This window comes from Colossoma macropomum, unplaced genomic scaffold, assembly GCF_904425465.1.
Source record: "Colossoma macropomum unplaced genomic scaffold, Colossoma_macropomum, whole genome shotgun sequence".
Classification (NCBI taxonomy): Eukaryota; Metazoa; Chordata; class Actinopteri; order Characiformes; family Serrasalmidae; genus Colossoma; species Colossoma macropomum.
The window spans coordinates 18,424,385-18,712,742 of NW_023494793.1; the positions used below are offsets into that span (position 1 = coordinate 18,424,385).

Below are 288,358 nucleotides of genomic sequence, written 5' to 3' on the forward strand. Positions count from 1 at the left end.
CAAAAAAGTGCATGCAGGGAGTTGTTTTCAGTTCAACGGAAATGCACGAGAATGAAAATGAGAAAAAACAACTGACTCTCACTGAATATTTTCAGTGCACGGCTAAAGTTGATTTCTAAGTGCATTTCTGCCATGGACTACGTAACTGATCATTTCTTGCCATTATCTTCCTTAAGTGCGGTGGTCAGATCACGCCATGAGCCATTTTGGCATTTAAAACAACTTGGTAAAGAGGTTTGTTTGTTTTGCGCCTTTTCAAATTTTTAGTCTTTGGGGGAGAAGTGGAAAAAGCAAATCTGTTAAGCATGTATGCTGCATTTTATGAGCTGTACGCCGGTGTCCTGTTTAAAACAGGTTGGTCAATAAAGCTATGCCATCCTATCACTTGTGTAAGACAGTATAGTAAAAAAGCACCTGTGGTTTCTGTGGCAACATCCACGATCTGCAGTGGGGCTGCATGATATATTGTTTGTTAATCATTACAGCAATAATAGCCTCCACTATCATCACTGTTGGGACAAAACCTTGATTACAATTTTTTTTATTTTTTGACAATTTAAAACGTCAGCTGCTCTTTAAATTGTGGTAATATTTCATGATGAATGGAGTGGTAGAAATGTTTTCATTCAAAGTTAAGAAAGCTACCTTTTTGGAAATATGAAGTTTTGTCCCAACTGCAGTGCTATAGTGACTAGAGGTGGGAAAAAATATGTCAAAAATATAATACTGCGATTCTCATAAATTTTCACGATATACGATATGACAATATATATTTTTTTAAACATCTGATCATTTGGAACAGAGAAAGAATAACCAGTACAGCTAAATTTTAAACAAATACTATCAAATGTGTGAATACCATGATTTTTACACAGTGTTACTCTAAATCCAGTTAACAAGGACTAATTTTGCTCTCTCATAATAAAACATGCAGTTGGCCGGTGTTCTACAAATATTGATGCTATCTGTGATATGTTCCAAAAAGCTTATTGCATTGTATTATGACATAATTTATGACGATGATGATATATATTGCCATATTGCCCATCCCTAATACTTACACTGCAAATGAGTTCTCTAACCAAACATTCAATGTTTCAAAGATATATTTTTGATGTTTGGATGAATCAAGTAATTCACAAGATCCAACAAATATAACATTATGTAGATTTTAAGAAATAGTAGGCGAATCCTTAACTGCTTTACAGGTTTGCTAATCTGTTTTCCGTATATTTGGAAGGTATATTGCTATCACAAAATGTGGCAGCATAATTGCAAGATGATATTTAGTTCATATCGTGCAGCCCTGATTGATATATTGAACTACTGCCTTAATTCACCCCTCTAAACTCACCCTTTCCATACAGACAGTGATAAATAGCTCCATGTGGGAATATATTTATCTGGGAAAATGTTTCCTTTTTTGTTTTTTTTTTTAACCATTCAATATTTATTGCAATGTAACTTTTCCCTAATATCGTTCAAGTGAAAAAAGCAAAGCTGCTAGACAAGTTTCCTGAATTATATAAGCTGTGATGAGATGTTGTTCTGTTCACAATGATTGGTCAATAAAGCTATGGCATTCTGTCACTGGTGAAGGACAGCCTAGTTAAAAAGCCAGTGAGGCACATGTAGACAGTATGCATGATGTGCACACAACCACTGTGATGAGGTAAATGACCCACAATGCATATTTTTTCTCTTCACATGACAGAGGTCGGACAAACATGTGTAACAACACTGCCTGTCTTCTGTTATAACGGTAGCTTAAGGGTGGAGGCAGTCACGGCTGTTCTGTGACTAGAACATCGAGTCTCATTGTTTTCTTCAAAATATTCAGCAGAACTCTGACTGGCCTCAGGTCAGTGAGGCTGCAAGAGGGGCAGTGTGCCTGGTTCTCTGGAGTCGTACTCCTGGATGAACTGCTCCATGGCCTCCACGCAGCGCAGGCCAATCTCTCGCAGGTTCTCTCTCAAGGACGACTGGATGGGCCTCTCCAGGGACGGGTCCTTCGCTACCAGCATCTTCACCACGACACCAAATGTGTCACAGTCACGCCGATACACCTGCACGACACACACACACGCTCATGTTCATGTGTACTCACAGTGAATTTGAGCTAGATATTAGGAATGAAAAGCGTTATCACAGTAGCTTCACAATGTATCCATGTGACACTCCAACAATTACTATGAAATATCTTATTTACACTTTGTTGCTCACAAGTTATTCATTTTTCAGTTTCAAAAAAAGCATCATATATTCATCCATACTTCACTTTTATGTACCCTACTGCCACTTTAACTCTTCCATCCTTCCATAAAACTGAGTTATAGCTGTGTCCTCCCAACATAAATTGTTCCCAAAGCTGTCACTGATATTATATTCCCCCTTAACCTTCTAACTGTCGCACCATTTTTGCCTTGAATGGCATACCCAAAGTAAAAGCCCACATACTTTGGGCCACAGTCATGATCTTTGTCTCAATTGAAAGGTAACACTCTCACATTTTTCCCCAACCATCAGAATAATTATATAAATGAATGACTGAGGCTAGAATGGAGGAGTTGATTTCCGCCTAACTCATAGATCTCTAAACTGATATCTGACTCTTGCTGTGTTATCAAACCACGTTTGGATGTTTTTGATGTCTTTAGGAATGGCAGCAAGGCATTGAAGGAAAGGGCCCAAATATATGCAAGTGTTTGCTCATTCGGTGCCTATGTTGCAAATGAGACGATCGTTACTGCTGTGAATAACGGATCATAAATTGGTTTGCAGTAATCGAATCCTGAGATTTCGAGCTGTCTAACGGTATATTGAATCACCATATTGCTGAAAGCATGCATAAAAAATGGCATAAAAATTATGTATAAAAAATGGAAGGGAACTACTGAACAGTGATCTAGAAAAGGTTAACTAATACCAACATTCACACAAGCAACTACCCAAACACGCCTCAGCTGCCTTACAAATGTGCATCTACAATGGCTCGTAGATATTTTTCAACTTTCCAAAACTAAAGTTCAAAAACTTTTTTAAAATGAGACTCATAATAACCATGCAAGACCAGGTAGACCACCAACCTTGTCGCCATCAGATAAACAGCACTTCAAGCTTTCATCTTTGAGAGAGAAGAGAAAATCAAACTCCACTCTTCAGATCTGAACAAATACACAGTGTCTGTCTATCCTTCCACTGTGAGAACTCAACACTATGGGTTTGCAAGGCTGTTTAGCTGTCAAGAAGCTGTTTCTGAGAAAAGGATGAGGATAATCTGCACTAGAAGACAGAAACTGATCATCTGAGATGTGGAGTAGGATTTTATGGTCTTATGAGTCTACATTTGTGATTGGGATTAATTGGATTGTGAGAAGCAGAAAATGCAACCAACTCCTACAAATGAAATTTGGAGGTGTGAAAAATCTCCCTGCAGATTTCTGTGAGAAACTGAAAGCAAATCTCCTGACATTAATGGAAGCTGTAATAAAGGCAAGGAATGGACAGTCTTTAGAAAAAACTACATTTAGTTGTTGAGGCCTCAGCTTTTTCCTTAAGCTGAAAAATGAATAGCTTAATTGCCATTTTGACTGGACACTGAATTATTAAAGGGTGGTCTCTGACTTTAATATTAACAAAAAAATATATGCACTGTTGTAACAAAACCTTATGTCCCTAAATTGACTTTCGAGGAGAAGGAAAGTGTGACAAGATCTTATTCAAGGACCATTTCTATTGGTCCATTCAGCATGAAATGTTGTAAAATGTAATAGGCAACGTAAAAGGCAGCTGACATCTTTAAAAATGGTAAAATGAAGCAAAAAACTGACAAGGTTTTGTTATAACAGTGATGTTGCAAATATTTCATTAGCTTATTTAATACAAAAAACTTCATATACATATACAACTATAATCATGAAGATGATGGCTAACACATCCTCTGCAGTATAGCAGCAAATTAATTAAACTGTTTTTTAACTGTAGTTCTAAAACCACATGTATTTGAACAGTGAAAGTTTTTATAACTCTATTAAAGGTCCTTGTGAATCTTTAATTGCTGAATCTTTTACAGTTAAGAACTGTGTGGGTCAAGTTGGGGTAAAATTATTCCACACAAACCAAATTACTAATACAACTGCCTTCTTTTCTTTCCATTACTGTAAGAAACATGTTCACATCGTTGACAAGAATACCATTCAGTTACTCTAACGAGCATGTCAGCCATCAATAATATGCCACACAGCCCGACTAAAAATATATCCATGCACACAAGAAGCTCAAATATACAATGGAGAGAATTAAGACATGCCGAGGAAAGCATATGGCCATCTGTACACAAATTGGGACTAAATGAAACCAAGCAATGCAGTAGCATTCATGGCAGCCCATAGCATTACTCACTAAACATGATTATTAGTTCAATTATTAACTTATCCATGCTGCCTTTGCAGAGTGGCAGTAAAAGTGCACTCTGTTTATAGTTGCTGCACAACACTGAGTTGCCAGTCTAAAATGATAAGCAGGACTATTGCTATGTTCACATTACCAGGTTGAAGTGGCATAAATCCGTTTTCTGCCCTAATGTGACTAATGTGACTCAGATCTGATGTTTTCAGGCTGTGTGGACTCGCAAATCTTTTCAAATCCGACCAGAGCCACTTTTATATGTGGTCCTAGTTTGCATACCTATCCGGTTCATGGCCATGCAACCTTAATGTGAACGCTCAGATTGGAATTCATGTGCTTTTTTTGCACTGTGCGTGTGCCATCATTCAGCGTTACCATGGTAGCAGCGCAGATCAGAAGTTAAAGCCTGTATACGGTGGAAAAGCAACACATCTCACCTTTTTCTGCTTCATCTCGCTCTAATAATGAACAGCTGAGAGCTGATCAGAGGCTCGTTCTGACCGTTAGTTTGTTTGCTGATGATGCACGTGATTCATTTACGTGACATTACTGAGTAGGATGTGCGCATGCAAGTCGTTTCAGGACGCCGGTTCGTTCACAATAATGACAGATTTGAGTCGCTTACCTAAACGAGTGTGAACCATCATGTCAGAGAGATCGTATCGGCCTGTAATGTGAACGTAGCCTATGACACTGTAGCTAATCAAAACTATGCAGCTTGGAAACGATGACGAATTTGCCAGCATGCTAGGCTTGACTATAAAAATATACACCCAATCTATCCTAACAGTGTGACCATTCACATGCAATTAATGAAATAAAATATCACTGGAATTTAATTAAATATCACTGGAAAGGAGTAATACTCTTATATTGATGGACTTGGACTCTCCTGAGTATTTTCGCATCATAATACTTTTACTTCTATTTAAGTAGATTTACTCAGGTAAATGTCCTTAAGTAAAATATTGATGCACTTGGACTCCTGTTTATTTCGAATCATAATACTTTTACATCTACTACACCTACTTAAGTATATAAGTACCCCATTCATATTTCAATACTAATTTCATTTCAAACATCTGTACTGCTTTGAGATTGTTCACACCTTTTACTATAGAGCTTTTTAAAAGAGAAAAACAAGTTTAACAAACTTCAGTTCCTATGCTAACTGGATTCACAAAGACATTTTCTAAGTTATCCAGTTCTCTGTGCTTCTATTTAAGTTGTTCTTTAACTTTTTCTTGAGTCATTCTACTTTTACCTAAGTATGGGTTTACTCTACCCACATCAGTGTCCAGCCTAGCAACAGTTGTTATGAAAGAATGGATTTGTGGGTGGAGCATGGCTAAGTCAAATGCTATTATACAAGTACCAGTAAGCGCTTTGAGTCTGTTGCCTCTACATTGTAAATATGGTCTGATTACACGGGTCCCACACATACAGCTTTCATCCACTGCTGCAAAGGGTAATTCAGTTAGGCCCATTTCGCCGTTCACATGGGTCCATGTACAGGCCTGGAGGACCAAAGCCCTACAAAGCTTCTCGCTTTCCCAGTTCAACTAAACGGCTAGTTAGCAAGGGCTTCATGAGCTGAATCATGATCACTCTGGATCATGTTCTGGTCAGCTCTCTTTGGAATGGTCACATTCTCATTTAGGAAAACATTTGCTCCACAGTGAACAGATTCCATCTCTCCAAACGTATTCATCTCTAAGCAGACAGACAGGCTAAAGATATCTCGCACCTCACTCAATTACGTGTAAGGAATGCTGGGAGTCAGCACTCTAGAGACCAAGGAGCAAAGAGAAGGAGTGTGAAAATGTGCGAGACATGCACACACACACACACACACACACACACACACACTCACGCACACACACACACTCACAGGCACATAAACACAAATTACTAATTCATAAGGATTACTGTTTGACCTTTCCGACACTTTCACACTTCCAGTGAATGCAAACACTCTGTCTCTCTCTGTCTCTCTGAAGAGCACATACCCTAAAACCACTTTATATAACAAATACACTACAGTGTAAGAAAAAAAGGTACTTCAACTTAGAAACTCATGCCTCCCTGCTGCCTTTGCAGGTGTAATTAACATGGATTTATCATTTCAACACCTTATTTTCAGATGAGTTAAAACACACTACTTGCCAGTTTATTAGGTTCATTCATATGCAAATGTTTTCATACCCCTGATCAAATTACATGTCAGTTTTCTAACACATCCTCTACGGGGAACATAACCAACTTACAATATGCACGTTTTAGTGCACAATTTCTGTTTATTTCTTGAGTTTAACATAGATAAAAAAAATTAGATGTCAAACCTAATGTGCCAATAACTTTAGCATGGGCCACATTTTATGCCCCCTCAGATAAAATATATATGTGTACTTATTTTTACTTAGAAAATCAACTAAATGAGAGTTCAGAGATATATGAAAGGTTTTCCTGAGTTTTTTTGAAAAGAGGGAGACTGCTGACTTTAATGACTGATTATTTAATGATCTTATTTTGCTATTGTGTAAATGTAACCAGCCTAAAGAGGAACAGTATAAAAGATGTTTCCACAGTACCTTTCTGTGGATAATAGTATGGTTCTCCACATTTGTATTCTTTTTGTTAAACGATAAATTGTTTTTATAATAATTATATAAAGTCCTTCTATTAAAATATTTGAAAAGCCAATAAAAAATTGTCAACATGAAACTCAATAAAGCATGCAATTTGACAAGGGGCGCCCAAACTTTTGCATTGACTCTATGGTTGGACAATATCATATGTTATTATTATCACGATAAATTATGTCACATATGTATACATTTTTCCAGGCATATCATGGATGTTATCAGTATTTATAGATCAACTGCAGGATTTATTAAAAAAGGGTCAAGTGTAGCTGTCTAAGGTGTTTATAATTTGCCTTGCTTAACTCGATGCAGTGCTGTGCACTTTATACTTAACTGACAGTTTGAGTACTTTCTCAAAATTCTACTCAATTAATAGTGGAAATGTGGAGACAAAGTAAAAAAGTATCTACATGTAAACACACTCAAGTATATAAAACACAAATATTAATGGTTTTCTTTATTTGGTGGCATATGATGCACTGAACTAATGGGTGGTCAATACATGAGGATGAATAGCAAAGCTGTGGGCAATATTATTTTACACTGATCTCAGTTTTATTAAATGTTCTGTTAATATTATCTGTCTGTACACCTATTTATTAGGGTATTGTACCCACCATCATTAGCCATTTAATCAGAAACACCTAACACATAAGTGCACTTTGTAGGTTCACAGTTACTGACTGCAGCCCATCTGTTGACACGCAATTTATCACCCTCTGCCCTGTCCATCAGTGGAAAGAGAGCACCATAGGGCCACCTCTGACCAGATGTTATCTGGGTGATGAAACATTCACTGACATTGTAGAGGCATGGTAGTGTGTTTGGCGATGGTACAAATGTATCAGGCACAGCAGTGTTGCTGAAGCTTTTACAAAACTCAGTGTCACTGCTGGACTGTGAAATAGTTTAGCAACCAAAACTCCAAAACTATCCGGCCAACAGCATCCAGCGGTGAGACACTGACCACTGATGAAGGTCTAGATGACCAACACAAAGTGTCCCGTAATGGATGAGCTATTATCTCTGACTTTACATCTACAAGGAGTATCAATGAAATATGTCTTTCTGATAAAGTGGCCAGCACTCTGCAAAAGTCAGAGACAACCTTATATTTACTTAATCTCCAGTCAAAACTGCCTTTCATCATTTTTCAGGAGATCTTTCTTAGGAGAGCAAATATAAGATAATCCACTTGCATAAGGAATTTGCATTTGACTCTCTTCAACCGTGCAAGAGCTGGTAGACCACCAAACCCGTCTCCATCAGATAAACAGTACTTAAAGCTTTCATCTTTGAGAGAGAGGAAAAAAATCAAGCTCTAATCTTCATATCTGAAAAAATCCACAGGTGTTTCTGTCCATCCTTCCACTGAGAGAAGACACCTCAGTGCTATGGGCTTGAAAGGATGTGTAGCTGTCAAGAAGCTGTTACTGAGAAAAGAAAACAGATAAAACTGAGGAAAATTTGCAAATCAAACAAATAAGCTGTGAGTACTCACATCTCAAATCCCAAACCTCAAAAATAGCTGAATGTGTTTGGGATTACTTTGATTGTGAAAAGCAGGAAATGCAACCAACTTCTAAGACTGAACTTTGGAGGTGTAAAAAAAATCCTTGCGGCTTTCTTTGAAAAACTGAAAGCAGGTCTTCTGAAAATAAGTGAAAAAATGTATTAAAAATTGATATTATACTTATAATATACTTATACTTAGTTGTCTGTTTGTTGTAGTTTGTTGTGACTTCTATGTGATTCAGTTTTTTTACTGGCAGTGAAAATTATTAACATAATAGCTATTTTGACTGGAAATGAAATAAATGAAATGGTGGTCTCTGACTTTTGCACAGTACTGTACATATTGAGAACACATACTGAATATAGTGAACATCCACACTAAACATAAACCGTGAAAATAAACCCCACATTCTCTCAGACACACACACTCACACACACACACTCACCCACCCTCATCAGTGCAGCCAGGAGTGGTATGAGACCCTATTTTTATCTATTTGTTTTTGCCTGCTATGATGTTTGATCAGTGTTACATAAAAGCATTACATAGTGGGTTACATAAAACACCACTGAATGGTGCAATCCACTGTCAATCAATGGAACATTTCTGCAATTTTCTCAATAAGTAATCCTTGAGCTTTGTCCTCTTGATTGTACCCACAAATGTATACCGGTGTGCTGTACTATCATCTACCTGCTACCAGATCACTTCAAAACAGCCCCTCTACCTGACCTGCGGGAACCAGTGAGGGACCACTGGAGGACTTTGTGTGTATACGAGTGTATCTCTGTGTGTGTATATATGAGTGTGTGTGTGTGTTTTGTGCAGAATCTACCTGCTACCAGATCACTTCAAAACAGCACCTACTGTCTGCCTTGCGGTAACCATAGAGATTGGACTACCGAAAGAGCGAGAAAGAGGGAATGTGTGTGTGTGTGTAGCATAATTTTCATTCTGCTATCTGAGTCATACCCCCGTGTGCTCTGCTTGCTGTTCACCAGAGCAAAATAAAAAAGCTGTGCTGCAGGATCGACTAGCAAGGCCAAAACTCTCTCTCCAGCTCGCCAAGGTGAGCGTTCGACACGCTGAGGGTTGACAAAACTGCCGCTGATTTGCGCTAATAAAAGTTTTCTGTGTCAAATTGGCTCGGTGTTTTCATTTTTACAATAAACGCCATTGTTCTCCACACCGCCTCTCTCTTTCTCTCTCTCTCTCTCTTCTTTCTCTGTCTCTATCTCTATCACAAATGTTTACCTCCTCTATCTCCTCTCTCTTTTTCTGGATGGCTCTGTTTCTTGCAGCTGCGCGGGTGACCGAGGAGGGAGCTTCTCTACTGCAGCACATCTGCCCTTCCTGAGTAACCTGAGAGAGAGGGAGAGAGAGCGAGAGAGAGAGAGAGAGATAGAGAGGGAGAGCAAGAGAGGAACAGAAGAAGAGTGGGAGAGATAGACAGAGAGAGAGAGAGAGAGAGAGAGAGAGAGAGAGAGAGAGAGTGAGAAATAGAGACAAAGGCAGAAAGAGAGGGGTAAGAGAAAGGGAGGGAGAGAGAGAAAAGAGAGAGATAAAAAGAAGGAGGATGTGAGACAGAGAGAGAGAGAACAAAGAGTGAGATAGAGTGAGAAATAGAAGCAGAGAAAGAGAAGGAGAGTGAAAGAAAAAGAGAAACAGAGAGAGAGTGAGAGAGAAGGAAAGTGATAGAAAATCAACAAGGAACAGGAAGAGAAAAGGAGAAAAAAGAGAGAGAACAAGGGAAAGGTGGAAGAGAGAGAAAGAGCAAGAAAGACAGAGAAAGAGAGGGAGAGATAGAGAGGGAAAGCGAGAGAGGAAAAGAAGAGTGGGAGAGGAAGAGAAATAGAGATGAATGCAGAAAAAGAGCAAAAGAGAGAAATAGAGAGAGGAGTAAGAGAAAGGGAGGGAGAGAGACAGAAGAGAGAGAGATAAAAAGAGGGAGGATGAGACAGAGAGAACAAAGAGTGAGACAGAGTAAGAAATAGAAGAAGAAGAAGAAGAAGAGAGAGAGAGAGAGAGAGAGAGAGAAAGAGGGAAAACAAGGAATAGAGGAAAAGAACGAGAAAGGGAGAGAACAAGGAACAGAGGAAGGGAGAGAAAGAGAGAAAAAGGTGAGAAACGGAATAAGGCAAAGACAGAGAGAGAGAGAGAGAGAGAGAGAGAGAGAGAAAGAGGGAGAGAGAAAAGGTTAGACATGGTGACCAGGTCAAATCTTTAAATCAGTATATACTGATGTGGTAAATATTTGGTCTCTGTTCAAATGTGTTTACCAAAGGTCTTTTTGAAGCTTTGGGCTTCAACTGAATTATTCTGATTATGATTATGATTATAACACAATAATAATCCATTATTAAACCACTCTGTGTAAATGCCATGTTAGCAAATACTGAGCTTTCGCATTTGTAATGCCACAAACACTGACTATTACACATGACTTGCCTTCAGGGGTCTTTCAGGTTATGTGCTCCATAAGAAAAAGCAAAACGGCCTTTCTGCTAAAATATCAGACCCTAAGACACGCTTCAGCTCTTAACCCCTTAAACCGCAGGCTTAGTATCCATTTATTAATCTGACCAGTATTAAGTAACTATCATGACTTACTAGTTATGAAGCCACTGCTATAAACCTACTGTAAGTGAAAGTGAGGAATGGACACCTGGACCTGCTGACAGGTCTGTGTAGTTAAAACGCATTTATTAATGAAACGCTCTAGACAATTTTGCCTGGAACACTTCAAAATGTTTATATTTGCATGATAAATGCAGCAGGATCACTGTATGACATCATCTGTTTACGTACATTGAACCCACGCTTTGGGCAGCTTTTTCTTGCTGCATCTAGGTGTCATGCGGTTCAAACCATCTCAAACACCAGAGCTGTCTGTATAACTCAGAGACTGTGAAAGGGCTGTGGATGAAGCGTGGGTGCAATGTATAGAGTCGGGGTCTCCACAGCAGACATCATTCAGTGATGCATCTCTGTTATACAATGTTTTGCTGACAGAATCAAAGTTTCAGGTGAATCTCAATGCTTTCTCAAAAGAGAGAATTAAGATAACCTTCATTCTTTCTTTACTCACACTTGCCTCCAATTGCATTATGTTGTCCAGTAATCTCAGACAGACTTGCTTGTGTGGTTTCCTACACTGTATGACATACTGTTATCCATAAAAATGTACAAAAGCATGCAGCATAGCTAAAACAGTATTAGCAACCACCTGGAAGCCTGAATTTACTGTACTTTGGACCATTTTTAACAGGATGCCGTACAGTGTCAGAAACCACATAAGCAAGTCTATTTTAAGTTACCTATTAAAAAAAGTTAATTACAGTATATTATTGATAATAGTTAATCAAGGGCGTAACTTTGGGTTTGGTTGAACACTGGAGGGGTCGAACAGGACCTTCTTTGGGAGAATCATATAATATAAACATTAAACGCACTGCCTTTTCAGGTTGGAATCCTTGAGTTGGGATTAGATCATTAGATTTGTTTTGTATGTTTTTTATGTGGCATTTAATATGGTTAGATAAAAAAAAAAACTTTTTACGTGATACAGGAGGATATATTAACACTACTCAGAAGTCCAACCATAATCACTTATTCCTGCTGGGTTTGATAGTGATAAAATGCTGATATTACTGCTTGTATGTATAAATTACTAAAAATGTTTTTTTTTTCCCAGATGTTTTACTACCTTGAACTACACAGAAGTTCATTATGTTTTATTTTAGCTGTAAAAAATCCTGGATCTAATATCTAATATCTTGCCATTTGTGCCTTTTCTGATTGCTCTATGAGTGAGATAAAAAATTCAATTATAAATGGTCAGGCCTGCTGTTTAGTTTTCATCAGTATTTTTCATATCAATTTTATTAATAGTGACACTTCTATAGGAGCATTTATTATATCAGTAAATTCCATATTTTTATCATGTTTTATAACCAAATTAGTATTATCAAAAAGAACTACTGAAGGTGTTACATAACCAAGCTACAATTATCTATGCGGTTATTAAATTTCATTCCTCTTTGAAATACTATAATATTGAATCATAACTTGTCTGTAAATTAGAATTCCTGAAATGCTGAATAAAGTATATAGTTAGTATAAAATCTATAGTTATATAAATATACATGTACAATATTTAGTTGAATAAAACATATAGTGATTAGATTATTTCAGTCCACAGCGTATACATTATTATTGCATATAAAACAACAAAGCTTGTCATTTTCAAGTGATTCTTAATTTTTAAACGCTAGTGTATATAAACCTCACAGCTCCAGCGCAAAACCGCTCACACTCTGACTTGTCTTGGCTGATCAACTACATTTGGGGTGTTGGGGGGTGGGGGGGCCTAGGTAAATGAACTTTTTCACAGAACTCTTCCTTTAAGGAGAATGGGAACCTTTGGGGCCTTCACCTCCATACGCAATGCATGCACAGAATAGAGTGACCAACTGGCTCCAGGTCAGTGGTTTTACAATGTAAGGGAAATGAAGAGAGTCTCTGGTCTCTTACTGTGAATGACATCACTGGTCTTTCAGAGGCCACAGAGGATGACCGTGAACGATCTGTAGAGAGAGAGAGACAGAGAGAGAGAGAGAAGCATTTTAACATTTAAAGTCATTGGTGAAATCAACACAGTGTACAACATACACACAGTCTCTAGAGATGGTGACACCAGGGCTGGTCCAAACAGCATTTTACAGTGAAATTTTTAGTAGCTCCAGGCACTTTTGCAGCCTCAGTTGGTATTAAGGCTGTGATTGTAACCCTTACTCTTAAATTTTTATGAGTTATGAAGATGCTAAAGGTGTTATAAATTAGAATAATTGCTTTAATCATCACTATCACGGTTTTAGTTTGTTGTAGTAGTTACTTTTATTTATTTTTGTTGCTTTTATTTATTTGATTTTATTTGTTTATTGCATTATTTTATTTGGCTATTTCGCCATCTTTTCTTTGTTATGGAGAACAGCACTGAGGGCCACACACAGGCCAAGCTGAGTCGAGCAACCAAGAGTCGAGCAGAGAAATGATGAGTTTTTGGAGCTGATAGGCCCTAAAAGTTGTTTGGCAGAAGCGACGGCAGCATCAGCAGCGTTCCCCGCCTCATCCACTGCCAGAACTCAGCACAACAAAGTGTTTCTGAGGCTCTGAGCTCCCCACTTTTAGTGTCACCCTCACCAGAGCCTGGTGGTACTCACATCAGTCTCACTATAACTGACATTTTTGAGTTGATCAATCAGATTTGTCATGACTTCACGGTATACTAACCTCTACCGTAAAAATTGCACCGAGCATTTTTCGTACAAATTAAAGTTCTCTCACATGTGATTTCTCAGGCATCTTTACTCTTTTAGCTTTAATGGCCACATGGAAAGTGGTGATGAAGCCTTGGAATACTATAAATAGTTTTGAATACCAGCGTAACAAACAAATGCAAATGATTTGGGCCGCTGTACATGATACGAACACTGATATTTCTTCTTTAAAAACCACTAAGCTTTAAAATGAGCTATGTTTAACTGAAGCACTTCACTTAAGAGGAACATCTAAAAGTAGGCTACCATGCTCAAACTATTCACACACTCTACTAACCCACAGGAAGAGCTAACATCATCACACAATGTGAGTGAGTGCTATTTCTGGACAGGTTTGTTACACGGTTTAATCGGTTTAATTATCTTTATTTCTCTGATATCCAATCACCACTACTTTACAATTATCAGCATTACATATAAGCACTGAGAAGACACATGTAGGTTCACTGCTTGTTTGGATGGTAAATAAAATGGCTTTATTTGTGCTGTAGACATGGCGACCCCTGTCACCAAATGAGTTTTTAAGTTTCTCTGCAATGAACCATTTCACATAGGATGTGAAAAATCACTGAAATTCCCCTTTAAAATGAAGAACTGAATATTAAGTTTGTAGTTGAAGGGGTTAAATGGGTTAAAAGGTAAGGGAGGTAACTAAGGCCATGGGCTTCTTTAAGAAAACCTGCAGGGTGTGATTTGGAGAATCTGCCTCGCAACATTTGAGTGCTTGGACTGCTTGCTATATACTGGCTCTCTGCCTGGATGCTTAAATTCTCTCTCTCTCTCTCTCTCTCTCTCTCTCTCTCTCTCTCTTGCTCTCACTCTCTCACATACACACAAAAACACCTTCGTTTCTCTCCCACTCACATACACAAAATATTCGCTCATGCTCTCTCTCGCGCACACACACACACATACGGCACAAAAGCAATGACTCACCCTCATCTCCGCATATCTCACAGGCACAACGAGCAAACGAGCGATGGAAAGAGGAAGGCAGAGAGAGAAAAGGGACGAGAGAAAGAAAGAGGGAGAGGAACCTACACGAGATGGCATCTAATCAGCCCCGTCGCCATTTCCACACACAAACACACTCACCGAAGGCACAGCACACGCTAGATAGAGATACACACTCCCTACACAACTGTGTAGTCACCAAATATATGACACAGACATTAACTACACTATTTTCCTATTTATTAGGTACACTCTCCACCGTCACACACGTCACATGACTGCAGTAATTATAAGTGCGTTTTGAGTCAGGTTTTCTGTTCGTTTGTAGGTATGGGGGAAAGTATCTAAAACAGTGTCCATGGTAAGAAACCACAGATGCAGGACATAAATTAGGCTGAAAAATCCTGGAATATTCTTTTAAAGGAGAACTCCACCGATTTTTTACAATTTATGCATAATTAAATGGTTAACATGTCAAAAAAATTATTCCGAGTGGTTTGGTGTGAAATGCTACAGAGTCAGAACTGTTTACAGTGGTGGTGATAGGAACCAGACGTCTTGAGGAGATTAACGCCTCTAAAAGCTTCCTCACAGAAAGCTATTGCATAAAATGCTGATGAATACATTGCCTGATGTCTGAGATGTTGTTTTACAGTAGTTTTGTGATAAAGTTTTAATCTAAAACATATTTTAATCAATTTAATTGTTAACTCAGAAGACACATGTAGGTTCACTAGTGGTTTTGGACAGCAAATAAAATGGCTATATTTCACTGCTGTTGGAAGAAAACCTTGTTTTTCTGTTTTTGACATGATTTGAAAATGCCTGTTGCCCTTTACGTTGTGTGTAAATTTCATGAAGAATGGACCAAAAGAAGCAGCCCAAAATGACTTGGAAAAAAGTCTGGTTCCATTAACTTACATTAAAAGTAAAGTAGCTTTCCTTTTCCTGTAAAGTTAGCATTTTGGAGATGCGAGGTTTTCTTCTGACAACAGCGATATGCATTGTAGACATGAGAACTCCTGGTTCCTTTCATCACCACTGTAAAGAAATCTTAGTCGGTAAGCTTCTCTGCAAATGAATCTTTCAACATCAAACCACTCTGAAGGACTTTGCTTACGTCTCAACCACTGGATTATACAGAAATTTTGAAAAATCCCCTTTAGTTCCCCTTTAGATTACACATCTTTTAAGAAACCTTTTATGGTATCGCTCCAAAGAACCCTTCTGCAGGAGGGTACTTAAAAATTTGTCAATAGCTGAGTTCCTGCACATTATTTTTATTTTTCCTTATACATTTATATCAGTGTAAAATGAAACTGTACATAACTATGCTAATTCATCTTTTTGCAAGGAACAGTACTGACCATTTTACTTTTACATTTACTTTAATATACTTCAGTATCTTGATCTTTTTTGCTTTCAATCAAGTATATATTATTTACCCAATTTTCTAGTCATAGTCAACCCCACTCATTAGCCAGGTCTCCTCCATCACACAACACTACCAAGTTGGGAGGGTGAAGGCAAAACGTCAGCCAATATATCTTTTCAAATTGCTCCAAACACGTCATTGGGCAACTCAACAGGCTTGGAGGAGAATGCTAACTCCCAACTCTGTTGGGTGATGATTGTAGAGATTGTACCCAGCCAGAGAGAGAGAGAGAGAGGCCAGTAATGCTCTTTTGGACTCCCAGTTAGTCAGTTTCACCCCATGTGATCATGTGCCATCATTGTGAGGACTCGTGGAATGTTTTTCTAGCACATTAGAGTCCCTAAAATCCACTGGAAAGCATCTGAACATCATGAAATATCTGAACATAACTGCTGTTTGACAAAGTCATCTCTTCATGGCTACAGTTTGTCCACACTGGATGGACACTTGAATGTTAATGCACCAGGTCACAGGGAACATATCATTAACATACAGTCACAAAGACAGTGAGGCAGGCAAATTAATGCCAAAGTAGGTGCAACATGACACTAGAGGGGCTTAAATAATGAACTGTTAATTTAGTGGATATGCGTAAAATCTAAAATGGGTTTTTATGACCAATTCTACATGGTTTTATGTCAGTAGTCCCTCGTCCAGGTTCGCTTCTATTCATAAACCAGACATAGTAAGGTAACAAGCCACAAGCACCACTGATGCAAGGCTGCGGCACAATTTTACAAATCAAATTATGTTATTTATTACCTAGGAACATTGGAAGAAATAATACTATCTATATCAATAATACCATTTCAACTCACAAATTCAAACGGCATGTGTTAATGTCTACTTTTTTTCAAACAGATAGGCTGCAAAACAAACATGGATACACACTTAGATATATATGCATGACTGTCATCTAGTCTTTCATTATTGGTCACAGTCTGACTACATTACTATTTTTGACTATTTTTTGTTGGCCGACAATTCTGGATTAGTTTAATATGCAGTCGTACACATTTTGTTGATTTTCTACGTGAAAATAAGTACACATGTCCTACAGAGAAGAAACTACAAATTTTAGTTTAATTTGAGTTTAACATCTAGAAATGCATAAAATATGAAATATAAAATACAAAATGTTCCATAACTTTTGCACAGGCCTCATTTTATGTTTAAATTTCTTTTCCAAATATGTTCACTTCAGCAAATGAATAGTAATTGTGCATTAAAATGTGCAAAACAGCGCTCTCTGCAGAGGTTGTGTTAACTTACTTTCACTTAGAAAATCCACATAACATACAATTTGACCAGGGGTGTTCAAACTTTTGCATACGACTGTAAATAAAGACTCCTTTCAACGTGGTCTTTAGGAATCATCTTCAAAATGAATACCTCTAAAAGTAAGACATTTGTAGACTTCATAACCTTAAATATATTTAAAATATTCATAACCTCTGGCTAGCACATTGTTTCCAGTCTTGCCTTTATCAGCCTTAATACTTATAAATAGCTTTCTGTAGGTCCCACAGCTTTGGTGCATTAATGCATTAAAGGCAATAGTAAGGCAGCTTGTTTGCACATCAAACACTGTTTCCCCTAAAAGGGGAATGGTCCTTGGACTAGCAAGCTGGGGGGGTTGTTGATTTCCTGAGTTAACACACCTGCTACTCAAGACGTCTGAGACGGAACCCTGCTTGGGGACATTGCTCTATACTTAGCTGACTATAATAGGCAGCCTGTAAACCACCACTGTTCAATACGCTTTTATAATCTTCAGGCCCCTGTCTGTGCAAACACACAGTCATTGACAAGGGGCTTTTTATACGTCTGTTTTATTCTGTCAGACTGAAAAGCAGCCATGTGGGATCTTTGACTACAGCTATATATATATTTTTGTTCTGAAGGGCTGTTCAGTGGTTCCTGAGATTCCAAATTCAATTAATCGAGCTATTTACTTCGCCAGCGACGCAGCTGTTGTTGGATGGAGTGCATAATGATGAGTGCAGAGAAAAACACTTTCACAGTGGGGGTTTGGGTAGAAGCGGCCATGTTAGGTTGTGCTAGAAATAATGTACTGCTGCTGCCACCTAGTGACTGTGATGAATTAGCACAAGAAAGTAAGAGTGGGGAGAGTTTTTGCTCACACACACTCACACACAGGCATTCAGATACTCAGTCACACCCACAACTGTAGCTAATGTGAGCTATACAATTTTATGCAAACAATTATAGAACTCACATTAGCTCACGTTACCTATAAAAAAGCCTCGTCAATGACAGCGTGTGCGGACACTGCTGGCCAAATTACGTGAAAAGAAGTAAAAACAACCTCTGCAGAAAATAAATGAATTATTTTTTTGGTTAATGTTAACTATTCCACTGTGCAGCATGGCCTCCGTAAACATGAACCGCATGGAGCAGTCATCAGAAGAAAAACCTTCGACCTCACCACAAACGTCAGCATCTGAAATATGCAAAACAACACCTAGACATGCCAGAGGCATTCTGGAAACAAGTGCTGTGTACTGTTGGGTCACAATCACCAAAGGTATGTTTGGAAAAAACGTAGCAACGTTTAATGAAAAGAACACCTCGCCTAATGTGAAGCATGGAGTGAAAGTATAGTGCTATGGGGTTATAGGAAACATTTCAGAGGGAAACGCATGAACAGAAATATCTAAATACTAAATCTATATACTAAATATCAAGCAAATTCTAAAAGCAAACGTAATGCAATCAGTCAAGGACAATGACCTAAAACACACCTCAAAATCCACCATGGACTACTTCAAGAAATACTTCACCATGGGATCAGGAATGGGTAGATCTCAAATATGCTATATTTGTATTATTTTATTAACTATTCACTCCATACACCCTGCCTTGATGCTAGTTAAGATATAAAAAATAGTTGAGTCATAAAAATATAAAATATGCACCTTTTCCCAGGGAAGGTGAATGTGGAGTACCCCTAAATTAATTTAAGGTACATAACCGGGCCTTAAGGATCATCTTGAACCTTTGACATTTACTTGTATGTACCTTTTTGCACAGGCCAAATTTTGTGTTTTATTTCTTTCCAATATATTCAATTTAGTAAATACACAGTAATTGTGCATTAAAAGGTGCAGAAGTGTGTTCTCTGTAGAGGATGTGTTTTACTTATTTTCACTCAGAAAGTTAGTGAAACATTACTTGATCAGAGGCGCCCAAATGTTTGCATATGACTGCAATCTGGCATTAAATCATCACATATTCGCCTCAAACTTCATTGAACTGTTAAGTAATCGCAAATTCGCTTATTTGGTTTCTGACTTTTGGCTATGGTTTGTGACATTTATATCTACAACAGCTGAGAAAAAGTAAACTACATAGCTAAAGAGAGTAGCACCAGCCATCTTCAACCTGAAATTTGTCCATCAAACATGACTTGGTTCACTGACTACAAACAAAACAAAGCACCAAAATATGGCCTTACAATACTGAAGTCATCTGACTCACTGGAAATACATGCTAAGAGAAATTCACAGTTGACTGATGTGTACCTGGAGTGTTCGACTTCTGTTCTCTGACTGTAGTGGACGTGCTCTTCTTCTCTGGCCTCTTGTCTGAGTGCTGGCTAAGCGATGGTGAGGAAGACAGTTCGACTTTGCGTTTCAGAACCAGGGTCGGGCTCCTTGGTCTGGAACTCAACCGAAGAAACGAGGCCCTGTTGAACCTCTGCAGCCTCAGGCCAAGACCAGGCCGCCGTGAAAAGCGATCATCCCGATTCCTGTAATAAAACCTGAAGGAAGAGATAAGTTAAAAAACTGCATTCACAATTTGTTGACTGAGGAACACCGAATAAATTGTCTCATTTCTCATCTTCTACCCAGCAGGCCATCAGTTCCTAATCCAGTTTTTGAGGACCACCAGCCAGTAGTGATTTAAATTTGAGCCATTTTTGACTATATGAATATTCACACTTTTAGTAAATACTATTCAAATCAAATTCATTATTCTAATGGATCACAAATGAAAGTACAGATTTTACTATCTCCAAATGAGACTCATAAATTAATGTGAGCATCTGTAAATGCCAACAAATAATCTGCATATTATAAACCTAAAAGACATATATAATTGATAAAGGGTCAAATACTGTAGTTAAAAATCCAGCGCAGAACTGTGGCTTATGGCCAACAGCACACACATCAGAAATGACCTCAAAGTGAATTAACAACATAAAACGGCCAAATAACATCATTAATACACTCTGTTTCTGGTTGAAATCCTTCCAAATTTATCACTCTGCTTTGGGCTGGCATGTCACTTGTCATTTGCAATATGCTTTTTAGCTTGCAGGCCACGCCTACATTCTTCACAAGCCAAAAACTTTATAGTGAAAAGAAAGTTTAGCATCTTGCAAAGCATTTGCTCTTTCTAACTATTCTCATTTAGTAAAGCATTGACACTGTTCACTGTATTGAAATAACCACACTCCACATTCAATCAGTCCATTTTTCATGCTATGATGCTCCCAACCAGGGTTGCCAGTTTGTGTCTATAGTTTTTAGCCAAAATGCATGAAAAACCATCCAAAAAGTACATATCAAAAACAGCCCAATGTCATTTTAACCATAACACAAAATAACACAGCATTTAACCAACATGACATCCATTTTAATTGTCTCACATTACATTATCCGCTGATGTCTTATATTTGCAGAAAATGTGCAGTACTTAATGTGACGCTAAATGGCACTGTCACTCCTAATACACATTTTTAATACAGATCACAGACCATTCCAGTGTCCTGCTATTATAAAACTTTGTACAGTCATAACGCAGAGTGAACTACATAATCAGTGCCGTGTTAGGCCCGTATGCACATCCATTTGATAAACAGTGAACTGGGTATGCCAACCGCTGATGTGGACCGCTGAACTGCTTGCTCTTAACAGGAGTGACTAAAATCTATGTCAAAGTTTGATAACTGACTCGATGTGGGAAGAAGTTAGGCCTAACCAAATTTCAGCTGCATTTTTAACTAATGCAGTTTATTCATTTTATATACTTTTTTCCAAACCTGCGAAAATCTGCATAATTTGGTGAGAATCCACTTAATCTGGCACCAATGCTCCAAACACTTGTAGAGCTAGATGATCACCATGCCTGGTTTGGTGAAGAGAACAAAACGAGTTTGCCATCAAGGTCTAGGTTGGCAACTCCTATATAGGGGTAAGAGTTAACGACAGAGAAACGCTCCAAGAGCCACAGAAAAACTCTTCAAAGCTAAACGCTTTGCTAATCCGCAACCAGCCAAGACGTATTTGGTGTCTGAAGTTTGTTTCTTTAGTTTTGCATTGAAGACATGAGGCTAATGTAGCTGAAAAGTATTGGAAGCTGGCTTTACCAATTAGCATGCCTAAATCATTACTTAATTGCTAATAAATTGACCCATTTTTAACTGAACTATTCTTTTAAGCTCTTCAGATGTATATGCATACTAGACAGGTATGGTAGATTGGAGGGGTGTAACAATCAAAGACAGGAACTCAGGTCAGCGACTCTGACTTGGATCTGAGACTTGAGAAGCATGAAATTTCAGCCTGAGAAAACAGCAAGGCATCAGGTTCAATATGGCTTCAAATAACAAGCCATTCGTTATAGACAATCCTTCAGTCTGATGGACAGAACGAAGTGCTACTAGTAAATGTGGTGTTTAGAGGAAAGCAACTTTGCTAACATTTAGTTTAGGTATCAAGTACAGATCACACGGATTGGCTATTACACCTGCTTGTATACTTGGTATACAAGATACTAACTACCTTTTTAACTTGTTCTGTTTCTTTACTGTTCGCAGGGGTTCAGTTCTGTCCATCATACTAAAGGTTTCTTAATTATGAGAGGCTTGTTAAAAGACTAAGTTAAAGTAAAATTCTCTATTAAACAGCTCAGACTTGCAGCTCTTTAGATTCGGGCCTTGCCTGGGAGTTCCATGAAGCGACTTGTGAACATCTCTGTTATAACACATTGCATTGTATCGTATCATAAGATATCGTAATGTGTTATACTGTATCATTGTATTGTGGCTAGCATGTTAGCATGTGGCTACTGCATTAGTTGGGGACAGCACACTAGCATGTGGTTAGCATGTGGCTACTGCATTAGCTTGGGGACAACATACTAGCTCATGCAGTAGCATGTGGCTACTGCATTAGCATGTTAGCATGTGGCTAATGCATTAGCTTGGGGCCAACATATTAGCTCATGGCTAGTGTGTGAAGTCGGGGCATAATAAAGCACAGTTTTTTCTTAGTATTTCTGAATGAATCAGGCAAAACCTCCACTGTGCCATCCTAAAGTCATAAATGTTGTAGTTTGATAATACTGAATGCTAATAAACTGAAAGCGGAAACACTAACTTCTTATTTTTGCTGTATCGAAAACTTCAGACTCCACAATATCATATCTTTTTAAATCATTTTGTGAATCATTACGCTACTAGCAGAGTGGTATGGCAAACTTTTCAGGTTTACACCTCCAGCTGCGAGATTTAATTGCTTACTTAGCTTCATCCTTCCTCCTTACATTTCAGAGACTTGCTTTTCTGGCTTTCCTAAGCAGTTCCTGTACATGAAGCTGGCTCAAGGCTACTAAAAGACAAAAGAAAGATACTGAAACGATCTCTTTGGAGAAGACAGTGTTTGATGAAGCTTTCCTACATGGTCACATAACCAATGAAACTCTAGTTTCAAAGTCCAATTCAGATCAAGGTAAACAGGTTCTTCCAGACACTATAAAAGCTCATAAAGGCATAGGCCACACGCAGGTGATTTTAATAATGCTTCTTATCTGCTACAACTATTCAAACTTGAATTTAATCTGATACAATAGTACTGTCTTTGGTAAAATGCCTGGAGTCCATCATCAAGTTGCCAAACTAGACATCAGGAGTATTTTAATGCATGAGACTAAACCCTAACACCTTTATCATGTGAGTTAATAACGTGCAAATTTGAACCCAGTTTCTACTGAATGTCTCTGAAAGTATTTGATCATAATACTCATATAAAAGCGGTGGGGGGTATATCTTGTATCTGTTCTTAATTTAGATGAATAGCAAATAAGACCTGACTTCTGCACTAGCATAGGCTCTGGAAATCTGCAAGAACTTTGATCTTAATCAAACAAGCTCACAAGGTAAAGTAGTCTTGGTGTATGGGTTCATTTTCTAACCTCATCGGAAGCTAAAGTAAAGAAATCTGCACCAGACCGACCTGCAACACTGAAACTTTGCTTGGAGCAAAGCAACAACTTGAACCGTGCTGCATAAAATTGATATAACCTTGCCACAAAAATGTTATAGGAAATGTCATATTAGATTTTGTTCAGAAATGTAACTTGTTCAGTGTCATGTTACCACCACTGGTAATTGCCATGACAGATGTCATAATGTTTGATGCCATGATGGCTAACTAGAGTACACTTAGCAAAAATTAGCATGTGACATAAGCTGTCATGATGCAGTATTAATCATGATAATTACCAGTAATGGAGACAGGACACTGTTATATTACTGAACAAACCTGTCATCAAAACTCATGATAGCGTATGATATGTTTATGGCATGGTTATGTCAGTGTATGTGGCAGGTTTTAAGTAAGTGTTACCACTATTAGCACCACTGTCACTTAACAAAGACTTCCCCCACCGTTCATGCCAGAAATGAAAAGCAATGCACTTCTAAACACCATATTATTGATGAATGCCTAACTGATTGAGTCATCACAACTGAATCTGTCCCTACTTCAAGTACTGACATTTCCCAGTGTTATGCATGTTATGTCACTTAACATTGCCAAGCCACCATTTTCACCGTGACGTTGAAGAATAAGATCCTGCCATCCTTCTCTTTGAAGCCTGGTGGCCTTTGCTGTGTTTTCACTCAAAGCACTATGAACTGAATTTTCAGACTTCTTTTAAACCACATTTAAGACCCTAGCCAGATTTCTAGGACTGACAGAAGTACCAGGTTTTATGACTGTTTGGACTAAATCTGCTCTCAATTTAAGAGTCTCACTGACAAGCCTGTTATCAATACATCGAGTAAAGAGATGGAAGGGAGGCATCTCTTTACACAGGGCACCATTCCATTGCGAATTGCTAATTATTTTTTTACTAACAAACAAAAAGCGTAAAAAGCTTAAAGACTATTAAAAGTCTCTACAAAGTGGAGTATCCTTTTATCTAGGACATCTATTTCTGGAAAAAAAAGTTGTGACAAGGCTCTATGCTCTATTGTTCCATCAGGGTAAGAACCATGACAGTTTAAGGCTTGATTGCAGCCCTTGCCTTGAAGCTGATTTATGTGCCGATCAGCACAGGTTACAACTTACCGAGGACGAAAGTATCTCCCTCGAGTGAACGGACGAGTAAATCGCGAGGGACTCCTCATTCTCTTGATGGGTCTTTTCTGATCCTGCAAGAAACATACTTTTCAGCGGTAATCAGACACAGAAGACGTCACATTGTTTATCTCTGATCGCTTTCTGGACAACGCCAAACAATACAATCCATGATAAGCAGTTAATGCAATTACACACCGCTTTCTGCAATGAAAACCACAGCAGCAACACTGCATGGTTTCACTTTGAGATACACTGACAAAAGTACCGCAGTGTATTTACTTCATTGAACTGTTTACATCAGCTCCACGTGGATAAATATATATAATACATTATATGTAGAAATGATTTTTTCATGGCTGATTCCAATTCCAATTTCTTTACAGCCAACTTGGCCTTATTAGCCTTTTTTGAACCTGAAGCTCACACTGTGTGGACTAAATGAACCCAAGAAACACAATAACACCTGTCCAGCACTTTCTATATTACCTGCCTATTTAAATAACATGAATCAAATAGTGTTCCATCCAAAGCGAGAGGCAACTGGCTATTTAGAACAATGAACAATTTTTGAACAGGTGTAGTGGCAGTACTCAAACACAGAGTGAATGCTCTTACCTGCCACTCTTCATGGTTCTTCAAGGGTTTTTTAGTGAAGGCTACAGTTCTGTTTAGAACCACAAGTTCCATACAGAGCCATTTCATGCTTAAATGGTTATTTGCATGGTGGAATATTCTTCAGATTTATGGAGAACGTGCTGTATATGCTTCTGTATAGAACCTTTTTGAAAAGGGTTCTATACAGCACCAAAAGGGTTCTGCTATTGTTATGATCTCAGCCTGTAACAACAGAAGAACCCTTTTTGGTGCTATATAGAACCTAGAAAAAGGTTCTGCATAGAACTAGATACAGCACAATTTCCATCACTCTGAAGAACCCTCTGAGAAGGGAAAACACCCATTAACCATGCAAATGGTTCTTTAAGTATTCATAGTTCTATATTGAGCCATTTCCTTTACTAAAGATCCCTTGAGGAAGCATCATTTTACAAGTGGCATTACGTCACAAAATCAGCCAAACAAATGAGTTGGCCAAATGCCGGTTACATGTTCTGAGCAAAAATCGGCCGATTACGATCTTGCCTGATTCTAATTGTGCGCCCATATTATTTATTATCAACCCATAAAATCCATGTGGCAATATGCACATTTCAATAAAGTAGATTCACAGCACTTCGTTTTAGTTAGTCTGAAACAGCTGTGTGTGTGTGTGTGTGTGTGTGTGTGTGTGTGTGGTGAGTGAGATAACATCTCATGTAGTGCTAAATACAGCAGAGTACAGGAAATACACTGGAGCGTATCAGAAATGGGGCAGAGAGGCAGATGTAGAGAGACACTGAGAGAGAGAGACACAGAGAGAGAGAGAGAGAGAGAGAGAGAGAGAGAGAGAGAGAGAGAGAGAGAGAGACAAACCGACCAAATTACAAAACACCTGAAACAAAAATACACGAGGCTTGTTGGGAAAGTCAATGTAATGAAACTCAAATGCACAGCGGTCTGGCTCTAAAAAGACAATGAACAAAGTCAGACTGACTTACCTGACCGCAGTGACAGATAATAACAAAAATTACCCTTAGAGGTCAGTTTCCTGGACAGCCTAGTACTGGACTACACTTTCCTTTCGAAGGCATTCAGAATGCTGTGTAGTGCAGGACTGAGCTTAACTGAACTGTGTACTACTGTTAACTCTACCGCTGTTAAGCTGCATTAGCTGCAGTCCGTGTGGGTTAAATGTCTTTGTCATTTCCTTTGACTGTAACATGAACATTAACGGCAGCTGATAAAAGCAGCTTTAGCGCTCAGGGTTGACGTTAGCCAACTTCCCTTACCATGAAATGAATGAAGCAAATAGCCACACTAACTAAAACAGTCACAGAGAAGATAAACAAACCCAGCTGTGAGGAAAATACTTTCAGCGGGGTGGTTTTGACAGAAAATAGCCCACAATGTGTTGTTTTTGTCTGGTCTACTGGTCACTCTTTCACTTTCACTTTGACTCCTCAGCTTATTTCATTCTAAAAATAACTACCGACTCAGAAAAGCTTCACACTACACACAAATACGACACAGAAAAGTTAGCATAAAGACACAAAAACACGACTAGCGTAGTTATATACAGACGGTCAGTGTGGGTCACCAGCCTACACAGCACCGAGTGTCCATCAGCAGCCTGTACCGTTTTCTGTGTGTGGAGCTGACTCGAGTCCATCCTGCTCGCTGCTCTTCTTCCTGACGAATGCAGCTGTTTCTCGCTAACTTTTTACACTATTGCACCTCGAGAAGATCAGGAAGTGTGAGCCTCTCTGAGTGGAGCTGACACACTGCAGAAGAGTTAAATGTGTTGCCTTCAGTCTCTTTTACTTTCTCTTTCGGTTCAGCTGTGGAATTGGGGCGTTTTCCGGACTTCATGTCTGGCAGGTATTCAACGCTCAGCTGGGTCGCGTTTTTAGTGTGCACTGAGAGTTTTACAGACGACTTGGACGGGTCCAGTCTAGAGTGATCAAAAAGCACAAATAAACCATTCGTTAATACTGAAAACAGGTGTAATCTGTGTTGTTGTGGATCAAAACAATGTGGTTTTAATGTTTGACCGAACAGATGCACTATAGTCACTTTTAGTCAGTTGAAATGCGGACTAGAGCAGAAAGACGGTCCGTAGGAGGAAGAGAAACAGACCGCAGTCCGCCGTTAAGGCGCTCGAAGCATTTCTTACATGAACCGGCAGGGGGCGCTGCTGCTGAACCTATTGAGAAAGCCGAAGACGGTGAAAAGTACCAGTGTAGAGTTTGGGGATTTTACTTGGACAAGAAAAAAAAACTTTTGTGAAGCCTCGCCCTCCCTCATTCATTTTTATACAGTTTTACTTTATTGTATTTTTTTATTTACTAAGTATTACTTTTATGCCATTTTTGCACAGTGTATTACTTTATTTGTGATTTTTATTGTGATTATTATTATTAGTGGTAAAATCATTATAGTAGTAGTAGTACTTTTTATTACTACTTTTATTACTAGTGGTACTTATTATTATTATAGTAGTAACAGTAGTAGTTGTGGTAGTTGTAGTATTATTATTATTATTATTATTATTATTATTATTATTATTAATATATAGCTCTGCATTCATAAGAAAAACAATAACAAAGATACATTTCTATAATTAAATTAATAAATTATTGCCAGTTGTGGCAAATGTGATTATTGTTGTTAGTTGTAGTAGTAGTACTGTGTATGTGTGTGGGTGTGAGAGAGAGAGAGAGAGATAGTGAGCACAGACACACACACACACAAAGACAGTGAAAGAAAGAGAGAGAGAGCACATGCGCGCATGCACACACACACATACACAGAGAGAGACAGAGAAAGACAGAGAAACAGTGAGAGCAAAAAAGAGCATGAGAGAGAGAAACTGAGAGAGAGAGAGAGAAAGAGAATGAGAGGGAGAGAGAGAGAGAGAGGAAGAGAGAGAGAAAGCGAGAGAATGTGAGAGAGAGAAAGAAAGAATGAGAGACAGAGAAACAGAGGGAGAGAGAGAGAGAAAGAGTGAGAGAGAGAGAGAGAATGAGAGAGAGAGAGAGAGAGAGGGGAGAGAGAGAGAGAGAGAGAGAGAGAGAGAGAGAGAGATGGGTGCTGTGTTCACTTCACTTCATTGGTCAAACAGGATAAACCGGTAGGAGAAATCCTCACTCAGACGCCTTCCTCCTCCACGCGTAAACATACACACACTGTGACAAGTATCATTTCTTGGCTGCTGAATGAGGATTTCTGTGGGCAGAATGAGGTAAGACACCGAGAAACTGAGTGTCAACTCAGTTCTGATATTTCTCACTTCACTTTCACTGATTTCAGTCTGAGAAACTTCATGCTGGTGTGGTGGTGGTGAGGTGGAGCCCTTCAGCTGATTCATTTTCATGGTTCGTTTGGTGTTTCTAAACAAGATGAAGACCTGAACTGGACAGTGTGGAGGACTTTTTCCATAACTTCTCCACTGCTTGTGTCCATAAAAATGAGCTTTACCACAACTACCAATCTGCTGACTTGAAATAACTGGCGAATAAATGTGCTGTGTAGATGTGAAAGTCCAATTATTGTCACTTTGCCATTTTCCTAAACTTTTGAGGTAGAAAATGTAAGGGTTAACTTAGTGTGCTGACTACATGGGTGTGTGTTGGAAGCACTGGGAGTTGTATTTGGGCTTTAAAGGAACACCTTAATGTGCTGTGCAGCTAATAATGGATGAAAAGTTGTTGGGCCAGTTACCACCAGAGGTGTGTAGAAGAGCCTAAAGCCATGTTACTGCAATTAAATAATGACTCAAGCTTAAAACATCTTGAGCAGTAAATAAAACTCCAGTCCAAAAAGCTCCTTAAGTGTCTTATACAACTACAGTAAAACGTCTTGACACATCCAGCATATATTAGCATAGCACAGAGGCCCATTCCTCCAGAATCATCTGTTCTTTTCTCCTTCTCCATTTCTGGTAACATGGTGTCAAGATATTGAGTTAGCGTCTCAAAATGACTTTTTCCCCATAATATTGACTTAATATGTCATAATAATGACTGATTTTCTCAAGATGTTTACTTGCTATGTTGAAATACTTAGCATGTCATAATAATGACTTTTTAAATATGGAATAACTCATTATTTCAACATATCTCAAATCTCAGAAAATAAGCCATTATTTGAACATTTAAGGTCAATATTTAAAAAATATAATTCATTATTCTGAAATATTAAGTCAAATGTTGGAGAAAATAAGTCATCGTTTTAAAATAATAAGTCAATATTTTTTAAAAATATGTCAAACGTTTTGACATGCTGCTGCCATAAACAGAGAAAGAGGTGCTATGTTTCTCCTCTGCCTGGTAGGAATGGGCTTCCATAGGTATTGATTTGTTTGGTAGTTTCTTGGGTGCTATTTTTCTCTTTTTTTAACCATTTTGGTTTAAATAAAACCAATTTAATGAATATAAGTGAGAGGTGTGACCAACAGCAAAGCTGTCCAGGTGCTGAACCAACAAAGAATAACATTAAACCCAAAAACGGAATTAGGAACTAAATGTGAATGAACGAAATTTGAGTAAACACATCCTCACCAATACAATTGAGCACATATAATAGTTTTCTCATTTGTAAATGCTTGGAAATTTACAAATCCTCAATCTCAAACTTGGGTAAATGTAGGGGAATTCCACTGACTATGCAAAATTTCTGCATAAACAAAGTCATTCAGAGTGGTTTGATGTGAAGCGCTCCCTTCTAGAGAAACTTAGTCAGAATTGTTCACAGTGGTGGTGATAGGAACCAGACATCTTATGACAAGTGTTTAATGCTTCTACAAGCTTCCTCACAGAAAGCTCTTACATGAAATGGTTATGAATATGAATCAGACATTGTTTTATGATAGCTTACATCTAAAACCTCAGAAGACACGTGTAGGATTACTGGTGGTGTTGGATAGTAAATAAAATGGCTATATTTGTTTTGTAGATATCACATCCGTGGATCCTGTCACCACCACTGTGAAGAAATCTGAGTTGGTAAGTTTCTCTACAATGAACCATCTACAATTTCACATCAAACCACTTAGAATGACACTGTTTACATCTCAACAATTGAGTTCTGCAGAAATTGTGACAAACCGCTGGAATTCCCCTTTAAATACTATGTGGGTCATTCTCCATTTGGAGTGAGAAACCATGTCATAAAGGTTGCAGGGCTTAAAAAGATGCTCAAAAGATTAGACGCAGCTCCAAAAGTCGGTTTGTACATTTACACAGTTGGTCTAAGATTAAAACATACTTTCCCATTATGATTTCTCTGTTTCATAGCCGACCTGCATGTGTAAAACAGCTCGTCACAAAACCAATTTTCAACATTTGAGAAACCATTTTTGATATAAAACAAAATTTTCAAGAGTTTTTAATTTTAAATTACAGTATTTATTTTTAAATTAAATTATATATTTTAATTTAAATAAAACAGATTCATGTTTGACATGATAAAATCTCAGTAACGCACTGCCTCGAGTGACTTATTACTCTTATAAAACGGCAGCCAACCTAAAATATATTAAAATACAGAATGTTTTAGATAATTATTTAAGTTATTATAAACAATAATCGACATAAGTATTCCGGCAAGAAATGTAGTTCCTTTAGCGTGCGCTATCGTTGCTAAGCAACCATTGACCGCTGAATGAAGAGAAGAACGTTCACTGTACACTGCAAACGTTTCATGTTTTTCATATAACAGTGAACATATGATAACACAGCACTGTTTAATAAAAAATCTTTCGGTTTATAAGTACTTTTTGGTCACCAAATTACCACCGCGAGTCTTCCGCTAGTCTGACGCTCACTTTTCTCACGCTGGGGCTGAATCTCAAACGGCTCCCTGCTCCCTAGAAAGTGCACAACAGGAATTTAAATAATTCCTGCATCCCAACAATGAAAAATATCGCTACAAAATGGTAATTTGGGATTTATCCACATTCATACTCGACAGGTAGTGCACTATTTGACAGCAGAAGCTAGAATTTCTAAACTTAATGTTACACAGCACACTATTTAGCTAGGGAGTATGGAGCCGTTTGGGATTCAGCCTAGGTTTGATGCTACTTCTGACTGAAACACAGACATTTAAAGCATGTAAGCCATTCAGGTGGCATTCTTTGTCGTTTAGCCTGTTGGATAGCTGACCAGCCTAGTTCTAGTAAAGAAAATTTTCAGCCCGAGTTTAAACCAACACGGGTTCTTACTTAATCTTACTTAATCCATTAACAGCAGAAGGTTTTTCGCGCTGTGGCGCAGTAATACAGAGTTCAGTTGCTGTGAGGCGGTCATAGCCTGGTATATCGTGGATTTTACAACAGCTTCGAACGCGGCTCAGCCAATCAGATTTCAGGACCGGAACTATCTGTTTTATAATACATTTTAACAGTATTTTCAGCTCTATTAGACTGCTTCTTTGGGTCAAGGCTCATCAGAGAGGACGCATCTCAAGACATGAGAAGGCTTTGGTCCACACTTGTAAAATAACACCATACATCATTTTTATTACTGATTTTAAATAGTTGCAGAAGATCACCTGACCGCCAATGAGTCAGCCAGTTTACAAAGCCTCAGTTTTAACCAAAATGCATATACCATATTCATATAAAACCAGTGACTGTAAAACATGTTTGGAATTAAGCTCTCCTTTTTGCATATATCATAATAGGAGATGTTATTGGACATATTAAGATTTTTTTGTTTTGAGATGAAAGATATTGATTTTTTTTTAAAAATGTATCCACCTGAATTCCTGCTCCAAATGGAAAATGACCCATGTATTTAGAAATGTGATAATTTTGCCTGACCCCAATTAGCTTTCATTCACTACACACCACAGTGATATTTCTGGGTCAGCTGTATTCTTGCTAGAGATGGATTTTTTCAGAGTCCATGAACACTCCCCCACCCCCACCCCAGAGCTCCAATTGACATGGACATGGTTGGTAACTGAAGGTGTCAAACTTGGTATTTCTATCACAGTGATCACGATGTCAAGAGGATAGGAATTCAAGAGGAATCCAAGCTTTTGGGCTGCATCCAGGGCTTCTAAGAAGTGATAGTGTAACACCAAGAGTGAAAACAGCCAGAGCCAAGTAGAAGATACTCTACAATGAGGTAAGACACTCTGTATGTGATGATAACCTCATTAAAAGGTAGTTCCTTGCAGATGTTTCAGAGAAGCACTGTGCAAGCTTCTAAACTTCAACCTATTTCCAAGCATTCCCACTCTCTTTCAGCTCCATCTAAGTTTCTGCCCTTCTTTTCTGCCTCTTATGACATCTAGTGTGGGCAGCTGGGCCATCTGTCCAGTGTTCAGTCAAAGCTTTCAGAGAGTACTGCACACTTGAAATAGCAAAGTAGAATAACACCCACTACAGTATAAATAGAGCCAGTCAATTTAGAAAGATGTATTGATTGATGAATGCATGCTTAGAATCAACTAATACTTGTGTGTGATTTGTAGGATAAGGACATATTCAAAAGCGCACATTCTGCAGAAGTTCCATGCGCACTGTCAGTCTCTCGCAGCCAACAACAATGCAGGATATCGAAGGGAATTTGAGGTGAATGTCTATTTCTGCCTGAACAAACCACAACCAAGTACACGTTATATCTTCAGTGTGACTTTACACACAGTACACAATACATACCTCAAGTAAAGATGCTCAAACCTATGTCTCAGAGGGCTGCACACCTGTTTCTTTATTCTTAGCTGAATCGGGTCTGTGGGATTGGTAAACAGGTAAACAAGAAGCGGTGTAGTGATGCAGCTCACCATTGAGATCTAAGTGAATTAAAAAAAAAATTTAGCCAATCAGCCGAGACACGCTTGGTGTCCAGTGTTCGCTTTAGTAGGTTTGTCATGGAGCTACAAGGCTAATCTAATGAAAGATAATACCTGCACTTTAGCATCAGGCAATCTGCAGACCTAAATCATCATATATGTGCCTCAAGATTTTTCAAAATTTCCGCATGATCCAGTCATTATGACATAAACAAGGTCTTTCCGAGTTGTTTGATGTAAATGAATCATATAGAAATCAGATATTTTGAGATTTACCCATATTTTGTGATTGCCAACATTACATATAAAAAACTCAAGACAAATATAGGCTCAATAGTCATTTTGTACAGCAAAAAGTTGTCATATTGCAGATACATCATAGCCCCTGGTTCCTATCACCACTACTATAAAGAAATCTGAGTCAGTATGTTTCTGTACAATGAACCATTTCAAATCAAACCACTCTGAATGACTTTGTTTACATCTCAAGGATGTAAGTTATGCAAAAATTTTGAAAATTGGTGGAATTTCTTTATAGGCAATATCAAATCGACTTGCTTGTCTGATTCCTGACTACAATTAAAAGTCAAGTCAATGTAAACTTATGAGGCAGCTTACTTCACAGCTGTTTTTGGGTTAAATTTACTTCAGGGCACTGGTGAACTCTGGTGGAATAAATCAGAAAACCTGTGAACAAACTTTTGAACAGTAGTATAAGTTGCCCTGACAAAAGTATAGACAAATGACTTCTACTGCAGTTTTAGCCATGCAACATGCTTTTGCCCAATTTGCCCACAAGCCTCTGATATATCTTGGCTGATGGACTCTATTTGACATAAGTGGAGAACTCTGTAAATGTCATTTTAAAGCAGAACTGTTCAAGATTTTTTTGTTAAAATTGAAAGAAGTAGCTTTACTGATTAAGGAGAAAGAAAAACAAGCATGCAGGCTTCGGGACAGATTTGGTGGGAGTTTTTCAGCCCACATCATACGTCTTTACATATTAACATTACATGCACAGGCTCAAAAAGAAGGTCTGGCTTGATGTTTAGGTCTCAAATGTAAAATCAGCATTATACAGATGAAGAATGCAACCTTAGATTCAAGCACAACTAACGTTACAAAATGTTCTTTCGCATGTTGCATGTAATTACACCCTTCCACCACAGAGGTCTCCATATCCACAAATCTTACATGGTGCAGCTTTAAGCACTAAAGTTTTGATTTCATAACAGTTCGTACTATAGTACTATTGTTTTCATTCCATAAAATATATGTGTTTTTGTAGGAGCTGAATGACACTGGGCAAGGCCTCACATGCAGGGCTGGAGAGCTGGAACCCAATAAAGAAAAAAACAGATACCCCTTCATCTTGCCCTGTAAGTGCTTACTTACCTCAAATCCATACATCCTTGGCTGTATTCAAACAGCCTCACTAATGTAATGAAATACACAGGGCACAAGCTAATGGCTACTGGACTATATATTTAATAGAGGATCAGACTTTATCTGCCTTGCATCCTTTGTTTTACCCACCTCATTAGCTCCTTGTACTAAACTGTTTTTTCCATGGAACTAATGACATATTGTGAGGTATAAATCCTTCCATCCATCCATCATCTAAACCGCTTATCCTTCTGGTTTGAGGTATAAATATGAGGTTTAAATATACTTATAGTAACAAAGTATTTTACGGACCTGAAGCTATGGGCCCAGGCTCTGGAAAAAGCCTTTCCTACCAGGAATGGATTGATCTTTTTATAATCAAACAATGCAGGCTGTCATTTTTAGCGAGCCAGCAAACATCCAATTGTCAAGCAAACTGCACATATTTGACTTATTCTTATCCAACCCTGGTCTTGGAGTAGGCCATGTCCTTCACATTTTAGTATTTTGGGGATATCACACTGGCAATGACCAACTTTACTATCAGCAACAATGAACTAGACCACCTGATTCTTTGTTCCAACCCTGTGATGTTCCTGTGTCTGGTTGTCTTTCAGATGATCACTGCAGGGTTAAGCTGTCTCTGCTGGATTCTCAGCCGCACTCAGATTACATCAACGCTAACTATGTGCCTGTGAGTACACCAGTAAAGTTTTATAGTTTTAAAGTTAATTAGTCAGTCAGTCAGTTCTCCCGCCAGTGAGTAATAGTGTGATCAGTTCCTGAGTTAAAAATATAGACCAGGCTGTCAGGGAGTTCGTGAGTCAGTAATAATAATTATAGTAGTCAGTGACTGTGTTTCTTATTTCAGTCCTCCAAGCTTCTCATATATTATTTTTATCCCAAAAAATTCAAAGATTTGCTAAGAAAGGAGGTAATTACCAACAGTCTGACACTCTACTTTGCATGAGTGGGGTGGCCAGTTTATCTGCTAAGAACTTGTATGCAAATGAAGATCAGGCACAACTTAACATGTAAGCAGAACAATGTAACCATGACTTTGGCTCACATGCTCTTTATATGTAAACGTATTTCTGCAAGGCAGGAGGAAACAAACAGATTTTTAATGTGACTGTTGTAGGATCAAGCTGTGACTCCTTAGTTTGAGATAATGACTGAAGTCATTAAGACACAACAATGACAAAGTAAAAAAAAATAGCTAAAACTTGAGAAAGTGTGTGGTTATGTCAAGATAATACATAATTATTTTGAGAAAACGATATTATTTTGACATAATATGGCAGAAAATCGAGGAAGTATGTGATTATTTTGACTTTCTGCTTTGAAACACGCATTAATTTTCAGCCTGAGGGATGACCTGAACTTCAGTTCTGTGCTGAGCACGTTTGAAAAATGCGAAATCGTAAAATCCCTGTTTAATTTTACTGAGTGCTTCCAGGTGGCTTGAGAACGGTATACATTTTAGAAAAACCTATGTGAAATGCATCAAAGATTGGCTGTAACATTTCTGTCAAAGCTCATTAACAGCATTAGACAAAAGGGAGACATGAGATACTTCTGGCTCATATAACATTATAACAGTTATTTACAGCATCAAAACTGAAAAGGCCCGTGTTATCTTGGCTCAGTGTGGTTCTTTATTGAGATCTGTGATAAAATGTAAGAGGAGATGAGTGAGATTACTGAGGTCTTTTGTTCTGGAGAAATATCTGAGTAGGAGGAGATTTAAGCATTTGTCTATTTATCTAATCTCACTATCGTCTAGGACAGCGGTGGACAACCCAAATGTTAGGAAGAGCCGTTTTGTCCTTTCAACAAAAATCAAACCACTTTGGAAGCCACAACATTGTATGTCCATTTTACCATCTTGGCTGTAAATATGTCTCAGTAGTTCTAGTACAGGCTAAAAATATAATATAAATGAAAATGCAGACTCACTCTGCTCTACAAGGCTGAAGTCAACTTCTCATCCTCCAGCGTCGTTTGAATTTTCCCATTACACCTTAAATGGTGCCTGAGGTGCCAGAACTGCTGCACTATTTAAGATGGATTGGGAAAATTCAAACAAGAAGCTGGCGAATGAGAAACTGGCTTCAGCCTCATGACTTTTTAGTGTTTGACAGTTTCTCATTGCAGATTAAATGTATCAGGAAACCAGCTGGACTGATTATAAATGCAAATCCATTTTTCTCCAAATTATCAACGTTCATCTTAAATCTTTCCCTTTGCCTTTTCGTTAGCTGACTAGCTAGGCGAGACTGTTGTCTGTGTTGCTATGGTGACCAGCAGTCTGTGCTGATCTTCAGGGTTAAAGGGTAAATTAGCAGTTATACATTAACTCCAGCGTTTAAGACCATTTATTGTTAAAACTGTGTTAGAATGATCAGCAGAGCTTTATTTTACTACAAAATGGATTATTTTATTTTTACCTAAAAATTCTGCTGTGGAGCCACGACAGGGCAGTAAAAGAGCCGCACATGTTGCCAACCCCTGGCCTAGGGGAAACTACAGCGATACTTCCTTTCCTAAGTATAATGCTGGGTACTTGGCTCAGGTGTGTTAGGAGCTAGAATAGAAAGAAAATATGGACTGTCTAGGCCTTGAGGACTAGATTTAGAACTTCAAGGCCAAACTGTAGACCACAGCATGCTCTGATTCACCTGACAAAAGGCTACACAGTTTATATGGATTTACAAAATACAGCATTTTAATAGACTGAACTTCAGAACTTTAAGGGTGGAAAAATATCCCTGCAGATTTTGTTTAGATAGTTGAATGCAAGCCCCCCTTAAAGAATGAAAGCTATAATAAAGGCAAAGTGTGGACACACTAAACACTGAAAGTTTGATATAATATGCAGCTGCTGAAGCTTGTGGAAACTGGTCATTCATGAATAAATGAAGAGTGGTCTCTGACAGTGCTGTTAATTAATATTTCAGAATTCCATTTTAATGACTGTATCTGTGTGTCTGTGTGTGTAGGGTGGCTGTTCAGAACGTGACTTCATCTGTACCCAGGCCCCTTTGCAGTCAACCATAGCAGATTTCTGGCGGATGGTCTGGGAGCAAAATGTGCAGGTCATCGTCATGGTGACAGCACTGAAAGAAAGTGGCAAGGTGTGGTATGTTAACTCGGCAGTCAAGACCACGATCCCATCACAAGTGACTTGTAACTGTGTGAATGTAACTGTGTGAAACTACAATATACATTATATATTTCATTTGCAGATGAGAGTGAAGTGAAGCTCCTCCCTGAAAGGAGATGCATGTATTGAAACACATGTGTTTGTATTTGTGTGTATGTCCAGATGTTGTGTAGCCAGTACTGGCCTCCTGAAAGAGGCACAGGCTGTTATGGCGCAGTTCAAGTAACCACCATTTCCTGTCACCGTGGCCCGGACTGCTACATCACCACCATCCACCTACGTCAGGTAAGTTACAGATAATGACCTGCAGAGCAGATAAAAGCAGTATACCATTTTCATAGATCAACAAGTTTTGCATAATTGTCTGTGTTTTAGCATGGCTGTCCCACAGAGCGGCGCATAACACATTATCATTACCCTGGCTGGCCGGATCGAGGAGTTCCAAGAGACCCCACCTCTCTCTGTGCCTTCGCTGAGCACATCAGGAAACACCTAGAAAACACACCAAACATAGGGCACACAGTGGTGCACTGCAGGTCTGTATATACAATTTTTATTTTGTCCAAAACTAAAAGGCAGGTTTATTTTAAACCCTTATGTAATTTTTGCTTAAAGGGGCAGTCCAGCCTAAATTCAAAATTTTACCATTGCTTCAAAGTCTATGTTGTAAACATGCCTATTCCTACAGTGGTGCCACAGTAGTCTCTAGAATGAGATTTTCTGATTTAAAGTGTATGTATGAGGAACTTTTAAAAGCCAGATAGCGAATGTTACTTCTAGGAAGCTGAATATCACATCTGTGTTTATTAGCCTCTATAAAAGTCGTTAGGCTAGCACAGTAGATTTCTTTGACAACGGTATGGTAGAGTCCCATTTAGTTGAATGATATATTTATGTACTGCATGCTAGATAACATGGTGAAAGAACATTGAAGGACAAAATTACAAAATCATGAATTCTGTCAAACCGATGAGGTTAAGGGATGCAATGCTGCGCTGCAGAACGCTGTATAACATGACAAATAACTTATGAAATGCAAGTTTCTGACTGGAAAGACTCTTTAAAGACCCTGTCATGTTTGAGTAAGTTTCCCAGCACATGGGAAAAAGGCTGATCTCCTCCCATAAACACTCATACAACAAACCAGCAAGGTGTACTAATGTGTTTCATGGAAAGATGTCCTGTAAACATGGCGCCCGCATTTGGGATAGACTAGTACAGGGGTGCCCAATTCTGGTCCTGGAGATCTACCACCCTGCAGAGTTTAACTCCAGCCCTAATCAAACACACCTGATCCAGGTAATGAAGGCTTTCAGGTGCATCTGAGTATTAGAGGCAGGTGTGTTGGATGTGAACTCTCCAAGATGGTAGATCTCCAGGACCAGGACTGGGCACGCCTGGACTATGACGTGCAGGTGATGCATGTATCATATCTGGTGCATGTTATTGAACTTCAGATTTGCTTATTTTACTATTTAAAGCACATTTATATGTACATTATAAACATAATGTAGCTCAATGACAAGGTCCTAATGCAGCATAATGCAGCTCACCAACCCCTAGTGGTCCTAGCCTTTATGGCAAGGAATTATGGGTAAGACACAGCTGCCGAGTCCACACTGATGCAGACCTCAGCAAAGGGTGCACGACTGGACTGTACAGAGCTTATGTAGGCAATCATTTGAACTCCAAACTGAGAAAATGAACACCCTACAATCTTTGCAGGCACATGCGAATGAAAACCACAGGTGCCCTAATTGGTCCTCATTTCAGTGTGTAAAGATGCTACAGTCAGATTGGTCTTACTCTTTCTCCTCTGTGTGTGTGTGTGCAGTGCAGGAGTGGGCCGCTCTGGAACATTTGTGGCATTGCTCTGGTTGATGCAGCTCTGTAGGCGGGGCATTTTTCCTGAAGTACGCCTGGCTGTCCAGGACCTGCGCAAACATCGAGTGATGATGGTGCAAAACCTGGTGAGACAGCTTAACCTCTGACATGCATGCACACTCATTTACAGTTCTAACTTGCAATGTATAGCACGTTATATCTCATATTGTATTCTTTGATATCATTTTCATATTACATTAATTGTTTACCAAAAAATAAAACGTACAATTGCACAGTTAACACATGAATAGGATCTCAAGTTTGCTGCTTTACATTTGCACAGGTGCTACAGGGCTAATGTAGCGAACAAGTAAAGTCAGCCAGTATGTATTGTCCTACGTCGGATGTATGACTTTGTATATATAAAATCATGTAAACACATGAAAAGTGTTTTATTTTTTGCCGTGATGTTGACTGCGGGCAGTACATTCCCATATTAACGACACGTTACATTCACTTAAAGGATATTTCCACCAATTATTCAAAATCGTATAATTTAGGATGGTTTAAGGTAAAATGGTTCATTACAGAGAAGCTCACTGTCCCAGATTTCTTTCCTGTGGTGGTGACAGAAAATGTCTACAACACAAATAGATTTTATATACTGTCCAAAACCAACAGTGAACCTTCACGTATCTGTTTTTATACGTAATACCTTTGAATGCACACCTTCACCATAATTAAAAAAACAAACAAACAAACAAAAATGCTTATCTTAAACTTGTAAAACAATGTATCAGACATCAGGAGCACGTTCATAACCATTTCATGTACTAACTTTCTGTGAGGGAGCCTTTAGAGGCATTAAACACTTAAGATGGTCTGGTTCCAATCACCACCACTATGAACTATTCTGACTCGGTAAGCGCCTCTAGAATGGAGAATTTCAAATCAAACCTCTCTCAATGATGAAGAAATGTTGAAAAGTCAGTGTAATTCCCCTTTAATCTTAGTGGACTGGTAGGACAAAAGAAAATACAATTAAATTAAATGTTTTCCTACTTGTGAGCAGCTGAAATGTATTGCACAATATTTTTGTATAATAAATAAAAAAACTTTACCATTTCTGTAATTTGTACTGATATTACTAATCTCATGCAAATCACAGAGGTAAAACTACATATCTCCACCATGCCATGTTAAACTAATCATGTCCAAATAGTACTTTTGGTTTATATTACATTAACCTCAAAGCTCCACTGCAAAACTAAAGAAGCAAACTTTTACAGTGAACCATTACATTTTTATATTATTGTAAATGCCATGTCTTCTTGAATAATTTATTTCAAGTATATATAATATGTTTGGGGAAAAAATAGTGTGTGTGTTCTCTTTAAGGAACAATACATACTTGTGCATCAGTGTCTTCTTCACTGGCTGGGTGAGGACATGCTTAGACCAAGGTGAGAATCAAACACACAGCCAAGGCAACAAAAGAACACTTTTTTTTACATGTGTCACTTTAACATACAAGTCATATCAATGCTGTTTTCATGCCTACAGTACCCAGAGTGCTCCTGTACCACTCCGAACAACACCGTCCCAAAAGACCAGGCAATCCAGAAGAGAACGGAGGAGCCGAAGCAGACCACCTGACCACACACAGCGGGCTGAGTCCATGCACTCCTCTGAGCAAGTCTCACACACACAGCCAACTCAGCAGAGGGCATGGCGGGCCATACAGACCACACTGCAGACGATCCACCCTGGTAAACTCCTGCGGAGGATACTGCCCACAACACAAAACTCACCACAGGACACACAGCTGTAGCCCAGTGACACACAGTGAGGACTGATCCAGGATCAGCATCTTCATCCTTCAACGTATTTAGCTAGTTAAACTTTACACATGCACCAATATTAAATAATAATACAGTGAAATTCAATACATGTGATACTGTCGTCAATAACATGCTGAAATACTGTCACTGCATTTAAGTCAGATTGCAGTTTCATCAGAGATTTTTTTAGATATGCAGAGTAGCTCTGGTTTCACATGGTCCTACTACACCAGGGGTCACCAATCTTATTCATAAAGCCCGGTGTATCTTTATTCCACTTGTTTAATCAGTTAGTCTCATTCTTCAGACAACTGATAAGTTATCTAAGGTGTGCTCCTGTTTGGCTAGAATGAAAAAAACCTGCGGCCACACGCTGTCATTTGATGTTTGTAGAGCTGTTTTAATGTTGTTAGTTTGATCACCCTCACAGCTCCAAGTAAAAGCTGCAATGCTCCTTTCATGCTTCATTTGGTAACTAGGGTAGGGTCTACCACCTGACCTGAAAAGAAAAAAAAACCAAGGGGAAACCAAATACGTGATGTGATACCCTTTAAGACTATATTCAAGCACAAGGACAAATCTAACTCCAAAAAAGTTGGGGCAGTATATGAAAGGTAAATAAAACCAGAAAGCAAAACCCAACTTGACCTGTATTTAAACATAAAGACAAAAAATCTATGATTTTATCAATTTCATTACTTCTAAACATACACTCTTTCTGAAATTGATGCCAACAACATGTTCCAAAACATTTGGACAGGGGCAATTTAACACTAGGGACATAGGTGATGTAATCATGCTTGGGTATAAAAAGAACCTCTAGGAAAGCCTTAGCGCTTAATGAGCAAGGATGGGTCGATGTTCTCCACTTTGCCAAAAAATGCATCAGCAAATAGTCCAATCTGTTTAAGAACCACTTTCCTCAACAAGCATTTGCAAGGACTTTAGGTATTTCACTCTCTACAGTGCATTGTATCATTAAATCTCGGTGCATAAACAGCAAGGTCTGCGTTTGAAGACCCCGAGAGACTCTGCTCTTCGGACAGCCAGTGGGAGTTCATTCCACCACCTGGGTGCCAGGACTTTTCAAACAAATACAATGCAAACTGCGACAACAGAGGCCCCGAACAGTTACGCAACTGAAGACGTGTATAACTGAGGAACGGCAAAAAAATCTAATTTCAAAACTGGATCAATTGGTGTGTTTAGTCTCCAAACATATATTAAGCACTGTTATAAGGACAGGCGATATAACACACTGGTGAACGTACTCCTGTCCCAACTTTTTTGGAATGTGTTGCAGGTATCAAATTTACAATGAGCATACATTTACCAAAAAACAATATTTCGTGGGTTATTACATGAAATATCATGTTTTTGTGTTGTTTTCAATTTAACACAGGTCAAACTGAATTTACCAGTCACTGTTTTCTGTTTTATGTATTATTTTATGCATGTAGTATTTTTCTTAATACAATATTGTGATAATATTGTTAACTTTGATAATAGGTTAGGTAATTATTGTGATCATTTTTTATATCGGCACATTCCTACTGAACTTCTCTGAGACTTGTCTCCCATGCCATACTGAGTGTTAAACAAATATATCAGCTGTTATGCACTAATCAGGATAAACAAAACAAATAATAGCGTATTCATTTTTAGAACCCTGTTGTGGCCAGTTTAAGGAGAATTCCTTCACTTCACTTTACTTTCAAACCTGTAAATCAGTGGTTCCCAACCCGGTTCTCAGGTCCACGTTCCTTCTTCTTCTCTACGCATTGAGAGTTGGGTTGGAACAAGAATGTAGACCATGTTGGGCACCACTGATCTATATAATGCTGGTCTAACCTAAGAGTAGTTCTAAATGAACGGCTCTTTTAAACATGAAGGTGCTAAATAAAACCTTCACTTAAATAACTTCACTTTGTATTGTTTGAACTTTGTACCTTTGTGAACGACAGAACATGTAAAGCTGGTTGTATTTCAGATACAAGGAGATGTTTACTTAATTAAAACTACTGGATGGAGGGATGAACTATCAGAGCAATGTTTTCATTTTGAAATTGATGGGATCTGGGGCTAATGACAGATTTGACTAACTGCAGCGAAATCTAAGCGCCCCTGGTTAAATGACATGTTCTGTTGATAGTTTTGCTGAAATTAACATTTTCTCTATAGAGAACATGAGTTTTGCACATTTTAATACACATTTACTGTCTATTCGCTGAATTTAACATAGTGGAAAATCAAATAATGTAAAATGTGGCCTGTGCAAAACTTAGTTTAGCTTTTATTTTTTATTTAAATATTTTTAAAATAAGTTTTTAAAAATTTTGCATTAAATGTTACAGAAAAAGTTCTCTGTAGAGGATGTGTAACTTACTTTCATTTAGAAAATCAACAAAACATGTAAATTGGCCAGGTGTGTTCAAACATTTGTGTACAACTAGGGCTGAGACATTGTTTTTAAGTTGAAATCGCAGGTTAAAAAAGTGGAATTTTCAAATCGCAAGAGCTGCAATTTTTTATTAATAGAATACATTATCAACAGCATTGATGGAACTGCCTGTAGATAGGTTAAACCAATCAAAAGCAACCAAACACCAATGTGACATCATAAGCATAACTAACTGGCAGTCTGGTGCACTATGGTCAGTGTTCAAGCCTGCTGCCAAAAAATGGATACGGATATTCAGACCTGGACCATTAATTCTGTTGTGCCCATTTTGTACTGCATGTTGCTTTATATCTACTTGATCATTCTGACTTAAGTCATCCTTTGATAGATTACTGACAAGAGTTTATTCTAGCCGTGCAAAACTCGCAGAATTAGAACTCGAGTATGTTACAATTCTCCTTTAATCTTCTCAGTCCTTTCCAGTGTTCCAGCGTAGATACCTTAGATACTTGTAGATAAGCGGAAGATTCTTTAGCTGTGGCAGGAAATCCTGATTCATCCTGAATAAATCTGGCTTGCCTACCTTTCCTGCCACAGCTAAAGAATCTTCCGCATGTTCTTTTAACTATTTTAGCTCAAGATGGTGCTTGATTTTAGCAGCTTTCGTTTTCCCCTTACAACATGACCAGCCTGTTGTGCCACGGCCAGATGGTGCAGGGCATGCAGCTACATAGCTCTTTCCTCATTACTTTGCAATGAAGCAGCATCTTCCTCATTCCATAATCTGTATTAATGTACACTATAGAAGAGCCATTCATTCATTTACTTGTATACCAACCCAGCAACAAAAGTGTAATACCATTTGTCTATCAACGTCCTTTTGATCAATTCTGTGGTGTTTAGCTGTTGACTATAAGCTGCAGGCTGAAGATAAGGCCCACAGAAGTTGTGCAGTATATGCAAATGGCACCCTCTGCTGGAAATTCCTGCTACATATTCATGAAGGAGAACGCATTCCAGGTGCACCCAATCTTGGCCTTAAGTGACACAAACTGTACTCATTAGGAAAGAACAGAAATTTAAACTACCAATCAAGAAGTGCAGAAATCTCATTCAGAGCTCCAGAAAAAGGTTGACTGAAATTCTTGTCTTCAAAGACTGTGCTACATAATAATTCATTAAGTGACCCAATATTTTATGGCATGTTCTTTTGTGCAAAGTGAGAGTAAGTAGTGGACACAGCTCAGGTTTCAAGCTATTCCTTTTTTATTCTACGAGAACACAAAGCATTTCTGTCCAACCTCTATAATTACTCTTGGTGATCTACAGCCCTGGACAGTTTAGTTCCCACCCTAATCCAACACACCCGATCCAGTTAATCAAGCCCTAATGCATCTGGATATTATAGCCAGCCATAATGGCACAAAGTGCACTTAGCAGACAACAGAACGAACAAAAAGAACACGAAACACATAAAGGCCATATATGGAGTAGATGCTATAGTGCTTGTATCAGATTTCCTTGGGAACCAGATTTGACTTGTATGTTTGGGCAAGCCTAAAATCAACCTGAAATCAAGAGTGACCCTTTTTTTTTCTTGTGAGCTTATGTCGCTGGTCATAACAAGGACAAATTTATCATACCAATGCCGGTTCTTACTATATGCATACTATGAAACTTTCATAGGGCTCCCATTGCATGCATGATGGTATATTTTATATCTATTTATTAGAAAGGCATATTATACATTCCTAAAGACGGCAGGGAACCACTATAGGCCTAAAAAATCTGAGATGGTAACACTGGGCTGTTATTCTTCTGTTCTTATCCATACAGGCGTAGTAGCTGCAACAGACTTGACAGGATGGCTTTGAAGCAGGTCCTTTGTCAGGGGGCCGCCAACCAATATTTGTTCCCCACTAAACCCACTACGGTTTCTACACACTTTTATAGCATCAAAAAAACAAAGAGAAAGTAAACTTCCTGCACAGCTCCTTGCAAAGTGCTAGCCCACATCACTTTGTATTGGCTGCATTTTGGGATGTGCTGTATGTTGTGGGAGGCTCAGCAGATGAAATTCCTAAATGGGAAGATCTTTGATGATTTGTTGTGAACGTGTCTCTCCTGATGATTTTCTTCTAAATGTGTGGCTCCTTTGGACAGATCCACCATGCATTTGTAGTAACATTTTTTCCAGCCTTTTTTGGGCTGCATGAAAACACTAGATTCCCCTGGCCCGGGCTGAAACTGAAGACCTATCTGAGATCGTCTATATCCCACCTGTAAAAATCTAACGGTATGATTTTTTCCAAAAGCAGGATGTTGAACAGCAGATTGTAGGAGGAATTAAGAGATATGTCGGTAAGTTTACCATTACTTCAGCTCCAGTTTTCCTGGGTCCCTCAACAGGCCAAGATCAGCACTACAATTTAATTCTTAAAATTCTTGTTTTCCCATAATCTTTGATCAATGTGGAGTGACTTTTGCCCCCCTTCTAAAATGTTTTCTCATTTTTGATATCACTGTGCACCAGCACGTAGGGAAAATAATATTAACCAATATCATGTTTCACCTCCCACTTCTTCCATACCCACCGTGCTTCTCTCAGAAATATATCAAGGAATGGAAGGAAAATGCATGGATTTCTGATTCATGTTGACTTTAAAGCTTGTGATTTGCTGCTCGGTATTCATAATATGGTCCAATGCAGAACTCTACTATGTTTGTACTTTTTGGGAAACTCTCAGATTGATTACAAATATCTGAATTTAGGCCTACTGATCTAAATAAGGTATTTCTTTTTTATTTCGGTCTCTGTCTACATACTGATAATGCCTACATTTCCCCTTTAGAACTGATCTCCATCAAGACTTTATTACAGAAACAAAACTGACAGAGAGCGTAAAAGTCATGAGTTTATCTTTATGCATTTGTTATGCAAATCAGTCCATATAACGTATATTACACTTTTGCTGGACTTGACAGCAACCAGCACAGCTCATGTTCTTGTTTCCAAACATAATCACTGTGTATGTTTTTGTACTAATACAAAATACCAACCCGGTCCTCGTGGCCCCCTAGACGGTCCACCATTTTTCTTCATTCCTCCATGTTGTGAGTTGTTTTGAAAAATAAAATGTGTCTGGGGGGCCTGAGGACAACTGTACTAACATTCTAAGACTGAGTTTTGCATCAGGTTCATAACTGGAACAAAATTAACACTGCTGCCAATGTATACTCATCTGTAACATTTGTGTGAGATTGTTATGAATGACTGAAAAACCTGGACCTGAAAATACCAATACTACCTTTAGTATAATCCTTAGTTTACCAGTCCAGACCAGCAGCATTAAGGCAGGAGTTTGGGAACACAGCCAGCTTATACAAAGCTGAGAAAGAGGGCGGTAAATGACAAAAAGCAGGAAAAGAAGTGCATGAGGATTCAATAAGGCGCTGTGAAGTAAGACGGAGTCAACACTAAAAGGTTTGACTAGAAACATAAAAAATAATTACAAAAAAGCTATCTGAACTTTGGCAAAAGGTAAGTAGACATCTATGCCCATGTGAATGTATGTGAGTCTCTCAGTAAGATCTGAGTGCCTAAATAATATGAGGCAACTTAAAAGACAATGAGCTGCAGAGGTAGGTATGTGTGTATGTGTATGTAAAACAAGGGCAAAAAGAGAGAGAGCAAGGTCCATGTTGTGTCTCCTCTTTTCTACTGCATGTGTTATGATTGACATAACTGCCCCTCCCTACTGCAGAGATACGGCTTTGCTGGCAAAGGCTTCCTGTATCTCCCGCACGATGAGGATGCGAGACAGCATGTGCTCCAGCTGCTCGCGTGAGACTGGCTGCGTTGAGTACCAGATGGGGCTGTTGGGGGTAACCACAGGTTCCGGTGTCAAATAGAAGACATCGTTCCGACCTTTGTCACTCTGTGGACTAAAAGAAGGGCAAACGAAGAGGGATTACTTAAAGCAATAGTTTGGTAAAAATTAAATCTACAGTGTCTGCATTATCCCAAACGTAGACAACAAGTAATATTGGATAAAAGTATGTCACACAGCTAAAAACAGCAGTAGGAAACGGCTGAAGTCAGAACTTTGCCATACCTTTTGTAGACAACTATATATTACACAGCAATATAAAAAAAACAACAAAAAAAAAAACAAACATAACTAGGCCTACCTGAAATTACGTTACATTTAGATGTAGGCATGCCGTTTGCACAATGTTATTTGGTGGGATATAAGCTTCCAATACTTGTTAGCTGTATTAGCCTCACAGCTCTAGTGCAAAACTAGAGAAGCCAACTTTGGACAACAAACCTGTCTTAACTGATCGACTACATTTGAGGTAAGGTCAAAACGGTCCATTTGATTTGTTGCTTAACTGTCTAAACAGTAAATTCATAAATTTACCAAACTTTATAAGAGACTAAGAGCCTTCCTTTGCACGTGTTATTGTGTATACTTGCCATTTAAAGAGGTAGAAGTCATAGAGTTTGATAGGACAGCGTAAAGGGTTCTCTGGATACTCTGACTGTTCAGCATACATGTCATCAGTCACTGTCAATAAACAGATACAGACACATACAGACCATCAAATGTATTGCTCCCAGACATGTTTAGTCAAATGGTTTCATCTATTGATCACCTACCTTTCTGGCCAACCTGGTACTGTCCGATTCCTTTTAGGTAGCGGATGCTTGTGCTCCTGTCTTTGGGGTTGGATGGGTTCTTCTTAGTGTGTCGTAAAACCTTCGTGAACGCTACTTTCAGGTGCTGATCTACTGTTTTTAACTGAAAAAACCTAAATGGGTATGAAGAGTGGGACATGAATGAGTACATGTTATAATTGTTAACACTAGTGAAACACTATTATGTATCTGTAATCGGCAATAACACACATTAGCCAATTATGGGTTGACTGCACACTTTAGGGCCCAGACACATCAAGCCGACCATCAGTCGTTAGATGTTAACAGGCCGCTGGCAAGCGCTGGAGGCTGACAGTCGCCTGTTGTGTCCTGCACTGTTGGCCTGAATTGGCTCTGGCTGGATCTTGTTAGATTTGGGCAAAATATCGAATTGCAATCGTTCTGACCAGCATTCTCAGTGCAATTTAAATTGCAATTATGTTTTTACAAAATGAGCCAAGAACACCAGCATATCCACTTTTTCAGGCTTGAGGCCTGAACACTGAACACATGGTGTCAAACTGCCAGTTAGTTGTGGTTGTAATATCAAGTATTCAGCCCATGGGTGTTTGGTTGCTTCTGACTGGTCTAACTCATCTACAGATGGTTCACAAGCTCTGTGATATTGTGTTGAATTTCTCCACTTAGAAGTTGAAACAAGAGCATTAATAATGCAGGCTATAATTAAAACTGCAGCTTGTGATTTGAAAACTGCACTTCATATTGTGTTTTCAATATAAAAACAATGCACTTTTCAGCACAAGCTATAAGCCTAAGCATAAGCTTATGTCACGCAGAAGCAGCATGTGTGAAATAGGCCTTTGTGATTTAGTGTTTGGTGTTGGAGAAGCATTAATGATGCATGCTTACTTGGTGTTGAAAAACATTAGAGTTGTGAGGAGTGTGGAAGGTGAATGGGCTCCCAATTGTTTGCATTCCCATAACATTTCTTCAGTCACATGACTGGGGATAATGTAACCTGGAAGAAATCAATGGATGAGCATCACCAATATCAACAAATAATTAAAAATCAAACAAAAGATCCTTCATTAGCACTTTACAGATACTGAATGTATGTGCATAATGAATATAAATTAGTTCGTTTTCTCACCTAAAGGATGGATGCTGGGTTGCCAAGAGTTCAATATCTTGTGCAGTGACTGCTGAAAGCGCTGATAATACCGATCTGTGAATATATTATCTACTCTGCCATTATCAAACATAAACTGCAAAGAGAAAAAGAAAACAAAAGACATAGTAACTCAGAAAGAACACAAAATCTATAATTTTCAGTGAGATTATTTTGGTATGATTCAGAAAACAATGAGTACTAGAGGAATTGCATACACATTCATACAATTTAGAGAATAAAAGCACATCAAGCTTTTATTTGGATTTTATATTTATTACAGCCCAATAATTTTGGCCACAACAAATGCTTTAATGAATATTGCAAAATCAGTGCAGTTTAAGCTCAACTCATTGTTATACACCTACTGAGCAAAGTGTCTGTGTGTGTGCCATGTACCTTTTGTATACAGAGGAAGATGTAGTAGAGCATATCATCTTCTAAACTCTCCCCCTCTAAACCCCTGGCCTCCTGTGTCATTAAAGCCAAGCCTAAACTCAGCTCTGCTATGGAACTGGAGAGCAGGTCATCCTGAAACCGCAACAGCTGCCGCCCTACACATATGCACACACAATAAACTGAAGAACAGCGGACACGTTTTTCTATCACAGCACAGGACAAAGCATTCTTTGCTGTTGCTCCTGTCATGACATAAAGCCTTTTTAATTAGCTTATAGCCAACCTGAATCTATTATGTAACCAATGACGTAGAAATAGAGACAAACAATATCAATCATAGCGATATCAGCAGATACCTGCTTAAAAAAAATATATCAGCACCATACAGATGTTTAAAATTGACCAATATTTCAAATCAATATTTGATATTGTATGGATTTTACTGTATTGTACTGTGAATAGAATGTTTAGGTGGCGCTAGACCACTGTGCACAAGTTTGCAACTTCCTTTAAAATGTATTTTCTTATGTCAAGTTTCCTTATAATTTCAAACTCTACCGCATATAAAACAACATACAGGGGAAAAAAAAAAAAACACAAACTGCCAATAGGGGCCAGCCTGTTCCGCTGCTCTTTCTCCAGCTCAGTGTTCTTCTTTTGAGCCCACAGTCTCCACTCCATAAGCCCCTCCTCTGGCTTTAGAAAGGCAGGCAATGTCTCACTGTCAGACACACCATGCACCTGCCCCTGCTGCTCCTGTCAAGCAAACACAGAGGCAGGTCCTCAATACACTTATACAGTATCAATATAGTGCAGGTAGTTTCAGTTAAAGAGAACATGACAGGTAACAGAATACTGGGTTTAATGCATTACAAATTAAAACTACAGCATAAAGCATTTTAAACATTTTTTCAGGTATGTTCTCAGTCTGTTGCTAAGAATACACATTCCAGCCTGAAAACAGCATTTAATATTTTGTCATGTTCTATCATATTCTAAAATGCAGGACTGTATTCCTCAAGCCTCCTTACAGAATTCATAATTTTGTATCCTTTGTGGTTTCGTCCATTAGTGTTCTCTCACCTCAATACCCACGCAAATACGTCACACATGCATAAATATAGCCAAATAAAGAAATTCACTGATGTAAGAATCATATAGAGGCTAATACAGACATGATATTCGGGTTCTATCAGTAACTGATCAGTATCAGTATCTGGCTCATGAACGAGTCTGCCCTCATGAATCGGCCGCAAAGCACATGCAGTTCTTCCACCTTCAAGATACATCATCAGAAGGGTTTTTTTTTCTGCTTTCAAACAGGTAAATCTCACTCTTCAGACTAACCCTGCTTCTGCAACACAACCATCTTGTTCTTACAGGCAACAATTTAGGGCTGAAAAAATAACTGTTACATAATCATTTGAGTGGTTCTCTGTTTTTTCTGCTTTATTTATTATTAGTGACTTTATCTTGCTTCATATTTTATTTGTGTGCATTTTTGCTTTGTTCCAAAGTATCGCATTATGAATTTTCCTAATCATTACACCTTACCTGCAAGGTCTGCTGCTCCGGAGCTCCACCTACTTGTGTCTGCACAATCTGCTGCTGAGGGTCCCAGATGTGCAAAGACTGTGTGCTGTTTGGACATGACCCCGTTACTCCGCCAACAGTCTGCACAGCGACAGGTATATGAATATTTCCATTCATAAACTGTGCAGGGAAGAGGGTATTTGACAATGCTTGTACCACCTCTTCCTGTCCCCCAGCACCCCCACCCACAGTCGGCATGGAAACCACCGACACACTGGGAGCAGTTTTGTTCTTGTCCTTGTCATCAGCAGCGATGGGGGCGGAGACATGAAGTGTTGTAGGAGTGCCATAGGCATCCTGTGGTACAGCGATGTGGGTGATGCCAGTCTGTTGGGTGGGTGCTGTATACACAGGGATGGTCCACGTCTCCCCGGTGGGACTTGTAAGTGTGCCAGTTGTGCTGTATAACTGAGTGCTGTCCACTGTGACTAAATCAGGCCTTAGAGACAAGTAACTCTGTTGCTGACCTTGTGGAATAGCTACCACCGTAGCTAGCTGTTGGCCAGGGATGGCGTAGGAGACTGTGATGGGGAGGTCCACTTTGCGTTTCTTGGCAGGTTGGAGGACACTGGCTGAAGTGACAGAGGCTCTGTTGGTAGCCTCCCCATGTGGAGAGCTTTGGGGTTGGGTGGGGGATTCAGGTAAGGCCCCTACTGTCTGGATCTGGATCTGCTGTCCGTTTGCGACTGCTGCTATTAACTGAGCCTGGATCTAATGTGACAGACAGACACAGAGAAAGATAGTAGATGTTGAGACAGATTCTGTAGATAAACAGATTCTTAGCTGTACCCTATCTGTACTGTACCTGTTGGTGTTGCTCCTCTGTGAGCTCTCCAGGTTGTATAACCTGTGTTGCCGCAGCAACAGTTGGCAAATGCTGAGAAGGCATGTGTCCAATCTGTGCCTGCTGCCCCTGAATCTGAACCTGGGTTTGGAATAATCAGCTCATTATTATTCACTAAAATAGCTGTGTCAACAAACTAATCTGAACAGGAACAGAAACTGAACATCTCCATGTGTTCAATATGTAGAAAAACAGAATTATCAATCAGAACTGCATTCTACCTGTACTTGTACGGGTTGCTGCTCTGTGGATTGATATCCACCTGTAGTGACCTGTGCTGTTGACACCTGAGGATGCAGAGACAGCTGCTCATGATGCTGACATGATGGCTGCACCTGTACCTGGACCTCCAGCCATTCAGGCCACAGGGGAGAGGCAAGTAAGACAGCCAGCAAACATTTAAAAAAAAGAACAAGGTGTTGCACCACAGTGATAATGTTTAACGTGACAGAGAGTAAAACTATCACAAACCAAAGGTAGTCATGTTAAGAAGCTTTAAGAAAGCTAACGCTGCTTACAAACACTAGACGTTAACTGTCCCTCAAATATTTTATGTAAACCACAAATCATCCACAAATCTTCTCTCAACCCACTGGAATCGTATCAAGGTCTTCAGTAAGGCTGCACAGACTCGTCTATGATACAGTATGACTCGCTTAGAGATTAAAAATGAATAAAACTTCACGGTGTTGCTAAACGCAGCGAAGAGCCACGTAGACCTGTGTTGTGCCAAACTCAGCTTCCCCCGCACGCGCACGCTGAAATACAGACCCCGGATTGACGTACATTCACGGTTTCAGTTGAACATATTCAGGGCTCGACATTATCGCCTGTCCACACAAGTGAAATTTTCGGGGGCAAGTAGATGATGAATTTACTTCAAAGTTAAAATAACCCAACAAACTATTTTATATATAAAAAAAGACTGTTCTGGGACGAGTGAACGCTAATTTCTGATAAAGTTACTTACAAACAGCGGGTGAGTTCACATCTTCATCCCACCTCAGGACTTCAACGGCAGCAGGAAAGCTAATCAGTCACGGTGATTTTGAAAATAACATAACCTGACCAAGTGCCATATAAAGCTCCGACACCGGTCACTCCAAGGGCTGACATGTACGAGTCTAAAGGGCAATGAAAACGTGTTCTCTCATGGAAGGATAAATATGACCAGCTGAGCCATGACGAACAGCGGAGTTTCCTGCGGTGCGCGCTCCAGTTTGGCTGAGCGGTAAGTTAGCTAAGTAGATTAGCTAGCTAGCTAGGTTAGCTACTTTAGCTGGAAACGTAACCCATTAAACCACACGGCTTGTTCACACGATATGTGTGCTTTTTCAACAGGGTTCATTTTTTATGTATTTTTTTGTATTCATATGAACATATGAATGAAACAGTACTCATTTAATGCTAGTTAGCGTCTTTAATATAATGACTAATGTTAGCACTTCAGCTAAGTGGTAATTTTACATTTTTAATGAATTTCATGAGCAGTCATTTGTAGATGTCCATGATCAAAGATCAGTAACAAGTGATTTTGGCTTTTGGACATGTAAAATGTGGACTTATATGCCCTGTATATCTTTAGTTAGAACATTTAAAATGAACAGTTATTGATAAAAAGGAACAAGAGAAATCGCAAACAATCAGTAGCACCATAGTCCCGTGTGACGTCAGGATTCGGCACACCACCTGTCTAAAATGGCTGTCCACTGTGTTTACATACATGAGCTGTGTCCCAATTCAGGGGCTGCATCCTTAGCCTAGTCACATCACAGCGGCACAACTAGGGTATCCCATTTCGAGGGCTTTCCATGGCAACGAAGGGTCCAACGGGTGGATTCTTCGCCAGCTAACATATCCCGAGATTCATTTTGAGAATATGGCGGGATCAGTGGAAGCAAGTAGGAGCAAACGATGGCTGAGGAGACACTTTTAAATGTAAGTATTGAGTTTAAACTGAATCGAATAGCTAATGATACAAATGTTAAAAAAAAGCCAGTGTGGTCTGAAGCAAAACTTATGCTAATGTTTCGTTTTGTTTTAGGGAGCAAGGAGCAGACAGAGGTTTATAAGACTGTGGGGGGGATCTCCAGCTCTAATAAATGAAAAATAAAAAAACTAAAATCAAACTTTGTGGCTTCATCTTCAAAGAAATTTAAAAGAACTTGACAGGTGCGGCATTTTGTGATGCAACGGTAAGGGCGGGAACAGCAGTGCAGACAGTCTCATTATGGTTCAGCCTTCACGGTTCGACACAGCCTTCGAAGGACGCGGTCTACAAAGGCTGCAGCCCCTGAAATGGGACACACCTAAAGTGACGTTCTGTATATTTTTAAGCTTCGCAGTAGGTCATACTTTGCCCTAAACCACTGATAAGTCGCACAGTCTTGATGAAGACAAGGATGCGATTTGTGCAGGTTGAGAGGGATTTTGGGGATGTATTTACAGAAAAGGTTTGGCTGTCTATTCATTTATAGAGTTTGTTAGCCAAGTCTTGGCTGATGAACTGGAGTAAGTGGAAAAGTTGTAAGTATGATTTTTCACTAAAGCATAAGAGGTACAAATGCTCATTCTTTACTCTCTTCATGCTACTGTCCCTCTTACCGGACAGGCCAGCTCCAGTAGCGAGCCTGCAACTTCTGTGCTGTCTGTGTACACACAGTTCTCCCCCTGGTGGTAGACTACAGTGTTGCTATCCCCGTCCTGGCTGAATTCCTGTAGTGCTTCAGGTCCTTTACTGGCCAGTGACTCCAGGAACTCTTTCATGCGGTGCTGGGGGATGCTGCGTGCCTTCACCCTCACCAGCTCCTCAAAAGACACGGAACCCTCCATGCCGTTATTCATGTCTCAGAGGCCTAAAAGACCTGACTGGTCTAAAGTAAAATCACAGTACAGTCAGGTTAAATGACACGATAACAGCAGTTAAGAAAAGCCATCAACCACATTAGACATAGAGGTAATAATCATTAGTGCAAACATTACTAGTAAAAATAAGACTGTACTACAATATAATACTAATAAACAATATTAATATATATACACAACATTCCTAGCATATACCATACATCAGTGTCAGTCATTTTCTGACCCATTTTGTAAACAATTCTGCAAATTCGTGTTATATTTGTCATATGCTTAGAGAAATTAAATTCTTAGTTTACTTCATAGCACAACAGAAAAAAATGAAATAAATACATACAAAATGTAAACAAAGATAATGAAAGGTTGAATTATCTATTATAGTCAAATTCATATAATTTTAATATAAGATTATTTTGAAAAAAATAAATAAATAAACCTATGTATATGCATACATACATACATACACACACACACACACACACACACACAGTCATGGCCCAAATTGTTGGCACCCCTGAAACGTTTCCAGAAAATGAGGTATTTCTCCCGGAAAATTATTGCAGTTACACGTTTTGTTATACACGTTTATTTCCTTTGTGTGTATTGGAATAACACAAAAAAACAGGGAAAAAAGCCAAAAATGATATAATTTCACGCAAAAACTCCAAATAATATATCCAAATAAATATATATGTATTTTGTGTCTCCGTGGAATGTTTGTGTGGTGTATCTTGTCTTTATCCATTATGGTGCTTAAAGTTTCTTTTTCTTTCCCAGTCTGTGGCAAATTATTCAGCAATATGGTGTGATGCAAATATGCAAAATACAAATAAGTCATACAGTACTGTGAAGTATGTATAGGTTAAGTAGTGGTAGACAAAAAAAACTGGTTAAGGACTGAAAACATTTACACATGGTCGGAACCTCTGTTATTTTAGACATACAGAAAACTGGAACTGAATATAAAACTGTAGTAGGTCTCCTTCCACAGACTAGTCTGTTCTCTGCTGAAAGAATGGAGGGGGTGTGACTGCCGTGGCTGGTCGACTTGCTTCTGAGATTTGCACATTTAACGTTACAGTATTAATACAGTATTACTTGCTGAAATCAGATCTTAAGCTTGCTTTAAACAAAAACAGTCGTGGTTTGAGTGTCAGTAAGAGCAAAGTTCTGGTGTGCTTTGGTGGTGCAGTATTTACTGCTCAGTAGTAAACAGCAGTGGCCGTGGAGCACGGAGAATTCTTCTGTTAGCGCGCTACGTTAGCTAAGTTAGTTACCTTTCTTTGACTCGGCCTGGCTGCTCCGCTCTCCACCCACACGGCTTCAAGCAGTCCTCCAGTAGCACAGAAGAAAGCGACTTACTTGGTAAAGCCGACGTCTCGCCTAACTGTGGTTTCACCTCGGATGACAACAATGTTTTTATTTGTTTCTTTATATTTGACTCACGCCTTCTGAGGCGCCATCTTACAACAAACACCCTGCCGACCAATCAGAAAGCGCGTACGACGAGTTCGCGGGCAAATAACGCGAGACTCGGCTTTCATTCATGAAGTGTTTAAAGGGGACGTGCAGTGGAACGAACACGTTTATTGATAACGACCACATTAGTTTCTTTAATGTAAAAAACTTGAACAAGGGCACCAAAGTCATGTTATATAACAGCGAAATGATTATTATAATGTATATTATGATGTTGCTGGAAGAATTAACGAGTACATTCTAGCACTATAATGGTGGTATGTGGTACTCCTACACTCTTAAAAAGATCTACACTGGTTCTTTAGTAAAGAAAATAGGTTTATATGGAACCATGAACACTCAAAAAAGCCTTTGCAGGATTAAAGGGTTCTTTGCATCATGAAAGTGTTCTTCAAATTGATGGAAAATGTGCATAAATGTGCTGTAGATGGTTCTATATAGAACCTTTTCTAGCACACAAAAGGGTTCTTCTATTGTTAAAAGCATGACATCTTAACAGTAGAAGAATACTTTTGGATGCTATATAAAACAATTTTCAAAAAGGTTAAAATATAGAGCCATCTACAGGACACCAGCCATCAATCTGAAGAACACAAACATGATGCAAAGAACTCTTTAATCATGGTTCATGGCTCTTTATAGAACCATTTTCTTTACTAAAGAACCCTTGAAGAAGATCTTTTTAAAGAGTGTATGCTTCTGTCATTTGCACAAGTTCAACTGGATTAAATAAAAGTTTGCCTGTTTCAGTGTGACTTTAGTGTGACCAAGCAGTTTCCTGAATCAAATACGAATAACTTTGAGCATGTTTTTCAAAAGTTATTGACTGCCTAAATGTATCGCGTTGTCTGTTAGTTCCATTATTTGAGACCTGCCTGCTTTATTCTACTGCACATCTACACTAATATTAAACTTTGACTTTGGATGTAGAATATTTTCAAACAGAGAACTTCAGATTGGAAGAGTGGAGGAACATGTAAGTGAACTGACTGAGTTTGGATATTTAGTACATAAAATATGATCAGATATAAATATGAATAGAAGTCTATACTAGTTTTAATAGTCCTTCTAATACCTTGATGTGCTCATGTTCTTTATCCGATTAGAAACTACCATGAAAGGTTCATGTGATAAGAAGAACTCTCTCCCAAATGCAACACAGTGACTTCAGAATGCCGCGGAAGGCCATTTCCTCTTTCCCAAGATGGTTGGAGGTCCATAGAAAGTGGAGAAATGTCAGGACATTAAACAACCAGTCAGCCAAGCTCCCTGTGATTCAGCATGCCCCAGTCAGGGTGCCCATTTTAATGCCAAGCAGGGGTCTTGTACTTACAAACTAGGGACTAAGTTAAAATCCAGTGTGTGCAGCGATAACCTGCGCATGGTGACACAGCTGCAGCTCAGAGATCATTCACCCATACCTACCAGCTAAACTCTGTGATGAGGTAAACAACAGACTGAAGCATCTAAAACTAATGAATGCCATCTCATACTGTTCACAGGGTGTACTCTAGGAACAAATTACTTTTAGAATCCCAAGAAAGATTTAAGCCAAGTAAGAATACATCTTTTGTGCAGGGCTGAAAGTGAATGTATGGACAGAAGAGCTGAGGTGATGGACTCATTTCATTACATTACACATGATAATGATAACTTTATACATCATACAGCTCAAATCAAGACAAAGAATTCCACACTGGAACAGTTCTTTACTGGTCATCTTCACCAGCCCTGTCCCTGTAATCATTAGGAAGACTAAGAAGAAGAGGAAGCCTCTATCCCATTTAGTAAAGTTGCTTTTGAATGTTTTTTGATATCTACATTAAAGTTTGCTAAGCTTTTAATTGCATTTTGAAAACATATACAGAGATATAGTCTGAAACAAAAGATACAGAATTTAGAAGTAATAAAATTTATTCTATGTTTTAGTCCAACATGTTCTGAACCCATTGTGTATTACTATTATTGTTAATATATTTGATCCTCTACTTGTCTGTAGTGATCATCTGTGTTGAAATTCTAGAATTATTAAGTGAATAGGAGACCACCAATCACCACTTTTTATATGAGAGATCGAAGATGTTGAGAAAGAGGCCCCGATGAAAAACTGACCTGTATATTAATAATAAAGTAAATGGTTGTTTTCCTCTATAAATTATAATTTGTCTTGTGTCATCTCAATTTTTATACAGTTTGTTTGACTCAACGTAAAATATACATTTTAAATGAACAATATAGGTTTTATTCAGAATATTTCATGGAAATGTTCTTCGTTCAATGCATCAGAAAATATTAAGAAAGTGAAGCTTCTCATATGTGCATTTGTCCTACACAAACATTGTTTTCAAAAATAATTTAACTGGTTTATAATAATTGAAACATAAAGCAAGTTCGCAATTCGTGGCACCAGGGGTGGAAAAAGTTCTGAGAAATTTTATTTAAATCAAAGTATGGATACTGTGTCAACCTCTTACTCAAAGTGGATGTGTGGAGCCCAAAATATACTTGAGTGAAAGCCAAAAGGTACCTATGTATCTACAGATATATAAAACTAAGTAATGTATTAACACAAATGGATGAACAGATATGTTCTCTTTGTTTGGTGGTGAGTAATATGGCAACTAGTCATCCTATCCACATCCTAAGACAAACGAACATAGTTGTGGTCAGTTTCATTTTACCCTGACATAGGTTTAGTTAAATGTTGTAATAAAAACAATAAATTAAAATGTGTGGCAACCCATCTGATTGCTATTGAAGGGTATCCCAGCCAACATGTACACTTAAGGGCCCATACTTGATTTGCTTAACCTGAGGGGTATAGTCCAGCGCTGCCTCGGCTGTGCTACCAGCAGGGTTGCTAGATTGCTACTACAGGTTTCAGTCAAAAGAAAAAACATTCAAAACCCTCCAAAAAGCACGAAAAACCACCTAAAACAGTCTATCATCAATCATTTATACTATACAAGATTTAAACAACGTGTCATTACTAAGAGTCTTCTGGGTATGTTAACCACTGATGTCTTGCCTTAGCAAATTTGCAGATGAGTATTTAAATTGTTGCTAGATGGCACTGTCAGTCTTCTAAACAAATGCATTTATCATTCTGTGAAGAACCAAAAACTTACATTTACAACTACATATTTTTTAATCTCTGACAAATATCTGAAAAAAGCTTTGTACAAAGAAACTATAGATAATTTCAATAAAATGTGTACACTCTCTGCACCCTACAGGTAAGCCCATCCCTATACTTATGCCCTGCCCTACCCGCTTCTTGCCAGTACTATTGACGCTGGACACTTCATTTGACATATTGCACATTGCCAAGGTAATATTGCACCATGCAATATTCATTGTTTGTTTTGAAGACTTTGTTTACTATGTGTTTTGCACTGTTTGGGTTGGGAGAAACAGATTTTTATGTACATAGGAGCAAAGAAATAACAAGCTCGCACAAACTCATCAGAGTAACATAGTATTAACATTGTTTTTTCTTTATTTTTAATGCATTATATATGATAGCACCATTAATCCCATTAAATCAGAAAGGCAAATGAATAGCAATAACTTTGCAAGCATGATCAGTTCTCATTAACATTTTTTATGACTTGGAAACTGGATAATCTATTCCATGTTTGGCCTGAACATGGAATAGATCATTACATAAATTATTACATCAATGACTACTGGGTACCTGGGTAACCACTGTGGATAACCAGTGCTGCAGATGGGCAGGGTGAAAGCCTACACTCCACATTATCTGATAACTTTTTCACATCACCGCTGTATTTCTTGATTATGGCTGAAATATCCGGTCGGGGAACAGATTGTCCCTTGTTACCATTTTTAATGAGGTCAAAGAAAGTGTGCTTAGTTTTTAAGGTATTGTTTGGTCCCATTAAATGTCTCAAAACATTCAGGGACAACATGCAGTTTACAGCTATCAGTACAGCCAAGTAAAGATGAAATGATGGCAAGAAAGAGCACAGAGCTTCAGACATGAAGACAGGACATGAGTGAATGTGGCTTCATAATGACTCATTGAAAATTTCCAGAAGTTTGAGTTCAAATTTATGCCCATAAAATGCACCCAGATGACAAACTGTCAGTTGTTTGCTCCTAAAAGACCCTCGCTAGTAGCCTGAGCAAGTAGCAGAATTAGCTATCAGGGTAATGCTGTAATAAGGAGATAGACTTCAAGTTATGTCTTTAAAGATAGTGCTATTAATTGAGTAAATAATGTTACTTGCATGCCTGTCACGAGCTAAAAAATTAAAGCTGACATAAAAATCCAATATAACGTTGAGCTATCCTCGATAGCTTGATGCTATCATTGCTGGCTACCACGGTGAAAATACAAGGAGCATTACTGAAATGCTGGTTTAAAATGCAGATTTCTACATCACACATTGCTGTATAATGACATTACTTTATAGTTCTCTGTCTGTACCTGACTCTGTGTAACACTATTAAAACGTTTAAATGAAATTACTTTTTTAGTGTGAATATTCCACCTGTCCAATCTGGCAACACTGGCTACCAGAATTTTTCTGATGTAACGTAATAGGAGACCATAGATATCCACACATCTAAATGTATATATGTGAATGTATGTATGTGTATATGTGTATATGTGTATACGTGTATGTAGAGGGGAAGGCAGTCTTCTGCTGTTAAGCGTTGGGGAAAAGTATAATGCCCAGCTCAGGCAATCATATCAGATCTTGCAAGTTGTAAACCAGTCATATCAGACCTTGGGGGGGGAGTCTCTGGTGCTGCTTGATCTGCAAAGTAACGTTAGTCAGCAGCTGAAGTTGAGACAATATTTTGCAAAAAAGTTTGACACAGTAAAAAAACAGGTGTTATTCAAAATACATCATATACAGAGTGAACAAGCAAGACATTATGTAGTGAAGACACCTAGCTGCAATAAGTATTTTTTACAAAGTATGGTCAGTCATCTGGCTATCATATTTTTACCGGTTGCTTGTTAGCTAGCTGCCTTTAGCTTAAGATGAGGTAAAGGCAAGGGGATCAGCTAATGTTATAAAACACTAACGTTAGCTAGCTAATGAGCCATCTTTTAGTCTAAGCATGAATTTTAAGAAACTTCACAGACAGTGAGGGTGTGAACAAATGAAAGATATAAAGATAAGGACACTGACGGTTCTTTATATCCTTTGTTTTCATATTTCTCTTCAGTGTTTGAAACAGTCACATCTGTCTGAGCCGTAAATTGTTGTTCATTATAAGTTAATGTCAGTGAAAAAGTCACTTAGTATTGATCATAGTGCAATGTTATATCCTTCAGTTCCTCAAACTGTGGGTGGACATATGAAATATTTTGAGAAGTGGCAGCTCCGCTAAAGGCCAGTCAAGTGAAAAGAATTTTACCAAATCAAATAAAAATGGAATGGATTGATGTTTCATAAAGCCTTGAGTTCTGCTAAATCTGAGCTTGATAAAAATATTAAATAAATAAATTATGTTTTACTGTACACAGGCAGGAGATGAAGAGAAACAAGCTGAAGGAGACTGACAGGGCTGAAGGAGCAGGTCTGATCAGGTACTAATGTATAATCTGTGTATTTAAATAGCATTTTTAGAACCTCCAGTTTAACCAAAAGAAGAGATGACATTTCTTGATCTCAGTAATTTTGCATGAACTGTACCTTTTGTGAGTGGATGGATAGCATTCTGTGATAAATACACTGTGAAGAGACAGAACTTCTATGTGCTAAAGTCACTAAATGGTCATATTCTTTGATCAGTTTTATACCTATTGCTATTCAAAAAGTTCATGATGAACAGACAATTTGGGGTCAATTCCTGGGAAACCATGCCCCCATCATGCCTATCTGTAAATCTCTAGTTACATTCCTGGCCTGCACAAGAGATCGGTAGCATGGCTGAGTGCTTCACGTAGCTTTGCAAAAGCTAAGAAACTTTTCAACAGGTGGTGAGTTGATAAAGGTGTGCGCAGTTGATAAGATAGATGAGGTTTTAAGTCATCATGATGAAAAACAAAGAAAACTGTTGTAGACTTATTAAGACAAGTGCCATTATCAGACAGAACTGAGTAGAAATTCTGGAGAAGAACTGCTTGTCAGCTATTTTCATGCCCTCAGGCCTTTGGTCCAGCTCCTGAAAGCCTAACCAATGGAGAATAAGCCTGACTGTATCTACCTAGATACCACTGAGGAAAAAAAAAATTTCTGTTTCAAGATTTTAACCCTTTGTTTCCAACCCAATCTTAACAAAGGAACAGCTACATTACTACAATACTTGCAGAGTTTAAATACAACAAGCATAATGATTATATAAAATAAAAATAAACTAAAATACATACAAGTATTTTTCAAGTCCTGAAAAAACACTAGGACTCCTCTGAAGGCCTAGAAGAACTTGAGGTTTCCCCAAGGGTAAATTATCACTTGATCAAAGCGAATTCCTGTATTTGAATAAAGAACAGAATGTTAGAGGTGTTGTGGTTGGAAAAAATATTTATTTGTGTTAATTCCAGACATCAGCAAAAATGAATCAAACTATAGCTTTAATTAAACTGACATCATGCTTACATTAGTTAGAAGATAAAAGCAATGGTTTATTTCATGAAGCCATAACTTGATTATAAATGTAACATCAACTGCACTAAAAAAAGTTAAACAAATAGGTTACAGTTCATTAAGAATGAGAATATCAGAACATATGACATCATTTGATTTTGTCAACTACCACTAGTTTACGAATATTTTTAATTTAGTTAGGCATAAGGATAAGGTAAAGAATAAAAAGATAAATATGATACAACTTAACAAACAGACCAAAATATGTTAAGCATCAAAACCCATGACTGCAGAGAATATATAATCATACAAAACACAAAACCACATGCAGTCATTAATGTTCAGAACTACCACAAAGTAAGTCACAATGATACTATTTGACTGTCATTGCTTTATGCTAATATGTTTTAAACTGGGCCTACACTACATTAAAGTACCTCCTATTGTCAACTTCATATTTGTAACAGTTGCCTTCTGTGAACAGTGCTATGGAATTCCTTGCTTTCAGTGCATTTAGCATGATTAATGCTCTCTGTACTTGTACTGTGTATTATTACTAATAACAGAGAATGTTGAACTCTATTCAATTCACTAAACTATGGTCATGATTAAGATATAAATCTTTTTTTAAACTGTGTAGTAAAGGCACTAAACTTTAGGAGGGGTGTAGCTGTACACATATTTACAGGTTTGATACCATTTTTGATTCTGAGATCAAGATTTAATTTGATTTTCAACATTTTATGTGTTTAAATGTCTTGATTCTACAAAGTAGAATTATGTAATTATATATATTATATACAACACAGAGTGTATACAGATTTAATTTCACAACAAAAGATTGAAATGTAGCAAATGTCCTGCAAAATAATATAAAATCTTATAAAACAAAACAACTGAGCTATAATTAATACAAAAATAGAGAGGATGCAACTGGACAGCAAATAATGGACCATCAAAAGAGACAGAGGGATGTACTGATGGCACATAGTTAGATTTTGGTTCACAAACCTCTTTTAGATTTTGTAATACTGCATTAAAATCATTATGCTAAAAAATTAAAGTTCAGAATATCTGATTTCTAAACTCAGAGTGTTAGAATAGTACAGTAATCAATAAATGAGAAAAAGTGAGACTCTTTTCACTTCATCAATATAAAACACTGGCAGAGTGATTGTTATTAAAATGTTGTATTAAAGATAATTCTGACAGTCTAAATGTGTTCAGATCATCTTCTGTCTGCACTCCTTAAAACCCCAACCAGGAGCTTCTGTAAATGCTTACTTTTTTGCAACAACACAGTTTTCTTCATAGACCTACAAGAGTAAAACACTTTATGAATTATAGTAATTATAGTTCATGTTTTTTGTATTAACACCAACACAAATCTTTTTTTGTTTAAAAATGAATAAATAAATTTTGATATTAATTCGTTAGGTTAATTTTGTTTTTGATGGTGTTGCATGACAGAGCAACAGCCACTGTTATGTGTTACCATGGTGAATCTTATGTATTCTTCTAAAAAAAAAGTCTATTAAGTGAAGCATACCTTTTCAGTGACGTTTGAAGCATTTCATCATAATTTCGGAAAATGTCGCATCATTTGGTGTCTTCACTGCTTCATCTGATACAGAAATAATTTAGATTATATCAAGGACAATTAAGAGAAAATATGTTTCAGTTATTGAAGAGATGCGGTTCTTACTGTTGTCTGTAGTCGTAACCTCTGTGTAAATTGTGTTCTTACTGTTGTCTGTAGTCATAACCTCTGTGTAAATTGTGTTCTCACTGTTGTCTGTAGTCATAACCTCTGCGTAAATTGTGTTCTCACTGTTGTCTGTAGTCATAACTTCTTTGTAAATTGTGTTCTTACTGTTGTCTGTAGTCATAACTTCTTCGTAAATTGCGTTCTCACTGTTGTCTGTAGTCGTAACCTCTTTGTAAATTGCGTTCTCACTGTTGTCTGTAGTCATTACCTCTTCGTAAATTGCATCACTGGGCTGAGCTGCAGAACAGAGGAAGTCATTCATCAGAGACGCCACTGTGTTCTCACATCATCAAAGATATCTCACTTATAAACAAATATTAATGAACATCATTAAATGTTCCTGTTATATATAAAATCAATAATCCATAAATGTGATCACTTATTATAGAGGAAATAAGATCTTTTAGTGAAACAGTGTAATTATTGTAAAAACTAAATGCTAGTGATTATGTTGGGAATGCACACTGAGCAGCCTGCAGTGGTTTCTGAGAGAGACCCTCAGACCCTGACAGATTCTGGCTTTGATTGGTGTTCTGCTGATTTCCAGTAGAGGGAGACAGAGATCCTGCAGCTCCACAGCAAAAGTAAAAACATACACTATATGGACAAAGGTATTGGGACACACCCCTTTAATCACTGAATTCAGGTGTTTCATTCAGTCCCATTGCCACAGGTTTATAAAGGCAAGCATCTAGCCATGCAGCCTGCCTCTTCAAACATTAGTGAAAGAATGGGTCATCCTAATGGGTCAGCTACTGTTGCAACAAGTCAGTTTGCGAAATTTCTTCCCTCCTAGATATTCCACGATCAACTATGAGTGGTATTGTTGAAAAGTGGAAGCATTGAGGAACCACAGCAACTCAGCCACCAAGTGTCAGACCACGTAAAGTTACAGAGCGTGTTGCTGAGTACTGAGGCGCACAGTACATAAAAGTCACCAACGCTCTGCTGACTCAATAACTGCAGAGTTCAAACCTCCTCTGGCGTCAACATCAGCACAGAAACTGTGTGCTGGGAACTTAATGACATGGGTTTCCATGGCTGAGCAGCTGCACGCAAGCCTTACATCCCCACGCACAATCCCAAGCCTCAGGGGGAGTGGTGTAAAGCACACTGCCACTGGAATCTGGAGCAGTGGAAACATATTCTGTGAAGTGACAAATCACACTTGTCTATCTGGCAGTCTGATGGATGAGTCTGGGTTTGGCGAATGCCAGGAGAACGTTACCTGTCTTCATTGTGCCAACTGTAAAGTTTGGTGGAGGAGGGATTATGCTATGGGGTTGTTTTTCAGGGGTGGGCCTAGACCCCTTAGTTCCAGTGAAGGGAAATCTTAATGCTTAAGCATAGCAAGATATTTTGGACAATTGTACGCTTCTAACTTTGTGGGAACAGTTTGGGGAAGGCCCTTTTCTGTTCATGCATGACTGAGCCCCAGTGCTCAAAGCAGTCCATAAAGGTGTGGCTGGGTGAGTTTGGTGTAGAAGAGCTTGACTGGCCCTCACAGAGCCCTGACCTCAACCCCATTGAACACCTTTGGGATGAACTAGAATGGAGACTGCAAGCCAGGCCCTCTCGTCCAACATCAGTGTCTGACCTCACAAATTCTTTTCTGGGTGAATGGGCAAAAATTCCCACAGACACACTCAAAAATCTTGTAGAAAGCTTCCCGGAAGAGTGAAAGCTGTTATAGCTGCAAAGTGGGGGCCAACTTATATTAATATATAACATATTAACATATTAATGCCTATGGATTTAGAATGAATGTCATAAAAGCTCCTGTAGGTGTAATGTGTAGGTGTCCCAATACTGTTGTCCATGTAATGTAGCGTACATGCTTTTTCACTTACATGCATTTGCTGAAAGAAAAATAAATAAGATGCAAGAGAAAAGCAAACTGGACTCTGTCAGCAACAGAACATAGATTATAGCTCACAGAAATCTCTCTTTAGTCAGCTGCATAAACTGATACCAGAGAGACAAAATATGTTTTCAAACCTTTGTTCTTCTTGCAATAGCAAATCAGGCCCAGTATGATAATGAGGAACAAGGTTAAACTCAGTCCCACTGACACTCCTACTGTTACACCAGTAGATCCAGGACCTGAAGCTGGAAAAAGAAAGCCATGAATCATTACAATTTCTAAACTGCTATGAGTTACAGAATGAATCAAATAACATTGAACTGTGTTCTCACCTCTGACTGAGAGCCAGCTCTTTGGTGACTCTCCTTTCTCTGGGTGTTTACAGTGGTAGAGACCTTCATCTGACTTTGAGACAGTATGGATGATCATCTCTCCTGTAGTCTGGTTCTGGAGCACTGATCCATCTTTATAGAAATCAGCTGTGAGGTTTGAGGGCTTTGTGGAGCGAAATAAACAGCGGAGAGTCAGAGAATCTCCCTCAGACACAGGATGGACAGGACTGTCCAGAATCACATCACCATCTGTAGGAGAGTATAAGTGAACAAAAGTGAAGTCACACCTTCCAAGGTTTACATTTTAACAAGTAATTTGACCTTTAGGGGGGGTTTTGTAGAGCAGGGGTGGCGCCACACCTCCAAAAATGGTGGGCCAAAACTTCTTATTTCTAAAATAACAACAACAACACCAACAACAATAATAATAATAATAATAATAATAATAATAATAAATCTATTGATGAACAGGGTCAGTGTTTCTTTGACCCTGTGCACCACTGGGTTCAGCCTCAGACTGTCAACTCTGCTAGCCAGCATCTCTGTAGAACATCAGGCTGTTTTCAAACCCAATTAATTTTCTAAACTCTGCACCAGTTTTGCAGGGAAGCAAGTGCTGTAACTCTCTCATTTGCCACCATGAAAACAGACAATAGAGAGGGTGATAGTCTCATAGTCTATTTTCAGCAGTAGTAATAAACCTTACTCGACATCAGGCTCTTTATGACTGCTTCATCAATTTGAATATAATTAATCAGGTCACTGATGCTTTGCCAAAAGTATGCTCCTCAATACATGAGCTAATATCAAACACATCTTTATTGTTCTTCTGCTGTTATCAACAGAAGCTCGAGGTACAGGAACGGTGTTTAATTTCTTCTTGAATTAGTTGAATTAGGGCAGGCCTGAACGTGGATTTTCACATGCTAAAACAGACCAAACTAAAGAGAAAGTTTGACAGGCCCGCACCAACCACGGTGGCTCTGAAAGCAATCTTAGTTTATTGGTAGCTTTTTACCAGATCCACAAACTCATGAAGGCTTTGCTGTCTGAGAAATGTCCCACGTCTCAGTTGAAATGGAGATTCTGATTGGTTTTGCCACTGAATTTGAATCCTTGTCTGTTTGTGCTGGACAGCACTCAGTGCAGTTTAAGGACAGTTAGGTTGTTATTTTTTTGAAAAAATCCTGTAATTTACTAAGAACCCAAAAGAACTAAACTATGTTTTGAAAAGAAATAATGAAAAATAAACTCCGATGGGACGCCATGTAACTATTTAGATATTTTATCATAGAGTTCATTAATAAGTGCATTCCATATAGACCTTCAGGTAATGATTGTTCACAATATTATTTGTAGATGTTTTATTGATATAGTCCCTTTTTTACAGCGAAAACTGCTAAACAAAAGAACAAAAAACCTAACAGGGAAAAATATAAAACAGAAAAATACAATATTTAAAAAACACAATAAAAAAGAGTAAAAAACCAGTCTGATCAATTCAGTTCTAGAAGTGTGGTATTCTTGAGTAAAAGATGTTTTCAGTCAGGTAAGCTAAACCAAGCTATTAATGAGCTAATGGAGTCCCAGATTTACTGAGGAAATGCATTCGGGAGCAGTGGCACCAAATGATAAAGAATAATGAATAAAGCAATGAGCAACCAGTTAAAAACCAGCTACTGGCTTGTTAAGACTTGATAAGAGCATTATATGGTCATTATAACATTATAACATCCTTCTATACTGAAGTGTTACTTAATATAAAAGTATTTAACATTTTAGTAATCAATTCAATAATTAAACAGCTTTCAAAAAAAAATCTGTAGTCCTTTATATAGGACCGTATATAGAGACTCACTGTGCACTGTGATGTTGAGAGGATCACTTCCTCCTCCAGATTCAGACTGACACCAGTAAACTCCAGTGAGGGATGTGTAGAGGGAGCTGATGTTGCATGTAGATCCTGTAACTGATGAACAATTAGACGCCTCCCCACTGTGTGTGTATCGTCTCACTCTCCATCCAGTAGAGTCACTCTGTCCCTCACAGCTCAGTGAGAGAGAGCCAGCACTAAAGTGTTGAGTTCTGCTGGGACTGATGATCAGAGAGACTGGAGGAGATGAACCTGAACATGCACACAAGATACACATGTAGCATGTTGATAATGCTAAATACTAACATAACTGAATGGGTTTGATAAATACAGCATATATATATATATATATATTATATATATATATATATACTATTTATTTCTATATTTCCTCACCAGTGATCCATAGTGTCTGTGCAGTGCTGTACTGTGTCTGATAGGCTGGTTCTCCTCTCTCTGCTCTGCACACATAAACTCCTGTGTGATTTAGAGCAGCAGGACTGAGAGTGTAGGAGCCTCCAGTTTCTCTTCTGCTGTCTGACAGGAGCTCTACATGATACAGAACATTGCCATGAACGTCTCTTATTTGTTGTAAGCCTTGTCTGTAGAGAACAGCTCTGTACCAGCTGAATGTCCAGCCTGTAGAGGAGCCTGTAACCTCACAGCTTAGAGTCACTGAGTCTCCTTCAGTCAGCCAGCTCTGTGGAGACACACTTAATACTGCCTGAGCTACATCTGACAGAGAGAACATGGAGAATATAATAGACTAAATCAAGTTTATACACAGTGATAAGATCATTACATACAGTATAATTAATGAGAATATTAAAACAAATCCACAGACTCACCAGACACAGTCAGTGTAACAGCATCACTGATCTCTGAGCTCTGAGAGTCATGTTTTCTTTCTCCTCTGCAGGTGTATTTACCACCGTTAGACTCTGTAACAGAGCTGATTGTGAACTCTTGTGTTCTTCTGTTTGAGGACAAACGGTCATCTTTATACCAGCTGTAAGTCCACTCAGTGTCTCCTCCTGCCTGTACGTCACATCTCAGAGTGACCGCCTCTCCTTTAAACACCTGTTTATCAGGCTTTATGGACACCACAGCTTTAGTGCTGTCTGTAAGAAAATCACAGTTCCCAACACTGTTATTAAATGAGAGTCAATGTTCTGAGATTGAATAATGAATTTTGCTCATTATTTGATGCACCATACTGTGCAAATGTCAGATACCACCCCTCCATTTATTTATTACGTTTTTCATTTTATAGCATCAAGACAAAAGCAAAATACATGTAATTAACAGACAATTACACAGAGAACTCAAGAACTAAGTATAATATCAGAATGTTCAGTATTTAGAGTGTCCAGCCTTTGCTTTCCATGTTTTCAGGAAACTTGCTTTCTGTTGTTCAAAGAAATCTGCAGATGTATTTTTCCACACTTCCAGTGTTCAGTCTAAGAAGTTGGTTGGATTTTCTTCTTCTGACGATCCAGGTAATGGCAAACACATTCAGTGATGTTGAGTTCTGGACTCTGGGATGACCAGTCCGTTATTCTGAGAACACTAGCAGCATCTCTGTTTGATAAGTGCATATTTTTTTCTGTGGGTACTGTGTGATTTTGGTTGTTATCTTCCTGTAATATTATTTTCTTCTCAATGAAATATTATTTCTGAGGGTACTGTATGATGTGTTTAAATTTCTTATTATTTATTAGCATTTATGATGTCTTCAACCAAAAACAATTCACCGGCTCCAGAGGTTTTACATTCCCAATTGTGCACTGATCCTCCACCATACTTGACTGACGGATGTTTCAAAGACTCTTTGATTAAAAATTTAAAGTTAACACACCATAAAACCTTACCAATGCCCTAGTGCACACTTCTTTTTTTTTCATGTCCTTTTCCTAGTAACAGCGTCTTGATAGTTGTACATCCTTTCAGACACACAGTGTTGAGTTGTCTTCTCACAGTTGAAGGATAACCAGAAACATAGATTTTTTCATATGTGAAGCAAAACTGGGGCTTGATTTTCTCTCACAGGTGAAAGCTTTAAGTACTGATTATCTGATGGTGACAGATTTGGTGGTCTGTTAGATTATGCATGGTGTCCCATTTTCTTTTGATCTTTAAAAAAAGTTTTAACCTTCAGTTTTGGAAACTCTTGTTTTGTGTTTATTTTCTTTGACTCTCTCTTTTGAAAGTGTATGATCTTATAACTAATCTTCATGTCCCAAGTTTTCAGTATTTTCAGTATTTTACAAAAATACTGCATTGGTCATGGTGACATCACTTTGCTTTCAGTCATGGGAAAACTGTGATAACGCACAGCCTCCTGTAGTAGATTCCTTTAGAATATCACAAGGCATTGATAACACCAATTTATTATTAATAAATTTAGTATTGGTAATATTATTGTTACCAATTACAATTATTTTCCCAATCAGTGACTTTTGTTTACATTTTATGGGCTGTTGTGAAATATGTCAGTGTGAACACTAAGCAGTCCAGAGCTAAAGTGGAACAATATATCATTTCTGCTTTGGAAGAAAGTGGAACAATTGTAATATAAATTATTTAATCTTATTTATGCTGATAAAATTCAGAACTACACAGTATCACTCACAAAAATCTCCTACTCACCAGTAACATTTACCCAGAGTGCATCACTGTAGTGTGTGTAGTAGACTGGGTTTCCTCTGCCAGCTCTGCACCAGTACTGACCTCCATCAGAGAGACTAACTGAGCTGATGGTGTAGACGTTGGTGATGGTCTCCTTCTCAGAGTTCTGTGTGTGTTTGGACCAGTAAAACGTCCATCCAGCAGACTGAGGGAGTTTACAGTACAGAGTCACTGTGTTTCCTGTCAGTAAAGGTCTGTTATGGTTTAAGGTGATTGTAGGTCTGACTTTTACAAAGTTCAGTTGAGAGAATTTAGAAAATCAGCTTTATGTTATTTGTGTAACTTTAATGTTGGTTTAATGTTTAAGGAAACAGATAGTAGAGTTAACTCACTATGAGACATACGAGTGAAACATATCCAACAAGACTGCAATCTTTCTAATGTAGTATATATATCATTATTAATATCTAAATATATTATCAATTTATTAACTTCACCCTCACATGATACCTCCACACTCTTGTTTCAGTCATCATTACAGAGGAAACAGATCGGAGTAGATCAAAAGAAAAGCCCTACTATCGTCTGTATGATTGACCCACCTCTCAAACAGTTACAAGTATTGCTGAATGTTCATTCTTCCATCAAATGAAAGGGTACACACTAACAGAATTATTCAGAACAAACCTACACCGAAGCAGTTGTGTTTTGGATGATGGTATTCTGATAAACGAGCACCAGACCAGCATAAACCAGCTTAGACCAGTGTGGAAGTCATGCTGGTCTTAATTTTTTTTAGTTTATTTGTGTTTTTAGAGCTCAGTGTTAATACCATTAACAGACAGACTCATGCTGGCTCTTGGTTTAGCTAAACCTTATGTAGGTTACTGTATTTGCTAAAAAATCATTTTAATATGACAAAAACATGTTATAAAGCAATATTAAGGTCAATTAGCTGCTGATAGTAAGCTTGATAAATCAGTCAGAACTGTATGGTGAAACTGTATGGTGCTCACATTTGTGATTAAAACGTGTAAAACAAATATTAACACAATCATACATATGACACCCTTGTATTGTTTCTTTAATGTGTATAAGTTCTCTTCAGCATTTAACAGTGCTATGATTAGCTTTAGTGTTAGCTTCAGCACTCATTTGAAGAGGTAGCTTTTTTTTTAATAATAAATGTTTTCAGAGCTACTCTTCTGTGTGCTTCTAAATTTTCCTTCATATTACTGAACTTTTTAGTCTTTTACAAGATAGCTTTGCGCTGAGAGTTTGTTAAATGTAGGAACAAGTAATATTAGAGGTGGGGCTTTCTCTAACTTTTGCTGTCAGTCAATTAGTGCAGACCTTGAGGAGTTCTCTTAGATCATTTTTAAAATCATGTATATTATCAGATATGGTGACACATACATAAAGTGATAGACCAGTGAGAGACCACCCTTCATCTATTTTCCAATAATGGCTATTGACTATATTTGTTCATATTTTTAAAAGATATTTTTGAGGATTAGATTTAAGATAATCCACCTGCATAAGAAAAGGGGAAAGTCAAAGAAAATATGTGAAAAAACAAGAGCTTCCAAAGCTGGAGTTATATATTATATATACTAAAAATAAGAGAAAATGGGACTCCGAACAAACAGTGCAGGACCTAGTAGACCACCAAAACTGTCTCTATCAGATGAAGAGTACTTAAAGCTTTCATCTTTGAGATCTAAAAAAAAGCACAGTTTCTGCCCATCTTTCCACTGTGAGAAGACAACTCAACACTCTGAGTCTGAAAGGATGTGTAGCCGTCAAGAAGCTGTTATCGAGAAAAGGACATTTGCACATCAAACAAAGAAGTTGCTGGTGTTCTCAGAGCAATGAACTGACCACGCCAGAGTCCAGACCTCAACATTATTCGGATTGTAAGAAGCAGAAAATCTTCTAAGACCTCGTCCACATGTATCTGGACACATTGTTTTCCTCTGTGTTCTGTCCATCCACATGAAAATGGTGTTTCGATCCCTAAAAAGGGAGGTTCTAAAAGTTCACTCAAGGGTGGAGGTTATTGAAATCTCCTATTCATTGTTTTCATGGACGGGCAAATCACAGCTTTTTTGAAAACACTGACATCACACCATTACCTTGCACATGGCTGTAGCTGTTTTCATTTACTGAGCATCCACAGCGCTGTCTAAAATACAGCTGATTACTGGTATTTTTGGGGCCCATAAGTGGCACTTACAATAAAACACACGCAGCAGATTAATAAATATCCACTGTATTATTCTACAACAGTAACTTAAGAAGAAAATAGTAAACATGGTATCTGTTTAGCGAGGATTAGCTAGCTAGGCAGCTGCTCTCAGGCTGAAGTTGAGTTATGGAGAGCGGAGATCTTGGAGGGTTTTTTGTGGAGGTGTGTTTAACAGCTGATAATAATGCTGTTCTCTTAGTTCATTTGAAAATAAATCAGGATGACCATTTGGATAAAGTTCCCTACGTGTGCTGGTAACATTCTCCTCTCTTTTTCTCCACTAACCTGGATGTCTCTGAACTCGTCTGTAGTGTTTTTGAGGCTGGGAGCTGCTCTGTTGGCTCTGTTTTGATTGATGAATCTGTTTAATGTAACTGGGCTTTTTTATTAGCTAATACACTCAATTTATTTCTACTCTGTAATGTAATTAAAGATAAAGTAGTTTAAGTAGTTAGTTTAGTAATAAACATGTATTCTAATACAGTAATGAGAGTAAATGTAATGTTTTCCTTTTCTGTATTTTACACAGATTTAAACTCGACTGTTCTCAAACGAAGTGAAAGAAAACCTACAGCTTGTTGTTGTGTGGTTGCTTACATTGCCATGGCTATGCCACAGTCTCTGAAATGTCCACACTTTTCTGAGTTTTTTGAGATTTTCTCTACATTTGAATTACAGAGTTTTTAAGTCTGACTTTAGTTAATGACAAATATAATTTTTTAACATTTGCAGTGGAGTATACATATGTACATATATATATATATATATATATATATATATATATATATATATATATATATGTATATTTTATGTTGTGATTGCTGATATACAAAAAAGTAATGACTCTAGTTTTCCATTAAACTATCAAACTATCGTCTTATCGTCGTGTTATCATCGTGTTCAGTTATTGAGTCGGTGTTGTGTTGTTTTTGTGTTCTTCTGTGGACGGAGAGGTTTTTAAAAACAACGTTGGTGGGGAGAGTATTATTTGGAAAATGGAGAAAAAACACTATGTCTGCAAAAATATACATGTAGGTTAATCAATCCTGATCAACACTGAACTTTTGATATACTGAAAACTGGAAAGTATAATAAAGGCAAAATGGGGGCTCAGTAACTACTGAATTTGAGAATACATATTGTTATTGAGGCTTCAGTGTAATTTTCTGTTACATACATGCTTTTTCCCCCCAGCACAGATAAATGAATAGCTTCTAGGCCTACTTTATAGCTGTGTTAACATTTGTAATGCACTTTAAACTCTTAATGGGAGAAATAAAATGAGAAAGACGCCACACTCACCTGATACAGTCAGTGTAACAGCTTCACTGGTGTGTGTGTATATTCGGCCTGTTGACTGTGTTCCCTTACAGGTATAAACACCTGCATGAGTCTGATTAACAATAGAGATTTCATATTTCTTCCTTTTAGCGTCTCTGAGAAGATTATTATTCTTATACCATTCATAATTCCAGTCATCTCCACTTTCTATTTCACATGTCAGAGTGACTCTCTCTCTGATGAACACATGATCAGCTGGCTGGACTTTCACTGTAGCTTTTGGTCTCTCTGTTCAAAGATAACAAACACTTTCAAAACTTATTCACTCTCAGCATGCATGACAGTTCTTAACAAGATTTACTCTCTGTTAGTTTACAGAGAGAATTTTATTCCAGATGTGTTTTCAAGTCGATCACTACTGCTCTGCTGCATCTTTCACTTTCTGGCTGTGGACAGACACCAACATTTCAGACAAAAGCCAACTATTGCCTTCAGCTGATGTTGCCAGTGTTTATGAGATGAGCTAAATGAACTCAATAAATCTTCTAAGATCAATTTTTAAAGAAAATTTTGCTGATCATCTGTCACTTCTTTAGTTTGTACAGTTAGATGATTTTTCATAGCAGTTCTGCACGTCTGCATGTTTAACTGTTAAAGCTATACTATGTAAGTATGGGGGATTTGGAGACCTCTTTGGTGAAAAGGTGTAATTGCATGCAATGTGCAGAATAATATTTTATAATCACAGTTGTGCTGTGGACCCCCTGAGTAAATGAATCTGATGACTCTGTGCTCTTTGAAAGAGCATTCAAGGAAAACTCAGTTAGAACTTGGTGACAGACGTGTCTTCTGAGGATGTGAGTGAATGATCTACAACTGTGATCATATCTTCCCCTGTATAGTGTTATTTTTGCATTTGAGGCCTAAACGTCAAGTCGGACCTTCTTTTTGAGACTGTTTGGGATGTTAATACCTCAAGATGAATGACATGGTCGGAAAAAAAAAGTTCTGACCCCTCTAACTTGTAGGCTTTACTGGGTGACTCATTTTAGTGTGTTTTTGTCCTGCTACTTCTTTCAATTTTAATAAAAAATCTTACAAAGTGCAGCTTTAGTGATGAAAATTATGTGAATAAGACGCCACACTCACCTGATACAGTCAGTGTAACAGCTTCACTGGTGTGTGTGTATATTCGGCCTGTTGACTGTGTTCCCTTACAGGTATAAACACCAGCATGAGACTGATCAACATTAGAGATTTCATATTTCTTCCTTTTAGCATCTCTGAGAAGATTATTATTCTTATACCATTCATAATTCCAGTAATCTCCACTTTCTATTTCACATGTCAGAGTGACTCTCTCTCTGATGAACACATGATCAGCTGGCTGGACTTTCACTGTAGCTTTTGGTCTCTCTGTTCAAAGATGGTAAATACATTCAAAACTTATACACTCTCTCTGAACATGCAGGACAGTGTTCAACAAGATTTACTCTCTAATAGTTTACAGAGAGAATTTTATTCCAGATGTGTGTTCAAGTCGATCACTACTGCTCTGCTGCATCTTTCACTTTCTGGCTGTGGACAGACACCAACATTTCAGACAAAAGCCAACTATTGCCTTCAGCTGATGTTGCCAGTGTTTATGAGATGAGCTAAATGAACTCAATAAATCTTCTAAGATCAATTTTTAAAGAAAATTTTGCTGATCATCTGTCACTTCTTTAGTTTGTACAGTTAGATGATTTTTCATAGCAGTTCTGCACGTCTGCATGTTTAACTGTTAAAGCTATACTATGTAAGTATGGGGGATTTGGAGACCTCTTTGGTGAAAAGGTGTAATTGCATGCAATGTGCAGAATAATATTTTATAATCACAGTTGTGCTGTGGACCCCCTGAGTAAATGAATCTGATGACTCTGTGCTCTTTGAAAGAGCATTCAAGGAGAACTCAGTCAGAACTTGGTGACAGACGTGTCTTCTGAGGATGTGAGTGAATGATCTACAACTGTGATCATATCTTCCCCTGTATAGTGTTATTTTTGCATTTGAGGCCTAAACGTCAAGTCGGACCTTCTTTTTGAGACTGTTTGGGATGTTAATACCTCAAGATGAATGACATGGTCGGAAAAAAAAGTTCTGACCCCTCTAACTTGTAGGCTTTACTGGGTGACTCATTTTAGTGTGTTTTTGTCCTGCTACTTCTTTCAATTTTAATAAAAAATCTTACAAAGTGCAGCTTTAGTGATGAAAATTATGTGAATAAGATGCCACACTCACCTGATACAGTCAGTGTAACAGCTTCATTGGTGTGTGTGTATATTCGGCCTGTTGACTGTGTTCCCTTACAGGTATAAACTCCTGCATGAGACTGATCAACATTAGAGATTTCATATTTCTTCCTTTTAGCATCTCTGAGAAGATTATTATTCTTATACCATTCATAATTCCAGTCATCTCCACTTTCTATTTCACATGTCAGAGTGACTCTCTCTCTGATGAACACATGATCAGCTGGCTGGACTTTCACTGTAGCTTTTGGTCTCTCTGTTCAAAGATGGTAAATACATTCAAAACTTATACACTCTCTCTGAACATGCAGGACAGTGTTCAACAAGATTTACTCTCTAATAGTTTACAGAGAGAATTTTATTCCAGATGTGTGTTCAAGTCGATCACTACTGCTCTGCTGCATCTTTCACTTTCTGGCTGTGGACAGACACCAACATTTCAGACAAACGCCAACTACTGCCATCAGCTGATGTTGCCAGTTTTTATGAGATGAGCTATATGAACTCAATAAATCTTCTAAGATAATTTTTTAAAGAGAATTTTGCTGATCATCGTCTGTCACTTTTTTAGTTTGTACAGTTAGATGATTTTTCATAGCAGTTATGCACGTCTGCATGTTTAACTGTTAAAGCTATATTATGTAAGTATGGGGGATTTGGAGACCTCTTTGGTGAAAAGGTGTAATTGCATGCAATGTGCAGAATAATATTTTATAATCACAGTTGTGCTGTGGACCCCCTGAGTAAATGAATCTGATGACTCTGTGCTCTTTGAAAGAGCATTCAAGGAGAACTCAGTCAGAACTTGGTGACAGACGTGTCTTCTGAGGATGTGAGTGAATGATCTACTACTATGATCATATCTTCCCCTGTATAGTTTTATTTTTGCATTTGTGGCCTAACCGTCAAGTCGGACCTTCTTTTTGAGACAGTTTGGGATGTTAATACCTCAAGATGAATGACATGGTCCAAAAAAAAAGTTCTGACCCCTCTAACTTGTAGGCTTTACTGGGTGTCTCATTTTAGTGTGTTTTTTCCTGCTACTTCTTTCAATTTTAATAAAAAATCTTGCAAAGTGCAGCTTTAGTGATGAAAATTATGTGAATAAGACGCCACACTCACCTGATACAGTCAGTGTAACAGCTTCACTGGTGTGTGTGTATATTCGGCCTGTTGACTGTGTTCCCTTACAGGTATAAACACCTGCATGAGACTGATCAACATTAGAGATTTCATATTTCTTCCTTTTAGCATCTCTGAGAAGATTATTATTCTTATACCATTCATAATTCCAGTCATCTCCACTTTCTATTTCACATGTCAGAGTGACTCTCTCTCTGATGAACACATGATCAGCTGGCTGGACTTTCACTGTAGCTTTTGGTCTCTCTGTTCAAAGATTACAAATACTTTTAAAACTTATTCACTCTCTCTGAACATGCATGACAGTATTCAAAAACATTCACCCTCTATTAGTTTGCATACAGAGTTTTACTCCAGATGTGTTTTGAAGTCGATCAGTCCTACTCTTCTGCATCCTCAACTTTCTTGTTGTGGACAAACCTTCACAAACTATTCACAAAAGCCAACTATTCCCATCAGATGGTGTTATCATTGCCTACGAGATGCGCTACATGAACTAATACAGTGAGCTGGATATCTTCAGCTTTTTGTGCTGAATTCAGATGCAATTCAGATCCGTTTTGAATGGTTATATATGAAACTGGCAATTGAGCCTAAACACAGAGTATCTCTGTAGTAAAAAACACAGAATGTGTGTCTCCTTCATGCAAATGTATTTGAGGGAGTCACGCAAAACCTAGGAGGATTGTGCAAAGAATTCAGTGGAGATGTTGGAAGTACAGCTGATTATATATTAGACCTTATTTACTAAAGTATGAGCAACTTGCCGCAGACAATTTTACATGGATTTTTCTCCACCTTCTAAAACCAGACATAGATTTGTAATGAAGTTTCAAAACATGGCTAAGTGTGGCTAAAAGCAGATGTAGGATGTAGAGACATGCAGACGACTCTGGGGGAAATGTGTAATTGCATAAAATGTGCAGAAGAATATTTTGTAACACCAGTTGTGTTTTAGCTCCCCTCACTGGATGAATCTGATGACTGCAAGCCTGTTAAACAAGTATTCAAAGAGAACTCAGTCTGAACTTGGTGAAGGACGTATCTGCCGCGGAAGTAAATGATTGATCTACTGTTGTCCATAACTTCATCAGTGCAATGTTAATTTTGCACATAAGACATAAGCATCAAGCTGATCCTTCTTTTTGAGCCTGTGCATGTGACAGTAATACATAGAGATGCAGTGGTTCAAAAAACCCTGCAAAATCTGACCTGACTGGTCTGATTTTGAAAGCATGTTCTTCCCTCCTGCTACTTCTTTTAATAAAACATCTCACATATTGAAGCCTTTATAATAGAAAATAGTATGAAAGATGCTACACTTACCTGATACAGTCAGTGTAACAGCTTCACTGGTGTGTGTGTGTATTCGGCCTGTTGACTGTGTTCCCTTACAGGTATAAACACCTGCATGAGACTGATCAACATTAGAGATTTCATATTCCTTCCTTTGAGCATCTCTGAGAAGATTATTATTCTTATACCATTCATAATTCCAGTCATCTCCACTTTCTATTTCACATGTCAGAGTGACTCTCTCTCTGATGGACACATGATCAGCTGGCTGGACTTTCACTGTAGCTTTTGGTCTCTCTGTTCAAAGAAAATAAATTCCACTTTTAACTTTTAAAACTTAAATACTCTCTGTAAAACCTCAAAATACTGTTTCATTGTTAATATCTTACTATTCAGGAAGTAAGCAGGGAATGAATAGTGCTGTATAACATGTAAGCAATTTGGTTGCCTTAAAGTTTTGAGTTTATTGAATTTCACATAATACGTAAAACACATATTATTGTTCTCTTAACTCACTATTGGAAGTTTACTTAATGCAAAATTTGAAGGTGACCAGGTTACTTACTTTGATTCATTTTTATTGAATCATTTTTGACAGTGTGTAGTGTATTCCAACACCTTTAAAATACACCACAGTGTATGAATATAAAGGACTATAGCCTCTATTATTATTCACAGAAACAGGTATCCTCAGAGGAGGTGGGAGGCACCACAACACTGTACTGAATGGTGTCCCTCGAGTGCTAATGCACATCTTCATAGTGTAAACCAATTTGCACATCAGCCTATAAATGGGACAATTTCTAAAATACTAGTTTTCAGTAAACCAGTCTGCTTAGCTCTCATCTCCTCTTGAGGTCATGGTCAAGGGAAGAGATGGCTCAGAGAAATATAAGGCTGTTTATGTTGCCTTTGGGAAAGTTCTTCTAAATATTACCATATGATTGTGTAATTACTATATATTAGATGATGAATGAGGTTTTACTGTCTTGTGTTAGGAGTTAAACATGTTCTAGAACAACAAAGTGAAACACAAAGTGATAACTCATTACTAATGAATTTGTTTTTATGTTTTTATATAGAAGATAATAATAAAAAGTAAAGGAATTATAAAGTAAAACATAAAATAAAAATCTCCAATGGAAATACTCTGTATGAATAAAATATTAATGAAAAACATTTAGTGAGACTAATTAAGTTGTTTCTTGAGTCCTTTTTTATTCGTGTACAATCAAATTTTGAAAATATTCCTGAGTTGGCTATATCATTAAAAATAACACACCCAAACAAAATGAAATGTGTTTTGTACTAAAGGAGGAAGGTCTGAGACCCAAGACTGATCACAGAATGTTCTGCTGTTGCATTAATTACACATCTTTCTGAGTCGTATCTAAGACACAAAGTTTCACTGCTCATTAGTTTTGTTCACATGAGCTACATTAACTAGCTGACATGCACTCTAACTGAACATAAGCAGCAGCTTTAGGTTTAATAAAGCACTAATGTGTTTGTTCTTCTACAAAACATTGTAAAAGAGCACTGTACCTACTTAGCTAGTTAGCAAGTCAGCTAACTGTGTCTCTACATTAATGTTGTTGTAGTTCTGGAGTTTAATAAAACAGTCCTTCATCTACATCAGGGGTCTCACAGTAGTGGCCCAAGGGTCTGCATTGGCCTGATTCATTCAGAATAACATAGCGGTAAATACAGCGTGTCAGAATTAAAATGTGATAAGAATTATAAATGAATCCACTGAGAGCTCAGAATTAACTGCTTTGCATTCCTGGCTCTTTACTGAAAAACTCACTTTTAGCAGAAATGCCAGTTCTGTCATAATAAGAGTCCCATGCAATTCTGCTGTAAAATGTAAGTTTATTTAATTCAATTGAACACTAACTGTTTAGTTCAATACTACTACTACTACTACAACTAATAATAATAACAATAATAACAGTGGTAAGACCAAGACGAGACTAAGGCCAGCCCACTGACATTTAGCAGTTCATTGTAAATTCCTTATCAAGCCATCATGGAAAGGATCAATTAGATTAGTGGTCTCCGCCCCTCGTCCTGGAGAGTTTCTTCCTGCAGAGTTTAGTTCAAACCTGTATCCAATAAGCTGCCCTGACCCTTACTTAACTCTACTACATCTGATCCAGCCAATCAGGGACTTGAGAAGAGGTTGATTAGCTGGATCAGGTGCAGCAAATTGTGGTTGGAACTGGGCTCTGCAGGAAGTTAGTTCTGTAGTACCAGGGCTGGAGACCACTGAATTAGATTCTCAAGCAACAGCGAACAGATTTTATTTAGGCTCAGCAAGTCAAGCCACAAACCAAACTGGTGAAGATGGTCATTGTATTCTTCTTCTTCTTATTATTATTATTATTATGTCCATATTTTAAATCTGACATGCTGTATGTATCACTGTGTTGTAAATGAATCAGGCTCATGGCAGTTCCAATATAGAGACACAGTTAGCTGACTTGCTAACTAATCTTAACTGTAGGCACGGTGTGTTTTTTACGATGTTGCTTTTACTGTAATGCATGTTAGTGCATTATTAAACCTAAAGCTGCTGCTTTGGTTCAAACCTAAAGAGTGCATGCTAGCTGGTTTATTTAGCTACTAAACAAAACTAATGTGCAAACCTTTGTATCTTAAATATTAAAGCAAAAGATGTGTAAATAATGTACTTGCAGAACACTGTGATCAGTTTAGGTCTCAGACCTTCCTTTGGTTAAAATTTGATTTCACGTTTATTTGCTGTTTTAATTTCAATGACATTGTCGATTCAGAAATATTCTCAAATTTTCAGTGTAATTAAATAAAAAATAACTCAACAACTTATTTACACTTCTTTTTTAAAATTGTCTTTATTAGTATTTTATTTGTACTACAGTAAGTCTTTTCACTGGAGATTTTCATTTACATCTGTTTTACTTTATAATACTGTCCTGTATCATTAACTCCTAATAAAGGGGGGTAACAACTTGCTCATTATCTAACATACAGTAATTACATAATTATGTGGTAATATTTGGAGGAACTTTCCATGAGCCATCTCTTTGATTGACCCTGCTCTCAAGGGGACTTTAAAGGATGACTACTGTTGAGAAGAAGCAAGACTGACCCACAGCTCCTACAGAAAAAATGGTGTTTTCTATTCTGAAGATGAGAGGTAGACAGACTGGTCTACTGAATACTGTAGTATTTTAGAAACTGTCCAATATGTAGACTGAGGTGCAAATTGGTTAACACTGCCATGAGCTGTTTAAAGTTTCTGATAAAACAAACACGAGAGACAGCAGTCAGTACAGTGTGGTGTGGTTCCTCCCACCTCCTCTGAGGATACCTGTTTCTATAAGTAATAATAGAGGATATAAAACCTTTATATTTTAGATTTAGCACACTGTGTAGTGTATTTCAATACTTTTAGAAGTGTTACAATACACTACATCAGTTAGTAGTTCAGCAGGAGTCCTGTTAGGCTCTATTTGGTATTGAACAGTTACTGTTAATCAGTAATGAATGAGTAGTTATTCTAAGAAACCACATTTACTCAGTAGTTTTCTAGGAGAATATAAGACTTAGTAGTTATTGTTTAGGTAATAGTGAGCTACTCTGATCATTAGTTCATTAACCTACTGTGTAATTAACTATAACCTACTGTGTAATTAACTAGTACTCCTTGGTGCTAAGTAATATTTACTTAACTGTTAATGCAGCACTATTCATTCATCCCTGCTTAGTTCCTGAATAGTTAGCTATTAACTGCAAAACAGTATTGTAAACTGTTACACCCACTCTGTCTGAACATGCCTGACAGTACATAAAAACATTCACTCTCTATTAGTTTACAGAGAGAATTTTAGTCCAGATGTGTTTTTATATTGATCACTGCTGCTCTTCTACATCTTCTACTTTCTGACTGTGGACAAACTAAATGTTTCACATAAAAATCAACAACTGCCATCAGATGATGCTGCCAGTGTTTATGAGATGACCTGCATAAAGTATGAAAGATACTGCATGTACTCAGTCTTTTTTGCTTAGTTCGGATAATGTATGAAACTGGTGCAAAGGCCTAAATAAGGGGTTTTTGTGGTTTGCACATGGGAAAACACAGCACATGTCCTTTTCTCATGCAGTTATATAAAACTTAGGGGGACTGTGCAAAAATGGGGTGGAGATTGCATATTCTGTGCAGCCGGGCCTGGATAATCAAGTTATGGGTCCCTGGGCACCAGAGGTGGCAGAAGTACACAAGTTCCTTATTTAAGTAAAAATCCTAGTAATCTAGTAAAAAGAATTAAGTAAAAGTTGAAGTATGACACATTTACTCAAGTAGAAGTATAAATGCTCCTAAATGTACTTAAAGTAAAAAAGTACAAGTATTTTTAAAAAATCATTACCAATTCAATTATTGTTATTGAGGGTTAGAGGCACACATCCATGAAACTGAGCATACATAATGATCATAATGGTTTATACTAGAACTGCAGGCATCATCCATAAAAAAAAAAATCACTTGTCTAGAGAATCCGAACAGATGTCCTTTACAAGAATTTGAGATGGACATTTTGGAATCTCAACAAAGAAAAACTGTTGATTTTAGTCAATACTGTAGTCAGTCTTATACTTAATACTGAACACCCAATCAGATAATTCCCTTAAGTAAGGCCATAGTGTGACCCCAAACTCTACACACACACAACACAAAACAAAACACACTAATGTCCTGCAATGTCATTACATCAGGCTATAGACTGTCAGCAGTGCAGTCATCACCCTACATATTCCAACACTTCCACCCTGAAACAAAACAACAGCAACCAATCAGAAACCTGGATTTACAGAAACAACCAACGCTGCAGCACTTTCACTATAAAGCATGCTTACTGCAGACACAACATCTGCCTGGAGAAGACAACAAGATAAAGCCAGACAGTTAAACTTACAAACTTAAAACCCAATAATTACTGAAACCAAAAACACAGATTATTGCCACAGCGGGCAAACATGAAAGTTTGTATAGAATAGAATAGAATAGAATAAAATAGAATAGAATAGAACAGAAAAGTTAAATCCAGCAGCTGGTGTGTGAAAATGGGGAAATACAACACAGCAAAACCTAATAATTGTAGACAAAATCACCAATATTGCCACAGTGGATATGAAACATGTTTATGGTCTATTAATGGTCTTAGCTGTGATGACTTGATGCACTGAAGTAATGTCAGATTTGCTTTGACATTTCCACTAAGCCCATGTAGTAAAAGCTTATGTAGTAAAAGAGCACAACATTTGTACAAAATTCACATAAAACCAACCACAACAAAGTTTTTTTTTTTACGTTTTTGGCTTTGGACCATAAGAAAACCAGTTAATCTTTTAAAGCAACTGGATCTTAAAATTCAGTCACTGGTGCGCTGATAATGAACTGACAGAATGAAGCAAATGTATTAAACTCAGTAGAGCTGTCTGTTGTCAGCCAGCGGCAGATTGGATAATATTGTGGGCAGAATCACACAGTCGTGTTAATCATTCAAAGCTGCAGTCAATTTATTCAAATTTCCGTTCCACCTTGTAAAATCTTGCAGTTGCACGCTATCATTTGTCCAGGCATCTGAATGTAACTGCTGTGTCATTTAAGGTGGAACAGGAACTGAAGCTTCTCTCCAGCTTCATCAAAGCTCCATCTTCTGTACGAGTCTCAGTAACAATCAGCAAACCGGGGATGTATCACTTGAACCCCTAAATTACTACAGAAATACACTTAAATGTAATAGTTTGAGCGCTCTTGTGCTTACATGCGTGAGTTTATACATTAGCTCACAGTAAGTGGCCCACCGGGAATTCTCCCGACTCTCTCCATCACCCACTCCGGCACTGAGTAAAGCCATGGTTGCAGTTTGTTTTCAGATGCATTGTCAGTGTCTACTAGCTCAGTGTCATTGTTTTATTTCTTTCTTTATTACTTTTCCCACATGATTACTGCTGGGCTGAAAGGGTGAAAGTAGCCAATCACAGATTCACTTCACTCCCCCTCCTCCACAGAATTCCGATTTGTGTGTCATTAGGTACCTGAATACACAACTCCATTTCCTAAAACAATGGCACGCTGTGCAGAATGTAAATAAAGATATGCAATGATATGCAAATCATGTAAACCATATTTTTAAAGGAAAGTACTACAAAGACAACATATAAAATGTGCAGAATGTGGTTTGGCATTGTCTTGCTGAAATTAGCAAGGCCTTCCCTGAAAAAGTCACTGTCTGGATAACAGCATATGTTGCCGAAACATGTATATATCGTTCAGCATTAGTGGTGCATTCACAGATGTGCATGTCACCTATGCCATGTGCACTAATGCACCCCTATACCATCATGAATACTGGCTTTTGAACTGTTCACTGATAACAAGCTGAGTGGTCTTTAGCCTGGAGGATACAGTGTCCATGATTTCCATAAAGAATTTCAAATGTTGATTCGTCAGACCACAGGACACTTTTCCACTTCCCCTCAGTCCATTTTAAATGAGCTCGGGCCCAGAGAAGGTGGCAGCATTTCTAGATCCTGTTTATGTACAATTTTAACTTGCATTTGTGGATGAAGTGATGAACTGTGTTCACAGACAAAGGTTTTCAGAAGTGTTCCTGAGCCCATATAGTGATTTCGTCTAGAGAATCATATCTGTTTTTAATGCAGTGCCACCTGAGGGCCCAAAGATCATGGCCGGCAAATACTGGTTTTTGGCCTTGCCCCTTGCATACAGAGATTTCTCCAGATTCTCTGAACCTTTACATGTTATTATGTACCATAGATGATGAAAAGCAAAGGTTCTTTGCTATTTTACATTGAGTAACATTATTCTTGAATTGTTGCACTATTTGATCGTGCAGTCTTTCACAGAGTGGTGAACCCCTTCTTATGTTTACTTCTGAAAGACTCAGCCTCTCTGGGATGCTCTTTTTATACCCAATCATGTTACTGACCTGTTTCCAGTTGTTTTTTAGCATTACACAACTTCACCAGACTTTTGTTGCCTCTGTCCTGACTTTTTTGGAACATGTTGTTGGCATAAAATTTAAAATAGGCATACATTTTTCAAAAAAACAATAAAATTACAACATTTAATATGTTGTCTTTGTACTATTTTCAATGAAATATGGGGTTTAAATGATTTGCACATCATTGCATTTTGTTTTTATTTACATTTTTCACAGCGTCCCAACTTTTTTGGAAATGGGGTTGTAATTGCTTGACTAAAAATATATTAAATTATACCTCTGCCACCTCTGCTGGGCATGAATGTTTGGTGGGCCCTTACCTGGCTACCTTTTTTGGGTGGTCAGTGATATTTTTTCAAGATATCCCAGCACGATAAACAGGGCCTATGCAGCACCACAATGGCAGCATGCTAACCACAGTGTTGGCACGTCACCACTATGAGCACATTTTTTTTTCCAGTTGAGACAAAACAGTAGAAAGATTACTTAAACATGAGAACACAGGTTAATATTAACCCAACAACCAGTGCAACACTTCCCTATAAAGCATGCATCTGTTCTTCACAAGCAAAACATTCACCCCAATAAAGACAACATAAAATAATTACCGGACAGCTCAAATGTAAAGAAGATAAAAAAAAGCAGCAAGCTTAAAAACCCACACTGTCGAGGACTCTAGCTAAAGCATAGCAAACGTAGAAATGTTTGTTTTTTTTTCATTTACATCTTCTATTGATGCAACTCACTGCAAACAATGATGAATAAACTTTTTAACTTGGTTAACATTTTAGATTTTATATTGGTGAGTTTCTGTCTAGTAACTAGAGATGCAGCACTGGTCTGCCTCAGGGTGGCGCTGTAGCAAATTGTTTGACTCAGGTGATCCTTAATGGCCTAGCAACTGTAACTTTGCCCAGTATATCACTACAAAATGTAGCATATTTGCAAATCATAAAATTTGCCCAGTTGCCCAAGAGACTAATGAAAAGACTGAACTGTTACTCATTTCTCAAAGCGAAGACACCAGACAAGATGTGTAAGATCTCAGTTAATGTGTGGAAGAGCACATCACCAAACTAGAAAGGAGCATTTCCAAAAGAAGAATTGTTAAACCAGACATTTTTTTTTGCCACTGAAGCTAGCATCAGTGCTGCTATGATGATGTGAGTTAGCAGTTAGCCAACATGAGACCCCCCTGAATACCAGGGGGTATTTTGCACACTGCTTGTAGATCTACTTTATGGCTGTTTTGACAGGAAAAGAAATAAATGAAGGGTGGTCTCACAGTACTGTGCATAAACTCATTGAGGCTTTAGGTATTCTGCATTTTTAAAGAGAAATTTTCTGATATGTAATGCAGGATGACGTTTTTATGGTTATAATGCACCTCTACACTTAAACGCTTAATGACAGAAATGAAGTGAGACAGATGCCACACTCACCTGATACAGTCAGTGTAACAGCTTCACTGGTGTGTGTGTATATTCGGTCTGTTGACTGTGTTCCCTTACAGGTATAAACACCTGCATGAGACTGATCAACATTAGAGATTTCATATTTCTTCCTTTTAGCATCTCTGAGAAGATTATTATTCTTATACCATTCATAATTCCAGTCATCTCCACTTTCTATTTCACATGTCAGAGTGACTCTCTCTCTGATGAACACATGATCAGCTGGCTGGACTTTCACTGTAGCTTTTGGTCTCTCTGTTCAAAGATAACAAATACTTGTTACATGCCTGACAGTGTTCAAAAACATTCACTCTGTACAGAGAGGATTTTATTCCAGATGTGTTTTGAAGTCGATCACTGCTTCTCTTCTACTGCATTCTGACCGTGTTATTTACAAAACTGGCACAGGAGCCAAAACACAGTTTCTGAGAAGTGCACATGGAAGAACACAGGATGTGCTTCTCTCCATCATGCATATACATCTGGAGATTACAGAGGTGTGGCTGATATTCTGCTGGAATTCTGCTGGAAACTTGTGTCAATTAAAGGCCAACTGTTACCATCAGCTGATGTTGCCAGTGTTTATGAGATGAGCTACATGAACTCATTGAGACTTCTAAGAGTCATTTGCTGACTCTGCTTCTTCTTAAGTATATACAGTGATATTAGTTACACACCTCTACATTTAAACTGTTAAAGCTACGCTGTGTAATTTTGGAGGATTTGAAGACCTCCCTGGTGGAAACCTGTAATTGCTTGTGGAAGAAAATTTTGCAACAACTGTTGTGCTTTGTGTGAAGGACATGTCTTCTGAGAATGTAAGCAACTAATGTGCTATTGTGAACATATCTTCATCAGTATAATGTTAATTTTGCTTTTGCCACCTAAACATAAAGCCAGACCTTCTTTTGAGCCTGTGCATGTGACAATGTGTAGACATTTAAAACTGACCAAAAATCTACTGCAAACTTTGAAATTATTTCAGGCTTTACAGGGTGACTTATGCACACACTTCATATTTTATAGTGTTTTTTTTTTTCTTCAGCTACTACTTTCAGTTTTTACAAAAAATCTTACATAGTGTAGCTTAGGGCCTGGCTAATTTAGGATTTTTGAGTCCGATACCCATTTCTGTATTTAAGGATTTAAATGAGGCATCTGATCAACTGATTTTTTTCCAGAAATACATAACAAACAAAGATTTTCCCTAACATTTGTGTGTAGTTAATTAAGAGTCCTCACAAAGATAACATAATGCAGTTTAAAAATAAACTTGGTATTTCTCACCCCAATAGAGTGTTACGAACACAAATAATCATGCATCGTATTATCATTTAAAGAATTTAATGATTAACCAGATTACATGCGGGAGACTCTGAATATGACATGTTACTCACACCTATACCTGAACTCCTTTTTTAGACATGCATAACGTCTCACAGCATATCAATGCGCTCTGCACTCTAACAAAATAGTGCCATTAAAGCACACACTACACATTTGAAAGAGAAGCTAATGTAGATAACTTTGTTTGGCTACCAGTTATATACTAATGTTAGTTCAGCTCATGTCTATAACGTGGCCCCTCTGGTTTAATAATTTTCTATGAACCGACTGTAACTACAAACACCACCAACACTGACACGTCCTTCATTTAGGCACAAGGCTGAAGTTGGCTTACTTCTTGTTCTAATTCTCCTGTTTCACATTAAATGGTGCAGCAGGTCCATTTTGGCACCTGAGGTAAATGGTGACCAGAATGTCACTGCTGCACCATTTAAGGTGGAACGGGAAAATTCAAATAAGAAACTGCCTTCAGCTTCATCATTTAGGCAGAATAAGTTAAACCCTATAGTTTAGCCAGTCATTAATGTTAGTTGTTTTCCACTGATAAACAGTGTTATAAGCTGCTGTCAGTGATGTTACCAGAGAATTTTTAGAAGTGATGAGCCAGGGAGAAAACATAGCACCTGTTTGTTTACTCGCTAGAACTGCCACAATGTTTCATAAATAAATCAACAGCTCAGCCTGAACTACTCACCACTCAACTACTGTAATGTAGCTCGACTTGGGGCAGCTAATTGTTGTGATTTCTGGCATTACAAACACATGTGTGATGCCAACATGAAAGTTGCAGAGCGCCCTCTGATGGACAAACTACTCAACGACAACACTCATAACGTCTGAAGTATCTGTCTTCCGCCTCTCCCTTTCTTTTTTAATTGCCATTTTTCATTGTTATTAACGCCGGAACTAACTTATCTGCAACTAATATTGGCTGAAAATATCGACACGCCCAATTATCAGTCGGGCTCTAGTGCAGCTTTAATGATAGAAATAAAGTTAGAAAGTCGCCACACTCACCTGATACAGTCAGTGTAACAGCTTCACTGGTGTGTGTGTATATTCGGCCTGTTGACTGTGTTCCCTTACAGGTATAAACACCTGCATGAGACTGATCCACATTAGGGATTTCATATTCCTTCCTTTGAGCATCTCTGAGAAGATTATTATTCTTATACCATTCATAATTCCAGTCATCTCCACTTTCTATTTCACATGTCAGAGTGACTCTCTCTCTGATGAACACATGATCAGCTGGCTGGACTTTCACTGTAGCTTTCGGCATTTCTGCAGGAAGAAGTTAAATTCTTTTTGAGACATATGTACTCAGGGATACAGAAAGTGGGGGTGCTAAGGGTGCCAAGGGCCAACAATCTGGTTGGTCACTGCTCAGTTCATTAGCATTAAATTCATCCAGAATAACAGAGCAGAGAGTGCAGGAAGCACATTAGTGGTTTGATGTGTGAATTAAATGTATATGTTGTTGTGCATGTTTTACCTCATTACAGCATATTGTGACACATTCTGTTTGATGTAAATTATCAAATGAATTCAAACAGAAAAAAACAAATCACCTCATTGTTCATGTCACATATATGCTGCCTAAAGTTTTAGCACCCCAACTTAAAACACCTTGCTGTGTTCCTGTATGTACCCTCTCTAAAACTGCACCTCAACACTTTAAACTCTTGAAGACAGAAATAAAGTAAGAAAGACGCCACACTCACCTGATACAGTCAGTGTAACAGCTTCACTGGTGTGTGTGTATATTCGGCCTGTTGACTGTGTTCCCTTACAGGTATAAACACCTGCATGAGACTGATCAACATTAGAGATTTCATATTCCTTCCTTTGAGCATCTCTGAGAAGATTATTATTGTTATACCATTCATAATTCCAGTCATCTCCACTTTCTATTTCACATGTCAGAGTGACTCTCTCTCTGATGAACACATGATCAGCTGGCTGGACTTTCACTGTAGCTTTTGGTCTCTCTGTTCAAAGATGACAAATACTTTTAAAACTTATACACTCTCTCTGAACATTCACATTATTCAACAACATTCACTCTCTATTAGTTTACAGAGAGAATATTATTCCAGATGTGTTTTTAAGTCAATCATTATTGCTCTTTCTCTTCTTCCACTTTCTGGCTTTAGACAAATTCTAACAAACGTTTATAAATATGTTACGTCTGAAACTGGCACACGAGTCTAAACACAGTTTCTGAGCCGTGCTACGGGGCTGGTCCAGGAGTGGGGATACAGGGGCACTGGCCCCAAAAAAAAATCGGAATGACCCCCTAAGTGCCCCCTTTCTGTCACTCATCACCCCCAACACATCATTTATTGAAAAAAAATGTGTTGCTTTTCAGTGAAGTTTGTTTTTTTGAATAATGAATATGTCACTAATGTGAATCTTGTAGACCTGTGGTTCTCATCCCTGATTCTGAAGAACCCCCTGCCCTGCACATGTTGCTGTTTTCGCTACTGATCCAGCTAAGCAGTTATTTAGCAAGTCCTTCCTCATCTGAAGTGAGTGTTTCAGAGCAGGAAAACAAAAAAATGTGCAGAGCAGGTTGTTCTCCCGTAACACAGCTAAAGTTAGTGGATGTCAGTGTCTTAAAGGCGCTGATAAATAGAAGCTTAGAGGAACAAAAATTTCTTGTTGGTTGCTTTCATTTTATACACAACCATATGAAAATTAGTGTTATTTAAAAAATGACAATGTAATTTGCAGGTTTATTGTTTATTATGTGTCAGATGAGCTGATGCTCTTAAGGCATGCTATTTCACCCTATTGCTAAATGTTTGTTAGACTAACTATTTGGTTTGTTATATGACATTAGAATAAATACAAATAAACACAAATATAGTTCAAGTACAGTAAACATAACATTGTTTGGCAGTGAAGTTATTTGTTATGCAGGTTTGATGTATTTTTTTATTGATTAGATAAACAGGGTATTGGATGGTAATGTAAATACTGGACTTCCTCCAAGAAAGATCTGAAAAATGATCTAGTCAACACACGTCACATGACAATTGATTATTTATTTGTATTTGCTTTAATGCTTGTGATTTTGGAAAAAAAATAGGCACTTACCACCCAGATAAATAGCTTATATAACACATATATTTTTCTCTGACTGTGACTTTTACACCATATTATATATATTACAACATTATTCTTTGTTTACAATAAGATGTGATCTCAGACTTTAACTATAACACCCATCTATGAAGTGTGACAGCACCATAATCAGCTCAGTTCCTTTAAACATTCCAGTGTAACTGTTGTTCTACTCCATATGATATTTTAAACATTTGGACACTTGACGTTAAAGTGCAGTGACACATTTAATCCACACTGTAACCGTTTTTGTATCTATGATACAGTATCTGTATTCCCCCAATGAAAGTCCTTTTAATGTCTCTAAATATCTAAATTTAAATATATAAATCTTTAATCGGCCTGAGCAGAAGCTACAAATGTAAGAAAAAGGTTCCACATGATTGAAGACGATTCTGTTGGGTTCTGTCTGTGTAAAATCTGTTGTAAGATGGCTACGCTAGGAAGCAGAACCTGCTCTGTTTTTGTGTAAGAAAACACTGAACGTGACATAAATGAAATCGGTTAGTTAAAGCCTGAAAATCAATAACGGAGGTCATCTCAACTGGCAGTGGATTAATTTGATATTTGGAGCTAGTCAGTTAGCTAGAGTGGTAGTCAGTTAGCTAGAGTGGTCAGGTGATTAGAGGAGGCTAAAGACTGACCTGTTGCTCTATAGCTGAATTAATTATTCTGAGCACACATTCTTTTTGCCTCTCAGCTCCACCTTCTCTCCTTTTCTTATCCAGTTTGCAAGGTTGTAAACACAAACTGTGAAGCTGTACGCTAGCTGAGTAACTAAGCTAACTCACCAGCTAGTCATCTCAGGTCTCTGTTAAGGTTCATCTTTAGTGCTACTGGCCTGGATGGTCCAAGTCAGACTACCAAGTGGAAAAATCCCATGGTACTCCTGATGGGCAGTCCGTGCCTCAAGGGGCACCAAAAAAGAAAGGGGGGTGGTTGCTGCGGTGTGACTGACTCCCCTGTCTCCCTGTAGTTACATCACTGCTTTTATTGGCATGGTTGTTGAACTCTGCTGAATCATTCTACAGTAGAGGCAACCAGTCCTGGTCCTGGAGAGACACCACCCTACAGAGTTTAACACAGGCCCTGTCTCACTTTTACCTAATGAAGGCCTTCATAGGCCTCTGAATATTAGAGCCAGGTGTGTTGGACCTGACCTCTCAAGGGTAGTAGACCACCAGGACCAGGATTGGACATTGGACACCCCTGATCTACAGCAATTGTTGTTTATTTGTATTTTACTCTCTGAATGCACCATAATACTTAATTTTCATTTAAAATCACTAAAACTCTCTGGAGAACCAAACCTCTGGATCCTGTACAAGGGGTTGCTTTCTGAACTCTTTCTGAGTTTTTTTCACTGCTTATGATTCTGCATGTCTGTATGTGGTAGTTATGAAAGTTTTAGTCACGTGATTAGATATTGTAACATATCTGCTGCTGAATGTAAAACACACTGAGTAATATATGAATATAATGTGAATAATATCTGGCTCGTATATGGAGATCAAAACCCATTTCGGACTTTTAACTGACTCATACTTTAGACTAATTTCCTTAGATTTTAATTATGTTTATTTTATTCAAATGCACGATCACCAGAGACAAAAAGTCTCACATCCTTCTCTAAAATGCAGGGGTGTGCCTAAAATAAGGCTCCACCTATGAACTAAAACTGTGTTTCTGTAGTGACATGACATGTGGAGCACCACTTTTTGATTTTTTTTTAATTAAAACTTAATGAATTAACTGAATCTCAGTCTTCCACCTTCACTTTAAAATAAATAAAATGAATCAAAAACATCTACAAAAAATTACATAAATTACAAGAATTTAAAAAAAAGTAAACAACATTTTCACAAGTTGAAATTTAGAGGTTAGGGTTTTGCACAGATACCTACCAATACAAACTACCCTATACATGATGATTTTGTTTGTATTAGCTTATTATTACTCTCTCACTGAATGTATTTGGTTTAAATAGAGCATAAATATTCCCTGTAAATATCTACAGTCTGAATGTTATTTTCATCTTCTTCTTCTTCTTATTATTATCAGTAGTACTAGTAGTGTTTTACTGTAGAGCAGCGTTTCGAGCTATGTCAGTAGAATGGTCCATGTATACATCTATTTAGGGATATGATGAGAGAATTATGGAGGTTTTTGAATTTGAATTTTGAATTTAAAATCATTTATTTTCCCCGTAAATAAAAGCTGTAACCACCTAAAAAGAAATCCCAGAATCACCACTGGGCCAAGCACATGGACCATGAACACAGTTAAGTGTGGATTTTTCTCCATCTTTTAAAATCAGACATACATTTTGTATTAAAGCCTAGACGTGTTGCTGAGAGCAGATACAGATGGAGACACGAGGTTGAAAGTATAATTACCAACATAATAATATTAATTAAACACTCAGGATCAGGAGCTTCTGTCACTAAAGAGATTTGTTAAAATTTCCCCCTCACAAATCAGAAGTATGATGTTTGTTTGATGGAACAGAAGAAGGAATCAGCAGGGGGGCAGGAAGTGGGGGTGCTGAGGGGACTGCAGCACCGCCTGATTTCAGGATTGTAAGGAAAAAGAATAATAAAGTGTTCTGAACTGTAGAATAATTTAGGGATAGTAAAGACCCAGGTGTGCTTGTTTTAGAGCAGAGTTTTATTTTTATATTTCTAAAATCTGCAGTAGTTGTGTGCTGTTTAAGTGGACATCATACTACAGTGAGCTGCTGACCGCTTTGGAGACGTGTCCTCAAACACATGCAGAAGTCTATGCAGAGTTACAGGCGATGTCTGAACCCTAAAGCAGCCTAATGTATTTTTAACATAAAGGTAATGTAATGTGTTTATAAAATTTGATCAAGCGCTGTATCTCCTGCTCTGTGTGTGTTCAGTGTTAAATCTCAGTGTGTGACAGTGAGCAACATAATCATTACCGCAACACATATCAACAATCTGATTAGCTCATTTGCATAACGTTAGTCCAGAGTAAGAGAGCGGTGGTTTGATCTGTCAGTTAGATGTTTATATTGCGGTTTCTCGTCTAATCCGCTTTACAGGCTCTGTTTGATGTTGGAAAAAAAGCAAATGATTTTGCATGACGTCACAGAATTTTAGCACCTCAATCTAAAACACCTTCTTGCATCTCCAAAAGCTTCTTGTGACTCACGGAGCGCTGCTACAGTCTAATTTAGGTTTTCTGGCTATTTTTTTTTAATCATTAGTAATGTTTATATAAGCAGTCTACACATCTCTGCTCCAAATGAAAAATGTAAACTGTTTTCAGCTCCACCTTTTCTGAACAGTTCAGCTAAAAGAGTGAAAATGTTACAACTTCCAACTACAGCTGATGAAAACACAATTCATTAATAAAATACATAAAAATATGTTCATCAAAATGAGCAGGATTAGTGAAAATAGACACTGACACACTGACTATTATATGACATCTATAAAGCGTTTTTGATGAAGCTGTAAAATTCAGTTAAAAAGTTAGATATTTAAATGTGGGGATGTGAACTGTTCTTATTGTTCAGTCAGTGATCTCTCACATCTGCTTCTAGGAATGTAAATATAACATGTATCTGTGTGTTCAGCCATGCATCTCACTGACAGCTCATGTCATGGAAAACTTTACATGGAAACACTTTTTGCTAAATTTCACAGCTGAACTCCAAATAATTGGGCTAAGATGACATTTTACAAAAAAAACAGTGCTAATATTAAATATTCAATTATTATTATTATTATTATTATTGTTGTTGTTGTTGTTGTTGTTGTTATAAATGCTGAATTATCACAATTCTATGATGTAAAAATGATTTTTTAAGCTATGCTGTTTAAACATTACATCTAGGTGCACTGTAGGCTCATATTGTGATCTCATCAAAGCACATTCTTCACTGCTGCTGCGATTGTATGCACTTCTGGCTCTGTTACTTCCTAACTAGCTACAACAGAATGAAATTGCACTTTTTACTCTTAATAATTACAAAGTGAGACAGACGCCACACTCACCTGATACAGTCAGTGTAACAGCTTCACTGGTGTGTGTGTATATTCGGCCTGTTGACTCTGTTCCCTTACAGGTATAAACACCTGCATGAGACTGATCAACATTAGAGATTTCATATTTCTTCCTTTTAGCATCTCTGAGAAGATTATTATTCTTATACCATTCATAATTCCAGTCATCTCCACTTTCTATTTCACATGTCAGAGTGACTCTCTCTCTGATGAACACATGATCAGCTGGCTGGACTTTCACTGTAGCTTTTGGTCTCTCTGTTCAAAGAAAGATGACAAATCCTTTTGAAATATCTACTCTCTGAAGATTCATGAAATTATTCAAAAGCATCATGGAATAATGTGGAATAAGTGATTTTTTCATTCAGTTTTTCTAAATTCAAGTCATTTGTAAAAAGAAAACAGAAAACATGACGTACCTCTCACTGTAATCTTGACTGTATCACTGTTAAATATAGTGTGTAAGTCTTTCAGCACTACACACTGGTACTCTGCTTCTCCTGGATCAGACTCTGTAACACTGATTGTTTTCAGAAGTTCTAAATGTTTTAAATACTGATTGTTTTTCCTCCAGTAAATCTCCCATCCAGTACTCTGTGGCGGCTCACAGCTCAGAGTGACTGTGTCTCCAGTACAGACTGAGCTCTGAGACTCCACTCTCAGTTTAGGTTGTTCTGCTGGTGTGAAATGATGAAGTGAGCAGAGCTGCTTTTCTCAATATGAGAAGTAGTTTAATCATCTTAAACACAATGAGCCTCATGAGTTTAATGTGTCTGTGTTCTATGAATGTTTCTGTGCAGCCAGATTGGACTTTAATGTATCAGATATCTTTCAATAAATAAATACATCTCTAATCTACATTATTAACTGGGCAGTTAAAGTGAAAATTATTTATGAATGTGCTGATCTCTCTGTACAATGAATGTGTTATTTATGATTTCACTAATTTGAGCCACTTGTCAAAGTCATCAATAAAAGTAATGGAATTATATGGAAATACACATAAATTCAAATGAACTAATCCAGTAGATGTTCATGTAATGATTCACCTTGAGTTTGTCCACAGTGGATGAGCACAACCAGCACTAAAGTCGAGAGAAACAGAGAACATTATGCATTAATGTGAAATATTCATGTGTCGTGCGCCGATGATGGCCGCAAGAGCCAGCAGGAAGGCGGGGCCAGAGCTCCGCGAGCGAGAACAAAGCCCCGCGACGACGGCTGAGGAGAACCGCGAGTGGGGGACGGAGCGCAAAGCCGGTGCTCCGCCGAGGGACGCGTGTGACACGAGTGACGGCGGGAGGATGAAGACGACGATGCCGGTGTTACGCTAAATTCAGTTCCCCCTGTTCCCCCTCATTGCGCATGTCGAAATCATGACGTCTTCAGTTGCCGCTGCTCTGCGGGGCTCAGATTGGCTTAATTCGTTTGTGTCTGTACCGTTATTTCGTCCTGTTCCTCGCGGTAAGAGAATTATCACTGTTTGTAGAATGACTTGTAGTTAAACACGCTTTAAAGTATAAAATGTGTTGTTAGCAGATGTTTCAATGCTCAAACACTACACGGGCTATCTTGCTAATGCTAGCTTTGGCTCTGTTTTCAACTACTCCAAGTAACTTAACATAGATTCAATGCGCCATTTCTGACTTTTTAACACAGACTAATTACTGTGTTTCAAATCTGTTTACACAACTTAGCGAGACTGATGAGGATATGGGACATAAATAGACCTTAAAATCACTGAAGTCTGAACTACAGAATGTGTCTGTATGTACAGTAATTAAACCAGAAATGGACATTAAATCTATGTTAAGTTACTTTGAGTAGTTGAAAACGGAGCCAAAGCTAGCATTAGCAAGATAGCCCACGTAGTGTTTGAGCATTAAAACATCTGCTAACAACACATTTTATACTTTAAAACATGTTTAACTACAAGTCATTCTACAAACAACATGATAATTCGTTTACCGTGAGGAACAGGACGAAATAACGGTACAAACACAAACGAATTAAGCCAATCTGAGCCCCGCAGAGGAGCGTCACTGAAGATGTCATGATTTCAACATGTGCAATGAGGGGGAACAGGGGAAACTGAATTTACCGTAACACTGGCCACGAGAGGCACGAAGGCAAGGAGTGAGCCCCGAACTCAACTGCCCGGGCCCCGCGCCCGTTCCTCTCGGCTGGAAGTGTGGGCGCCTTTTAAAAAGAGAGAGAGGGAACAGGGAGAGAGAGAGGGATGAGCAGCAGCAGAGACTGAGTGAAGAGCTGAAAAGCTCGAGTGAAGAGAAGGACTGAGAAATCTGTAGCTTGAAGCCACTGAAAAGTGGTCAGCATAGCTTTGGTTTTGTTTCTGTTTGCTTTGTTTATTTGGTGCGTGATAAAGAATGCCTGCTGCAACCCTGAATGCTGCCTCCAGCGTCCTCCTTCTACAATTCACTACACTGGAACACTGATGAGTGAAGTAAAACTGGTTTGATAACCCGACTGCCGTACACCAAATAACTCCAATAATTTGACAATAAACAATTACCTGAACTGTCCTTTACACTTAAGCAAATTGATTACACTGGACTAACTCTATTCATGGTGTTGACTTCAAAATGATAGAGCATTTCGGACTTATATGTAATATTTGCACTCACTTAATACAGTTAAGTCAGTCAAGCATGGAACAGTTACTGACCTTCAGGGACAGCATTTCTCCTGATATTATTCTGGAGTTTATTAAAAACCTTAACAGTTTTGGAAATCCTGACAGCGGGTGGTCTGTCTCTGCTCAACCCAGCTAGAAGGTGAAGGAGAGGCAGAAGATCTGTGCGCTCTTAAGGCTGAGGCAGTGTGGGTTTCATACACCTTTACTGTCTTTATTTCTCTCCAATCTGTGATCTCTACACAGCAGACTGGAAGAACTACTTCTGCTCAACCAAACCAACAAGGACTTTTCAAACACATCCGCCCTCTGCTTCACAGAGACCTGCCTGTCTAATCTGACCCCAGACAGCGTGCTGCACCTTTCTCGCTTCCAGCTGCACAGAGCAGACAGAGACACAGAGCTCAGCGGCAAAACCAGAGGAGGTTTCGGCTTCTACATCACTGAGTGCCAGTGTAAATACGTCATGGTGCTGTTAAAATCATGCACTCCTCATCTAGAGTCACTTTACATTAACTGTAAACTGTTCTGCTTTCTCAGAGAGTTTTCTTCTCTCATTCTGGTCAATGTTTACATTCTGCACACGAGCAACACGCAGAAACTGCTGGTCAGTCAGATAATGAGAGCAGAAAGAGGGAATCCGGACTCAGCACTCATCATGATGGGAGACTTCAACATCGCAAACCTAACTACAGAAATGCCCATTTACACACAGCACGTCACTTGTGCCACAAGAGAAGGAAACATTTTGGATCTTTATTACATCACTGTTAAAAATGCCAATCGCATCGTCACGGGCGCAGCCCCCGGTCACTCTGACCACAGTCTCGTTCATCCATTCCCACATACAATTGCAAAAACTCAAAACCCACAAGGCTGTCCTCACAACAGTGCAGAGGTGAACCAGTGGAGACACTGAAAAGCACTGGACTGTTTTTGAAGAGGCGTCAGAGAGCCTAGATGAATATACAGAAACCGTGACGTCATACATCAATTTCTGCAAGGACAGTCTGAACTTTAGCCTCAAAGAGACCACCAACTACAAGATAAGAAAGACTCCCCTTCTCCTGGATGACCACCAAGTTACTAGAGACCTCAGTAAGTTCCACTGCAAATTTAAATGCACAAAAGACAATCTTCAGACTTTCTCTGCCAGTCCACCACCCTGGCTGTCTCACCTCTTAATGCGCAGTACATTAACAGGCTATTCAGCAGCCAGAAGGTGAGAAAAGCTCCAGGGCCAGATGGAGTCTCTCCATCCACCCTAAAGCACTGCTGTGACCAACTAGTACCACTTTTCACAACAAATCACTAGAACTTTGCTCTGTTCCCATGTGTTTCGAAACACATGGGACACAATGATCTACCATCTACCATCATTTCATTCTCTAAAAACCAAACATTACTGGACTAAATGAATACAGGCCAGTAACCTTGGCTTCTGTAGGCAGAAAGGTCTTTGAATGCCTGGTCACAGCCTACCTGAAGGCTATTACAAACCTTCTGCTGGATCCTCTGCAGTTTGCATATAAAACTAACAGCTCTGTTGATGATGTGGCAAACTTGGCTCTGCACTTCATGCTACAGCATCTTCCAGTCCTGGAGCCTATACTAGAGTTCTGTTTGTGGACTATAGCTCAGCTTTCAACTCCACAGTGTCAGGAAGTCCATGATCCACCAACAGATGAGAACTGGCACAAACAGGAGACAGCAGATGTGGCTAGGAAAACACATGTCAGACCCCCGGACCCTCAGTACTGATGTAACACAAGGTTGTGAGCTCTCATCCCTTCTCTTCAGTCTCTATACCAATGACTGTGTCTCTAAGGAACCAGCTATTAAGATCCTGAAGTTTACAGATTGTAGAGATGGTGGTGGACTTAACACACATTTAACCCCCCCTCCCCCAATATCAGTGGCTGTGTGGTTTCCACTATGGAGCCACTCCTGGGCACCACCATATCCAGGAACCTGAAGTGGGAGAGAAACACAGACTCCATAGCCAAGAGATTAAAGCAGAGAATGTTCTTCTTGAGACAATTTAGAAATTCAACCTGCCATAGAGCCTGATGATCCAGTTCTACACAGCGATCATCAAGTCCATCTTCACATCATTCACAGACATCTGGTTTGGTTCCTTCACCTCACAAGAACAAACTAAACTCTAGCGCATTATCAGGACAGAGGAGAGGATCGTTGGATGTAATCTGCCAACACTTCATCTACAACAGCAGAGTGATGAAGCATGTTGGCAAAATGACAGCTGACCCCAGTCATCCTGGACATCACCTCTTCCAGCCACTTTCCTCTAGTAGAAGATTCAGGGTCATCAAAACCAGCAGAAGCAGACATGCTAACAGCTTTGTCCCCAGAGCTGTAGCTCATTAACCACAGTGGATGCCTCACACTTTAAACTTAAACTAAACCATAAAATCTCCTTACTGTACCATATTACTATTTGCACAACTGTACAGAGTTCTACATTATTCATACTATTCTGTAATATTCTGTATATAATAGTTTTTATAGTACCATATATGTCAGTATCAGACCTTCAAATTTATAGATATACTTATCTGCATATGTGCAGATATTCACACTTCTCTTTAGCTTTAACAAGTCTCTGTTTGCGTGTCTGGTCTGTTCAGTGTGTTACATGTCATACATGTGTGCACTCACCAAGACACATTCCTTGTATGTGTAATATACTTGGCAAAATAAACTGATTCTAATTCTAAGTAATTGTGACTTATGGGAATCATGTTAAGGTAAATCAGCTGATTTTAGATCAATTCTGCCATTCAGGTTGACCTAACTGTTTTTTTTTCTATTACAAAAAGCTGGACTATAGCTATAACTGTACAGTAATATTTCTGTTCTTGTTAAACACACATTCCTGTAGAGCAGGTGATGTTAGCATGTCTGAAGGGATGTACAGGGGTCAGGAAGCAAGAGGAGTGTTGTAGGGCTGTGTGGCTACTACCGTAAAAGCAAATGAGTATTTTGCTGATAAGCACTAAATCCTTTACACATTAACATGACAATCACAGCTCCATACTGTTTATAATATATTTTACTTAAAGAAAACAGCATCTTAAACAGTTTAACTTAATTTTGCTCTGAACCAGCTTACAAAATGCTGATGATTTAACTCATCATGTAAAAGCAGTTAGTGCAGTTTTCAGCCACCACAGATCCACACACACTCAGCAGGTGAGAACATGGTAACTCAGTGCTGAGGAGACCAGCTACTCCTTAGAAACATCACAACTACTTCATGCACATGGCGACCATCACTTAATGTACAGTGGGGTCCAAAGGTCTAAGACCACTAGTGAGTTCCACAAGTTTGTGCAAAAGTCTCTGATGAGTAGATCTGACTCACCCAAGTGTCGTCTGAACACAAGCTTCAACGAAAGGAACAAGACTAAAAAAAACAGTAAAAAAAAGGCCATTTCGTTCAAAGCACCTAACCTGGTAAATGTCACAAATTTACCTAAATTTGAATTGTGCCCTACAAGTAGTGAAGAAAAAAGTCTGCATATTTATTGTTGTCTAAGACTTTTGAACTCCACTGCAGGTCATTCTGAATTGGCTTAAACTAGTTCTAGTACATGGAGTAACAGTCTGTTATCTGATGTAGGAGTGCATATACAGTTATAAATGGGGAAATCAATATAGACACATTGAATCCATAATTAAAAGTTCAAATTCAAATAACCTGGGGTGACAAGCCAGGTGGTCTTCTCCAAGAGGGGCTGGAAAAATGTAAGGAAAAAGTCATGCATTCTTTGCAACGCATGAATTTTAACTACACATATCCACTCATTAAGTGTCTCTCAATGTTTAGCAAGTCTACTGTCACCACAAACCACTACTATAACTTGTGATTATTATTATTATTATTTTATTTTTATTATTATTATTATTGTAGTAGTAGTGGAATAAATTCATTGAGTGTCTAACCATTTTGGCATTTACTTTTAAATAAAAAAACTTTTATTAAACAGTAGAATTGCGTGGGACTCTTATTATGACAGCACTGGTGTTTCTGCTGAACACAGTGAAGTTATTGTGAGTAAAGTGCTGGAAATGGAGAGCAGTTAATTCTGGGTTCTCAGTGTTTTCATTTGATAATTCTGTTAATTTCTCAATTCTGACACACTGTGTCTACCGCAGGCCAATTGGACATGCTAAAATTGCCCCTAGGTGTGAGTGTGTGAATGTGTATGTCTGTTTGTCTGCCCTGTGATGGACTGGTGACCTGTCCAGGGTGTATCCTGCCTTCTGCCCAATGACAGCTGGGATAGGCTCCAGCACCCCACCGCGACCCAGAAGGATAAGCGGTTTAGATGATGTATGTATGTATGTATGTGTGTATGTATCTATCGCTGTGTGTTGAATGAATCAGGCTCATGACAGACCCGCGGGCTGCTACTGTGAGACCCCTGGTGTCGATACAGGACTTTTTTGTGTTGATATTCAATAATGATAGATAAAAAGTTCAGATTCTAATCACCTCAGATGGAGCAATCAAACTCGAATGGTCTCAAGAACAATTTCTGACTCCACCTTATCCTGAGTCCGAGACAAAACAGAGTCATGATGATGAACACATTGTGTGATAATGAATGTACAATGAACTACAATTAAATTTTAGTTTTTCCTCTTTTTATTTTTATATTCTGTTAAAAGTCTTAATCTGGTCTTGGTCTTGACTCAGACTTGGTGCATCCATGTCTCAGTCTTGACTATTGAAATGTCCAAAAGGTTTTAGATATAAACTGTATAAGTGTGTGGTACAAACTCCAAAGTGCTGTGTAAGTATTTTTGTTAAAAACGTACTGGCCTGTTATCTGACATAATAAGAGTGTACTTGAATAAATTACAGAGAATCTTACATAGTGAGTTTCTGTCTATGACCTACAAACTATACTGAATCTGGCTGTAACAGAAAGGAGTGATTCTTACTGTGGTTTTACTGTGGTAGGGCTTCTATTCTTCAAAACTTCCTCACTTGTACCTCACAAATACCTGGTTAATAGCTAGAAAACTAGAAAGCAATACCAATATACAAAACAAACTTTTTCAAATTCAGGATTTTTCTATGTTTCAGGGACAATCCTCTATTTACCTTCCACAAGAAACCATTACACAGTGAAGAATGGAGCTTCAGGAGTGTAAACATGATGAAAGACCTCTTTGAAGATGGTAAACTATCAGCTTTACACTCTTTAAATGACAGATTTTAAATATATTCCTCTGATTCTTATTTATATTTCCATCCTGCAATCGAGTCTGGAACAGTATAAAATCTTCTACTGCCAGTATAAAGTTCAGATCTACTCAAATGAAAATATTACACACAAAACACTCCACAAACATGACATGCTTATGGGTTTACTGTTTCAAATCTACGTTGAAAAGAAGAAGAGCCACTTCTCTATCTGTTATGGTTTTGCAGCGGTGTGGATGCAAGTCTTATGACTTGGACTCGAGTCTGACTTGAGTCACGAATTTGATGATTTAAAACTCGACTTGACGAAAGCGAGAAAGACTTGCGACTTGACTTTGACTTGAACACTGATGACTCAGACTTTGACTCAGACTTGAGCCTCCTGACTCGGAAAGACTTGAGACCCAAAGTGGAAGAGAGTGGAGAGGCGTCTGACTGCAGACGGGACTCTACACACTTGAGTGTTTTTCATGTGAATGGATTTGTTTCCTGCCGTAGGTTTGATATACAGCAGCATCCTCAAACATAATGTTTTATTTCGGAAAACAAGTGAAGCATTAGAGTTCAGGTTTACCTCCATAAGCTAAACAAGCAAAGCATCAACAGCATCAATGAGTCCAGCGCAAGGCTAAAACTCTTACTGGAGAAACAAAATTTATTTAACCCACTTTAACAGCCTCTACAGTTAGAACAAGTGCAGCATTCACCACTAGGCTGAAGTTGACTTCATGCTGAGCTAATTTTAGTGCTGAGCTAGTTTTAATTTTAATTCTTTGCACCCAATGTTCCCAAAAATCATTAAAAATTATTACCTTCAAATCTGTTTTTTTTTTTATCTAGTTTAATAGTACATTGAAAATCTTTTTCACATGTAGTTGCACTTAAATGCATTGCTAGGCCAATTTTACCTCCCCACCCAATGTTATTTACCCCCCTTCCTAAGTAAATGTACATTACTGTCTAAATCGCCTATAGTTTATTCTCATTCACAATATTCTGTAATAGCAGGGCACGACCTGGGGGAGGCGCTGTTGCTGATCTAATGCAGCACTGCCTCTGCTGTACTACCAGAGATTGACTAATGTAACGTTCAGCCAATCATATCAAACCTCATACGTTATAAGCCAATTTTATCAGGCCTCATACATTATAAGCCAATCATATCAGACCTGGGGGCGGGTCTCCGTTCATGCACTGCAAAGTAATCGTTAGCTGTGCTGAAGACAGGATTTGACTAAAAACTCACTGAAATAAATATTAGACCTTCTTCAAAATCTATAATATACAGAGTGAAACAGCGTAAAATGGAGTGAAGACATCCACCAACAATATGGATTTGTGGCAAATTATAGTCAATATAGCTGGATATATGTGTTTTTACTTGGTTGCTTAACTCTAGCTAGATAACTTGAGTTAACTTTGTGTTTAAGTAAGGGAAAGAAAAAAGGCTAGGCTAACACTAATGTTAGCTAACTAGCTAACAAGCCAACTGGTTTAACCTCACTTATAGTGAGTGTGAGAGTCTGAATGAACAAGCGGGACAGAAATAATGTTACGGAGAGCTCTTTATATTCTTTGTTTGTAGATTTCTCTTCGGTATTTGGAAAGAATGACTAGTATTTGATACAAGTATTTGATATATCGCTGTTGTCAGAAGAAAACCTTGTATCTCCAAAATGGTAACTTTACAGGAGAAGGAAAAAACCTGCTTTACTTTTAATGTAAGTCAATGGAGCCAGACTTTTTTCAAAGTAATTTTGCGCCGTTTCTTTTGGTCCATTCATCATGAAATGTACACACAATGTAAAGACTAACAGGTATTTTTAAATTATGTCACAAACTGAAAAACGTCAAAAATGGAGATACGAGGTTTTCTTCCAACAACATCAATATATTGCTGTTTACAGTAGGTTAATGTCAGTGAAAAGGACGAGGCTGAAGTTGCTTCCTATTCGCCAGATTCTTGTTTGAATTTTCCGCTGTGAGGTGTCAGAATGAAACTGCTGCAGGATTTAAGGTGGAAAATAGTTTTATATCGCTCAATTCTTCAACCTGTAGATGGAAATAAACATAGCAGTTCTGTTGAAGGCTAGTAAGATGAGAAAATGTTTACAAAAAAAAATCTATAAATAAACCTATATAAACCTATATAAAAAAACTATAAATCTGAGTTTAATAAAATGAATTTATTTCTAAACACAGGAAGAGAGGGAGAGAAAGAGGCTGAAGGAGACTGACAGGACTGGAGGAGCAGATCTGATGAAAGTTAGTGATCAAGAAGAAAGTGAGTGAGAGCTGTTTAAGCTTTTAGTTAAAATTAATACTGAATTTAATTTAACTGAACTGCTAGCTTATTACACAGGCCTACAGAGCAAAATCATGCTCTTTCTGATTACACCAACTGAGACTGAACTGATCTATAATCTGTGTGTTTGAATAATAATATATTTAGGACTTTGCAGCTTGACTTCAGTACCTTTGCTTTATCTGTGCCTGTTGTAAGTAAATGGATGTAGTGTTATACCAGCTCTGTGCTTAATACAAACTATGAAGAGACAGATCTACTGTGTGCCAATTTGACCACATAACCACTTTTTGCTATACCTAACACAGCTGATATACTTGATGTTTTCTTTCTTTGCTACCCTAAAAGTGCATTATAAACATTTTGAGGCCTTTAAAAAAAATCTCTTTAGGGGCCATGCCCACAGACCCTCCTAGTACAGGCTTAGCCCCTCTACAAATGATCCTCTAGCCTCTGGTTGCACTACTCTTTGTGTATACCATTATGCCTGTCAGGGTTATCTGTGTACCATGGATTTTATTTGGAAGGTTGAAAAAAGTTAATAAAAAATAATAAACATGCTACATAACTGTTAAAATTATTTTTGGTGTTCAGTGTTGAAATCGCCTTAAATTCGCTGAAGAATGCAAACTGACTTGTTTAGGACTCAAAGATTAGGACTTGGAACTTGACTTGAGACTTGCCTGTATTGACTTGGGACTCGATGGTTTATAGTGACACCTCTATATGTAAAGTCTCAGCTACAATGATTTTCTGTACTGCACTACCTACTACATTACCTGTGTGGAAAGAGCCACAGCCACCTTCTTCAAATGCATGGAAGTTTTTTAACTGGAACGAGTGGCCTATTCTTTTAACCCAGAATGTGAATTGCACTATGAAAAGTGGAACAAAGCTGTATTTAAATTCAGTGAACTTGTAGCTTTTATTACAATATTTTTTATGAACTCTGGAACTAATTTATGTCTGTTCTCCTAGATGTGCTCTTACTAAATCTTTCAGTTGGTTTGTTAACAGTACAAAAATAATACAAATTTAAATACAAAAAAGCAACAGCAATATAAAGAGAATCTTTACTCACAGAGCATCAGGGAGAGCAGACTGAGCTCCATACTGCCCCAGTAATGACCGAGTGAACAATGACCTAAACACTTCCTTTTTCCTTTTAGACAAAACATGAGAGAATGAGAGCGAGTGAGAGAGCGAGTGAGAGACTGCGCATGTGCGAGTGAGAGCACAAGAGAGAGTGAGCCGTAAATTCATAGCTCAGGCCAGTTGTTTCCGGCCCTGCTCCCTGATTACACCCTGGATCCGATGTGTTGAAGAAGGTAAAACAGTAAAGTGTGCAGGACAGGAGAACTCCAGGATCAGGGTTGAGAACCACTGGCTAAAGCTGAAAAGAAGAACACCTGAGCACTGCACTAGTGTGCACAAGTGGTGGTGGTGGGGGGGATTGCCACAGTTACGATCACCGTTAGGTATGAAACACACACAGTTAATTATAAGTTGTTACAACTTTCAGATCTATTTTGAATATTTTTAGAATCTTTGATAAATGATCATCATATCATTCATCTTTTGGATTATTGAGATTATTAAAGAGAATTGTATCACAAGTTGGATTATTGAGAGAGTGTGATACCCGGGAGGGAGGGTGGGGTGGGGGGTTGGTGCGGGGGGCAGCCACAGGTGTAAGCGTTTGCCAGTCTGTGTCCTCACTCTGGCCGAGCTTCTCCCCGGCAGACAGCGCTTGACCACGCCCCCACTGCCACAACCCCCACCACCCGAATCAGGCCAGGCAGCTGATCGGCCAGCAGCAGACACCTCCCTGGACCACCTTGAACGTAAAGGGCTGCAAAGCCAGATACCAGTGGGTGATCTTTCATCCTTCCAGCAGGTAATAGCAGAGGGTGAGAACTGTCCACTTGATGGCTAGACACTCTTTTTCTACGGTACTGTATTTAGTCTCTCTCAGGGAGAGCTTACGGCTAATATACAGTTCTGGGACAGAACCGCTTCCAGCCCCCTGTCTGATGCATCCGTCTGTAAGGTAAAAAGGAGAGTGTAAGAGCGGACCCCCTCAAAGAACTGCTTTAACCTGGTCAAAAGCCTGTTGGCACTGCTCCATCCACTGGACTGGGTCTGGGTCTCCCTTTTTAGTGAGATCGGCAGGTGACATCCGAATAGTTAGAAATGAATCTACGATAATAGCCAGCCAGCCCCATTTTTTTCTTGTGATTGGGCAGCCTATAGACTGGAGTTGATTTGATAGCTTTGGGTACCTCTAGTCTCAGCTCAGCTCTCTTTGGGACAGCTATCGACAGAGCAACAGGGGCCACCTCTCTCCATGGTTTTAGGAGGTTGAGGTGATATATTTGTAGCGAATCATCCCTGTTAGTCCATTTCACTTCATAGTTGACCTCTCCTACTTATTGTGTGACCTCGAAGGGTCCTTGCCACTTGACAAGTAATTTTGAGCTTGATGTGGGAAGTAAAACAAGGACTTTCTCTCCCGGTGTAAATTCCCATAGCTGAACACCCCTGTTGTAGGTGCGGCTTTGTTGTTCTTGAGCCTTGAGCAATTGTCCCAGTTTCTAGAATCATCGTGAATGAACTTACGAATCATATTTTTCAAGGAGCTGCTGCACAAATATGAAAGGTCAGTCAAACTCCTGAAGTGTCAATGTCTGGAAGCGCTGACAGCGCTGCTCCAGGGTTCGGCCAACTCGCTGAAGAATGGCCTTCTTCAACTCCGTTTAGTCCAGTTGCAACCACCCTGGAAGTTGTTGAGCAGCCAATTGGGCCTTCCCTGTGAGGAGGGGGGTGTAATCAGACTGCCCAGTCCTCCTTATCCCATTGATGGTCCCTGGCCACTCGCTCGAACAGCTCCAGAAAGGCTGGGGATGGTGGCCACAACTGGTGTGTGGGTGGAGTGCAGCGGTCTCTGGACCACTTTCCAGTCCTCTTCCTTCTTCCTGCCCTTTTACCAGGGCCTCGAAATGGGCCTGTAGGAGGGCCTGACATTGACTCTGCTGGATTTGGGCTAGAATGTTGATAACTTCGGCCAGTGGAGAGGCTTCCATGGCAGTGTGATACTAATACTCCTTCCTGGGTTTCGGCACCACTGTGATGCCCTATGGGGAGGGGTTTAAGGAAGAAGGAGTACAAACATGCTCGTGTCAGTGGGCAGATTGCTTTTATTCTTTCTATCAAAAATATAACAAAACAAACAAAAGAACGCTAGGTTGAGCGGGAAGCTTTTCACTACTGCAGGCTTCAGAGTCTATATGGCACAACCTGCCCTATAGAAACACCTCCGCTCCTGCCCTCACCAACATCTGTGCACTTTTTATCAAAACAGTAAATGACATCTAGTTAGCTACTTAACTCATTTAAAACAATCTATCAAAGATTAGATTGACCGTCCAAGATAAATACAGACACTTACTCGTAATGTCACATTTTTAACTGATTTTGTTCAGTAAGTAAATAATTCTGACTGGAAATCAAATATAGCTCTCGCAAGGCATTATGTAATTTATTTACATTTAAATGCTGCATTGAAGTGAGAAATTCAAGAGGCCGAAAGCTGATTCACCGTCTTCAGCTGAATTCAGTTTCTTTGATGGCTTGAATGACCTTGCAGTATCATATCTAAGAATCATTTTGGTAAAGCAGAGAAGTGCAAGAACATGAAGACAGTTGAAATGAATACAAAGAGTACTGAACTCTTTAGTCGGCCTAATAAGACAGTGCTGCAGTAATCCAGTCTAGAGGAGACAGAGGCATAAACAAGTCTTTTGCTGTCAGCAGTGGAGAGAATGTAATGAAGCTTAGAGACACAGCAAAGGTGATAATACACTGTTTTGCTAACATTAGTGTTGAGGTCATTGTTAAAAATTACACCAGTCTAGTTCTGCAACCAGTAGAATTTCATGGTCAACAGTATCAAAAGCAGCACCAAGATGTGGGAAAAACAAGATAGATAAACTTCCTGAGTCCTGTTAACTTCTCAGTGTTCTGTTTCAGTGTTCTGTTATGATGTTTGTGTGTTCTGCTTTAATGTTGTTGTGTTTGGCCTGAATTCTACAAACCCAAGTCCAAAAAAGTTGAGACTGTGTATAAAAATACAAATAAAAACAGAAGGTGGTGATTTTTAAATCCACTTTCAAATGTATTTGAATGAAAACAGTTCAATTTAAGACTAGGAACACTGTGAAATAATAAGTACCTTCTGTCGCTGCATCCAGAAATGCAAGTTTAGACTATACTGTGCACAGTGTAAGTCATTTCTCAACAACATCCAAAAGGCTGCAGAATTCTGTGGGCTCAAGTTCATCTGAAATGGACTGATGCACAGTGGAAAGTGTTTTGTGGTCTGACAAGTCAAACCTCTAGATTATTCACGGAAATAATGAACGTTGTGTTCTCTGGGTCAAAGAAGAAAAAGACTGTTGTTGCCAGCGTAAAGTTCAAACACCAGCTTCTGCCATTGTATGGGGGGTGTTATTAGTGGGTAACTGGCACATCTATGAAAAAAGTGTGAATGAGTGCAGAAAGGTGTTAAAATAGGCAATACCTTAATATACGAGTCTTCTGACCACAGAGGAAAGAACTGAGCGTGAGAACTGACTGCAGTGCAGAGTCCAGGGGAAAGTTCATTCCACCTTTCTGGGGCAAAGACACCAAAACAGTGAGGTCCTGCATTATGGCTGTGCTTAGATATTAAGGGAAGACATGACAAGAGCCTGGAAGTCAGTATGGAATATCAGTATGGTGTAAATATATTAAAAAAAATGATTATCTAGTAATAGATATGACTTTATAGCTTTACATAAAAGATGCACTGACTGTGACTTAAAAAAGCATCATTAGGTTTCAGTTCTTATTTGGTTGACGTTGTCATTACTGCTGTTTTACTAGAATAGAAATCAGACCACAGACACATCTATAACTCCTCTCTGTTCTCAGGCCTCTGACACTAAATGTGGCTGGGAAAGTGCACAAACATTTTACTCACAGTCTACAGATTTATGATCGGTGAGACGTTCCCACAGTTTTGTATTTTTGTGTGTGAGATTTTCTGTCCTCTGCTAAATAATGAAATAATGAAATAATTACATAAAACTATCAATGATAAATGCAGAAAACATGGAGTACTGGGTTCCTGACTTTGAGCTCTTTACATGGTTGTTTTATAGGTCACTTTAAATTAGCCTACATGTAGAATAAAACAGTATTTTGACGAGATAATAGTTTACAAACACAACACAGCCTTTCACATGCTAATTTGTTTTTTCATTTGATTAATATCTGTTCACAGGATTTATTAATTATTCAAAGATGATTGAAGACTGGAGTGACTGATGGCCAAAGTAATGCATTGGCCATGAGAGCTGAATGTTTGCTTACCGTCTAATATGTCCAAGGCCTTGAGGTGACGTTCTTATAAGATAATCATTTGCCCCTCATGTTTTAAGAAGATGAAACAATACACTACAGCTTATTGTAGATCTCAGTTGTTTTGGTGATTATAATGATTTTACTGAGACTCTGTTGCACATGGGTGGTTCACACTTTAGATGAACTGCCTGTCTGGTGTCAATTTCAGACCTCCTGTGATTCACTGTGGCTTATAGTGCTCTGGTTGGTGGTTTATGTTAATGCAGTCATAGAGAGGAGATGAATAGCTGAGAAGTCTCATGGTGGTGTGACCACCTTCATTAAACACAAAGGTCTTAAATGTGTGTTGTCTGGTGTTTGATACTAAATCTGGTGTAATTTGTCGGGAAGAACTGTGATTCTGATTTCATGGAATTTAAACAGACTCATATGGCTCATATGGCTCATAACCATCTGTAGCCCCAGGGTCCACAAGCAGGTTCCTCAGTGTACATTTCAAGCTATGTGTGATCTATTATGTTTTTGTGGTCTGGTTCTGGGTTTAGTTTAATGCAGTGATGGTAAAATGTTGTGTGGTGAGCTGGGCTTAGACAGAACTTTCACAATGGAGAACAAAATGTAATTTTCTATTTTAAGATTTTAACCTTTTAACCAAGAACTGTAACATTTTTTTTTCAATTCCCAGAAATCCACTGGCCTCCACTGAAGGCCTAGAAGGTCTGAAGTTCCCCGCAGGTATATTAGCACTATCAAAGCTAATATCTGTCTCTAAATAAAGAACATAAGAGATGTTGTGCTTAGAGAAAATATTTATTTGTGTTAATTCCAGACATCAGCAAAGATGAATAAAAATATAGCTTTTATTACACTGATTTATTTCTGAAGCTAATTAAAGAAAACAAAGTAATGTTTTATTTTATGAAAACATAACATGATTGTAAATCAACAGGTTAGAATACATTAAGAATGCGAATATCAGGACATATGACCACACTGCATTTTGTCAACCACCATCAGTTTTTAAATATATATTCTAGTTTGGTTAGACATAAGAATAAGATAAAATATATACAATGAAAATTTTACAAAACATTAAGCATCAAAACTCATAAGGACAAAAATATGTAATCATACCCCCCAAAAAAGGTTCAAATCTACCACATAGTATGTTTATGATGATACTGTGTGACTGTCATACATTTTAAATTTAACATTGCTATCAAATCTTACTTTCAGTACATTTATCATGATAAACACTCTGTGTACTGCTGGACTTGTACAGTGTATTATTATTCATAACAGAGAGTGTTAAACTCTATTCAACTTACTAAACTCAGAGGAAAAGAGAGATGTGATGAGACTGATGAGTCCTTTTTATAATAATGTTGATTATGATTAAGACCTTTTTAAATTGTATACACATATTTACAGGTTTGATACAATTTTTGATTCTGAGATCAAGACTTGATTTGATTTTCAACATTTTATGTGTTTAAAGGTTTTGATTCTACTGAGCTGTGATTATATATTGTACAGATTGTATACAAATTTGATTTAAAAACAAAATATTGAGCTATGAGCGACGCAAAAACAGATGAGATGCAACAGTACAGCAAATATAAGTTCCTAAGTAGAGACAGAGGAGTGTATCGACTGTACAGTTTCAGATTTTGATGCACAAACACTGATTTAAAAGCATTACATCCTTAAATTTTACTAGCTAAAATGCTCAGATATTATAATGAAAAACTCCAAGCAGAGTTCATATCAGCTTATTCCTAAACTCAGTCAGTGTTAGAAAAGTACAGTAATATACAAATGAGAAAAAGTGAGACTCTTTTCACTTCATCAGTATAAAACAGTAACAGACCGTTTGTTATTGAAAGATATACAGATATTAAAGATAATTCTGACAGTCTAAATGTGTTCAGATCCTCTTCCGTCAGCACTCCTTAAAACCCCAACCAGGAGTTTCTGTAATATGGTTACTTTTCTGTCCTGCAACAGCAGCAGCGGTTTTCTTCAAAGACCTACAAGAGAAAAGCACTTTATAAATGACATATTTATATATTTTGACTGCTGACAAAAAGTTTTATTTAACCCTAAAACAGGCAGTGCACACCAGGAGATACAAAATATTGGTAACACTTTCTATGAATGTCACCTTTGTAAGCATCTATAAACACATTTATAATATGTTATAATGTATTCATAAGGCATTATAAACATGGTTATAAATATTTATAAAAAAGAATTACACTGAATTACACTTTATAGCCATGTTTATTATACATTATGAATTGTTAATATAATGCATTATAAATAGTGTTAATAACATGTTATACTGTCAGTGCCAAAGAAGTCAGTCCCAGCTTGGAGAGTGTAAAGTAAAGACAAATACCAAGCTAACGGTGGTGTACATTGACTTTCTCACATTGTGTAAAACACTGATGGCAGCACTAGTTTAAACTCTGACATTTGAAGCCTGTAATGTGCTTTATTGTGTATGTTTTAGTGTTTCAGTAAATCCTTCAGTAAATACTTCAACTTGAAGCCTCACTCTTAACACTGGAGGTGGCTTTAGTACAGTACGCTTCACTTTACTTAGAGCGGACAAATACAACTTATGAGCTCTTATAATTTGTTATGATCAGTATTTATAATGTATTATGTTAACAATTCATAATGCATAATAAACATGGCTATAACATATAATGCATTTTTATAAATATTTATAGCTATGTTTATAATGTCTTATGAATGCATTATAACATGTTATGAATATGTTTATAGATGCTTACAAAGGTGACATTCATAGAACGTGTTACCAAAATATTTAACATCCTGTAAGGAGTGTGATTAAAGGTTTTCACCCAAGTAAATTATCTTTTATCAAAAGACTGGATCAAGTCACATGACATGATTCAGGTTATATGTCATCATTTCTTCAGCCTGCTCAGAAATCATCACGGCTGCCAGGGCTGCAGGACTTACTGAACAGGTGATAAGTAATTATTTATTAATCATAGTTATTTTCAATAAAATAATAACAGAAATTCATTAAACTAATTATGACTATTGTCTTAATATGCTGATGAAGAAATACATGGTCTAATGGTGTTCCTGGTGTTAATCAGCAACTTTGAAAAAGCTTGTATCTCCTGAGATACATCGCCAGATTAGGGGTAGAAAGTAGGTCAATGTGTAGTATTCAAAATTTATTTTCAGATGGGAAGACATGTTAACATTGACTGCATAAACAGATATTACTATGCTCATGTATGTACATTATGACAGTATAACCATGTACACTCACAGAGCACCTTTATTAGGAACACTGTACTAATACTGGGTAGGGCCGCCCTACTCTCAAAACAGCCTTAATTCTTTGCAGCATAGATTCACAAGATGTTGGAAACATTCATTTGAGATTCTGGTTCATGTTGACATGATTACGTCATGCAATTCCTGCAGATTTTTAATGCTGCAAATCCCTCATTCTACCACATTCCCACAGGTGTTTTATTGGATTCAGATTCTTTGTGATATGGCGCATGCTGGAAGTAGCCAGTAGAAGAAGGGTAAATTTTGGCCATGAAGGGATTCACATGGTCAGCAAAACTACTCAAATAGGCTGTGGAATCCATGAAATGATTGATTGGTTTTAACAGGCCCAAAGTGTGCCAAGAAAACATTCCCCACACCATTACACCACCTCCACCAGCCTGGCCTGTTGACATACAGTTGGTTGGGTCCATGAATTCATGCTGTTGGTGCCAAATTCTGATCCTTCCATCTGTGTGCCTCAGCAAAAATCAAGATTCACCCGACCAGGCTACATTTTTCCAGTCTTCAACTGTCCAGTTTTGGTGACCCGGTACCCACTGCAGCCTCAACTTTCTGTTCTTGGCTGACAGAAGTGGAACCCAATGTGGTCTTCTGCTGTTGTAGCCCATCCGCCTCAAGGTTCAACATGTTGTGCATTCTGAGAAGCTTTTCTGCTCACCACAATTGTACAGAGTGGTTATCTGAGTCTGGCCATTCTCCATTGACCTCTCTAATCAACAAGGCATTTCTACTGCTCATTGTTTGTATTTATTGCACCATTCTGAGTAAACTTTACAGCAGGGGTGCACAGCTCGAGTCAGCTTACATGCTTTTTCACATTCCAGGAGATCAGCAGTTATAGAAATATTTAAACCAGCCCATCTAGCACAAACAATCATGCCACAGTCAAAATCACTGAGATCATGTTTTCCCCCTTTCTGATGGCTGTTGTGAACATTACCTGAAGCTTCTGGCCAGTATCTGCATGATTTTATGTGCTGCACTGCTACCACACAATTGGGTGATTATAAATAATTGCATGAATGAGTAAGTGTACCGGTGTTCCTAATAAAGTGCTTGGTGAGTGTATTTTCCTGCAGGGCATCACAGTTCTTGTTTTCCTAGGTCATTTACATCACACATACTAGTTTTTATATTGATTTTATCATTTCTATCAAAGTACAGGCCTACCACAGCCTTTAGTCCTATCAATCCAGCTCTACCAAGTGAAAAGATATCAAATAACTGAAGGTTGTGATAGGCCTATACTTTGATAGAAATGATATAATCGATTTAAAAACTAGTTTATGTGATGTAAATGACTTAAAAATATATATATACTCTCATCAAATCGTTAAAATGTTTACCATTTTGACTCTTTCTACACCTTAATAGGGCGACACATCCTGATAAATACAAGATACAACTCACAAAATCTGAAATATACAACATTATTATTATTATTATTATTATTATTATTATTATTTTTAATGTTTTACTTTGGTCCAAATAAGTTAAGGTAACAAATTAAATTATTTTTTACAGCTTATTTTCCACTCCTGCTTGTTAAAGGTAAGTGTAAACAGTTTTCCTCCAAACAGTTTTGTTCACCTGTCTGTAAAGCACTTTGAGCTGCCACTCGTATGAAAAGTTATTATTATTATTATTATTATTATTATTATTATTATTGTTGTTGTTGTTGTTGTTGTTGTTAAAGGTTAACTTTTTATTCGAAACAACAAAATATGTAACTTGGCCAAGTGTGGGGGCTTCAGAAACCCACTTAATATCACTGATGATAATTTTACAACAATTAAAATTAGATGAAGGACACAGTATACGTTATAGGATGGGTGTAAAAATGAGATGTTTATAATCACTGTAAGCAGCTGTCATAACACTATAGTAAAATATGTAAACTTTTTACTTATGTAAAATTAAAACTCATTCATCTTTTCTTTTTAAGTACTTTTTTACCTTTGTCCCTAGAGTTAATATTTTTGTATTAATGGGTGAGTAAAGTACATAACGTGGCCCCAAAACAGTATCTTTTTTAAAATGAATAAATAAAATTAGACAATTCATTTGTTCTGTAATTACTGTTTTCAATGGTGCTGCATGGCAGAGGAACAGCCAATGCTTTGTGTTAACACAGTCAGTCTTATATGACTTTTTAAAAAGAAAAGTATATTAGGTAATTCATACCATCTCTGTGGTGATCTCCCAGGTTTTTCATCTTAATTTGGGAATAAGTCACATCATTTGGTGGCTTCACTGCTTCATCTGATACAGAAATAATTTAGATTATATCAAAGACAATTAAAGAGAAAAATATATCTCTGTAATTGTAGAGATGCAGTTCTTACTGTTTCCTTTGCGGTTCTTTTTAGTCACAATATGAGCGTAAGTTAAATCACTGGACTGAGCTGCAGAATCATCTGGAACAGAAGAAGTTACGCATCAGAGACGCCACTGTGTTCTCACATCATCAAAGATATCTCACTTAAAAACAAGTATTAATGAACAATTTGAAATATAGCTGTGTTCCTGTTAAATATGAAATCAATAATCCATAAATGTGATCAATACTTATTACAGAGGAAATAAGATCTTTTACTGAAACAGTGTAACTGTTGTAAAAACTAAATGCTAGTGATTATGTTGGTAATGTAAACTGAGCAGCCTGCGGTGGTGGGTTTTCTGTGAGAGACCCCCCAGACCCTGACCGACTCTGGCTTTGACTGGTGTTCTGCTGATTTCCAGTAGAGGGAGACAGAGATCCTGCAGCTCCACAGTGAAAGTAAAAACACAGCTCACATGCTGTTTCGCTTAAATGCATTTGTTGAAGCAAAAATACATCTTTGAATAAGAGATTTAAACTATACTTTTATATCAGCGACAGTACAAACAGCACAGCTCACAGAAATCTGTCTTTAGTCAGCTGCATAAACTGATACAGGACAGACAAAGTGTGTTTTCAAACCTTTGCTCTTCTTGCAACAGTGAATCAGGCCCAGTATGATAATGAGGAACAAGGTTAGACTCAGTCCCACTGACACTCCGATTATTTCAGATCCAGATCCAGATCCAGAAACTGAAGCTGAAGAAAGAAATATGTGAATCTCCACTTTGTGAACTGTAGAGTTACAGAATGAATAAAATAACATGACACTCTGTTCTCACCTCTGACTGAGAGCCAGCTCTTTGGTGACTCTCCTTTCTCTGGGTGTTTACAGTGGTAGAGACCTTCATCTGACTTTGAGACAGTACGGATGATCATCTCTCCTGTAGTCTGGGTCTGGAGCAGTGATCCATCTTTATAGAAATCAGCTGTGAGGTTTGAGGGCTTTGTGGAGCGAAATAAACAGCGGAGAGTCAAAGAATCTCCCTCAGTCACAGGATGGACAGGACTGTCCAGAATCACATCACCATCTGTAGGGGAGAGTAAAAAAAGTGTGTAGAATACAGTAATGATCTCAGAGAGTCATTGTGAGGTGGATACAGATAATTCCTGCATATACACATACTTTCAGACAACATAATACTATAATATTTTCAATATTTTATTTACATTATAATTCCAATGTTAACCTTTACAAGCCAGTAGCTAGAAGTTATTACTACATTAATACTTTGATAAGCCAGAATTAGAGTGAATTAAGGACTATATGGATTGATTGATTAATTGATGATTACTACTGTATTAAGCAATAACAACAGTGAATTTAGAGTAGGGGGCTGGTTCATATTTAGTGGTCAGTGATTTACTACTGAGCTGTTGATAATTATAAGAAAACACCAAACTAGTGCTTTGAAAAAGACAAATCTTATGGGAGAGTAATTCAGTATTTTTTCAAATCAATTAATTAATAAGCACATATCATATAGATTCTATACTCAGGTGATGGTTGTACACAAGCAGTGTACAGTGGCACTGAACAATGTATCATAATCAGCAGTTATTGGTTTCATAAAATTAACTTGGTAAAGCTTTTAAAATTTTGTGCAAAATATTAGGATGTAAAACATATAAAGAGAAGTTCTGGAAAAAGCTTAATTCATTTTATTGCTTAATAAAGTAGTAATAAGCAGACAGCTACTGGCTTGTTAAGCCTTATAAGTGCACTATAAGAGAATCACCAGGCTTCCTTTTACTGAAGTGTCACTGAAGTGAACCGCATTATACTTTTTTGTTTTATTGCATTATAATTTTATTTATAATTAAATAGCTTTTAAAAATCCCTGTATTCCTCTATATTGAACCCCTATTATTGTTAAGAGTAAAGGAGACTGACTGTGCACTGTGATGTTGAGAGGATCACTTCCTCCTCCAGATTCAGACTGACACCAGTAAACTCCAGTGAGGGATGTGTAGAGGGAGCTGATGTTGCATGTAGATCCTGTAACTGATGAACAATCTGACACCTCCCCACTGTGTGTGTATCGCCTCACTCTCCATCCAGTAGAGTCACTCTGTCCCTCACAGCTCAGTGAGAGAGAGCCAGCACTAAAGTGTTGAGTTCTGCTGGGACTGATGATCAGAGAGGCTGGAGGAGATGAACCTGAACATGCACACAAGATACACATGTAGCATGATGCTAATGCTAAATACTAACTTAACTGAATGGGTTTGATAAATACATACATATGTGTATATATGCATATATTCATCTCTGTATTTCCTCACCAGTGATCCATAATGTCTGTGGAGTGCTGTACTGTGTCTGATAGGCTGGTTCTCCTCTCTCTGCTCTGCACACATAAACTCCTGTGTGATTTAGAGCAGCAGGACTGAGAGTGTAGGAGCCTCCAGCTTCTCTTCTGCTGTCTGACAGGAGCTCTACATGATACAGAACATTGCCATGAACGTCTCTTATTTGTTGTAAGCCTTGTCTGTAGAGAACAGCTCTGTACCAGCTGAATGTCCAGCCTGTAGAGGAGCCTGTAACCTCACAGCTTAGAGTCACTGAGTCTCCTTCAGTCAGCCAGCTCTGTGGAGACACACTCAATACTGCCTGAGCTACATCTGACAGAGAGAACATGGAGAATATAATAGACTAAATCAAGTTTATACACGGTGATAAGATCATTACATACAGTATAATTAATGAGAATATTAAAACAAATCCACAGACTCACCAGACACAGTCAGTGTAACAGCATCACTGATCTCTGAGCTCTGAGAGTCATGTTTTCTTTCTCCTCTGCAGGTGTATTTACCACCGTTAGACTCTGTAACAGAGCTGATTGTGAACTCTTGTGTTCTTCTGTTTGGGGACAAACGGTCATCTTTATACCAGCTGTAAGTCCACTCAGTGTCTCCTCCTGCCTGTATGTCACATCTCAGAGTGACCGCCTCACCTTTAAACACCTGTTTATCAGGCTTTATGGACACCACAGCTTTAGTGCTGTCTGTAAGAAAATCACAGTTCTCAACACTGTTATTACAATGAGAGTCAACATTCTGAGATTAAATAATTCATCTTGTGCAGTACTCTGTTTCATTTATTTAATTAATAAAATACTAGTAATGTATGTACATTACTAGTTCAAAGTCATCTATAGTTTATTCTCATTTTCACATTTCTCATTTATGACTACATCATCATGTCTCCAAATTCACAACATACTTCGATAGCAGGGTACAACAACCTGAGGCTGTCTCCTAGTTTATTAAACATGCATTCAGAAAAAAAATCACACTCTTTCTGATAGCACCATCTGAGAATGACCTGATCTATAATCTGGGTGTGTGAATCATTTATTTAGGACCTTGCAGTTTAACTAAGAGAGAGGAGACAGCATTGCTTGACTTCAGTACCTTTGCTACATCTGTGCCTGTTATAAATGGATGGTAGGGCTGGGCGATAAAACAATAATAATAATTATCCTGATATAACTTTCCTCGATAGAAATATAAGAATGTCCATTAAATGTTTGATACAATACACCACTCTCACACCTCTAGCATCAGCGACTTCCAAGTTTTTGACACGATCAGAGAGGGCAAGGAGTAAAATGAGTCATCAAATATACTTCTGAAACATGGAGTTATACAGTCCCTGTTTGAATGGAACAATCGGCGATCTGTTCTGCTGTGACCAAGTGCAAGTGACGAGATGAGTGGTGTAACTGTACTGTCCTACAGCGACCTTGTTACATCCTAACAAGCTTTAGCAGCAGTAAATCACATCTGCTCCTCACAATACAGCACTGTTACAGCACTCAGACAGCCATATTTTAGTATAAGTGCATTCCCAAGCAACAAAAGTGAAAGAAAGAAGTGAGTTCATGCAAGTTACAGCACTGATTTAAATGAAAGTAAACTGAAGATGATGTATGTGTGGCATTGGAGAGTGAGAGAATGCTAGCTTCCCAGGTTAGGTGTGTTTAGCAGCTGGCTAACTTGAAGCAGCGCTCTGTCACTCATACAGCACAGTGAGTTTAAACATACCTAAAAGGGGGATGTTGTTTGTCTAGTGTGAGAGAATCACACTGCAGTTAATGCTTTTACACAGCGAGCGTCAGATATATTGCAGTTCTTCCACTCTTTAAACTACTATGACAGAATAAATGAATGGATGTGGTAGGAGTGATGGCAGTAAGGCTGTGTGATCCATCACTGACGTACCGAGCTAGCAAATGTTAGCTTTTTGTACTGAGCTGACATTCTTGAGAAACTAAACAGTTTAGCGTTTGTAACCAGATAGCCTAGCACTCGTCACCAGACAGCTAAAAATAATCTGTTTTCTTTCTTAAATTATGAATATTACAAAAACAGCTAACCGGAAACTTTCTCACACTCTCCCATGACAGATTTGTGAATTGTTCTACTGTTCTGACCATAAAGCATAGTTTAAAATAGCAATTAACCACTCAGGAGCAAAAATCAGCCTTCAAACTTGAAAGAAATAATGATTAAAATAATGATTGTCATGACATGTATCAATATTGACTGATATATTTTTTTTTATCGTGGTAACATTTTTGGCCATAACGCCCAGCTCTAGTGGATGGATAAAGTGTTTAAGTCAAACTAGCTCTGTGCTTAATACAGACTACAAAGAGGCAAATCTACTGTGTGCCACTTTGACCAAATAGCCATTTTTGGTACATTTTCTGGCTGTAATGTCTGTAATAAACAGACAGTTTGGAGCCATTAAAAAGTCTCCTTGGAGACCATGCCCCCAGACCCCAGGCTTAGCCCTCATATCCAAAAACATCTAGTGACACTCCTGCTGAGGGTGTTAGATGATATATTAAAATGTGTTTTATTCCCAAACCGGCGCTGATCCTCCTCCAGTAAAGCGCAAGCTTCCTTTTTTTGTTCATGTGCTTTTCTCAGTAACAGCTTTTTGACTGTTACACATCCTTTCAGACCGTCTGGAAGGATGTCAAGAAACATTTATTCAGATCTGAAGCAAGAGTGGAGTTTAATTTTCTCCTGTGTCTTAAAGATGAAAGCTTTAAGTGCTGTTTATCTGATGATGACAGTTTTGATGGTCTACCAGATTGTGCACAATTGTTCCATTTTCTCTTGATCTTTTAATAATTTCTTAAATTCAAGTTTTGAAAAACTCCTGTTTTTTCCACTTACTTTACTTTGTTTTCCCCTTTTCTTATGAAAGTATCTTATATCTAATCGTGATCTTCATGAAACAAGTTCTCTGTTCCATTTGTTAGAGTTTGTAAAAGTGTTAGTGTATTAAGTTTCCGATGGTTTTACAAGCAGGAAGACACTTGTGAGTGTACATTATAGAGATGTTACTCTGCTTCGCATAATAGGAAAACTGTGATAATGCACAGCCTCCTGTAGGAGATTTCTTTAGAACATCACAAGACATTTATAAAACCCACAAGCTCTGTTAGATCAGAGTACAACATGGTTAAGAAGGTTTGTTGGATCTTATTGCAGTTATTTACAACAAATACATGTAATAAAATATTCATTTGATTACATTTTATGGCTTGATGTCAAATATTTCAGGGTAAACAGTGTGAACCAGAACAAGAACTGAACAAAGTATCATTTTTTGCTTTGGTCTGGATGAACTGAATCAAACTACTACATAAAAGGACCCTCAGATTTATGATGCCTTTAAGCCTTTATTAGATCCTAACTGTGCAGTTAACATTCAGCATTATAAAATATCACTCAGTGAAAATCTCTTACTCACCAGTTATGTTTACCCAGAGTGCATCACTGTAGTGTGTGTAGTAGACTGGGTTTCCTCTGCCAGCTCTGCACCAGTACTGACCTCCATCAGAGAGACTAACTGAGCTGATGGTGTAGACGTTGGTGATGGTCTCCTTCTCAGAGTTCTGTGTTTGTTTGGACCAGTAAAACGTCCATCCAGCAGACTGAGGGAGGTTACAGTACAGAGTCACTGTGTTTCCTGTCAGTGCAGCTCCTTCACGGTTTGAGGTGATTGTAGGTCTGACTTTTACTGTTGATAAAGAACAAATTTCAGTTAGTAGAATTTAGACAATCAGCTTTATGTTATTTAGAAGTGTAACTTTTATTTTAGTTTAATGTTTGAAGTAACACAGATAGTAGAGTTAACTCACTATGAGACACACAAGAATGTAACGTCTCCAAAAACACTGAAATGTTTCTAATGTAGCAAATACTTAGTAGCATAATCATGGCAATAAAAACAAACCATGAAACAGCAAGTGTTAGGATGTTTTTTCACTTTTTAAAGCCTTTTTCTGACAGAAAATGAATGTTAGGTGTGCTGTGTTTGTAATACATTGCTGTTACTTTGTTAAAGAATCACAACATGCTCTATTTTGTGCAGTGTGCAAGTTTGACTTGGCTCTTCTTAACTTTTAGGAAAGTAATGAAGTGTTATCACCCTCTACTGGGCTGACATGTTTGTGGGAGCATTTTCGAGTCATTTTTGTTTTCTCGTGTGGAGAAAAGTTTTTAAAAACACTGTTTGTGTGGACAAGTATTATTTTGAATTTAAAACATTTTTCTTTTTTTAAATATCCGGATACGTGTGGACGAGGCTTCAAACTAAACTTTAGAGGACTCTCGAAAAGAATGGAGACAGTGATAAAGGCAAAGGGTGCGTGAGCTCAGTAAATAAAAATGAACATGTTGAGATTATCTTTACTTCTTGAGGTTTTAGTGTACTTTTCTATATTAATATATTTTTTGTTTCTTTTTTCCCCAATGCAGAAAAATGGCTAACTTGTAGGACCACTATATGGCTGTTTTGACTGGAAATGAAATAATGAAGGGTGGTCTGGACATTTGTGTGAATTCGGCCTGTTGACCGTTCACTATTATTATTCTTATACCATTCATAATTCCAGTCATCTCCACTTTCTGTTTCACATGTCAGAGTGACTCTCTCTCTGATGATCACATGATCAGCTGGCTGGACTTTCACTGTAGCTGTTGGTCTCTCTGTTCAAAGTTGTAAAGTCTATTTAATGATAAACATACTCCTAACCTTTGTTAACATATTCTGGATATTTTTCAACCCTATTTGCAACTTTTTCACTGTCAGTGAGGCACTCCTGTCAATCAAACGCAGTGGGTGTGGCCCTCGGAAAGGACTTTTTAGTGCAGGTGTGTTTTAAGAGGAAATGACAAAAAAGTCTAAATGTAGCAGCACTGGTGCAAAGCTAGATGCTTGTTTAGAATGTAGAGGTAACAATAGCAGCTAATGCTATTGACATTTCAACAACCAGATCGCCAACCAGACCAAGGATAATTCTGTTGAAAGTCATTTCCTGTTGTTTTGTGTGGAAGTGATTCTTGATTGACTAGGAGAACTTATGGCTGTCACAGGCACCAATATCAGTGACACTGTGATCAGCATCGGTCAGAGGCTCACAGGAGAGATAGAGAAACACTGGAGAAACACTGTCCTTAACATTTTAGTGCTTTCTTCACTTAAACACATTCATTACAAACAGCCAGGGGTTGTTAACAAGCTGGTGCCTCAATGACACTGAAAATGCAACTGCAACTAGGGGTGTAGATACATTTTAACTTTGGCAGAGCTGCAGCGCAAAAATGATGAAATCCAATTGCAAATGGTTAATAGTTATTCTGTTTTTAACATGTCAGTCTTACCGTTAAGACAATGGAAATTAAATGTCAAAAGAATGTTGCGTTTGGAGTGGAATTTTCCTGGAATGTTGCTTTGGAGTGGAATTTTCTAACACATTCAACTATTAATGATAGAAATAAAGTGTTAAAGATGCCACACTCACCTGATACAGTGAGTGTAACAGCTTCACTGGTGTGTGTGTATATTCGGCCTGTTGACTGTGTTCCCTTACAGGTATAAACACCTGCATGAGACTGATCAACATTAGAGATTTCATATTTCTTCCTTTTAGCATCTCTGAGAAGATTATTATTCTTATACCATTCATAATTCCAGTAATCTCCACTTTCTATTTCACATGTCAGAGTGACTCTCTCTCTGATGAACACATGATCAGCTGGCTGGACTTTCACTGTAGCTTTTGGTCTCTCTGTTTAGAAAAGATAAATACGTTGGAATATCATCTCTCTGACAGTATTCAAAAACATTCACTCTCTGTTAGTTTAAAGACAGAATTTAATTCCATTTGTGTTTTTAAATCGATCACTACTACTGTGGGGAAACTCTAGGAAACTATTTACACAAAAGCCAACTATTGCCTTCAGCCAATGTTATCGGTGTTTATGAGATGAGCTACATGAACTCACTGAGATTTAAGATACTGTGGGCGGGATTTAGTGTGTCTTTTGTTCTGAATTCAGAAGTAATTAGGATTCATTCTGTCTGCATGTTACTTATTAAACTGGTGATGGAGATCAAACAAGCAGTTTCTGGGAAGCGCATATCTGAAAACACAAGATGTGTATCCTTCCATAATGCCTATGCATTTGAGGGAGAATCAGGCAAAATGTTGAAAGATTGTGTAAAATGGAAGATTTTTTTGGAAAACAGTGGAAATCACTATGTATGTACAGGTGAACTTCAGTGTGTTAGAGACATAGAACAATGACTGGTTTGTAGGCCTTCTTGATGGTCATTTTGACTGGAATTAAATAAATGAGAGATCGCTGATGACTTTTGCACAGAGCTGTACATGAATTAATAGAGACTTCTGATATTCTGTGTTTTTAAAGAGAATGTTGCTGATGTGTATAAGACACTATGATGTTTTACACTTGTAATGCACATCTACATTTTAAACTCTTAAAGACAGAAGTAAAATGAGAAAGACGCCACACTCACCTGATACAGTCAGTGTAACAGCTTCACTGGTGTGTGTGTATATTTGGCCTGTTGACTGTGTTCCCTTACAGGTATAAACACCTGCATGAGACTGATCAACATTAGAGATTTCATATTTCTTCCTTTTAGCATCTCTGAGAAGATTATTATTCTTATACCATTCATAATTCCAGTAATCTCCACTTTCTATTTCACATGTCAGAGTGACTCTCTCTCTGATGAACACATGATCAGCTGGCTGGACTTTCACTGTAGCTTTTGGTCTCTCTGTTCAAGGAGGACACATACATTTTAGTGAGATAAACACACACACACACACACACACACACACACACCCACACACACACACACACACACGTAGCATATTATAGACTTTTTCCAAATTTAAATGCAAATTTGAAAATGCTAATTAAATTGTATATTTACAACTGCATTTCCTCATCGTTGCGCTCCAGTTCTGCCAAAATTAAAATCTATCTGCAACCCAGTTTGCAAATCTATTTTCACTATTAACGAGGCGCTCCTGTCAATCAAACACTGTGGGTGGGATGTCAGGAGGGACATTTTAGTGCAGGGTGTGTTTTAAAAGGAAGTGACAAAAAAGTCAAAATTTTAGAGGTACTGGCACAGAGCTAGACACTTCTTTAAAATATTAAAGTAGCAGTAGCAACTGTTGCTAAGGACATGTTTACACTTGCTAAGCAGGCTGAGGATAACTCTGTCAAAAGTTCCTGTTGTTTTGTGTAGAAGTGATTCTTCACCTATTAGGAAAGCTTGTGGCTGTCACAGGCACCAATGTCCATCACACTGTGACCAGAACCGTTGAAGGAAGACTGGTCCTAGAGCAGAGCTAGTTCAAATCTCCCTGGAGCCCTAAGAAAAATTCTGCAAAGGTGCCCTTTTTACCTGACCTATGAGTCACGTAAACTATTTGCAGTTGCTACACAATCAGACCTGACATCCCAGTACTCCCACTACAATCCTCCATCCTTTAAAACGGTTTGCTCTGTCAGTCTAATAATAAATAGATCTATACAGAACAGAATGAAGAACAAGCAAATAATATTTAAAATTATTGATAATACCACTTTTATTTTTATCAGCTGCATCAGGATCATTCAAACCAAATTTCTGTTCATAAATCTTCACAAATAAAATACTATTTATACTGTGGCTACACTTAATACTTGATCATTATTATGAGAGTTGTGCTTCCATATTGCCCAGTATGTCCAGCTAGTCAACATTTTAAATTCAGTGTTTAATCAATAACCAATGTCAATTTGTTGCTGTTGTTTAATTTTGGAAGAGCTGGAGTGCAAACATGATGAAATCCAGTTACAAATGAGCCATTGTTATTCTGTTTTTCACATGTCAGAATCAGAACATTAAGACAATGAAAATCAAATGTCAAAATTTCAACCATTAAACACAGAAATGCACATTCAAATACAAATTTTGCAATTGAATTTGAATTGTATTGTCACACTTTCCTCCATTCCTGCTGTTACTACCTCCCAACCTCAGGTCTTTATTACCCAGAACACCGCACCAGATCACATGACCTCAGATCTCCCTCACATGACTCTACACCGGTCTGCCTCAGCTTACTACTGATTTACCACATCTGTTCCTTGTTTCTTGTACCTGGTTAGTTTAGTATATAAGGCTGGGCTTTAGTTCAGGTTCTTTGAGAAGTTCTGTCTTTGTTTCCTGATCAATACTGAGCCTAGTCTGTCTGTTTCACCATGTATGACCATTGCCTTGTTTGATTTTTGACCTTTCCTTTGGCCTTGCCTTTTCAGTTTTGTTGTATTTTCTGGATTGACTTTGTTTCTGAATTTTGGACATTGCTTTTTGGACTTCGCACATGGTCACTGTTTTCATGATCTGACTTTTGACTTTGGACTGGCTGACCTTGATGTTGGATCCTCCCTTTCTTAATAAACCCATTTTACTTGAGGGTTTGCCTGTGAGCATCTGAATTCTGTTCGAGCCTGTATCTTAAAGGATGCACACTCAAATGAGAAGTGCAGTTAATACAGTTAATGCAGTAAATACACAATGTAATGGCATTTACTTTTGAATCTGAAAAAAAATCCAGAATTTTCTACCACAAATTTAACTGTTAATGGAAGAGACAAAATAAAACAGACACCACACTCACCTGATACAGTCAGTGTAACAGCTTCACTGGTGTGTGTGTATATTCGGTCTGTTGACTGTGTTCCCTTACAGGTATAAACACCTGCATGAGACTGATCAACAGTAGAGATTTCATATTTCTTCCTTTTAGCATCTCTGAGAAGATTATTATTCTTATACCATTCATAATTCCAGTAATCTCCACTTTCTATTTCACATGTCAGAGTGACTCTCTCTCTGATGAACACATGATCAGCTGGCTGGACTTTCACTGTGGCTTTTGGTCTCTCTGTTCAAAGATGATAAATACTTTTGAACCTTTTACAGTCTTACTGAACATGCAGGACAGTATTCAACAAAATTCACTTTCTGTAAGTTTACAAAGAGAATTTTATTCCAGATGTGTTTTCAAGTCAATCTTTACTGCTCTTTTGCATCTCCCACTTTCTGACTGTGGACAAACTCTAACAAACTTTCCATGTGAAATTGAACTATTGACTTCAGCTGATTTTGCCAGTGTTTATGAGATGAGCTGCATGGATTCATTAAGATTTAAAATACAATGGACGTTTTATGCTGGATTGAGACGTAATTTGCATGCAGTCCCACCATGTGTTATGTATAAAACAGGTGCATGAAGCTAATCAAGCAGTCTCTGGGCCGCTTGCATGTAAAAACACAAGATACGCTTCTCTCCATCCTGCATATGCATTTGAGGGAGAGCCACAAAAACATAGGAAGATTGTACAATAATGGAGGTGCAACTGGTTATACATCCTTTTGGATTTAGTAAAGTCTGAGTATCTCACAGCAGCTGGTTTTGAATGGCCAGGGTCAACTGGCCACCCAAAGTTCAATTACAACCTCTAAAACAAAAGAAAGCTACTGAGATTGCCCCTGTAAGCCTTGGTTTGTTATAAACCTTTAATTTTCAGGGTTTAAAACCAGACATAAATTTGCCTTACAGTCTCAAAAGATGACTAAGTGCAGATAAAGTCTAGAACAAAGGTCTTTAAATCTAGACCTAAAATCTAGTTTCTAGTCCTGGATATTGTATCTCTGCCATGGACTTCTAGAAATTAAAACATTAAATACAGCCTGTGGGTTCAGCCATGTGAACTCACTGAGAGTCTGGCAGGTCATGTCATGGATTTCCATGAAAAACATTTTGTGTAAAAATTTCACAACTGTACTCCAAACACTTATACAATTATGATATTGATTTATTTCCCACTTCTGCATTGCCTCTTAAATACAGAGTTTAACTCCCCTTTGGTTGCTAATATCTAACTGGGCTAAGATAATACTTTGCTTGGGTAAAAACCAACACCACCAGGAAATATATTTCACTTCAAATCAAGTTTTTTTATGTTACTAATAAGTGCTTTGAGCGGCTGATTATGGCACACATGAAGGAATTCATTCCATCAACATTGGACCCCCAACAACATGCCTACAGCCAAAATGACTCCACTAAGGATGCCATAACCACTGCCATCCACCTGATCTTATTACACTTGGACAACAAGAACACTTATGTTAGAATGCTGTTTATCAACTTCAGCTCAGCATTTACAACCCCATTTCCAAAAAAGTTGGGACGACATGAAAAGTGTAAATAAATGTAAATGTAAAAATCCTACATTTCATTGAAAATACTACAAAGACAACATATCAAATGTTGAAACTGAGAAATCTTATTGTTTTTTGTAAAATATTTGCTCGTTTTGAATTTGATGCCAGCAACACATTCCAAAAAAGTTGGGACGGGGCAACAAAGACTAATAAAGTTGTGTAATGCTAAAAAGAACATCTGGAGGTTAACTGGCAACAGTAACATGATTGGGTATAAAAAAGCATCCCAGAGAGGCTGAGTCTTTCAGAAGTAAAGAGGAGGAGTTCACAACTCTGTGAAAGACTGCATGATCAAATAGTTCAAGAATAATGTTTCTCAACCTAAAACAGCAAAGAGCTTCTACTTTTCATCATCTATGGTACATAATAACATTAAAAGATTCAGAGAATCTGGAGAAATCTCTGTATGCAAGGGATAAGGCCAAAAATCAGTATGTGCTGGCCGTGATCTTTGGGCCCTCAGGCAGCACTGCATTAAAAACAGATATGATTCCGTAGTGGAAATCACTGCATGGGCTCAAAAACACTTCTGAAAACCACTGTGTGTGAAAACAGTTCATCACTGCATCCACAAATGCAAGTTAAAACTCAAAAACACAAAGAAGAAAATATATATAAACAGGATCCAGACATGCTGCCACCTTCGCTGGGCCCAAGCTCATTTAAAATGGACTGAGGGGAAGTGGAAAAGTGTCCTGTAGTCCAATCAACATTTGAAATTCTTTTTGGAAATCATGGACACTGTGTCCTCCGGGCTAAAGACCACACAGCTTGTTATCAGTGCACAGTTCAAAAGCCAGTATTCATGATGGTATAGGGGTGCATTAGTGCACATGGCGTGGGTAACGTACTCATCTGTGAAGGCACCATTAATGCTGAACAATATATACATGTTTTGGCAACATATGCTGCCATCCAGATGATGTCATTTTCAGGGAAGGCCTTGATTATGTCAGCAAGACAATGCCACACCACATTCTGCATGTATTACAACAGTATGGATCCGTATTAAAAGAGTCCGGGTGCTAAACTGACCTGTCTGCAGTCCAGATCTTTCACCCAATGAAAACCTTTGGAGGGTTATGAAATGCAAAATGCAATAAATGAGCCCCAGAACTGTTGAGCAGCTGAAATCCTATATCAAACAAGAATGGGAAAACATTTCACTTTCAAAACTGCAGTATTTGGCCTCCTCAGTTCACAAACGCTTACAGAGTGTTGTTAAAAGAAGAGGTGAGGAAACACAGGGGTAAACATGCCCCCAACTTTTTTGGAACGTGTCTCTCAGTTCTAACATTTAATATTTTGTATTTATAATATTTTTCTAAAAAAATCTGGTTACATGATTTGCATATCACTGCATTCTATTTTTATTTACATTCTGCACAGCGTCCCAGCTTTTTTGGAAATGGGGTTGTAACACCACCGTACCCAAAAAGCTGCTCAGCAATCTTCACTCACTTGGACTAAGCTCATCTCTCTGTTACTGGGTTCTAGATTTCTTGAGTAACAGACCTTAGGCAGTCATGATCTAGAACAAACTATCCCACTGCATCACTCTAAACACTGAAGCCTTCTGAAGTTTGCTGATGTCATCTCTAACAATGATACACAGCCTACAGAGAGGAAGTTCTGATGTGAAGACAACAATCTCTCTCTGAATGTAACCAAGACAAAAGAGGTGATTAAAGACTTCAGAAGGACACAGACGCCTCACACCCCTCTGCACATCAGCAGTACAGCTGTGGAAACAGTGCACAGCTTCAAGTTCCTGGGAGTGTTTATCACTTACAGTCTCTCCTGGTCACTGAAAACTACCTCTTTAGTGAAGAAGGTACATCAGTACTTCTGTTTCCTAAGGAGACAGAAAAGGCACAGCCTGTGCCACACCAGTACTGTACAGAAGCATCATAGAGAGCATCCTGACCTGCAGCATCACCGTCTGGTATGGAAACTGATCCATCTCAGACAGGAAAGCACTGCAGCGGGCAGTAAAGACTGACCAGTGCATCACTGGGTCAAACTTTCCTGTCAAGCACATCTACACTAAACAGTGTAGAAGAAAGGCGTGCAGCATCAGGAAGGATCCCTCTGATCCGTCACACAGACTGTTTACACCACTGTCATCTGGAAGGAGGCTACAGGGCATTCAGGCCACGTCCTCCAGACTCATGAACAGTTTCTTCCTGCAGGCAGTCAGACTGCTGAACAGATCTACCTGATGGACCTTTAAACATTCTTATTGAACTGTTATCTCAGCCACACTGCTCACTTTCACCTGGTGCACTTTACCTTCTGCACTCAGACACTTTACTGTGAAACTTAACTTTACTCACTGTATATATGCAGTCAGTTTAATCTGTACTTTGTCTGCAGTTTTATTAATCTTTGTGGTTGAATTAATAAACACTACAGTCAATAATCAGTGCACTGATAAAAAATGTTATTATTACATTGAAATAAAAGCAATTCCATGTCTTTGTAATATGTGTGTCTTTTTGTTAGAAAATGTCTGCTTTATCTTAGTGGTGTGGTCTGTATTTTGAAAAGTTTTATTTTGCACATGATTACAATGTTTTTCTTCAAGTACAGAACATCAAATTTTATAAGTTTTCATCATCCTCTACTGGTCTGCTGTCATGCTCATGGAAACATTTTTGCATTCTTGTGGGGATGAAGAGATTTTAAAAAAATGCTGTTGGTGTGGATGAGAAAAAAAAGGAGGAAACAATTTTAAAAACATCTGTATATGTGTAGATAAAAAAACATCCATATATGTGTGGACGAAACATCCGTCTATGTGTGGACAAAGCCTTTGAAAAACTCTTAAAAAGAACGGAAGCGGTAAATACGGTAAAGAGCAGCACACTAAATGCTGAAAGAACTGAGATTTTTTTACATTTACTTGTTGAAGATTCTGTGTATTTTTTTGTTAAATATGTTTTCTACTTTTTTCCCCAATGCAGAAAAATGAATAGTTTGTAGGTTGCTTTTCTGACCGTTTTGACTGGAAATGCAATAAAAAAAGGGTCTCTGACTTTTGAACAGACCTCTATATTTACTCATGGAGGCTTCTGTGATTCTGTGCATTTTAAATTTTGTGATATGTTTATTACAGGATGATGTTTTTATAATACTAATGCACCTTATACTCTTAATGACAGAATTAAACTGCGATAGAAATGAAGTGAGAAAGACGTCACACTCACCTGATACAGTCAGTGTAACAGCTTCACTGGTGTGTGTGTATATTCGGCCTGTTGACTGTGTTCCCTTACAGGTATAAACACCTGCATGAGACTGATCAACATTAGAGATTTCATATTCCTTCCTTTGAGCATCTCTGAGAAGATTATCATTCTTATACCATTCATAATTCCAGTCATCTCCACTTTCTATTTGACATGTCAGAGTGACTCTCTCTCTGATGAACACATGATCAGCTGGCTGGACTTTCACTGTAGCTTTTGGTCTCTCTGTTCAAAGAAGAGAAATACTTTTGAACTTTTTACAGTCTTACTGAACATGCATATGGATCATTCTCCAGAACTGAGTGAGAGTTGAAAACCCATTGTAGACTTTTAACTGATTTGGACTTTAGACTAAAACACTTTGCCTTGAATGAGCCTATAGCTTAATTATGTTTATTTTATTAGAACAAATGAAAATTCTATTTTGTCACTAACGAAACATTTATAACACTATACTGAAACTTTACCAAATCATTCAGTAGTTTTAACTCAGAAATGTTAGTCAGCACATGACTATCAAACACAGCTTTGAACAGCAGCACATAGAAAATCCTAAGAATATTTTAAATCACACAAAGAAATTACTTAATTGTATATATATATATATGTATTTCAGTATTGACAATTCTTAATGTTATACACTGATTTTCAGACTTTGGGATGCATTTATTTCAAAACAGTGAGATCTAACTGCTCTCTACGTGGCCATGATGAACAGAGATGCAGTTTCACTTCATGCTCTAAAATGTAGGGGTGTGGCTAAAATAAGGCTCTGCCTATGGGACAATAAGGAACAGCATTTTTTGAATAGTGTTTTTTTTTACCCTAAAATGAATCAAAATGATATTTTAAATAAAAATCACTGAGAAATGTAAATATTATTCTATTTATATTATTTTTTGGAAGTTATGATTTGGGAGAGCCACCTCTCAACAGAAAGTCTCTATAAATTATGATTTTGTATGTATTTAGTTCATTACTGTTTTATTTTCCTTTTTTTTTTTTACAATGGGACAGTTTTGTAGAATTAATTTGGTAAATGAATTTGGTAGAATGATCCATATAGACTCTGAGGATTCATCAAATTATTTCAAAACTTTGTGGGTTCTTGTGAACTAATTTTGTGATTTTTTTACACAATCATTCTGAAATCAAATCATTTTAAAAAAAGAAATCAGAAAACATGACATACCTCTCACTGTAATCCTGATGGGATTACTGTCCTCTGACTGATAGTCTCCCCTCTTTGCTATACACTTATATTCTGCTTCTCCTGGATTAGACACTGTTATACTGTATGTTTTCAGATGATGAGGTGGTTGTACCCAATCAGAGTCTTTCTTCCAGAAAAAGTTCCAGTTAGCCTGATACGGCGGCTCACAGCTCAGAGTAACTGTGTCTCCAGTATAGACTGAGCTCTGAGGATCCACACTCAGTCTGGGTTTATCTGTTCATATAAAATGATGAAGTCAGCAGAGCTAATTTACTCTTTATAATATCAGTAGTTTGTCATCATAATCACATGATTTGAGAGTAATAAGTTTAATGTTTCTATGTTCTATGAATGAGTTTGTTTAGTCAGGCTGCACTTTAACTTCTGACTTTGTATCTTCTTTAAGAACTCTTTATGATCTTTGATCTATTATACATTAATAACTTTAACTTAAATTACAATTTTCAGTTGTATTAGATATAAAAATGTGTTCTTGCTTGTGATTTTACTTATTTTGAACACTCGTCTATCAGGATTAAGATTTTAGTGAAGACTGTATAGCAGAAATGTGACAGACGTCAGACTGAAGCTGAAGTTTTGTTTTCTCCATTATTTTTTCAGACCTCTTCATCACTGCTTTATGTATCTATTTCTTATCTGATCAGTTGGAGTTCTAAAACAATTAAACTGTATTACTCAAGAAAGAACAAGATCTAACAAATGTTTCTCACAAAGTCCAACTTTTGCCATCAGCTGATGTTGGCAGTTTTTTGAGATGAGCTACATGAACTCATTGTGAAATCAAAAAAATTTGATTTTTTTTTCCCTTCCACTAATATTCCCAGTAATCTCCACTTTCTATTTCACATCTCTCTCTGATGAAGAGATGATCAGCTGGCTGGACTTTCACTGTAGCTTTTGGATGATACTGTTGTAATGTCAATATGAAGTTTCATTGCAAAATGCTGTATATCTGTTCCTAACAAATTTGTATATAATAATTTTTTGAAAAAATAACATTTTACTGTAATGGAAAATGCATTTTTATTTCTTTAATAAAGGTGGTATTAATCATAATATAGCTTTGACATTTACTGCATTTTATAAAGACTGCTATTGACAATGTTTATTATTAAAAATTTTGCAATGAAACACTTCATATATACTGTTTGAAGATGTTGTATATATAAAAATGCTAAAATGAAGATCAAATGTCCATATGTTCAAATATGTTAAAAAGACAAAGGTTTCATGGGGTGTCCTAATTTTTTCACATGACTGTAGTCACATTAATGTTTGTGAGTTAAATATGAAGAATAAGATGAGCATGTAAGTGTACATAAAGCTAACGAAATACTGTAGTAGATGTTGATGTAATGATTCACCTTGAGTTTGTCCACAGTGGATGAGCACAATCAGCACTAAAGCAGGAGAGAATCAGAGGACATGATGCATTATTGTGAAATATTATCTGGTATCATAGGTAGAATGAATAAGTCTGAAAAGGCTGTGCACAACTGGAGAATCAGCTCAAATCACACAGTGTGAGTAATAATCACCATGAACAGCATGCACATGCATGGTTCACCATCACCACAACTTCTGTTACTTTATCATGATTAGAATGAAGAAAAAAATGTAATTTTCAAAAGACATGCAAATAAATAAAACACTGAAAATCTACAGTTAAAACACAACCCTGCTTTCAGCTCAAGAGCAAGTCAAACAGGTTTAAATAGAACACGGTTTTGGTCAGAGGCTAAAGTTCAGCCTCAGCACAACTACAGACGTCATATTAATAAAATGTTTCAGTTTTATAGAACTTGTGTTTGCTGTTGTACTTTGTAGTCAAACATCATTTTGCTAGACTTTTCTAGCTATTAAAACCAGCCCCTCAGCCTTTAATGAGGGACCTCGACTGTGAGGTAAATATGGCCACTTTGGGCTGAATTCAAATTCAAAAACACTAAGTGTTCAAAACTTAGTGGAAGATGGACACAACATAGAACCTAAAATGTCTAGATAAGCTCTTTCTGAAGTTAATTATCATTCACAACATCTCACAACAAGACCATAAATGAAATGAAACTCCTGATACTCTGACTTTAACATCAAAGTAAAGCTTATAACAACAACTTTTTACAGCAGCACTGACTCTAATAAAGATATACAGAGAAGCTTTACTCACAGAGCGTCACAGAGAGCGAACTGAGCTCCATACTGTCCCAGTAATGACTGACTGACTATTCTGTGTTAAACCCTCAACATTTCCTGTGTTCTTACACACGCAGTACAAGAAAGAGCGAGAGAGAGAGAAAGAGAGAGAGAGAGAGAGAGAGAGAGAGAGAGGCGGAGATTCAGTCATAAAATAATATCTAAGAAAAACATCTGAGCACTTCATTAACCTGCAAATTGATCAAAGCTGTATGATTACTTATGACCTTAAATTAAATATTAAAAATATTTAAAAATATTTTTCAAAGATTAGATTGACAGTTCAAGTTGAACGCAGGGCATGTACTACAAATTTTGGTCAGTTTATACCTGAAAAAATGTTCCACCAAAAATCCTTCCAAACTCATACAGTAGTTGAGAGAAAAAGTTTAATAAAAGAAACAGAACTGACCCATTAGAGGGTCATCACAAGATTTCTTCTCTCCTCATTAAAGGCCTTTCAGTGGCTTTACTCTGAAACAGAATCCTGAAATGGCTTTTGTTTTAATATCAGGACAAGGAGTCTTGTTTTAGCAAGTTTTAAAGAGTTATTGCTGTTTCTGTAGGTGAAGAAAATTAAACTAACTTAGACTAAAAAAGATGCAATAAAATGCAGCTCTTAGAACAGACAATTTAATTCTACTTAGATTTAAAAGCCTTATTAAGTAAGTGTGTTTTAAGATTATTTTTAAAAGTACTCTGAGAGTTTTGGATAGAGAATTAAGAGCTTGCAAGCTGATTCAGCCTCTTCAGCTGAACTTCTGAATTTCTTTGATGACCTGAGTGACCTTGCTGGACCATTACAGTTCATTCTAAAAGACACAGGTAGCCAGTGAAGGGATATGAGGGCAGTTTTAATGTGATCTCTCATTCTAGTGTGTCTGAGGTTTCTGGCAGCAGCATTCTGAACTCTGCGTTTAGAGCTCTTCAGTAGGTCAGATAAGACAGTGCTGCAGTAATCCAGTCTAGATGAGACTGAGGCTGCAAACATGTTCACTCTCAACAATGGAGAGAATGTTACAGACCTGGGAGAAACTGCAGAGGTGATTATATGCTGTTTTGCAGATATCAGTGCTGTGTTTCTCAATACTGATGTCAACATCAGAAACCATGGCTGGATTCTTGATGTAGATTTCCACCTTCACAGAGAAAGAATCTAAAACAAAGATACAGTTTTCTTGGAGTCACATTTCCAAATTCTCTACCTTATTTGTATTTCCTCTGCAGGAAGTTCTGAGAAAGACATGTTTAGCTTGATGATGTCAGCATGCTGATAAAAATAAATTTAGTTTTCAGTATTTATACTAACAAGAAGAAAATATAGCTATTAAATTATGAAGGGTCCAGAATTGAGCCTTGTGGGACACCACAAAATACTGCCTGAGTGTCCAGTGCAACAGTCATGACCACTTAATTCAAACCTGAATCAGTCTAACCAGAGATGTAAGCCCAGTTCTTCAACCAGTCAAGTAAAATCCCATAGTCATTATCAGTGGTTTTAAAGGCAACACTTACATGTCAGAGAACCAAGATAGTTTCCAAATCTCAAATAATTTTGTCAAGAATTGTGATGTTATAGAAAGGTCTGAAAATAGCAAGCATTGACAATATTTGAAATTGACAATATTTCGGAAGTCCACTGACAATAAGCTATAACCAGTACTATGGGCTGACTGCTCACTTGTTTTCTCTTATGGCAGTAATTTTTAAACTAAAGAATTTAGCCAACTTGTTAAATTTATAAGTTGAAAATAATTCAGGTGTGATATTATAAGAGGTTAAGCCATCTATCTACAGTGAAAAAGCAATTTGAGGTGGTCAGTTAGGGACAAGAACTAAGAATTCCTACCAAACTTCATTTCATTATCAATGTATTTGAAAGTGTGGTGTAATCTGGTGAACTGTCGTCATTGCCTTTAAACTCTTCTGCTGACTGCGTATCTGACTTTAGAGCAGGGTGGGGGTCCTGGACGGCCGGATTCCTGCACAGTTGGGTGATTTTCCTGCTCAAAAACACCTGATTCAACTATTCAGTTCTGCACCAGGTTTAGTTGGAGTCTTAGAGCAGAAAAAACCCAAGCTGTGCTGGACTCTGGGCCTCAGTTTCCCACCCCTAATTTAGAGCTTTGACCAAAGGTTGTGTTAAATGTGACTTTAAAAAACAGCATGGATGGTTTCAGTTCCTCATTCGTTGATGATGTCATTACCACTAGAACAGAAGTCAGACCACAAACACATCTAACTCCTCTCTGCTCTCAGCATTCAGACATTATAGTCTGGGTGTGAGTTTGGCTGATGAGGTGCACAACAGTTCTACTAATAGATTATAGATATGTGAGCAGTGAGACGCTCCCATAGTTGTCTGTGTCTGTCTGTGTGAGTGAGATTTTATAATAGAGTGTTCACTTGTAAATACATGGTGCTGCTGCATGAAAAAAAACTTTTAGACAAGACAAAACGTTACAAACACCTAATTACAGTTCAGTTCTGTTGACTTGATTAATGTCTGTTCATTTGATGTACAAATTTATAGGGTGATTGAAGGCTGGTGCCAGTTCACTGCTGAACAAGGTGTGAGTGAGGTTCCTTCTCCAGCCAGTGTAAAGGCCTTTATTCACGGAGCACAATTTATTCAGGTGATTTTTTGGAAATCAATAAATTACTTACAACACATGATGAACTGATCATAGTTTTCTTTATCTTTAATAATTACATTAAATTAAGAATAATGCACACTAAAAAGACAAAAATATTGGGACATCTATGGGAGCTTTTATGACATCCCATTCTAAATCCATAAGCATTAATATGGAGTTGGTCCCTTTTGCAGCTATAACAGCTTTCACTCTTCTGAGAAGCTTTCTACAAGATTTTGAAGTGTGTCTGTGGGAATTTTTACCCATTTATCCAGAAGAGCATTTGTGAGGACACTGATGTTGGACGAGAGGGCCTGGCTCACAATCTCCGTTCTAGTTCATCCCAAAGGTGTTCAGTAGGGTTGAGGGCTCTGTGTGAAGTTCTTCCACACCAAACTCACCCAACCATGACTTTATGGACCTTGCTTTGTGCACTGGGGTTCAGTCATGCTGGAACAGAAAAGGGCCTTTCCCAAACTGTTCTCACAAAGTTGGAGGCATACAGTTGTCTAAAATGTCTTGGTCTGCTGAAGCATTAAGATTTCCCTAGAGCTAAGGGGTCTAGGCCAACCCCTGAAAAACAACCCCATAGCATAATCCCTCCTCCACCAAACTTTACAGTTGGCACAGTGCAATCATGCAGGTGACGTTCTCCTGGCTTTCACCAAACCCAGAATCGTCCATCAGGCTGCCAGATAGAGAAGTGTGATTCATCACTCCACAGAATACAAGACAGATAAGGACAGCAGGTAAAATGTAAATAAAAACAGAAAGCAGCGTTTTATAAATCTACTTTGACCTGAAGTTGAATTAAAATAGTTGCAAAGAAAGGATGTAATGCTCTACTTTATCAGTTTCACAGTTTTTTTTGTAACTAGGCTCATTCTGAAATTATTGCCTGCAACATGGTTCAAAAGAAGATGAAGAGCACTGTGAAATGTTCAAAAAACATCTTAAACAGGGGATTCAATCATGCGTGGATATAAAAGGAGCGTCAAAAAAGGCCAAAAACCACAATGGAAATCTTCTGACTTTCGACCCCTCAGACAGAACTGTATTAAAAACTGCCATGTTTCTGTGATGGAGATCACCAAATATTTTGACAAACCTTATTCAATAAACACCATCTGTCACTGCATCCACAAATGAAAGTTAAGACTGTACTACGCACAGCAGAAATGATATGTCAACTATGTCTAGAAACGCTGCTGATCTCTCTGGACTCAAGCTCAACTAAAATATATTGATGAACAGTCGTGTATTGTGGTCTGTGAGTCAAAATTTCAGATAGTTTATGGAAATAATGAACGTTGTGTTCTCTGGGTCAAAGAAGAAGAAAAGGACTGATTGTTATCAGCATGATGTTGAACAGCAAGCGTCTGTCATGGTTGTGGGGGGTATTAGTGGGTAACTTGCAAATATGAAGTGTGAATGAGAGCAGAAAGGTGTGAACCTAGGTAATACCTGAAGATACGAGTCTTCAGACCACAGAGGAAAGAACTGAGCGTGAGAACTGACTGCAGTGCAGAGTCCGGGGGAAAGTTCAGTCCACCACTCAGAGGCAAAGACACCAAAGCAGAGAGACCCAGCATTACAGGTCTGCTTAGATTTTAAGGAAGGACGTGAGCCTGGAAATTGGATATCAGTATTGTTCTAAATATGTGAAGAAAAGACTGTCCTGTAGTAAATATGACTTCATAGCTTTACACAAACAATGTAATAAATGTGAGTTAAAAGAAACATCATTATGTTTCAGGTCCTCATTTAGTTGATGTTGTCATTACTGCAATTTTATTAGAATAGAAATCAGACCACAAACACATCTCTAACTCCTCTCTGTTCTCAGGCCTCTGAGACTAAATTTGGCTGATATGTGCACAAACAATGCACTCATAGTCTACAGAAATATAATCAGTGAGATGTTTCCACAGTTTTGTATCTTTGTGTGTGAGGTTTTCTGTGCTCTGCTAAATAATCAGCTAAATAACTAATTACAAGTTATTAATGTGGAGGATCTTCAGACTGCAGAATGTGATTTATAATGACTTGCAGATGTTTTGTTCATCAGTCAATTGTACACTGAAACTAGAGATAGCACAATACCACTTTTCCTTACAAAATATTAAGCTTTAAAATGAATGATTTTTAACTGAAGCTCTTCACTTAAGGTGAACATCTAATAGGCTATTATGTTGAAAGTTCTCAAATGTTTCACCAGCCCACAGGAAGAAATACACAGGCAACAATATTGCATCACACAGTCATCATGTTCTTTAAACCTCACCCAATCAATGTGGCAGGACGCATTATCCTGCTAAAAGAGGCCACTGCAATCATAAAATACTGTTCCCATGAAGGGATGTACCTGGTCTGCAACAAAGTATAGGTTGGTTGCATGTGTCAAACTCACACCCACATGAATTTCTGCACCCATATTTCTGAGCAGAACATTGCCCAGAGCATCACACTCCCTCACAGTGCATCCTGTTGCCATCACTTAAACAGAGCACACATACTCGGCCATTCACATAATATTAAAGAAAATGGACCGTCTTCTATTGTTCCCTGTCCAGTTGTGACACTCACATGTCCATTGTAGGCACCTGGTGGACAGGGGTTAGCACGGGCATTCTGACTGGTCTGAAGCTACACAACTCCTTATGCAGCAGTGTTGTGACACATTCCTCATTTCTCCTGTAACCATCATTAAACTTTTCTGTGAGTTGTTTCACAGTAGCCCTTCTGTTAGTTCTGACCAGGCGTTGCCCTCTTCATGTCTTTGTACATAGATGAGCCTTTGATGCCTAACAGCCTGTCACTGATCGATGGTTTCTCCCACCTCAGACCACTGTCTTTATGTACTTACACCCCACAAGTCTTGTTGTTTTGGACATGTTATATGACCACAATGATTTGATCCTTCTTAAAGCAGCTCAGGTCTGCAAACCTGCCCATTTCTAACACATCCAACATGTCGACTGTGAGAGCTGACTGTTTGCTAACTGTCTACTATGTCCAAGACCTTGACGTGATGTTCTTACAAGATAATCCTTTGACCTTTATATTTGAAGAAGATCGAATAATAGACTACAGTTTGTTGTTTTGATGATGTTAATGGTTTTACCGAGTCTCTGGATCCCTGACTCACCACACATCTCCCCGACTGAGCTGGAACGTACTGCATAGCAGTGAGTATTCAAGGGGGTACATATCAAGCCTTGTTGGATTCGGGTTGAAACCAGACCACAATCCGTCAATGCCTGGTTCAAAATGTGGCATTGGAGAAGGCTTAAAATTTGAAAGTGCAGTGTATTTACAAGGATATACATGAATATCCACTGGTGTCCGTCACTTTCCAGGTTTCCAGGGAGAAAAACCTAGTGTTCAGGTTGTGGTTAGTCCTTGCCTTACCTATCCTCTGATTTTTGGGACAAATTGGCCACAATTTAAGAGATCAGTTAAGGAATTTATAGAGGAGGGGTCCTGTGGTGTTGTGGAAGTGAGAGAAGAAATTTACATAAGGAGGTGCTGCCCACGACAAGCTATTAATTACTTACCAAGCGGCAATGGCCCCCTTGAGGTCACACAACAAGTAAGAGAGATCGAATATGAGGTAAAATGGTCCAACTGAGGAGGCTCACTCCAGGCATACCACCTCAACCTCCTTAAACCTTGGCCCATATGCAAAAAATGAATTCCATTAAAAAAAAATAGTTTGATGATTTTGGTGTGGAGGAGTCCAAGTGGCCTGCACAGAGATCGACCTCAACCCCACTTAACACCTTTGGGATGAACTGGAGCCAGGCCTTCTCATCATCATCATCATCCCATTCCCTTCACTGTGTGCTGGCTAATTTGATAACTGCAGTATGCTCAAACCATCTGACTGGATACCTTAGTTGATGTTCCATTTGGTTATACAACAAATGTATAACTAATGATATCTTGCATAACAAACATGATTTCTTGTCAAAACAGAAACATTATTTTTGCAACATTTCACAGACAGTAACTCAACGACCAATTACTGTTTTCTCTGGTGTTGGCATAGCAACAACCAACATGACCCATTGGTTGGGTCCAAGCAACCCATACTTTTTGATGAACATCCAAAGGATTTGTTTGTCCTCTGCTTTGTCATTTGTGCAGCAATCATCTCCAAAAGTAACAAACTGAGTTGCAAACAACCCAGTTATACATAAGTGCTCATAACGTTTCAACTCATGAGTGAGGTGTGAAATTTCCAGTCTCCTTTTGCTTTTCCAAAAAGGAAAATAGCCTACAAAATATTAGTGTTTGTTTCTTTTGTGAGCAGCAAAGGACACCTTTGTTACTGGGCTGTGACACAAATAAAATAAGCTGTAGTAAAGCAGACACTGAACAGTAAAAGAGTTTAACATGTGCCTTTAACAGTCTTTTGGAAAAGAAAACTATCAAGTCATTGTTTAGGCAAAGGTTGTTCTTTAGGAAATAACAGTTTGAAATCTTTTTTTCCTAAAACTATTTGGTTTTGTACCTGTCCAGGGTGTATCCTGCCTTCTTCCCAATGACAAGTGTTTTTTTATCGAAAATAAATACGTTTATGTAAATATTCTCTCTTTTCTCAATGTCAGCCACGTTAGCACTATAAAATATATTTTTAAATCGCAACATGCTGTGTCGAAATACAGTTTACAATGGTGTAAAATGTTAGTAACAAAACTATGGGAGAATGTCACTGGTTATAAATCAATAAGCTATGAATAGACCTGCTCTGCACTTTATCAGTCAAGCTTATTTCTAGAATACTCAGTTCTGCCTGAGAGCTGAGAGAAGTTAGATGTGTTTGTGGTCTCACTTCTATTCTAGTATAACAGCAGCAATGACATCATCAACTAATGAAGAACTAAAACTCAATAATTATAGCAGACTGTTCTGATGATAGACTACTAATCAATATGTTTACTATCATACAGTGTATCTATTGCCCAGGTATAGAGTAGTGCTCCAATATGCTGGATAATTTCATTTACAATGTCATTTTAATAGAAATAGAGAAACAGTAAAACAGAGGAGAAGAAAGGAAATCAACCCTTAAATGGCCTCAGCAATACAAGTCCCCATCTGAGAGAGAGACAATGGTCAGTGTAAGATCATATCAACTCTGGAGACACACACAGACAGCAGCACTCAGCCAGTCGCACTATGCTTTAAATAGTGCATATTTTCCACCCTTCTTGTAGTGAAGTGCTAGAAAGGCCAGGAACCACAACTGCACACCTGTGACCTACAAATTATATTATGTCAACACTGTCTAGAAATGCTGCTGACATCTCTGGGCTCAAGCTCATCTTAAATGGACTGACACACCATGGAAACATTTTGTTTTCTGCAGAATTTTCAACAAAATACTAGTGTTAATAATTACATTTCTTAAAAATGTCTTTGTCTCTGCTTATGAATACATACATTTTTAATAAACTGCATCAATACAGTGTCAAAAGACACTACATATGTACATTTCAACTGTATATATGCACTGGAAGTAAAACAAAAGTGTCTGAAATCTTTTCCCTAAATGTAATTATTCAGTGAAGGCAGAAAACTACATCAAAAATCTAGACACTTCATTTTACATACATGCTCCTCCTGCAGTGTGCAGGTTTTACCGTAGGCCTCATTCTGTGGAGTAGAAGAAAATGGTTGTTGTTTGTTGTGGATCTTTGGAATATTGGATGTTACTGAACAGGGATGTCAGTTCTGTGAAACTGAACCGTCTAATAAAGTAAAGGTAGAACAAAAGAGACTAAATGTAGAACAAAAATCCACTTAAACCCATGTAAGCAGATGCTGCTGAATTACCCATAGAAGTTACCAGAATCTGGACACTAAATCAAGATATTTCCCACAACTCAGTCACCCAGAATAGACAATCAACACAATTCATCATTCACATTATTCATTTTATCTTTATTGAAACAAAACAGTACGTTTTTTAAAAAGTTTACAAAAAACAAATCTCACTTCAAATGTGTATCATATTTCTGAGTAAAAGATATTTACCACACGTAAAATACAATGAACTATCAATAATGTTCAACATGTTGAACTATGAATAAAAAATACTATAAAACAATAAAAAGTGAAAAAATAATACTGCATTTACAAAGTTAAAGTAAACATTGAAAACCGCTCAGTTACTGAATTTATGAAAACAAATATTTTTGCTGAAAGTTGTGTTTCTTATAGTACAAAAAGCTTAAGCAAGACAAATATCAATAAAAGGAAGATCAAAGAGGAAACATGATTAATTAACAAATTAATTCATTTTAATTCAGGAGCTTCATCTTTTTAAGCTAAAGTGATTGTAGCTTAAAATGAATTTAATCACCAAATGCCTTTAGACAGAACAGTTATTGTTAACATAAAGGAAAATGTTACATTACTTAATAAGTAATAGCTGCTTTAGCTGAATATATTATAAATATTGCCAGGCATATCAGCTCGACTTAGACTGTAACAAACTGCATCACGTTCCATGTTTTCGTTCATTCATTCATTCATGTGTTTGTTTGTTTGTTTGACAGGGACACAGGAGATAAACACTGTCACATACAACGCAACACATGTAATGTATCCACTCTGCTCAGTGAGCTGCTTCAGTGGGGTTTTAGCTCCTTTTCCTCTCCGAGGTGGATCTGTTCTGTCAGATGAACTAAAAGACTACTAGAACTGCACTTACTGACACACAGCATGAATGAACAGTTAGATGTTGAGCTGTTATTTACAGCCTCCTTTTCTGACCTGTCATATTGAGTAATCTCTAAGTGGGTGTTAAAGCACATTAAAATATATACGTATAATGTAAAATCCTGGTATTCACTCAGCAAGATGCTCCAGCTTCCATCACTGCTTATGTTCTGTTCTCCTCATCAGGTTCAGCTGTGAAAAACACAGTGATCAACATTTCATATTAGTCTTTCATCAGATTTTATATAGTAGTAAAACACTACTAACACTTTGAAGAAACACACAGAGAGACTGAGTTTTTACCTTGAGCTCTGTAACATTTGACCCCCAGCACGATGGACACCAGCAAATATGGAGACACTGCCATTAAACTACTGAGCAGACTGAGCACTGAGACTGGAGCTCCTGAACTGGACACACCTGATACACACACAATAAAATCACTGTAATGAAGAACAGAAACTACTGTCAAACACATCAAAATAAAAATGCTAATTATTATTTTTTGTTAAAGCAGCAGACCTCTGACTGAGAGCCAGCTCTTTGGTGACTCTCCTTTCTCTGGGTGTTTACAGTGGTAGAGACCTTCATCTGACTTTGAGACAGTACGGATGATCATCTCTCCTGTAGTCTGGGTCTGGAGCAATGATCCATCTTTATAGAAATCAGCTGTGAGGTCTGAGGGCTTTGTGGAGCGAAATAAACAGCGGAGAGTCAGAGAATCTCCCTCAGTCACAGGATGGACAGGACTGTCCAGAATCACATCACCATCTGTAGGAGAGAGTGAGACAGCAGAGAAAACAGAAAGTGTGGAGAACTCAGTAATGATCTGAACACAGAGACCCCCATCATCAGTGAATATTAGAGACAGTGTAGTAAAGAAGAATGAATGCAGACTTTTCCTTCCCGGAGAGTAAAATATTTTCAAGTATTTAAGATAAAAAAAACAAATAAAAAATAACATATTTTGGTAAAGAATGTCTACAATTCAGCATGATAATACTTCACACTTGGTTTTCATGTTCTGGGAATCATCTTTAAAAAGTTAATTTTTTTTTTTAAATTACAAATTACAATTTTTTGTGTCTCTGTGAAGTCTGTGGTATGTTTGTGTGGTGTTTTGTATCTTTATGGACATCATGGTGTTTGGAGGATGGTTGTTCTTGAGAAGATGGTTGTGACTAACAGAAGCCGTTAATTATGCAAATCTCCACACTGTCCTACCAGACACGGTGGTGTGGTCATTGGTTGTCATTGTGAAACTGGGTGAAAGTGACTTTGTGGAGATTATTTGAAAGAAAGTGACTGTTGCAGATTTAATTAGTCTGTAATTAGTCTCTCATGATTAACATTTACCAGTAACATTGTGTTTATTTGATAGTGAATGAATCCAAGTTTTCATTATAATAGTTGCTCTATGTAATGATGATTATGTTGTTAATAATGAATTTTTTATATTTAAATTTAGATTTTTGGTCTTCTTTGTTTGTTTTTAACTATCTGGGTTCTTTTTGGACTCATTATTTTTGACCATCTGGGCTCTGTCACATGACAGAAATTCTGAATGGGTGCTTTTGATACCTTTCAAAATTTTTCATTTCAAGTCTAGCTGTGGTAAATTACTCACCTCACCAGTGAACAGTACTTTAAACCTGTATAGCTAAATATATCAGCTTGCGTGGCCAGAACTAACTGTTGTATGTATATTATGTATGAATATAACCGTGCTGATATTTCGCCACAACATCACAGGTTTTTCACAAACACTGTATCACTCCACTGAGACGCCATTGTTAAGCAATGACTGTGACAGCTGTAGGAGACACTCAAGACCTTTGAACGTTTTTACTTCTTACTTTGCGCACAAAATGATTTGGTCAGACTCTGAAGATGAGACTACACTAAATTCCCAAACTGTCAGTTGGTCTGTGTAAGGAGCTGGAGAATGAACTGCCGGCTGTGCAGCGAATGAACGGAGCTCGTTACTCTGACGTAGCTGCTTGATAAGGAACTATAATTTGACGGAAGGAACTGCTAACATTAAAACATATTAAATGCCACGTTCACGGTCCAATTGAATTATTTCTTACTTTATTTATTTATTATTTTATTTTTAACTGTTGTATAAAAGCAATAGAACACTCGAGGTTGTGTGTTATCGCGAATAACATCACGGCTGTGATTTGGTAGATCATCACGTTATTTCGCGATAACACACTCCCTCTCGTGTTCTATTGCTTAAATGTACATATTAGTACATATAGTACATACATACATTAGTACATATAACTATAATTCACCAAAATGCAAACAATAGACAAATAAATATCTCCGAACACCAAGATCAATATCACCAAGAACGCTAAGACTAATCAAGAGGGGAAGGAAAATCTTAGTACAAATTGTTCTATAGTGAACCTAAAAACTTACTATTTTGGTTCTATACAGAATCATTTCAACAGGATTCTCACCATAGAGAAGAAGCATCCAATCATGCAAAGAAGACTTTATGCAAATAGTTCATTGAGTTTTCATGGTTCTTTATAGAAACACTGCCTTTTCAGCTTGAATATAACCTGAATGAATCAGTTTTCAGCTTTTCTATCTTTGTTCCAGCATTACTGTTAGAGAATAACTGTTAGAGACTCACTGTGCACTGTGATGTTGAGAGGATCACTTCCTCCTCCAGATTCAGACTGACACCAGTAAACTCCAGTGAGGGATGTGTAGAGGGAGCTGATGTTGCATGTAGATCCTGTAACTGATGAACAATCTGACACCTCCCCACTGTGTGTGTATCGCCTCACTCTCCATCCAGTAGAGTCACTCTGTCCCTCACAGCTCAGTGAGAGAGAGCCAGCACTAAAGTGTTGAGTTCTGCTGGGACTGATGATCAGAGAGGCTGGAGGAGATGAACCTGAACACAAGATACACATGTAGCACACTGATAAATACTAATGCTAAACAAACATATTGTTTGTTAAAATAGTTATATATATTAATATAAATTCATTTCTGTATCTCCTCACCAGTGATCCATAGTGTCTGTGGAGTGCTGTACTGTGTCTGATAGGCTGGTTCTCCTCTCTCTGCTCTGCACACATAAACTCCTGTGTGATTTAGAGCAGCAGGACTGAGAGTGTAGGAGCCTCCAGCTTCTCTTCTGCTGTCTGACAGGAGCTCTACATGATACAGAACATTGCCATGAACGTCTCTTATTTGTTGTAAGCCTTGTCTGTAGAGAACAGCTCTGTACCAGCTGAATGTCCAGCCTGTAGAGGAGCCTGTAACCTCACAGCTTAGAGTCACTGAGTCTCCTTCAGTCAGCCAGCTCTGTGGAGACACACTCAATACTGCCTGAGCTACATCTGACAGAGAGAACATGGAGAATATAACAGACTAAATCAAGTTTATACACAGTGATAAGATCATTACATACAGTATAATTAATGAGAATATTAAAACAAATCCACAGACTCACCAGACACAGTCAGTGTAACAGCATCACTGATCTCTGAGCTCTGAAAGTCATTTTTTCTTTCTCCTCTGCAGGTGTATTTACCACCGTTAGACTCTGTAACAGAGCTGACTGTGAACTCCTGTGTTCTTCTGTTTGGGGACAAACGGTCATCTTTATACCAGCTGTAAGTCCACTCAGTGTCTCCTCCTGCCTGTATGTCACATCTCAGAGTGACCGCCTCTCCTTTAAACACCTGTTTATCAGGCTTTATGGACACCACAGCTTTAGTGCTGTCTGTAAGAAAATCACAGTTCCCAACACTGTTAATAAAATCAATGTTCAGATATTGAATTAATAATTGTGGATATGTTTTGAAATACAGCATTGTGCAATTGCCTCCTGTTTTCAGGAGGTTTGCTTTCAGGTTTACATAGAAATCTGTAGATATATTTCTCCACACTCACAAAGTTCAGAGTTGGCTGCATTTTCTGATTCTCTCAATCTAATTAATCCCAAACACAGTCAAAGGTGGGGAGGTCAGGACTCAGAGCTGGCTATAGTCCATTGTTCTGAGAACACTTGCAGTGTCTCTGTTTGATAAGCTTGTATTTGTCTTGTATTTGTGCTGGGGTTGTTCTCTTGCTGTGGAATTAATTTCTTCCCAATCAAACATTTTTCTGATGGTGTTTTCCGATGTTTTCAAATTTCAGAAATGTGATCTGATTCCCCACCATGCTTGACTGATGGAGAAAAATAATTTTAGCCAATTATAATATTATATTTCACGCCTCCACCCACCCACACCTATCACTAAGTGAAACACTCAACGAGCTCAGAGATCTCAGTGGGAAACCTTTAATAATGCTCAGCCTCCTGTAGTAGATTTCTTTAGAATATCACAAGACGTGTTTAAGAAAGTTTGTTGGGTATTATTGCAAAATTTTTCACCAAATTTATTCATAGAATCTGCCTAATTAGTGATTTTTCTTTACATTTTATGGTTTAATGTTATAGTGCCAGTGTGAACAGTAAGTGAACCAGAACTAATATGTAACAATGTGTCATTTTCTGCTCCGGTCTGAACCAACTGAACCAAACTGCTATGTAAACTGACCCTCAGATTTAAGGGGCCTTTAAGTGCATGTAAATGTAATAAAACTTGTTTGTTCCTAACTGCACTGCTACAATTCAGCACTATAAATTACCACTCTTACCACTGAAAATCTCTTACCAGTAACGTTTACCCAGAGTGCATCACTGTAGTGTGTGTAGTAGACCGGGTTTCCTCTGCCAGCTCTGCACCAGTACTGACCTCCATCAGGGAGACTAACTGAGCTGATGGTGTAGACGTTGGTGATGGTCTCCTTCTCAGAGTTCTGTGTGTGTTTGGACCAGTAAAATGTCCATCCAGCAGACTGAGGGAGGTTACAGTACAGAGTCACTGTGTTTCCTGTCAGTGCAGCTCCTTCATGGTTTGAGGTGATTGTAGGTCTGACTTTTACTGTTGATGAAGAACAAAGTTCAGTTGAGAGAATTTAGGCAATCAGCTTTATGTTATTTAGAACTGTAACTTTTATTTTGGTTTAATGTTTGAAGTAACACAGATAGTAGAGTTAACTCACTATGAGACACACAAGAATGTAACGTCTCCAAAAACACTGAAATGTTTCTAATGTAGCAAATACATCATTATATGTCAGAGTTTCATTTAATTTTTAATCCACACATGATACCTTCACACTTTTGTTCGTCATTATTACAGAGGAAACAGAGTGGAGATCAAAAGAAAAGTGGTAGCAGTAAATTAATCAGACTTATTAGACCAAGAAATGGTGGAAAGGTGTAACTGAGGGACATATAATGCCTGACAAACACTTATGTGTCCTAATATCCAGATGTTGGTGTCGTTTTTGTATCATTCCTTAAGCTGAAAAGGTTTTGGCTTAAACTCTGTGGGAGACTCACTCACAGCTCAGTGTGAGAACTATTAACAGACAGAGTCTTAGTTCAGCTAAACCTTATCTAGATTACTGTATTTGATAAAAAATCATTTTAATATGATGTATGAAGACAAAGAAGATTATAAAGCAACATTAAGGTCAGTTAGCTAACTAGATTAGTTAGTTTGATCAATCAGTCAGATTAAACAGGACTGTTCAGTGCTCACATTTATCATTAAAACATTGTGTGTAAAGATAAATATTAATGCACTCAAACAGGCCATTCTTTGTACTGTTTCATTAAAGTTTGCTGAAAGACCTTGTGCATGTGTTCTCTTTGGTGTCTAACATTGCTCTGACTAGCTTTACTGTTAGCTTCAGCTCATCTGAAAGGGCAGCTTTTTAAAATCCTAAATGTATTCAGAGCTTCTCTTCAGTGTGACTATAAATTTTACTTTGTACTGCTGAAGTTTTAGTCTGTTACAAGGCAGCCTGAGCTGAAAGTTTGATGGATGTAGAAACAATAAAAAAGTAAGATGAGACTTTTGTGGTCGATTAATTAGTGCAGATCATGAGAAGATCTCTTATACATGATATTCAGAATGATCTGTAATTGTCAAGTGGAAAGCTAGAAAACTGAGGAATGAGTGGACGTTTCAGAAACAGAAGCGTAATCATGGCAATATAAACAAATAATGAAACAGCAAAAAAAAAGCTTTCACATTTTAAAGCCTTTTTTCTGACAGAAAATGAATGATAAACCTGTGAAATTTAAAATGACTGGTCTAAAATGAAAAGGTCTGATGTGTCTGCTGTGTTTGTAACACATTGCTGTTAAAAAATCACAACATGCTCTGTTTTGTGCAGTGCGCAAGTTTTATTCTGCTATTCTTGAGTTGCAGGACAGTAATGAAGTGTTATCACCCTCTACTGGGCTGACATGTTCATGGGAGCATTTTTGAGTAATTTTTGTTTTCTTGTGTGGACAGAAAAGTTTTTAAAAACACTGCTGGTGTGGATGAGGATTATTTTTGAATTCAAAAAAGATTTTTTTTTAAATATCCGGATACGTGTGGACGAGGCTTAAAACTAAACTTTAGAGAACTCTCAAAGTTTGATCTGTTTTGCATTCATATTTTAAACAAACTGCACCACAGTTTGATTAGAAGTGGACTAAAAAAGAACTCCACAGAGGGTCTGCATCATGGCAGTGTTCTCTAAAAAACCACAAGAACATAGCAATTACACCAGAAGGTTATAAGGTTATTTAAATCAAAGAAGTGTGACCACACCCTGAAACTCTCTGAGAAGTTTATTATTCTTATACCGTCCATAATTCCAGTCATCTCCACTTTCTATTTCACATGTCAGAGTGACTCTCTCTCTGATGATCACATGATCAGCTGGCTGGACTTTCACTGTAGCTGTTGGTCTCTCTGTTCAAAGTTGTAAAGTCTATTTAATGATAAACATACTCCTAACCTTTGTTAACATATTCTGGACGTTTTTCAACCCTATTTGCAACTACATTTTCACTGTCAGTGAGGCACTCCTGTCAATCAAACGCAGTGGGTGTGGCCCTCGGAAGGAGTGACTAGGAGAACTTATGGCTGTCACAGGCACCAATATCAGTGACACTGTAATTGGCATCAGTCTGAGGCTCTCAGGACTGATAGAGGAACACTGGAGAAACACTGTCCTTAACATTTCAGTGCTTTCTTTGTTTTAACACTTTAAAACTTTGTTTTAACAGTCAGGTGTTGTTAACAAGCTGGTGCCACATGACCACTAAGAATGCAATTGCAACTAAGGCTGCAGATATATTTGAACTTTGGCAGAGCTGGAGTGCAAAAATGAAGAAATCCAATTGCAAATGGTTAATAGTTATTCTGTTTTAACATGTCAGAGTCAGAACCTTAAGATAATGGAAATTAAATGTCAAAAGAATGTTGCTTTTCCATGTTCATAATAAAACCATTATACACAGAAATGCAACAAGAAATACACATTTTACATTTGATTTGTGTCTAAAATGATGCATGCTCACAGGCAAAATGTAGTTGATACAGTTGATGCAGTAAATACATAATTTAATTGCATTTGCTTTTGATTTTGAAAAAGACACATTTAACTGTTAATGATAGAAATATAGTCAGAAAGATGCCACACTCACCTGATACAGTCAGTGTAACAGCTTCACTGGTGTGTGTGTATATTCGGCCTGTTGACTGTGTTCCCTTACAGGTATAAACACCTGCATGAGACTGATCAACATTAGAGATTTCATATTTCTTACTTTTAGCATCTCTGAGAAGATTATTATTCTTATACCATTCATAATTCCAGTCATCTCCACTTTCTATTTCACATGTCAGAGTGACTCTCTCTCTGATGAACACATGATCAGCTGGCTGGACTTTCACTGTAGCTTTTGGTCTCTCTGTTTAAAGATGATAAATACTTTTGAAACTTTTACAGTCTTACTGAACATGTATATGGATCATTCTCCAGAACTGAGTGAGAGTTGAAAACCCATTGTAGACTTTTAACTGATTTTAGACTAAAACACTTTGCCTTGAATGACCCTATAGCTTAATTATGTTTATTTTATTTTATTTACAACTACACACACAAAATAATAAGAATGTTTCAAAACACACAAAAAATTACATAACTGCAATATATATATATATATATATATATATATATATATATATATATATATATATATATATATATATGTGTGTGTGTGTGTGTGTGTGTAAATACGTTGGAATATACGTTGGAATATAATCTCTCTGACAGTATTCAAAAACATTCACTCTCTGTTAGTTTAAAGACAGAATTTAATTCCATTTGTGTTTTCAAATCGATCACTACTACTGTGGGCAAACTCAAGGAAATGATTTACACAAAAGCCAACTATTGCCTTCAGCCGATGTTATCAGTGTTTATGAGATGAGCTACATGAACTCATTGAGATTTAAGATCTTGTGGGCTGGATGTAGTCGTTTGTTCTGAATTTAGAAGTAATTAGGATTCATTCTGTCTGCATGTTACTTATTAAACTGGTGAACGAGATCAAACAAGCAGTTTCTGGGTAGCGCATATCTGAAAACATAGGATGTGTATCCTTCCATAATGCCTATGCATTTGAGGGAGAATCGGGCAAAACATTGAAAGATTGTGTAAAATGGAAGTGGAACTGATTACAAGATTTTTTTGGAAAACAGTGGAAATAACTATGTATGTAAATGTGAACTTCAGTGTGTTAGAGATGTAGAGCAATGACTGGTTTGTAGGCCTTCTTGATGGTCATTTTGACTGGAAATGAAATAAATGAGGGGTCTCTGATGACTTTTGCACAGTGCTGTACATGAAATAATGGAGACTTCTGATATTCTGTGTTTTTTAAAGAGAACTTTTCTAATGTGTTTAATATAGGATGATGTTTTTATAGTCATAATGCACCTCTATACTTTTAACTCTCAATGATGGAAATAAAGTGAGAAAGACGCCACGCTCACCTGATACAGTCAGTGTAACAGCCTCACTGGTGTGTGTGTATATTCGGCCTGTTGACTGTGTTCCCTTACAGGTATAAACACCTGCATGAGACTGATCAACATTAGAGATTTCATATTTCTTCCTTTGAGCATCTCTGAGAAGATTATTATTCTTATACCATTCATAATTCCAGTCATCTCCACTTTCTATTTCACATGTCAGAGTGACTCTCTCTCTGATGAACACATGATCAGCTGGCTGGACTTTCACTGTAGCTTTTGGTCTCTCTGTTCAAATATGATACATACATTTTAGTGAGATAAACACACACACACACACACACACACACACACACACACACACATAGCATATTATGGACTTTTTCCAAATTTAAATGCAAATTTGAAAATGCTAATTAAATTGTATATTTACAACTGCATTTCCTCGTCGTCTCGCTCCAGTTCTGCCGAAATTAAAATCTATCTGCAACCCAGTTTGCAAATCTGTTTTCACTGTTAATGAGGCACTACTGTCAGTCAAACACTGTGGGCAGGACATTGCGAGGGAGTTTTTAGTGTAGGGTTTGTTTTAAGAGGAAGTGACAAAAAAGTCTAAATTTTGGAGGTACTGACACAGAGCTAGACACTTGTTTAGACAATTAAATTATCGGTAGCAACTGTTGCTAGGGACACGTTTACACTTGCTAAGCAGGCTGAGGACGATTCTGTCAAAAGTTCCTGCTGTTTTGTGTAGAAGTTATTTTTTTTACCCGTTAGGAAAGCTTATGCCTTTAACAGGCACCAATGTCCATCACACTGTGACCAGTTTTTGGACATTGCTTTTTGGACTTCGTACATGGTTACTGTTTTCATTATCTGACTTTTGACTTTGGACTGGCTGACCTTGATGTTGGATCCTCCCTTTCTTAATAAACCCATTTTACTTAAGTGTGGTCTGCGAGCATCTGAATTCTGTTCGAGCCTGTATCTTAAAGGATGCACACTCAAATGAGAAGTGCAGTTAATACAGCTAATGCAGTAAATACACAATGTAATGGCATTTACTTTTGAATCTGCAAAAAATCCAGAATTTTCTACCACACATTTAACTGTTAATGGAAGAGACAAAATGAAACAGACGCCACACTCACCTGATACAGTCAGTGTAACAGCTTCACTGGTGTTTGTGTCTATTCGGCCTGTTGACTGTGTTCCCTTACAGGTATAAACACCTGCATAAGACTGATCAACATTAGAGATTTCATATTTCTTCCTTTGAGCATCTCTGAGAAGATTATTATTCTTATACCATTCATAATTCCAGTCATCTCCACTTTCTATTTCACATGTCAGAGTGACTCTCTCTCTGATGAACACATGATCAGCTGGCTGGACTTTCACTGTAGCTTTTGGTCTCTCTGTTCAAAGATGATAAACACTTTTAAAACTTATACACTCTCTCTGAACCTGCATCACAGTATTCACAAACATTCACCCTCTGTAAGTTTACAGAGAGATGTTTTTCCAGGTATGTTTTCAAGTTGGTTACTAGGACATTAAATTGTATGAGGTGTTATCAGCCTCTACTAGGCTGAAAGACTCATATGAGTGTTTTGGAATTTTTTTTATGTCCTCGTGTCAACAGAGAAAGTTTCAGAATTGTGTGAACAAGGATTTCTTGGAAAACAGTGAGAAATAAATAGTTTTTAAAATGTGCATATGTGTGGATGAGAACAAAGTTGTTTTTTTAAGAAAAAAAAAAAAAACTTAAAGCAAGTATCCCAAAAAGAAGGGAAGCTATACTAAAAAATAATGTGGACACACTAAACACTGAACAATTTGAGATTAAATTTTGTTGTCGAGGCTTCTGTGTACCTTTCTATTAAATGTATGATCTTCTTTTTTCCAACATAGAAAAATTATAGCTCATAGGCTTATTTTATGGCTGTTTTAACCAGAAATGAAACAAATGAGGGGTGGTCTCTGATGAGCTTTGCACAGCGCTGTACATTAACTCAACGAGACTTCTGAGATATTGTGTTATTTAAAGAGAACGTTTCTGATGTGTATAAGACACTATGATGTTTTACACTTGTAATGCACATCTACATTTTGAACTCTTAAAGACAGAAGTAAAATGAGAAAGACGCCACACTCACCTGATACAGTCAGTGTAACAGCTTCACTGGTGTGTGTGTATATTCGGCCTGTTAACTGTGTTCCCTTACAGGTATAAACACCTGCATGAGACTGATCAACATTAGAGATTTCATATTCCTTCCTTTGAGCATCTCTGAGAAGATTATTATTCTTATACCATTCATAATTCCAGGAATCTCCACTTTCTATTTCACATGTCAGAGTGACTCTCTCTCTGATGAACACATGATCAGCTGGCTGGACTTTCACTGTAGCTTTTGGTCTCTCTGTTCAAAGATGATAAATACTTTTGAAACTTTTACAGTCTTACTGAACATGCATAACAGTATTTAACAACATTCACTTTCTGTAAGTTTACAAAGAGAATTTCATTCCAGATGTTTTCAAGTCAATCTCTACTGCTCTTTTGCATCTTCCACTTTCTGGCTGTGGACAAACTCTAACAAACTTTCCACGTGAAATTGAACTATTGACTTCAGCTGATTTTGCCAGTGTTTATGAAATGAGCTGCATGAATTCATTGAGATTTAAAATACAATGGACGTTTTATGCTGGATTGAGACGTAATTTGGATGCAGTCCCACCATGTGTCATGTTTAAAACGGGTGCACGGACCTAATCAAGCAGTCTTTGGGCCGCTTGCATGTAAAAACACAAGATGTGCTTCTCTCCATCCTGCATATGCATTTGAGGAAGAGCCACAGAAAACATAGGAAGATTGTACAATAATGGAGGTGCAACTGGTTATACATCCTTTTGGATTTAGTAAAGTCTGAGTATCTCACAGCAGCTGGTTTTGAATGGCCAGGGTCAACTGGCCACCCAAAGTTCAATTACAACCTCTAAAACAAAAGAAAGCTGTTGAGATTGCCCCTGTACTTACTGAATAGTAAGCTTTAGTATGTTATAAGCCTGGAATTTGGTTTAAAACCAGACATAAATTTACAGTCTCAAAAGATGACTAAGTGCAGATAAAGTCTAGAACAGTGGTCTTTAAATCTAGACCTAAAATCAAGTTTCCAGTCCTTAATATTGTATCTCTGCCATGGACTTCTAGAAATTAAAACATTAAATATAGCCTGTGGGTTCAGCCATGTGAACTCACTGAGAGTCTGGCAGGTCATGTCATGGATTTCCATGAAAAACATTTTGTGTAAAAATTTCACAACTGTACTCCAAACACTTATACAATTATTGATATTGATTAATTTCCCACTCCTGCATTGCCTCTTAAATACAGGTTTAACTTCCTTTTGGTTGCTAATATCTAACTGGGCTAAGATAATACTTTGCTTGGGTAAAAACCAACACCACCAGGAAATATATTTCACTTCAAATCAAGTTTTTTTATGTTACTAATAAGTGCTTTGAGCGGCTGATTATGGCACACATGAAGGAATTCATTCCATCGACATTGGACCCCCAACAACATGCTTACAGCCAAAATTACTCCATTAAGGATGCCATAACTACTGCCATCCACCTGATCTTATTACACTTGGACAACAAGAACACTTATGTTAGAATGCTGTTTATCAACTTCAGCTCAGCATTTACAACCCCATTTCCAAAAAAGTTGGGACGACATGAAAAGTGTAAATAAATGTAAATGTAAAAATCCTACATTTCATTGAAAATACTATAAAGACAACATATCAAATGTTGAAACTGAGAAATCTTATTGGTTTTTTTTTTTTAATTGCTCGTTTTGAATTTGATGCCAGCAACACATTCCAAAAAAGTTGGGACGGGGCAACAAAAGACTGATAAAGTTGTGTAATGCTAAAAAGAACACCTGGAGGTTAATTGGCAACAGTAACATGATTGGGTATAAAAAAGCATCCCAGAGAGGCTGAGTCTTTCAGAAGTAAAGAGGAGGGGTTCACCACTCTGTGGAATCTGGAGAAATCTCTGTATGCAAGGGACAACGCCTAAAATCAGTATGTGCTGGCCGTGATCTTTGGGCCCTCAGGCAGCACTGCATTAAAAACAGATATGATTCCGTAGTGGAAATCACTGCATGGGCTCAAAAACACTTCTGAAAACCACTGTGTGTGAAAACAGTTCATCACTGCATCCGCAAATGCAAGTTAAAACTCAAAAACACAAAGAAAAAAATATATATAAACAGGATCCAGACATGCTGCCACCTTCTCTGGGCCTGAGCTCATTCAAAATGGACTAAGGGGAAGTGGAAAAGTGTCCTGTAGTCCAACAATCAACATTTGAAATTCTTTTTGGAAATCATGGACACTGTGTCCTCCAGGCTAAAGACTACACAGCTTGTCATCAGTGCACAGTTCAAAAGCCAGTATTCATGATGGTATAGGGGTGCATTAGTGCATATGGCGTGGGTGACGTACCCATCTGTGAAAGCACCAGTAATGCTGAACAGTATATACATGTTTTGGCAACATATGCTGCCATCCAGATGATGTCATTTTCAGGGAAGGCCTTGATTATGTCAGCAAGACAATGCCACACCACATTCTGCATGTATTACAACAGTATGGATCTGTATTAAAAGGGTCCTGGTGCTAAACTGACCTGCCTGCAGTCCAGATTTTTCACTCAGTGAAAACCTTTGGAGGGTTATAAAATGCAAAATACTATATATGAGCCCCAGAACTGTTGAGCAGCTGAAATCCCATATCAAACAAGAATGGGAAAACATTTCACTTTCAAAACTGCAGTAATTGGCCTCCTCAGTTCACAAACACTAACAGAGTGCTGTTGAAAGAAGAGGTGATGAAACACAGGGGTAAACATGCCCCCAACTTTTTTGGAACATGTTTTTGGCATCAAATTCAAAATGGGCATACATTTTTCAAAAAACAATGAAATTTCTGAGTTCTAATATATAATAATATCTAATATTTTCTATTTATAATATTTTTCTAAAAAATATGGTTACATGATTTGCATATCACTGCATTCTATTTTTATTTACATTCTGCACAGCTTCCCAGCTTTTTTGGAAATGGGGTTGTAACACCACCGTACCCAAAAAGCTGCTCAGCAATCTTCACTCACTTGGACTAAGCTCATCTCTCTGTTACTGGGTTCTAGATTTCTTGAGTAACAGACCTTAGGCAGTCATGATCTAGAACAAACTATCCCACTGCATCACTCTAAACACTGGAGCCTTCTGAAGTTTGCTGATGTCATCTCTAACAATGATACACAGCCTACAGAGAGGAAGTTCTGATGTGAAGACAACAATCTCTCTCTGAATGTAACCAAGACACAAGAGGTGATTAAAGACTTCAGAAGGACACAGACGCCTCACGCCCCTCTGCACATCAGCGGTACAGCTGTGGAAACAGTGCACAGCTTCAAGTTCCTGGGAGTGTTTATCACTTACAGTCTCTCCTGGTCACTGAAAACTACCTCTTTAGTGAAGAAGGTACATCAGTACTTCTGTTTCCTAAGGAGACTGAAAAGACACAGCCTGTGCCACACCAGTACTGTACAGAAGCATCATAGAGAGCATCCTGACCTGCAGCATCACCGTCTGGTATGGAAACTGATCCATCTCAGACAGGAAAGCACTGCAGCGGGCAGTAAAGACTGACCAGTGCATCACTGGGTCAAACTTTCCTGTCAAGCACATCTACACAAAACAGTGTAGAAGAAAGGCGTGCAGCATCAGGAAGGATCCCTCTGATCCATCACACAGACTGTTTACACCACTCTTATCTGGAAGGAGGCTACAGGGCATTCAGGCCACGTCCTCCAGACTCATGAACAGTTTCTTCCTGCAGGCAGTCAGACTGCTGAACAGATCTACCTGATGGACCTTTAAACATTCTTATTGAACTGTTATCTCAGCCACACTGCTCACTTTCACCTGGTGCACTTTACCTTCTGCACTCAGACACTTTACTGTGAAACTTAACTTTACTCACTGTATATATGCAGTCAGTTTAATCTGTACTTTGTCTGCAGTTTTATTAATCTTTGTGGTTGAATTAATGAACACTACAGTCAATTATCAGTGCACTGATACAAAAATGCGTGTACAACTATTATTGCAGCTGTGGACCAACAGATAGTCTATTTACTCTAGATCAGTCTATTTACTCTATTGTCCTGTGCTCAATAGTTGTGTAGTTGTAGTTATTATACATTGTGCAGAAGAATTTACTGTATAATGTTTGTATTGTTTGTCTGTATTTATTGCATTATTGTCTTTTGCTACTGTTCTATGTTAAATGTACATTACATTCCTCTTTCAAAATGTGTGATCACAAGAAATAACAGTAAAGCTGACTTTGACTAAAGTGACATGAAGGGCTAATTCTTTGAAATGACTACATGTCCAGGCATGAAATGTTTCATTTGTGAAATTGAATGTGAGTCAGTTCATTATTATTATTATTATTATTATTATTATTATTATTATTATTATTATTACATTGAAATAAAAGTAATTCCAAGTCTTTGTAATATGTGTGTCTTTTTGTTAGAAAATGTCTGCTTTATCTTAGTGGTGTGGTCTGTATTTTGAAAAGTTTTATTTTGCACATGTTTACAATGTTTTTCTTCAAGTACAGAACATCAAATTTTTTTAAAAAATGCTGTTGATGTGGATGAGAAAAAAAAGGAGGAAACTATTTTAAAAACATCCGTATATGTGTGGACGAAACATCCGTATATGTGTGGACAAAGCCTTTGAAAAACTCTTGAAAAGAATGGAAGCGGTAAATACGGTAAAGAGCAGCACACTAAATGCTGAAAGAACTGAGATTTTTTTACATTTACTTGTTGAAGATTCTGTGTATTTTTTTGTTTAATATGTTTTCTACTTTTTTCCCCAATGCAGAAAAATGAATAGTTTGTTGGTTGATTTTCTGACCGTTTTGACTGGAAATGCAATGAAAAAAGGGTCTCTGACTTTTGAACAGACCTCTATATTTACTCATGGAGGCTTCTGTGATTCTGTGCATTTTAAATTTTGTGATATGTTTATTACAGGATGATGTTTTTATAATACTAATGCACCTTAAACTCTTAATGACAGAATTAAACTGCGATAGAAATGAAGTGAGAAAGACGCCACACTCACCTGATACAGTCAGTGTAACAGCTTCACTGGTGTATGTGTATATTCGGCCTGTTGACTGTGTTCCCTTACAGGTATAAACACCTGCATGAGACTGATCAACATTAGAGATTTCATATTCCTTCCTTTGAGCATCTCTGAGAAGATTATTATTCTTATACCATTCATAATTCCAGGAATCTCCACTTTCTATTTCACATGTCAGAGTGACTCTCTCTCTGATGAACACATGATCAGCTGGCTGGACTTTCACTGTAGCTTTTGGTCTCTCTGTTTAAAGATGATAAATACTTTTGAAACTTTTACAGTCTTACTGAACATGTATATGGATCATTCTCCAGAACTGAGTGAGAGTTGAAAACCCATTGTAGACTTTTAACTGATTTTAGACTAAAACACTTTGCCTTGAATGACCCTATAGCTTAATTATGTTTATTTTATTTTATTTACAACTACACACACAAAATAATAAGAATGTTTCAAAACACACAAAAAATTACATAACTGCAATATATATATATATATATATATATATATATATATATATATATATATATGTGTATGTGTGTGTGTGTGTGTGTGTGTGTATGAATATATATATATGGCAAGCCAAACAGTAAATTTTTAATGAACATTGATATACATGGATTGAACATTTATATATATACAATGAATATTGATATATATTGAATGAAAGTTGCTGTTGAAGGGTTGAGGATGGCCAAGAAAAACTGTACATCAATAAATGGGCATTAACAAACTCCAGGTGGAGCTTAAAGGAAGGGAATTCTGATAGCAAGGCTACAACACACACAACCCCAAAAGTCCCTCTCTGTCTAAACAAAACATTTGGTAACACTTTACATTAAGGGTCGCTAATCAATCATTAAATATATAATAATCAACTATTAGTTTCCCATTATTTAGTTATTAGTTAAATCTTCATTAAGCATTAGCTATTACTTAGTAATTGATTAAGCACTTATCAATTAGTAATTAAGTACACTGTTAGTTGATAACTTAGTTTGTCGTTAGTTTGTGGCTTACTTACTCGTTATCTGTGTGCTAATTGCTGCTTATTACATTGTTAATTAACTAATAAGTATTTTTCTTCATATAAAGAAGTAACATGATAACTTACTAGCACTTATGTGTTAATCCCGCTAATTATCTGTTAATTAACTTTCCATCACCTCCATATATTCAGTTGCTTCACTTTTCTCACTTTGGTTCTTGTTCATTAAAGATGCTTATGGTCACATCTGACCATAAGATGAGAGCACACAAATTCATGGACGGTTTTGTTATTCATCACGTTCATCTTGGCATATCTGTACTCATATCTGGTAGGAGTGCATGTAAATTTGGGCATAAATGCTGGGCATGTGGCTAATTAACCAAAACTATTATCAACATAATCTGTAATTGCAAAAATAGAACAACAATAGAAAATTTCAATAATACTAATTTGTGTGCATGACAGTCCAGTACAAAAGTGGATGTACTTACTTTACATGCACATTGATATAAACAAGTGCGGCAACTATTTCATGTTCCATTTAAAGACACATCACACTGTGCTTTTGTTTCATACTACCGGCTCACAAACACAGCTTCGGTCATACACTGCAATAATACAGCGTTTATTTTAGGGAAAAAATTACACTAAACGATCACTCTACTATGTTAACAACACTCAGAGTATTTTGTTTTATTTCACATTTTATTTTTTCCAGTTGTTTTCATTTTGATACTATTAAGTTTGGTCAGCAGGGAGGAGTGCACTCACTGCTGGACATCAAACTCCACCCATGAGCACGGCCATTAGCTTTCATGCCAAACACTGCCGTTTTATTGGCTGGCTACTGAAACATCTGCATGAATTAGTGTGTGCTTCATGTAAATGATATGTAAATGAGGTGCTGGTAGGCTGGTTTCATGCACTGAAGCTGATTTATCATTTATGCTCAAATCTCCACTTGTTTCCACATCGTGCAAAATTGTTATGAATCGGACGCAGAGCAGTTCATATCTTATAAAAGGCAAAAAAAAGGTGTTCTTTTTTTTACGTAACTTTGATGATTAATGGCCATTAGATCTTTACATTTTGACCATTAATTACTTCTTAAATTCCACTTAATCAACCATTCATTGCTTCTTAAATTCCTCTTACTTAACCATTAATTACTGCTTTTGTGTCCCTCCAAGTAAAGTGACAACACAAAATCAGTCATTAATGGTTAAGTAAGAGGAATTTAAGAAGCAATGAATGGTTGATTAAGTGGAATTTAAGAAGTAATTAATGGTCAAAATGTAAAGATCTAATGGCCATTAATCATCAAAGTTACGTAAAAAAAAGAACACCTTTTTTTTGCCTTTTATAAGGTATGAACTGCTCTGCGTCCGATTCATAACAATTTTGCACGATGTGGAAACAAGTGGAGATTTGAGCATAAATGATAAATCAGCTTCAGTGCATGAAACCAGCCTACCAGCACCTCATTTACATATCATTTACATGAAGCACACACTAATTCATGCAGATGTTTCAGTAGCCAGCCAATAAAACGGCAGTGTTTGGCATGAAAGCTAATGGCCGTGCTCGTGGGTGGAGTTTGATGTCCAGCAGTGAGTGCACTCCTCCCCTGCTGACCAAACTTAATAGTATCAAAATGAAAACAACTGGAAAAAATAAAATGTGAAATAAAACAAAATACTCTGAGTGTTGTTAACATAGTAGAGTGATCGTTTAGTGTAATTTTTTCCCTAAAATAAACGCTGTATTATTGCAGTGTATGACCGAAGCTGTGTTTGTGAGTCAGTAGTATGAAACAAAAGCACAGTATAATGTGTCTTTAAATGGAACATGAAATAGTTGCAGCACTTGTTTATATCAATGTGCATGTAAAGTAAGAACATCCACTTTTGTACTGGACTGTCATGCACACAAATTAGTATTATTGATATTTTCTATTGTTCTTATTTTTGCTATTACAGATTATGTTGATAATAGTTTTGGTTAATTAGCCACATATCCAGCATTTATGCCCAAATTTACATGCACTCCTACCAGATATGAGTACAGATATGCCAAGATGAACGTGATGAATAAGAAAACCGTCCATGAATTTGTGTGCGCTCATCTTACGGTCAGATGTGACCATAAGCATCTTTAATGAACAAGAACCAAAGTGAGAAAAGTGAAGCAACTGAATATATGGAGGTGATGGAAAGTTAATTAACAGATAATTAGCAGGATTAACACATAAGTGCTAGTAAGTTATCATGTTACTTCTTTATATGAAGAAAAATACTTATTAGTTAATTAACAATGTAATAAGCAGCAATTAGCACACAGATAACGAGTAAGTAAGCCACAAACTAACGACAAACTAACTTATCAACTAACAGTGTACTTAATTACTAATTGATAAGTGCTTAATCAATTATTAAGTAATAGCTAATGCTTAATGAAGAGTTAACTAATAACTAAATAATGGGAAACTAATAGTTGATTATTATATATTTAATGATTGATTAGCGACCCTTAATGTAAAGTGTTACCAAACATTTTATGAATTATATTATTTATTTTTTCATCTCAGTGTTCGATCCATGTACATCAAGGTTTATTCAATATATATACATTTTCATTTCATATATATCAATGTTCATTCCATATATATCAATATTCATTCCATATATATCAATGTTCATTCTATATATATAAATCAAAGTTCATTCCATATATATCAATGTTCATTCAATATATATCAAAGTTCATTGTATATATATCAAAGTTCATTCCATATATATCAATGTTCACTCCATATATATCAATGTTCACTCCATATATATATCAAAGTTCATTCCATATATATCAATGTTCATTCCATATATATCAAAGTTCATTGTATATATATCAAAGTTCATTGTATATATATCAAAGTTCATTCCATATATATCAATGTTCATTCCATATATATCAAAGTTCATTGTGTATATATCAAAGTTCATTGTATATATATCAAAGTTCATTCAATATATATATATATAAATGTTCACTCCATATATATCAATGTTCATTCCATATATATCAATGTTCATTCCATATATATATCAAAGTTCATTGTATATATATCAAAGTTCATTCCATATATATCAATGTTCATTCCATATATATCAATGTTCATTGTATATATATATATCAATGTTCATTCCATATATATCAAAGTTCATTGTATATATATCAAAGTTCATTGTATATATATCAATGTTCATTCCATATATATCAAAGTTCATTGTATATATATCAAAGTTCATTGTATATATATTAGAGTTCTTTCCATATATATCAATGTTCATTAAATATTTCCTGTTTGGCTTGCCATACGATATGGGACAGCCAACTCTCAACAGAAGTTCTCTATAAATTATGATTTTGTACATATTTAGTTCATTACTGTTTTATTTTCCTTTTTTTTTTATAAGTTTTTTTTTACAAGGACAGTTTTGTAGAATTATTTTGGTAAATGAATTTGGTAGAATGATCCATATATACTCTGAGGATTCATCAAATTATTTCAAAACTTTGTGGGTTCTTGTGAAATAATTTTGTGATTTTTTTTACACAATCATTCTGAAATCAAATCATTTTAAAAAAGAAATCAGAAAACATGACATACCTCTCACTGTAATTCTGACGGGATCACTGTCCACTGACCAATAGTATCCCCTCTGTGCTATACACTTATACTCTGCTTCTCCTGGATAATACACTATTATACTGTATGTATTATACAGATGATGATATTGTATATTCTGAAAGTCTTTCATCCAGAAAAAGATCCAGTCAGCAGACTGATATGGCGGCTCACAGCTCAGAGTAACTGTGTCTCCAGTATAGACTGAGCTCTGAGGATCCACTCTCAGTCTGGCTTTATCTGTTCATATAAAATGATGAAGTCAGCAGAGCTAATTTACTCTTTATAATATCAGTAGTTTGTCATCCTAATCACATGATTTGAGAGTAATGAGTTTAATGTTTCTATGTTCTATGAATGAGTTTGTTTAGTCAGGCTGCACTTTAACTTCTGACTTTGTATCTTCTTTAAGAACACTATCATCTTTGATCTATTATGAATTAATAACTTTAACTTAAATTACAATTTTCAATTGTATTAGATATAAAAGTTTGTGTTCTTGCTTGTGATTTTACTTATTTTGAACACTCGTCTATCAGGATTGAGATTTTAGTGAAGACTATATAGCAGAAATGTGACAGACGTCAGACTGAAGCTGAAGTTCCGTTTTCTCCATTATTTTTCTGACCTCTTCATCACTGCTTTATGTATCTATTTCTTATCTGATCAGTTGGATTTCTAAAACAATTAATCTGTATTACTCAAGAAAGAACAAGATCTAACAAATGTTTCTCACAAAGTCCAACTTTTGCCATCAGCTGATGTTGGCAGTTTTTTGAGATGAGCTACATGAACTCATTGTGAAATCAAAAAAATTGGAAATTTTTTCCCTTCCACTAATATTCCCATTAATCTCCACTTTCTATTTCAAATCTCTCTCTGATGAAGAGATGATCAGCTGGCTGGACTTTCACTGTAGCTTTTGGATGATACTGTTGTAATGTCAATATGAAGTTTGCAAAATGCTGTATATCTGTTCCTAACAAATTTGTATATAATAAGTTTTTGAAAAAATAACATTTTACTGTAATGGAAAATGCATTTTTATTTCTTTAATAAAGGTGGTATCGATCATAATATAGCTTTGATATTTACTGCATTTTATAAAGACCGCTATTGACAATGTTTATTCTTAAAAATCTTGCAATAAAACACTTCATATATACTGTTTGAAGATTCAGGAAATTTTGTATATATAAATATGCTAAAATGAAGATCAAATGTCCATATGTTCAAATATGTTAAAAAGACAAAGGTTTCATGGGGTGTCCTAATTTTTTCACATGACTGTAGTCACATTAATGTTGTGTATTAAATATGAAGAATAAGATGAGCATGTAAGTGTACATAAAGCTAATGAAATACTACAGTAGATGTTGATGTAATGATTCACCTTGAGTTTGTCCACAGTGGATGAGCACAATCAGCACTAAAGCAGGAGAGAATCAGAGGACATGATGCATCAGTGTGAAATATTATCTGGTATCATAGGTAGAATGAATAAGTCTGAAAAGGCTGTGCACAACTGGAGAATCAGCTCAAATCACACAGTGTGAGTAATAATCACCATGAACAGCATGCACATGCATGATTCACCATCACCATGACTTCTGTTACTTTATCATGATTAGAATGAAGAAAAAAATGTAATTTTCAAAAGACATACAAATAAATAAAGCACTGAAAATCTACAGTTAAAACACAACCCTGCTTTTAGCTCAAGAGCAACTAAAACAGGTTTCAGTAGAACACGGTTGTGTTGAGGCTAAAGTTCAGCCTCAGCACAACAACAGACGTCATATTAATAAAAGGTTTCAGTTTTATATAACTTGTGTTTGCTGTTGTACTTTGTAGTCAAACATCATTTTGCTAGACTTTTCTAGCTATTAAAACCAGCCCCTCAGCCTTTAATGAGGGACCTCGACTGTGAGGTAAATATGGCCACTTTGGGCTGAATTCAAATTCAAAAACACTAAGTGTTCAAAACTTAGTGGAAGGTGGACACAACATAGAACCTAAAATGTCTAGATAAGCTCTTTCTGAAGTTAATTATCATTCACAACATCTCACAACAAGACCATAAAGGACCTCGAAATGAAACTCCTGATACTCTGACTTTAACATCAAAGAAAAGCTTATAACAACAACTTTAAACAGCAGCACTGACTCTAATAAAGATATACAGAGAAGCTTTACTCACAGAGCGTCACAGAGAGCGAACTGAGCTCCATACTGTCCCAGTAATGACTGACTGACTATTCTGTGTTAAACCCTCAACATTTCCTGTGTTCTTACACACGCAGTACAAGAAAGAGAGAGAGAGCGAGAGAGAGAGAGAGAGAGAGAGAGAGAGAGAGAGAGAGAGGCGGAGATTCAGTCATAAAATCAAAGAAAAACATCTGAGCACTTCATTAACCTACAAATTGATCAAAGCTGTATGATTTCTTATTACCTTAAATTAAATATTAAAAATATTTTAAAATATTTTTCAAAGATTAGATTGACAGTTCAAGTTGAACGCAGGGCATGTACTACAAGTTTTGGTCAGTTTATACCTGAAAAAACGTTCCACCAAAAATCCTTCCAAACTCATACAGTAGTTGAGAGAAAAAGTTTAATAAAAGAAACAGAACTGACCCATTAGAGGGTCATCACAAGATTTCTTCTCTCCTCATTAAAGGCCTTTCAGTGGCTTTACTCTGAAACAGAATCCTTAAATTTAATATGAGGACAAGGAGTCTTGTTTTAGCAAGTTTTAAAGAGTTATTGCTGTTTCTGTACGTAAAGAAAATTAAAAACTTAAAAAAGATGCAATAAAATGCAGCTCTTAGAACAGACAATTTAATTCTACTTAGATTTAAAAGCCTTATTAAGTAAGTGTGTTTTAAGATTATATATAAGTACTCTGAGAGTTTTGCATAGAGAATTAAGAGCTTGCAAGCTGATTCAGCCTCTTCAGCTGAATTTCTGAATTTCTTTGATGACCTGAGTGACCTTGCTGGACCATTACAGCTCATTCTAAAAGACACAGGTAGCCAATGAAGGGATATGAGGGCCATTTTAATGTGATCTCTCATTCTGGTGTGTCTGAGGTTTCTGGCAGCAGCATTCTGAACTCTGCATTTAGAGCTCTTCAGTAGGTCAGATAAGACAGTGCTGCAGTAATCCAGTCTAGATGAGACTGAGGCTGCAAACATGTTCACTCTCAACAATGGAGAGAATGTTACAGACCTGGGAGAAACTGCAGAGGTGATTATATGCTGTTTTGCAGATATCAGTGCTGTGTTTCTCAATACTGATGTCAACATCAGAAACCATGGCTGGATTCTTGATGTAGATTTCCACCTTCACAGAGAAAGAATCTAAAACAAAGGTACAGTTTTCTTGGAGTCACATTTCCAAATTCTTTACCTTATTTGTATTTCCTCTGCAGGAAGTTCTGAGAAAGACATGTTCAGCTGGATGATGTCAGCATGCTGATAAAAATAAATTTAGTTTTCATTATTTATACTAACAAGAAGAAAATATAGCTATTAAATTATGAAGGGTCCAGAATTGAGCCTTGTGGGACACCACAAGATACTGCCTGAGTGTCCAGTGCAACAGTTATGACCACTTAATTCAACCCTGAACCAGTCTAGCCAGAGATGTAAGCCCAGTTCTTCAACCAGTCAAGTAAAATCCCATAGTTATTATCAGTGGTTTTAAAGGCAACACTTACATGTCAGAGAACCAAGATAGTTTCCAAATCTCAAATAATTTTGTCAAGAATTGTGATGTTATAGAAAGGTCTGAAAATAGCAAGCATTGACAATATTTGAAATTGACAATATTTCGGAAGCCCACTGACAATAAGCTATAACCAGTACTATGGGCTGACTGCTCACTTGGTTTCTCTTATGGCAGTAATTTTTAAACTAAAGAATTTAGCCAACTTGTTAAATTTATAAGTTGAAAATAATTCAGGTGTGATATTATAAGAGGTTAAGCCATCTATCTACAGTGAAAAAGGAATTTGAGGTGGTCAGTTAGGGACAAGAACTAAGAATTCCTACCAAACTTCATTTCATTATCAATGTATTTGAAAGTGTGGTGTAATCTGGTGAACTGTCGTCATTGCCTTTAAACTCTTCTGCTGACTGCGTATCTGACTTTAGAGCAGGGTGGGGGTCCTGGACGGCCGGATTCCTGCACAGTTGGGTGATTTTCCTGCTCAAAAACACCTGATTCAACTATTCAGTTCTGCACCAGGTTTAGTTGGGAGTCTTAGAGCAGAAAAAACCCAAGCTGTGCTGGACTCTGGGCCTCAGTTTCCCACCCCTAATTTAGAGCTTTGACCAAAGGTTGTGTTAAATGTGACTTTAAAAAACAGCATGGATGGTTTCAGTTCCTCATTCGTTGATGATGTCATTACCACTAGAACAGAAGTCAGACCACAAACACATCTAACTCCTCTCTGCTCTCAGCATTCAGACATTATAGTCTGGGTGTGAGTTTGGCTGATGAGGTGCACAACAGTTCTACTAATAGATTATAGATATGTGAGCAGTGAGACGCTCCCATAGTTGTCTGTGTCTGTCTGTGTGAGTGAGATTTTATAATAGAGTGTTCACTTGTAAATACATGGTGCTGCTGCATGAAACAAACTTTTAGACAAGACGAAATGTTAAAAACACCCAATTACAGTTTAATTCTGTTGACTTGATTAATGTCTGTTCATTTGATGTACAAATTTATAGGGTGATTGTAGGCTGGTGCCACTGCTGAACAAGGTGTGAGTGAGGTTCCTTCTCCAGCCAATGTAAAGGCCTTTATTCACAGAGCACAATTTATTCAGGTGATTTTTTGGAAATCAATAAATTACTTACAACACATGATGAACTGATCATAGTTTTCTTTATCTTTAATAATTGTATTAAATTAAGAATAATGCACACTAAAAAGACAAAAATATTGGGACATCTATGGGAGCTTTTATGATATCCCATTCTAAATCCATAAGCATTAATATGGAGTTGGTCCCTTTTGCAGCTATAACAGCTTCCACTCTTCTGAGAAGCTTTCTACAAGATTTTGAAGTGTGTCTGTGGGAATTTTTACCCATTTATCCAGAAGAGCATTTGTGAGGACACTGATGTTGGACGAGAGGGCCTGGCTCACAATCTCCGTTCTAGTTCATCCCAAAGGTGTTTAGTAGGGTTGAGGGCTCTGTGTGGGACAATCAAGTTCTTCCACACCAAACTCACCCAACCATGACTTTATGGACCTTGCTTTGTGCACTGGGGTTCAGTCATGCTGGAACAGAAAAGGGTCTTCCCCAAACTGTTCTCACAAAGTTGGAAGCATACAATTTTACAAAATATCTTGATAAAGCATTAAGATTTCCCTAGAGCTAAGGGGTCTAGGCCAACCCCTGAAAAACAACCCCATAGCATTATCCCTCCTCCACCAAACTTTACAGTTGGCACAGTGCAATCATGCAGGTGACGTTCTCCTGGATTTCACCAAACCCAGAATCGTCCATCAGGCTGCCAGATAGAGAAGTGTGATTCATCACTCCACAGAATACAAGACAGATAAGGACAGCAGGTAAAATGTGAATAAAAACAGAAAGCAGCGTTTTATAAATCTACTTCGACCTGAAGTTGAATTAAAATAGTTGCAAAGAAAGGATGTAATGCTCTACTTTATCAGTTTCACAGTTTTTTTTGTAACTAGGCTCATTCTGAAATTATTGCCTGCAACATTGTTCAAAAGAAGATGAAGAGCACTGTGAAATGTTCAAAAAACATCTTAAACAGGGGATTCAATCATGCGTGGATATAAAAGGAGCGTCAAAAAAGGCCAAAAACCACAATGGAAATCTTCTGACTTTCGACCCCTCAGACAGAACTGTATTAAAAACTGCCATGTTTCTGTGATGGAGATCACCAAATATTTTGACAAACCTTATTCAATAAACACCATCTGTCACTGCATCCACAAATGAAAGTTAAGACTGTACTACGCACAGCAGAAATGATATGTCAACTATTTCTAGAAACGCTGCTGATCTCTCTGGACTCAAGCTCAACTAAAATATATTGGTGAACAGTCGTGTATTGTGGTCTGTGAGTCAAAATTTCAGATTGTTTATGGAAATAATGAACGTTGTGTTCTCTGGGTCAAAGAAGAAGAAAAGGACTGATTGTTATCAGCATGATGTTGAACAGCAAGTGTCTGTCATGGTTGTGAGGGGTATTTGTGGGTAACTTGCAAATATGAAGTGTGAATGAGAGCAGAAAGGTGTGAACCTAGATAATACCTGAAGATACGAGTTTTCAGACCACAGAGGAAAGAACTGAGCGTGAGAACTGACTGCAGTGCAGAGTCCGGGGGAAAGTTCAGTCCACCACTCAGAGGCAAAGACACTAAAGCAGAGAGTCCCAGCATTACAGGTCTGCTTAGATTTTAAGGAAGGACATGAGCCTGGAAATTGGATATCAGTATTGTTCTAAATATGTGAAGAAAAGACTGTCCTGTAATAAATATGACTTTACAGCTTTACATAAACAATGTAATAAATGTGCGTTAAAAAAACATCATTATGTTTCAGGTCCTCATTTAGTTGATGTTGTCATTACTGCAATTTTATTAGAATAGAAATCAGACCACAAACACATCTCTAACTCTTCTCTGTTCTCAGGCTTCTGAGACTAAATTTGGCTGATATGTGCACAAACAATGCACTCATAGTCTACAGAAATATCATCAGTGAGATGTTTCCACAGTTTTGTATTTTTGTGTGTGAGGTTTTCTGTGTTCTGCTAATTAATCAGCTAAATATCTAATTACATTATAAATTATTAATGTGGAGGACACATTACATAGTTACAAACTACTAAGCTTTAAAATGAGTGATTTTTAACTGAAGCTCTTCACTTAAGGTGAACATCTAATAGGCTATTATGTTGAAAGTACTCAAATGTTCCACCAGCCCACAGGAAGAAATACACAGGCAACAATATTGCATCACACAGTCATCATGTTCTTTAAACCAGTCCTGATCAATGTGGCAGGACGCATTATCCTGCTAAAAGAGGCCACTGCAATCATAAAATACTGTTCCCATGAAGGGATGTACCTGGTCCGTAACAAAGTATAGGTTGGTGGCATGCGTTAAATTTACACCAACATGAATTTCTGGACCCATATTTCCGAGCAGAACATTGCCCAGAGCATCACACTCCCTCACAGTGCATCCTGTTGCCACCATGTAAACAGAGCACACATACTTGGCCATTCACATAATATTAAAGAAAATGGACCGTCTTCTATTGTTCCCTGTCCAGTTGTGACACTCACATTGTAGGCACTTGGTGGACAGGGGTTAGCACGGGCATTCTGACTGGTCTGCAGCTACACAACTCCTTATGCAGCAGTGTTGTGACACATTCCTCATATCTCCTGTAACCATCATTAAACTTTTCTGTGAGTTGTTTCACAGTAGCCCTTCTGTTAGTTCTGACCAGGCGTTGCCCTCTTTGTTGCCCTTGTACATAGATAAGTCTTTGATCAGCCTGTCACCGATCGATGGTTTCTCCCACCTCAGACCACTGTCGTTATGTACTTACACCCCACAAGTCTTGTTGTTTTGGACATGCTCTCAGTTATATGACCATAATGATTTGATCCTTCTTCAAGCAGCTCAGGTCTTCAAACCTGCCCATTTCTAACACATCCAACATGTCGACTGTGAGAACTGACTGTTTGCTAACTGTCTAACATGTCCAAGACCTTGACATGATGTTCTTAGAAGACAATCGTTTGACCTTTATGTTTGAAGAAGATTGAATAATAGACTACAATTTGTTGTTTTGATGATGTTAATGGTTTTACCGAGTCTCTATTGCACACCGGTGGAGAAGCAGTGCAGCATCACACAGCAGATTGGACAGCAGTTGTACATTTTATAGCAGTTTACATTTTATATTCAGAACATCAATTTTGATAATACCATTGATGCCATTTCCAGGACCAATGTCATCACATGGAGGTGGGGACTCTGGTCTGGATCCCTGACTCACCACACATCTCCCTGACTGAGCTGGAACGTACTGCATAGCAGTAAGTATTCAAGGGGGTACATATCAAATCTTGTTGGATTCGGGTTGAAATCAGATCACAATCCGTCAATGCCTGGTTCAAAATATGGCATTGGAGAAGGCTTAAAAGTTGAAAATGCAATGTATTCACAGGGATATATATGAATATCCACTGGTGTCAGTCACTATTGATTTCCAGGGAGAAAAACCTAGTGTTCAGGTTGTGGTTAGTCCTTGCCTTACCTATCCTCTGATTTTGGGGACAAATTGGCCACAATTTAAGATATTAGTTTAGGAAAATATAGAGGAGGGGTCCTGTGGTGGTGTGGAAGTGAGAGAAGAAATTTACATAAGGAGGTGCTGCCCACGACAAGCTATTAATTACTTACCAAGTGGCAATGGCCCCCTTGAGGTCGCACAACAAGTAAGAGAGATCGAATATGAGGTAAAATGGTCCAACTGAGGTGGTTCACTCCAGGCATACCACCTCAACCTTCTTAAACCTTGGCCCATATGCAAAAAATGAATTCCATAAAAAATAGTTTGATGATTTTGGTGTGGAGGAGTCCAAGTGGCCTGCACAGAGTCCTGACCTCAACCCCACTGAACACCTTTGGGATGAATTGGAACTTTGATTGTGAGCCAGGCCTTCTCGTCATCCCATTCCCTTCACTGTGTGCTAGCTAATTTGATAACTACAGTATGCTCAAACCATCTGACTGGATACCTTAGTTGATGTTTCATTCGGTTGTACAACAAATGTATAACTAATGATATCTTGCATAACAAACATGATTTCTTGTCAAAACAGAAACATTATTTTATTCTCATTCATTTCAAAGACACGACCAATTACTGTTTCTCTGGTGTTGGCTTAGCAACAACCAACATGACCCATTGGTTGGGTAAAAGCAACACATACTTTTTGATGAACATCCAAAGGATTAGTTTGTCCTCTGCTTTGTCATTTGTGCACCAATCATCTCCAAAAGCAACTTAAACTGAGATGCAAATGATCCAGTTATAAATATATTCTCATAAAGTTTCAGCTCATAAGTGAGGTGTGAAATTTCCAGTCTCCTTTTGCTTTTCCAAAATGAAAAATAGCCTACAAAATATTAGTGTTTTGTGAGCAGCAAAGGACACCTTTGTCACTGGGCTGTGACACAAATAAAATAACAAGCAGCTGTAGTAAAGCAGACACTGAACAGTCAACAGAGTTTCAACATGTGCCTTTAACAGTCTTTGGAAAAGAAATCAAGTCATTATTTAGCCAAATGTTGTTCTTTAGGAAATAACAGTTTGAAATATTGTTTTTCTAAAACTATTTGGTTTTATACCTGTCCAGGTTGTATCCTGCCTTCCGCCAAATGACAGCTGGGATAGGCTCCAGCACCCTCCTGTGACCCAGAAGGATAAGCAGCTTAGAAAATGTGTGTGTGTGTGTGTGTGTGTGTGTGTGTGTGTGTGTTTGGTTTTATATTTTTTAATTTCCTTAATCAAATGAAGAATAAAATGACAGGTGTTTACAAGTGTTTTTTATCAAAAATAAATACATGTTTATGTAAATATTCTCTCTTTTCTCAATGTCAGCCACGTTAGCATTATTTTTTTTTTTTCACAGGATTTGCTGTAAGTCTTGGCCATCAGAGTAGATGCTTTTATTATCATAATCTCCTCCCAGTATTTTGTGCTTTGAGAGGGAAACTCCTGTAACTGCGCAGGTAAACAGGCAATAATGGAGCAGAGCAGTGACTGACTCCTTTTGTATTATCATTTTATATTTTTAAATCGCAACATGCTGTGACTTTTTAATGTCGAAATACAGTTTACAATGGTGTAAAACATTAGTAACAAACCTATGGGAGCATCTCACTGATTACAAATCAATAAGCTATGAATAGACCTGCTCTGCACTTTATCAGTCAATCTCATGCCTAGAACACTCAGTTCTACCTGAGAGCTGAGAGAAGTTAGATGTGTTTGTGGTCTCACTTCTATTCTAGTATAACAGCAGCAATGACATCATCAACTAACGAAGAACTAAAACTCAATAATTATAGCAGACTGTTCTGATGATAGACTACTTATCAATATGTTTACTATCATACAGTGTATCTATTGCCCAGGTATAGAGTAGTGCTCCAATATGCTGGATAATTTTATTTACAATGTCATTTTAATAAAAATAGAGAAACAGTAAAACAGAGGAGAAGAAAGGAAATCAACCCTTAAATGGCCTCAGCAATCCAAGTCCTCATCTGAGAGAGAGACAATGGTCAGTGTAAGATCATATCAACTCTGGAGACACACACAGACAGCAGCACTCAGCCAGTCGCACTATGCTTTAAATAGTACATATTTTCTACCCTTCTTGTAGTGAAGTGCTAGAAAGGCCAGAAACCACAACTGCACACCTGTGACCTACATATTATTTTATGTCAACACTGTTTAGAAATGCTGCTGACATCTCTGGGCTCAAGCTCATCTTAAATGGACTGACACACCATGGAAACTACATCAAAAATCTAGACACATCATTTTACATACATGCTCCTCCTGCAGTGTGCAGTTTTTACTGTAGGCCTCATTCTGTGGAGTAGAAGAAAATGGTTGTTGTTTGTTGTGGATCTTTGGAATATTGGATGTTACTGAACAGGGATGTCAGTTCTGTGAAAACTGAACCGTCTAATAAAGTGAAAGTAGAACAAAAAAAGACTAAAAGTAGAACAAAAATCCACTTAAACCCATGTAAGCAGATGCTGCTGAATTACCCATAGAAGTTACCAGAATCTGGACAGTAAATCTAGATATTTCCCACGACTCAGTCACTCAGAATAGACAATCAACACAGTTCATCATTCAGATTATTCATTTTATCTTTATTGAAACAAAACAGTACGTTTTTTAGAAAGTTTACAAAAAGCAAATCTCACTTCAAGTGTGTATCAAATTTCTGAGTAAAAGATAGTTAACACACGTAAAATACAATGAACTATGAATAATGTTCAACATGTTGAACTATGAATAAAAAATACTATAAAACAATAAAAAGTGAAAAAATAATACTGCATTTACAAAGTTAAAGTAAATATTGAAAACCGCTCAGTTACTGAATTTATGAAAACAGTGTTTGTCACAGTACAAAAAGCTTAGGAAAGACAAATATCAATAAAAGTAAGTAACATGGAAACATGATTAATTAATTCTGGCCTGAATAATTTGGATGAATTTGGTATTTCTGTCTTCATTTTTATTCAGGAGCTTCATCTTTTTAAGCTAACGTGATTGTAGCTTAAAATGAATTTAATTACAAAAAGCCTTTAGATAGAACAGTTATTGTTAATATAAAGGAAAATGTTACATTACTTAATAAGTAATAGCTGCTTTAGCTGATCATAAATACCATATATACATAATATATCATAAATATTGCCAGGCATATCAGCTCGACTTAGACTGTAACAAACTGCATCACGTTCCATGTTTTCATTCATTCATTCATGTGTTTGTTTGTTTGTTTGACAGGGACACAGGAGATAAACACTGTCAAATACAATGCAACACATGTAATGTATCCACTCTGCTCAGTGAGCTGCTTCAGGGGGATTTTAGCTCCTTTTCTGTTCTGTCAGATGAACTAAAAGACTACTAGAACTGCACTGACTGACACACACAGCATAGATGAACAGTTGGATGTTGAGATGTTATTTAAAGCCTCTTTTTCTGACCTGTCATATTGAGTAATCTCTAATTGGGTGTTAAAGCACATTAAAATATATATAATGTAAAATCCTGGTATTCACTCAGCAAGATGCTCCAGCTTCCATCACTGCTTATGTTCTGTTCTCCTCATCAGGTTCAGCTGTGAAAAACACAGTGATCAACATTTCACTTTAATCTTTCAACAGATTTTATATAGTAGTAATAAACACTACTGACACTTTGAAGAAACACAGAGGGAGTTTTTACCTTGAGCTCTGTAACATTTGACCCCCAGCACAATGGACACCAGCAAATATGGAGACGCTGCCATGAAACTACTGAGCAGACTGAGCGCTGAGACTGGAGCTCCTGAACTGGACAAACCTGATACACACAACAAAATCACTGTAATGAAGAAGAGAAACTACTGTTGAACACATTTTAATCAAAATAAAAATGCTAATTATTATATATTTCGTGTTGAAAGCAGCAGACCTCTGACTGAGATCCAGCTCTTTGGTGACTCTCCTTTCTCTGGGTGTTTACAGTGGTAGAGACCTTCATCTGACTTTGAGACAGTACGGATGATCATCTCTCCTGTAGTCTGGGTCTGGAGCAGTGATCCATCTTTATAGAAATCAGCTGTGAGGTTTGAGGGCTTTGTGGAGCGAAATAAACAGCGGAGAGTCAGAGAATCTCCCTCAGTCGCAGGATGGACAGGACTGTCCAGAATCACATCACCATCTGTAGGAGAGAGTGAGACAGTAGAGAAAACAGAAAGTGTGGAGAACTCAGTAATGATCTGAACACAGAGACCCCCATCATCAGTGAATATTAGAGACAGCGTAGTAAAGAAGAAGGAATGCAGACTTTTCCTTCCCGGATGGTAAAATATTTTCAAGTATTTAAGATAAAAAACAAACAAAAAAAATAACATAATTTGGTAAAGAATGGCTACAATTCAGCATGATAATGCTTCATACTTGGTTAACATGTTCTGTGAATCTTCTTTACAAATTTTACTTTTTTTTTTTAAATTACAAATTACAATTTTTTGTGTCTCTGTGATGTTTGTGGTATGTTTGTGTGGTGTTTTGTATCTTTATGGACATCATGGTGTTTGGAGGATGGCTGTTCTTGACAAGATGGTTGTGACTAACAGAAGCAGTTAATTACGCAAATCTCCACACTGTCCTACCAGACACGGCGGTGTGGTCATTTGTTGTCATTGTGAAACTGGGTGAAAGTGACTTTGTGGAGATTATTTGAATGAAAGTGACTGTTACAGATTTAATTAGTCTGTATTTAGTCTCTTGTGATTAACATTTACCAGTAACATTGTGTTTATTTGATAGTGAATGAATCCAAGTTTCCATTATAATAGTTGCTCTATGTAATGATGATTATGTTGTTAATAATGAATTTTTTATATTTAAATTTAAATTTTTGGTCTTCTTTGCTTGTTTTTAACTATGAGTTCTTTTTGGACTTCTCATTATTTTTGACCATCTGGGCTCTGTCACATGACAGAAATTCTGAATGGGTGCTTTTGATACCTTTCAAAATTTTTCATTTCATGTCTAGCTCCACCCACCCCTATCACTAAGTGAAACACTCAACCAGCTCAGAGATCTCACTCTTACTGATTCTGTCTTTCACTTGGAGGAAACTTCAGTTTGATTTCAGGGTGTGGTCACACTTCTTTGATTTAAATAATCTTGTAACCTTCTGGTGTAATTGCTATGTTAGTGTGGTTTGTTAGAGAACACTGCCATGATGCAGGCCCTCTGTGGAGTTCTTTTTCAGTCCACTTCTAATCAAACTGTGGTGCAGTTTGTTTAAAATATGAATGCAAAACAGATCAAACACTAGATGAACCACCACCTCGTCTCTGCAGATCTTCTTTGGTACATACAACAGAAATCTTCTGATGCACATTTAACTGTTAATGATAGAAATAAAGTGAGAAAGACAATTTTGTGAGATATACCCACACACACACACACACAGCATATTATCAAAATGCTAATTAAATTGTATATTTACAACTGCATTTCCTCATCATTGTGCTCCAGTTCTGCCAAAATTAAAATCTATCTGCAACCCAGTTTGCAAATCTATTGTAGCTGTTAACGAGGTGCTCCTGTCAATCAAACGCTGTGGGCAGGACGTCGGGAGGGAGGTTTTAGTGTAGGGTGTGTTTTAAGAGGAAGTGACAAAAATGTCTCAATTTTAGAGGTACTGGCACAGAGCTAGACACTTGTTTAGAAAATTTAAGCAGTGGTAGCAACGGTTGCTAGGGATATGTTTACACTCTCTAAGCAGGCTGAGGACAATTCTCTCAAAAGTTCCTGTTGTTTTGTGTAGAAGTGATTTTCTAACCTATTAGGAAAGCTTATGGCTGTCACAGGCACCAATGTCCATCACACTGTGACCAGTTTCGAGCAGGAACACAGGTCGTGGAGCAGAGCTAGTTCAGACCTGCAAAGGTGCCCTTTTACCTGACCTATGAGACATGTAAACTATTTTCAGTTGCTGCATAATCAGACCTGACATCCCAGTACTCCCACTACAATCCTCAATCCTTTAAAATGGTTTGCTTCATCTGTCAGTCTAATAATAAACAGATCTATACAGAACAGAACTAAGAACAAGCAAACAGTATTTAAAATTATAGATAATACTATTATTATTTTTATCAGCTGCATCAGGATCATTTAAACTGGCTTTCCCAGATTTCTGTTTATACATTCTCACAAATGAAATATTATTTATACTATGGCTACACTTAATACTTGATCATTATTATTTACTGAGAGTTGTGCTTCCTTATTGCCCAGTATGCCCAGCTAGTCAACATTTTAAATTCAGTGTTTAATCAATAATCAATGTCAATTTGTTGTTGTTGTTTAATTTTGGAAGAGCTGGAGTGCAAACATCATGAAATCCACATTCAAATGAGCCATTGCTATTCTGTTTTTCACATGTCAGAATCAGAACATTAAGACAATGAAAATCAAATGTCAAAAGAATTTTGCTTTTCCGTGTAAAAACTTTCAACCATTAAACATGGAAATGCAAATTAAAATACAGATTTTTCAATTGAATTTGAATTGTATTCTGATGCTTTCCTCCATTCCCGCTGCCACTGCCTCCCAACCTCTGGACTACTTTACCCAGAACACCGCACATGAATCTACACCGGTCTGCCTCACCTGACTACTGATTTACCACACCTGCTCCTTGTGTCTTGTACCTTGTAAGTTTATTATATAAGTCCTGGCTTTAGCTCAGGTTCTTTGTGAAGTATTGTCTTTTTTCCAGATCAATACTGAGCCTTCTAAACTGTCTGTTTGCTTTACCGTGTTTGACCATTGCCTTGTTTGATTTCCGACCTTGTCTTTGGTGTTGTCTTTTCAGTTTTGTTGTATTTTCTGGATTGACTTTGTTTCTGAATTTTGAACATTGCTATTTGGGCTTCACACATGGTTACTGTTTTCATGATCTGACTTTTGACTTTGGACTGGCTGACCTTGATGTTGGATCCTCCTTTTGTTGATAAACCCATTTTACTTAAGTGTGGCCTGTGAACATCTGAATTCTGTTCGAGCCTGTATCTTAACCAATGCACGCTCAAATGAGAAATGCAGATAATAACATTAATGCAGTAAATACACAATGTAATTGCATTTACTTGTATTTAATTTAAAAAAAAGTCCAGAATTTTCTACCACACATTTAACTGTTAATGGAAGAGACAAAATGAAACAGACGCCACACTCACCTGATACAGTCAGTGTAACAGCTTCACTGGTGTGTGGGTATATTCGGCCTGTTGACTGTGTTCCCTTACAGGTATAAACACCTGCATGAGACTGATCCACATTAGAGATTTCATATTTCTTCCTTTTAGCATCTCTGAGAAGATTATTATTCTTATACCATTCATAATTCCAGTGATCTCCACTTTCTATTTCACATGTCAGAGTGACTCTCTCTCTGATGAACACATGATCAGCTGGCTGGACTTTCACTGTAGCTTTTGGTCTCTCTGTTCAAAGATGATAAACACTTTTAAAACTTATACACTCTCTCTGAACGTGCATGACAGTATTCAAAAACATTCACTCTCTATTAGTTTACAAAGAGAGTTTTATTCCAGATGTGTTTTCTGGAGTTGGTTACTAGGACATTAAATTTTATGAGGTGTTATCAGCCTCTACTAGGCTGAAAGGCTCATATGAGTGTTTTGGATTTTTTTTTGTGTGTCCTCATGTCAAAACAGAATTTCAAAAATGTGTGAATGAGAATTTCTTGGAAAATAGAGAGAAAAATATTATTTTAAGGGTATCCAGATATGTGTGGATGAAATCTGAGTTTAAAAAAAAAAAAAACTTAAAGCGAGTCTTTCAAAAAGGAAAGAAGCCATAACAAAGAAAAATGTGGACACACTAAACACAGAACAATTTGAGATTGTATTTAGTTGTAGAGGCCTCTTTGTACCTTTCTGTTAAATGTGTGTTTTGCTTTTTTCCAACACAGAAAAGTTATAGCTTGTAGGCTTATTTTATGGCTGTTTTGACCGGAAATGAAGCAAATGAGCGGAAGTCTCTGATGAGCTTTGCACAGTGCTGTACATTAACTCAACGAGACTCCTGAGATTCTGCGTTTTTTTGTATAAGACACTATGATGTTTTATACTTGTAATGCACATCTACAGTTTAAACTCCTACAGAGAGAAATAAAGTACGAAAGACTCCACACTCACCTGATACAGTCAGTGTAACAGCTTCACTGGTGTGTGTGTATATTCGGCCTGTTGACTGTGTTCCCTTACAGGTATAAACACCTGCATGAGACTGATCCACATTAGAGATTTCATATTTCTTCCTTTTAACATCTCTGAGAAGATTATTATTCTTATACCATTCATAATTCCAGTGATCTCCACTTTCTATTTCACATGTCAGAGTGACTCTCTCTCTGATGAACACATGATCAGCTGGCTGGACTTTCACTGTAGTTTTTGGTCTCTCTGTTCAAAGATGATAAATACTTTTGAAACTTTTACAGTCTTACTGAACATGCAGGACAGTATTCAACAACATTCACTCTCTGTAAGTTTACAAAGAGAATTTTATTCCAGGTGTGATTTCAAGTCAATCTCTACTACTCTTTTGCATCTTCCACTTTCTTACTGTGGACAAACTCTAATAAACTTTCCACATGAAATTGAACTATTGACTTCGGTGTTCATGAAATGAGCTGCATGAGTTCATTGAGACTTAAGATACAATGGATGGTTTATGCTGGATTGAGTAATTCAGATGCATTCCCAAAACGTGTTATGTATAAAACTGGTGCATGAACCTAATCATGCAGTCTCTGGGCCGCTTGCATGTAAAAACCCAAGATGTGCTTCTCTCTATGCATACGCATTTGAGGGAGAGCCGCAAAAAACAGAAGAAGATGGAAGTGCAACTGGTTATACATCCATAAATTTGCTTTATAGTCTCAAAAGACGTGTTGCTAAGTGCAGATACAGTCTAGAACAGAGGTCTTTAAATTTGGACCCTGAATCCAGTTTCCAGTCCTGGATATTGTATCTCTGCCATGAACTTCTAGAAATTAAAACGTTACATATAGCCTGTGGGTTCAGCCATGTCTGCTCACTGAGAGTCTGGCAGGTCATGTCATGGATTTCCATGGAAAACACTTTGTGTAAAAATTTCACAACTGAACTCCAAACACATACAATTATTGATATTCATTTGTTTCCCCAACTTCTGCATTGCCCCTTAAATACATAGTTTAACTCCCTTTTGGTTGCTAATATCTACTTGGGCTAAGATGCTATTTTACCTGGGTAAAACACCAACACCACCAGGAATTATATTTTAGTTCAAATCAAGTTTTTTTTAACGTGAATTATTAGGAGTGTAACAATACATTGTGCCACAATACATTGTGATGCAAAAATGTAACAATGTGTATCTAATGCAGTTGCATTATTTGAACACCAGAGGGTGCAACCTATTTTACCCACGCCAGCACATCATAAGTCATGCTCCCATATGCCACGGTCTTCAGCCTCATCAATAGTCTTTCAACTTCTTCCGTTCTGCAATGGAAACTCATGAAGGTGATTTTGAGATTAAGGATGCTCCATTGGGTTTAAAATCTGAGGTGGCAACATTTTGGTTTCCCCGTTTCCCGAAAAACAAAAACTATGGCTAAACAGAAACTGCTACAGATCCCACTGCATAAACTCGTCATGGATGTCATCACACAATGGAACAGCTTGCTTGAAATGCTTGAACACTGTCTTAAACAACAAGCAGCCATAACCACAGCTCTTGTGAGTACGTAGGTACGTCAAAATGCCTGTGAAATCGATACTCTGGACGGCTCTGACATCACTGATGCCAAGGATATTGTGAAACTTCTGAAACCTCTGAAAACAGCTACCACTGTGCTGTCCAACGAAGAGAACCCTCATTATGCCACTGAAGCACATGACTGAGCAAAGTATGGAACCCAGCAAGGAAGACTCTGCTACCATGGCTAACATTAAGAGAGCCATACTGAAAGACATCTGGAGCAGGTACACTGCGGAACACGATTATCTGCTGGAGAACACGGCACTGGATCCCAGATTTCGAGCTCTACCCCATCTACACTGTGAGCAGTGTGAAGCTGTTTTTCACAGGCTGAAGAACAAAGCTGTCCAGCTGCAGTGCAAAGAGGTATTTGTGTAGTTTCCAATTCTCTGTGCGTGTATGTCTGGGATTTCAAGATTTAAAACTCAATTTAGATGTATGTATGAGGGAACATACATTTAAAAAAGGAAGTAGATAACTCTGTGACACTATACATACATGTGTAATGATTTTTAGTGTAGTTATAGCTGTAGCTAAACAGCAGCACAAACCAACAGTGGGAAAGAGGCATAAATTGAAATGTACAGAAAAGAACCTCCTATTCCACTGACCAGCTGTACTCTCAAGTGGTGGAAAGAAAATTGTCAGTGGTACCCACTGCTCTCCCCTGTGCCAAAGCATATCTCTCAATTCCTGCTACTTCTGTTTCAAGTGAATGAGTGTTTTCAACAGCAGGATGCTTTGTAAGTAAAGATATCTCAGCTTCTGCCTAAAAATGTGGACATGCTGATTTTTCTGAAAAAAAATTGTCTGTATTGTAGGTTAGAAATGTAGGCTAAGACTTAATTTATCAAAGGCTGAGCTAAGCCCAGTGGTGGGCTTGTTTATGTTGATTTTTAATTTAAGATAGCATTTAGTTATTTAAATTTGGTGAAACTGCTACAACAACACATTTTGTTGCAGTAGCACAACTTCTGCCTTTTCTATAAATTCTTTAAATTGCAGGAGACTAAAGATTCGTTTTGTTTAAATTAAATATACATTTATTACATTTTGTATAGGAAAAGTACACACACAGAGACACACGCACACAGATTTTCTGACAGAGCTTATCCTTTTGGGTCGTGGGGGCTGCTGGAGCCTATCTCAGCAGTCACTGGGCAGAAGGCAGGAAACACCCTGGACAGGTTGCCTGTTTTGTGCATTATGCATTGTTTTGCATTGTTTACACTTCAGAAATAAAAAAGTCATTTATAATTTTTGTTCATTCAAATGTTGTTTAAAATATAAGAAAATCGAATCGTGAACTCAGTATCATGAATCGAATCGTGTCGTGAGCAGAGTGTATCATTACACCCCTGTTAATAATAAGAGCTTTGAGTGGCTAATTATGGCACACGTGAAGGAATTTATTCCAACACTGGACCCCCAACAACATGCCTACAGGCAAAATGGCACTATTGAGGAATCACTTAAAATCCCCTTAAAATCCCAGTTCCATCCACCTGACCTTATGACACTTGGACAACAAGGACACTTAGAATACTGTTCATCAACACTATCATACCCAGGAAGCTAGACAGGAAAGTCCTCTCGCTTGGACTAAGCTCATCTCTCTGTAACTGGGTTCTAGATTTCTTAAGTAACAGACCTCAGACAGTCATGATCCAGAACAGACTATCCCACTGCATCACTCTGAACACTGGAGCCTTTTGAAGTTTACTGATGACACTACAATCACATCCCTAACAATGATACACAGCTTACAGAGAGGTAGTTCTGGTGTGAAGGCAACAATCACTCTGAATGTAACCAAGACAAAAGAGATGATTGTAGACACCCCACACCCCTCAGCACATCAGCGGTACAGCTGTGGAAACAGTGCACAGCTTCAAGTTCCTGGGAGAGCACATTATTTACAATCTCTCCTAAACCTCCTCTTTAGTGAAGAAGGCACAGCAGCTCCTCTACTTCCTACGGAGACTGAAAAGGCACAGCCTGTGCACACCAGTCCTGTACAGAAGCATCACAGAGAGCATCCTGACCTGCAGCATCACTGTCTGGTATGGAAGCTGCTTTGTCTCAGACAGGAAAGCACTGCAGTGGGTAGTTAAAACTGACCAGTCCATCACTGGGTCAAACTTTCCTGTCAAGCACATTTACACTAAACAGTGTAAAACAAGAGCGTGCAGCATCAGGAAGGATCCCTCTGATCCATCACATAGACTGTTTACATCACTCTTATCTGGAAGGAGGCTACAGGGCATTCAGCCCATGTTGGCCAGACTCAGAAAACAGTTTCTTCCTGCAGGCAGTCAGATTGCTGAACAAACCTACCTGATGGACCTTTGAACAATCTTATTGGACTGCTACCTCAGCCACACTACTCACTTTCATCTGTTTCGCTTTACCTTTGTCAGCAATTCGCTATCTGGCCACCAGAGGTCTCTCTCCAGAGTATTAGCCCTGTTCCCAGAATCAAGACACCTGCACCTCATCATCTCCCTAATCAGTCACACCTTAAATACTCCTCCACTTCAGCCAATCTGTGTGAAGTGTTGTCAGTTCTTTTGAGTTGGACTACTGAGCATTTGTTTGTCTGTCTCTCTGGTATTTTGAACTTCTGTCTGACCTCTTGGAATCTGCTTTTGCTCTGTCTGCCTGGCCTTTTGGACTAATTCTCTGTTATGACCTTTTTGCTATGAGTTTTGGACTGCCCTATTGTTAATAAATCTGCACATGGATCCTTCACAAGTTTCTGAATGTGCTTCATCACAACCTTCTGCACTCAGATACATTACTGTGAAACTTCACTCACTTTATATATGCAGTCAGTTTAATCTGTACTTTCTCTGCAGTTTAATTAATCTTTGTGGTTGAGATACCAAACACTTGATAATTGTCAGTGCACTGAAAAAAAATTCATGTACAACTATTATTGCAGCTGTGGATCAACAGATGGTCTGTTTACTTTATTGTCCAGTGCTCAATGGTTGTGAAGTTGTAGTTATTATACATTGTGCAGAAGAATTTACTGTATAATGTTTGTATAGTTTGTCTGTATTTACTGTACTCTTGTTTGTTTGCTGCTGTCCTATGTTAAATGTACATTTCCTTTCTCTCTCAAAATGTGTGATCAAAAGAAATGACAATAAAGCTGACTTTGACTAAAGTGACATAAAGTGTTCATCCTTTGAAACATCTACATGTCCAAGCATGAATTGTTTCATTTGTGAAACTGAATGTCAGTCAGTTCATTATTATTATTACTATTATTATTACAATTATATAAATGCACTTCTATATATAAATTAGCGGGCGAAGCCTAAAGACTAAACTCGGAAAAAATGGAAGCTGTAAATACGGCAAAGAGCAGCACACTAAATGATTAAAGATTAAAAGATTCTGTGTAATTTTTTGTTAAAAACATTTTCTACTTTTTTCCTCAATCCACAAAAATGCATAGCTTGTAGGTCAACTTTTTGACTGTTTTGACTGGAACTGAAATAAATTAACGGCCTCTGACTTTTACACATAACTTCTGACAATTTAAACTTCTGAAATACTCTGCATTTTAAAGAGAAATTTTCTGATATGTTTAGCTCAGGATGATGTTTTCATGATACCAATGCACTGTAAACTCTTAATGAGAGAAATAAAGTGAGACAGACGCCACACTCACCTGATACAGTCAGTGTAACAGCTTCACTGGTGTGTGTGTATATTCGGTCTGTTGACTGTGTTCCCTTACAGGTATAAACACCTGCATGAGACTGATCAACATTAGAGATTTCATATTCCTTCCTTTGAGCATCTCTGAGATTATTATTCTTATACCATTCATAATTCCAGTAATCTCCACTTTCTATTTCACATGTCAGAGTGACTCTCTCTCTGATGAACACATGATCAGCTGGCTGGACTTGCACTGTAGCTTTTGGTCTCTCTGTTCAAAAATGACAAATACTTGTAATGTATATGGAGGATTCTACAGAACTAAAACAAAACCCACTTAGACTTTAGACTAAAACCATTTTGCCTTGAATGACCCTATAGGTTAATTATGTTTATTTTATTAGAACAAATGAATGAAAATTCTACCACCCCAAATTCCAAAAAAGTTGGGACACAGTGTAAAATGTAAATAAATGTAAATATAAACAGAATGCAATGATTTGCAAATCTCATAGACCCATGCTCTGTTCACAATAGAACACAGAACACATATCAGATGTTGAAAGTAAGACATTTTACCATTTCATGAAAAATATTAACTCATTTAGAACTTGTTGGCAGCAACACGTCTCAAAGTTGGGACAGGGACAACAAAAATGCTGGAAAAGTAACTGGTACTAATAAAAAACAGCTGGAGGAGCAATTTTCAACTAACTCACATTACTGGGTATAAAAAGAACATTTTAGAGAGTTAGAGTCTCAGAAGCAAAGATGGGCAGAGGTTCACCAATCTGCAAAAAACTGCATCTAAAAAAAACATACATCATCTAAACTGCTTATCCTTCTGGGTCGCGGTGGGGTGCTGGAGCCTATCCCAGCTGTTATTGGGCGGAAGGCAGGATACACCCTGGACAGGTCGCCAGTCCGACATACACATTCACACCTAGGGGCAATTTATCGTGTCCAATGAGCTTAACTGCATGTTTTTGGACTGTGGGAGGAAACCGGAGTACCTGGACGAAACCCACGCAGACACGGGGAGAACATGCAAACTCCACACAGAAACGACCCTGGTCGCCCGGGCAGGAATCGAACCCAGGCCATTCTCGCTGTGAGGCAACAGCGCTACCCACTGCGCCACCGTGCTGCCCCCTAAAAAAAAAAAACAATTTCAGAAAAATGTTCCTCACCATAAAATTGGGATGACTTTGGATATCCCACCATCTACAGTATATAATATCATCAAAAGATTAAGAGTAGAAATCCCTGTACACAAGCGACAAGGCCATTGGTCAATATTGGATGCTCGTAATCTTTAGGACCTCAGGCAGCACTGCATCACTGGAACACTTCCAGAAATCATTGTCTGCGAACACAGTTCGCTGTGTAATCCAGAAATGCAAGTTAAAGCTGTATTATGCAAAGAAGAAGCCTTATGTCAACACGCCGCTGTCTTCTCTGGGCCAAAGTTCATTTAAAATGGACTGAGGCAAAACGGAAAATTGTTTTGTAGTCAGATGAATCAAAAAAGAGTTCCTGCGGACTCAAGAGGAGAGGGACCATCCAGCTTGTTATCAGTGCACATCTCTGATGGTGTGGGGTTGCATTAGTGCCTATGGTGTGGGCAGCTTACACATCTGGAAAGGCATTATCAATGCTGAACAGTATATAGAGGTTTTAGAACAACATATGCTCCCATCCAGACAGAGTCTCTTTCAGGGAAGGCCTTGTATATTTCAGAAAGACAGTGCTAAACCACATTCTGCATCCATCACAACAGCATGGCTTCGCAGAAGGAGAGTCTGGGTGCTGAACTGGCCTGTCTGCAGTCCAGATTATTGACGAACAGAAAACATTTGGCGCATCATGAAATGAAAAATCTGGCAAAAAGGACCCAGAACTGCTGATCAGCTAGAATCCTACATCAGACAAGAATGGGGCAACATTCCTCTCCCAAAACTCCAGCATTTGGTCTCCTCACTTATCAGACGTTTACAGATTGTTGTTAATAGAAGAGGGGATGCTACACAATGGTAGACGCGGCCCTGTCCCAACTATGAGATGCGTTGCTGCCGTGAAGTTCTAAATTTGTTAATATTTTTCATGAAATGGTAAAATGTCTCACTTTCAACATCTGATATGTGTTCTGTGTTCTGTTGTGAGTGAAATATGGGTCTATGAGATTTGCAAGTCATTGCATTCTGTTTTTATTTACATTTTACACAGCTTCACAAAGTTTTTGGAATTTGGGGTTGTATTTTATCGCTAACATAACATTTGCAACACTACTAAAACTTTACTAAATGATTGAGTAGTGACTCTTTTGTTAGTTTTGACTCTGCTAGTCAGTACATGGCTATCAAACACAGCTTTGAACAACTGTACACAGAAAATCATAATTTTTTAAAACACAAAAAATTAGTTAATGCAAATATATATACAGTCTCACTTCCTGTTCTAAAATGTAGGGGTGTGGCTTTTTGAATAGAGTTTTTTACCCTCAAATTTATCAAAATTATGTTTTAAACAAAAACACTGAGAAATGTAAATAGTATTTTATTTATATTATTTTTTGGAAGTTATGATTTGGGACAGCCACCTCTCAACAGAAAGTCCCTATAAATGATGATTCTGTACATATTTAGCTCATTACTGTCTAAAATATCTTTCCAGATTTAAATAGATCAAACTATCATAATTGTAAATATCTAAGGTCTGAATGCTTGTGATAAAGTTTTTTTTTCCCTTTTTTTTTTCAAAGTTCAGTTTTGTTGAATTAATTTGGTAAACAAATTTGCTAGAATGATCCATATAACGATTCATGGAATTATTTTGAAACTTTGTGGGTTCTTGTGAAATAATTTTATATTTTTTTACACAGTCATTATAAAATCAAGTCATTAAAAAAAAAGAAATCAGAAAACATGACATACCTCTCACTGTAATCCTGATGGGATCACTGTCCTCTGACTGATAGTCTTCCTTCTTTGCTAAACACGTATACTCTGCTTCTCCTGGATTAGACACTGTTATACTGTATGTGTTCAGATGATGTTGTTTTATATACTGAGAGTCTTTCCTCCAGAAAAAGTACCAGTCAGTAGACTGATACGGCGGCTCACAGCTCAGAGTAACTGTGTCTCCAGTATAGACTGAGCTCTGAGGATCCACACTCAGTCTGGGTTTACCTGTTTATATAAAATGATGAGGTCAGCAGAGTCTTTACTCTTTATAATATAAGAAGTACTTAATCATCCTAATCACATGATTTGAGATTAATGAGATTAATATTTCTATGTTCTATGAAAGTATTTGTTCAGTCAGACTGCGCTTTACCTTCTGATGTATCTTCTTTAAGAACTCTTTTACATTTTTAAACTATGATGCATTAACAATATTATCTTAAATTACAATTTGAAGTGTACTACTTATAAAATATGTGTTATTGATCATGAATTTACTTATTTGGAACTCTCGTCTACAGAGCCATAACCAAGATTAAGATTTTAGTGAAGACTGTATATCAGAAATGTGACAGACTTCACACTGAATCTGAAGTTCCAGTTTCTCCATTATGCTTTCAGACCTGTTCATCACTGCTTTATGTATCTGATCAGTCCAAGTTCTAAAACAATCACTTTCTATTACTCAAGTTTACAGCATTTAAAGTGAACAAAGTCTTATTAACATTTCTTACAAAGTCCATCATTTGACATCAGCTGATGTTGTCAGTGCTTATGAAATGAACTACATGAACTCATTGTAAAATCTAAAAATTTGAAAGTTTTTTTCCTTCCATCATTCATAATTCCAGTGATCTCCACTTTCTATTTCACATGTCAGAGTGACTCTCTCTCTGATGAACACATGATCAGCTGGCTGGACTTTCACTGTAGCTTTTGGTCTCTCTGTTCAAAGATGATAAATACTGTTGTAATGTAAATATGGAGTTTTATTCCAAAATGCTGTATATCTGCTCATAACAAATTTGAATATAACAATTTTTTTGAAAAAAAAAAGACTTCTGAGCTGACTCAGCTACATCACTGGAAATAATCTGTACAGAAAAACATTAAAGCTAAAGTTCTGAGAGCTGAGACTGATCACAGTTCGCTCTGCTACTGAATATTTACACACCTTTCTGTGAGCTGTGTAAGGAACAAGGTTTACATTAAATGCATGCTTTGATTATATAAGACTTCCTAATTTATCTGTTTCCAATAAAGTATTTTAGAATCCCTGAAAGACTGTGCTGAGGATGTTACTGTCTAATTAAGTTCATTTAAGAGAAATGAGAGAGGGAGAGCGAGAGGCAGAGAGAGAGAAGAAGAAGAAGAGAAAGGGAGAGAGAGAGAGAGAGAGAAGATTGGGAGGTGGGAGAGGGATCAGATCAGGCCAGTCAACGACAGCGTGAAAGAATCGCTGTGCAGTGTTGATGAAGAGCCTGTATTAGACTAGATTTATAGTGTGTGTGTGTGTGTATATATATATATATATATATATATATACTATAAAGACAACATATCGCATGTTGAAAATGAGAAATTTTATTGTATTTTTTTTTTTTTTAATATATCCAGTTTTGAATTTGATGCCAACACATTCCAAAAAAGTTGAGACTGGGGCATGTTTACCTCTGTGCTTCATCACCTCTTCTTTTACACTAAGTGTTTGGGAATTGAGGAGACCAATTGCTGTAGTTTTGAAAGTGAAATGTTTTCCCATTCATGTTTGATAGAGGATTTTAGCTGCACAGTTTGGGGTCTTTTTTGTCATATTTTTCATTTCATAATGTGCCATATGTTATCAGTGGGTGACAGATCTGGACTGCAGGCAAGCCAGTTTAGCATCCAGAGTCTTTTAATATGGAGCTATGCTGTTGTAATACATACAGAATGTGGTTTGACATTGACTTGCTGAAATAATTAAGGCCTTCCCTGAAAAAGACGTTGTCTGGATGGCAGCGTATGTTGCCACAATGTGGATATATCATTCAGTATTAATGGTGCCTTCACAGATGTGCACTAATGCTCCCCTATACCATCATGAATACTGTCTTTTGCCTTGTGCGCTGATAACAAGCTGAGTGGTCTTTAGCCCGGGGGACACAGTGTGCATAATTTCCATAAAGAATTTCAAATGTTGATTTGTCGCACAACAGGACACTTTTCCACTTCGCCTCAGTCCATTTTAAATCACTTCATGCCCAGAGAAGGTGGCAGCATTTCTGGGTTGTGTTTATATATGATTTCTTCTTTGCATTTGAAGGTTTTAATTAGCATTTGTGGATGCAGCAACAAACTGTTTTCACAAACAGTGATTTTCAGATGTGATCCTGAGCCCATGCAGTGATTTCCACTACAGAATCATGTCTGTTTTTAATGCAGTGCCATCTGCGGGCCCAAAGATCACAGTAAGCAAATAGTGTTTTTTGGCATACAGAGATTTCTCCAGATTCTCTGAATCTTTTAATAATATTATGTACCGTAGATGATGAAAAACAAAAGTTCTTTGCTGTTGAGAAACATTATTCTTGAATAGTTGCACTTTTTGCCTGTGCTGACTTTCATAGAGTGGGGAACCCCTCCCCATCTTTACTTCTGAAAGACTGTCTGTGATGCTTTTTATATAAACAATCATGTTACTGACCTGTTGCCAATCAACCACCAGGTGTTTTTTTTAGCATTCTACAACTTTACCAGTCTTTTGTTGCCCCCATCCCAGCTCTTTTGGAATGTGTTATTGGTAGCAAATTCAAAATGGGCCAATATTTTTCAATAAACAATAAAATTTCTCAGTTTCAACGTTTGATATGTTGTCTTCTTACAATTTTCGATGAAATATAGGGTTTCAGTGATTTGCACATCGTTGCATTTTGTCTTTATTTACATTTTTTCTTCATTCTTCCATAAACTGCTTTCGCTCCAGGTTTACTGTATAATTTTATTTAGTTAATTATTTATTTACTAACTCAGTGAGGACAAGAATCTGAAGTACCGATATTCAGCTACAAATCTAAGGCTTCTTGTCACCCACATTTTATCAGGACTAAAAGACTAGCCTTCAACTCTGCATGTACTTTTGCTCCTCAAAACTAAACATGCAAACAGTCACACAGTAGCACACAAATACATTTTTAAATGCTGGCAGTTGTTTTAAATATTCTCTGCTATTTTCCAGACAGTAAAATGGCTCATTTCTAATTGTTTTGAGATCTTTTCAAATCCCATTCCAGACTCATACGCATCTACAATCTTCTTTCTGAATTCCTCAGAGAGCTCTTTGGATCTCGCCATGGTGATACCATTCACCTCAACAATCAAGAGCAAACCAAACTATGTCTGAGGTTTCAAAAGGACCTCCTCCAAAATCCTCTAATAAATAAATTTGGGGGTCATAAATTTTTCCTCACAAGAAAATTGCATTTTGCAAATTATTTGAAAGACATTTCTTCAGTTTTATTAGTTTATTTAGTAACACTTTGTATGAAGCCTGTATGTATGAGTTATCATAATTGAGGTTAAAAATGAGGTTATAACTTGGTAATAATGCTTTGTAAGCATACTTATAAACTCTGACAATGCCTCATAATGCTCTTATAATGAACTATAATTAATTATTTTGTATCTTATAAACATGTAGTTACACAAGTGTCACTGTTCATTATAATGCCTTTTAAATGGATTATCTGATATCAATCATGTCAAGCAGTTTTCATCATTTGCATCTCCTGATTACATCTGCAATATTTTTGACATTCCAAAAGGCCTCTTTTTCCATCCAGAGTACCAAAAGTGGTGGAACAATACACAAAAGATATTGTTTAGCGGCTGGCTGAGGGACGAAATGCAATTAGGCCTCTGACTAAAACTGCCTTTGATGTAATGCTAATGACATCTTTATTAACCTATTCAGAGGTGGGTAGTAACTCGATACATTTACTAAAATATTGATGGATTTTTACTCTGCTGAGTGATTTCAAATCATAATACTTCTGCTAAAGTGAGGAATTTTTTTTAACTGTTACATTTTGTACTTACTTTCATACTCAGTCGTTTGTATTTAGATACTACTACCATTTTTTGTGTTTAAAGACAGTTTGTTTAAATGGTGGCAATATTTGAACTGCTTTGTGATGAACAGAACCACACAATCTTCAGTTCCTGTGCTGATAAATGCTGGATGTACTAAGAAGTTCCACTGCAGTAATGAGTACTTACGTAGATTTTCGACCTGCTACTTTTGTATTTCTACCGAAGTTATTTTGGAGTAGGGACTTTTTATTTTATACTTTTGCTAGAGTATTGATTTAGGCTGCTTTACCCACCTCTTGTGATTCAGGGTGTTTTCTGCACGCAGCAGACTGGTAAGTTCTTTTTATATCCGTGTCATTTTTATCCAGCTACATCACATCTTGCATCACAGACTGGAAAGAGTAACGTTTGCATGCATTTTTTTAAAATCACTTCCTGTTTTTTTTTTTTTCCTGGGATTTCTAGCTAGGTGAACCAGTATTAACAATTGTCCAGATGTCCAAAGGTAAATCAAATAAATGAAACTTTTATGTATTATTTAAAGTACCTAAGCTTAAGATATACCTAACTTTCATGCTCAGCCTTCAGTAGCCAATAACGTTACTCTACTCTAAAGTTACAGTCAGTTTTCTGTGACTAACGTTAGAGCTTGAAAACGTAGTGCCTAATAACCTAGCTAGCTAATCTGTTTAGCTGTTTGGTTAGCTTAGCCAAAAAAGAATGAACTGAAAATCCAAATGCTGAGAGCAACCAGTATTTGTATTGTTTCTGCAGCCTCCAGTAGAAGAAAAGCCCCTTGCTCTGTCACCGTATCTCAGTCTCAAAACTTGTAATTTTAGATGTTATCCTATGTTTTTGTTTATTTGTTTTGAATGGTAATCTTTAATCCTTAATCTTTATGCACCAGATTTCTCTGTAATGGTTGGGCACAGTGTTTAAATCTGTTTGGTAATCTGTATGCTGGCAGATAATAATAGTTAGAGTGTTATCACAGCAGGTGTACTTGCTCTACTAAACTGCCACTGGTCATTCTGGTCATTTAAAACTCTAAACAACTTTAGGTTAAAGTGAAGTAAGTTAAGTAAAAGGTCATAAATATTCATTTATGCATGCAGCTTTGATTACTAAGATTATCTTTTTATCTGTTGTCCTGTTTTTTCCCCTTCAGTGAGTGCTGCACCTAATGCCAGCCATGAAACTAAGCTGCTGAAATTGCAGCTGGAGGCTGAAAAGGATAAAGGGAACCTCAAAGAAGAAACTATAAAATACTCAAACAGGACAAAGAGCATCTCCAGTCACAGTTTTTAAAGAAAGAAGAATTTATTCAGGAGCTGATCTGCTCAAAAATGGAAGAAATTCCTGGTCCAAGTAACTACTTTGGTAAGTTATTCAGATATAACCAGCATTATTTCCAGTTTCACATTCCATTTGTAAAGATTCCCTGCATTCCCAAGACTTAGGCTAAATACAGTCATGACATGGAACAGCACTACTGGAACAGAAATATTTATATCAGGTAAATCATGATCCAGTAACCAGTAGCTTTTAAGTAATCTTAAGTACTTAAGTTCAGATTATGCTCCACAAGGGGGAGTTATTAGCCCTTTTTTTAAACCCTGTTACAAATGCATGTATGTTTTAAATTAAATGTTGTATGTACATGAACTAAGAGTAAATATCTGCAGTAAAAAAATATGTATAAAATGAAAGGTTTTGTTTAACTAGGTCTCAGCTGAACAGCTGTGCAGACAGGATTCTAGAGTCAAGTTAAGAGTAAGGTTTTAAGAGTTTTTAAGAGTTTTAATCTGAGAGTTAAATTTAAAGATTCAATATAAAACTGTAAACATACAAATTAAAAAAATATTGCGTATTACAACATTTCAGTGCTAAACCTAGTTTGAGAAGTGAACATAATTTGTTCTTAGTTTGGTGCTAAAAAAATCTCGTCATCTTAAAATGAGCTGTATGGTAGCTGTGATACTCTTGCTTATGAAGTGAAAATTTCTATATTAAACAGTGCTACATAATGAAAAGTGTGGTAAGTGACTGACAACTGTGAGTTTGTGCTTCTACCAAAAATGACATAATTATGCACATTTTTTTTCTCTGGTCAAAAATACAAAGTGCATTGTTGCAAGATACAGGCTGGCTCTCAAAGCTTTCAAGAAAGGCAGTTCTATGAAGGCAGTGTTTGACAGCGTTGGACAGAGTCACCACTGCCGACACAGCTGTTGTTGCGGAGCAGAAAATAGCTGCGCCAGAGCTCTTTGATAGCATTGCACAGTGGAATGAGAGAAATGAGAAACATTCTGCTTTTGTTGAAAGGTGCCGTGGAGCAGTAACCAGTGATGTAAAGGAAAAGATTTGTCAAAGGAAAATACATGGAGAGCTGTTCTGAATTGCAAATACTTTTTGAAAGTTGCTATTACAGTATTTTTCCTGATGTCGTTTACTGTGTGAAGACCAAAGTACCTGGCTGGACAGACACAAACAATTAGAAATGGTTGATTCATGGCCCATACCTCTGTTTGTTTTTTTCAGTAATGTTCAGGAAAGACTCAGGAATGTTCTCCCCACATTCATTCTGGTTTATTTTCAGTTGTCAGAAATGTAACTTTTCAGTGCAACTGAAAAAAAAGTTTAAATGCCTAAATATTTGTTAGTTTGTAATTTTCACTTTTTAGTATATGCGGGTCATTGACAGTGAGCAAGAGTGAGTACATTTTACACAGCTGGCATGCAGGTGTGCCCTTCAATTTTGCCCTGCAAAAATAATGTTTATTAAGTAATAAACTGCAATAATATGCTCGTTTTTATGTACATGCTTTGTAATTATTTTGCATTTAAGTGTTCAAATGATAAAAATTGTAAATTAATTAATTCAGTATAATTAGATAATTAGTTAATTACAGTGCATTTATAACAAGGAATAACTTAAAATGTCAATCACTTAACTTGAAGCACTCAATGATGGTATTGTAAACATTTGTAATGTGGTTATAATTTTTAATATGTATTATTAGTGCTGTATAATTATGCACTGGTCATAATCCATTTAAAAGGCATTATAATGAATAGTGACACTTGTGTTACTACTTGTTTATAAGTTATAAAAAAACTATATACTATAATTATACTTCATTATAAGAGCCTTAAGAGACATTATAGGAGTTTATAAGCATGCTTACAAAGCATTATTACCAAGTTACAAAGAGTTATAACCGCATTTTTAATGAATTATACATACAGACTTCATAGAAAGTGTTACCATTTATTTTTATTATCACCATCTCTCAATATTATAAACTGAAGCTCACATGTCTGTATGTTCAAATATGTTAAAAAAGACAAAGGTTTTCATGGGGTGTCCTAATTTTTCCACATGACTGTAGTTACATTAATGTTTGTGTATTAAATATGAAGAATAAGATGAGCATGTAAGAGTTTATAAAAGCAAATGAAACACTGCAGTAGAATCATGTAATGATTCACCTTGAGTTTGTCCACAGTGGATGAGCACAATCAGCACTAAAGTAGGAGAGAATCAGAGAACATGATGCATTAATGTGAAATATTATCTGGTATCACAGGTAGAATGAATAAGTCTGAAAAGGCTGTACACAGCTGGACAATCAGCTCAAACAGACAGCGTGAGTAAGAATCACCATGAACAAACTATTTACTATTGACCTACTACTACAACTATCACTATCACATGATTACAGTCAAGAAAAAAAAAATATACATGTTTCAAAAGACACAAATAAATAAAGCACTGAAAATCTACAGTTAAAACACAGGCCTGCTTTCAGCACAAGTCAAACAGGTTCAAGTAGAACATGGTTTTGGTCACTTTCTCATATTTTCATTCTCATCATCTGCTCTTTTTGACAGCCATTTTGTATGATATAAATAATCTTTTATAAAAAATATATTTTTTTATTACTGAGTGTATAGAATTCACACCTAGAGTAGGTGCTGCTAAATAAAGTGGCACATCAGGTAAAGTGGCGTGCATACAGTTGTACAGTGGTGCTTGAAAGGTTGTGAACCCTTTAGAATTTTCCATATTTCTGCATACATTGGACCTAAAACTTCATCAGATTTTCACACTAATAGTCCTAACAGTCCTAATAGTAGATAAAGAGAACCAAATTAAATGAATGAGACAAAAAATCCATTAGGATTAGCAGATAATTTGAAGGTGAAATTAGAGTGTGTTCAATCAATGGGTTGGCAATCAGGTGTGAATGACCACCTTATTTTATTTAAAGAACAGGAATCTATCACAGTCTGATCTTCACAACACATGTGTGGGAGTGTATCATGGCACGAAGCACACAGGAGATTTCTGACGACCTAAGAAGTGGAGTTGTTGATGCTGATCAGGTTGGAAAAGGTTATAAAACCATCTCTAAAGAGTTTGGACAAGAACATTGTTATGCTCCCCAGGAGTGGTTGACCAACAATAATCACACCAAGAGCAAGGCGTGTAATTGTCTTCCAGGTCAAAAAGGAACCCAGGGTAACTTTTAAGCAATTAAAGGCCTGTCTCACAGTGGCTAATGTTAATCTCCATCAGGAGAACACTGAACAACAGTGTTGTGCATGACAGTGTTGCAAGGAGAAAGCCGCTGCTCTCCATAAAGAACATTGCTGCCTGTCTGCAGTTTGCTAAAGACGGACATGCGGGAAGGCTATTGGAACAATGTTTTGTGGACGGATAAGTCTAAAGTAGATCTTTTTGGTTTGAATAAGAAGCATTTTGTTCAGAGTAAGAAAAATACTGCATTCCACAATAAAAACCTTATACCATCTATGAAACATGGTGGTGGTAGTGTCATGGTTGGGGCCTATTTAGCTGCTTCTGGGCCAGCATGGTTTGCTATCATTGATGGAAAAATGAACTCTGAATTATACCAGCAAATTCTGAAGAAAAGTGTCAGGTCATCTGTCTGTGAGCTGAAACTCAAGAGAATGTGGGTCATGCAGCAAGACAACGACCCTAAGCACTCAAGTCGTTCTACCAAAAATGGTTTTGGAATGGCCAAGTCAAAGTCCTGACCTTAATCCTATAGAAATCTTGTCGAAGGACCCAAAGCAAGCAGTCCCCCGGGAAACCCACCAACATAACAGAGCTGAAGCTGTTTTGTATGAAAAAATGGGCTAACAGATGTGGAATGTTAGACCATTTTCCTCAATAAATAAAAGACCAGGTCTAACATTTTTGTCTCATTTGTTTAATTTAGTTCTCTTTATCCATTATTAGGACTTAAAAAATAAAAATCTCATGAAGTTTTAGGTCAAATTTATGCAGAAATATAGAAAATTCTAAAGGGTTCACAAACTTTGAAGCACCACTGTTCTAACACCTCCAGAGTGAAAATAAGTTCACACATCCTCTACAGTGAACACACTTAAATGTGACATTTGAAAGAACTGCACATTTTAAGCCATAATTTGTATTCATTTAAGGAGTTTAACATATTGGAAAAGAAATAAATATAAACAGAAGTGTAAGTAACGAATTACATTTACTCTCATTACTGTAATTAAGTACAGTTTTTCCTGTAACGGTACTTTTTGGAGTAGAGTTAAATCATAGTACTTTTACTCTTACTTGAGTTCATTTTTAATGAAATACTTTTACTTCACTAGTTTAATTTTCATAACGTTACAGAGTAAAAATAAATGATGAGCGAATCAGCTCTGAAACCAATAATAACAAAGTGCAGTTAAATTTAAAAGTTTCACCAATTAAAAAACAGCAGCTCCGACAGGAAAAACACTACAGAGATGACCAGTTTAGTGGAGAAGGACAGAGGAGGACTCAAGCAGCTCACACGAGGAACAGTTCGCGCCCAAACGGTCATCTGTATTCATTTAACATGAACATGAACATGAACATGAAAACGGCGTTATTATCAGCGGCCAAACACGAAACCTGCTGAGATCCGCTCTCACAATTCGACTCCAGCCTGAGGGAGCGTTAGCCGAGCTAAGATAAACAGGTACCGTGTTTCTTCTTCTTCTTTTATAATGTTTCTGTTTATTAAACTTAAAATCTGCTGCGTATATGTATTACAAGTGCCTGTCAGCTACTTTAGTTAACAGGTGTCACCCACAGGCTACAGTTTACCCCTTTATACAGCCTAGTTTAGCTGCTGTTTTGGAGATAAACGGTCGTTTAATCTATTACAGGTTCTTCATCAGCTCTGGACAGTGATTCTGTCACGCTGCTGTTGACTGGCCTGATCTGACCCCTCCCCACTTCGCCATCTCTCTCTCTCTCTCTCTCTCTCTCTCTCTCTGTCTCTCTCTAACTTCCTTTCTTTTTCTTTCTCTTCCTCTCTCTCTCTCTTCCTCTCTCTCTCTCTGTCTCTCTCTCTCTGTCTCTTCCTCTCTCTCTCTCTCTCTCTCTCTGTGTTTCCTGTCACACTCACCATTAAACCCTCTCACAATCACCATCAAACCTCTCACACTCACCATCAAACCCTCTCACACTCACCATCAAACCTCTCACACTCATTATCAAACTCTCTCACACTCACTATCAAATTCTCTCACAAACACTATCAAAGCCTCTCACACTCACTATCAAACCTCTCACACTCACCATCAAACCTTTCACACTCGCCATCAAACCTCTCGCACTCACCATTAAACTCTCTCACACTCACCATCAAATTCTCTCACACACACTATCAGGCCCTCTCACACTTACCATCAAACCTCTCACAGTCGCCATCAAACCTCTCACACCATCAAACCTCTCACAGTCGCCATCAAACCTCTCACACCATCAAACCCTCTCACACTCGCCATCAAACCTCTCACACTCGCCATCAAACCTCTCACACTCACCATCAAACCCTCTCACACTCACCATCAAACCCTCTCACACTCACCATCAAACCTCTCACACTCGCCATCAAACCTCTCACACTCACCATCAAACCCTCTCACAGTCGCCATCAAACCTCTCCCACTCACCATCAAACCTCTCACACTCACCATCAAACCCTCTCACACTCGCCATCAAACCTCTCACACTCACCATCAAACCTCTCACACTCGCCATCAAACCTCTCACACTCACCATCAAACCCTCTCACAGTCGCCATCAAACCTCTCCCACTCACCATCAAACCTCTCACACTCACCATCAAACCCTCTCACACTCGCCATCAAACCTCTCACACTCACCATCAAACCTCTCCCACTCACCATCAAACCTCTCACACTCACCATCAAACCCTCTCACACTCACCATCAAACCCTCTCACACTCACTATCAAACTCTAAGGCGTCCTTGATAGTGAGAGTGAGAGAGCTTAATAGAGTGTATAAGAGAACTTGATGGTCATGTTTTCTGATTGGTCTAGAGAGTTATCATTTAAATTAGCAGTTTCTGATTCGCGCATAGTCAAAATGCCCATCCCCCACATGCGGTAGTTCACTCCTAAAAACAGATGGTTCTTCAAAGGTCCTTTAGTAAAGACAGTGGTTCTATACAGAACTAGGAACACAGGAAGAAACATTTGAATGATTAAAGAGCTCTTTGCATGGTGAACTTGTTCTTCAGATTGATAGACAATGTGCTGTCTATCAAGTTACCTATTGGAAACTAGCAAAGATACTTTCTCTAGATAGACAAAGCACTTTTTGTAAGTCGCTCTGGATAAGAGCGTCTGCTAAATGCTGTAAATGTAAATGTAGACTCTAAAGCTCCTTCCGAAAACCAGAGCCGCCACAGTATTATATGAACAATATGAACACAGGACAGGAAGGAGCTCACAGCTATAACTCCTAAGTCTGGAGCTGTAACACAGTCACTATAATGAAGTTCACATCTGATGATGTGACATTACAATGAATTTTTCTCATCATTATTGGGCAGCGTGACTTTCATTCCTCTTTGATTTCGCTGTTAAATGGCAAGAGTCCTGTAGAGCCTCTTCCCCATATCACTTCAGTTTTTTGCTGATAGAATAGCTGCATGAATTATACAAACACCTATAAAACGTAATGATGCCTCCCCAAATGCTGGACTAGGCCTGTCTTTTCTGTCTTTATCATTCTTTTAACCGCGATCGCCTGATTTCTGAGCTGATTTTTTGTGACCAGACTTGCCCTCTACATGTTTATTTCCAGTTAAAGTGATAGAAATTTTACATTTGGATAAATAAAATTTGACCCTTTATTCTAGTTCTGTTTTTTTGATTTTATGCTTATTTTGTGAAACTGTGAAACAAAGCTATTTCCTGATTTTTCCACTGACAATAACAGAATAAAAGACGAGAATACACGGACCGCTATAGCACCAAAACGACTTCAGTCATACTATCTACAGCACATTGTCTATCAATCTGAAGAACCATTACACCACACAAAGAGCTCTTTAATCATTCAAATCGGTCTTTTTGTGTTCCTAGTTCTATATAGAACCACTGTCTTTACTAAAGGACCTTTGGAGAACCATCTGTTTTTAAGAGTGATCTACCACACATGGGGGACGGGCATATTTGACTATGAGCGAATTGCTAATTTAACTGCTAATTTACAAACTGCTAATTTAAATGATATCAGAAAACGCGGCCATCAAGTTCTCTCACACTCACTATAACGAACGCCTTAGAGTGTGAGAGGTTAGTTAGGATTTTCGCCTAAACGGCCTTTCATAATGAGAGGCTGCGTAGCTGTTTAACTGTTAAATGAAGTAATGTCTGATTCTGTATGAAGTGATCAGCATGATTAGTGAAATATATTACAGTAAAATCAAAGCTGGGTACGTTGCTGATGTTGCTGCTGATTTTAATGGTGTAAATGTTCTGAAACAGATATTAGTAAAAATATACAGTTTAAAGGCTGTAAGATTTTCACACCTATTAACATAAGCTAGAGTCCAGGGAGCTGATGGGCAGCAGGTCTCACTAAAATTACATTATTAATTAAGCAGTTTACTCATAATTTTGACTGTCTTTTTTTCTTTTAAATGAACTTAATTAAACAGTAACAGCCTCTGCACAGCCTTCCAGGAATTCTAAAATACTTTATAGGAAACAGATAAACTAGGACGTCTTATATAATCATCTAACCATGAAATGCATGCAGTTTAATGTGAACTTTGTTCCTTACACAGCTCACAGAAATGTGCTCTAGCAGAGTGAACTGTTATGACTCTCAGCTCTCAGAACTTTAGCTTTAATGTTTTTCTGTACAGATTATTATCCAATGATGTAGCTGAGTCAGCTCAGAAATATATTCAGGTTGTCACAGCAGAAATACGAGAAAAGTAACTAAGTAACTTGGTACTTAAGTAGTTTCTAAACAAACTACTTAATTACTCTTACTTGAGTAAGTTTATTTACTAATACTTTTACTTATACTTGAGTCAATTATCACTGTAGTAAAAGGGATTTTCAGTACTCTTTAAACCTCTGAATCTAAAATATAAAATGTGCCATAACTTTTGCACAGGCCACATTTTGTGTTTTATTTTTTCCAATATGTTAAATTCAGTAAATAAACAGTGATTGTGTATTAAAATGTAAAGAAGTGTGTTCTCTGTAGAGGAAGTTTGTTATTTTTACTTAGAAAATTAAGGTGAGTAATTTGACTAGTGAGACCAAATCAGACTGAAGTTCAGCCTGAGCGCAACTACAGACATCATATTAATAAACGTTTTCAGTTTTATACAGTTTGTGTTTGCTGCTGTACTTTGTAGTCAAACACCATCTTGTTACCAGCCCCTCAGCCTTTAATGATGGACCCTGATTGTGAGGTAAATACAGCCAATTTGGGCCGAAGTGTTCAAAAACACTAAGTGTTTGAAACAAAGTTTATGCTTCAATTTGTAGCAGAGATTGCATAGTGGAAGGTGGACACAACATAGAACCTAAAAAGTCTAGATAAACTCTTTCTGCAGTTCATTCTCATGAGTTCACAGCATCTCACAGCAAGACCAGAAAGACCTCAAACTGAAGCTCTTAATACTCTGACTTTAACATCAAAGGAAAGCTTATAAAGCAGCTGAATTACAGACAATTACATTATCAACAACTTTATACAGCAGCACTGAATCTAATGAAGATAAAGAGAAGCTTTACTCACAGAGCGTCACAGAGAGTGAACTGAGCTCCATACTGTCACAGTAATGACTGACTGACTATTGTGTGTTAAACCCTCAACATTTCCTGTGTTCTTACTTTTGAAGGACATGAGCGAGAGAGAGAGAGAGAGAGAGAGAGAGAGGTGGAGATTCAGTCTTAAAATAAAATCAAAGAAAAACTTCATTAACCTACAAATTTATCAAAACTGTATGATCTCTAATTAACTAACCCTCTTAAAATATTTTTCTAAGATTAGATTGACAGCTCAAGTTGAATGCAGGGCATGTAATGCAGGTTTTGGTCAGTTATACCTGAAGAAATCCTTCTAAACTCATACAGTAGGTGAGAAACTTTTTAATAAAAGAAACAGAACTGACCCATTAGAGGGTCATCACAAGATTTCTTCTCTCCTCATTAAAGGCCTTTCAGCGGCATCTTTACTCTGAAACAGTGTGCTGAAATAGTTTATGTTTTAATATGGGGGCAAGGAGTCTCAGTATAGCAAGTTTTAAAGAGCTATCGCTGTTTCTGTAAGTGAAGAAAATAAAACTAACTAAAAAGATTATATTTGACAAAAAAGTAAAATGTAATAAAATACAGCTCTTAGAACAGACAATTTGATTCTACTTAGATATAAAAGCCTTATTAAGTAAGTGCGTTGTCACATTTTCTTTTTAAAAGTAATTTCAGGGTTTTGGATAGAGAATTAAGAGCTTGCAAGCTGATTCAGCCTCTTCAGCTGAACTTCTGAATTTCTTTGATGACCAGAGTGACCTTGCTGGACCATTACAGTTCATTCTAAAAGACACAGGTAGCCAATGAAGGGATATGAGGACCATTTTAATGTGATCACTCATTCTGGTGTGTCTGAGGTTTCTGGCAGCAGCATTCTGAACTCTGCATTTAGAGCTCTTCAGTAGGTCAGATAAGACAGTGCTGCAGTAATCCAGTCTAGATGAGACTGAGGCTGCAAACATGTTCACTCTCAGCAATGGAGAGAATGTTACAGACCTGGGAGGAACTGCAGAGGTGATTTTATGCTGTTTTGAAGATATCAGTGCTGTGTTTCTCAATACTGATGTCAACATCAGAAACCATGGCTGGATTCTTGATGTAGATTTCCACCTTCACAGAGAAAGAATCTAAAACAAAGGTACAGTTTTCTTGGAGTCACATTTCCAAATTCTCTACTTTGTATTTATTCTCTATTTGTATTTCCTCTGCAGGAAGTTCTGAGAAAGACACATGTAGCTGGGTGCACTGAACAGAGAGTTTAGCTACCACCCTGCAGCAAATACAGAGACCACAGTCACCTTTAGCCAGTTTCAGAGACATAGATATAAATCAACCTGTGTTTTAGTGGTCAGTTGACAATGTTTAGGACATCCACTGACAATAAGCTGTAACCAGTCCTATGGACTGACTGATGACTTAACTAAAAGAATTGAACTAAAGAATTTAGCAAACTCAGTTCATTCATACTTTGACAATAATTCAGATGAGATGTTATAAAGAGAGAGAGAGAGTGGAAAAATTAAATTAGGGTTGGTAATTAATCCTGAGAAGTAACAGACCCTTCCAAACTTCATTTCATTATCAATGTTTGTTTAAGTGTGGTGTAATCTGGTGAACTGTCTTCATTGCCTTTAAACTCTTCTGTTGAGTGTGTACGTGACTTTAGAGCAGGGTGGGGGTCCTGGAGGGCTGGATTCCTGCACAGTTGGTGATTTTGCTGCTCAAACAAACCTGATTAAACTACTGAATTAATCGCCAGGTTTAGTTGGAGTCTTAGAGCAGAAAAAACACCAAACTGTGATGAACTTTCTGCCTCAGTTTCCCACCCCTAATTTAGAGATTCAGTTAAAATGTACATTAAAAGTAACTTTAAAGGACAGCATGGATGGTTTCAGTTCCTCATTCGTTGATGATGTCATTGCCACTAGAACAGAAGTCAAACCACAAACACAGATCTCACTCCTCTCTGCTCTCAGCACTCGGGCATTGTATTCTGGGTGTGAGTTTGGCTGATAAGGTGCACAACAGGTCTACTAATAGATTATAGATATGTGAGCAGCGAGACGCTCCCATAGTTTTCTGTGTCTGTCTGTGTGAGTGAGATATTATAATAGAGTGTTCACTTGTAAGCGCATGGTGCTGCTGCATGAAACAACTTGTTGAGAAGATGAAAGGTTATTAACTCTTCATTTCAGTTCAGTTATGTTGACTTGATGAATATCTGTTCATTTCATGTACAGATTTATAGGGTACTGTAGGCTGGTGCCTGTCCACTGCTGACCAAAGTGTAACAGAGGTTCTTTTTCCAGTCAATGTAAAGGCCTTTACACTCAGAGCACAATTTATCCAGGTGATTTTTTGGAAGTGAATAAATGAATTAGAACAGATGATAAACTGATGATATATTGCATATTTGTTTTTTAATAATTATATTTAGATTAAGAATAATGTACCTTGGTAGGCGTTTACAGGTTAAAAGCACAAAATTGCAGAAAAGACCCCTTTTGTGTTATTATGGCCATAAATTACAAGTTGTGCCTATTTAGTCAATCGCAACAGTCACATTATAACCCTTATGTTTTTTGACAACATTGGTCTTGTTAGTCTTGTAAGTCTTGTTATAGCAGATTTTGAAAGAGCTTTTACTGTTTCTATAAGTGAAGGAAAACTGTCTCTTAATAAGGTGATAAAAATGTATACAAATGTATAGAACATATAAAAAAATAAAGAATAAATCTGACTAAAATCAAGCAGAGCTCTCTTTTCAGGTAGAGAATTCAAGAGCCTGAAAGCTGATTCACCCTCTTCAGCTGAATTCCTGAATTTCATTGATGACTTCAGTGAGCTGGTAGGACATAAAAGGAAGGCGTCCAAGAAAGGCTGAAAACCACAATGGAATTCTTAGTCTGATGACTTTCATCCCTTCAGACAGAGCTGTATTAAAAACCCACATGTTTCAGTGACGGAGATCAGCTCACGGTCATGGAAATATTTTGACAAATCTTTTTCAGTAAACACCATCTGTCACTGTAATCACAAATGCAAGTTAAGACTGTTCTATGCACAGCAGAAATTATATGTCAACTACGTCCAGAAATGCTGCTGACCTCTCTGGGCTGAAGTCTTACGAGTCAAACCTTTAGTTTCTGAAAATAATGAACGTTGTGTTCTCTGAGTGAAAGAAGAAACGGACTGATTGTTATCAGCACAAAATTCAAAAGCGAGGGTCTGTCATGATATGGGGGGGTTTTAGTGGGTAACTGGCACATCTGTGAAAAAAAGTGTGAATGAGAGCAGAAAGATGTGAACCTAGATAATACCTGAAAATACGAGTCTTCAGACCACAGAGGAAAGAACTGAGTGTGAGAACTGACTGCAGTGCAGAGTGCAGAGGAAAGTTCAATCCACCAATGAGGATGGACATGACAAGAGCCTCGAAGTTGAATATCAGCATTGTTATTAATATTTGAATAAAATAATATCATGTAATAAATGTGACTTTATCGCTTTACATAAAGGATGTAATAATTGTGAGTTACAAAAACATCATTGGGTTTCAGGTCTTCATTTGGTTGATGTTGTCATTACTGCTGTTTTATTAGAATAGAAATCAGACCACAAACACATCTATAACTCCTCTCTGTTCTCAGGCCTCTGAGACTAAATTTGGTTGATAAAGTGCACAAACATTTTGCTCACAGTCTACAGAAACATCATCACTAAGATGTTCCCATAGTTTTGTATCTGTGTCTGCAAGTTTTTCTGTGATCTGCTGAATAAACAGCTAAATAACTAATTACATTGTAAATTGTAAACTGGGAGGATTTTCAGACTGTGGAACATGATTTATAATGACTTGTAGATGCTCCGTTTATCAGTCAACTTGCAAAGTAATCACTAATGTAATGTAATGAGAATGTAAATTGATTTTTTTAATTGATTTAATTTTAATTGATTTTTTTTATTGAATAGTTTAATCAAGCAATTGTGACTTCCCTTCTTGTTTTATCCATGTGTAATCCTTTATGTTACAATTTTTAATAGATTGCTATTCAGTTGTCAACTGAAACTAAAGATAGCACAATTCCACTTTTAATTTTCTGATACTGACTTTGAAACCTGATCATTTTTCCTAAAAACTTAAATACTTAAACTTAAATACTTAAACTTAAAAACTTAAAATTTAAAATGTGTGATTTTTCACTGAATCACTTCACTTAAGGTGAACATCAAGGATATTACGCTCAAAGTACTCAAATGCTCTACCAGCCCACAGGAAGGACTATACAGGTAACTATATTGCATCACACAGTGTGAGTGTGCTTTTCATATCAGACTTTTTGTGTTTGTTTTTCTTCCCTTCAAATCGATCTATAAGTTAGGAAGAAAGTACCTCAATTCAACTTAAAAAGTGTTATGTAGACACAGAAATACTTTAAAATGTTAATAGTTCTAAACAATGTACAACACACAGCATTGTCTATCTACAACCTCATTTCCAAAAAAGTTGGGACGCTGTGCAGAATGTAAATAAAAAAAATCATGTAAACCATATTTTTAAAGAAAATTACTACAAAGACAACACACCAGATGTTGAAACTGAGAAACTTTATTGTTTTTTTGAAAAATATATGCCCATTTTGAATTTGATGCCAAAAACATGTTCCAAAAAAGTTGGGACAGGGTCAGGTTTACCACTGTTTTTCATCACCTCTGCTTTTAACAGCACTTTGTAAGCATTTGGCACCTGAGGAGATAGACTGCTGTAGTTTTGAATGTGAAATGTTTTCCTGTTCTTGTTTGATATAGGACTTCAGCTGCTCAACAGTTCGGGATCTCCTTTGTCATATTTTTCATTTCATAATGCGGTGGGTGATAGATCTGGACTGCCGGCAGGCCAGTTTAGCACCCGGACTCTTTTAATACAGAGCAATGCTTTTGTAATAGAATGTGGTTTGTCATTGTCTTGCAGAAATAATTAAGGCCTTCCCTGAAAAGACATTATCTGGATGGCAGCATATGTTGCCAAAACATGTATATATCATTCAGCATTAATGGTGCCTTCATGGTGCACATCACCCATGCCATGTGCACTAATGCACCCCTAAACCATCATGAATACTGGCTTTTAAACTGTGCACTGATACAATTTGAGTGGTTTTTGGTCTGGAGGACACAGTGTCCATGATTTCCAAAAAAAATTCAAATGTTGATTCATCGGACCACAGAACACTTTTCCACTTCCCCTCAGTCCATTTTACATGAGCTCGGGCCCAGAAAAGGTGGCAGCGTTTCTGGATCATGTTTATATATGGTTTCTTCTTATTTATCTTGTATTTGTGGATGCAGTGATGAACTCTTCACAGACAGTGGTTTACAAAAGTGTTTCTAAGGCCATGCAGTGATTTCCACTACAGCTTTACTGGTTTTTAGCCTTGTCCCTTGCATACAGAGATTTCTACAGATTCTCTGAATCTTTTAAGGTTATTATGTACTGTAGATGATAAAAAGCAGAACTTTCACAGAGTGGAGAAACCCTCCTCAGTTTTACTTCTGAAAGACTCTGAAAGATGCTTTTTAATACCCAATCATGTTACTGACCTGTTGCCAATCAACCACCAGATGTTTTGTTTTAGCATTACACAACTTTACCAGCCTTTACGTTATAACTAACATGATATTGTTTTTTTTTGTGCTGCCAGGACAACTCAGACCTGCCAAGGCATGAACTCTTCTGAAGGCATGAACCCATCTGAAGGTGCCCTGTGGTAACTGGCACCAACACGTTAGCAGTAGATCCTGTAAGTCCTATATATTGCAAGGTGGACTGAACTTGTTGTTCCAGTACATTCCACAGATGCTCGATTGGATTGAGATCAGGAGAATTTGGAGTTTCCCAGCAGAAGTTCAGTTGTGACATTTACATGTCTACTGTAGGCACTTGGTGGACAGGGGTTAGCACAGGCATTCTGATTGGTCTGCAGCTATTGTGACACATTCCCCATTTCTCCTGTAACCATCATTAAACTTTTCTGTGAGTTGTGTCATGGTAGCCCTTCTGTCAGTTCTGACCATGCCTTGCCCTCTTCGTTGACCTTGTACATAGTTGAGCCTTGTATGCCTAAAAGCCTGTCACTAGTCCATGGCTGTCCCACCTTACTTACACCCCACAAGTCTTGTTGTTTTGTACATGCTCTGACTCAGTTATATGGCCATATTGATCCTTCTTAAAGCAGCTCAGGTCTTAAAACCTGCCCATTTCTAACAGATCCAACACGTCGACGGTGAGAACTGACTGTTTGCTAACCGTCTAATATGTCCAAGACTTTGACATGATGTTCTTAGAAGATAATCCTTTGAACTTTATATTTCAAGAAGATCAAATAATGGACTACAGTTTGTTGTTTTGGTGATGTTAATGGTTTTACCGAGATTCTAAAGCATGCCTCCACTACAGTTACTAGGAACACTACCTATCAGAATGCATAGTGCCAACAGTAAAGTTTGGCTGAGGAGGCATAATGGTCTGGGGTCAGTTTGGGCCCCTTAGTTTCAGTGAAGGGTGATGTTAATGCTGCAGCGTACAAAGACATTTTAGACAATTATATGCTTCCAACTTTGTGTCAACAGTTTGGGGAAGACCCTTTCCTTTTCCAGACCCTTTCCCTGTGCAAAAAGTGGGCTCCATAAAAACATGGATGGATGATTTCAGTGTGGAGGACTCCAAGTGGCTGACCCCAACCTTCACTGTGTGCTAGCTAGCTTGCTCACTGCGTTTGCATAACAAACATGATTTCTTGTCAAAACAGAAACATTATTTTATTCACTCTCTGTTCATTTTTTGCAACATTTCATAGGCATTAACCCCATGACCAATCACTGTTTTCTCTAGAGTTGGCATAGCAACATGACCCATTGGTTGGGTCCAAGCATACTTTTTAATGAACATCCAAAGAATTAGTTTGTCCTCTGCTTTGTAATGTCCAAAAGCTATCAAGTCATTATTTAGTTAAAGCCTGTTCTTTAGGAGATATTAGTTTAAAGCATTGTTTTTCTAAAACTATTTGGTTTATGTTTTTTTTTTATTTCCTTCATCAAATGAAGAATAATGCGACAGGTGTTTTTTATCAAGAATAAGTATATGTATATATGAATACTCGCTCTTTCCTCAATGTCAGCCATGTCAGCACTAAAACACGTTTTTTACAGGAGTTACTGTAAGTCTTGGTAAAACCAAGCCTCGGTCAGAGTAGATGGTTTTATTACCATCCTCCTCCCAGTATTTTGTGCTTTGAGAGGGAAACTCCTGTAACTGCATATGTATTCAGGCAAAAATGAAACAGAGCAGTGACTGACTTCTTTTGTATCACTATTTTATATTATTAAGGCTAGTTGCATGTTGTCAAATGTAAATCATAACATGGAGTCACTTTTTAATGTCAAAATACAGTTTACAACAGTGTAAAACATTAGTAACAAAACTATGGGAGCATCTCACTGGTAACAGATCAATAAGCTATGAATAGACCTGCTCTGCACTTTATCAGTCAATCTCATGCCCAGAACACTCAGTTCTGCCTGAGAGCTGAGAGAAGTTAGATGTGTTTGTGGTCTCACTTCTATTCTAGTATAACAGCAGCAATGACATCATCAACTAATGAAGAACTAAAACTCAATATTTATAGCAGACTGTTCTGATGATAGACTACTAATCAATATGTTTATTATCATACAGGGTATGTATTGCCCAGGTATAGAGTAGTGCTCCAATATGCTGGATAATTTTATTTACAATGTCATTTTAATAAAAATAGAGAAACAGTAAAACAGAGGAGAAGAAAGGAAATCAACCCTTAAATGGCCCCAGCAATACAAGTCCTCACCTGAGAGAGAGACAGTGGTCAGTGTAAGATCATATCAACACTGGAGACACACACAGACAGCAGCACTCAGCCAGTCGCACTACGCTTTAAATAGTACATATTTTCCACCCATCTTGTGGTGAAGTGCTAGAAAAGCCAGAAACCACAACTGCACACCTGTGACCTATGATCCCTCAGATGGCACTGCATTAAAAACAGCCATGTCTCTGTGATGGAAATCACAACATGGGCTGGAGAACTCTTTGACTAACCATTGTCAATAAACACTTTTCATCACTGCATCTGCAAATGCAAGTTAAGACTGAACCGAAGCCATATGTTCAATACTGTATTATGTCAACACTGTCCAGTAATGTAGCTGACTTCTCTGGGCTCAAGATCATCTTAAATGGACTGATACACAATGGAAACATTTTGTATTCTGCAAAATTTTCAAGAAAGTACTAATGTTATTCATTTATTTTTTAAAAATGTCTTTGTTCATGCTTATGAATACATACGTTTTTGACAAATTGTATCAGTACAGTGTCAAAAGACATTACATATGTGAATTTCAGGTGGATATAAGCACTGGAAGTAAAACAAAAGTGTCTGAAATTATTTCCATAAATGTGATTGTTCAGTGAAGGCAGAAAACTATATCAAGAATCTGGACGTCATTTTTGACAGTGAGCTCAGTTTGTATACATGCTCCTCCTGCAGTGTGCAGTTTTTACTGTAGGCCTCATTCTGTTGAATAGTAGAAGAAGGTTGTTGTTTGTTGTGGATCTTTGGAAAATGGGATGTTACTGAAAAGTGATGTCAGTTCTGAACTGTCCAATAAAGTGAAAGCAGAACAAAAATCCTCCTAAACTCATGTGAGCAGATGGTGCTGAATTGCCCCCTACAGGTTCTGAAGGGCAGTTACTAGAATCTAGACACTAAATCAAGATCTTCACCTGAATCAGTCACTCAGAATAGACACAGTCAACACTACTTATTATACAAATGATTTATTCTATGTTTATTGAAAAATTGACAAAAAAGTATTGCCAGGCATCCATATCAGCTCGACTTAGACTGTAACAAACTGCATCACGTTCCATGTTTTCTTTCTTCTGTTCATTCACTCATTCATTCATTCATTCATTCGTTCATTCGTTCATTCATTCATTCATTCATTCATTCATTCATTCGTTCATTCATTCATTCGTTTGTTTGTTTGACAGGGACACAGGAGATAAACACTGTCACATACAATGCAACACATTTATTTTAGCTACTTTTCCTCTCAGAAGTGAATCTGTTCAGTCAGACAGACGAATAAAAGACTACTTTTATTTGCACACAGCACAGATGAACAGTTAGATGTTTAGCTGTTATTTAAAGCCTCTTTTTCTGACCTGTCAGATTGAGTAATCTCTAATTGGGTGTTAAAGCACATGATCATATATATAATGTAAAATCCTGGTATTCACTCAGCAAGATGCTCCAGCTTCCATCACTGCTTATGTTCTGTTCTCCTCATCAGGTTCAGCTGTGAAAAACACAATGATCAACATTTTACATTAGTCTTATATCAGATTTTATATAGTTGTAATAACATTTTTTGTTAAAGCAGCAGACCTCTGACTGAGAGCCAGCTCTTTGGTGACTCTTCTTTCTCTGGGTGTTTACAGTGGTAGAGACCTTCATCTGACTTTGAGACAGTACGGATGATCATCTCTCCTGTAGTCTGGGTCTGGAGCAGTGATCCATCTTTATAGAAATCAGCTGTGAGGTTTGAGGGCTTTGTGGAGTGAAATAAACAGCGGAGAGTCAGAGAATCTCGATCAGACACAGGATGGACAGGACTGTCCAGAATCACATCACCATCTGGAGAGAGAAAACAGAAAGTGTGGAGAACTCAGTAATGATCTGAACGCAGAGACCCCCATCATCAGTGAATATTAGAGACAGTGTAGTAAAGGAGAATGAACACAGACTGTTCTTGGCTGGGTGGTGAGCTATTTTCATGTATTTAAAAAAATAAATGTAAAAAAATAAAATTTTGGTTAAGATTGGCTACAATTTAGCATTATAATGTTTCACACTTGGTTTCCATGTTCTGTGAATCATCTTTACAAATTTCCAAATGCACACACACATTTTTTCAGTGTGTTTTTGTTTTTTGCATCAATCTTGCTTTGTGCTTTTGGGTTATAAATAATCTCCATAATCAAATTTATATCTTTTAATAAAATATATATCTCTTACCCCTCAATATATGCTTTAATTTGTCTTTTGTGTCTCTGTGAAGTCTGTGGTATGTTTGTGTGGTGATTGGTATCTTCATCGACATCATGGTGTTTGGAGGATGGTTGTTCTTGAGAAGATGTTTTGACTAACAGAAGCCTTTAACTTTAAGTCATGGTTCTATATGGAATCACTGTCTTTTCAATTTGAATATAATCGGAATGACTGAAATAATTTAAATTGTATCTTTTCTATCTTAGTTCCAGCATCACTTTGAGAGAGTAATGGAGACTCACTGTACACTGTGATGTTGAGAGGATCACTTCCTCCTCCAGATTCAGACTGACACCAGTAAACTCCAGTGAGGGATGTGTAGAGGGAGCTGATGTTGCATGTAGATCCTGTAACTGATGAACAATCTGACACCTCCCCACTGTGTGTGTATCGCCTCACTCTCCATCCAGTAGAGTCCCTCTGTCCCTCACAGCTCAGTGAGAGAGAGCCAGCACTAAAGTGTTGAGTTCTGCTGGGACTGATGATCAGAGAGGCTGGAGGAGATGAACCTGAACATGCACACAAGATACACATGTAGCATGTTGATCAATACTAACATAACTGAAGCTAAACAAATACACTGTTTACTAAAATAATGGGTGAGATAAATACAACATATATATACTAATTAATATCTGTATCTCCTCACCAGTGATCCATAGTGTCTGTGGAGTGCTGTACTGTGTCTGATAGGCTGGTTCTCCTCTCTCTGCTCTGCACACATAAACTCCTGTGTGATTTAGAGCAGCAGGACTGAGAGTGTAGGAGCCTCCAGCTTCTCTTCTGCTGTCTGACAGGAGCTCTACATGATACAGAACATTGCCATGAACGTATCTTATTTGTTGTCAGCCTTGTCTGTAGAGAACAGCTCTGTACCAGCTGAATGTCCAGCCTGTAGAGGAGCCTGTAACCTCACAGCTTAGAGTCACTGAGTCTCCTTCAGTCAGCCAGCTCTGTGGAGACACACTCAATACTGCCTGAGCTACATCTGACAGAGAGAACATGGAGATTATAATAGACTAAATCAAGTTTATACACAGTGATAAGATCATTACATACAGTATAATTAATGAGAATATTAAAACAAATCCACAGACTCACCAGACACAGTCAGTGTAACAGCATCACTGATCTCTGAGCTCTGAGAGTCATGTTTTCTTTCTCCTCTGCAGGTGTATTTACCAGCGTTAGACTCTGTAACAGAGCTGATTGTGAACTCCTGTGTTCTTCTGTTTGGGGACAAACGGTCATCTTTATACCAGCTGTAAGTCCACTCAGTGTCTCCTCCTGCCTGTATGTCACATCGCAGAGTGACCGCCTCTCCTTTAAACACCTGTTTATCAGGCTTTATGGACACCACAGCTTTAGTGCTGTCTGTAAGAAAACCACAGTTCCCAACACTGTTAATAAAATCAATGTTCTGATATTGAATTAATAATTGTGGATATGTTTTGAAATACAGCATTGTGCAGTTGCCTCCGGTTTTCAGGAGGTTTGCTTTCAGGTTTACAAAGAAATCTGCAGATATATTTCTCCACACTCACAAAGTTCAGAGTTGGTTGCATTTTCTGATTCTCTCAATCTAATTAATCCCAAACACAGTCAAAGGTGTGGAGGTCAGGACTCAGAGCTGGCTATAGTCCATTGTTCTGAGAACACTTGCAGTGTCTCTGTTTGATAAGCTTGTATTTGTCTTGTATTTGTGCTGGCGTTGTTCTCTTGCTGTGGAATTAATTTCTTTCCAATCAAACATTTTTCTGATGGTGTTTTCCGATGTATTCAAATTTCAGAATTGTGATCTGATTCTCCACCATGCTTGACTGATGGAGAAAAATAATTTTAGCCAATATTATATTTCACCCCCCCCCTCCACCCACCCACATCTATCACTAAGTGAAACACTCAACCAGCTCAGAGATCTCACTCTTACTGATTCTGTCTTTCACTTGGAGGATTTCAGGGTGTGGTCACACTTCTTTGATTTAAATAACCTTATAACCTTCTGGTGTAATTGCTATGTTAGTGTGGTTTTTTGGAGAACTGCCATGATGCAGGCCCTCTGTGGAGTTCTTTTTCAGTCCACTTCTAATCAAACTGTGGTGCAGTTTGTTTAAAATATGGATGCAAAACAGATCAAACACTAGATGAACCACCACCTTGTCTCTGCAGATCTTCTTTGGTACGTACAACAGAATTTTTCTGATGCTGTGTTGATACATGGACGTATTTCATCATCTCTTCACAAGCTCTTGAATCAGACATTATAGAACATTAAAGAACATTATAGAGTTAGAAGCACATTTACCACCATAAAAATACTCCATATACACACATATGACCACACACATGAATCATATTGTAAATTAATAAACCAATGGGAAACCTTTAATAATGCTCAGCCTCCTGTAGTAGATTTCTTTAGAATATCACAAGACGTGTTTAAGAAAGTTTGTTGGATATTATTGGAAATATTTCACCAGATTTATTCATAAAATCTGCCCAATTAGTGATTTTTCTTTACATTTTATGGTTTAGTGTTAAATATGTCAATGTGAACAGTAAGTGAAGCAGAACTAACATGTAACAATGTGTCAGTTTTTGCTCAGGTGTGAACCAACTGAACCAAACTGCTATGTAAACTGACCCTCAGATTTAAGGGGCTTTAAAGTGCATGTAAATGTAATAAAACTTGTTTGCTCCTAACTGTGCTGTTACCATTCAGCACTATAAAGTATCATTCAGTGAAAATCTGTAATGTGAACAATGACATCATGCTAAATTATTTGTCTTTTTTTCATTAGAATTTTTTTGATACATCTAACATTATCTGTTATACTGCACTATAATAAGGCGATACATGTAACTGACACATCAGACCGCTGATGCACATCCTCACTCTGCTTTCTCACTGTGGACGACCTTTATGCAAATCATCTAAGTGGCATCCCACCAGATTGTTGATATGTGGCTCAGTTATCGATTGTGACACGCTCAGCCGCATGGTGAAAACGTACAATGAGCGGGAGATAAAACAGTTGACAAAACGTTTTTATGTTAGATGGTTTTTAAGAGTTAAAAAACAGTATTAGGCTGTATTTGGGTTCAGAACTGGCCTCTATCTCTACACACACTTTCTTTTTTTGCACCACAACCTGCGTGTCTTTAAGCGACATGCCCTCAAAATATGGTGTTAATTTTGTACCAAAAACTTCAAATAAAATACTAAAATCCACAAGCAAAATATTAAGTATCAAAGTGTCCAAAAATGGTAAGAGTTAAATCAAACTTATTTGTTCAAAAAGATTACTACTCATTTTCACTCATTCTGATATAAACATATTACTCATTTTGCCAGTTTTTGCTTTCATTCCGATTTTACGGATCTATTTTTTGCTGCTGGAATCGCTGTTTTTTTGCTTCTGAAATTTTTCTTTTGCTTCTGACTTTAACTTCTAACAATAACTGTTATTTTGGGCATTAAAGTACAAACTTAGTAGTTTATGAATTAACAAAGCTGTACTACCTTTTGAATTTGCACTATTTAGCGTAGCAGTGTCATCTAAGGCTAACAAGAAAAGACAGAACAGCCATAACTCCCAGTATGGGACAAACAACCATGTCGGCTTGATTCCCTTTTGTAATGATTAAACATTACCGTCTATCAACTGTCTTATGGCAGCAACTCATAGCCAGCAGTAATCAGCGGTATTTTCCACTCTTTACTGTGTTTTGCCAGTGCTGTGTTATCTCCCTCGACCCACAGCACTGCAGCACAACTGACCAGCTCATGGAGGGCTCATTAATCAGTTGATGAGCTGCATCAGGTGTTTTAAGGTAAGGAACAGTTAAGACCGTGTGGAGCTGCAGGTTACCAGAAGCAGGACTAATAAACACTGATTTAAATAGCTGCAAAGTTGCTTAGTTAGCCCTTTAGCAGACACTGCTAGGCCAGTTAGCACTAGCATCTACAAACCCAAAAGGTGGTACAGCTTTGCTTAACAGTTTACCTAATATACTCCAATTAATATATATTTTACCCAGGTCGACACAGGACCGTGAGTGTGTGTTACATTAATAAATATAAAAAACATTGCTCATAACGTTGGACATATCAGTGCAATACTATGCTCAGTACAAAGTGCTCCACATGTTCTGGCAGGTCACAGCTCTCAGAGTGGGTGTGGCCACATGTTCAGAAGACCTGTCACTCCAAATCAGTTGACCAATAGAAAGTGCAGGTAACCGTCCTCCTCTAAGACCCACCCCCACGAAAAATGCCAAAAGTCAGAAGCAAAAAGCAAAATTTTAGAAGGAAGAAAGTGATTCTAGAAGAAAATGAAATATATAAGACAAATCTGCATACAGAAAAAAAGACTGCCAAAATTAGTAATACATTTAGGTCAGAATGAGGGAAAATATATAGTAATCTTTTTTGCAAATTTAGGTTTTGATTTAACTCTCATTATTTGTATTTGCAGCACATTTTGGACACTTTGATACTTAATATTTTGCTTGTAGATTTTATTATTGTATCTGAAACTTCTGGCACAAAATTACCTCCATACCAAAGTGCCTAACTGTTGTTTAAGGATGCAATTTGGCTCTCTGTAATGAAAAAGCACCCAAACATGTCATACTTTATATTGTTTTGTTAAAGTTTGCTGAAAGATCTTGTGTATGCATTCTCCTTAGCATCTAACATTGCTCTGACTAGCTTTACTGTTAGCTTTAGCTCATCTGAAATGGCAGCTTTTTTAAACCCTAAATGTTTTCAGAGCTTCTCTTCACTGTGATTCTAAATTTTGTTTTGTACTACTGAACTTTTTATTACGTTACAAGGCAGCCTGAGCTGAAAGTTTGATGGACATAGAAATAATAACCAAAGAAGATGAGACTTTCCCGGAATTTGGCAATTCATCAGTTAGAGCAGACCATAAGAATTTCTCTTATACATGATTTTCAAGTGGTCTATCATTAAATACATGTACTTGCAAATAAAAAAAAGAAGCCATTGGAGCTCAGAACACTATTCTCATATTTCTAACTCAACTGCAAATTAAAAATATCTCAATGACTCTAAAGATCTGTAACTTAATGATCATTATCCAAAGACAGATTTGAAAAAGTCCTAACTCTATAATTTAAATGGAGTGAAAAGCTAGCAAACTCAGGACTGTGGGGACACGTTGCAGTCACTTTGTTAGAAAATCACAGCCTGTTCTATTTTGCACAGTGCGCATGTTTACAGCCTACTTTCTGGCTGTTTTGATTGGAAATTAAATAAATGAAGGGTGGTCTCAGAACTCATTGAGGCCTCTGGGATATTATGTGCATTTTAAAGAGAATTTTGCCAATGTGTTCAGTACAGCATGATGTTTTTACAGTTGTAATGCACTTTAAACTCTTAATGGGAGAAATGAAGTGAGATAGACGCCACACTCACCTGATACAGTCAGTGTAACAGCTTCACTGGTGTGTGTGTATATTCGGCCTGTTGACTGTGTTCCCTTACAGGTATAAACACCTGCATGAGACTGATCAACATTAGAGATTTCATATTTCTTCCTTTTAGCATCTCTGAGAAGATTATTATTCTTATACCATTCATAATTCCAGTAATCTCCACTTTCTACTTCACATGTCAGAGTGACTCTCTCTCTGATGAACACATGATCAGCTGGCTGGACTTTCACTGTAGCTTTTGGTCTCTCTGTTCAAAGATGACAAACACTTTTGAATACAATCTCTGAACATGCAGGACAGTATTTAACAACATCAACACTATTCGTTTACAGAGAGAATTTTATTCCAGAAACACACAAACATGCTTCTCCCCATGCAAAATGTAGGAGGATCATGCAAAAATGGAAATGGAACTGATTACACATCCTGCTGGTTTTACTAAAGCGTGAGGAAGCCTGCAGCAGCTGGTTTTCTGTGAATTTGTCTCCACCATTTTAAACCAGGTGTAAATTTACCTTACAGTCTCAAAAAACATATTGCTAAGAGCAAATACAGACTAGACCAGAGGTCTTCAAATTTGGAATTCAGATTACAGTCCTGGTTATCAGTCCTGTGTCCCTGCCACAGATATCTAGGTATTAAAATATGACAAATAGCATAAGGGGTCAGCCATGTCAGCTCACTGAGGGCCTGGCAGGTCATGCCATGTATTTTCATGGAAAAGAGTTTTTGTCATATTTGACAGCTGTACTCTAAATAATTCCTTTTTTGCATTTCAGCTTTCGAATTGCTTTTTAAATACTTATTATGATTGATTATTGATTGTTGATGATATTTTAACCAGGTACAAAAACAACACCAGTAATAATATTTAACATTATATCAAGATATTTAAAGTTAATAACATAGTTTTATACATTGAAGCATCTATACATCCACCTATAAAATATTTCATTTGTAAAACTGAATGTCAGCCAGTTTATTATTATTATTATTATTATTATTATTATTATTATTATTATTATTATTATTATTATTATTATTAATAATAATAATAATAATAATAATATTGCATTTTAGGGCGGCACAGTGGCGCAGTGGGTAGCGCTGCTGCCTCACAGCAAGAAGTGCCTGGGTTCAATTCCCGGCCGGGTGACCAGGGTCATTTCTGTGTGGAGTTTGCATGTTCTCCCCGTGTCTGCGTGGGTTTCCTCCCACAGTCCAAAAACATGTAGTCAGGCCAATTGGATGTGCTAAATTGCCCCTAGGTGTGAATGTGTCTGTCTGTCTGTCTGCCCTGCGATGGACTGGCGACCTGTCCAGGGTGTATCCTGCCTTCCACCCAATGACAGCTGGGATAGACTCCAGCACCCCACCGCGACCCAGAAGGATAAGGGGTTTAGAGGATGGATGGATGGATATTGCATTTTAAAAATGCAATAATTATTATTATTTAGCTCTGTGGTGTGGACTATATTTTGTGTATTGTTTTTGCGTTCTGGTGTTGGTTTGGATGAGATTTTTGTGACTGTGTGAACAAGGCCTAAGACTGAACTTTGGTGATTTAGAGACACAGAAAAATGAATAACTTGTAGATCTACTTTATGGCTGGCATTGAAATAAATGAAGAGCGGTCTCTGAATTTTGCACAGTACTGTACCTGAACTCATTGAGGTTCATAAGATTGTGTGTTTTTTTAAGAGAAATGTGCTGATATGTTTAGTAAAGGATGATGTTTTATGGCTGTAATGAACGGCTACACTTTTAACTGTTAATGATAGAAATGAAGGGAGAAAGACGCCACACTCACCTGATACAGTCAGTGTAACAGCTTCACTGGTGTGTGTGTATATTCGGCCTGTTGACTGTGTTCCCTTACAGGTATAAACACCTGCATGAGACTGATCAACATTAGAGATTTCATATTTCTTCCTTTTAGCATCTCTGAGAAGATTATTATTCTTATACCATTCATAATTCCAGTAATCTCCACTTTCTATTTCACATGTCAGAGTGACTCTCTCTCTGATGAACACATGATCAGCTGGCTGGACTTTCACTGTAGCTTTTGGTCTTTCTGTAAGAAGGACATACATTTTTGTGAGATATACCCACACACACACACACACACACACACAGCATATTATGAAAATGCTAATTAAATTGTATATTTACTGTATTTCCTCATCATTGTGCTCCAGTTCTGCCAAAATTAAAATCTATCTGCAACCCAGTTTGCAAATCTATTGTAGCTGTTAACGAGGTGCTCCTGTCAATGAAACTCTGTGGGCAGGACATTGGGAGGGAGTTTTTAGTGCAGGGTGTGTTTTAAGAGGAAGTGACAAAAATGTCTCAATTTTAGAGGTACTGGCACAGAGCTAGACACTTGTTTAGAAAATTAAATTATCGGTAGCAACTGTTGCTAGGGATATGTTTACACTCTTTAAGCAGGCTGAGGACAATTCTGTCAAAAGTTCCTGTTGTTTTGTGTAGAAGTGATATTTTAGCCTATTAGGAAAGCTTATGGCTGTCACAGCACCAATGTCCATCACACTGTGACCAGTTTCGAGCAGGACCACAGGTCGTGGAGTAGAGCTAGTTCAGACCTCCCTGGGGCTCTAAGAAAAATTCTGCAAAGGTGCCCTTTTACCTGACCTATGAGTCATGTAAACTATTTTCAGTTGCTGCATAATCAGACCTGACATCCCAGTACTCCCACTACAATCCTCCATCCTTTAAAATGGTTTGCTTCATCTGTCAGTCTAATAATAAACAGATCTATACAGTATTTAAACTTATAGATAATACTATTATTATTTTTATCAGCTGCATCAGGATCATTTAAACTGGCTCTCCCAGATTTCTGTTTATACATTTACATTATTTTAATAAAATATTATTTATACTATGGCTACACTTAATACTTGATCATTATTATTTACTGAGAGTTGTCCTTCCTTATTGCCCAGTATGCCCAGCTAATCAACACTTTAAATTCAGTGTTTAGTCAATAATCAATGTCAATTTGTTGCTGTTGTTTAATTTTGGAAGAGCTGGAGTGCAAACATCATGAAATCCTATTCAAAGAAGATAAATATTTAATAAGAAAATAAAAACTTATACACGCTCTCTGAACATTCAGAGTATTCAACAACATTCACTCTTGATTAGTTTACAGAGAGAATTTTATTCCAGATGTGTTTTCAAGTTGATCACTACTACTGTTCTACATCTTCCACTTTCTGGCTGTGGACAAACTGTAACAAACGTTTCACACAAAGCCAACAATTGCCATCAGTTGCCAGGGTTTATGAAATGAACTGCATAAGCTCATTAAAATGTCACACACTGTTGACATTTTGTGCCGAATTTAGAAGTAATTCAAATACATCCTGCCTGGGTGTTATGTATGAAACTGGTTCATGAACCTAAACAAGCGTTTTTTGGGCCACTCGCATGTAATTGTAAGATTACATGTGCTTCTCTCATAATGCATATGCATTTGAGGGAGAGCTGCAAAAAAGTAAGTGATTGCACAAAAATGAAAGTGCAAATAAATACACATCCTGCTGGATTTACTAGTTTGAGCAGCTTGCAGCAGCCAAGTTTGCTAGGATTTTTCTCCACCTTTTTAAACCAGCCTTACAATTACATTGCCTTACAATCTTAAAATACATGTTTCTAAGAGCACATACAATCTAGACCAGAGCTCAATACTCCAGACCTTGTAACCAGTTTCCAGTCCTGGATATTGTATCTCTGCCATGTGTAAGGGTTGGCTCCAGGGCTAGGCCACCGTCGGCCACCAGGGGGAGTCAACGACCCAATCCAGCCAAATGAGCCACACCTGCTCAGGGGGCTTTATAAGGGCTGGGAAGAAGACACTCTTTGCTGAGTCTTTGTTTTAGAGTTCTGGCAAATGGACCGGCTGGTAATCTCAGTTAGAAGCTCTAGAGAATTCCTCTCAAGCTTCTTTCTCTCTGCCACTTCTCGAGCCTATCCTCTTTCTCAAGTTGTGTCTTTCTTCCTTAAAAAAAATAAATAATAATAAGTAATAATAATAATAATAACATACATGTATGTATATATATATATATATATATATATATATTAACATAAAGCAAGAGAAGGAACAAGTTTGTCCCTTTCTCCTCTTCATTCTCCTTCGGGCACTCTCTTCTGTTGGGAAAGAAGTTTATTTCAGTTAGCCTTTCCTCAGTGTTTGAGAGAGCCAGTCTTTCCCCTGGCGTCCTTTGTTTGTTTTCCTGCCTACGCCTTGTCAGAATGAAAACCCACCTGCTATTTGTTTTCTACCCGTTTTCGGGCGTTCCCTTTTAAGGTGAACCCTTCCTACACCTCGTGCTGCGGCCTCTATAGTGCAGTGGTAGAGCCCCAGTTTATTAAAGCGAGCCCCGGTATCCGCCGTTTAATATATTATTTCAATCATACCTTCCAATCACACAGAAGCTTAGCATTTGGGTCCTGCCTTCCCAAAGCCTGTGGTGGCTCACCCAGTTGGCCTCTGAAATACCACCCAGATGGCCTGGGCTCAAATCCCACCTCTGGTAAGCCTCCTCATTACACCAGGGACTTCTAGGAATTAAAATTTGCATATAGCCTGTGGGTTTAGCCATGTCTGGCAGGTCATTCCAAGGAAAACACTTATTAGTACAAAAACAACAATTATATTTCACTTCAAATCAAGTTTTTTAATGTTAATAATAAGTTCTTTGAGTGGCTGATTATGGCAAACATAAAAGAATTTATTTCCTCAAAACTGGACCCCCAACAATATTCCCACAGGCAAAACGGCTCCACGGAGGATGCGATAACCATTGCATCCACCTGACCTTATCACACTTCGAAAACAAGGACTCTTATGTTAGAACACTGTTTATCAACTTCAGCTCAGTATTCAACACTATCATACCCACGAAGCTAGTCAGAAAACTCCTCTTACTTGGACGAACTGGGTTCTAGATTTCTAGAGTAACAGACCTCAGACAGTCATGATCCAGAACAGACTATCCCACTGCATCACTCTGAACACTGGAGCCCACCAGGGCTGTGTACTGAGTCCTCTGCTGTACATCTTGCTCACCCACAACTGCATCACCAACATCACAGTAATCACATCATGAAGTTTGCTGATGACACTACAGTCACATCTCCAATAATGATACACAGCCTACAGAGAGGAAGTGAGGCAGCTGGAGTTCTGGTGTGAAGACAACAATCTCTCTCTGAATGTGACCAAGACAAAAGAGATGATTGTAGATTTCAGAAGGACACAGACGCCTCACACCCCTCTGCATATGCACAGCGGTAAAAACAGTGCACAGCTTCAGGTTCCTGGGAGTGTTAATCATTTACTATCTCTCCTGGTCACTGAAAACTTCCTCCTTGAAGAAGGCACATCAGGGCCTTTACATCCAAGGGGACTAAAGAGGGCCAGCCTGAGCACAACCATCCTCAACTGCTTCTACAGAAGCATCATGGAGAACATCCTGACCTGCAGCGTCATTAAATGGTATGGAAACTGCTCCGTCTCAGACAGGAAAGCATTGCAGCGGTTCGTAAAAACTAGGTCAAGCTTTCCTGTCAAGCACATCTACACTAAACAGTGTACAAGAAAAGTATGCAGCATCAGGAAGGATCCCTCTGATCCGTCACACAGACTGTTTACACCACTCTCATCTGGAAGGAGGCTACAGAGCATTCAGACCACGTCCTCCAGACTAATAAACATTTGATTGAACATCTACCTGATGGACCTTTAACCATTCTTATTGAACGGTTATCTCAGCCACACTTTACCTTCTGCACTCAGACACATTACTGTGAAACTTTAACTCTGTACAGAAGAATTTACTGTATAATGTTTGTATAGTTGTTCTGTATTTATTGTATTATTGTCTGTTGCCGCTGTTCTATGTTAAATGTACTTTTTGTTCCTCTATTAAAATGTATAATGAGAAGAAATGACAATAAAGCTGACTTTAACTAAAGTGACATGAAGGGTTCATTCTTTGAAATATCTACATGTCCAAGCATGAAATGTTTATTTGTGAAACTAAATGACAGTCAGACTATTTTTTATTTAAAAAGCCAACTACTGAGAGTATAAGTGATAGAATTCACACCTAGGGTGGGTACAGCCAAATAAAGCATAGTGGAGGGCACACAGTCATATGCACCTGGTCAAACTACATTATTGATTTTCTAAGTGTAAATAAATGAACACATCCTCTACAGAGAACATACTTACATATGGAATTTAACACATGCTTCTGCATATTGTAATGCTCAATGTTTATTTATTTGTAGAGTTGACTATATTGGAAAAGATGAACATAAAATGTAAAATATGTGATAATTGTTGCACAAGCTGCAAAGTGTGTTTTACGTTTTTCCAAAATTTCAGCTATATATATATGTATATATATATATATATAGCTGAAATTTTACATCAACAATTACATCATCAATAACTTCATACAGCAGCACTGAATCTAATGAAGATAAAGAGAAGCTTTACTCACAGAGCGTCACGGACAGTGAACTGAGCTCCATACTGTCCCAGTAATGACTGACTATTCTGTGTTAAACACTCAGCATTTCCTGTGTTCTTACACACACAGTACGTCAGAGAGAGAGAGAGAGAGAGAGAGAGAGAGAGAGAGAGAGAGAGAGAGAGAGGGAGAAAATATGGGACATAAATTTAGTCGTTAAATAAAGTCAAAAGACGAACACCTGAGCACTGCAAAGACCTGTGCATTTATCAAATCTGTATGATCTCTAATTAATTATGTAACATCTTTTAAAACATTAGATTGACAGTTAAATAGTTAAAAAGTTACATACAGGACATCTAATACAGGTAATGAAAGAAACAGAACTGACCCATTAGAGGGTCGTCACATGATTTCTTCTCTCCTCATTAAAGGCCTTTCAGGGGCATCTTCACTCTGAAATAGAGTCCTGGAAAGGTTTTTGTCTGAATATGAGAGCAGGGAGTCTTGGTATAGCATGTTATATAGAGCTGTTGCTGCATCTGCATGTGAAGAAAATCAAAATGACTGATAAAATTGACCAAAATAAAATACAGTATAAATACAGCTCTTAGACACAGTTTAATTCTATTTAGATGTAAATGCCATAATAAATAAGTGTGTTTTAATATTCTGCTTCTGCTGAATTTCAGATGATGACCTGAGTGACCTTGCTGGACCATAGCTATATATTTTTACTAAAAATACCAGTCCTTTCCTTTGAAATTTTGTCAAGAAATGGGATTTTGGAGAGAGGTCTGAAAACACAAAGCACTAGCAACGCCTAGCGGTGATCACGGCTAAAGGGCATTTTCTCCATCACCCTGGGGCAGTGTATTTATGGCTATTTCCGTATCCACCCAGCAGCAAATACAGAGACCGCAGTGACCTTTAGCCAGTTTCAGAGACATGTATGTGAATAAATTTTGTGTTTTAGTGGTAAATTGACAACATTTAGGACATCCACTTACATTAAGCTATAACCAGCACTACTGACCGACTGCTCACCTTGCACTTTTTAAGTGAAGAATACTGCAAACTTGTGACATTAAAAAGTTGGAAATAATAAGAGATGTCATAAGAGAGATGAATCCATGTTTTTTATAGCAGAAAAAGGAATTTTGGTTATGTCAATTAGGCTTGAGAAGTAAGAATTCCTGCCAAGCTTCATTATCAATGTTTCTGAAAGTGTGGTGTAGTCTGGTAAACCATCTTCATTGCCTTTAAATTCTTCTGCTGACTGTGTATGTGAATTTAGAGCAGTGTGGGGGTCCTGGAGGGCCGGATTCCTGCACAGTTGGATGACTTTCCTGCTCAAACACACCTGATTCAACTAATCATTTAATTGCTGGTTAGTTGCTGGTTGGTTGGAGTCTTAGAGCGGAAAAAACACCAAACTGTGCTGGACTCTGTGCCTCCATTTCCACCCCTGATTTAGAGATTCAACCACAGGTTATATTAAATGTGACTTAAAAAAAAACAGCATGGATGGTTTCAGTTCATCATTAGTGGATAATGTCATTGCCACTAGAACAGAAGTCAGACCACAAACACATTTAACTCCTCTCTGCTCTCAGCATTCAGACATTGTATTCTGGCTGATGACGTGCACAACAGTTCTACTAATAGATTATAGATACGTGAGCAGTGAGACGCTTCCATAGTTTTCTGTGTCTGTCTGTGAGAGTGAGATATTATAATAGTGTTCACAACTTTTTGAGAAGAAAAACAGGTTATAAACACCACATTGCAGTTCAGTTCTATTAACTTGATTAAGATCTGTTTACTTCATATGCAAATTTATTGCTTGAGTTTGTAGGCTGGTGCCTGTCCACTGCTGACCAAGGTGTGGGTGAGGTTCTTTCTCCACTGAATGTAAAGACCTTTATTCACAGAGCACACTTTATTCAGGTGATTTTTTGGAAGTCAAAAAATAATTAGAACAGATGACGAACTCATGATAGCTTGCTTATTTGTTTTTTTTGTTTTTTTTTAAAAAACTATATCAAATTAAGAATAATGTACATTGGTAGGCGTTTCCAAGTTAAAAGCACAAAATTGGAACAACAACCCCTTTTTGTTATTATGGGCATAAAATGTTGTATCTATTTAGTCAATCGTAACAATCACATTTTAACTAAAATGTTTATTGACTGAATGTGTGTGGGGGGTCTTTGTACAGCAGGTTTTGAATGAGCTGTTACTGTTTCTCTATGTGAAGGAAAAACAATTGTATTAAGATGATAAAAGGTTATATAAATATAACATTTATAGAAAAAAAAACTGACTAAAATCAAACATAGTTTTTGGAATGTATTATTTAATTTGTTTGAATTTAAAAGCCATATTCAATAAGTGTGTTTTAAGGTTCTTTTTAAAAGTACTCAACTTCATTTCTTCTAAACATATGCTCATTCTGAACTTGAGGCCTGCAATATGTTCCAAAAAAAATGTGTGACAGGAGCGATTTAAGACTAGAAACATTGTGAAATGTTTAGAAACAAAAAAATTAAGCAGGTGATTCAATCATGCGTGGGAAAAAAATGAAGAATCCAGGAAAAGCCAAAAACACAACCAAATGCCAATGACCTCCACCCCTCAGCCAGAACTGTATTTAAAACCAATATGCTTCTGTGATGGCGATCACCTCATGGTCTTGGAAATCCTTTGACAATAAAAGTTTAAACTGCATTATGCACAGCAGAAATGATTTGTCAACAGCATCCAGAAGTGCTGCCAACTTCTCTGAGCTCGAGCTCATCTGAAATTGACTGAGTGCACACAGTGGAAATGTGTATTGTGCTCTGACAATCAAACTTTCAGATTGTTAATGGAAATAATGAACGTTGTGTTCTCTGGGTCAAAGAAGAAAAGGACTGATTGTTGTCAGCATGAAGTTAAAACACCAGCATCTCTCATGATATGGGGGGGCATTAGTGGGTATCTTGAACATCTGTGAATAAATAAAGTGTGAATGAGAGCAGAAAGATGTTAAACTAGGTAATACCTGAAGATTCGAGTCTTCAGACCACAGAGGAAAGAACTGAGCATGAGAACTGACTGCAGTGCAGAGTCCAGAGGAAAGTTCAGTCCACCTCTCAGACGCAAAGACACCAAACAGAGAGACCCAGCATTACGGCTGTGCTTAGATTTTAAGGAAGGACGTGTCCAAAGTGAGGAAGTTGAAGACCATTAAGATTATAAATATTTGAATACTAGACTATCCTGTAATAAGTATAACTTTAAATTTTACATAAAAGATAAAGAAAAATAAACGAGTTAAAAAAACATCATTGGGTTTCAGGTCCTCATTTAGTTGATGTTGTCATTGCTGCTGATTTATTAGAATAGAAATCAGACCACAAACACATCTCTAACTCCTCTCTGTTCTCAGGCTTCCGACACTAAATTTGGCTGATAAAGTGCACAAACATTTTACTCATAGTCTACAGAAATATCATCAGTTAGATGTTCCCACAGTTTTGTATCTTTGTGTGTGAGGTTTTCTGTGCTCTGATAAATAATCAGCTAATTACCTAGTTACATTATAAATTATAAATGTGGAGAATCTTCAGACTGCAGAACGTGATTTATAATGACTTGCAAATACTCTGTTTATCAGTCAACTCGCAAAGAAATCACTGATTCATTATCTACACACAGCTTACTCTTCTGGGTCATGTGGGGTGCTGGGGCCTAACCCAGCAGTCATTGGCCAGAAGACAGGAAACACCCTGGAGAGGTCACCAGTCCATCACATCACATTCACACCTAGGGGCAATTTAGCATCTCCAGGTCTTCTGACTACATGTCTTCAGACTGAGGTAGGAAACCGGAGCACCTGGGGAGAACATGCAAACTCCACACAGAAAGGACCCTGATCACCTGGGAATTGAACCCAGGCCCTTCTTGCTGGGAGGGGACAGCACTACCCACTGCACCACTGTGCCACCCTACATAAACATAGCAAGATATCACTTTTTCTTTTCTCATACCCATTTTTCGTCCTTACAACTATAAAGCTTTAAAATGAAGCTCTTCAGTTAAGGTGAACATCTGGCTATTATGCTCAAAGTACTCAAATGCTCTACCAGCCCACAGGAAGATGTACACAGCTAAGAGTATTGCATCACACAGTGTGAGTGTACTTTTCATATTTTAGACTTTTTGTGTTTGTTTGGCCTTTAAATTGATATACAAGTTAGGAAGAAAGTGCCTGAACGCTACTTAAAAAGAGTAATATTGACTCAGAAACAAATATTTTTAATAATGTACCACATACAGCATTGTCTATTTTCTGTAACAATCTCAGTTGTGATCTCTCATGCTGTTGGTTATCTTTGTGCCTTGAAGACCTCTGCTATCTGTGTTGGAGCATCTATGAATTATGAATTCATGAATTCTTTGTGCCTTCCGCTCTATGACTGCTGGGGTAGGCTCCTGCTCTACCTGTGACCCAGAGAGAAAAGCAGCTTAGAGATTGTGTGTGTAAATTCTATGAATTATCTTCACACCTGCCTATTTTTCCTATATCCAATGCATCATCTATGAGAACCGACTGTTTGCTAACCATTTACTATGTCCAAGACATTAGTGTGACATTTTTATGAGATCATCATTTGCCCCTTATGTTTAAGAAGATCACGTAATAGACTACAGCTTGTTGTAGACCTGGAATATCACACAGCAGATTGGAAGGCAGCTGTAACGCATATGAGTTCACGTTCTAGATGAGTTTACATTTCATATTCTGAACATCAGTTTTAATAAATTAAGTGAAATAATGAAGTTTCTCTTTTTTCAAACTCGAGGTATGAGGTAAAACGTGACTAGGCTAGTAACATTAGCTGAGGTGAATAAAGATGATTCACACTATGGCTTTTTGTGGTCTGGATGGTGGTTTGTGTTAATGCAGTAATAGTGAGGTGATGAATACCTGAGAAGTCTCATGGTGGTGTGACCTTCATTGCGTGTTGTCTGGTGTTTGATACTAAATCTGGTGTAATTTGTCCACATCAGTCAGGAGGGAACTCAGTCATGATTCTGGTTTCATGGAATTTAAAGAGACTCATATGGATCACGACCACCTGTAACCCCAGAGTCCACGAGCAGGTTCCTCTGTGTAAGTTTAAAGACACATTTGATCCATAATGTTTTTTGTGGTCTGATTCTTGGTTTAGTTTAATACAGTGATGGTAAACTGCTGTGTGGTGAGCTGGGCTTAGACAGAACATTTACAATGAAGAACAAAGTGTAATTTTCTGTTTCAAGATTTTAACACTTTGTTTTCAAGCAAAACTTAACTTAATAACTTGATATAATAATTATATTTCTTTAAAAGGGAATTCAAATTACAGACATGCATTTGTCAGTTCCCAAAAATCATTAGACTTCCTCTGAAGGCCTAGAGGACTCTGAAGTTTCCCCATGGGTAAATTAGCATTTGATTAAATTTCTAATTCCTGTCTCTGACAAAAGAATAGAACAATAGAGGCATTAAAATGGCTGGTTAAAATATATATTTATTTGTGTTAATTTCAGAATTCAGTAAAAAAAATTGATAAAATATAGCTTTTATTACATTGACCTGTTAAGCTGGTTAAAATAAACAAAGTAATGTTTTATTTCATGAAATCATAACATAATAACTGCAACTTCAACTGCTTTATAAAGATAAAGAAATAGTTTGCAATACTTCAAGAATTAGACTATCTAAACATATGACCACATATCATTTTGTCAATCACTATTAGTTTATGATTTTTTTTGGTTTTGTTAAAAATAAGGATTGATAAAGGATAAACAATAAAAATATATAACTATAATAAAAATATAGAACTAAAGAGATACAAATAACAACAATCAAAACTCATGACTACAGAAAATATATAATCATACAAAAACAAAAAAACAATTGTCAATGTTCAAATCTACCACATAGTATGTTTATGATGATACTGTGTGACTGTCACTGCTTTATGCTAATGTATTTTAAATGTAACATTGTAAGGAAATCTTGCTTTCAGTGCATTTAGCATGACAAATGCTCTCTGTGTACTGATGTACAGTTTATTATTACTCATAACAGAGAGTGTTAAACTATTTAACTCACTAAACTCAGAGGAAAAGAGAGATGAGATGAGTCTAATGAGTCTTTTTATAATAATGTTGTTTATGATTAAGACCTTTTTAAATTTCTTTCTAAATTTTAGGAGGGGTGTAAATATACACATATTTACAGGTTTAATACAATCATCAGATCAATATTTGATTTCATCTTCTTGGTTTGCATGTATACAAACGTAACTTCACAACAAAATATTACAGTGTAGCATGTCCTGCAAAATAATGATCATATGAAACAGTACAATTGTGCTATAAACAATACAAAAAAGTGATAAGATGCAACTAGACAGCAAATGAAAGGCTACTGAAAGAGACTGAGGGGCATAGCAAATGTACAGTTTTGAATGTCGACGCACAAACTTTTTCCCTTAACCTTTACTTGCTAAATATTGTCATAAAATACTCCAAGCAGAGTTCACTTATTAAATGATTTAGTACTCAGCTTAATAATCAATGAATAAGAAAACGCGAGACTCTTTTCACTTAATCAGTATAAAACACTGGTAGAGTAAACGTTGTTCAAATGCTGTATTAAAGATAATTCTGACAGTCTAACTGTGTTCAGATCCTCTTCTGTCTGCACTCCTTAAAACCCCAACCAGGAGTTTCTGTAAATGGTTACTTTTCTGTACTGAAACAGCAACAGTTTTCTTCATAGACCTACAAGAGAAAAGCACTTTATGACTTAAGTATTTGTGTATATTACAGTCGATGTATCTGTAAAATGAGGCATCAGTGCAGATAAACCTCATGTGTATAAAATCCCATTGAAGTTCCATGATGTATCTTTTCAGTCTAACCATTTATCTGAATGTTTCTGCACATCATCAGTGAATAAAGAGGGCAGTTAAATCCCCCTCATGACAAATCTGCAGGAATGTTTTGAAAGAAAAAACATCACTTCTATTTTAAACATGTTCACCTTCCACCTTCTCTTACTGATTGCCAATACTGTTGTCTGGTTGCACTGACTTACACTGAAAGTAAAGGATGTTTTTTCTATGGAGTCAAAAAAGGGTCAAAAAGATTTTGAGCTTGTAAAACGATATTCACAAATGTACTGAAATTTGCAGTTGTGTTTAAGCAACTACACACATGTAAAACCCAGATTCACAAATGATTTGGAATCTGCAAATATGAAACAAATAAATAAATAAACAAATAAATAAATACATAAATAAATAAATAAATAAATCAAATTCACAAACGCATAAAATACTTTTAATATATAGAAAGAATTTTTGAATGTATAAAAAAGATTAGCATTTGTAGATGAAATGTTGTGAATGCGTACTACTCAAATGATTGACATTGTGCCAGACCATAAAATCACATGAAAATGTTGAAGTTCCAAGTGTGACAGTGGGTGTTTTTCAGTGTGGTGGTACAAATCTGTGAACACACCCTTTCTGTGTGAACTTCTTTTTGCAAGTGCAGATTTTTTACCCTGTTTTGAGACAAATTGATGGACCAATAGGAAAGCTTGAACTGGTCCAATCAGAGAGCGAGTTTGATTTATCCAATCACAGCCGTGACTGGTTGCTGTCACTCAAAGCTTTGGTAAGCTGTTGGTAAGCTCTAATGGCACTTCGACCGAGGGCATATGTGGACATTAAAGAGGATTTTACAAGTATGTAGTTGCTCAAACACATCTATCTATCTATCTATCTATCTATCTAAAAAATAATAATGAAAGTTGCATAAGACGTTGTTTGCTCAGATTCAATCTCTTTACCTACAAATTGATCACATTCGTGTGAATTGATTAATTCCACCAAATATCTGTTTTAATACAATTAATATATAATTTAATTTAATAATAATAATTAATAACATACATAGTTGCCTTCTAGCCTTCATAACCCTGCTTGTCCAGCTCCTCCAGCATTGGCGGCACCTTTGACCTGACAACGCGGCCCACCCCCGGAGATCCCAAAACCGGTTCTGATGCTGTGTGTTCAGCTCTTCCAGAGCTGGCAACTTCTCCCATGGTGAACGAAGACCACACTGCCAAGGAGCCCTGACTTTCTGCCTCGGCTCTGCAACTAGCTGCTGCAATAAGCTTCCTCAGTTACCCTCCTCAGTCTCCTCAGTTTATTAACTTCAAACTAAACCACCCACAACAATAATCAGAACCATCTGATCTTTTTAACATGGAGTGCTGAGGCTCCTCATTGGCTGCACCATAGTATAGTATAGCATATGCCATGTGCAAAACATGCTACAAAGTCAGTACCTAGTAATACCCCCTTTGGCGGATATCATAGCTTGCACATCTTTTTTGTGGCGAGCTTGGAGTCTTCATATTTTTGTTTTAGGAATTTTCACCCACTCAGGACAGTGCTAGTTCTGTGCTATTATTGGGCCGTCTTGCATACACAGCCTGTTTAATGTTCTACTCACATGTTTTCAATAATGCTGAAGACTATGGGGGCTGTGAGTGCCATTCCAAACACTTCAGCTTTTGTTGAAGTAGTGCCTGGTGGATTTTGAGGTTTTGAATAATGGTCCTGTTGTAGCAGCTTTGGTTGTGACATGTTAGCACAAAATTTGTAGATTGAGAGAAATTATTACACTTTGGCATTGTCATCAACTGCCAATTTTTAACCTGATTAAACAGTCCAAATGAGTCAATTAAGACACAGCTGGTTCATTAGACTATTTTACTTCACATGCCTAGCCGGAAGTTTAATGAAGCCTTTATGTGCTGAAACCTGGGTGTAATATATGATTCTGCGCTCTGTTTTATCCCACATGTAAATGCCAGTCAGTAAAGTAGCTTTTTATCATTTGAGAAATATTGCAGTAATTTGGACTTGTCTATCTCAGAGTGATGCAGGGAAACATGTTAATGTATTTGTTACAAGCAGAGTTGATTACTGTAATGTTTTTTTTTAATAGGCATTCAAAGAAAACAAAACGTCCAACTCATAAAAGACAAAGTCGCATGAATCCTAACAGAAACAAAAACGAGAGCTCACATCACTGCAGAACTGCACTGTATTTTTTAGGAGAGATTTTCTGAGGAGAGAAGTCCTGAAGATTTTACACCTCTAAATGGACTTAGGGCCTGTAATCGCTTAACTCAACTTTTTTTCTTCTATTACTGCTAAGTTTTATTGCCTATTTGTATTAATAATTTATTATTATTATTATTATTATTATTATTATTATTATTATTATACATTGGGTATTATTGCTGTTACTATAATTATTGCATGTATTAAAGGTAACATGTTTTTATTAAAAAAAAAAAAATCAACAAAATATGTATCCGAGGTTGCCCAAACTTTTGCATGCAACTGTACATGAACTGTGGGGGCCTCTGGCATCCACTTAATGTCTGTGATATTAATGTTACAACATTTAAAATGATATGAATAAATCTGTGTATATATGTTTACAACTACTGTAAATAGTTATCATTAAATATTTTACTATAATACTTTTCTTTCTTTTAAATCTTTTTTTTACCTTTGCCTTTAGTGTTCATATTTTTTGTATTGTCATGTGAATTAAGTGCACACCCCCAACACAGTATGATTATTTGAAAAATGAATAAAAAAATGATAGTAGATAACCCATTTGTTCAGTAATTTTGTTTTTGATGGCATTGCATGGCAGAGCAACATCCAATGCTTTGTGTAACCACAGTCAGTTTATGTGTTTTTTTTAACTGTATAGTAGGTAAAGTTTACCTTTTCCATGGTGTTTCAGGTTTTTCAACTTGATTTGGGAATATGTCACATCATTTGGTCTTGTCACTGCTTCATCTGATACAGAAATAATTTAGATTACTTCAAAATATACCAAAAACAAAAGAGTAAAGAAAAATTATTATTAATTAAAGATTATTATCTATGTTATTGCAGAGATGAGAATATTACCATTGCTTTCAAGATTATTTTCAGTAGTCGCAATCTGAGCGTAAGTTACATCACTGGGCTGAGCTGCAGAATCATCTGGAACAGAAGAAGTCAGAAATGGCACTGTGTTCTCACATCATCAAAACAAAGACAGAGACCCTGCACCTCCACAGTGAGATGAAAACATATTTTACATGCTTTTCCACTTACATGCATTGTTAAAACAAGAATCCAGATTTAATTAAGAAATGCTCTATACTTTGATGTCAGCACCAGTACAAACAGCACAGCTCACAGAAATCTGTCTTTACTCAGCTGCATAAACTGATACAGGACAGACAAAGTGTGTTTTCAAACCTTTGTTCTTCTTGTAACAGCAAATCAGGCCCAGTATGATAATGAGGAACAAGGTTAAACTCAGTCCCACTGACACTCCTACTGCCACTCCCACTGCTATGCCAGTAGTTCCAGAACCTGAAGACACAAAAAAAGACAGGAATTTGTATTTAAAATGTGTGAACTGTAGAAAAACAGAAAGAATAAAATAACATGAAACCGTTCTCACCTCTGACTGAGATCCAGCTCTTTGGTGACTCTCCTTTCTCTGGGTGTTTACAGTGGTAGAGACCTTCATCTGACTTTGAGACAGTACGGATGATCATCTCTCCTGTAGTCTGGGTCTGGAGCAGTGATCCATCTTTATAGAAATCAGCTGTGAGGTTTGAGGGCTTTGTGGAGCGACATAAACAGCGGAGAGTCAGAGAATCTCCCTCAGTCGCAGGATGGACAGGACTGTCCAGAATCACATCACCATCTGTAGGAAACAGTAAGTGAACTAGAGTGAAGTAACAACTTCTAGATTTACATTTTTACTAGAAATCTAAAGTTGCACTTTAGAGTATGGGGTAATTTTTATTTAGAGGTTGGTAATTTACTAAGAAAAAAACTAAACTAGAGCTTTAAAATGAAACAATAAAAATTTAACACCTCTGATGGGATGCAATCTTACAATAATCACAGAATTAATTAATTAGTGTGCTTCATACAGACCCATTACTCAGATAATGATTATGCACAAGATTATTCATAGATATTTAAATTGTTTTGTGCCTTTCTTAGACTGAAACTGCTATAAAAAGGTAGAAGAAAATAGGTAAATATATTATAGACACAGAAAAGTAAGACATTTAATGAAATTAAATGGCTCAGAGGTTTCCATGGACTCCAACTCCCAGAATCCTCCAGGAGATCACATGGCTCCTGACCCTCCAGCATGCTCCAATCACAGATCTCTCTCACCTGAATACTGATCTGTTACACCTGTTGACCTCTCATTAGCTTTAGTATAAAGCCTGGGCGTTTAGATTAGCTCAGAGTGAGGTATCGCTTCTTTCTCGAGCTACTGAGTGTTTATTTCCTGTGTTGTGTTTTCTGGTTTTGACTGATCTTCTGTATTTTGACTTTTCCCTTTTGGATTGTTTTTTCCTGTTGTTATGTTTGTGTGTCTTTACTTGCTGCCCTTTCTGGATTTGACCTGTGCCTGTTTCCTGACAACGATTTTGGTTGATGATTCAACAGTAAAGCCTTATTTGCCTTTTTTATTCGCGAGCATCTGAGTGGTTCTGTCACGTTACACACTTAAAAAAATCCTAAGAGTAAAATTATAGTTTCATCAACTTGTTATATAAGTATAACACTCTTCAGTAAAGGAAAGCTGGAAAGTTAAACTAAGGAAATCTGCGAAAATGCATTCTGCAGTTTGGGAGCAGTGACACAGAACAATGTATTAACAAATAAAAATGCTCTTTATTCATTTTAGTTATTGCTTAATAAAGTAGTCATAAGCAGCCTATTAACAACCAGCTACTGGCTTATTAAGACATCATAAAGGAATTATAGGGGCATTAGACTGTCATCCTATACTGAAGTGTTATCTAACATATTCGATTTTTTTGTAATTAATAAATTCATTAATTAATTGATTAATTAGCTGTCAAAATAATTCTGTAGTCCTCTATAATGGACCTCTATTATTGTTAAGAATAACAGAGACTCACTGTGCACTGTGATGTTGAGAGGATCACTTCCTCCTCCAGATTCAGACTGACACCAGTAAACTCCAGTGAGGGATGTGTAGAGGGAGCTGATGTTGCATGTAGATCCTGTAACTGATGAACAATCTGACACCTCCCCACTGTGTGTGTATCGCCTCACTCTCCATCCAGTAGAGTCACTCTGTCCCTCACAGCTCAGTGAGAGAGAGCCAGCACTAAAGTGTTGAGTTCTGCTGGGACTGATGATCAGAGAGGCTGGAGGAGATGAACCTGAACATGCACACAAGATACACATGTAGCATGTTGATCAATACTAATGCTAAACAAACATACTGTTCACTAAAAGAATGTGATTGGAAAAAACATGTATAATACTAGTTAATTTCTCTATTTCCTCACCAGTGATCCATAGTGTCTGTGCAGTGCTGTACTGTGTCTGATAGGCTGGTTCTCCTCTCTCTGCTCTGCACACATAAACTCCTGTGTGATTTAGAGCAGCAGGACTGAGAGTGTAGGAGCCTCCAGCTTCTCTTCTGCTGTCTGACAGGAGCTCTACATGATACAGAACATTGCCATGAACGTCTCTTATTTGTTGTAAGCCTTGTCTGTAGAGAACAGCTCTGTACCAGCTGAATGTCCAGCCTGTAGAGGAGCCTGTAACCTCACAGCTTAGAGTCACTGAGTCTCCTTCAGTCAGCCAGCTCTGTGGAGACACACTCAATACTGCCTGAGCTACATCTGACAGAGAGAACATGGAGAATATAATAGACTATATAAAAGTTTGAAAGATGTAGAAACGATAATAAAGAGAGATGAGACGTTTGCAATTGGTTAATTAGTGTCAAGTGAAAAGCTAGAAAACTCAGGAATGTGTGGACATTTCAGAGACAGTAGCATAATCATGGCAGTATAAACAAACCATGAAAAAACAAGTGTCAGGATTTGTTTTTTTTTATGTAATTTAAAATTAGAGATCTGATGTGTCTGCTGTGTTTGTAACACAGCCATTACTGGCATGATCATTGGAGTGTTTTTGAGTCATTTTTTATTCTCGTGTGGACTGAAAAATGTTTAAAACGCTGTTGGTGTGGACGAGGATTATTTCGGAATTCAAAAGAAATAACATTTAAAAATATCCTGATACGTGTGGACGAGGCCTAAAACTGAACTTTAGAGAACTCTTGAAAAGAATGGAAGCTGTGATAAAGGCAAAGAGTTCATGAGCACTAAATAAAAATAAACATTTTCAGATCATCTTTACTTGTTGAGGCTTTAGTGTACTTTTCTATATGTTTTCTACTTTTTTTCCCATTGCAGACAAATGACTAACTTGTAGTTGTACTTTATGGCTGTTTTGACTGGGGAAATGAAATAATGAAGGGTGGTCTCTGACTTTTGCACAGTACTGTACATGAAATCACTGAAGCTTTAGAGAAACTGAGTATTTTAAAGAGAAAATTTGCTCATATGTTTAGTAGAGGATGATGTCTTTGATGGTAGTAATGCGCCTTAAATTCCAAATGATAGGAATAAAGCGAGAAAGACGCCACACTCACCTGATACAGTCAGTGTAACAGCTTCACTGGTGTGTGTGTATATTCGGCCTGTTGACTGTGTTCCCTTACAGGTATAAACACCTGCATGAGACTGATCAACATTAGAGATTTCATATTCCTTCCTTTTAGCATCTCTGAGGAGATTATTATTCTTATACCATTCATAATTCCAGTCATCTCCACTTTCTATTTCACATGTCAGAGTGACTCTCTCTCTGATGAACACATGATCAGCTGGCTGGACTTTCACTGCAGCTTTTGGTCTCTCTGTTCAAAGATCGTAAATTCATTTTTGTGATATATATAATTTTAACCATTTATATAGTAGCATATTATGAACTTTTTCAAATTTAAATGCAAATTTGAAAATGCTAATTAAATTGTTTATTTACTTTTGCATTTCCCATGTCAGTGAGCATCATTTAAGACATAATTCAAATTCAGTTAAAAAAAATTGCATTTGTATTTGCATTTCTGCCTTTACATTTTGGGCTTTCTTTGCTTTGACACACCCATTACAAAAAGTCAGGGAGCGTTAATGAGCTGCTGCCTCATTGATGGAGAAAATGTAATTGCAACTAGGATTGCAGATTCATTTTCATTTTGGCAGAGCTGGAGTGCAAACATGATGAAATCCAGTTACAAATGAGCTATAGTTATTTTGTTTTTAACATGGCAGAGTCAAACCATTAAGACAATGAAAATGAAATATCAAAAGATTTGCTTTATCATATTCAATTTTCCAACAACTAAACACAGAAATGCAAATACAAACTTTGTGACTGAATTTGATTTGGATCTTAACTGATGCACACTCAAATCAGAAATGCAGTTAATGTACAACCCCATTTCCAGAAAAGTTGGGATGGTGTGAAAAATGTAAATAAAAACAAAATGCAATGACGTGCAGATCATTTAAACCCTATATTTCATCAAAAAGCGTCAAAAACAACATATCAAATGTTGAAACTGAGAAATGTTATTGTTTTTTGAAAAATATTTGTCCATTTTGAATTTGATGCCAGCAACATGTTTCAAAAAAGTTGGGACAGGGGCAACAAAAGACTGTTAAAATTGTGTAATGCTTAAAAAAACACGTGGTGGTTGTTTGGCAACAGGTCAGTAACATGACTGGGTATAAAATGAGTATCCCAGAGAGGCTGAGTCTTTCAGAAGTAAACATGAGGAGGGGTTCACCACTCTGTGAAAGACTGCACAATCAAATAGTGCAACAATTTAAGAACAACATTTCTCAACATAAAATAGGAAAGAACTTTTGCTTTTCATCATCTACGGTATGTAATATCATTAAAAGATTCAGAGAATCTGGAGAAATCTCTGTATGCAAAGGACAAGACCAAAAACCAGTATTTGCTGGCTGTGATTGTTTAGGTCCTCAGGTGGCACTGCATTAAAAACAGATATGATTCTCTAGAGGAAATCAGCAAGACAATGTCAAACCACATTCTGCATGTATTACAACAGCATGGCTCTGTATTAAAAGAGTCCGGGCGCTAAACTGGCCTGCCTGCAGTCCAGACCTGTCACCACTGAAAACATTTGGCACATTATAAATTGAAAAATACAACAAACGAGACCCCGAACTGTTAAGCAGCTGAAATCCTATGTTAAGCAAAAATGGAGAAAATTTCACTTTCAAAACTACAGCAGTGTCTCCTCAGTTCCCAAATGCTTACAGAGTGTTGTTAAAGGAAGAGGTGATGCAGCACAGTGGTAAACATGCCCCCATCCCAACTTTTTTGGAAATGGCATCAAATTCAAAATGGGCATATATTTTTCAAAAAACAATTCAATTTCTCAGTTTCAACATTTGATTTGTTGTCTTTATATTATTTTCAATGTAATATAGGGTTTAAATGATTTGCACATCATTGCATTTTGTTTTTATTTACATTTTGCACAGCATCCCAACTTTTTTGGAAATGAGGTTGTAGTTAATGCAGTAAATACACAATTTAATTGAATTTATTTTGATTTTGGAAAAAATCCAGAATTTTCTACCACACATTCAACTGTTAATGGAAGAGACAAAATGAAAATGAAATACATTTTTTGGAATAAATGTATTTGTATATATTTATCTTTTTACTATCTCAATTAATGTCTTACATTTAAATAGAACAAAACATATTCATTATAAATATCTAAGGTCTGAATACGTAATTCATTTTTCTTTATTTATTTCTTTTTATTTATTTATTACAGTGTGACCACAGTTTAAATAAATTTGGTATAATAATCTATATATTCTCTGAAGATTCATGAAATTATTTTAAAACTTTGTGGATATGAATAATTTTCCAATTTTTACACAGTCGTTCTGAAATCAAGTCATTTGTAAAAAAAATGAAGCAGAAAACATGTCATACCTCTCACTGTAATCCTGATGGGATCACTGTCCACTGACTGATACTTTTCCCTCTTTGCTATACACCTATACTCTGTTTCTCCTGGATTAGACAATGTTATACTGTATGTGTTCAGACGATGATCTGGTTGTACATACTCAGAGTCTTTCTTCCAGAAAAAGCTCCAGTAAGTCGACTGATACGGCATCTCACAGCTCAGAGTAACTGTGTCTCCAGTATAGACTGAGCTCTGAGGATCCACACTCAGTCTGGGTGGTGCTGTTGATGTGAAATGATAAAGTCAGAAGTCAAATGCTTTTCTCTTTACAAGAAGTAGTTTATTATCCATCCACTTTGAACTCTTAATGATAGAAATGAAGTGAGAAAGACGCCACACTCACCTGATACAGTCAGTGTAACAGCTTCACTGGTGTGTGTGTATATTCGGTCTGTTGACTGTGTTCCCTTACAGGTATAATTACCTGCATGAGACTGATCAACATTAGAGATTTCATATTTCTTCCTTTGAGCATCTCTGAGAAGATTATTATTCTTATACCATTCATAATTCCAGTCATCTCCACTTTCTATTTCACATGTCAGAGTGACTCTCTCTCTGATGGACACATGATCAGCTGGCTGGATTTTCACTGTAGCTTTTGGTGTCTCTGTTCAAAGATAATAAATAATTTTAAAACTTATACACTCTCTCTGAACATGCATGACATTATTCAAAACCATTCACTCTCTATTAGTTTACAGAGAGAACTTTATTCTAGATGTGATTTCAAGTATCATGCATTCCTCTGGATCTGAGAACTACACTTCCCAGAACTCTCTTGGAGATCATGTGACCGCTGATCAGCCTACAACAACCAATCGATGTTCTCCCTCAACAGAATACTAACCTGTTACACCTAGTCTAGTCAGTTATTATATGAGCCTGGGCTTTAAGCTGAGCTACCAAGCGTTCTACATTGTTTTTACCCTTTGTGTATCTGAACTGTGTTTGTGGATTTTTGACTCTGATTTTTGCCCTTGCCTTGTTGATCTTGGTTGCCTGACTGTGTTATGTTTTTGTTCATATCTTTTTGGATTGTTTTGGATCTGAGCTGTGCATGTTTTTCGACTATGAGATTGGATCACGTTTCAAACAGCAAAGCCTCTTTTAACAACATCCGCAAGTGTCTGTGCAGTAGTGTTGCATTACAGAATACCTCACCGACCATGCAGACGGCGGATTCGGAGGCCATGCAGAATGACATCGTTAATCACGGTCAGCAACCCTGACAAGTGCTGTGGATTTTTACTTCAATGCTCTATTTTTTTAACAATTCCCCACCGAGTTCATATTTAACTAAAATCTCTTTTGTGGTATCTTGGCTGGCGGATAGGGCTCTGGCCCAAGCTACAGTGCCTATCTTATGAACAATTTGTAAAGGAGTTTCTCTCTGTGTTTGATTGCCCCGAGGACAGAAAGGTTAGAGGAGACCTCCTTCCAAAGCTGCGTCAAGGAAAACGTATGGTAGCAGAATATGCATTGGAGTTCCGACCTCTGGCGGCTAGTAGCAGCTGGAACGAGCCGGCTCTGTTAGTTATGTTTTGCCAGGGTTAGGAGTCCTCACGTTAGACGGGGAGCCAGTAGGAGCCGGCTCCATAACACAACAGAAAGAACTGGTTAAGCTTAGTACTAGTGCCCTTCATCAGGAACTTACTTCCTTTTTTGTAATTAATTTTTTATAACCCTAACCCTAATCCTCTGACTACCATCGTTCAAAAAACACAGCCCACCTATCTCTTGGGCTGACCATGAACTATTGTCATGGTCTGTCTTTTGTCACCAAAACTACTTAACTCTCCCTTCCTTTCCATTAAATCTAATTCCACAAACAGCCCTAGCTCAGAGACACTCCCTGACCTCCCAACTGAATATCATGATCTTTTTAAAGTATTCAGTGAGGGTAATGCAGCCAAATTGCCCACTCACAGGCTCTATGTAGAGAATGCTACACTGCCTAAATCTAGAGTTTATCCTTTAACTCAAGAGGAGGAGAAAGCCATGGACAAATACATATGAGAAGCTCTAGAACAACATTTTATTAGACCGTTGACTTCTCCTGAGGCCCCTGATTTCTCTGATGTCTCACCAAAAAATACCCATCAATCCATCAGAGACTATACAGTTACAGCGATTTCTAGGATTTGCTAACTTTTAACAGCGTTTCATTCATAATTTTAGTACCATAGCAGCACGGCTAACTGACCTTTTAAAGGATAGTCCCCATATCTTGACTTGGTCCACACAGGCAGAAAGAGCATTTAAACGTCTCAAAGAAGCGTTCACTTCTGCCCCAATTTTGAAACACCCAGATCCCTCCGTGTCATTTGAGTGGAAATTGACACTTCGGCGACAGGTATAGGAGCAGTACTATCTCAAAGAACAGACAGTCCCCCCAAATGAAACCCTATAGCATTCTACTCCCACAAGCTCACTTCAGCAGAACATAATTTTGGCATTGGAGATCATGAGCTCTTGGCAGTAAACTAGCATTAGAAGAATGGCGACACTGGTTAGAGGGGGCTAATCATCCATTCACGATGTTAAAACTATTTATCTATTTGTTAAAACTGATAAGTAGTTTTGAAACGTATACACTCTCTCTGAACATACATGACAGTATTCAAAAACATTTACTATTAGTTTACAGAGAGAATTTTATTTCAGGTTTGTTTTCAAGTCGTTCCCTTCTGTTTTCAAGTCTACTCTTCTGCATCTTCCACTTTCTGCTGTGGACAAACTCTAACGTTTCAAACAAAAGCAAAAAGGTTGACTTTTAGCTGATGTTGCCATCGTTTATGAAATAATCTAAAAGACCTAAATTGAGACTTAAGATACAATTAACATTTTGCACTGGATTCAGATGTAATTCAGATACGTTCCCATCATGTGTTATGTATGAAACACACAGGTGTGCAGAAATGGAATTGCAACTGATTATACATCCTGCTGGATTTACTAACGTTCGAGTAGCTCACAGCCAGTTTGCATGAATTTTTCTCTATCTTTGAATCCCTTGAATGCCCAGGGCCCTCCGGCAGTGCCAAGTTACCCTCCTCTAAAACCTAAGAATAGCTCCTGAGTTTGTTTCTGTATTCACTGAATAGTAAGCCTTTGTATCTAATAAGCCTGGGATTGTAAAGGGTTAAAACCAAGCATAAATTTGCCCTTCAGTCTGAAAAGACGTGTTGCTAAGTGCAGATACAGTCTAGAACAGAGGTCTTTAAATTTGGACCTTGAATCCAGTTTCCAGTCCTGGATATTGTATCTCTGCCATGGACTTCTAGAAATTATAAAGTTACATACAGCCTGTGGGTTCAGCCATGTCTGCTCACTGAGAGTCTGGCAGGTCATGTCATGGATTTTCATGAAACAACACTTTGTGTAAAATTTCAAATTTCACAACTGTCCTCCGAATGATTATATAATTATTGATGATGATTTATTTCCCCCAATTCTGAATTGCCTATATATATATATATATATATATATATATATTAACTGGGTACAAAAAACACCAGGAATTATGTTTCACTTCAAATCAAGTTTTTTAATGTTAATAATAAGTGCCTTGAGCAGCTGATTATGGCATATATGAAGGAATTCATTCCATTAACATTGGATCCCTAACAACATGCCTACAGGCAGGGCCGCCAGAACCACGAGGCGAGTGAGCATTTGACCCACCATATTTCACAGTACTGTAGCGACGCCCTGCTACTTTCTGAGTTCAGGGTGCAACATAAAAATCTCAGTTTTCCCTAAACTGCATGAAGCACTGATCAGCACAAACAGGCAGAGTAACACTGAATGGCAGAGCCAATCAGAACCTCCATTTGGATGGTGCAAACCTGTGCAACTTTTTCTTTAGTTCAGTTCTGACATGCGACTCCACCTGGGAGAAGGGTGTGTCTGCAGAGCTGCAGTACTGCATTCTCAGCCCCGCACTGTCAGCCCCGCACTCTCAGCTCTGGATATGATGTCACATAAAGGTCAAGACGCTTGCCATTTGTAACATGGAGAGTTGGGCTTGTTATAATGTTTAAGAAACCCTCAGATCTCAATCTGAAGAATGATGTCACTAAAAACTATTTGAGCAAATGGTTCTATATAGAACTCATAGATCATAGACCAAAATGGATATATATCAGCAAGCTAATAAACACACCTCAGTATTTCCTTTATCTCAAAAACCACTTGAACGCACACGACAGGTTAACGAGTTCCTCATAAAAAACTACTGCCTCGCTTGCACTTGAAAGCAGCATTGCTATGTACTGTATACACTTTGATGCTAAAAAAACAAAAATGTCATATTAAAATTCTCTTGTAAGGGGAGGAAAGTGTGACCACTATTCTAAAATGAACCACTAGAGGCGTACTTGTAAGGAGCTGATAGTGCAGGTCTGAAAGTGAGGGTCTGAATGTGCGGTACTACGATTCTGCAGTTGGATACTACTGAATTTAGGAAGCCCCAAACAATTGAATCGAGCTGATTTACAAGGGAATTCAACACCAGAGCACATTTTTCCAGAGCACATTTTCGCTGTACTGTCTGCACAATCAGCTGCTTTAATGTTTCGCTCATATCGTTCATGCACTGCAAGCTGCTGTAAATAATGAGAGACAAGGAATAAAATAATAATATGCGTTTGGTTATGCATTGTGGAGCATATCTTTAGCCAAGCATCAGCGACCTGATCAATTAAATTTAAATTGGTATTATAAAGATAATAAGCATTTTCTGTGTTTCTGTCTTCGTGAATGTGAGAGCAAAAGAGTGCTGGCATCCCTGCAAAACTTCTGATCAATAAACAAACGCCCACATGTAATTTAGCCCACTTTAGCTCTTGCAGTCCACCATCCGAACCAAAGAAAAGACATACAATATCACAGAAAAACAAACAAAAAAAAACTGTGTTGGGGTCTTCAGAAAATGAACTGTGGCACCACCCCTGCCTGCAGCTCCACTGAGGACACCATAACGTATGCCATCCACCTGACCTTGTTACACTTCAACAACAAGGACACTTATGTTAGAATGCCATTAAACTCCACTTGATTGGACTAAGCTCATCTCTCTGTAACTGGGTTCTAGATTTCTTGAGTAACAGACCAGAACAGACTATCCCACTGCATCACTCTGAATACTGGAGCCCACCAGGGCTGTGTACTGAGTCCTCTGCTGTACATCCTGCTGATCCACGACTGCATCACCAACATCACAGTAATCACATCATCAAGTTTGCTGATGACACTACAGTCACATCTCCAATAATGATACACAGCCTACAGAGAGGAAGTGAGGCAGTTCTGGTGCGAAGACTAACTATTTGAATGTGACCAAGACAAAAGAGATGATGGTAGATTTCAGAAGGACACAGACGCCTCACACCCCTCTGCACATCAGCGGTACAGCTGTGCACAGCTTCAAGTTCCTGGGAGAGCACATCACTTACATTCTCTCCTGGTCCCTGAACCAGTGAAAAAGGCACAAGAGTGCCTCTACTTCCTTAGTAGAAGAGGGCCGGTCTGAGCACAACCATCCTCAACTCCTTCTACAAAAGCATCATAGAGAGCATCCTGACCAACAGCATCACTGTCTGGTATGGAAACTGGTAGTGAAGACTGACCAGTCCATCAGTGGGTCAAGCTTTCCTGCCATTAAGTACATTTACACTGAAAGGTGAAAGGTGAAGTGTGCAGCATCTGGAAGGATCCCTCTCATCTATCACATGAACTGTTTACACCACTCTCATCTGGAAGAAGACCACAGAGCATTCAGACCACATCCTCCAGACTCATGAACAGTTTCTTCCCGCAGACAGTCAGACTGCTGAACAGATCTACCTGATGGACCTTTAAACATTCTTATTGAACTGTCATCTCAGCCACGCTACTCACTTTCATCTGTTTCACTTTACCTTCCACATTCAGCCACATTACTGTAAAACATGCAGTCAATTTAATCTGTACATTGTCTGCAGTTTTATTAATCTTTGTTGTTGCATAACTAAACAGTATTGTTAAATATCAGTGCACTGATAAAAAATGCACATGACTGTTATTGCAGCTGAGGACCATGAGACGGTTTACTTACTCTATTGGCCTGTGCTCAATAGTTATGTAGTTGTAGTTGTATTTACTGTATTATTGTCTCTGGTGCTGTTCTATGTTAATGTTATTTACATTTTGTTTCTCTCTCAAAACATATGATGAGAAGAAATGACAACACAGCTGACTTTGACTAAAGTGACACAATGGGTTCATTCTTTGTGACATCTACAAGTCCAAGCATGGAATGTTTCATTTTTGAAATTCAATGTCAGTCAGTTAATTATTATTATTATTATTATTATTATTGTTATTATTATTATTTATTTATTTATTTATTTTTAATTAATGTATTTGTTTTTTTAATAAATGTAATTCAGTATGTTTGTATCATGCCTGTCACTTTGTTAGAAAATCTCTGAGTTAGCTTCGTGGCTTGGTCAAGAAATCTAATTTTATGAGCTGTTATCTGCCTCTACCAGGCTGTCAGTACATGACTAGCAAACACAGTTTTGAACAGTTGTACACACATGAAATCATAATATTAAATTAAATAAAAATGAATAAAATAAATAAAAATAAAAACACAAAACTGCAGAAAATATGTTTCATTAGTTACAAATTAACTCGCTGCCCCCTAGTGTGTGTGTTCACTAGTGTGTATGTGGTGTTTCACTGCACAGATGGTTAAAATGGGGAGGTAAAATTTCCCTGTTGTGGGACTAATAAGGGTCGCTAGACTCTTCATGTTTTGGTTGTGACATGAAAACGTGGGACTGCATTTTTTTAATAAATGTATTTGTATATGTTTAGCTTATTACTATCTCAATTAATGTCTTACATTTAAATAGATCAAAACATATTCATTATAAATATCTAAGGTCTGAATACGTAATTGATTTTTCTTTATTTATTTCTTTTTATTTATTTATTACAGTGTGACCACAGTTTAAACAAATTTGGTAGAATAATGTATGTATTCTCTGAAGATTCATGAAATTATTTTAAAACATTGTGGATATGAATAATTTTCCAATTTTCCAATTTTTACACAGTCGTTCTGAAATCAAGTCATTTGTAAAAAAGGAAACAGAAAACATGTCATACCTCTCACTGTAATCCTGACGGGATCACTGTCCTCTGACTGATAGTTTCCTCTCTTTGCTATACACCTAAACTCTGCTTCTCCTGGATGAGACACTGTTATACTGTATGTGTTCAGATGATGATCTGGTTGTACATAATCAGAGTGTTGCTTCCAGAAAAAGTACCAGTCAGCAGACTGATATGGCGGCTTACAGCTCAGAGTAACTGTGTCTCCAGTATAGACTGAGCTCTGAGGATCCACACTCAGTCTGGGCTTATCTGTTGATGTGAAATGATAAAGTCAGAAGTCAAATGCTTTTCTCTTTACAAGAAGTAGTTTATTATCCATGCACAGTCAGTTCCAACATGTAAACGCAGCATTAGTAAAGAAACTTCTGTCGCTCATGTTTAATAGCTATCATTCCTACTAGTCTACTTACATTATTTGCTAGCTAACAAGCAAGCAGTCAAAGAATTTTGCACATGAGCTCCCCCCTAGCACTCTCCCATGCGCCATGCCTAAAATCTCCAGTTTGGTCCAACACAGCTAATACAAATGAATCTGGCCAAAGCAATGCATTCAGCCAGTCAGGAGGCAGATAGTGTTTGCGTTGTTGGTGTTTGCGTGACGTTCCTGTACGTCATGGCCGACCACTAGCAAAAGCTCATATAATTGAACGCAGCTGTGTTGCATTCAAAATGATCAAAATTTAAACAATCAGTGGTGTGTTATCAAACAGAAATGACTGATGTTGTGATAATCAATGACTTAAGTCTTAAGTTAAAACTCATCAACATTTTGGAAAATATTAGTTTACTGATACAAACTACATTGACTTTCAGATTACACAAAAAGTAAAAGCATTAATTACATAAATACTGACTTAGCAAAACTACATTTCAATTGGATTTCTCAGGGAACACTCTCATAACGTCTCACCACTGAACACAGAGAATACAGTCACTTCCCTTGTTGTGTCAGAGCAGTGTAAATGCAGCGTTATTATGATAGCAGTAGCCTTTCTGTTTGAACGAGATGAAGTTGTCCCATTAGCTATAAAATTCTCATTCTATGCTGGCAGAGAAGACCAAATTAACCTGTTTTCTCAGTTTATGGGCATAATAACTCTACATAGTCATTTTTCCAGTCTCTAAGATGATTTCTGTGGCATTCTTGCACATTAGTTACTTCCCATTAGCAGAATTTAGGACCTGTTATTGGTACTACAACCATGCCTGCTCATTTTGCACTGATGCTGCTTCAGAGTTTTGATTTTAACAGGGTTACCATCAGTCTAAGCTGATTTTATTTAACCTGTGTAAGAAAACCTGACATAGTGTCTGTTGAGTGAAACAAATCTTCATGCCAAATGTAGATTTACATGATGATTTAGCCAGCAGTGTTATGAGTAGTCTTAAAGAGCCAATGTCTTGCAAAACTCTCTCATTTGTATCAGAGCTATAGCCTGTAGAGTAGCATACTGGTACATCTTAGCAAAAAGTAAAAGTCGCTCTAGGTAGCATAGCCTCTTGTGTAGAGCCAAACATAGTGGGCAATAAGTCTATGAGCTCAGAGCTGATTGGACTGTCTTGCAATACAAGCTTTTCCACAAAGCAGGTCACACTTACTCACAAAAACAAACCTTCCAAAAACATCATGTCCTCATAGCTGGTTATGATAATGTTTGTGTAATAAATGTGAAGAATAAGATGTGCATGAAAGCTAATAAAATACTGCAGTAGATGTTCATGTAATGATTCACCTTGAGTTTGTCCACAGTGGATGAGCACAATCAGCACTAAAGCAGGAGAGGAACAGAGAACATGATGCATTATTGTGAAATATTATCTGGTATCATAGGTAGAATGAATAAGTCTGAAAAGGCTGTACACAACTGGAGAATCAGCTCAAATCACACAGTGTTAGTAAGAATCACCATCAACATCATGCACACACTGTTCACTGTTCACCATCATTATGACTGCTGTTTCCATCACGAGTAGAAAAAAAATTAAAACATTGTATATGTTCATAAGGAAAACGAATGTAAACAAACAGGAATAAATAAATAAAGCACCGCAAATCTACAGTTAAAAACACAAGCCTACTTTTGCCATAAGAGCAAGTCAAACAGATTTAACTAGAACACACTATTGGTCACATTTTTTTGTGTTCCCACAGTCACATAGTCTGATAATTGTGACAACAATCTGACAAGACAATTTCTCATGATTCACACTGAAGATTATTTTTGTATTATACAAACATTTTACAGAAAAATAATAATTATAATAATTATATAATTATAATAATTAGTTAAAATACTAAATTATTTATTATAATTATATAATTAATAAGTTAATTATATAAATAATAAATAAATAATTTATATAATAAATTATATAATTATAATAAATAATAATTACTCAGTGCACAAGTCATAGGGTGGGTGCAGCTAAATAAGTGGGATATCATATGCAAAAGTTGGAATATCCCCAGTCAAATTGCATGTTGTTGATTTTCTAGTGAAAAAAGTTCAAACATCCTCTACAGAAAACACACTAAAGTAACACTTCTGCATATTTTAAAGCAAAAAGTTAAATCAATATGTTAAATTCAGCAAACATGTAATTTGAGTAGTGATGCTAAATGTTATATATATATCATCAAATAAGGTTCTTTAAAAAGATTCTATATAGAACCACATACAACACATTCTCCTTCAATCAGAAGAACCATTTCACCCTGCAAAGAACAACTGAAGCATGGTTCTTTGCATGGTGGTGGTTCAAAACAGAACCATGGTCTTTAGGTATTCAAGTATTCTTGTAGAATTCTGTGAACCAAGTGTGTAACGTGTAGTCAAAAACCTTTTTGCTAGACTTTTCTCACTATTACAACCAGCCCTCGGCCCGTTATAACCGACCCAACAACAATATTTAACAACAACAACAAAAACAACAACAGCAATAATAATAATAATAATAATAATAATAATAATAATAATATATTTTTCTTTATATAGCACTTTTCATGCCGGTGGCAGCTTTTTAAAAGGGAGCACTGAGCTTGACTGTCTAATAAAAGGTGACCTGAGCTCCACAGTTTAGAAGCAGAATAACTGAATGAGGCGTCTCCACGTTTTCTGTATTTTACAGAGGTTGTTTATAGAAGGTCAGTATCTGCAGATCTAAGATCACATGCTGGAACATAAACAGACAAACACTCTGTGATGTAAGTGGAGCCTTAAGGTCATTTAGAGTGTTAAAAACTAGTATAGTAGGCCAAGATATAAATAAGTTAGTGACAAAGTAGAGTCTGACTAGAAGAACTGAGCTTGACTATTTATGGGCAGAAAGAGAAGAAAGCAAGTTGTAACCACACCAGTGTCCGGCTGGTGTGATGCAGCGCCTACTACACACTGTCTTATCGGTGCTATGTGCAAAGGCATTGCCTTAAAACCAAAAGGTAAGAGTTATTATTATTATTTTTATTTCATTTTATTTTGCTTTCTCCTCAGATGAACTTAATGCACAATTTAATTATTTTATGATTAGTCATTCATATATGCCCATAAATGACTCTCATTTTGTTGCATATCTTGGTTCATATTTTTTTTAGTCACAGGGTGTACCTAATGTTTTGGTTGTGTATGACTTGCCTTTTGAGTCAGTTAAATCACACTCGTTTCTTATTGTTCATATTAGCGTAAGTCACTTACATTCTTACCCCCTTATATCATGGATGTTCCACTTAACTCATTCTCTGTTTTGTCTGTGAATGTCAGGGGTGTGTGTGATGTGATAAAGAGGAAAGCCCTCTTTTTGTTCTGTAAGAGAAGGGATGCTGATCTGATTATTCTTCAGGAAACACACTCGTGATTCAGAGCTTAAATTTTGGAAGATACAGTGAAGAAATTCAACTTACTATAGTCATGGTAACAATAATTCAGCTGGTGTTTTAGTTCTTTTTCATAATGTTAAAGGGGATGTACTTAAAGTGGTGCCTTCGAATGATGGAAGATGGATTATTATTTTAGTTAAGCAGAATAATTCATCCTGGTTCCTTTATAATTTTAGGTGGGGACTTTAATGAATGCATGGATGACATTAAGGAATTCATCTTCAACATTTAGGACTAACTTTTTCTGACGTTCCACTTCAGCTTTGCATTTTGTTAATGATGTATCTCACTCATTTGCTCCTTTATCAGATCACAAAAGTATTACTTTGAAAATCGGTAGCATTCAAGAGATTCACAGGATGAGAGGTTGTTGAAAGTTTAATAAAACTCTTTTAAAGGATGATTATTTTAAATACAAGCTATTCAGAGAAGCAAAGAGCTGAAAATCTTGAAAACTAAATTAGAATCAGAATTGTTTACTAGGATCAATGTCGTATTGAGTAAAAACAAAATTACTGATGAAAAGGAATAGAATTAAAAGAAATTAGTCTGCAGATAAATAAAATGTGTTTGGACCTGGCAAAGGGTGCATTCATAAGATCTAGAGCCAAATGGCTGGAAGAAGGGTAAAAAACACATTCATTTTTTGCTCTAGAAAAAAAAAAGACAAGAAGAAATCCTCAACTGCGCTTATTATTGATGGTGTTCAATGTATGAATTCTAAATTAATATCTAATTATGTCACTGCTTTTTATGGCAATCTTTAAGACTTTTTTTTTTTTACCTCTAAAATTAAGGGACTCGTTTTGTATATCCCTCACTATCTGTCTTTATTAGTGAATCATTTTGCTTATGAGATCAATAAAATATTTTTTGATTGTAGGTGGAAAAAGAAATCACACAAGCTTGAAAAATATGTGATTTCTAATAGTAGAGCGAAAGGTGGTTTGGAAGTATTAGATTTTATTGATACTATTAACACCCATTTTTCACTGCATAAAACCCTTTATGGAATAACTCTGATATAACTATTAGGAATAAGTCCTTGTTCTTCTCCAAATGGTTTTAAAGAAATATTAATAATATTCTTTCTTTATTTGACAATTCTGGAAATTTGCTCTCTTATGATCACTTCATGGCTACACATGAAGAATATAACTCCTTGATTAGAGCTATTCCTGATGGCCTCATCCACCTTGTAAAAATTTAAGTTTTAGTAATACTGAAATAACGCTACTGTCGTTGCTTTTGGGTGGTGCAAATATGCATATATGTGACAATAAACATATTCGATATATTCTTCAACAAAGATACAAAATTTCTCCTAGGGGTTCTATTGGATGTCCTTTATTGAGGATATCAACTGGAAAAGGGCGTGGCTTTTGCACTTATAAATACTGTATGTCCAATAAGATCAAAGAAGTTCATTTCAAAATTCTACATAACATATGCCCTGTGAATTCTGGTATTTCCGAATTTGTTGACATTAATAGCTTTTGCTCCTTCTGTGGATCTGCTGATGAAACTTTGACTGACCTGTTTTTTCAATGTGAGAGAACTGAATGACTTTTGGTCCAACTTATGTGTTCACATTTTTAACCCTGTCAAAATTACTTGTTCTTTTAATCTCAAAGATATAATTTGTTACTACAATAACTTTACTAACAAGCCTCTAGAGTATATTGTTAATATTTTCATTCTACATGCTAAATTCTTTTTTCATAAACAGAAGTTTTCAAATTCTCAGCCAACCTAGTCCCACTTTTTAATGGAATTTAATAGTGCAATAAATTCACCCTCAGAAACAATAAAAAAAACTTAAAAACTAGTAGCAGAAATATATTCTGAATGATACAGGTAGCCAGTGCAGTCCTTTTAAAATGGCAGTGATCTGATCTCTCTGTTTTATTTGTGTTAGGATCTGTGCTGCCGCATTTTGTAGGAGTTGTAAGGGATGTATAGTTTTCTTAGGAAGTCCAGTAAGAAGATCGTTATAGTAATCAAGTCTGCTTGTAATAAATGCATGAACGAGTTTCTCTGTGTCGCTCTGAGAGAGAAAAGGCTGAATTTTAGTGATATTTCTCAAATGATAAAAAGCTACTTTAGTGATAAAACAGAGCTCAGAGTCTAAGATCACACCCAGGTTTCTACTGCAGGTTTGGTATATAAAGCTAAAGAACCAGGTTTCTCATAAAGCATTTTCTCTGAGTTTCTGTACCAACAATCAGTGTTTCAGTTTTTTCGTGATTCAACTGAACAAAATTTTGCGACATACTCTGAGAAATATCTGACACACAGCTGGTCAGTCTGTCTACAGACTTGTTCATCAGAAGAAATGGAAATGTACAACCGGGTGTCCTCAGCATAGCTATGAAAATGTATATTATGCTTCCTAATGATATCACCTAGAGGCTACAATCTCATTATATAACAATATTTGTATTTGAATAAAAATCGAAATATCTAAAAAGTCTAGATAAACTCTTTCTGAAGTTAGTTCTCATGTTTCTTCAAAGCATCTCACAACAAGACCAGACTAGAGCTCATCTTCAAAAGATGAACAGAACTAAAACTCTTAATACTCTGACTTTAACATCAAATAAAAGCTTATGAAACAGCTCAGTTACAATTCATCAGTCACTATCAGTTACAATTCATCAGTAACTTCATACAGCAGCACCGACTCTAATGAAGATATAAGGTAAAGCTTTACTCACAGAGCGTCACAGAGAGTGAACTGAGCTCCATACTGTCCCAGTAATGACTGACTGACTATTCTGTGTTAAACTCAACACTTCCTGTGTTCTTACACACACAGTACGTCAGAGAGAGAGAGAGAGAGAGAGAGAGAGAGACAGAGAGAGTGAGTGAGAGAGACAAAAAAAAGAGACAAAGAGAGTGCTGCAATGACTTATGCATTTGTCCAAACTTTATGATCTCTAATGAACTACATAAGTACTTCAAAACATTTTTTAAAGATTAGACTGACAGTCTAAGCTAAATACAGGGTACGTGACACTGGTTTTGGAAAGTTTATATCTGGATGAACTAAAAATCTTTTTAAACACTAGTTGAGAGAAACTGTTTAATGAAAGAAACAGAACTGACACATTAGATGATCGTTACAAGATTTCTTCTCTCCTCATTAAAGGCCTTTCAGGGGCATCTTCACTCTGAAATGGTTTTTGTCTGAACATGAGGAAAAGGAGTCTTGATATAGCATGTTTGTAAGAACTGTTACTGCTTCTGCAATTCTACTTAGATTTAAATGCCATATTAAGTAAATGCGTTTTAAGATTCTTTTTAAAAGTACTCTCAGGTTTTCAGGTAGAGAATTTAAGAGCTTGAAACTGATTCACCGTCTTCAGCTGAACTCCTGAATAACTTTGATAAGCTGAGTGACCTTGCTGGACCAAAGCTATATATCTTGGTAATATAACCATAGATACATAAAAAAAGAAATAAAAGAATTAAAGTTCATTCTAAAAGATACAGGTAGCCAATGAAGGGATATGAGGGTCATTTTAATTTGATCTCTGGTGTGTCTGATGTTTCTGGCAGCAGCATTCTGAACTCTGTGTTTAGAGCTCTTCAGTAGGCCGGATAAGACAGTGCTGCAGTAATCCAGTCTAGATGAGACTGAGGCTGCATATATTTTTGCTGCATATAGGCTGCATTTATTTAGGCTGCATATAGGCTGTTTTGCAGACATCAGTGTTGTGGTTCTTAAAGCTGATGTCAATGTCAGAAACGATGTTGATGTAGATTTCCACCTTCACAGAGAAAGAATCTAGTTTTTTTGAGCTCTCATTTCTGAATTCTCTACCGCATTTGTATTTCCTTTGCAGGAAGTTCAGAGGCTGACATAGGCTGGATGTTGTCTGATTCCCATCTCAATAATTTTTCTGTTATAGAGAGGTCTGAAAATAGCAAGAACTAAGCACTATTTTGCCTAGCAAGGACCACTGAGTGGTCAAGGTCTTTTCTCCAGCACTCTGAGGAGTGTATTTATGCTCTGCTGGTGGGCTAAGCACAGTGCACAGAGAGTTTAGATACCACCCAGCAGCACATACAGAGACCACAGTGACCTTCAGCCAGTCTCAGAGACATAGATGTGAATAAATTCTGTTTTAGTTGTAAATTGACAATATTTTAGAACATTCACCAGTAATAAACTATAACCAATCCTACTGACCGACTGCTCACTTTGTTTTTTTCTTATGACAATAATTTTTTAACTAAAGAATGTCACAAACTTGTTACATTTATAAATTAAGACTTATTCAGGTGAGATGTTTTAGGTGGAAAAAGATTTTTTTTTCAGTTATGCTTGAGATGTAAGAATTCCTGCCAAACTTCATTTCATTATCACTCTTCATTGTCTTTAAACTCTTCTGTTGACTGGGTATGTGACTGTAGAGTTTGGGGGAGAGGGGGGGACTTTGGTCCTGGATTTTCCTGCTCAAACACCTGATTCAACTAATCAGTTCTGCACCAGGTTTAGTTGGAGTCTTAGAACAGAAAAAACACCAAGCTGTGCTGAACTCTGGGCCTCAGTACTGCTCCCCTGATTTAGAGCTGCAGTCAAAGGGTATATTAAATGTGACTTTAAAAAACAGCACGGATGGTTTCAGTTGCTCATTAGTGGATAATGTCATTGGCACTAGAACAGAAGTCAGACCACAAACACATCTAACTCCTCTCTGCTCTCAGCACTCAGACACCATGTTCTGGGTGTGAGTTTGGCTGATGACGTTCACAACAGTTCTACTAATAGATCATAGATATGAGAGCAGCGAGACGCTCCCATAGTTTTTTTCTTTTGTGAGTGAGATATTATAATAGAGTGTTCACTTGTAAATACAGGGTTCTGCTGCATAAAACAGCATTTGAAAAAGGTTATGAACACCTCATTGCAGTTCAAGTCTGTTGACTTGATTAATATCTGTTCATTTGTTATACAGATTTAAAGGTGATAGTAAGCTGGAGGATGTTCACTGTTGGCAAAGGTGTGAGTGAAGTTCTTTCTCCAGCCAGTGTAAAGGCCTTTATTCACAGAACACAGTTTATTCAGGGGATTTTTTGGAAGTCAATAAATTGAAATTAACTTTTTTTTTTTAATAATTGTATCGTGTTGCGGGCATGGTGGTGCAGAGGGTAGTGCTGTTGCCTCACAGCAAGAAGAGCCTGGGTTCGATCCTGGCTGGGTGACCAGGGTCCTTTCAGTGTGGATGTTTCCTCCAGTTGCTCTGGTGTTCTCCCACAGTCCAAAGACATGCAGTCAGGCCAACTGGACATGCTAAATTGCCCCTAGGTGTAAGTGTGTATATGTCTTTGTGTCTGCCCTGCAATAGACTGGTGACCTGTCCAGGGTGTATCCTGCCTTCTGCCCAATGAGTGCTGGGATAGGCTCCAGCACCAATGCCCACCCCCCATCCCAGAAGGATAAGCGGTTTGGAAAATGTGTGTGTGTGTCTGTAGAATTAAGAATAATGTACCTTGGTAGGCGTTTACAAGTTAAAAGCACAAAATTGCAGCAACGACCTCTTTTATGTTATTATGGGCATCTATAGCAGGTTTTGAAAGAGCAATTGCTGTCTCTATATGTGAAGGAAAACTGCTTCTTAATAAGGTGATAAAAATGTATACAAATACATAGAACATATAGAAAAATAAAAAAAAAGCTGACTAAAATCAAGTGTAGCTCTGTTTTGAGGTAGAGAATTTGAGAGTCTGAAAGCTGATTCACCCTCTTCAGCTGAATTCCTGAATTTCCTTGATGACTCTTGTAGGATCATATCTAAGGATCATTTTGTTGCAGTGATCCAGTCCAGAGGAGACAGAGGCATGGTTGAGTTTTTCACTGTCAGACACAAAATGTTATCAACCTCTGAGACACTGCAGAGGTGATAATATACAGTTTTACAAACAGTGGTGTGCTTTTAGAAACTGAAGTCACTGTCAATAATGACACCAGCCTTGTTCTGCAACCAGTAGAATTTCATGGTCAACGGAATCAAAGTCAGCACTGAGATGTAGGAGAACCAAGACAGATAAGGACAGCAGGTAAAATGTAAATAAAAACAGAGAGCAGTGATTTATGAATCTCCCCTTTAACCTGAATTTGAATGAAAACAATACAAAGAGAAGATGTAATGTTGACTAAAACAAGTTGTTACAGGGGCAGTTTAAGACTAGGAGCATTGTGAATGTTCTTAAACAGGTGATTTAATCATGTGTGGGTATAAAAGGAGCATACAGGAAAGGCCGAAAACCACAATGGGATTCTTATGACTTTCGACCCCTCAGACAGAACTGTATTAAAACCCACGTTTCTGTGATGGAGATCAGCTCACGGTCTTGGAAATATTTTACAAATCTTTTTCCATAAACATTATCTGTCATTGTATTCACAAATGCAAGTTAGGACTGTTCTATGCCCAGCAGAAATGATAGGTCAACTACGTCCAGAAACGCTGCTGATCTCTCTGGACTCAAGCTTAACTGAAATGGACTCATGGACAGTGGAAACGTGTATTGTGGTCAAACTTTCAGATTGTTTATGGAAATAATGAACGTTGTGTTCTCTGAGAAAAAGGAGAAACGGACTGATTGTTATCAGCGTGAAGTTTAAAAGCGAGGGTCTGTTGTGGTTGGGGGGGTGTTAGTGGGTAACTTGCAAAAATGAAGTGTGAATGAGTGCAGAGAGATCTTAACCTAGATAATACCTGAAGATACGAGTCTTCAGACCACAGAGGAAAGAACTGAGCATGAGAGCTAACTGCAGTGCAGAGTCCGGGGGAAAGTTCATTCCACCGGAGACCCAGCATTATGGCTGCACTTAGATTTTAAGGAAGGACATGAGCCTGGAAATTGGATATCAGTATTGCTATGAATATTTGAAGAAAAGACTGTCCTGTAATAAATATGACTTTATAGCTTTACATAAACAATGTAATAAATGTGCGTTAAAAAAACATTGTTAGGTTTCAGGTCCTCATTTAGTTGATGTTGTCATTGCTGCTGTTCTATTAGAATAGAAATCAGACCACAAACACATCTCTAACTCTTCTCTGTTCTCAGGCTTGTGACACTAAATTTGGCTGATCAGTGCACAAACATTTTACTCACAGACTACAGAAATAGGATCAGTGAAATGTTCCCACAGTTTTGTATCTTTGTGTGTGAGGTTTTCTGTGTTCTGCTAAATAATCAGCTAAATAACTAATTACAGTATAAATTATTAATGTGGAGGACACATTACATTACCTTACAAACTACTAAGCTTTAAAATGAGCAATTTTTAACTGAAGCTCTTCACTTAAGGTGAACATCTAAGTAGGCTATTATGTCCAAAGCAGGGGTCAGCATGGGCATTCTGACAGGTCTGCAGCTACGCAACTTTATATGCAACAGTGTTGTGACACATTCCTCATTTCTCCTGTAACCATCATTAAACTTTTCTGTGAGTTGTGTTACAGTAGCCCTTCTGTAAGTTCTGATCAGGTGTTGGCCTCTTCGTTGCCCTTGTACATAGATAAGCCTTGGATGCCTAACAGCCTGTCACTGGTCGATGGTTTGTTCAACCTCAGAGCACTGTCGTTATGTACTTATACCCCAAAAATCTTGTTGTTTTGGACATGCTCTGACCCAGTTATATGACCACAATGATTTGATCCTTCTTAAAGCAGCTCTAATACGTCCAAGACCTTGACGTAACGTTCTTACAAGATAATCCTTTGACCTTTATATTTGAAGTAGATCAAATAATAGACTACAGTTTGTTGTTTTGATGATGTTAATGGTATTACTGAATCTCTATTGCACATCGGTGGAGAAGCAGTGCAGTGTCACACAGCAGATTGGACGGTAGCTGTAGCACAGATGAGCCCACATTCAGCATAAGTTTACATTTTATATTCAGAACATCAGTTTTGATAATGCCATTGACGCCATTTCCAGGACCAATGTTATCACATGGAGGTGGGGTCTGAATCCCTGACTTACCACACATCTCCCCCAACTGAGCTGGAAAATTCTGCATAGCAGTGAGTATTCAAGGGGGTACTTATAAACCTTAGTGGATTCAGGTTGAAATCACACCACAATCCATCAATGCCTGGTTCAAAATGTGGCATTGGAGAAGGCTTAAAAATTGAAAGTCCAGTGTATTCACAGGGATATACACGAATATCCACTGGTGTCAGTCACTATTGATTTCCACGGAGAAAAACCTAGTGTTCAGGTTGTGGTTAGTCTTTGCCTTACCCAGCCTCTGATTTTGGGGACAAATTGGCCACAATTTAAGACATTAGTTAAGGAAATTATAGAGGATGGGTCCTGTGGTGGGAGATGGTGTGCGACACTGTGGCTTCGAAGTGAGAGAAGAAATTTACATCAGGAGGTGCTGCCCACGACAAGCTATCAATTACTCACCAAGGGGCAAGGGCCTTTGAGGTCGCACGACGAGTAAGAGAAGTCGAATATGAGGTAAAATATGATGCACAATAGAAACATTTTGTATTCTGCAAAATTTTCAAGAATGTTCAAATGTTATTAATTTAATTTTTTTTAAATGTCTTTGTTTATGCTTATGAATACATGCATTTTTAAAAGATTGTATCAATACAGTGACAAAAGACATTACATATGTGAATTTCAGGTGGATATAAGCACTGGAAGTAAAACAAAAGTGTCTGAAATTATTTCCCTAAATGTAATTATTCAGTGAAGGCAGAAAACCATATCAAGAATCTGGACGTCATTTTTTACAGTGACCTTAGTTTGCATACATGCTCCACCTGCAGTGTGCAGTTTTTACTGTAGGCCTCATTCTGTTGAGGAGAAGATGATGGTTGTTGTTTGTTGTGGATCTTTAGAATATTGATGCTACTGAACAGAAATGTCACCTCTGTGAAAACTGAAACATCTTATAATGTGAAAGTAGAACAAAAAAAGGCTAAAAATATAACAAAATCCGCCTTAGCCCATGTGAGCAGATGGTGCCTCAATGCCTGTAGAGGTTCTAAAGAGCTGTTACCAGAATCTGGACCCTAAATCAAGATATTTGTATGAATCAGCCACTCAGAATAGACAGTCAACACAATTTATCATCCAAATTTTCATTTTATCTTTATTGAAACACTGACAAAACAGGATGTTTCTTTGAATCACACTATGACACTTCAGGTATGTTTATCATATTTCTAAGTAAAAGAAAGTTACCACTGATAAAATATCATAAAAATAATTTATGTCTTTTAAGTCTTTAGATGGAACAGTTATTGTTAATGTAAAAAAGTTAAAAAATAAAATAAAAATAAATAAATAATTCATACCTGGTTTAGCTGAATATATTACAACTATTGCCAGGCATCCATATCAGCTCTGCATCACGTTCCATGTTTTCATTCATTCATTCATTCATTCATTCATTCGTTCATTCATTAATGCATTCATTTGTTTGTTTGACAGGGATACAGGAGATAAACACTGTCACATACAATGCAACATATCGCTGCTGTCAGAACAAACCCTCGTATCTCCAAAATGATAATTTTACAGAAGAAGGAAAAAACATACTTTACTTTTAATGTAAGTCAATGGAACCAGACTTTTTTCCAAGTAATTGTGGGCCATTTCTTTTGATCCGTTCATCATGAAATTTACAAACAATGTAAAGGCCAAGAGGCATATTCAAATGATGTCAAAAACAGAAAAACGACAAAAAAGGAGATATGAGGTTTTGTTCTGACAGTAACGATATGTAATGTATCCACTCTGCTCAGTGAGCTGTTTTAGAGGGATTTTAGCTCCTTTTCCTCTCAGAAGTGGATCTGTTCTGTCAGACGGACTAAAAGACTACTAGAACTGCACTTACTGACACATGTATATATATTATATAATGTAAACAAATTCTGGTATTCACTCAGCAAGATGCTCCAGCTTCCATCACTGCTTATGTTCTGTTCTCCGCATCAGCTGTGAAAAACACAATGATCAACATTTCACATCAGTCTTTCATCCGATTTTATATAGTAGTAAAAACCACTACTGAGTTTTTACCTCGAGCTCTGTAGCATTTGACTCCCAGCACAATGGACACCAGCAAATATGGAGACGCTGCCATTAAACTACTGAGCAGACAGAGCACTGAGACTGGAGCTCCTGAACTGGACAAACCTGATACACACAATAAAATCACTGTAATATAGAACAGACACTACTGTGAACACATTCTCATTAAAATATAAAATATTATCATTAAACATTTTTTGTTAAAGCAGCAGACCTCTGACTGAGAGCCAGCTCTTTGGTGACTCTCCTTTCTCTGGGTGTTTACAGTGGTAGAGACCTTCATCTGGCTTTGAGACAGTACGGATGATCATCTCTCCTGTAGTCTGGGTCTGGAGCAGAGATCCATCTTTATAGAAATCAGCTATGAGGTTTGAGGGCTTTGTGGAGCGACATAAACAGTGGAGAGTCAGAGAATCTCCCTCAGTCACAGGATGGACAGGACTGTCCAGAATCATATCACCATCTGTAGGAGAGAGTAAAACGAAAGAGAAAACAGAAAAAAAGAATGGGGCCCTCTGGATGCACATGTATACATTAGTTGAAGCTCTGGGCTCTTATGTGACGCATTTATACCTAAGAGAGGTCATCTTAACCTTGTGTGGTGTTGATGTGTTTGTTACTCAGTGGTCTACTGGACCCACTGCATTATTGGTTTCTTAAATCAGTACAGCCATAACAATTTATGCAAAAATACGAGATGTTTAAAATATCACAAGTGTCCAGCGTAGGGTTCTCCTTTAGCGGTTGTAGTGTCGTGACTCACTTCGGCTGAGTGGTCTCCTTGGACTCCATCTCCCAGAACCCCCTGGGGATCACATGATCACGTGACCACGTGTGTAATATATATGTGTAGGAAGTCTACAGTGTAAAGTCACTGAAAATGTGTTATTTTATATGTTCTTCACAGATTCTTTTTTTTTGATGGGACACAAAGTAACTAAGTAAGCATTTCAAAATGTAAGTTAATTAATAAGCTCATTCAATATAGACCTAATACTCAAGTAATTATTGTGTACATACTACTACTACTACTACTACTAATAATAATAATTACAATAATAGGAAGAAGAAGTGTTACTTATATATTGCCATTCTTAGACCCAAGGTCACATTGCAAACATTATAAAAATGTCTTTAATTCACTTTAATTAATTTTTACTAAGAATAATGAGTAATAATAGACAGACAGTTAAACCCTTACAGGGCTGCCATTGGGCCCAATGGTTTAATACACACCTTGATAACTTCTAGAACAGCTCAAATAGCTTGCACTGAAGTCCCTGTAGTTACTGAATAATACATTAGTATGTAATTAGCCTGGGATTCTAAGGGATTAATAACCAGCAACTGGCTTGTAGGACAATATAAGCATTATAATGCCCTCCTGTACTGAAGTCTTACCTAGTAAAACTGCATTGATAAAAATGTACTAATAGTTAAAAAGCTTTCAAAATATCTTTAGTCCTCTATATTGAACTCTGTGGCAGCGGGGGTGTGGCCAAGCGCCGTTTACAGGGGAGAGGCTGGGCCAGAGTGAGGACGTGGACTGATTGGCAAACGCATACACGATTCTCTCTTTCCCTACTAATATGAGCTTCTTTCCCCAGTAGGGAGGGAGAGAGACCTGGGAGAGAGGAGCACACGGCAGGGAGACAAGCTGAACTTGAAACTCTAGAGACAGAAACAACACTAAATCCTGCAGTAGTGAAGAGCTTTCCATTCACAGCCTAACGTTCTTTTGTTTGTTTTGTGTTTTGTGAGAGAAAGAAAAAGCTCCCTGCCCGCTGACACCACCGCATCTGTACTCCTTTTTTTCATACAACCCCCCTCTCAGGGTATCACAGACTCCTATTACTGTTAGAGAGTAATGGAGACTCACTGTGCACTGTGATGTTGAGAGGATCACTTCCTCCTCCAGATTCAGACTGACACCAGTAAACTCCAGTGAGGGATGTGTAGAGGGAGCTGATGTTGCATGTAGATCCTGTAACTGATGAACAATCTGACACCTCCCCACTGTGTGTGTATCGCCTCACTCTCCATCCAGTAGAGTTACTCTGTCCCTCACAGCTCAGTGAGAGAGAGCCAGCACTAAAGTGTTGAGTTCTGCTGGGACTGATGATCAGAGAGGCTGGAGGAGATGAACCTGAACATGCACACAAGATACACATGTAGCATGTTGATAAATAAAAATGCTAAACAAATATACTGTTCACTAAAAGAATGGTTTTGATGAATACGACATATATATAAACAACCTAAATCATTTCTATATTTCCTCACCAGTGATCCATAGTGTCTGTGCAGTGCTGTACTGTGTCTGATAGACTGGTTCTCCTCTCTCTGCTCTGCACACATAAACTCCTGTGTGATTTAGAGCAGCAGGACTGAGAGTGTAGGAGCCTCCAGCTTCTCTTCTGCTGTCTGACAGGAGCTCTACATGATACAGAACATTGCCATGAACGTCTCTTATTTGTTGTAAGCCTTGTCTGTAGAGAACAGCTCTGTACCAGCTGAATGTCCAGCCTGTAGAGGAGCCTGTAACCTCACAGCTTAGAGTCGCTGAGTCTCCTTCAGTCAGCCAGCTCTGTGGAGACACACTCAATACTGCCTGAGCTACATCTGACAGAGAGAACATGGAGATTATAATAGACTATATAAAAGTTTGAAAGATGTAGAAACAATAACAAAGAGAGATGAGACGTTTGCAAATGGTTAATTAGTGTCAAGTGAAAAGCTAGAAAACTCAGGAATGTGTGGACATTTCAGAGACAGTAGCATAATCATGGCAGTATAAACAAACCATGAAAAAACAAGTGTCAGGATTTGTTTTTATTTTTTTTTAATGTAATTTAAAATTAGAGATCTGATGTGTCTGCTGTGTTTGTAACACAGCCATTACTGGCATGATCATTGGAGTGTTTTTGAGTCATTTTTTATTCTCGTGTGGACTGAAAAATGTTTAAAAACGCTGTTGGTGTGGACGAGGATTATTTCTGAATTCAAAAGAAATAACATTTAAAAATATCCTGATACGTGTGGACGAGGCCTGAATTTTAGAGAACTCTTGAAAAGAATGGAAGCTGTGATAAAGGCGAAGAGTTCATGAGCACTAAATAAAAATAAATATTTTCAGATCATCTTTACTTGTTGAAGCTTTAGTGTACTTTTCTAAATGTTTTCTACTTGTAGGTCGACTTTATGGCTGTTTTGACTGGAAATGAAATAATGAAGGGTGGTCTCTGACTTTTGCACAGTACTGTACATGAAATCACTGAAGCTTTAGAGAAACTGAGTATTTTAAAGAGAAAATTTGCTCATATGTTTAGTAGAGGATGAAGTCTTTGATGGTAGTAATGCGCCTTAAACTCCAAATAATAGAAATAAAATAAGAAAGTCGCCACACTCACCTGATACAGTCAGTGTAACAGCTTCACTGGTGTGTGTGTATATTCGGCCTGTTGACTGTGTTCCCTTACAGGTATAAACACCTGCATGAGACTCATCCACATTAGAGATTTCATATTTCTTCCTTTGAGCATCTCTGAGAAGATTATTATTCTTATACCATTCATAATTCCAGTCATCTCCACTTTCTATTTCACATGTCAGAGTGACTCTCTCTCTGATGAACACATGATCAGCTGGCTGGACTTTCACTGTAGCTTTTGGTCTCTCTGTTCAAAGATCGTAAATTCATTTTTGTGATATATATAATTTTAACCATTTATATGGTAGCATATCATGAACTTTTTCAAATTGAAATGCAAATTTAAAAATGCTAATTAAATTGTATATTTACTTTTGCATTTCCCATGTCAGTGAGCATCATTTAAGACATATTCAAATTCAGTTAAAAAAATTTGCATTTGTATTTGCATTTCTGTGTAAAATGACTTAAAGTCATCGCCAGATGGTGTTAATCAAATAGATTAAATTGTTGTATTTCAGTTTCACTTTTTTATTACTTTTGACATCAAAGTTGGAAAGGAGAGAACACAAGTTTACCTGATTGCTGTTCCCAAAATTCTCTCTTGTTTTTTTTTTTTTTGTGACAGAATGGATGGTTACACTTCATCCTTTCATCTTTCACATGATGGGGAAATGGGTCCCTTGCGTAATTTGCAGAGCCCTATCTAAATGTGTGTAGTGAGCGTATAGAGCCGACCAGGTCTGTACTGGAGAAACACTGCCTTTACATTTTGGGCTTTCTTTGCTTTGACACACCCATTACAAAAAGTCAAGGAGCGTTAATGAGCTGCTGCCTCGTTGATGGTGAAAATGTAATTGCAACTAGGGGTGCCGATATATTTTCATTTTGGCAGAGCTGGAGTGCAAACATGATGAAATCCAGTTACAAATGAGCTATAGTTATTTTGTTTTTAACATGGCAGAGTCAAACCATTAAGACAATGAAAATGAAATATCAAAAGATTTGCTTTATCATATTCAATTTTCCAACAACTAAACACAGAAATACAAATACAAACTTTGCGATTGAATTTGATTTGGATCTTAACTGATGCACACTCAAATGAGAAATGCAGATAATGTGCAACCCTATTCCCAGAAAAGTTGGGATGGTGTGAAAAATGTAAATACAAACAAAATGCAATGATGTGCAGATCATATAAACCCTATATTTCATTGAAAAGCATCAAAGACAACATATCAAATGTTGAAACTGAGAAATGTTATTGTTTTTTTCTAAATATATGCCCATTTTGAATTTGATGCCAGCAACATGTTCCAAAAAAGTTGGGACAGGGGCAACAAAAGGCTGTTAAAGTTGTGTAATGCTTAAAAAAACACCTGGTGGTTAATTGGCAACAGGTCAGTAACATGACTGGGTATAAAATGATTATCCCAGAGAGGCTGAGTCTTTCAGAAGTAAACATGAGGAGGGGTTCACCACTCTGTGAAAGACTGCACAATCAAATAGTGCAACAATTTAAGAACAACATTTCTCAACATAAAATAGGAAAGAACTTTTGCTTTTCATCATCTACGGTATGTAATATCATTAAAAGATTCAGAGAATCTGGAGAAATCTCTGTATGCAAAGGACAAGACCAAACACCAGTATTTGCTGTCTGTGATCGTTTGGGCACTCAGGTGGCACTGCATTAAAAACAGACATGATTCTCTAGAGGAAATCACTGTATAAGCTCAGAAAAACTTCTGAAAAACACTGTCTATGAAAACAGTTCGTTGCTGCATCTTCAAATGCTAATTAAAACTCTTAAACGCAAAGAAGAAATCATATATAAACAGGATCCAGGAATGCTGCCACCTTCTCTGGGCATTAGCTCATTTAAAATGGACTGAGGGGAAGTGGAGAAGTGTTCTGTGGTCTGACAAATCAACATTTGAATTTCTTTTTTGGAATCATGGACACTTTGTCCTCTGGGCTAAAGACCACTCAGCTTGTTATCAGTGCATAGTTCAAAAGCCAGTATTCATGATGGTATAGGGGAGCATTAGTGCACATGGCATTGGTGAATGGCACATCTGTAAAGTTACTATTAATGCTGAATGATATATACATGTTTTGGCAACATGTGCTGCCATCCAGACAATGTCTTTTTCAGGGAAGGCCTTCCTTATTTCAGCAAGACAATTTCAAACCACATTCTGCATGTATTACAACAGCATAGCTCTGTATTAAAAGAGTCCGGGTGCTAAACTGGCCTGCCTGCAGTCCAGACCTGTCTAAATTGAAAACTACGACAAAGGAGACCCCGAACTGTTGAGCAGCTGAAATCCTATGTTAAACAAGAATGGAAAACATTTCACTTTCAAAACTACAGCAGTGTCTCCTCAGTTCCCAAACGCTTACAGAGTGTTATTAAAGGAAGAGGTGATGCAGCACAGTGGTAAACGTGCCCCCATCCCAACTTTTTTGGAAATGGCATCAAATTCAAAATGGGCATATATTTTTCAAAAAAGAATTACATTTCTCAGTTTCAACATTTGATTTGTTGTCTTTATATTATTTTCAATGTAATATAGGGTTTAAATGATTTGCACATCATTGCATTTTGTTTTTATTTACATTTTGCACAGCATCCCAACTTTTTTGAAAATGGGGTTGTAGTTAATGCAGTAAATACACAATTTAATCTCATTTACTTTTGATTTTGAAAAAAGTCCAGAATTTTCTACCACACATTTAGCTGTTAATTGGAAGAGACAAAATGAAACAGATGCCACACTCACCTGATACAGTCAGTGTAACAGCTTCACTGGTGTGTGTGTATATTCGGCCTGTTGACTGTGTTCCCTTACAGGTATAAACACCTGCATGAGACTGATCAACATTAGAGATTTCATATTTCTTCCTTTGAGCATCTCTGAGAAGATTATTATTCTTATACCATTCATAATTCCAGTGATCTCCACTTTCTATTTCACATGTCAGAGTGACTCTCTCTCTGATGAACACATGATCAGCTGGCTGGACTTTCACTGTAGCTTTTGGTCTCTCTGTTCAAAGATGATAAACACTTTTAAAACTTTCTCTGAACATTCATGACAGTATTCAAAACCATTCACTCTCTATTAGTTTACAGAGAGAACTTTATTCTAGATGTGATTTCAAGTATCATGCATTCCTCTGGATCTGAGAACTACACTTCCCAGAACTCTCTTGGAGATCACGTGACCGCTGATCAGCCAACAATCGGCGCTCTCCCTCACCAGAATACTAATCTGTTACATCTTTTTTGCTTGTCACATGAGTCTAGTCAGTTATTATATAAGCCTGGGCTTTAAGCTGAGCAACTTATTATTATCATTATTATTATTAATATTTATTTACTTGAGCTACCAAGCGTTCTACATTGTTTTTACCCTTTGCGTATCTGAACTGTGTTTGTGGATTTTTGACTCTGATTTTTGCCCTTGCCATGTTGATCTTGGTTGCCTGACTGTGTTATGTTTTTGTTCATATCTTTTTGGATTGTTTTGGATCTGAGCTGTGCATGTTTTTCGACTATGAGCTTGGATCACGTTTCAAACAGCAAAGCCTCTTTTAACAACATCCGCAAGTGTCTGTGCAGTAGTGTTGCATTACAGAATACCTCACCGACCATGCAGACGGCGGATTCGGAGGCTATGCAGAATGACATCGTTAATCAAGGTCAGATGTTGGGACAACATCAACAGGTACTATCTGGAGTAACTAAATCACTAGAAACTTTATCTGTACAACAAGGTGAACAACAAACCCAACTAGCACAATTAGTCAGTAACTTGGTCTCGGTTACAGCTCCTAAGTACTGCTAGTAGTACTGTGAACCCCCTAAGCATCCCCACACCAGAGGTTCCTTGTTCTAGTTTTTCTGTTGGCAACCCTGACAAGTGCTGTGGATTTTTACTTCAATGCTCCATTTTTTTTAACAATTCCCCACCGAGTTCATATTTAACTAAAATCTCTTTTGTGGTATCTTGGCTGGCGGATAGGACTCTGGCCGAAGCTACAGTGCCTATCTTATGAACAATTTGTAAAGGAGTTTCTCTCTGTGTTTGATTACCCAGAGGACAGAAAGGTTAGAGGAGACCTCCTTCCAAAGCTGCGTCAAGGAAAATGGTAGCAGAATATGCATTGGAGTTTCGAACTCTGGCGGCTAGTAGCAGCTGGAACAAGCCGGCTCTGTTAGTTATGTTTTGCCAGGGTTATGAGTCCTCACGTTAGAAGGGGAGCCAGTAGGAGCCGGCTCCATAACACAACAGAAAGAACTGGTTAAGCTTAGTACTAGTGCCCTTCATCAGGAACTTATTTCCTTTTTTGTAATTAATTTTTTTGTAACCCTAACCCTAATCCTCTGACTACCATCGTTCAAAAAACACAGCCCACCTATCTCTTGGGCTGACCATGAAACTATTGTCATGGTCTGTCTTTTGTCACCAAAACTACCTAACTCTCCCTTCCTTTCCATTAAATCTAATTCCACAGACAGCCCTAGCTCAGAGACACTCCCTGACCTCCCAACTGAATATCATGATCTTTTTAAAGTATTCAGTAAGGGTAATGCAACCAAATTGCCCACTGACAGGCTCTATGATTGTGATTTAGTAGAGAATGCTACACTGCCTAAATCTAGAGTTTATCCTTTAACTCAAGAGGAATAGAAAGCCATGGACAAACTACATAGCAGAACAACATTTTATTAGACCGTTGACTTCTCCTGAGGCCTCTGATTTCTCTGATGTCTCACCAAAAAATACCCATCAATCCATCAGAGACTGTACAGTTACAGCGATTTCTAGGATTTGCTAACTTTTAACAGCGTTTCATTCGTAATTTTAGTACCATAGCAGCACGGCTAACTGACCTTTTGAAGGATAGTCCCCATATCTTGACTTGGTCCACACAGGCAGAAAGTGCATTTAAACGTCTCAAAGAAGCGTTCACTTCTGCCCCAATTTTGAAACACCCAGATCCCTCTGTGTCATTTGAGGTGGAAATTGATGCTTTGGAGACAGGTGTAGGAGCAGTACTATCTCAAAGAACAGACAGTCCCCCCAAATGAAACCCTATAGCATTCTACTCCCACAAGCTCACTTCAGCAGAACATAATTTTGGCATTGGAGATCATGAGCTCTTGGCAGTAAACTAGCATTAGAAGAATGGCGACACTGGTTAGAGGGGGCTAATCATCCATTCACGATGTTAAAACTATTCATCTATTTGTTAAAACTGATAAGTAGTTTTGAAACGTATACACTCTCTCTGAACATACATGACAGTATTTAAAAACATTTACTATTAGTTTACAGAGAGAATTTTATTTCAGGTTTGTTTTCAAGTCGTTCCCTTCTGTTTTCAAGTCTACTCTTCTGCATCTTCCACTTTCTGGCTGTGGACAAACTCTAACAAACGTTTCAAACAAAAGAAAAATGTTGACTTTTAGCTGATGTTGCCATTGTTTATGAAAATAAATGACCCTCTAAATGACCTAAATTGAGACTTAATATACAATTGACATGTTGCACTGGATTCAGATGTAATTCAGATACGTTCCCATCATGTGTTATGTATGAAACACACAGGTGTGCAGAAATGGAATTGCAACTGATTATACATCCTGCTGGATTTACTAACGTTCGAGTAGCTCACAGCCAGTTTGCATGAATTTTTCTCTATCTTTGAATCCCTTGAATGCCCAGGGCCCTCCGGCAGCGCAAAGTTACCCTCCTCTAAAACCTAAGAATAGCTCCTGAGTTTGTTTCTGTATTCACTGAATAGTAAGCCTTTGTATCTAATAAGCCTGGGATTGTAAAGGGTTAAAACCAAGCATAAATTTGCCTTTCAGTCTGAAAAGATGTGCTGCTAAGTGCAGATACAGTCTAGAACAGAGGTCTTTAAATTTGGACTTTGAATCTGGTTTCCAGTCGTGGATATTGTATCTCTGCCATGGACTTCAAAAAATTATAAAGTTACATACAGCCTGTGGGTTCAGCCATGTCTGCTCACTGAGAGTCTGGCAGGTCATGTCATGGATTTTCATGAAACAACACTTTGTGTAAAATTTCAAATTTCACAACTGTCCTCCAAATGATTATATAATTATTGATGATGATTTATTTCCCCCAATTCTGAATTGCCTATATATATATATATATATATATATATATATATATTAACTGGGTACAAAAAACACCAGGAATTATGTTTCACTTCAAATCAAGTTTTTTAATGTTAATAATAAGTGCCTTGAGCAGCTGATTATGGCATATATGAAGGAATTCATTCCATTAACATTGGATCCCTAACAACATGCCTACAGGCAGGGCCGCCAGAACCACGAGGCGAGTGAGCATTTGACCCACCATATTTCACAGTACTGTAGCGACGCCCTGCTACTTTCTGAGTTCAGGGTGCAACATAAAAATCTCAGTTTTCCCTAAACTGCATGAAGCACTGATCAGCACAAACAGGCAGAGTAACACTGAGTGGCAGAGCCAATCAGAACCTCCATTTGGATGGTGCAAACCTGTGCAACTTTTTCTTTAGTTCAGTTTTGACATTCGACTCCACCTGAATTGAGGGAGAAGGGTGTATCTGCAGAGCTGCAGTACTGCATTCTCAGCCCCGCACTGTCAGCCCCGCACTGTCAGCTCTGGATATGATGTCACATAAAGGTCAAGACGCTTGCCATTTGTAACATGGAGAGTTGGGCTTGTTATAATGTTTAAGAAACCCTCAGATCTCAATCTGAAGAATGATGTCACTAAAAACTATTTGAGCATGAAATGGTTCTATGTAGAACTCATAGTTCATAGCTCATAGACCAAAATGGATATATATCAGCAAGCTAATAAACACACATTTCACAACCTCAGTATTTCCTTTATCTAAAAAACTACTGCCTCACTTGCACTTGAAAGCAGCATTGCTATGTACTGTATACACTTTGGTGCTAAAAAAACAAAAATGTCATATTAAAATTCTCTTGTAAGGGGAGGAAAGTGCGACCACTATTCTAAAATGAACCACTAGAGGCGTCCTTGTAAGGAGTTGACAGTGCGGGTCTGAAAGTGAGGGTCTGAATGTGCGGTACTACGATTCTGCAGTTGGATGCTACTGAACTTAGGAAGCCCCAAACAATTGAACCGAGCTGATTTACAAGGGAATTCAACACCAGAGCACATTTTTCCAGAGCACATTTTCGCTGTACTGTCTGCACAATCAGCTGCTTTAATGTTTCGCTCTTTATAAACGCTCATATCGTTCATGCACTGCGAGCTGCTGTAAATAATGAGAGACAAGGAATAAAATAATAATATGCGTTTGGTTATGCATTGTGGAGCATATCTTTAGCCAAGCATCAGCGACCTGATCAATTAAATTTAAATTGGTATTATAAAGATAATAAGCATTTTCTGTGTTTCTGTCTTCGTGAATGTGAGAGCAAAAGAGTGCTGGCATCCCTGCAAAACTTCTGATCAATAAACAAACGCCCACATGTAATTTAGCCCACTTTAGCTCTTGCAGTCCACCATCTGAACCAAAGAAAAGACATACAATATCACAGAAAAACAAACAAAAAAAAACTGTGTTGGGGTCTTCAGAAAATGAACTGTGGCACCACCCCTGCCTGCAGCTCCACTGAGGACGCCATAACGTATGCCATCCACCTGACCTTGTTACACTTCAACAACAAGGACACTTATGTTAGAATGCCATTAAACTCCACTTGATTGGACTAAGCTCATCTCTCTGTAACTGGGTTCTAGATTTCTTGAGTAACAGACCAGAACAGACTATCCCACTGCATCACTCTGAATACTGGAGCCCACCAGGGCTGTGTACTGAGTCCTCTGCTGTACATCCTGCTGATCCACGACTGCATCACCAACATCACAGTAATCACATCATCAAGTTTGCTGATGACACTACAGTCACATCTCCAATAATGATACACAGCCTACAGAGAGGAAGTGAGGCAGTTCTGGTGCGAAGACTAACTATTTGAATGTGACCAAGACAAAAGAGATGATGGTAGATTTCAGAAGGACACAGACGCCTCACACCCCTCTGCACATCAGCGGTACAGCTGTGCACAGCTTCAAGTTCCTGGGAGAGCACATCACTTACATTCTCTCCTGGTCCCTGAACCAGTGAAAAAGGCATAAGAGTGCCTCTACTTCCTTAGTAGAAGAGGGCCGGTCTGAGCACAACCATCCTCAACTCCTTCTACAAAAGCATCATAGAGAGCATCCTGACCTATGGCATCACTGTCTGGTATGGAAACTGGTAGTGAAGACTGACCAGTCCATCATTGGTGTCAAGCTTTCCTGCCATTAAGTACATTTACACTAAAAGGTGAAGTGTGCAGCATCTGGAAGGATCCCTCTCATCTATCACATGAACTGTTTACACCACTCTCATCTGGAAGAAGACTACAGAGCAATCAGGCCACGTCCTCCAGACTCATGAACAGTTTCTTCCTGCAGACAGTCAGACTGCTGAACAGATCTACCTGATGGACCTTTAAACATTCTTATTGAACTGTTATCTCAGCCACGCTACTCACTTTACCTTCCACATTCAGCCACATTACTGTAAAACATGCAGTCAATTTAATCTGTACATTGTCTGCAGTTTTATTAATCTTTGTTGTTGCATAACTAAACACTATTGTTAAATATCAGTGCACTGATAAAAAATGCACATGACTGTTATTGCAGCTGAGGACCATGAGACGGTTTACTTACTCTATTGACCTGTTCTCAATAGTTATGTAGTTGTAGTTGTATTTACTGTATTATTGTCTCTGGTGCTGTTCTATGTTAATGTTATTTACATTTTGTTTCTCTCTCAAAATATGTGATGAGAAGAAATGACAACACAGCTGACTTTGACTAAAGTGACACAATGGGTCCATTCTTTGTGACATCTACAAGTCCAAGCATGAAATGTTTATTTGTGAAATTGAATGTCAGTCAGTTAATTATTATTATTATTATTATTATTATTATTATTATTATATAATATATAAATATATATAAATGTAATTCAGTATGTTTGTATCATGCCTGTCACTTCATTAGAAAATCTCTGAGTTAGCTTCGTGGCTTGGTCAAGAAATCTAATTTTATGAGCTGTTATCTGCATCTACCAGGCTGTCAGTACATGACTAGCAAACACAGCTTTGAACAGTTGTACACACATGAAATCATAATATTAAATAAAAAATAAATAAAAATGAATAAAATAAATAAAAATAAAAACACAAAACTGCAGAAAATATGTGTTTCATTAGTTACAAATTCTTAATTAAACTCATTGATTTTCAGATTTTAGGACACATTTACTTCAAAAACAATGAGATCTGACTGGGGTGGTCGGGGGCTGGAGGTTAGGGAACCAGCTCTGTGACTGAAAGGTTGCTGCTTTGATCCTCTGAGCCAACAGTACGTGACTGAAGTGCCCTTGAGCAAGGCACGTAACCCCCAACTGCTCCCCGGGCGTCGTGGATAGGGCTGCCCACCGCTCCAGGCAAATGTGCTCACTGCCCCCTAGTGTGTGTGTTCACTAGTGTGTATGTGGTGTTTCACTGCACAGATGGTTAAAATGGGGAGGTGAAATTTCCCTGTTGTGGGACTAATAAGGGTCACTAGACTCTTCATGTTTTGGTTGTGACATGAAAACGTGGGACTGCATTTTTTGAATAAATGTATTTGTATATGTTTAGCTTATTATTATCTCAATTAATGTCTTACATTTAAATAGATCAAAACATATTCATTATAAATATCTAAGGTCTGAATACGTAATTGATTTTTCTTTATTTATTTCTTTTTATTTATTTATTACAGTGTGACCACAGTTTAAACAAATTTGGTAGAATAATGTATGTATTCTCTGAAGATTCATGAAATTATTTTAAAACTTTATTATTACTGGATTATTGCGAAATAATTTTCAAATTTTTACACAGTCGTTCTGAAATCAAGTCATTTGTAAAAAAAAGGAAACAGAAAACATGTCATACCTCTCACTGTAATCCTGACGGGATTACTGTCTACTGACTGATACTTTTCCCTCTTTGCTATACACCTATACTCTGTTTCTCCTGGATTAGACACTGTTATACTGTATGTTTTCAGATGATGACTTTGGTTGTAAATAATCAGAGTTTTTCTTCCAGTAAAAGTCCAGTCACTATACTGATCCTGCGGCTCACAGCTCAGAGTCACTGTGTCTCCAGTATAGACTGAGCTCTGAGGATCCACACTCAGTCTGGGTGGCGCTGTTGATGTGAAATGATAAAGTCAGAAGTCAAAAGCTTTTCTCTTTACAAGAAGTAGTTTATTATCCATCCACTTTAAACTCTTAATGATAGAAATGAAGTGAGAAAGACGCCACACTCACCTGTTACAGTCAGTGTAACAGCTTCACTGGTGTGTGTGTATATTCGGCCTGTTGACTGTGTTCCCTTACAGGTATAAACACCTGCATGAGACTGATCAACATTAAAGATTATATATTTCTTCCTTTTAGCATCTCTGAGAAGATTATTATTCTTATACCATTCATAATTCCAGTCATCTCCACTTTCTATTTCACATGTCAGAGTGACATTCTCTCCGATGGATACATGATCAGCTGGCTGGACTTTCACTGTAGCTTTTGGTCTCTCTGTTCAAAGATGATAAATACTTTTACAATATATAGGAAGAGTTTCATTCCAAAATGTTGTATATCTGTTTGCAACAATTTTGGATATAACATGTTTTTGAAAAGAATAACAACTGACTTTAATGGAAAACATATTTTTATTTTTCTAATAAAAGTGATATTAATCATAATATTTCACTGATACTACCTGTATGCATAAAGGGCCACTCTCAACAATGTACGTCAAAGTTTGGTGTTAACAGGAAATCATTAAACAGATAGATGAAGTAACTTAATATGGGATAACTTTTGTCTTTGATTTCTTTTAATATTGAAGTTTTCTGTGTACATTTGCAGACAAGCTTTTACAGAAAGAAGAGTCAGTATTTTTCCACTCAGCACTGATGGCTTCAAACAGTTGAAAAGTATTGCTGAGCTCGTTTGTTTTTAATGTGAGGACAAATATTCCCTATAGGGTTTAATTCTGGACTCTGACTGGCCCGAAACCATCAGTAAAAAAACATTTTACTTTGGGCTTTTTTGCCCAGGATTGTACAAAGTAAAACAACAGGGCAAACTTGAAAACCTAAACCTAAATATCTTAGGCTAAAGCATACTGCAATGGCGGGCATGAAAAAATGCTGATGTATCCGGGTATTGAATTAGACATTTTTTTCCATTTTTTCACAGATTATTTTAGCTTCTGTAGTGAAAGAACATTGTAAGTACAAAATTCGCAGACCACTGACAACAAAAATGTTATCAAAATTTGGTCTGGAATAATCGAGGTCGCTTGTATGCAAAATCACTACTCAAAACAGTTCTGAAGGCAGCGCTGCTTTCGAGGTGGAACAAATGGAATTGGTTCCCAGCCAACAGGTGTGGATGAATGTGATTGGTTAAGCACAACAAGTTGGCATGAGAGATACACAGATCAGGCATAACATTATGACCACCTCCTTGTTTCTACACTCATTGTCCATTTAATCAGCTCCACTTACTATATAGGTGCACTTTGTAGTTCTACAGTTACAGACTGTAGTGCATCTGTTTCTCTGCGTACTTTGTTAGCCCCCTTTCACCCTGATCTCCAGTGGTCAGGACCCCCATGTGCCCTCACAGAGCAGGTACTATTTGGGTGGTGGATCATTCTCAGCACTGCAGTTACACTGATGTGGTGGTGGTGTGTTAGTGTGTTGTACTGGTACGAGTGGATCAGACACAGCAGTGCTGCTGGAGTTTTTAAACACCTCAGTGTCACTGCTGGACTGAGAATAGTCCACCAACCAAAAATATCCAGCCGACAGCATCCTGTGGGCAGCGTCCTGTAACCACTGATGAAGGATGACCAACACAAACTGTGCAGCAGCAGATGAGGTATCGTCTCTGACTTTACATCTACAAGGTGGACTGACAAGGTAGGAGTGTCTAATAGAGTGGACAGTGAGTGGACACAGTGTTCAGAAACTCCAGCAGCACTGCTGTGTCTGATCCACTCGTACCAGCCCAAATAGTACCTGCTCTGTGAGGGTCCATGGCGGTCCTGACCACTGAAGAACAGGGCTAACAAAGTATGCAGAGAAACAGATGGACTACATTCTGTAACTGTAGAACTACAAAGTGCACCTATATAGTAAGTGGAACTGATAAAATGGACAATGAGTGTAGGAACAAGGAGGTGGTCATAATGTTATGCCTGACCGGGTGTATACTATAAGGTTTCTCAAATATATAGGTCCATGTGTACTTCGATGTGTTCATAATTCACAGCATACTGAAAGCATATTATTACTATTACTTTTATTACTGGTTTGTTGCAAAAAACATTGGATATAAGCTGATGCCATGAACACACAATGTGCCTGTACAACCGTAATATACTTAAAATTTGTGATTTAGGTGCAGAGAGCTTGACCACAGAAAAGTTTGGTGGCTGCACGCTGCCATTATTACAAGAAGTGTGTCTTCAGTTCCAACATGTAAACACAGCATTAGTAAAGAAACATCTGTCGCTGATGTTTAATAGCAAGCAGTCCTACTAGTCTACTTACATTACTTTGCTAGCTAACAAGCAAGCAGTCAAAGAAGATGCTGTGTTAGAAGCTAGCCAGCTTTCCCGGCAGGTTTCTGAGAAACCGATAACATGTAAAAAGAATTTCCTGGAAAACGAACAACACCAGACATTGAATTCTATACCTTTTAATGCACTGCATCCACATTAGCAACACTGAGGAACAGAGAGACGTTTCTAAAGATAAGCCCCGCCTACTGGTTATTTTAATTGGTTGCTCTCTGAAACAATTATGTACATTCTGCCTCAAGGGTGGCAGAACTTCAGAACTGTTTTGAGTAGCGATTTTGCACATGAGCTCCCCCCTAGCACTCCCCCAAGCGCCATGCCTAAAATCTCCAGTTTGGTCCAACACAGCCATGCGATGAACGATTAGTGCTGAGCGGAGCCGAACTTAACGCAAATGAATCTGGCCAAAGCAATGCATTCAGCCAGTCAGGAGGCAGATAGTGTTTGTGTTGTTAGTGTTTGCGTGATGTTCCTGTACGTCATGGCCGACCACCAGTAAAAGCTCGTATAACTGAACGCAGCTGTTTTACATTCAAAATTTAAACCTTGAGCAGGAAACAATCAGTGGGGTGTTATCAAACAGAAATGACTGATGTTGTGATAATCAATGACTGAAATCTTAAGTTAAAACTCATCTACATTTTGGAAAATATTAGTTTACTGATACAAACTACATTGACTTTCAGATTACACAAAAAGTAAAAGCATTAATTACATAAATACTGACTTAGCAAAACTACATTTCAATTGGATTTCTCAGGGAACACTCTCATAACGTCTCCCCACTGAAGCCAGAGAATACAGTCACTTCCCTTGTTGTGTCAGAGCAGTGTAAATGCAGCGTTATTATGATAGCAGTGGCCTTTCTGTTTGAATGAGATGAAGTTGTCCCATTTGCTATAAAATTCCAAAGACCAAATTAACCTGTTTTCTCAGTTTATGAGCATAATAACTCTACATAGTCATTTTTCCAGTCTCTATGATGATGTCTGTGGCATTCTTGCACAATAGTTACTTCCCATTAGCAGAATTTAGGACCTGTTATTGGTACTACAACCATGCCTGCTCATTTTGCACTGATGCTGCTTCAGAGTTTTGATTTTAACAGGGTTACCATCAGTCTAAGCTGATTTTATTTAACCTATGTAAGAAAACCTGACATAGTGTCTGTTGAGTGAAACAAATCTTCATGCCAAATGTAGATTTACATGATGATTTAGCCAGCAGTGTTATGAGTAGTCTTAAAGAGCCAATTTCTTGCAAAACTCTCTCATTTGTATCAGAGCTATAGCCTGTAGAGTAGCATACTGGTACATCTTAGCAAAAAGTAAAAGTCGCTCTAGGCAGCACAGCCTCTTGTGTAGAGCCAAACATAGTGGGCAATAAGTCTATGAGAAAACCACAGCTGCTCTGAGTTCAGTAGAGACCCAATCGTGTCACTGCTGATTGGATTGTCTTGCAGTGCAAGCTTTTCCACAAAGTAGGTCACACTTACTCACAAAACAAACCTTCCAAAAACTTCCTGTCCTCATAGCTGCTTATGATAATGTTTGTGTAATAAATGTGAAGAATAAGATGAGCATGAAAGCTAATAAAATACTGCAGTAGAGTTCATGTAATGATTCACCTTGAGTTTGTCCACAGTGGATGAGCTCAACCAGCACTAAAGTAGGAGAGGAACAGAGGACATGATGCATTATTGTGAAATATTAGCTGGTATCACAGGTAGAATGAATAAGTCTGAAAAGGCTGTGCACAACTGGAGAATCAGCTCAAATCACACAGTGTGAGTAAGAATCACCATCAACATGATGTACACACTGTTCACTGTTCACCATCATTATGACTGCTACCTGCTAACCTATATGTTCATAAGGACAAACAAATGTAAACAAGCAGGAATAAATAAATAAAGCACCACAAATCTACAGTAAAAACACAAGCCTACTTTTGCCATAAGAGCAAGTCAAACAGATCTAGAACACACTTTTGGTCACTTTCTTGTGTTCCCACAGTCACACAGTCTGATAACTGTGACAACAATCTGACAAGACAATTTCTCATGATTCACACTAAAGATTGTTTTTGTATTATACAAACATTTTACAGAAAAATAATAATTATAATAATTATATAATTATAATAAATAATTATAATAATAAATTATAATTACTGAGTGTACAAGTCATAGGGTGGGTGCAGCTAAATAAGTGGGATATCAATGTATCAATATATATGCAAAAGTTGGAATATCTCCAGTCAAATTGCATGTTCTTGATTTTCTAGTGAAAAAAGTTCAAGCATCCTCTACAGAAAACACACTAAAGTAACACTTCTGCATATTTTAAAGCAAAATTTGTATTCATTTGTGAAGTTTAACATATTGGAAAAAAAAACAAACAGTTAAATCAATATTTTAAATTCAGCAAATAAATGATATTTGTGTGTATTAAATGTGCAGAAGTGTGTTCTCTGTAGAGAAGTGTGTTCTCTGTAGAAGATGTTTTAACTCATTTTTACTTAGAAAATCAACAAAACATGTAATTTGAGTAGTGATGCTAAATGTTATATATAGCATCAAATAAGGTTCTTTAAAAAGGTTCTATATAGAACCACATACAACACATTCTCCATCAATCAGAAGAACCATTTCACCCTGCAAAGAACAATTTAAGCATGGTTCTTTGCATGGTGGTGGTTCAAAACAGAACCATGGTCTTTATGTATTTAAGTATTCTTGTAGAATTCTGTGAACCAAGTGTGTAACGTGTAGTCAAAAACCTTTTTGCTAGACTTTTCTCACTATTACAACCAGCCCTCGGCCCGTTATAACCGACCCAACAACAATATTTAACAATATAATAATAACAACAACAACAACAACAATATTATTATTATTATTATTATTATTATTATTATTATTATTGTTATTATTATTTTCTTTATATAGCACTTTTCATGCTGGTGGCAGCTCAAAGTGCTTTACAGATAGGTGATAAAAAACAATTATACCAGAAATTGTAAGTATTGATTCATAAGAAATCATAAAAAAATGACACAGATCAAATTCAAAAATAAATACCAAGAGATGTAGTTTTAATTCAATGCTAAGTTAAAGAGATACGTTTTAAATGCTTTTTAAAGTGAGCACCGAGCTTGACTGTCTAATAAAAGGTGACCTGAGCTCCACAGTTTAGAAGCAGAATAACTGAATGAGGCGTCTCCACATTTTCTGTATTTTACAGAGGTTGTTTACAGAAGGTCAGTATCTGCAGATCTAAGATCACATGCTGGAACATAAACAGACAAACACTCTGTGATACAAGCGGTGCTTTAAGGTCATTTAGAGCCTTAAAAACTAGTATAGTAGGCCAAGATGGTGGTGGCGTAGGTGAGACATGTTTTGTTAAACTCTGTCAGGTATCTTCAAGATGGTAGTGCAGGCAGTAAGGCTAACTTTCTAGATATAAATAAGTTAGTGACAAAGTAGAGTCTGACTAGAAGAACTGAGCTTGACTATTTATGGGCAGAAAGAGAAGAAAGCAAGTTGTAACCACACCAGTGTCCGGCCCGTGTGGTGCAGCGCCTACTACACACTGTCTTATCGGTGCTATGTGCAAAGGCATTGCCTTAAAACCCAAAGTTAAGAGTTATTATTATTATTTTTATTTCATTTTATTTTTTGCTTTCTCCTCAGATGAACTTAATGCACAATTTAATTATTTTATGATTAGTCAATCGTATATGCCCATAAATGACTCTCATTTTGTTGCATATCTTGGTTCATATTTTTTTTTTTAGTCACAGGGTGTACCTAATGTTTTGCTGGTTGTTTATGACTTTGTTACGTCCTTATATCATGGATCCATTTAACTCATTCTCTGTTTTGTCTGTGAATGTCAGGGGTGTGCGTGATGTGATAAAGAGGAAAGCCATGTTTTTGTTCTGTAAGAGAAGGGATGCTGATCTGATTATTCTTCAGGAAACACACTCGAGATTCAGAGCTTAAATTCTGGAAGATGCAGTGAGGAAATTCAACTTACTATAGTCATGGTAACAATAATTCAGCTGGTGTTTTAGTTCTTTTGCATAATGTTAAAGGGGATGTACTTAAAGTGGTGCCTTCGAATGATGGAAGATGGATTATTATTTTAGTTGAGCAGAATAATTCATCCTGGTTCCTTTATAATTTTAGATGGGGACTTTAATGAATGCATGGATGACATTAAGGAATTTATCTTCAACATCCAGGACTGACTTTTTCTGACGTTCCACCTCGGCTTTGCATTTTGTTAATGATGCATCTCACTCATTTGCTCCTTTATCAGATCACAAAAGTATTACTTTGAAAATCAGTGGCATTCACAAATTAATTTTTTGCTCTAGAAAAAAAAAATGTCAAGAAGAAATCCTTAACTGCGCTTATTATTGATGGTGTTCAATGTATGAATTCTAAATAATATCTATATGTCACTTCTTTTTATGGCAATCTTTAAGCCTCTAATTTTGATGGGAAAAGTTGTGAAAGTTTTGTTGATAAAATTAGTCCATAATGTTCCGATTATAGAGGAAAACTTTAAAGTACTTTATGACCGTAGCTTGACTGTTGATTGAATTAAGTTGTCGCTGTTTTCAATGACAAAAAGGAAAATCAGCAGGTATAGATGATCTGTCCATGACATTTTATATACATTTTAAGGAAACTATGGTAACACTGTACATTAAGGGTCGCTAATCAATCATTAATTATATAATAATTGACTATTAATTTCCCATTATTTAGTTATTAGTTAACTATTCATTAAGCATTAGCTATTACTTAGTAATTAATTAAGCACTTATCAATTAGTAATTAACCACACTGTTAGGTCTTAAGTTAGTTTGTCGTTAGTTTGTGTCTTGTTTACTCATTATCTGTGTACTAACTGCTGCTTATTACATTGTTAATTAACTAAAAAGTATTTTTCTTCATATAAAGAAGTAACATGATAACTTACTAGCACTTAAGTGTTAATCCTGCTAATTATCTGTTAATTAACTTTCCATCACCTCCATATATTCAGTTGCTTCACTTTTCTCACATTGGTTCTTGTTCATTAAAGATGCTTATGGTCACATCTGACTGTAAGATGAGCGCACACAAATTTACTGACGTTTTTGTTATTCATCACGTTCATCTTGGTGTATCTGTACAAACTAACTCATATCTGGTAGGAGTGCATGTAAATCTGGGCATAAATGCTGGATATGTGGCTAATTAACCAAAACTGTTATCAACATAATCTGTAATTGCAAAAATAAAAACAACAGTAGAAAATTTAAATAATACTAATTTGTGTGCATGACAGTCCAGTACAAAAGTGGATGTACTTACTTTACATGCACATTGATATAAACAAGTGCTGCAACTATTTCATGTTCCATTTAAAGACACATCACACTGTGCTTTTGTTGTCATACACTATAATAATACAGCGTTTATTTTAGGGAATTAATTACACTAAACAATCACTCTACTATGTTAACAACACTGAGAGTATTTAGTTTAATTTCACTTTTTTTTTTCCAGTTGTTTTCATTTTAATACTATTAAGTTTGGTCAGCAGGGGAGGAGTGCACTCACTGCTGGACATCAAACTCCACCCACGAGCACGGCCATTAGCTTTCATGCCAAACACTGCCGTTTTATTGGCTGGCTACTGAAACATCTGCATGAATTAGTGTGTGCTTCATGTAAATGATATGTAAATGAGGTGCTGGTAGGCTGGTTTCATGCACTGAAGCTGATTTATCATTTATGCTCAAATCTCCACTTGTTTCCACATCGTACAAATTGTTATGAATCAGACGCAGAGCAGTTCAAACCTTATAAAAGGCAAAAAAAAAGGTGTTCTTTTTTACGCGACTTTGATGATTAATGGGCCCTTTTCACAAGATTCGTGATTACTTCCGGTTTAATCATTAGCAGGGTAAAACTCACTTCCTCTCCATAAAGCTACAGCAGACGCGATG

At 37.5% G+C, this 288,358-nt stretch overlaps 7 protein-coding genes and 4 long non-coding RNA genes across 18 annotated transcripts; 1 reads left to right on the forward strand and 10 right to left on the reverse strand.

Moving 5' to 3' along the window:
- Positions 1 to 857: 857 nt before the first annotated feature.
- Positions 858 to 27,139, reverse strand: LOC118813396 (periphilin-1-like). Of its 3 annotated transcripts, none has more exons than XM_036578711.1 (6): positions 26,923 to 27,139; positions 24,678 to 24,760; positions 19,842 to 20,080; positions 13,102 to 13,154; positions 9,823 to 9,930; positions 858 to 2,066 (listed from the first exon to the last, which is right to left on the reverse strand). In XM_036578711.1, the coding sequence occupies exons 1-6, from the start codon at positions 26,953 to 26,955 to the stop codon at positions 1,863 to 1,865; spliced, it is 720 nt and encodes a 239-aa protein (XP_036434604.1). In that variant the 5' UTR covers positions 26,956 to 27,139; the 3' UTR covers positions 858 to 1,862. The 3 variants fall into 3 exon arrangements, with proteins under 3 accessions (XP_036434604.1, XP_036434605.1, XP_036434606.1); XM_036578712.1 differs by lacking the exon at positions 26,923 to 27,139 and adding an exon at positions 26,868 to 26,908; XM_036578713.1 differs by lacking the exon at positions 26,923 to 27,139 and adding an exon at positions 26,285 to 26,847.
- Positions 27,140 to 28,297: 1,158 nt separating this feature from the next.
- On the forward strand, positions 28,298 to 42,673 carry LOC118812904 (receptor-type tyrosine-protein phosphatase beta-like). Of its 2 annotated transcripts, XM_036578012.1 has the most exons (12): positions 28,298 to 28,527; positions 30,240 to 30,289; positions 32,285 to 32,419; positions 32,769 to 32,868; positions 34,378 to 34,468; positions 35,093 to 35,169; positions 37,478 to 37,612; positions 37,804 to 37,926; positions 38,017 to 38,177; positions 39,476 to 39,611; positions 40,864 to 40,928; positions 41,029 to 42,673. In XM_036578012.1, the coding sequence occupies exons 3-12, from the start codon at positions 32,415 to 32,417 to the stop codon at positions 41,294 to 41,296; spliced, it is 1,161 nt and encodes a 386-aa protein (XP_036433905.1). In that variant the 5' UTR covers positions 28,298 to 28,527; positions 30,240 to 30,289; positions 32,285 to 32,414; the 3' UTR covers positions 41,297 to 42,673. The 2 variants fall into 2 exon arrangements, with proteins under 2 accessions (XP_036433905.1, XP_036433906.1); XM_036578013.1 differs by lacking the exon at positions 30,240 to 30,289.
- Positions 42,674 to 46,628: 3,955 nt separating this feature from the next.
- On the reverse strand, positions 46,629 to 56,740 carry LOC118813398 (glutamine-rich protein 1-like). 5 transcript variants are annotated; one of them, XM_036578716.1, is made up of 12 exons: positions 56,514 to 56,740; positions 54,979 to 55,247; positions 52,596 to 52,661; positions 52,336 to 52,455; positions 51,492 to 52,241; positions 50,540 to 50,693; positions 49,938 to 50,092; positions 49,521 to 49,635; positions 49,280 to 49,388; positions 48,371 to 48,522; positions 48,188 to 48,278; positions 46,629 to 47,652 (listed from the first exon to the last, which is right to left on the reverse strand). In XM_036578716.1, the coding sequence occupies exons 2-12, from the start codon at positions 55,216 to 55,218 to the stop codon at positions 47,463 to 47,465; spliced, it is 2,142 nt and encodes a 713-aa protein (XP_036434609.1). In that variant the 5' UTR covers positions 55,219 to 55,247; positions 56,514 to 56,740; the 3' UTR covers positions 46,629 to 47,462. The 5 variants fall into 5 exon arrangements, with proteins under 5 accessions (XP_036434609.1, XP_036434608.1, XP_036434607.1 ...); XM_036578715.1 differs by having other exon boundaries at positions 52,596 to 52,715; XM_036578714.1 differs by having other exon boundaries at positions 52,596 to 52,721.
- An 8,156-nt stretch (positions 56,741 to 64,896) lies between these two features.
- LOC118814054 (Fc receptor-like protein 3) lies at positions 64,897 to 78,806 on the reverse strand (the record flags this gene model as incomplete). The annotated part of the gene is made up of 9 exons (XM_036579720.1): positions 64,897 to 64,908; positions 65,009 to 65,289; positions 67,051 to 67,161; positions 67,201 to 67,497; positions 69,107 to 69,373; positions 69,518 to 69,856; positions 69,970 to 70,242; positions 71,771 to 72,034; positions 78,686 to 78,806. Coding segments are annotated over 9 exons (1,965 nt in total), but the record flags the coding sequence as incomplete, so codon positions are not given.
- Positions 78,807 to 114,485: 35,679 nt separating this feature from the next.
- On the reverse strand, positions 114,486 to 118,297 carry LOC118813401. The gene is made up of 3 exons (XR_005007638.1): positions 118,276 to 118,297; positions 118,115 to 118,192; positions 114,486 to 114,612 (listed from the first exon to the last, which is right to left on the reverse strand). It is a non-coding gene; the product is annotated as an uncharacterized LOC118813401 (long non-coding RNA).
- Positions 118,298 to 118,309: 12 nt separating this feature from the next.
- On the reverse strand, positions 118,310 to 134,307 carry LOC118814055 (sialoadhesin-like; the record flags this gene model as incomplete). The annotated part of the gene is made up of 7 exons (XM_036579722.1): positions 118,310 to 118,347; positions 118,893 to 119,009; positions 119,093 to 119,341; positions 120,205 to 120,471; positions 120,597 to 120,935; positions 121,049 to 121,321; positions 134,151 to 134,307. Coding segments are annotated over 7 exons (1,440 nt in total), but the record flags the coding sequence as incomplete, so codon positions are not given.
- A 1-nt stretch (position 134,308) lies between these two features.
- On the reverse strand, positions 134,309 to 137,129 carry LOC118813402. The gene is made up of 3 exons (XR_005007639.1): positions 136,791 to 137,129; positions 135,385 to 135,639; positions 134,309 to 134,417 (listed from the first exon to the last, which is right to left on the reverse strand). It is a non-coding gene; the product is annotated as an uncharacterized LOC118813402 (long non-coding RNA).
- A 9,933-nt stretch (positions 137,130 to 147,062) lies between these two features.
- On the reverse strand, positions 147,063 to 243,106 carry LOC118814056 (sialoadhesin-like). The gene is made up of 10 exons (XM_036579723.1): positions 243,103 to 243,106; positions 242,591 to 242,830; positions 218,076 to 218,348; positions 151,676 to 151,945; positions 150,466 to 150,738; positions 150,014 to 150,352; positions 149,635 to 149,901; positions 147,507 to 147,755; positions 147,288 to 147,404; positions 147,063 to 147,176 (listed from the first exon to the last, which is right to left on the reverse strand). Exons 1-10 carry the CDS (start codon positions 243,104 to 243,106, stop codon positions 147,148 to 147,150), a joined length of 2,061 nt encoding a protein of 686 aa, XP_036435616.1. The 3' UTR covers positions 147,063 to 147,147.
- Positions 179,624 to 179,936, reverse strand: LOC118813403. Its single transcript, XR_005007640.1, has 2 exons — positions 179,875 to 179,936; positions 179,624 to 179,767 (listed from the first exon to the last, which is right to left on the reverse strand). It is a non-coding gene; the product is annotated as an uncharacterized LOC118813403 (long non-coding RNA).
- LOC118813400 lies at positions 235,476 to 239,418 on the reverse strand. The gene is made up of 4 exons (XR_005007637.1): positions 239,338 to 239,418; positions 239,002 to 239,076; positions 238,813 to 238,887; positions 235,476 to 235,774 (listed from the first exon to the last, which is right to left on the reverse strand). It is a non-coding gene; the product is annotated as an uncharacterized LOC118813400 (long non-coding RNA).
- Positions 243,107 to 265,758: 22,652 nt separating the features above from the next.
- LOC118813399 (low affinity immunoglobulin gamma Fc region receptor II-like) lies at positions 265,759 to 268,995 on the reverse strand. Its single transcript, XM_036578720.1, has 5 exons — positions 268,422 to 268,995; positions 268,018 to 268,284; positions 266,353 to 266,601; positions 266,127 to 266,243; positions 265,759 to 266,042 (listed from the first exon to the last, which is right to left on the reverse strand). The coding sequence occupies exons 1-5, from the start codon at positions 268,774 to 268,776 to the stop codon at positions 266,020 to 266,022; spliced, it is 1,011 nt and encodes a 336-aa protein (XP_036434613.1). The 5' UTR covers positions 268,777 to 268,995; the 3' UTR covers positions 265,759 to 266,019.
- Between the last annotated feature and the right edge of the window lie 19,363 nt (positions 268,996 to 288,358).

Excerpts from the sequence above, each read along its gene's own strand:
- LOC118813396 (XM_036578711.1), bottom strand. The coding sequence starts at position 26,955 with ATGGACTCGAGTCAGCTCCACACACAGAAAACG. Across the intron at positions 20,081-24,677 it reads GGGAGATACTTTCGTCCTCG|GTTTTATTACAGGAATCGGG; the intron begins GTAAGTTGTAAC and ends CTCTTCCTTCAG. Across the intron at positions 9,931-13,101 it reads GACCAGTGATGTCATTCACA|GTTACTCAGGAAGGGCAGAT; the intron begins GTAAGAGACCAG and ends CCTCTCTCTCAG.
- LOC118812904 (XM_036578012.1), top strand. Across the intron at positions 34,469-35,092 it reads ATACCCCTTCATCTTGCCCT|ATGATCACTGCAGGGTTAAG; the intron begins GTAAGTGCTTAC and ends GTTGTCTTTCAG. Across the intron at positions 38,178-39,475 it reads CACACAGTGGTGCACTGCAG|TGCAGGAGTGGGCCGCTCTG; the intron begins GTCTGTATATAC and ends GTGTGTGTGCAG.
- LOC118813398 (XM_036578714.1), bottom strand. The coding sequence starts at position 55,218 with ATGAATAACGGCATGGAGGGTTCCGTGTCTTTTGAGGAGCTGGTGAGG. Across the intron at positions 48,523-49,279 it reads CTAATGTTTTTCAACACCAA|GTTTTTTCAGTTAAAAACAG; the intron begins GTAAGCATGCAT and ends ATACCCATTTAG. Across the intron at positions 48,279-48,370 it reads GTACCAGGTTGGCCAGAAAG|TGACTGATGACATGTATGCT; the intron begins GTAGGTGATCAA and ends GTTTATTGACAG.
- LOC118814056 (XM_036579723.1), bottom strand. Across the intron at positions 218,349-242,590 it reads TGTTACACTGACTGTATCAG|ACAGCACTAAAGCTGTGGTG; the intron begins GTGAGTGTGGCG and ends GTTTTCTTACAG. Across the intron at positions 147,756-149,634 it reads TCTCAACATCACAGTGCACA|ATGGTGATGTGATTCTGGAC; the intron begins GTGAGTCTCTAA and ends TCTCTCCTACAG.
- LOC118813399 (XM_036578720.1), bottom strand. The coding sequence starts at position 268,776 with ATGTTCTCTCTGTCAGATGTAGCTCAGGCAGTATTGAGTGTGTCTCCA. Across the intron at positions 268,285-268,421 it reads ACAGACACTATGGATCACTG|GTTCATCTCCTCCAGCCTCT; the intron begins GTGAGGAAATAT and ends GTGCATGTTCAG. Across the intron at positions 266,043-266,126 it reads CAAATGCTACAGAGCTCGAG|CTGATGCGGAGAACAGAACA; the intron begins GTAAAAACTCAG and ends TGTTTTTCACAG.